The following is a 287,263-nucleotide window of genomic DNA, read 5'->3' on the forward strand; positions in this document are numbered from 1 at the left end:
ACAATTTATTTACCCTCCTGTGCTCTAGTTCAAATGGAGTCGAGTTTGTTCTTGCCTCATAAGTGCTTTGACAGGAATTTATTTTGCAGGTCAGGCGGCTTTCTCATTTATGACTGGGGCCTTCATCAAGACCGAAGCTCATCCTTCTTGCTTTGGTTTGGTCCTTGGGTATGGGTCAGAGGTGTGACAAGTGGCTTGAAGTAGAGGGCAGCGGATCACCCTTCTGCAGAAACAGTTGGACAAAAAGCACCATGTTGGCATGACAACAAGGTTGGGCTAGCCAGCTGGGCTAGACACCAGCCCCAGACTCCCACATGGGGACCAGCTCCTTCGTGAGGAGGAACTAATTAGAAACAAAGAAACAAACAAACAAAAGCAATTACAAGCTGATAGATATCTTAATTGTATAATTTTTCCAGGACAGGTTTAAAGCAAAGGTTTGTGCATATTTGTTATGTCTTCTCTCTCTCATGATTATTTTCTAGGGATTTACTGCCCATGCAAGAGAGGTCCTCCGAACCCCTACATGCCTTTAAATACTCAGACAATCTCCTGCCTACAGGCCTTAGAGGGTTGGAGTAAGATTTTTCTTTTTAAGAGCCTAAGTAAATGACAGTGATGTGTACCGAGTATGAAGTGGACGTGTTTGGTAAGCAAATGAGGGAAGACTCTTTAGAGTTGAAAATGATGGAGGTGTTCAGACACCCAGACACCGTCAGAGTTAAATTGAGCTCTCTCTAGTCCCCAGGCAGTGGGCTTTGGTGGCATCTCAGTATAGTTTCCCTCATTGACTTACCATGCAGGAGAGCAGGTCTGCAGCTTCATGTTGTGCCACACAAGCCCTCTCTACCACTAAGTCACCCCCCAGCCACATAAGACAGTTTTCTATTTCTCACCTCAGCAGGCCTGCTATTTTTGTTGTTGACGATAATTATCTCAGAAACAACTGCATCCCTTTTTCTTTTTTTTTTTCCACCCACTTCCCACATCCCTTTTTCATAATGGGGGTTCGTGGGAGGCATTCCATGGGCATTTGTTGTGGGAAGGCACGAACAAATAAGCTGAGCAGTCAGAGATGGGTGCCTGGCTCATTCATGTATGATACCACGAGGGAAAGTTTATGATGTTGGGGCAGCTAATCCATCCTCGAGTGCACATACATAATGCATTTTAAGACAACGTTGAAAATGGGCCCATAAGGGCTGGAGAGATGGCTCAGAGGTTGATAGCACTGACTCACAACCATCTGTAATGGGATTGATGCCCTCTTCTGGTGTGTCTGAAGACAGCAATAGTGACAGTATACTCACATATATATAAAAAATAAATAAATCTTTAAAAAAAAGTAATCTTGCTATTTGGCCAACATATTGTACAATATGAGGACAAGCCAATAGCCTCAAAGTTTCCTCTTACAACTTGGGTAACAAGAGCTTGGTAGATAAGGTGTTCACACCCAGTAACTGTTATTCCTTGTGTCCTCTTTTATGGCAGGTATTCATGTTACTTTATAATCAGCCCTCTAATACCTCAGTGAGGGGAAGTTCCTTATCCACATTTTCCAAAATGAAATTCCCCCAAATTGAGTAATTTTCCCCAAAGATGTATCTCCCCAGATGGACACCTAGTTGTGCCTACTCCCAACAAAGCTCAAGCTATCATCTTTTAGTGATTGTTATTGCAACACCAAATGTGCAAGCCAGGCCCATGCACTTTGGGCAGTTCTAAGAACTGGTTCCCTCTGCTTCCTGGGGGTAAGGATGGAGGCTGTTGTAGTGGTCAGGGTTTTATTTTGTTTTCTCAGCTTGATATAAACTAGACTCATCTGGGAAGAGTCTCATCTGAGGAATTTCCTCTATCAGATTAGCCTGCCTGGCAAGTAGGTGGGCATTTTCTTTATTGATGATTGATGTAGGAGCCCCCAGCTCTCTGTGGACAGCACCATCCTAGGCCACGTGATGTGGAATATATCAGAAATTAGCTGAGTGAGAGCACAGGCCAGTAAACAACGTTCCACCATGGCCTCTGCTTCAGTTCCTGCCCCTGGGTTCTCACCTTGAGTTTCTGCCCTGACTTACCATTATGATGAACTGTAACCTGTAAGATGGATAAACCCTCTCCTCCTGTACTGGCTGGTTTTGTGCGTCAACTTGACACAAGCTGTAGTTATCACAGAGAAAGGAGCCTCCCTTGAGGAAATGCCTCCATGAAATCCAGCTGTAAAGCATTCTTTCAATTAGTGATGGGGCAGGGGAAGTGCCCTTTATGGGTGGTGCCATCCCTGGGCTGATGGTCCTGGGTTCTATATGAAAGCAAGCTGAGCAATCCAGTAAGCAGCACCCCTCCATGGCCTCTGCATCAGCTCCTGCCTCCAAGATCCTGCCCTGTGTGAGTTCCTGTCCTGATTTCCTTTGGTGATGAACAGCAATGTGGAAGTGTAAGCTGAATAAACCCTTTCCTCCCCAACTTGCTTCTTGGTCATGAGGCTTTGTACAGGAATAGAAACCCTGACTAAGACACCTCCCCAACTTACTTTTGGTCATAGTTTCAACACAGAAATAGAAAGCCATCTAAGGCAGCCCTCCATCATGGTGCTCCTGACATAAGCACAAGGTCTTGCCAGGTGGAATGGAAGTTAGAAGGCTGAGGCAGATGGGCAACAGCAAGTTTAAGGCCCCGCTGGGCTACACAGTGAATGTGAGACTAACCTGCTCTACAGAGAGAGAGACTCTTGACTCAAAAGAGTAAACCAAACAAGCAAAGCTAAGGTCAGTAAGTGCTTTACCCACTGAGCATCTCACACGCTCACCTCTTTCTTGTGGGTGTGTGTACGCAAATGCATGCATGAATATGTATGTGTTTGTGTGTACACTCAGTAATTTTGATTACTGAAAAAAAATACAGTTTAAGGGAAAAACACACTGAAAGTTGAAGATTAATGGGCAGTTTCATTATACAAGCTATACAGATGAACTGAAAGTCATAAAATCTTGACTGCATCGATTTTGTTATGATTAACCTCATGGAGACCCATAGTGTTGGGGGTTTGAATATGGAATGCCCCTCCACAGGTTGTTTGGGAAGGTTGTAGAGGCTATGGGAGGTAGAGGCTAACTGGAAGAACTTGGCACACACAGTGAGACCTTGAAGCCTGTCCCTACTTCTGTTCCGCTCACTTCCTTCCCCACCAAATGGACACCTCTATTCTATCATGGGCCCCTTCCTCACCATCCCTGCCTAGCACCCCTCATCCCCTTTCCCACAATAAACACACTACTCTGCCCCTAGGATGATGTGAGTCTCTGCAAGAACAAATGTGGAATCAGGAATGTAGTTTGGTTGGTACACTGCTTGCTGTACATGCCGGAAGTCCTGGATGCTCCAAACCAAACGAACCCAGGTCCTCTGTAAGAAGAGCAAATGAGCCAGCTCACATCCCTCAATTCTGCATTCTTAAAAGCAACCTCACTATCAACGCCACCAGCACTTAGAGCTGCCCCGTGCGTCATAATCTTATGTATTAAAATCTTACGCTGAACGGAGCACTCTTTATGTTTGTTTGAGACAGGACCTCATGTAGCTGAGGCTGGCTTCAAACTCTCTACGTACTGGAAGATGACCTTAAACTCTTGATCCTCTTGCTTCTACCGCCTAAGTGCGGATTACAGGCCACTATACCTGGCCCAGTAATTGTGCTTCCCCAGGAAGCTGGAGGTGCGTGTACTGCAAAGCTTCATTCCTTTTGATTTTACCTTGTTTTTCCTGACACACAAGGCAGCTGAAATACCTATTTCAAAGTGTTTCACCATTCCAGATTGGCAAGAAACCTGCCGTGTGCAATTTCTCGTTTGAGTCGTGGAATTAAATATAGAACTTTGATCTGTGTTACTTGGTGTGATTTCTCGTTTTCACAGTATTCTAGCCATGTTACACTCGACAAGCGACTGCGATTGCATCCATCCTTGCCTGCCAAAATGTGACTCTTCATGAAGGTACTGAGCTCTCTCAATGTGTCCAGGAGGAAGGATTCTGTTTCACATGCCACAGATAAGGTAAAAAAAAAAAAAAAAAAAGAAAGAAAGAAAGAAAGAAAAAAAAAAAAATCCAGACTTGCATGATAAAGACAGATCGAGGATATGAGGGGTCACCTGTCACCCACTAATCGGGTTCCCTGGCTTGATAGGCGTTGTCCCCTTCCTCCCTCGCCACTTGTAAAGCTGCACACTCCGTCAAAGAATAGACGGAGAACTCCTCTTTGGTCCAAAACGTGTGAGCAGCTGCCCTCTTCTGACAGAAACTCAAAGGAGCTCTCAGGTCTATTTGAGGGAGGATGGAGACCAGAGCTTCAAGCCTCCAGGCATATCACGAGAACTCGTCTGCCTTTCTTTTTAAAAACAAAACCCCCAAGGCCTTTCTCTTTTAGTTCTGACATTCTCACTTTCCTGTGTGAATCATTAATTCTGTCCCGAAGTCAACACACCCTTGCTTCAGAGAATGTACCATGGAGATAAAGGCAACTGCACATGGCTGCAAACATCTGTACTTAGCAGGCAGATCCCATCCCTAACCCACAATCTATCTGACCCATTAAAAAAGGTACACCAAAACTCTGGAGAGCATTTTCTGGTCAGGACAGGTAACCCCAAAGTGTTTGTCTGTGCACAAGGATTTTGAATTTGCCAATAGAGCTCAGAATAGAAGAGACTGGGCACAGGCTCTCTCCCTGTCCTGTTCCGCTTTCTCATATGCACTGACGAAACAAAGCACAGAAGAAAAGAGCCTCTATTTCTGGTGTGTGAAATTAGCCCTCGGGGCAAAAACCCGGAATATTATGTAAGGCAAAAAATGATCCTGCCTCCTCCTGTAGTGTGAATTGGTTAACCTGTTCTGTGCTCCCAACAGGTCGCACCCACTCACCCACCTGAGAGCTCTCTGGATTCACAAATCACACACACACACACACACACACACACACACACACACACACACACACACCAGTTAATTTTGATATGCCTTGGCTAGATCAAAGAAGTCTGGGCACTGCTAATCCTTCCTGCAGCGAGCACATCCCCCCATACTTCCTCTCTCTTCAAGTAAAGGGCAGTAAGGCAAAACTCAACTTTCATTAACCTTGCAGGCATTCAAATGACCATTTCATAAGAAAGGAAGCCAAGGGCAGAATCCAACACCATTGCCCTGGAACAGCTATATCCACCTTTACAACAGTGGGCACGTCTTGGGACCAAAGGAGACATGGTGGGAGCTCCCTCCTGTGGAATCTATGCAGGATGCAACTGTTTGGCTTGTCACCTTGTCTCTTAGCCTCTGTTGTTCAGAAAGCAAACCAGTCTCTCTTCTCTACTCGCACTGCTCAGTCTTTTTTTTTTTTTTTTTTTTTTTTCTCGAGACAGGGTTTCTCTGTGTAGTCCTGGAACTCACTCTGTAGACCAGGCTGGCCTCGAACTCAGAAATCCGCCTGCCTCTGCCTCCCAAGTGCTGGGATTAAAAGCGTGCGCCACCACCGCCCGGCGCACTACTCAGTCTTAAATCAAACTGTCTAGCCAGGGAAGGGGCCTCAGCTGGAGCACATGTGCCTTTGGGACATTTGGCAATATCTAGAGACAGTTTTAGTTGCTGTAGTGTGACCAGACAACTGGCTTTCTACAGGTAGTGGTCTTGGGTAAACTAAGACCTTTAAGACACACAACAAAGCATTGTAAACTTGGATTAGAGCAGTGGCCGATGTGTAGTGACATCATGTGTTAGTGACATCCTGTGCTATTTTCAACGTTGTGCAGAGTGCTTACAAGGCAGGCATGCGCAATTGTCCAATGTGCTGAATTTTTTTTTTTTAGTCATATTTGTTATGAAAGATAGCAGTTGTTTTGTAAATTGGAAGGGAAAAAGAAAGCTCTAATATACTTTTCCTGTGTCCTCATTGTTAAAGGATGTGATAAAGTCCCTTACTTAAAACAGTGTTTTAAGATTTTGATGTATGTTTATGTGCTTCAGTGTTTGCATGTCTGTTTGCACACCACATGTGTGCAGCACCTGTGGAGAGGTCATCGAGGCCATCAGGTCCCCTGGAACTGCAGTTACAAATGGCCGTGAGCTGTCGCGTGGGTGTTGGGACAGAGGACAGTGGTTCTCACAGCTGAGTCATCTCTCCAACCCCAAAGCGCCCTATAGTTTCATGCCTACCTTTTTGTATGTAAGTCTCTGCTCCTCACAGTTTCCCCATTCATCCCAATTTTTTAACTGCTCATTATAATATAACCAAAAGACAAAGCAGATTTCGGCAGAACCGATTAAAGAACAAGATTTAAATATGCAAGAAAACCAAACGAACAATCTCAGGTAATTGAGCACTGACACTGTGCAGAAATCATAGCAAACATGCCTTTATTTAGACAAGGTTTTATGCTCCTCTGTTACCCTCAGGACCTGCTACTGTGCTCAGTTAAACTCATCCAAACGTTGCAGGCCTTGTGTGATCTTCATGTTTCTCTGCCTTTGTCCATCACGCTCTTTCAAGGACACCACTTATAGTTTTTTATATCTGCTGTATAGGACGGCTGTGCGCGGCAGCTTTGTTTGGACTTTCCTTTTCTATGGTGCGTTTTTACTTTATTGCTCTTTAGGAGCTGTCTCTACTTTTAGTTTGAGGGCTTTTCTTGCTCTCTAAAATGGAATAGAATACAGTAACTGTTATGGAGAGCAGTCGGGATAAATACATATGTCTCTATGCTTACCTCTAGGCCATACTTCCAAAATAAAGATTTGTTGGGGCTGTTTTTGTTGTTGTTGTGTTTGTTTGTTTGTTTTTAAAATAAAAAAATTTAAAATGTATATGAATGGTTTGCCCACATCTACATATGTGCACTATTGTAGAGACTCTCTCATATGCTGTCAATAACAACGCTTACGGCCAATGAGCTGAGGCAGGATTAGAAGGTGGGACATCCAAGGTGGGAGAGGGAGAGGGGAGAGGGGAGAGGGGAGAGGGGAGAGGGGAGAGGGGGGAGGGGAGAAGGGGAAGGGGGAGGGAGGAGGGGGAGGGAGAGAGAGAGAGAGAGAGAGAGAGAGAGAGAGAGAGAGAGAGAGAGAGAGAGAAAGAGAAACTGAGACTGATTGATTGGTTTGGGGAAAGAGTCAGGAACGGGGATTTGCCTTTGCCTGGGAACTATGGGGAAGATTATCATCGCATAAACCCGAGGAGAGGTAACTAGCTCTGGCAGAACTTAGACTAGTTTAAACGGATTATATACGTAGAGCAAATCAGGGAACAGGTCCAAGTTTATGGCCTAAGCATTTTAATAGTCTCAGGGTCGTTATTCTGGAAACAAAGTAGCCGGGCAGAAAAGCTCACAGATATACACGACTGCATGCAGTACCCATGAAAACCAGAGGAGGGCACTGGCTCCCCTGGAACTGGAGTTCTAGATGGCTGTGTGCTGCCATGTGGGTGCTGGGAACGGAACCACAGAGCCATCATTCCAGCAGGGTTGGTTTGTATTGAGAGCTTAGTTTCCACCTAAAATTCTAACACTGTGACATAAGAAGCATGGGACATTACATGATAAAAATTAACGAGCACACAGTAAAATGGAATGAGGCTAACAGAGGGGCTTCTTACCGCCATTCGTGATTGGACTCACTCTGTACATAGCAGATAAGGGAGCCGGCTAAATAGAGAAGACGAGATGGCCACACATCCAGCCTCCACAAGCAGTAGGAGTTGAGGTTGCAGTTGAGTCATTGAGCTTGACCAGGCCTTCTTACAATCCACTGAGTGCTCACTAGCAGAGGGGGTGTCTTATTACAACCAGTCACTTAAACCCCAGCGAGAATGGGTGTTACTGACATTTTACAGGTTAGCCCCCTTTACAGACATTAAGTACAATTACATGGTAATTACATGGTTAGTGTTTTGTATAAGTTTTTGATCATTACAAAACCCCATGAGAGAGTACACGGGAAGGGCTGGTAATTACCAGTTTGCATAGCCCTCGATTTAATAAGAACTGGCAGAACACAAGCCCATGAAGTCCAAATTTGGGTGCTGTATTTTATATAATGCATATTAACAATAAGTGCTAAGATTTGAACCTGACCTAAATCTGTCCACAACTCTAGGCAGTTTATATAAACATATAAAGTGTTGGAAGTAAATCAAATAATTTAGAGGTATTCTTTGTTTAAAAAAAACAACTATGATTCTGTTGATTTTAAAAAGTTTTCATATACTTAAAAAACCAAGCTGGGGTGGAGGAGGTTTCAGAGATGCAAAATGAAAATAATGACAGCAAACATTTCAAATTTAAAAATGCAGCTGTCCTGAGATGGCTTCTATTATTCTCCCATTTTCAATGGGATAGTTACATGTAGCAGATGAAACAACTTAAGTGGCAAGCGGACCAATCACCACGAATACTACTTACTCTGTAATTTGTATATAAACCTCCCATTTAACCAACCCCACAGTATCTTGCTGGAAGAGGTAGTGCCTTACACTTCATGAGTTGTTAGTTTTTTGATCTTGGCTCCCAACTCTTTATTCAATTACACACTTACTTAGCAGCACACGTTTGAACTGTGCATATTTCCATATTGTAGAGGTAAAGTACACTCGGGGTTCTCAGGTTACGTTTTTTAAGGTTATCTTTTTTAAGGTTACGTAAGAATTGAAAGCAGGAGCAAGCAGCATCTACCTCTGCTTTCTCTGTCTCTTCATGGAACCTATGCTTACTTTCCGGGGAAAGAAAATGAAAGGTTAGATTAAACAAGGAATAAACCATACACCCATTTATTAAACCATATTATTAGCCATTATATTAAACCATAACCTTATATTAATGGTTAGGAGTGACAGGGTTAAACAAAGTCGGCTTAAACTAGTATCCAAAATATGCAAAAAGCGACACCACCAGCAGCCTCCCAAATTGCATAGTAATCAAAAGTCGCTTTCATTTAAAAAAAAAAAGAAAGAAAGAAAGAAAGAAAGAAAGCAAGCCCCTCTGGTGTTTTATTTTTGCAACAATCTTGCCAGCAGATGAATGTCTACAAAATACAAACAGCGTCTGCGGCTTAAACTGAGGTTCCTAAATCTCAATCCATTAACTGTCGAAAAAAAAACAGACAAGAACAGGACACAAAACAATGCATACACCAGAGAAAGCGCGCGAATCAGCAGCACCAGCTGGGCCTCTTTTTCTTAGCGCTTAAGACAAAGCGGGATCGCGGCATGCACCATTGGGCTGAACTATATATCCCAGCATGCAAAGCACCGAGGCCTCACCACTGGACTGCGTTCCCCAGCATGCAAGGCGCTAGGGTCTCCTTGCCAGACTACACTTCCCGGCATGCTCTCTGCCGACAGCAAGTAGGTGACCGGAGAGGCCTTGGGGTCCCTGAGTAGTGGGTTCTGTCTCCGTCCTTTCAGTAGTTCCTCGGCGTCGGGGGCCAGAGACTGCCGCCCGGGGTTACCTCTTAAGCGACAGGAGTTCCCGACCCGTTATTCATCGCCGGGATCGCCTAAAATGCAAACTGCCCCCAGGCTGGGGAGGGCGGGATGGAGACCAGCAAACTCGGTCGGCTTCAACCAATGGTGCCCCAGCAGTTGCCCTGTCACCATGGCAACTCAGGCTTCCCGCGGGGGGACCAGCAGTCCATTGGGTAGAATCTTTCTCGAAGGCTCGAGAAGAAGGAAGCGGAAGTGGCACGTGGAGGCGCCGGTGAGTAAAATGCCGCAGATTCTGGAAAGTTCTCCTCAGTAGTCTACATAAGGCTGAGCGATTGGGACCTCCCCTTTTGGATTGGTAGCTGAGCGGCAGCAGCGGCAGCTGCGTGAGAGAGGCGGGCTGCGGGCGGCGGGCGGCGGAGAGCGGTGGCAAAGACTGAGCGCAGTCTTGCAGGGTAAGCCCGAGACATCATCCCGGCCGGTCGGGAGCAGGACGAGCACGCAGCGGACCCAAGGCGGAGGCAGACCGGGCCAGCCATGTCGGTGGTTGGGCTAGACGTGGGCTCGCAGAGCTGCTACATTGCGGTGGCGCGGGCCGGGGGCATCGAGACCATCGCCAACGAGTTCAGTGACCGCTGCACCCCGTAAGTATGAGCCTGTGTGGCCGGGGAGGGCTGGAGCTCGCCGATACCCATGGGAGATGGTGGCCCGGGGTTTCAGAGAACTGTGACACCCGGCGACCACCTGGTCCGGCTGGTCTTCCAGGCTCGCCCCCGACTCCCCACTCAAGCTTTTTCAAGCTGGTACCAGCTCCCACCTCAGCTAGAATCTCCGCGGAGCCTGGGCTACTGAGCCTTTTCCTCCGCATGGTGAATCTCCAAATGACCTAGAAGGTTCCAGAGCCTGTGCGCTGCTGCTTGCCTAGGGAGCGAGCGGACTGTTGTTAGCGACCAAAGAAACATGCTCTGGTGGAGGAATCCACCGTCTCTGCTTCTCATCTATTCTCGATTTGCTAATGTTGCCCTAGTGCCCTGAATCGCTATTTGGAAGCGTTCTTCTTAAAGCTCATTGTGGTAGATGTTCATGAGAGTTTCCAGACCCAGAGTTTGTTTATTTTAACACTGTTTAGAGGAAGCAGTACAAATTTCACATTGTTGTTGCTAACACGCTGCTGTGCAGAAAACTCAGTGGGAAAGATGGATTTTTGTCTCGGAATTAAATATGCTGCCGCAACGTGGGTGGGTAAACGGACGCATGGTGAAAAGCAACTTTTTGAGGGGTTAGTTTCTGAAGGTTATATAGAGGCGATTAGACCTGCGTGTGCATTCACGGACAACAGCTGCTTGCTCTTAAAGGCAGTCATTGTAGGGGCTTTTTTTTTTTTTTTTTTTTTCCCGTGTACAAAGTCCAAGATAATAAATGTTAAGCATCGAATCCGAAGGTAAAATCATTCCAACCTTGTTAGAACGTTTATGAGACTGAATAGGCGGAAGTAAGCCTTGCTAGTAACTTACTCTCTAAGCACGCATTGATCTCTCTCTCCAAAGCCATGGTGGTCTGTGATTCGGCAATTAGTAGGAAGGATGCCAGTCTTTCATGCCTCCCTCCTATATGCCAAGTGCTTCTTCGTTCTCTGCCTAAAAAGAAAGAAAAAAAAAAAAAAAAAAAAAAAAAAAGGAAAGTAGGGAGAGCTATTTGGGTCGGTGTGTTGTTGACCAGAATTTCCGACTGAAATGTTTATTTATTACCCTTGGTCAAACTATGCGGTTGAAATGGAGTTGGCTACTGATTCCTATTACAGTTGATTGATTGACGTGGAAAATGATACGATCCAGTCTTAATAAGTGTCTAGTCCCTCTGAGCTTGGGCTTGTGAAGTGAACCTTACAAGATCCAGCCATTGGTTGGGGATCCCTGGCTTTTAGGGTGCACTGAGTACCTGCTTAGAGCATCTAGGTCTGAGCTGTTTGTGTCATGGCAAACCCAGTATAGTGCCAGTTTACTCATCTCGGTTACCCATGTAGGAGTAACTGAACCCAAATTAGATTTGGATTAGTAACGCACGGTGGATTACTCTCTAATCCAAAGCCTTACTCACCGCCTCCTCCACACTCTCCATCTTGTCTCTGTTCTGGTTCTGTGTGTCCCCTTTCCTCTGCTGAGAAAGCTGTCTCTTCATCTTGTCAAACAGGTCCAGTGTGACTGTGAAGACTTGACCTGTCCTTTCCCTCAGCATTTGTACTCCAGTCAGCAGTAACTTTGTTTCTATATCATGTTTATTTAACCTTAACATAGAATCTTCCAGATGGGAACCTACCTCATCCATATCCTTTAAACTCTACAGGCATACCATAGACCTCTTAAGGTTACATAAAAACTTTAAAATTCTAAAGCAGATGATACATCAGGACAGAAATAAGTATGACAGTGACGTTTAGAATTGTTTAGGCTGATGATAGGTAAAGAGTTATGTTTACTTTTTGTTGGTTGTGCATAATGCCAAGGTCCCTATCCTTTGTGACCTGATGACACTGTATTAGCACCGCAGGTGTTGAGAGGATGCTGGAGCTACAGGCAAACTAGCAGGTTTTTTATGGGTGCCAGCAGGGCTAATGCTCGCACTGAGTTGTCAGAAGTATGATTTGTAAATAGAAATACCTGCCATTCTCAAAAAACCTTGTGAAAGTTGTAAACTGTAGGATTGTGTTTCGTTTATGTTGGATTTTCCCTCTTGTTAGCTTAGAAACAGTCACGTGTGGTTTTTTTTGTTTTTGTTTTTTTGACATGTGTGAGACATTTGTTTTATATTACTTTTAGGTCAGTCATATCATTTGGACCAAAAAACAGAACAATTGGAGTTGCAGCCAAAAACCAGGTATGTTCATCTGTCGTAAAGGAAAATCCCAGAAGCACGGCAGAATGACACGCTGAAGCTTAATCTAGTTTAAGTTTAAAAATATATAACTTGGGGCTGGAGGGGGCTGGAGAGCTGATGGCTCAGCTGGCTCTGCCATTAAGAGCATGTGCTACTCTTTTGGGGTTGGTTCCTATCATTTACTTGGTGGCTCACAGCTGCCTGTAACTCAGTTCTTAACACTCTCTCGCTGTCCTCCTCCATGGGATCCAAGAACCTTTGTTCCTTTCTCTGTTTCTGTTCCATAGGGTTTTAGTGGCAACCTTACTTTTGGGTATTTGGCCTTCGATCGATAGATAGATCATACATACATACATACATACGGGGGAGTGTCTCACTGGCTGGCCTGGAACTCTCTCCCAGAGGGCTGTGTGCCTCTCTGCCTCCCTCCTGAGTACTGGGATTAAAGGCACATGATGCCATGCTTTGCTTAAAAATTTTTAGATTACAGACATTTGATTTCTTTTTCTCCCTTTGTAGTTTCTCAAAGGCTAGTGAGGTTCAGGTGCTCAGTGGGTCGAGGTACCTGTTGTCAAGCCTGACAACAGAGTTCCATCCCTTGTACCCAAGTGGGAGTGGGAGAGAACCATTTCCTGCAAAGTATCTTTGTAGTTGTTTTTGTTAGTTCGTTTGTCTAGTTTATGTTGATTTTAGAAGCTTAGTACGTGAGCCTGCCTATTAATTACACTGTTGGACTTTAGGTACTAACAAGCTGTAGGAAAGAAGAGTAGTCTCTAGGTGCCTTCAAATTTAAATGGCTTCAAAAGTTAATCTTTCTAATCTTCATTTTTATTGAGGGGCCTACCTCTGAGTGAAATGTACTCTGAAGTGGGTCATCTTTAATCTAGAGCTGTGGCCCAAAGAGTCGATTTAGAGAGCATCATCTCAGAACAACTTGGCATATTTCCATCTAGTTGTCCTGAATTTCATGCCCCTTATTAATTACTATGTGTACCTGAAAACACGACCACATTCCAGGGAACAGGTTGCAGAAGTACATCCTTTAACGAGCATGCCCAGCAATGTTAGAGGGATGTGAGTTCAGTGATTATGAGATCTGTGTGCCACCCTCTCCAAGAAAATAAGTCATTTAGAAACTTACAGTTCTCCTCACTTCTTCTACCTCTGGCCTGGCTCAAGTTCTAGAAGAGACACATAAAGTCCGTATCCTGACAGCGGAAGTCTCACTGTAGCTGGGATGTTGAGCCCATGTTTACTTGGGGGAGAAGATGGGATACAGCAGTACAGTTGCTGGAGACTTTTAGAGCTCTGGAGACAGTTGGCCGTCTTTTCCTTTATCTTGCAGATTTTGAGATCTGCCCCAAAGTCTGATGACACCATTGCCTTTCCTTCTGGCAATTTCCATAGAAGAAAGTACAGTAGGAGCTATCCATTCATGGAAAATCGAGGACTGAGGGAAAGTTAGGTATACCTCTCCCGGAGATGGCTTGAGTTGAAAAAATGACTGTAATTGCTGTAGGTACTGGAGGTGATGGAATCAGAAAAAAGTTTAAATTTTGCATTTCTTTTGCAGCAAATCACTCATGCAAACAATACAGTGTCTAGCTTTAAGAGATTTCATGGCAGAGCATTCAATGACCCCTTCATTCAAAAGGAAAAGGAAAACCTGAGCTATGATTTAGTCCCAATGAAGAATGGAGGTGTTGGAATAAAGGTAATACAGCTGATCGCCGCCCTCGAGCTGTCTGTAGAGGGGAGTGCTCACATCTTAGGATTTTAGCCCAAATTAATCGGATACACTAGGATCTTTCCCTTTTGTTTGGCTCCTTTTGAAGTATAGTTACTGTAAGCTGTTTCCTGAGAAGTACCCCACTGATGATGCATTCCTATACATTAGTCTGTGTTTCTTGGTTGTTTTGGTACTAAAAATCTTAAGTAATGCTGTCTCAGACATGGTCAGACAGCCCTTTGGAACTATGTGCCAAGCAGTAGAGCAACAAGCAGACATCCAGCCAAGAGCAGTTGTCTGGTCGACACACATCTTGGTGACTCAGCCCTAGCTTTCCCTCTTTTCATCTCTAGGGAAGATTCTTCCTTTTTTCCTTGCTTTCTTTTTTAATTCCTTTTTTTCTTTCCAAACAATTTTTTTTTGGAACAGGGTATATAGTAACAGTTGGAGGTTCATATTAACATTTAGCTGAAGTGTACAATATTTAAACATTTTTCACCTCATTGTAGGTCATGTACATGGATGAAGAACATTTCTTTAGTGTGGAGCAGATAACAGCCATGTTGCTGACTAAGTTAAAGGAAACTGCAGAAAACAACCTCAAGAAGCCAGTCACAGATTGTGTCATCTCAGTAAGTAGAGCCCAGCCAGGCAGTGTGTTTGCTCTCAGCTTGCCTTTATTTTACTCACTACTGTATATACGCACACTCTTTTCTTGGCAAGGTGCTCTTAAACTGAATATTCTGGAACATTTCAAAGTAAGCTGCAGTGCTAATTTTAGGTAGAAGCTACAAAGGTCCTTGACTCTAGAGATTCACAGTGCAACAGGGTCTCCATGAAGTTTTCAGGTGGCTGGTGTCATCTGAGTTCTCTCTCCATGGCAGTTGGCTGCTCTACTACCAGGGGTTGAAATTCTTGAGCTTTTCACAGTAAAAGAATCTTCCCTCAGTTGAAACCCAGTGCTTTGGGAATTATTGTTGTTATTATTATTTTCTCAAAAAGGCAGCTCTGAAAGTCAAGGAAATTGCTAGAAACCAAGTCTAAGTCTCTGTCTTGGGGCGGACAGTCATTGTTGGGAAGTTACTGAGGTTGTTGGTGAAGCAGTTGAAGCACTGTCTAGAGAGTGAACATCGTCTTTGCAGGTCCCGTCCTTCTTCACAGATGCTGAGAGAAGGTCTGTTCTGGATGCTGCACAGATTGTGGGCTTAAACTGCCTACGGCTCATGAACGACATGACCGCTGGTAAGGAGCTGTTTGCTGCTGCTCGCCAGATGTGTGTGCCTTTACAGTTGAGAAAGACCAAGTTCATGGATAAGTAGTCTCTTAGCAGGTTGTGGTTAGAAGTAGGTATTGTATTGAGTCTGGTACTATTTGTGACTTGTTGGTGATTGTGAAGTGATAGAAAGTTATCCAAAAGTCAAGAAGAAGGTAGTCACTGGTTTACTTGGAAAATGAAAAAAAAAAAAATGTGATAAGAAATTCCCAGGAAAATGGCTGACAACTTCCTTTTGCTTTCCTCATAGTTGCTTTGAATTATGGAATTTATAAGCAGGATCTCCCAAATGCAGACGAGAAACCTCGAGTTGTGGTGTTTGTGGACATGGGGCATTCCTCTTTCCAAGTGTCTGCCTGTGCTTTTATCAAAGGAAAACTGAAGGTAAGTTGAAGTGGCCCAAACTAGAGATAAGTTGTATAAAACATTGCATAGAAAATGGTGTGTCCTTGTAGCACACCCTGGAGGGGCCTTTTTTGTTTAAGGTTCTCTTCAACATAGATAGTAAGAGTGGAAAAATCCCATAAGAGATTTAAAGAGGTTGGCATTTCTTTAGTTACATCCATCCTGACTTGGATTTAAATAGCAGTTGTGAGCATGTTAGTTAGCCTTTTGAATAGTAATATCCAAGATTCTAATTAAAACATGATGGAAAATAACCTGGTCCTCACTCTTGTTTTCCAACCTTAGGTTCTAGGCACAGCTTTTGATCCCTTCTTAGGAGGAAAGAACTTTGATGAGAAGCTCGTAGAGCATTTTTGTGCCGAGTTTAAAACCAAGTACAAATTAGATGCAAAATCCAAAATTCGAGCCCTCCTTCGTCTCCATCAGGAGTGTGAAAAGTTGAAAAAGCTCATGAGCTCCAACAGCACGGACCTACCGCTGAACATTGAGTGCTTTATGAATGACAAGGATGTCTCTGGAAAGATGAACAGGTATTTATTTGTATCTTGAGTTCTACTCGTGAAATAGGTGTAAGTTGAACATTGAACCTCACGTTCTTTGTGGCCAGTTGACTTACACATCAGGATTGTGTGCTTATGTCGCTTACGGCTGTAGACACTGTTGTTTATCACTTAGTACTTAGGGGCACTGCTGAGAAGAATGCATTTTTTAAAATGTGTGTTCGCATCCTTACCATGGTACACATGTGGAACTCACGGGCCAACCCTGAGGACTCCATTTTCTTCACTCAGGTTATTAGGCTTGGCAGCAAGTGCCTTTGTAGAGCATTACAAAGTAATACTGACGTGAGGTGGTTGTCCTAGTAATGGGTCATGATGTGTTTGCCCCTTCCCTTTACTAAGGTCACAGTTTGAAGAACTATGTTCTGAGCTCCTGCAAAAAATAGAGATCCCCCTTCACTCGTTGATGGAACAAACTCAACTCAAGGTTGAAGATGTGAGTGCCATTGAGATAGTTGGAGGTGCCACAAGAATCCCAGCTGTGAAAGAAAGAATTGCCAAATTCTTTGGAAAAGATGTCAGCACCACTCTCAATGCAGATGAAGCCGTGGCCAGAGGTTGTGCACTGCAGGTATGCGAGTTCCCACGGTCCGTTACTCACCCTGGTGGTTCATACACATGCGCCCTGTTCCTGCTTATGTTCCAAAGGAAGCTACTTTTCCATAGATCCTGAACCACGGGAAGGTGCAGGAAGTGGAAGGTGAAAAGGACCACCCGGCTGGTAGTGTCACATGAGGTCTAGTTAGAAGCAGGCCTGGTTCTGAGAGAGCAGAAACCATCTGTGTGGTGGTGGGAACAATTGCTTTCAAGCATAGGAGGGAATAGAGTACTAATCATTTGTCATAAAGAATTGATTTGAGGGTGTGTGTGTAGGTTAAAAGTATTAGTTAACAAATGGTTTTAGAAAACAGATACTCTGCCCACTCCCGAATGAATTGTTAACCTGCTTCTCAAATGACGCAGTGCAGGAGCTTGAAAGTTGGTGCAGCAGAAGCAGCACCTAATCTAGATGTTAGTGAACAGAAAACGATGTTTACATTTAAGATACCGCAGTCAAATAAGGTTGCATTTTTGTGACTGTTTCTGTCAGCCATGTTTGTGCTGTGATGACCTACTTGACAGTTGTTTACAAGGACCATGAGATCCTGTGAGCAGTTGTTGAGGACCACACTGCCCCACACTTTGGGGCTACTATGCTGCTGTCCACACTGCCCCATGCTTTGGGGCTAAGTGCTCTGGTCAAGAGAGAGAGTGGGGATGGAGGGGCAAGAGATTCGAAGAATGGAGACAAGACAGGGTGTTTGGTCAAGTCTGGTTACTCCTTTATTTCCCCTATTCACTCACTATTGACACTATTACAAGGAAATCCTGGGTATTTATAAGCACAAGCAGGAGAACACAGGTAAAGACATTTTACCACGTGCACCATGCAGCTGGGGTTACTAAACAGCAAAACAAGCTATAAGGGATAAACAATATATTTATCAGAGTGTGCTTCAGCTGTTATAGGCTTTTGAAAAACAAGTCTCTCATCAGGGTATATGGTTCCAGATGGCTGCAAAGTTGACAGCCGCTTTCTGCTTAAAGTCAGCTCCCAACAAGCAGTGGTCTTCAGAGGCTTGCTTCCGGCACTATAGCAGAAGAGAGTGGGCAGCCTAGCCTGGCTTTTGGGTTCATTAGTGTTTTTTAATTGTACAAAACAGTAGGCTTCTTTAAGACATGGTCACGTGTGGGGGGGGACAGGGTATACTTACAGCGTGTGACCCCATTTGCTGGGACCGACCCCTTCCCATGGTAGTCCTTTATAGGAAGGCCTTTGTTCTTTTTTCTTCATAGTAAAATATGCATCCTTCTCTCCGGCTCCCCAGAGTGTTGGAAATTCATGGTTTCTAAAAGGTGGCAGCTGAGTTTTGGCTTCTGTTTAAAGGATACCACTGACCCTCCTTGGGTCTGTGTGCTTTATTTGTTTAGTCAGTTTGGTGGGTCCTGTCCCGACTTTGAATTTGCCACTGCTTTTCACTTAGAAATTCTGTTGAAAACACGAATGTTTTGAGTTTTGCCCTTTTTTGTTCTTTGACTTGGGAAAGCAGTAAAGCAGAGTTTCCTGTGGGTGTGCATATCAACAGAGTCAGCTTGTAACTGCAAATGCCACCAGTGAGGAAGAGCTGGAAAAACCTGTGTTCTCAGTCTAGGAAGCTTGCAGTTACAAATTGCTGGCCCAAGAGTCTTGATTTGTCTTTGTGGCTAGTGATTAATTAGCATAATGTTAAGATGACACATTGTCTACGCTTAAGGAGATACATACTGCAAGCAGTTAAATTTGCCCATCCTAGTCTGTCATAGTAAAAGATGTATGGAAATAATTTTGGACTCATGATATTTTTAACCTTTAAAAACTTTGTCTTTTCAAGTGTGCAATTCTTTCTCCGGCATTTAAAGTTAGAGAGTTCTCTGTGACGGATGCAGTCCCTTTTCCAATCTCTCTGGTCTGGAACCATGACTCAGAAGAAACGGAAGGGTATGTAGTTACAGACCCTGTCCACATCCTCGACCCTTCCTTCCTTGTTCATTGTGAGTGGCGGGGTAGAGTTAGTAAGATGGTGGAGTTTGCCTTTATCAACCGTGAGCTTCCTTCCTCTTAGTGTTCACGAGGTGTTCAGTCGGAACCACGCAGCTCCTTTCTCCAAAGTGCTCACCTTCTTGAGAAGGGGACCCTTTGAGCTAGAAGCTTTCTATTCTGACCCTCAAGGAGTTCCATATCCAGAAGCAAAAATAGGTAAGCAGGTTCGTGGTGTGCATCTGCTTTTGGAGTTAAAGTTCAGCTCATCTTCCGGTGTAGAGGCTGACAGTTGCTTTCTGTAGCAGTATGGTGAGGAGTCTTGTCTTTGTTGGACACTGACCTGGAGACTTGCTCTCCTGTTGTGTGTAGTTGCAGAGTACTGGACACCCACCCAGCCCTCCAAGGTATACGTTGTTGGCAGGGTGTTACTGCGGATTGGAAGCTTGACTCCCAACAGCAAGGTGCCACTTCCTAGACCTTGTGTACTGTGACCTCTTTGAAGGGACTTCTCTTCAGGTGCCATTGTCCCATCTGCTTTAGTTTCAGGAACTTAGTATTTTTTTAGACTGGGAAAACTGCTAACACCACCAGGCCTCTAAGAGTTGCCCTCACTCACTCACCTCACTTACAGAGAAAGCATTTGAAGGACTCCAGTCTGGCCAGCCATGTTTCCTTTACCCAAAGACTAATGTGTTCTGGCCTATCACATACTGCTTTCAGACATTGTGCCCGGTGAAGTGGTAGAGGAGCTGGAGAAGTTGTTGACTGTGGTCTGAGTGTCTGGGTTGGACTCTGGTCTAGCTAGTACTGAGCAGAGGTGAGCAGCTTCACAGCCCATGCGCATGAGGCTTCCTGGACTCACAAGTGTCCTTTCTATAACGGACATTTAAATGGCAGTTACTTCTGAATTAGTGATTTGCTAGGGAACCAAGATCTATGCCATCCAGCATCTTTGACTGGTCTGGGAATTCAATCTAACTCTGCATATGCCTGTGCAGGCAGCACCTTAACTCTAAGGCTGTTACATCCATGTCATTCTTGAATATCGCTACTTAAGAATACTTAGGTGGGGGAGGTCCTATCTACGTAGTCCTGGGTGTCCCGGAGTTTGGTATGTATTCCTGAGTGCTGTTATTAATGCCTGGCAAAGTACCTATTTTCAGAATATTGTGTGTGAGTAGCTGTATGGAGGTCATAGGACAACTTTTGGAAGTTGGTTCTCTGCTTGCACCATGGTTCCCAGGATTGGAGTTGGGTAGAATTCCATCCGTGGAGGGAAAAGTTTCGAGAATTGAACACCTGATAGATAGCAAGCACTTTTTACCTGTTGTGTCAGCAGCCCTCAAGAGGCATATGATTTAGTGGTGGGTAACTATTGGTACTAGGCTCTATAGAAAGCACTCATTGTAAATAGTGACTCTAGAACTGTGGTTTTCAAGCGTTGTAATGCTGCAGCCCTTTAGTACACTTGTTTATGTTGTGGTGACCCCCTTCTCCCCCAACCGTAAAATTATTTCTTGCTACTTTGTAACTATAATGTTGCTACTTCATAACTGTAAATTTGCTACTGTTAGTAATTGTAAATGTCTGTGTTTTCCCCTGTGTAAGGGTTGTTTACCCCTCATCTCCCAAGGGGGCTGGACTCACAGGTTGAGAAGCATTTCTCTAGAAGACCAGATGATAGCAACATTCAGACTATTCTTAGTCATTACTCTGCAAGGCAGGAGTTGATGTGAGCTTCAGCTCGTGTTCCCTATTTAAATTATGAGATCAACACTTTTCATTATTCAGTCAGAAGATCAGTATTCCCTAAAAGACTGGGAGTGTAGCTTGTGTGTGGTTTCCTCCATAGATTTGCTCAGAGATTTTCTTGTCTGCCATGTGCTCATCTACCTGGAGCTATGGGAAGGAGGAGGCGCAGGAGGCTGATTTCAGGAGAGCCTGCCGCTGGTGTCTGCCCAGCTCCTGTCACTAAAGAGTGTGCTTTCTTACCAAGGGTTAATGGTGTGTTAGGATGTGCATTTGAGTTGTAAATAGACTCCTGAGTGCTGCTGCCAAGGGACCTGAAGGTGGTTGGGGTGGGGAAACAGTTTTGGAGTGACTTTTCCTTCACATTTGTTTTTTTTTTAGCCTTTGTATGTTCTTGGTTGTCTTTATAGAAAGAAAAAGTCCATCTCTAAACTGGCGGTTTCTTTTTGCTCTAGGCCGTTTTGTTGTTCAGAATGTTTCCGCACAGAGAGATGGAGAAAAGTCCAGAGTGAAAGTCAAAGTGCGTGTGAACACACATGGCATATTCACCATTTCCACAGCATCCATGGTGGAAAAGGTCCCGACTGAGGAGGAGGATGGGTCCTCTGTCGAGACAGACATGGAATGTCCAAACCAGAGACCAGCAGAAAACTCGGATATGGATGTAAGTTGCTAGAGCGCTTGTCACATTCAAAACTAGAATTGACTTCATGCTGAGCTATAGGAGAGTAATTGTCAAAATATTTTTTCAGTTACATAACACTGATCAGAATTTTATGTGATGATCATTAGTCCTTCCGATTTTAATGGCAGGATATGAGAATATTGTGTATTGTGAGAGGTACATGATCATTCCTGTTTGAAGAAACTGGTATATGACTAGAGTTCAAAAGGTTGCTTTTTTCTTTTTATTCTTAAGGATGTATCTTAGATCAGATGTTGATAACTATAAAAATTGAAATAGATTTTATTTTGTCTTTAATGTACAGCAAAATTGGCCCCTGGTGTTTATTCCAGGACTTGTTTTTATTAACACAGCTTTCTGGGTTGGGGAGGCGGGAAGAGAAATCTCAAAGGTAATGGTTGTGACTGCTTATTTCTTAGCTTAGGCTTGCAGTTGATTTCTGGAAGCAGGCGAGAATGGCTTACAGCAAGAGACAGGCAGTGCAGTGCTGGTGTAAGGTGTTGGTATCCACAGGTCTCAAACACTGAAGGATGAAGGACCTTTAGCATCTTAGGAACCTTAGGTCTGTTCTCATCTGGACACCATTCACAGAGTGGCGAGTGCCTAGAGCCTTCAGTATGAGAAAAGCCTTGCCTCTTAGTGTCTGCTTTAGGACTAGAAGTTGTGGGTGGAAATGTGAAGTCTTACGGGGTGGGCAGAGTAAGTAGTTCAGCCTGCCTTCTCCAGCATGGAGAAAGGTGATAGCAGGCGCACATTTGCTGGGAACTGGGGCCTACTAAGGAGCCTTCAGGGGTAATTTCCTTTCCCTTTTGTCTTTAAGCTGTATTTTTAGGCAGGGTTGTTAGTGGATATTGTTGATTCTTGGTGCTGAGGTCCTTTGAGGTAAAATCGCAGAGTCATGGAATGAAAAGCTGTGGGATGACCAATCAGTGTTCATTTTCTGTAACTCTGACACCACTAAGGTACATGCTGCTGCTGCTGCTGCTGGAGTTCAGACACTTACTGGTTTTGGAAAGAGCCTGGGCTACCTAGTAAATAGTAGTCCTGTGTCCTGTGCTCGTGAGCATCTGTTCAGGGCTAGGTGAAAGGTTCTTCAAGGGAGCTCTGGAGTGTCACCTATCGGAGCCCTCATGTCTTACATAACTTAACTGTAACATTATCATTTAAAAAGTTATTTACAGGTCTGAAATGTCTAAAGCTTCATGTACTTGTTTTTATCTGGTACCTTTTCTTTTCTGCCCACCTATTAAGATTTCAGAAGTTGAGAGTTCTCTCTTTGGTGCCCTATAATTTTAAATTCATAGAAGTACACCTGCTTTCTACATCCTTTGTGCCTGGGCTTTCATTTCAGAAAAATATCCAGCAAGACAGCAGTGAAGCTGGAACACAGCCCCAGGTACAAACTGATGGTCAACAAACCTCACAGTCTCCCCCTTCACCTGAACTTACCTCAGAAGAAAACAAAATCCCAGATGCTGACAAAGTGAGTGACTCTTCCAGTTCATTGCATTAGACGGTGTTGCGGTGTGTGATGATTGATGGTTTAACCCTGTGCTTTCGAGAGGGATCCTGGTGATTTTATGGGGCTTGTAGGACTTTTCTCTGTTCATTTTCTACATGTGTTACTCGGCTAAAAACCTGTAGTGCTCAAACTTAAGCAGGGAAACCAGTGCTCTCCTTTAGATCCCAAAGCTTCTCTTAATAACTTACTCTAAGATGAGGCAAAAGCAAAGGTTTGATGTGTTCAAAAGGACAGAAGAACCTGCTAATTCCAGAGGCAGGAAGATGCACCCCAGTGCTGCAAGATGAATTCAAGACTTGATCGATAGAATTAATTAATACTTGGGCTTTAGGAGCGTAGTAAACTTTTTCTCCTTTTGTCACATAACCTGTCAGTTTTGAATTAATTATAATGGTCTGGTAATATCATATTCCCAAGTGATCATTCCAATATTGGAAGCTAAATAAAATTATTGTGTCCCTTGAAAAGATGTCAGATTGTAATCAAACCTTTAAAGCTCTAGTGGTCAGCTTGACAGTGAGAAGCTGATTTCCAGCCTAGGCTGTGTTTCAGAGTTCAGGCTCTACAAGCTGTGTGTAAATGATTAACTGTCTTTTATAGTCGAATTCTGACGCTACCTTACCCTCACTTGGGCAAGATACAGAACAGCTGCTGGAGGTCAGAATGGATTTTCTGCCAGGTTTTTATTTTCCTCTGTCCTGATTAATCTTGCGGCCCTTAGCATGAACTGATATTTTTGAAAGCTGCTTTTATTTATTTTTTTATTAGAAAAGAGTTGAGGTGATGGTATTTATTTGGAATATAGGTCCTCCCATTTTGACATCATTCCCCTTGATTTAGGCTGAAGTGTCTATAGACTTCTGCAGATAATTGTAGTACCTTTCTAGAAAATGACACTGGGTTTTAGCCCTTAAACACTTTGGAGTATTGCTGGGCTCTCGAGGATCCTGCTTGTGGTGTAATATGATATGGATGGAGACGTCTGTATAATTTAAAGCTGTTGCCTTTTGCTGGGGCAGTCTCTCTCTCTAAGCTAGCCATCCTGCCCCCCCACCCCCCCAGGGTCTCACTGCTAACTTACAGCTCCATTCCCTCCCACTGCCTTCTCTGTCTGCCACCTTCTTGTGTGTCTGTCTGTCTCTCTCCACCCCCACCCCCCCAACCCCAGGAGTCCAGCTCCCTTACTTCCTGCCCCAGCTCATGGCTGTCAGCTCTTTATGTAATGAAAAACCCCATTCCAGTCTGAACCAATCCGCAGCAAGACAATACCCACTTCATCTCTTAAGTTGCCTTCAGGCATTGAGGGTGGAATGGCCTTCATCTTGTGGCCTGGTGAGGAAGGACAAGCATTTACAAACAGAAAACTGGTGGTAGGCCATAGAAATGACAATACCAACATCCTGCCAGCACTGACCTCTCTGCAGCAATGAACTATTGAAAATGCAGGGACACCCCTTCATACACTGAGGGAAGGTCACTCCAGCATGGAGGGTTTCTCATGTGTATTGGAATGCTATTTCGTGCCTATGTTGGTTTGGTCAGGGATTGGTTGAATTTTTTTTCTGGGAATATCAGTTGCATGCCTGTGTCTTGGTACGTAGTGGGTTTAAATTTCTCTGTTGTGGACATCAGGACATGATGCTTTGGCACTGTAGGATGACTGCAGGGTCCACTGCAGTCTGTAGCTTTAGCACAGTCACTGCATGTGGGTTTGTCTTTTTTTTTTTTTTTTTTTTTTTTTATTACCATAGTCCCTGTAGCTTATAGCTCTGGTTCCCAGGGGTAGGGATTGTAGGATGTCACAGATCTTCCCACATTGACGTGCTAGCCTAGGCAGTTCACTAGGGTAAGGCTAGGGTAAGCTGTACACCTTGTCGTCATGAATCCACTGTACAACTGAGTCTCCTCAGCTGTATCAGTTGGAGCAGAAGTGTGACAAGAATCTGAAGGGAAGTCAACGATGTTTGGAAAGTTAAAGGCCACAGGAGATAACTCTGTAGCCTTGTACTTATATAACTTGAAATCCAAAATATTTGCTGGTGTCTGTGTCTTTTTTTTTTTTTTTTTAATAATAGTCACATTCACAATGTCATGTTGTAGGTTAGGATGTTTTTTATACTCCTTGTGAAGTCTAAGCCAGTTTCTCTACTGTGTTTTGGGTGTTTGTGTTCTGGCTGGGCCTCTCTATCACATGCAGTCCTCGGCGGCGTTTCCTACATGAGGCAGGTACATGCTGGCGTCAGGTTCACATGTAAGAGCTTGTTGCATGGGGATCCTCTGTCATTTGCCACATCATCCCATTTGCTATCTATCATGAGACCCTTTCAACTCTTTATGTGGCCCAAGCTGGCCTCAAACACATAGCTATAGACATCTGAGTGCTGGGGTGACAGGCATGACGACTGTGTCTGACTGTCTTCAAAATTCCAAATGAGAAGTGATGAAACGATGGCTGAAAGGCAGGTGGTACCCCTGCACATAAGCAGCACATAAGAAGCCTGTAGAGATGCTCTTGAGAGCACTAGTGCTGACTGGAACAGGTACCGTGCTGGGAGAGAGGGATTAAGATACACACTTGGGACCTGAATAAATTCTGGCATCTCTAGTGCTGGTCTGAGGTTATGTGAAGTTGTTATTGTAAGATTTCAGACTAGAAAAGTAGATAAGTTAGTTCAGACTAAAGATTAATGTGACCAGAAAAGGTACTGGTGACTTGATGCAGAAAGATGACACACTGAGTCACTGCCATGGTCCAAGGTGGGCGGTGGGTGTAGGTGCTCTTAGGCAGTTTTAGCATGAGAGTGAGAGTCTGTGCATACAGAGAGAGCATCAGTAAATATGGTAGGGTTTTGTTTTCTAAGCATTGAGACATTTTCTTTCTCTTAACCCTCAAGGCAAATGAAAAGAAAGTTGATCAGCCTCCAGAAGCCAAAAAACCTAAAATAAAGGTGGTAAACGTTGAGCTGCCTGTAGAGGCCAACTTGGTGTGGCAGTTGGGGAGAGACCTTCTTAACATGTATATTGAGACAGAGGTAAGTGCTTTTCCTGCATCCTTCTGTTTGATTGCTTCTGCGTGCCTCAGGGCTAAGTGACTAACTCCTTACCGGGGATAAGTTTTAAATTATTTCCGAGACAGATAAAGGCAAAAGGATGGATCTTCTGCTTAATGTAATGCAGTTGGTTGGGATTGGTGCTGAGGTCTGTACTTTATAGGGAGTTGTGTTGTGCGTGGCTGAGAATTGCTGTGTTCCTTTGAAGTGATTGGTTGCACAGGTTCCATGGGAAGCAGGCCACACACAGAATTGCCCTCTGAGAACACGGGCATCCTTACAATCTCAACATGGAGAGACTGAGGACGGTCAAGGTCCTCTGTTACTGAGATGAGCACACTGAATTTAGAAATCTACTAGGAAGTCGTCATTATTTAAATGTAGGAGTGTAATGACATGTGGGATGGCCTAGCATTATTAGAAAACAATGTCTACATGTGTTTATAAATCTAAGGACCATGAGGTTCTGAAGAAAAAGTTTTGTGAGGTATAGAGCGAACTGATTTTTCTGTAATCTTCACTTGCTGAGGTGTGGTTTGGAGCTCTGAAGGCTGACTAACCTCCTTCCCGACAGGGCAAGATGATCATGCAGGACAAGCTGGAGAAGGAGAGGAACGACGCTAAGAACGCAGTGGAGGAGTGTGTGTATGAGTTCAGGGACAAGCTGTGTGGACCATATGAGAAATTCATATGTGAGCAGGTACACTCGGGCTCTGCCAACAGCTAGTCCAGGGTTTAGTAGTCACTCTGCTGTGCTCACTTAAGTCTGGTGAAATCAAAATGAGCAAGGTCCTACAGAGGCTCACGGCTGTGAGTGTTGATGTTACTCCAGTAGTGGTCGCCATCTAGAAGGAGACCAGAAACATCTGCTCTGGAGTCTGTGGCATGTGACATAGGGGGCCTACATACAGATAAATAGGAATCCTTGCACTTCTATGCACTGGTGTTGTCTGTTACTGTCCCTGTGTGACACCACTGCATTGCCACTCAGCAACACAGTCCCCTCCAACCCTTTCTTACTTGAAGCTCTGGATAAATCCAGAAGTGCAGCTGTAGGAAAAGGCCAACTAGCTAACAACCAGTCCGGTGTGGAGAGGGACTTAGGGTTAGGACCCCTCTAGCCCAACTGACCCCTGAGCTGTGCTGCACTGGGCTTTGGTTACCACCTGTGTCTGGCATAATTGAGATGATTGCTTTGGAGAGTGGGGACATAACTGCTCCTCCATGACTCAAGCATTGGTTGTATAGATGGCCTGAGCTGGTTTTCTTGGGTTCTGCATTGTGAGTCAGAAATGGTGTGCTAAAGTCGTGTAAGATAGAAGCCATGATACCAGTATCTGTTGTGTCAGGAATCCAGTGTCTTCCTTGTGAGTTACCCAAAGTCACTGCTGAAATGCTTGCTTGGGTTAAGAACCTCTGAAATAGACTGCTGCTAATATTTGTCCTTTATATAAAGGAACATGAGAAGTTTTTGAGGCTTCTCACAGAGACAGAAGACTGGCTCTATGAGGAAGGAGAAGACCAGGCTAAGCAGGCGTATATTGACAAGTTGGAAGAATTGATGGTAAGCTCTGTTCTCCCCTAAAAGGTACAACTTGCAGGTTAAGCCGTAGATGATTATTAAAGTGTAAGTTTGTCGATTGTTAACTCTTGTTTCATTTTAGAAAATGGGCACTCCTGTTAAAGTCAGATTTCAAGAAGCTGAGGAACGACCGAAAGTGTTGGAGGAGCTGGGGCAGCGCCTGCAGCACTATGCCAAGATTGCAGCGGACTTCAGAGGCAAGGTGGGCACCAGTCTCATCCCAGGGGGTGACCTAGACTTAGCCAACGTGTGGCCTAGGGTCTCTATGCTGAACAGTGAATACATTTTGCTCAGTGAGGAACTGTTGGTGTTTGGAACCAGGGTGGATTTGAACTTGGGGAAGGTGGGTCTGAGTGGATGTGGCTGTCAATATTCTCTAGAGTGTCTTGTGTGGTTTTTGGCCAGGATGAGAAGTACAACCACATTGATGAATCTGAAATGAAGAAGGTTGAGAAATCTGTTAATGAAGTGATGGAGTGGATGAATAATGTCATGAATGCTCAAGCTAAAAGGAGTCTTGATCAGGACCCTGTTGTGCGCACTCATGAAATCAGAGCGAAGGTCAAGGTGAGTATGGTGCCAGCTACTGACTGGACACAATCAGCTTGACACGCTGGTACCTCCCCTAGAAATCATGGCCTCCTCTGGACCAGCACTGGCTTCCTTAATTCAGCATTGCCATTTAGAGCTGTTCCATCTCCATCTGTCCTAATGGGCAATATGTCCTTGAACCTTGTATGTGCCAGCACTTGTTTGTCCTTTGAGGGAAACAGACATTGAGTGCACAATCTGTCCTGCTGTGGGGTAAAGACCAGCAACACTGTCAGATGCTAACCCTGTGGGAGAAAAAGAAAATAGGGTGACAGGGTCAGGATGCTGTGCTGTGGAGAGAGAGCAGGCAGAAGAGCATTTGACCGGGATGGCCTAAGAAGGAAACAAAGGGAGTACTTCCTGTCTGAAAATGTACACACGAACAAGGAAGTCCAAGGGGAAGCGGGCCTTCTCAGCCACTTTAAGTTCCAGGTTCCACATACAGATGTCATCTTGAGGTGGCTTAGCCTTGCGTCATTGTCCCTTCCTCACTGTGGAGTTCATAACTCGGGGTGCATTAATGTCTATGGCCACCTAAGAAGTCCTGGAGAAGCCGTAGGAGGCAGTGAGTGTGATTAGACTTGTCACCGATTGATTTATGCAGGTTTGATGAGAAGAGTGGAATTGGGTAAGAAAGCACTGGGTCGGGTGTGTGAGGAAGTCATCGAATTAACCAGGACGGTCTCAGTCACCTTAATGACTAGTTTTTGTTTTCTTAGGAATTGAACAATGTTTGTGAGCCTGTTGTAACTCAACCCAAACCAAAAATTGAGTCACCTAAACTGGAGAGAACTCCAAACGGCCCAAATACTGACAAGAAAGAAGATTTAGAAGGCAAAGCTAACCTCGGTGCTGAAGCTCCGCATCAGAACGGTGAATGCCACCCTAATGAGAGAGGCTCTGCCAACATGGACCTGGACTAGACAGACTCCCCCAGTCCTCCTGGCCGCCGCCTCCAGTTCATGAAATGTGTTTGCCATAGTGTGTGATTCTGTATAGCAGACTGAGTCTATTTATATTTTCTTTTTTTTTTCTTTAAGACTGTCTAGAAATTTTGTGTATTATGAGGAAAAACAAAAGGAAAAGCTTGAGTCTGTAGTCTCTGTCCCTAAGGAGAATGACTTTGGTGACAGGTTGCTGTGGAGTTGTGACCCACACTGGGCTCTGTACAGTATTGCTGCTCATACACCGAGGAGGTGGGTTTGTCTTCTGAGGAAAAGAACTACACTGCTTGTTCAAGCGCACTGGGATGAGAATCTTGAAGCAGTTATTCTTGCCAAGGGTGTTTTGTTTTGTTTTGCATTTTGCTCTTCATTTTCGCATGTGTGTGGCTGTGGTTGTTTATAAATGAGACTAAGTCTGATTTGCATAAGGGCTTTCAAAAATTAAGTCTGTCCGTAGAGTGATTTTGCTTTCATTATTACCAAGTCAAGAGTACAACAGAGCTAGTGAACTGTAGCAGCATGCGAAGCAGGGCTGTAACTATCACCACACAGTGCACTGTCCCGTGGAGGTGCAACACGGGAGACGTGTGGATCATGTGATCATTGTGAACACCTCGTGAGCTTTAAAATAAAGTCCACCCTGTGGTGTCATTTCTAAGCTGTTGCCCTTGTCATTGACTTGGAACGGCATTGGGAACAGGAGTCCATCGTAAAGAACAGTGCCTGCTGACCACACTGCAAAACCGAAGCACAAAGTCCCACCCTGGAAAAAACCCTGCTGGTACCTATGGCCATCCTGGCCCTTGTCCTCTGGTGACTGACAGACTGGATGGGTCTGCTAGTGTTCTGCAACTGTAGTGCCCTACAACCAATACCTGCAAGTATTGTCCGATAATAAAAATTGACAGCTTTGGTGAATTCTGTTCTGAAGGCAACTTAAAATACTTGTTCTTGGGTTTCTTTTATGTTTTATTACATAGAGTTCTTTTGTCTCAAGTAGTATGGCTCCCTAGGGCAGGGCATTATGGTTGTGAGCAAGTGGCAAGGGAAAATTCTTCACCTTCTGTCAGATGGAAAGAAAAAAAAACCCATTTGCTCCCAGTATCACCTTGGAAGACACACCTTCCTGCTAGACCCTGACAGGTTTCCCCAGCCATGGAGGAGTGCCACCAGCTGGTGACTTCACCTAACACAAGGCAGACCATATTAGTTGTAGTCTTTGGTTTGGGCATTGGGAAGTTTAACACCTAATGTGCACTGACACCATCCTGTAGATTTCCTACCATGTTGGCTGATTTTTGGTAGCTATAACAAAAAAAAATGCCTGACAGTAAGCACATTATAAAAAGATCCATTTTGGAAGCTTAAATACAATTAGCATAGCACTAGCTCTGGAAAATTCCCTGACTGCATCACAAAATAATGGATGCAAGGGTGGTGGTGGGGGAGGCGTGATATACATCTGTAATTTCAACATGTTGGGCAGCAGGATCTCTTTGGGGTCAGCCTGGTCTGTACAGAAAAACTCTGTCTTGACATAAGTGCGCGCACACACAATGGTGAATGCCCTCAAGGGAGAGACACTACAGTGTGGGGGAGCCAGACTGGGAGCTGCTAGTTAGTCCTGGCCTGCCTTTTTACAGCAGTCTTCTCTGGAGTGATAAGCATGGTCCCCTAAGGTATCTATTAACCCCTGAGGGCACCGCATCCGGTGACCCCATGCTTCTATGTTCTAGGATTTTAGAAGATTGTGTGTGGGCAAGTGCACTCATCGGCATGCACCTGTCCATGGAAGCTAGTAACGGGCATTAAATCCCCACAACTTGGGGCTTAAGACATCACATCAGTGCTGGCAACCACTGCACTGTGATCCTCTGCAAGAGCAGCAAGTGATCTTAGTCCCGGAGCCATCTCACCAGCCCATAGGTCTTTTCTAGTTCCAGGACTTGGCATGTCCAACATGTGAACTCTTAAGTCTTGTCCAAACAAAACCATTTCTAGTGTGCTTGGAGTTGCCTTCATGATCAGTAAAATACACAACAGAAAAGTACACAGGGGCTCAGTTGAGTGGGGAGGGAGGAAGATCTGGACAAAATTACCAAATGCTTGCTTGATAACTCATACACCTTCATTGAGATCCTGGTGGTTTTCCATAGTCCACACGACCTACCCGAGACTCTAAAATCAGCACCTGCCTCCACATGGTTGAGGATTACTATAGCAACTAGTGCAGTGGACATGAAGTTGCACAGGGAGCTCCCAGTGTGTTTTGATGACAGCTAGTGAGCTACCTGCTTGCCCATCCCTAGTGTCTCCAGTATCCCAGCATTGCTAACACTGCATACACAAGCATGGTCCCACTTTGGTGCTGTCTGAAAGCATGGCTTCCTAAACACAGCCATGAGACAGCATGCCTTTCTCCATGACTGTGCCCAGGGCTGTTTCTGGGATCAGGTGCATCTGTGAGCCAAGAGGTGCCAACAATGTCTAGAGAATCAGTTTGCAGCCTAGAAGCACCAGGCAGTTCTTTCTGGTCCCAAAGATGTGCTGACAGCTGAAGGTCTCCTGAGTTGTACGTTTATTTGCCTGACTTGGTTGAGAAGCACTTTCTCAGAGGGTAGTGGTGGAAAACATGGGCACACTCTAAGGAAGAGAGATTTCAAAGGCATAATAAGAACTACACAATGTACTTTGAAACCATAATTCTTGGGCTCAAGAGTGACAGTTACAGGCATCTAGAGATAGAAAAGAGTGAGGCCAGGCCAGGCTTGATAGAGTCAGGCTTGGGTGACTTGGGCAAGGCTGGGCCAAGGAGGATTCTCTGTAAGGGTGCAGAGTCTACACTTGAGGTCATGGCAGCGGTGATCCTTGTGGTTTTAGCAAAACGTGTGAGGCTTCCTACTTGACTACGACTTCTGGGGTTTTCTGTCACTTGTGGCTTGACACAATTCCTTTTGGATTCATGATATATATATATATATATATATCCCTCTCAGAAAACATCTTTTAACAAAACTCTAAATAGCAAATCAACACACATTCCTGTGATGCTCTATGTCCTTTGTTTATATAGGCAGAAAGCAATGCAGTGAACTTGTGGCTACTTCCTCACAGGCTCAACACACATCTTCCCAAGCACTTCTCATCACGGCTCCCACTGTGCCCAGGAAAACACTCTCTGACACAATCATTTCATCAGGTTCCATTCTCACAAAATACCCTTTACAACTATTTCTTGGGTCTGAGATACAGTCAAAGATCACAGAATGGCTGGGGCTACCCTAATCAGCCTGTTTTGTGATCCGAGTTTTGTTTTTTTGAGAATTTTTGAATGTTCCCCACCTACCAAACAAGCATTTAATCCTGAGACTAGTTTTAAAAGAGACCAGTCACTTTAGAGCCATCGAAGAACGAAATGTAGCCCTCTGAAAAAGGCAGATGTTATGTAGAAAGCATTTGGCTACCTGACCATTAAAGCTACTGGGGTAACCTAATTAAAGTCCTATTTGTCCTTATTAGATGGTCCATATTTAAGATCACGTGATTTCTGGGCTATAACAGTCACAAGAATAAAACTTGGTACCTCTTCTAGTGTAGCCACCTGCGGCCACAAGTCAACTGGGTTCACCTGAAAGGGGGGCTGGGAATTGAAGGGGGAAGGAGGGCGAGAAGAGATGAGGCCAAGACAAAGTTCTCTGATCAAGGCCCAAAGCTTTAATGTTCAGCTCTCAATTTAAAGGGGAAGACCCAACCCACAACCCCTCCTGGTTCCAGATGGGTGGGATAATCCATAGTCCGGTCCAGGTCACAGCCAGAGGTGTCTCAAGGCAAGCCCAGGGGCAGTTCTGCTTCTGTGTTCTGGGCAGCCAAGGTGGGTAACTCCACCTAGATCCTGTCACTTGACCTTGTTGTGGTAAACAAGGTCTCTCAGGCTTGCTCATGGTGGGGGGAAGGGTACATTCTAGTTGCAGTGTTTTGTGTGTAGACAGCAAAACATGTCTGCTCTGCACTCCTGAGCTGATACACTTTGAACAGCAGCGACTGTATCCTGCTCAATTGTATTTGCACAATTCCTAGCTGCCTAGGATATCTGTAGATAGGTTTGAACCCTGATCCTTAGGGAGGAGGTGATGCTTACTCTGTACTGGAAACCGCAGCCTCCACCCTTGGTCTGAAAGGTGGACTATAGGAAGAACAGAGGCCGTGTAATTCAAGGCGACAGGGCTGTGGGTGTGGATCTCAGAAGGCCATGCTGCAGCAGACCAAGCAGACAGTGGTCCAGGCAGCAGGCGAGGATGCTCAGATGTGTTCCACATTAACCTAAGTGGAACTTGGGTTACACCTGCTTCTGCTCACATCCAGCCTCATTCTGTCAAGCAGAGGAATGTTACATGACCTTCTTCATTTTGGTAGACAATATTGAATAGCTAATAGAGAAGCTCCATACAGAACTCTTCAGAAGGCTAGTGCTGAGGGTAGTAAGAGAAACCAAAGGATTGACCAGGAAACTAGAAGACAGACAGGGCCTATGAGGAAGCACAGGACCTACTCATGTCTCCTCATTCTCTACTTTCAGGATCCTCTTCAGCCAGCCCAGGGTTTCCCCGACCAATTGTAAGACAGTAGCATCTAGCCTCTTCAAAGAAACCAGGACATCAATGGAGGTGGGGTGGGCGTGGGGCTTTGGTAGGAGGGGCCATGGTGCTCCCAAAATCCAAAATCTATTCTTCGAATAGATTTTAAATGTGCACATTTATAGTCTCTCTCTCTCTCTCTCTCTCTCTCTCTCTCTCTCTCTCTCTCTCTCTCTCTCTCTCTGATACATAGTTCCACACAGGGATGGAGCAGAACTGATCAGGATTATGGGAAGGCAACATTTACCTGTCTGTCACTCCCTCTCAGGAGCTCCTTCCCCAGGGACCCTTCCCCCAACCACCTCCTTGCCTCATCCCCTCTTGTTTTCTGGGCCTGTAGTTGATGCACAGTTGCCAAAAGCTGCCAGCAAACACACATTTATTCTCTCATAGCTCTGGAGACCAGAAGTCTGGAACCAAGATGTGGGCAGAACTGTGCTCCGGAGGTATCCGAAGGGGCACCCTGCTGCCTCTTCCAGCCTTTGGGAGCCACCTGGCTTACTTCCTCCTCCCCCTCCTCCCTCCCCACTCCTCCTCCTTGTCCTCCTTTTCCTTCCACTCCTCCTTTTCCTTCCACTCCTCCTCCTCTCCCTCCTATCCCCATTTGTCTCTTAAGGACACCAGAAAAATGCCCAGTAATCTTTCTTAAGATCAGGAACATACTTCAGTCTGTAGAGGTCTTTCACTAGCAGCCCATGAAGGGTCTTTGGTAGGGGGTGGAGGACAACATAGTCACTACCTTTATCTGCCTACTGAACTGATCACAGAGGAACTGAACCACAGCTCCTAGGAGCCACACCTAGCCTCTCCTGAGTATTGGGGTTGAGACAAGGCCACACCCCTCTGGATCTCTATCTCCTACAGCAAGTGGATGAACATCTGGAAGCCCCAGTTTCCTTGTTGGTAAGATGGCTGAAAACAGCGTCTATTCCCAGGGTATTGTTAGGCATTGATGAGAAACTCCATCTGTCTGAAAGCGGGCCTCCCTGGCAAAAAGCACACACTCCAGCAAAGTGTCTTCTCTGTTCCCAGCAGCCTCCCTGCTTTTCCCTGTCCTCAGCCTACCCTAGACAGATGCCCTAAGTGGTAGGTGGCCCGTTGGAGGAGCTGTTTGGGGGCCACTCGCTGAGGCCACCTGCTCTGGGTTTCCTCCACCCAGTGAGACATTGATGTTCCAGAAAGAACACTGCAAATCCGATTTGTTCTCTGAAATTTCAGCTCTAATTGCTTCAGGCTGAGCCCACACGGGCCGAGATCATTTCTCATCTTGTTCTTTTCTGCTCCACAGGGCCAAGCCTTAATCTCAACCAGACCTTTCCATTACACAGGAAAGAACTGGCCAAGCAGGGAGGTTGAGGTCCTTAGCACTCAGGCAAGAAACTGCTCCAGGGTGAGAGTTTCTTCTTTTCCAGCCCCTCGGCTTCTCTTTCCTGGCTGGGGAAAACAACTGAAAACAAGTCAGAGCCAGTAACAGATAGATCTGGCTTCTTCCTGGGAGCAGACACACAGGCAAGCTCATGGCACTGGAGGGCCTGGTAAATACTGGGCCATTTGAGCTCCGGCATCTTCCAGCAAGGCTTTCTTCGCGCTGACAATAGTCTGGGGGGAGAGGACAAGCGTGAGGATTCTTCCGGTGTCTGAAGACTGACAGCTACAAGAGTCCCCCTCACTGAGCACGTCAGCCAGCCTTCCGAATACCTGTCTGTGTTATCCCTTTCCCTGGACTGTCTCTCAACAATTCTTTCCTTCTGGTCATTTCTAGGCACCTTGGAAAACCAACTGCCTACACCTGTTACAATTCATTTCTTGTTCCAATGGCCTCCGCAATGCAACACCACTTCAGTTACACTGAGCTACTCAGAGTCAGAATAGACCCTCGTCTCTCCTCCTCAAGGGCTTTGCTCTTTCATATTCTTACCTCTGCACTCTTTAATTTTTAAAAATATTTTTTATCTCATATGTATCGGTATCTTGCTTGCATGTGTGTCTGTGCACTGTGTGTGTGTGTGTGTGTGTGTGTGTGTGTGCAGTGCCAGGGGATACCAGAAGACACCCCCTCAACTTGATTACAGATAGTTTTGAGTTGCCATGTGGGTGCTGGGAACTAACTTGGGTCCTCCAACAGAGCCACAAGTACTTTGAACCAAAGTCACCTTTTTGCCACTCCCCCCCCTTTATTTTTAATTGCGATATTAAATACATTGTATAAGATATTGAACCAAATACATATTTCATACAGTGACACTGTTGTGCAACCACCATCAATCACTACTCATTTCCAGAACTTTCAGTTTTCTGGACAGGGTCTCATGCAGCCCAAGGCTGGCCTTTGGGCTTTTCAACTCCCTATATAGCTGAGGGTGACCTTGAACTCCTGATTTTCCTGCCTCTGCCTCCCAAGTACCAGGGCTACATCTATATTCCACCATGGTCAGCTTCTAAACTCTTCCACCTCACAAAACTGAAAACATACACATTAAGCAACATCCCTTTGTTCCCTTCTCCTCAGCCCCTAACGGCAGCCATTTTACTTGAGTCTGACTGCTCTGGGTACCTTGAACCTCGGAATCAGGCAATATTTGTCATTTTGCAACTGGTCTGTTTTACTTAGCACGACATCCTCAGGCTCATACATGTGGCAGCATTTCTGTCTCCTTCTAAAACCCATTTCAAGTGGCCACACCCTAATATCCACACTAATATTTTTCAGGCATCAGCATGAATTCCCTCTCTCCAAACACTCTCCCATCATCCCCTGCACCAATGTTTCCATGATGCTTTATACTCCTCCCATCATGCAAGATGCATCGCATGAAGCAATGGAAGCTGGCAACCGGCCTTTTCTTTTTCAGGATAGACTCCTTCTCTCTGTTTGTGGGTGCGTCGTCCCCCCCTTTTTAAAGATTTATTTATTATATATATGTGAGCACACTGTCAATGTCTTCAGATCCACCAGAAGAGGGCATCAGACCCCATTACAGATGGTTGTGAGCCACCATGTGGTTTCTGGGAATTGAACTCAGAACCTCTGGAATAACAGTCAGTGCTCTTAACCGCTGAGCCATCTCTTTAGCCCCCTGTCCTCTGTGTTTTATTACAATGCAGTGTAGGCACAAAACAGCCCCCAACAGATTGTGAAACAGGATGATTTTCAACAAAACCCGGAATGCTCAGGGGAATGAGGGGTGTTTAACCCTGCTTCCTACAACATGGTTTGTCTCTGGAGCTCTGCCCGCCATTTTGGTCCCTTGTTCTCTGTCCTGTCCTGTGTTCTCTGTCCTACTATTCTACTTCCCTCTTTTCTCTGTGCATATCCTTTCAGGCCGTCTGCTCATCTCCCTGGTACCATTTCTCTGGAAATGATTCCTGTGCCTCACCTCACCCCACTGAGCCAGAGAAGCAACATCTCCCAGACATCTTCCCACCATTCTGTTTAAACTTTAAAGCGACCCCAGGGAACAAGCTCCTCGGTAAGTTGCCCTGGCGCCAACCCTGGGGCTGCATTCTGCAGGCCAATGGAAATGTGCTTCGAAATCGGCAGCCTCTTGCCCAAGGCATCCCCGTGTTTAGAGCAGGTACAGTGTGTTTTCTTTTTATGTTCAGAGAAAAGCCCAAGGCTTGGTCTCAGAGGAGAGCTGTGCCTGGCCACCTACTACTAGTGATTTAACTTCAGGTAAGCAGCATGGCTTCCCTGAGCCTCAGTTTCCTTTTCTATAGAGATCCCCAGTGGGGTGTCTCCAGTAATATGATGAAAACTGAACAAAGTCTTATTGAATTTCCTGCCTAAATATCCGAGGTGGTCTCCTCATGGGGACCTCATTGACACAGTGGAGAGAGGAGTGGCTTGTCCTACTTCCCCTTCCCCACCTGTGATCTCTCTTGCATGTATAGTCAACCTACACAAGGGAAACATGATTTGACTGCCAGAGAATCAGTTACAAAAAGAATCACTGCACTAGATGCTCTCTAAAAGGACCTGGTGGTCTGAGCGACTCCATCAATACCCTCCCCACAAATGATGGACAGTCCTGTGAATGCTCCCTTGTGCTAGACAGCAACGGTCGCCTTCTACCAAATGGGGGGGGGGGGGAGGTGTGCTCTTAGCCAGAGCCAGCTGTGTTTGTTTGTACACCTGCCCATGCCTCTTGGATACTGATGGTGATTATAAATTTATCTGAACAAAGAGAAAAGTATATTAATGTGAGAATAATGAGAAAGACAAAGAAGCCTTTGCTAGGGCTGAAGGCACTCAGCTGGCGGATGATGGAGAACTGAGGATGAACAATGCCTTGGGGAAATTCTAGAAACTGGGACGGACATGGTGCTTCCATGCTTTGCGGGTGTCGGCTTCACTTCTGTAAAAGCAGAAATCAAAATTCACGTCTGGTGTGTTGAACGTCTAAAGACCCGTGAGCGGAGGTGCACTCTTCATGTTGCAGATCGGAATGGCATGTTGACAGAAAATGTGTGTCATTTCTAATGCTTCCTGCCTTAAAAGGCATCCGTTTTAAAATTCACCCAACAACCACCAGGCTTGATGGGGTAGGACCTACCCAAAAGGCCCACTGTCCCCTCTGTCTTCCCCCTGCATGCCTCACTCCTCACATTCTGCCCATTTTATCCTTGTGATAAGCAAGCACAGAGAATCAAAGCCAATTCTAAATTTAGAGCTAACTCCCCGTCCGCCATTCTGTGTTAACACCATTTGGACAGAAGAGAGCCAAACAACACCTATCGTTGTGGCTTCTTGCTGTACTTGCTCTTAATCACAGTTGGAACGTTTCCCCACCTCATGTCCTGCATCAGTATCTTTGAGGAGAGAGGCAACTGGAGGCAAAAGAGGGCCTGAGGAGGTATATAAAGTACAGGGCTCAGATGGGCGGCGGTGGTGCACACTTTTAATCCCAGCACTCGGGAGGCAGAGGCAGGAAGATCTCTGTGAGTTTGAGGCCAGCCTGGTCTACAGAGTGAGATCCAGGACAGCCAACTCTACCTGTCTTGAAAAACAAAAACAAACAAAACCAAACCCAGGGCTCAGTCTGCAGCTGCTGGCCATCTTGCTAACCCAGTTGGTCCAGGGTGTAGATGCTAATGGTGTCAGTGGAGGGGGGCGGGGGAGCCTCCTGTTTCCAGTCTCCAACGCTCACACTACACTCCAGTACGCCATCACATCCGACATCTTACTGTATCCCATACCTTCTTGGGAGATCTCCAAGTATATAGATAGGAAGTTGAAATGATTCATAGTCACAGTTACTAAATTCCAGGTCTGTAGGAGGAGCTAAGGTGGGAGGAGTAAGGAGAGGAAGAGGAAAGGGAAGAGGAAAAGGAAGAGGAGGAGCTAGGGAGAGCAGAGATATAGGAGCGATGGAGAGCCACGCAGGTATGGAGAGCAGTCGTGGGTAACAACTTTAATTTAGAGTTAACTAATTGGGAAACAACTCTCCTTGTATGGGCATATTGTTATTGAGAATTACCAAACATATAAAGCCTGTGATTAATCTTTAAGCATTAGGGTCTCATTTTCTTACTGGGCCCGCATGGATGGCTGGATGGTCTGGGCAATGCCCAGCCTTGCAGAGACAGCATGGGAGATTGGCAGAGCCATCTCCCATGCTGGCATCTCGTGGGTGGCAGGGATGGTATTTCTGGCTGGCCGTTTCTAGCTGCGCTGGCCACGGAACATGGTGGCTCAGCTTAGATGGCTTTACTGGTGGCTGTTTTAAATAATTACTTCAACACAAGTCTGTGTTGTTTTCCCATAAATTAGCTATTTGGCCCAGACAAACTTTGGATTTGTGGCTTCCAGACACCTAGCATGATACAGTATGGTGGGCAGAGTTTCTGGGTGACAGTCCTCAAATTCTACAAGCACCCAAAGCATTTTACATTTCTTAGCTTCTGGGACAGAGCTTGCTACTTGTCAACCAGAAACCCTTTCTCACCCTCCTCTCCTTGGACATGGCCTCAGTTGTGACCGGCTGTGGTCATGTGCTGACCCTTAAGATGTGAGCAGAAGTAAGCAGATACTCCTAGAATATTCCAAAAAGCATGCTGAGCCAGCTGGAAAGTACATGCCCTGCATCCCCAACTCCCCGTTCCCCTGTTTGTACTTTCAGGGATGTAGGTGGAAGGCAAGAGGTCCCTGTAGCTGTCTTTACCATTAGATAACCATGCAGATGGAAACTGTCTGTCTGTACAGGGAAGGAACTTGGGCTCTTGATGAACATGGTGAGGAAGGAGCCACCACTCATCCAGGCACTTAACCCAGATTCTGTGGTGAGAGGAACATCAGAGGATGTGGAAGGGGCTGTTTCTTTGGGTCTCTTGGTGACCAAGACCTAGAGAGGAACATCTCAGGGAACTGGAGAGGAGAGCCCTGCTTCTCTGGAACCTCCCATCTCCTAGTGCATAGGGACCTGGAGTGCATATGGGGCTTTGAGGTAGCCTGGGATTTGTAGCTCTGGAGGCCCTGGGTTCTTCATCCTCACCCCAGGCCCTCAGGAAGCCAGAAGGGCTATATGGGGTACCTGTGTGAGAGATGGTGAGGCTACAACTGCCTCGTGGGATGCCAAGGCAGGCAACCCCTGCTACAGAGCTGTTGGCAAAGACAAACGGATAAGCTTTGGTCATAGGCGATAGCCTGATAAAATAGGGTGTGTGTGTTAAATCACGTGTGTAAGATGCTCGGTGGTGACATTTGAGTAGTGACTTCAGTTATACTCACAGGCTGGGGGAGCTTTGAGACAAATAACACATGTAGGAAACAGAGGGCTAGCAGGCCCCAGGCAAGGACCACTGCATTCTTTGGGGGTGGGAGTGAAGGAGGGGGTAGTTTCTTTGACCCGCCTAATGGTCCAGACTCACCTGCCATGGCAAAACGAAGTCCATCGGCTTGTATCTGCTTTCGCTTCCACTTCAACAATGGGACCTTCTGGGGAGGGAGGGCTAGGGCTCTCTTCAGTCTGGAGGAAGAAGACAGAGGAGAGCAGAAGCCATGACCACTTTGGTAACAGGGACCAAGAGCCAACAGTGGGGGACATGCCTTCTTCCTGTTAGAACAAGACTCAGGCTGGTTGAACTGGCCAGAGAACAGAACTTCCCATGGAGCCTTTGTGCCATGACCCGGTACCAGCTGGTATGTGGCGCTTTCCTGTGAGCTCTTCTTAGCATCTAGTCAACTCACTTTGACTATGCTTGTATGAAATCTCTTAGCATCTTGGAAGAGGCACTATCAACATCCAGAGTCCAATGAACACATTAAGTTTTTCTTGAACAGAAAATAAGACAAGCACTTAGTTTTTAAGGCTGGAAAGAAACTTCTAGATTACCTAAGACACCCTCCATTTTGTAGCTCAGCAGGAAGGACTGCTGGAGATCACATGACTAGTGAATGAACCTGAGTGTGGGGTCCTCTCACAAACAGCAATGAAATACCTCATCCTGAAATTTTACAGTTTGGATTCCTGGTCCAATCACACCCTATAAGGGCTTGGAGTTTTGTTTTCTGTCCCTTTTATCTTAGAAGTAACTTTGTGGTGTTTTGGATGAGATGTCCCTCATAGTCTTGTTTCTATTGTGGTTTCTGTACCTGCAATGGAACACCATGACTAACACAAACTGGAGATAAAAGGGTTTATTTGGCTGAGACTTCCATATCTTATCAAAAGAAGTCAGGACGGGGACTCTTTTGCCTGCTTTTGGGACTCTCTTTACTCCTACTGGATTGTCCTGTCCAGCCTTAATATGAAGGTGTGGGAAAACTCTGCTAATTAAGGTCAAAGTCCACCATGTCTGGGTAACCTCTGAGCTCAGTGCAATATGGAAGTTTCCCTTCATTGGCAGGGTTTCCCCTTCTCTGACCTTGTCTGGGGAATTCAAAACCCCACACACATGTCTCTACTTGAGGAATGTCACATAGTCTCAGTTAGATTATAGGATCAACTTCCCTTTTCTTGATAAGAACCCACTCAGCTAGCACCTGAGCTTCCTGAACTGCTTCCCCATGCTAATGAGGCATTTCGATACTTAAGCCCCCAGCCAATGACCTTTGCCCATCCTGGATGGGCAAATCTCCAACCCACCCACCATTCCCCAGAACTTTACAAACCTTGAATCACCCAAAGTAGATCTGTCTCTTGGCAGTTGGTCCCAATGTAGTCATTCACCGTATGTACTCGAGTTTTGGACTTCAAAAACATCAAAGCGGCTCATACCCCCTCATTAGCCCCCCCCATCATTGTCTCTGCTCCACTTGCCCTCCATATCATATTGGTTGATGATCCATGAGGGCAGGGAGAACATGAGGGGATGTACCTGATCTTATTGCAACTTGATGTGCCATGTTTGATTGCTATCCCTGGGAAGCTTGTCTTTTTCCAAAGGGAAACAGAGAAGTGGATTTGGGGGAAAGGGAAGGTGAGGAGTAAGGGCCTGGGGGCAGAGGAGGGAGGGAAACTACAGCTGGGATGTAATATATGAGAGAAGAATGAAAAAAGTTTCATAGTCTTTACAAAATCAAACACCTTAAAATTCAGTCTTTTTTTTTTTTTTTTAAATCAAAAGTTTCTCTTTAAAAACCTAAAAATCATTTCTAAAGTTCAGTCTCTCAACTGTGGGCTTCTGTAAAATCAAAAATAAAGGAAATACTTTCTTATTTCAAGATGAAAAAGCCAGTCACAATCAAATAAAAGCAAAACCAATCTCCAACAGTGTAGATAACTCAATATCCAATGTCTGGAGCTCACTCATAATCCTCTGGCCTCCTTCGAAGGGCTTGGGTCACTGCTCTGGCTCAGCCCTCTGCAGCACACACATGAAATGGGGATTTCTGGTTTTGTTGGAGATTCAATGGTGTCATGTGATGTTTTTCAGGAAGCTGTCTTATGAGAGGATGTTTTATTGAGAACAGACATTTGGTGTTTTTCTGGAAGCTGTCTGGTGAAAGGGCATGTGATGTTTTGCTGCTTTGCTTGAGAGAACATGTGATATTTGGAAAGAGTATAACCCAACAGACGGTGGACAACACTCTGGCATTGGTTCGACTTGCCGGTCTTTGCTAACAATGCTGTGGCATTGGTTCACCTTGCTTTTTTCACTGATCTTTGCTTGGTGTGACTTTGTAGAGAGAAGCACACCAAAGAACTTCTGATGGTGTTCTGGCTGCTTCTTGTCACTTTGTCAGACTCCTGCCAACCAGTGGGGACGAGTGGTTTCTTCTGGATTGAGTTGCTGCTGCTTATTTGTGTTTGGTGTTTTGCTGGGGGAGTAGATTTCAGGCAATGAAGACTGGAATTGCCCCAATGTGGAGAGCTCTTGGGGCTGCTTCTAGAAATTTGGCAAGAATTTGACCTTGGGCCAGGACATGGAAGTAGGCTCAGGCAGGAATTTGACACTGGGCTAGGATAAGGAAGTAGGCTCCAGATCTTGGTCATCCTGATAAGCCCCTGAATACCACTTTGTTGCCTTGTTTGTTCCTTGACTATTTTTGTTTATCAATTTGTTCCTTGACTAACAACTGACCTTATTCTTTGCATGTACTTAGAATGGTATAAAAGTAGACTGGAGAAAAATAAACTCGCTTCAGCCTCAGCACTGGCTGGAGTCATGTTACAATGTTGTCTGTCTTTTTCTTTTCAATCCTCAATTCCTCCCTTGAGACCCTGTTGATTGACTGAACCAGGATGGTCACCCCAAGGAACAACTTCTAAACAGGTCCTTGTCTGATTAGCCATTTTACCCTAGTACCTTTGGTTAATTGGGCTATAAGGGTGGTTGAAAAGCTTAAGAACCTTTATTAAAGGTTTTGAAAAATATAAGCCTACACACACAGCTAGTCTTCTAGGCTCAGGCCAGCTCCACTTCACACCTGCTGGTATTTGTTGTGGTCATCCCATTGTACTGGCATCTCCAAAGCTGCTGGAGTCCCTTGCTGAAACTGGGGTGCACTTTCAACAATAGTCCCTCCTGGGTGCTCTTCACAGACTCCTGCCCTGCCACACATTGCCAAGCCTAGGCTGCTTTCCTTCATGCTTTCAAAATCAGCACCACCTAAGTGATTCTCACACTACCAAGTTTGGCTGCCCACATGAGGTGTACAAACTTTGCTGCTTATGAACACAGCTTCTGTGTGCTGACCCTGAGGAACCATGTTCCAGAAGATCTCACCTCAATAATGCCCGTCTCTTTTTAATGACAGCCGATTTTTTAGTCTTAGCTAACTGTAACCACAGATTCTCAACTCAGAATAGCAAATGGCCTTGACAGAGTCTTTAAACTTTCCTCTGAAACTCATGAGCCAGACCTTCATCTTCAGTGCTCTCAACATTCTTAGCTTCCAATACTCAATGGCTTTTCTAACCCAAAGTTCCAAAGTCCTACCACAATCTTCTCCAAAACATAATCAGGTTTGTAACAGCAACACAGTACTTTTGGTACCAACTTGTCTTAGTTAGGGTTTCTATTGCTTGATGAAACGCAATGACCAAAAGGCAAGTTGGAGAGGAAAGGGTTTGTTTGACTTTGTTTGTTTGTTTGTTTTTTGAGACAGGGTTTCTCTGTATAGCCCTGGCTGTCCTGGAACTCACTCTGTAGACCAGGCTGGTCTCGAACTCAGAAATCTGCCTACCTCTGCCTCCCAAGTGCTGGGATTAAAGGCATGTGCCAGGGTTTGTTTGACTTACAGTTCCACATCACTGTTCATCACCAAAGGAAGTCAGGACAGGAACTCAAACAGGGCAGGGTCCTGGAGGCAGGAATTGATGCAGAGGGGTGCTGCTTACTGACTTGCTTTTCATGGCTTGCTCAGTCTACCTTCTTGTAGGACTCAGGACCACCAGCCCAGGGATGGCACCACCAACAATAGGCTGGGTCCTCCCTCATGAATCACTAATTAAGAAAATGCCCTACAGGCTTGCCTTACAGCCGGTCTCATGGAGATTTTCCATTTTTTTCAGTTGAGGCTCCTTCCTTTCAGACAATGCTACCTTGTGTCAAGTTGACATAAAAGTAGTCAAGACAGTCCCCCGTTGGTGGTACTGTTTGGGAGTCTTAGGAGCTGTAGCCTTCGTGAAAGAAAGTGTCACTGGAGGTAGGCTTTGAGTGTTTAAAGACTGGTGACATTTCTAGCGCACTCTCTTGGCTTGGGGCTTGCAGAGTCTCAACCCATCTCCATCCCTCACTCTCTGAGTCAGTCTTTAGGCTGTGAGCTCTCAACTTCTGCTCCAGGTATCACATGATTTGCTACCATATCTCCCTGGCATGAGGGACCCTTATCTTATATGAGCTCAAAATCACTCAGGAAGACTTAGTTCACCCTCGGAGAGCAAGCTATAAATTATAGTAGCCTGATTTTGCTACTCCGAGCATCCTGCTGCTTCCTTCATCCTTCTTCCTGCCTTACTGTTCTCCTTTCTTTGTCTCCTCTTCCTCCCACTGTGCCCTCCAGAACTCTCCCCATGAACCTGAATTTTGATTTCTCCCTAGATCTGTCTCTGAGCTAAGAACTGGCTTGGGCTTTGTCATTTTTTTTTTTTTTTTCCTCTTTCTCCTTTCTCGCTTCCCACCTCCGCCTGAGCTTTTGTTTGCTAAATTGCGGGCCTATCAGAATTAATGAACACATTAGAGTTTTCCATATTGAATGCTAGCTGAACCGACTGTGTTTCTAAATCAGCCAGCAGTGTGTGCCACATGCTGAGTCTCCCCAGACTGCCGCTGTGGTATCTATCATTCGATAACCTTGAGAACAAGACTGCAGAGGAGCTTCAGGTGAGGCAGAAGCTGTTCCTGGCATGTGCTTGCCTAGATCCTTTGTTTCTATTTTGAACACCTCTGGGGCTCTAAGTTGGAGTCAGTAGCTGGGTTATACTGGGAGATCTGTATTCTGTGGGGCTGCCAAGACATGATGATTCTGTTGGCAGAGCAGGTGTCCTGCTTTGAGTTGTGACATAGCTGGCAAGCAATAGCTCACGAAATGACCTTCTTTTCAATTTATTAAAGGACAAGCATTTCTTGGAAATGCATGTATTTCATGGGAGCTCTAAATCAAGGTTGCATCTCCCAGGGCCCTCTCCAAATCTCTTGCTCTGGTGTTGATTCTCATGGAGTTGGGCATTAAGCTGATCGTAGCTTCCACTCAGTTATTAGAGGCTTTTAAAACGCATCTCAGAATATGAAGTATGGGCTGAGTGCACAGGGTCTGCCCTTCTCAGATTTGACACTAGGGTTAAGCATGCTGCTGTGTTCCAAGACCAGGGACAGCTGCCTTTCTATAGGAGAAAGGGGAAAAAGACACAGAGATCCTGTCCTTTATCTTGCAGATGAATCACATATCCTCCTGGTGCCATTGCCCGGGATGGAGGAGATGAACTCTCCTTGTCCAGTTGCCTTGGGTCGCCAGATCATGCTTTGACTTTCTTAGCTTATGTGTGCATTCTGCTGATCAGCAGCGAACCCACAAAGGAAGCACAAATGTTTGCTTCAGACACCGACCTCCAACAGGACCTTTTCCTCTGTCACGTGGTTCTGCTCCTGCTGTCCTTCCAAGCATCCAGCAAGAGCATGGGTAGGCATGCTCGAAGGGTCTGTCAGAATCTCAAAGGGGACTCTTGGGTGACCCCAGGAGTCAGGAGTGAAAATATCCCAGGGACGATTCTGCCCAAAGGTCCCTGGAGGGATAAAGATAAATTAATATACTTGCATAGATCACAGTGGGAACTGGTAACCTGTCTTCTAACCAGAGGGAAGCCTACAGCTAACATGGGGAGATCTCCTTAAGACTGGCAAGGCCACTTCAGTCCAGCTAAGCTATTCCCTGGTAGCTTTATAGCAAACAGACAGCTAACCCTTGAAAGAGAATCCTAGAAAGCCTCTTACCACGTAGGTGCAGGCTACTCAATAATGTACTAAGAACTTGAAAGATAAATTCAACCAGACACAGATCTATTTCAAGAAACACAAGCTACAGGGTCAAGATGCCATACTCAGACAGGCCATACAGTCTTTCTGTTGTAATAAATATTTAATAATCTTGGCACTGGGTTTCTACCTGCCTTAGATCAGTTATGTTCCTGGATGAAGGACACACACACAGCATTTATATCTCAATATGCTTTAAGCAGTACAATAGCTGGGCAGCTGCCTACCCTCCATGCTGTTAGAATAACCTAAGTTATTACTGTGTTTCATCTGGGCTGCTTATAACTCCAATTGGCCAGCCCACAGTGCCCCATTTTTATGGCTCAGCTGACCCATGGTGGTTCTCCTTTCTCCTCCCCTGCTTGTTCTTCTATCCCATGGTGGCTTCTTCTCCTTCCCTACTTGTCTAATTTCTTTCTTTCTTTCTTTTTTTTTTTTTTTAAGATTTATTTATTTTATGTATATGAGTACACTGTTGGCTGTCTTCAGACACACCAGAAGAGGGCATCAGACCCCATTACACATGGTTGTGAGCCACCATGTGGTTACTGGGAATCATAACTCAGGACTTCTGGAAGAGTCAGTGCTCTCTCCAGCCCCCTGTCTAATTCCTTATAATATTACTCTATCCCCCTTTTTTCTTTTCAATTCCCTTCCCTTTACCTAAGAAGGAAAGGTTAGAGAAGAGGAAAGATAGAATTCCCTGAATCTAAGTTCACTAGTTTCTTCCTTGTCCAAAGCTACAACATTTGCAAATCATCTCTTAAAATTACAACATATCTATAATTCATAAAATAACCAAAACCAGACACCCTAACTTAAGGAAATGGGGTGATGATTTTCTATGACTGCTTCCTGCTGAATTGGGGTGAAGAATTCCTTTTTTAATTTTTTTTTTTTTTTTTTTTAATTTTCAAATAGCGGTAGAAGCCCTGTGCAGGATTGTTTAATATTTATTACAACATACTGCGCCCAACGTGGGGCACCATCTTTTGGGATTAGGCTACTGTTGCTATGGTCCATACATGCCAGGCCTTTGTCCACCATATAGCTGAATGTCTATACCTGGATATGATCTTCATGATAAAACAGTCCCTTCCCAAAGTGACAACAACTTCAGCCCACTGATTTCAATGAGTTCAAATGTCTTTGATTTTTTTTTCTTCTAGTTTTGGAGGCAAGAAGCTGATGTTATAGTATAGACCAAATCACAGCTCCCCAAAATGTATATGTTGAAGCCTCAACCCCCTCCCCCAAAAGACTACATTTGGAGACGGGGACCCCGGTGAGGTAATTAGCTTTAAATAAGGTCATAAGACCTAATACTATTAGTGTTCCTGTTATAAGTGGCAACCTGGAGAGATATCTCTGTCATGTGGAGATCAAGAGGCCAATGCTCTGAAAGCCAAGAAATTTCCTCATCAGGCCGTGTGGGGACTACCACCCCTGGAGCCAAAGTCTGGAACTCAGAAGAAGTAACTTTACATTAAACTACCCTGTCTACGCCACTCTGTTTATGGCAGCCTAGACATACTAACACACTTCACCATAAATGTGTGGAGCCATGGCTCCTTGCCCCTAAACAGAGCAGAGGCAGGCCTTACCTATGTATGCCCCATCCTTGCTCCACAGACGCACGGTGCAGTCAAGGGAGGATGACAGTAAGATGCTGTCATCCTCTATCAGCTCCAGACTAGCAAGATAAAAGGGGGGGAGGGGGGAGAAGATTTGTCATAGCTGCTCTGCAAGGAAGGGACATTGGATCCAAATGAAAGAGAGAGCCTGATTCATTTCTAAACACCATTCTTTCCTTCACCTCCCTCTCACACTCTAAGTGCTCTTCCCAGAATCCCAGGGCCGCTCTCAAGGCATCAAGTGGAATGGATGGGAAACCACATCACAGGTGATCAGTCTGGGTGGAAGAGCAATCGGTAAGAAAAAAATGAACTAGTGAAAATCCTCTCTCTCTGTCTCTCTCTGTCTCTCTCTCTCTCTCTGTCTCTCTCTCTCTCTTTCTCTCTCTCTCTCAAGCCTCATATGAATCCAAACCAACTGAGCTCATAAATGTGCAGAAGAACGCCAGGTCAGTGTGTTTGTAATTGTTATTAATAACTCCATTAGTTCTTATTATGATCTGGCCAGCCCCTGTACCTCCCCCACCTCCATAATCAAGGCAGAGTTCTATCAATATATTTAATTAATTTTAGCACAATTACTGGATGATTACCCCTGAATTATTTTTCTATGCTAGACTGGGTATTTCTCAGCTGTACTCCCCAAGTCACTTGCTGTTTGAGTCTCACCGGACTGTTCCTGTCCTCAGGGGGCATTCCTGCTCCATCCCATCTAAAGAGACATCCAAAGATGGTCTCTCCATCTTCTTCTCCTCCCCTCTCATTATCCTGGCCCAGCCGCTCAGCTCCTATCTGTGACCACCCCTGCCCCGCCCCCTGCCCTGCCCCCACCCAGTAATCAAAGGTCTGCCTACCTCTATTCTCCTCAGTAATTGGTTGTAGGTCATTTCTATTTAACCAGTCAGAGAATAAGATGAGCAAAGTTTACAGAGTCATTAGGTATAGGTGAGACTCTGCTGCAGGATCTGGTTGCAACCAGATCCTAGGAGCCAGTATTTAGCATTTGAATACATAGCAGCACCAGCCCAGCCCCCAACTCCTCTCCCTTTGTCTCCACTAGGACCACATCCCTTGTGTTTCTTCAGGAGCAGGATGGAAAGCCCTCTCACACCGATTTTGAAAGGACTGATGTGACCAAGACTCAAACAGTTGTTTTTCTTCTTTTATAGATTACTGAACTTTTCAAAAGGATGGTACTCACGAGGTCACCATGCTGACGTGAGCTCTCCAGGATGTCATGGCTAAGTGAAAAGAGAGAAAGGAGTCCAGTACGGATGTGTGCCCAGTTGGAAGTGGTACTGATGTGGTGGTGGTGGTCTTTCTGCTTTAATGTTCCCTAAGTGAGCACCAAGCACCTACTATGTGCAAGGTCATCCCTTCCCCCATGCCAGCTCAGAAAGCGTATGAAATAGGACCAATGGAACATGCTTACACGATGGCTTTCCTCAGTGATTTTTATCTTGTGTGTCTATGTGTATGGTGTGCTGGCATGTTTGCCAGCGTGTGGGCACAGGTATGCAGATGTAAAGAGCAGAGGTTGACGTTGGGTGTCTCTTTCATTGCTCTTTATTTACTGAGACAGAGTTTCCTGCTGATCATGGCGTTCATTGATGAGTCAAATCTAGCTAGCCAACTTGCCCTGGGAGGTCTTCAGTCTCTGACTCCTGAGTGCTGGAATTACAGGTGAGCCATCATAGCCACCAATCTTCTCTTAGGAGATTGTGTGTGTGTGGTGTGTGTGTGTGTGTGTGTGTGTGTGTGTGGTGTGTGTGTGTGTGGTGTGTGTGTGTTGCTCATGGTCCTCATACAGTCTCTCTCTCTCTCTCTCTCTCTCTCTCTTTCTTCTCTCTCTCTCTCTGACAAATAATGAGTTGTTCTACAATCTTGCAAGTAGAACTCTGTGCACCTTTGACACTTCCTTCGCTAAATCTCTATAGGCAGAACTGCCATTTGTAGCGTTCAACACAGGTTGTCAATGTGCCCCTCATTTGTCAGCGAGCAATCACCCCCTGTTTGGTGCTGCCAGATGCCTCTTTCCTTCATCTTTGCTGACACCAAATGTTTTTCGGAAAACTATGTTTCTGTGATTCTACTTTCCATGAGCTTTAAGAGTAATCCTTTGCACTGGGACAATTTAATGGCCCCACAAGAACATCTCACAGGAACCAAAGCAATCTTATCTAGGGTTTAACACGAAGAAATTCACTGCGTACTGTTGGGAGCCTGCCGCTCGGTTCCCTGGAGGCCATACTCCTGGATGTCATAGACATATATAAAACCGTGTTGGTCAGCCAAGTAGGCGAGAGTGTCTCCTGATGTCACCGCGATGCTGCTCACATGGGCTTTTTCTCTGGACTGAGAAATATCAAAGGCAAAGATATCAAGAAGGTAACTCTGGTAGTGGCGCATGCCTTCAGTCCTGGCACTTGAGAAGCAGAAGCAGATAGAGCTCTGTGAGTTCAAAGCCAGCCTGGTCTACAGAGCAAGTTCCAGGACACCCAGGGCTATAAAAAGAAACCCTGTCTCAAAAAACAAACAAACAAAAAAAAAAAACAAAAAAAACAAAAACAAACAAACAAACAAACAAAAAAACCCAAACAAAACAAAGCAAAACAAATAAAAACAGTGACTCAACTTCAGCCACTTAGAAATGTCAGGAAGATATCAAAGCAAAGGATCAAGGATCAGAACCTAACAGACAATCCTGATGCGTAAACTAGTGTCAGAGAGCAAACCAGCAATAACAACAACAACAACAACAACGAAGGAAACCCATAGCCAGAAGGTTACCCCATTGTTCCCCTAACTTACCAGAGTGAAGTTTGCCATGAGGCCAGACCCACTACAGAGCTTCCAGAAACAGACAGAACCTGGGTAAGAGGGAGATGGTAAGGAGTGGGCGGAGCCCAGGCCCCCAAGGCCTCTGGGCCAATCCTGTGGTCTCACTCACATCAGGGGGAAACATCTCTTCCTTATTTGGCTCATTTTCTTCAGTTAGAACTGTAAGACCACATTGGGGAGCAGTTTTAACCTTGATGACTTGGTAGGTTCTCCTTCACTAATCAGAGTGACCTTGGCAGGGTACCCACTGTACAACATGTGCCATGTCTTCCAGTTGTGTGTGTGTGTGTGTGTGTGTGTGTGTGTGTGTGTACCTGGCTTAGTGGCCTCAATTCTTGCCTGTGGTTTACATATAGGTTCACCAGCAAGCTTTTGTGAAGTTAGGAACCCCAAGCAGATTTTGGGATAGCCACAGAATCCTCCTCTTCTTTGGGGGAGAGGGTGTATATATGCTCCCCCTCAGGTAAATCAGAAAGAATGAGAGTGGGTCCCAAGGGAGTCAGAGACAGCCGAGCCCCCAGCCGCAACAGCACCTGATGTCAAAAGACCTGTAGCTTGAGGCTGAGACAAGGAGGTGTCCCCTCTCCCTGTGAGAAACAACCAAACACCCTGGGACCAAATATATACAGCTTAGCCTTGCCCAGCATTGCCTTTGTGATTTTACTAAAGATCCTAGAATATTTGGGGGATGAATTTGGGCCCACTTGTTACAGTTGAAACTTGGAGGTCATGTTACTGGGTTAATGTCAACTCTCTTGTAAATGGCCCCTGCTGAATTCCTCACTTCCTTCTCCATAGGATTTTCCAGCTCCACACTGACCTCAGCATCCTGCTTGCTCTTTACTAAGGGACCCTTTGACCTTTCTCCTTTGGTTTCTCTGTGAGGCTACCTGAAACTTGGCTAAGCCAGTTTCCCTTGTCTGTTTGGCCCAGTTTAATTGGTGTCACTATGGGCCTCACAGTTTCTTTGAGATACCTGAGGTCAATCTCCCTTTAAGCTGGCCTGGGGCCCAGCAGGCTGTAGGAACAGCAGGGCAGAGAGACTTGATTTGGAGGAAGATGGGCTGGCATCCTAGCTACATGGCTGCCCTGCTGTAGGGTAGGTGGCGGTTGGAGCAGATTGGAAGGTTAGCCTGGGATCTGTAAGGCCAGCGATGACATAGCAGAGGTAGATTGTGCCACTTGGGGTGGGGTGGGGGCTTCCTCACTCAACCTGGACCAGGGATGACCTTATCTCAGAAGTAAGAGGCCTCACCTCCGGGCCCATTGCTGATGAGGGAAGCAGCAGCTGAATCCGGCTTCTTCAGCCGTGTCTTTAGAAAGGCGAGCTGGGAAACACTTCTATCTGGGCCTGGAATGAAAGGCAGGCCTGAGGCTTATTTTTATAGTCTCCCTGCCTGGACCCATCCCATCACAGCACCCAGTCTCTGTCTGTCTGTCTCCTTGTCTCTTTCTCGAGCCGCGCATGCTCATGTGTGCTTCTCTCTTTGTCTCCACCTCCCTGCTACGAGTGCACACTGCACCCGTTTCTTTTTTTCTCCTTGCTCACTCTCCCTCTCCTTCTCCAACACACATTCAGCTCTCTCACACACATGCCCCAGCAGCATTTGGAAACCAAACAGAAAAAGGTGGTCTCTTTGAAGAACCCAGCCAGGGTTAGAAGGATGATGACTCCAGCAGCCTACCGGCATTCTGAACCCCTGCCCCCAACCCTAGGACTTGAAGAGAGACAAGGTACAGGAATGTGGCATGAGCTACAGAGAGAGGCTGAGAGAACTGAGAAACCCAGGCAGCATAAATAACCAAGCCCGTGGGGTCACAGGCATTATAGCCCAGGATGCGTGGAGCAGATGCTTCCCCCAAAGTGTTCCTGGTTGAACAACTTTTATTTAACGTTTAATTCAGCACACACCTTCGCCCACATAGTGGTAGGCCTCCACCAGAAGGGGAGATTCACATTTAAGCAAATGGGAAGATTTGTTCAAGACCTAAAGATCAACAGTCCTTTTTGTTTATTTTTCATTTATATCTAAGCATGTCTGTGACCCTCCCTTCCCAACGTGAATTGTTAGCCGATATTGGTCCCTGAGGGCAAATGGAGCAGAGACGATGGGGGGGGGGGAGGCGGGGGTGGGTGGGATGGGGTGTCAGGGGTGGGGTGTTCAGAAGCCCTCTGAGTGTGTATGGTAATGACAACACACTGGGACCAGCTACGGGGAGACACATCAAATTTATTTAGGGTGATTCAAGAGTTATATAGTTTTGGGGGAAGGGGGTAGTAATATCCAGGGTGGGCACAGGTCATTGGCTGAAGGCTAAGGTACTGCAATACCTCATTAGCATGGGAAGGCATTCCAGGAATCTCAGGTGCTAGGTGACTGGGTTCTTCTCTGGAGAAAGTTGAACCTGTAATCTTAACCAAGGCTACGTGTCATTCTGAAGGTAGAGGTGTGTGTGTGTGTGTGTGTGTGTGTCATGGGTCAGGGTGCGGTAGAGTTGTTTGAGTTCCCCAGACAAGGTCAGAGAAAGAGAAGCCCTATTGGTAAAGGAAGTCTGCCATTTTGCACGGAGCCCAGAAGGCAATCCGGACAATGGTAGTAGACTTTGACTTTAATTAATTAGCAGGGCAATACAAGTCTTACAGACAAGGCCACATGTCAAGTGTAAGACAAGAGGCCGCAGAGACCAAAAACTGAGCTATGGAAAACTCCCAAGCAACCGATGAATTGCTGCTTGTGTGTTCAGGAGGGGACAGAGCCAGGGAAGGTGTCTCACACGGGCTCTTTTTGCATTGACTGGCCTAGGCAGACAAGACACTGTAGAGGTGATGGCCATCAAACCAGAACTCTATGGACACTGCCAGTTCCCAAATAAATTGGCCCAGTTCTACGTCCCAAAGTTCCCTCATCATCTGCCAGTGTTTGGGACTCTTTATCCCTAGTCCCCTGGTCGCTCGCACGCTCTCTCTCTCTCTCTTTTTTTTTTTTTTTTTTTTTTTGGTTTTTTGAGACAGGGTTTCTCTGTGTCGTCCTGGCTGTCCTGGAACTCACTCTGTAGACCAGGCTGGCCTCGAACTCAGAAATCCACCTGCCTCTGCCTCCCAAGTGCTGGGATTAAAGGCGTGCGCCGCCGCCACCACCACCCGGCTCCCCTGGTGTCTCTTAAAAGTGAAACTCAAGAGCCACAAAGAATATTGTGGAAAGGAAGCCTGGGAAAAGTGCAGTCCTTCCTTGATCATCCCCGAGCTAGGCCAGGGTTGGGGCTTCAGAGAGGAAATGGGTAGCAACATATAAATAAGGGGCTCTTAGGCAGTGAATGCTTACGACCCCCAATATTCAATATAAGGGTATTAGGAAGTGGGTCTTTGAGAGGTCCTAAAGATGACCTCTCTGTTTATCTGCTCATGTGTATTCCGGGGATGGCTACAGAGGCACAAAGGTGTGCCAGCCTCTTTCTTACCCATGTGGGGTCCAGAAGTGCATCCCCTCCCAACACCTCAGCTATGCTCACGTGGAGATGACCTTCTCCTTCACAGAGGAGACCACATGAGTTTCTTACATAACCTTGCTGTGAAGGCTGAAGGGATTAATGACCCCAAAGCCCCTCTCTCAAAGTTGCTCAGCCCATGGCAGCTGTTAACGATGAGTCCAGTTTAATTCTCAAATGCCAGGCTCCTGTTGGTGTAAGCAGGCAGACACTGCCTGTCTCTCAGGGTCAGTGTGAGCAGTAGATAAAATACGCATCTGGGAAAATGGCTGACGGCAGAGCTAACCAGTGGGTGCTGATTGCTTTCCTATATAAATTTGCCTGTCTCAGACAGGCCAACTTTCTTGAACTTTGGCCAGTTTGGGACCCCGTGGTTTCTCTCACAATCTAATTCTTTTTGATGTGGAAGAGGAATCAACAATTCCCCTTTAGTCGGGAGAATGGAGCTGAAAGATTAGTGAGTCAGCAGAATAAAGACTTCACCCTGTCCAGCTTTGCAAGCCCTTTTCCTGAAGAGAAGGGTGTTAGGGGTCCAGGAGTGCATCCCCTCCCAACATCGCATGCAAGATGGATTGCATGCAAGATGGATTGCATGCAAGATGGAATCCTCTTCACCAAGCCCATGTGAGAAAGGCCACTGGGCTTTGGTGTGACTGTCAAGAAACAGACAGGCTGCTCCTTCACGGAAGGGTATACACACCATGTGTGTATGTGCCAGCATGTTTGCCTTTGTGTGTGTGTGCACAGGAGAGGGCAAGTGCATGTATGTGTGCGCATGTGTATGTGTGTGTGAAAATTCTGCCCTGCGGAAGTGTTACCGTGGTGATGGCTGGATTTATATTTCTGTAACAAAATGGATTCTCAAAAAGAGACTGCTTACAGGCTACAGTCTTAGAACAGTAATCATTTCTGTGAACAGGATTTTGCATCAGAATTGCTTCCTGAAGTGTCAGCCTCACTCCTAAGCTGGCGACTTTAATTTCATTTTAATGGCAAAGAAACCAAGCTTCTGGAATGCAACGAATGCTATCTCTTTCCTCCCTAAAGATTAAAAGCAACAAACAAAAAGAAACAGTTCGATGTTCTCAGAGAGAGCTTCAGAGAATAATTTTTAAAAAAAACAAGTGGAGAAATGGGGATCAGAAGCTGTCCTGGTGATGAGTCAGGTCAGAATTCTATTCTGATGCCTGGGTGTCCAGAGGCTTCATCTGTCCCCTCTAGGTGGCTCTCAAGCTGACCATGTGACTTAACTATTATTTTTTAACTTGCTGGGTACCCACAGCTTGTCTCTGCATTAGGACCAGAAGTCCCTTAAGATCTTATACCTCTGATGTCACTTCTCAAAGCACTATGCACCTGGGAACGGCTCAGAAGTACTTCTGACTAAGTGATTGAGAGTTTATGTGTTTGTGTGTTTTGTTTTCAAATGCCTAAGGCAAGGGATCTAATCTTCACTTGTGGTTCACTAAGGATTTGTGGGTTGAGCCTCAGGAAATGAAAGACATGTTCTGTATCATCTCCTTTCCTGTGGCTCCAAAGCAGACAGCTGCTGCCTAGGAAGGGTGGGCTTGGCCCATTAGGTGGGTAGGGGAAGCCTATTTGGCAATAGGCTACAGCCAGTTTCCCAGTTCTGTATACCCAGCAGTAAAACCGGTAGACATCTCAACTTGGGTCTTGTTCGCCATGCATGATCATTAAAAGGTTCACTTAGCACTGGACTGGACACATGGCTGGGGCACCCAATTATTGTTTTGATAACGAAAGAAAGGAATGAAGCCATGCTCATTAGCAGGCAGAGAGGACTCTGAAGAAACGGAGCCAGCCTCTCCCCTCCATACCACCCCTCCCCCCCAAAAAATTGGAGAGTGGGGTGAAGTTTTGCAGTTGAATACTTAAGTAGTAAGGAAGGATTTAGGTTGGAGATCTGTGGGTCATGGGACACCAGAGGAGGTGGAGGATGGGGACAGCACGGAGAACTTCCAGTCAGATGAGACACTGAGGGGATGCTGCATGGGCTGAGCTGGGGGAGAAGGCTTAGTAGCTGGATAGAAGACGCATATGGCAGGTGAATGGTAACAGAAAAAGTGGGAGAGGAAAGGGGTGCCAGCATAGCTGGGAATCTCAGTGGAGACATCCTTCAGGTTGGGAGCCGATAAAGACCTCAAAGATACTGAGATAGACTTCTATGAACAGACATGGGGGATGGGCTTTTGAGCTCTTAAGATCTTGCTCAGCTTTGGGGGGAGGGAGATGGACAGAGATGAGGACTGGGACTGACATGACACATGGCAGGGACTGACGGACATGACACAAAGCCAGTCCCTCCCAAGCAGGTCATGGTCCAGACTCCTTTAATGAGGGTCTATGTACAGAGGCTATGGAACCTGCTCCTTACCCACCTTCTCTATGGTCCTGGCCATCCATGGGGCTGGGGGTGTTCAGCTTGCAGTACATGTGGCCTGAGATTACATTCCAAACTATTATCTCTCCATCGTAACTGGAGGTGGCCAGAAGAAAAGGCGGGCACTGAGCCACACAGAGAATGTCCTCCTTGTGCCCGTGGTTCTAAGAAAGAAAGACAGAGCTGAGAAACCAGATCCCAAATCTGTGGGTCGGGGGCCACCAGAGGAGGTGGAGGTTGGGGACAGGGTTGAAGCCTGAGAACTTCCAGTTGGATGAGTCATTGAGGGGACGGTGACTGTGCTGAGCTGGGGGAAATGGTTGGTGGTGGGTAGAAGATGAACGTAAGGATGCACATTTAGGGATGGTCCTAAATTAGGATAAATCCCAAATTTAGGGATAATTTGATCTCTAAAATCAGATGCAGAGGGGTTCTCTGGGACCTCTATCTCTTTGCATGTGGATAGCAGTGGGTACAGGAACTAAGCTACGGTCTAAGGAGGTTTGGTTTCCTGTAGACAGAATGTCTATGTATTGTATGGCTGCATCGCCTGTCAATTAAGAAGCCTATGGCCTATGGCTTAGGCAGGAAATGGAAGGTGGGACATCCGGAAGTCAAAAGAATTCTGGGAGAGAGCCAGGAGAGGGAAGATCCACCTGGGAACATCTGAGAAGATAAAGGTATGGTACCTGAACACAGGTAACCAGCCACATGGCAGAATGTAGATGAAAATAATTGGGTTATTTTTGTTATGATCCAATCAGAGTAGAGCCAAGGTATCTATAAACATATGTTGAGTCTGAGTCTTATTTCTAGAAGCATGGAAGAAAAGAACCAAACCTAACTTCCACAGTTTCATATCAGCCAGAAACCCACATACCAGAGTAGAATGAACCCACTCTCCCGCCACTGAGGCTACTTGCTTCTCTCAAAAGGAGGTGCTTTGCCCAGGTACCTCTGCTGGAGACAAGAACCTGAACCTGGATATGTGGAGACTCAAGCTGCAGAGTTCAGGGGCTGCTGGCCATGAGTAGTTTACATTTCTCGTGTGGGTACTTACTATGTATGCTCTCACTCAGCTATATTAAAATATCCTAACCTTGTCCTCATGTACTTGCCAGAGAGCATCCCTTGAGGACCCGGCTTGAATTGCCAAAGAGGCTCTGTCTGCTCTTAGATTATATTGTGAGACTATTAAGAAAGCAAAGACTGATGGATAGCTCCTTCCCATGATCCTCTACTGCCAGATGTCCTACCCCAACTGTAGAATAATGTTTTCTTTCCTATTCTTGGACTGCATGTTTGAGTTCCCCAAATTCACATGTCAAAACCTCAACCCAGTGATTCTCATTTTGTGGGTCATGACCCCTTTGGAGGGTGGATATCAAATGACTCTTTCACAGGGGCTGCACAGCAGATATTTAAATTATGATTCATAACAGTAACAAAATTACAGAGGAACTGTATTAAAGGTCACACAGCTTTAGAAATGTTGAGAACCACTGAGCTAAAGTAAGGTAATGGTATTTCGAGGGTTTATTGGTGTCACATAGATCAGGAGAATATAGTCCCTGTGTTGGGACTAGTGTCCATACAAGATTATCTTCCCCTTCCTAAAAAATCCCTAGTGATCTTTTGACACCCCCTCCCCCCATTCTGCACAACAAAGCTATCTGCTCTCCCAGCGTGGTCCAGTATCACCATTTGTTAGATTCCATGCTTCCTGTATCCTCTGATGCTCATCTCTTCACCTGTGTGTGAGCTTCTTAAGAATCACATTTGTCTCCTCTGCGCCTGCCTACTAAGTGCATGAGTATACCAGTGCACATGTGTGCATGCTGGAATACTAAATGTATATGCATTTCACTGACCTAAGTGTGATAGCCAAAGGCTATGACTCCCCTGGGAAACCTTGTATATAACTTTGTTATTTCCCTTGGTGCTTACAAAACTGCAAACTCTGTGAAGAAGTAATAAGCTTGCTTATTACTATTGGAACTCCCACAAACAGCACATACTTGGTCCACAAGCAGCACTTAGTAGGTGCTGAATGAATGAGAACATATTACCGGGTAATTATTATAAACTGGGCACTGGACAAGGTCTTTCAGACCACAGAGGAGGTCAGATGAGGACTGGCTACTGGTTAATTTTATGTCAACTTCTCACAAGCTAGAGTTATCAGAGGGGAGGAACCCTCAATTAATAAAATGCCTCTATAAGATCAGGCTGTAGGCAAGCCTGTAAGGCATTTTCTTTACTAGTGATTGATGGAGGAGGGCCCAGCCCACTGTGTATGGGGCTAGTCCTGGGCTGGTGGTCCTGGGTTCAATGAGAAAGCAGGCTGAGCAAGCCATGAGGAACAAGCCAGTAAGCAGCATCCTTCCACGGCCTCTCTATCAGCTCCTGCCTCCAGGTTCCAGCTTTGAGTTCCTGTCCTGACTTCCTTTGATGATGAACTATGAATTGGAAGCATGAACTGAATAAACCCTTTCCTCCCCAAGTTTCTTCGGTCGTGGTGTTTTAGGACAGCAATAGTAGCCCTAACTAAGACAATGAAGTTTGTATTCCAGCGACATGTGCCCTCTGGAATACTTGTAGGGCACAAAATAGCTGGTGATATGGCGGGCAGCTGGGAGGGGTGGCCTTATTTTCTGTATTTTTGTCTTGATGCCTTGGCATGTAAACAGTTTTGACGGCCGTCATCCATCCCTGGGAAACTGTAGGGAGCTGGGGACATTCTGATCCCTAACAAGCATTGGGCCTCTAACAAGCCACAGAGAGTCAGGAATGTTATGACATTCCGAATACAATTAGGCTCACCAACCACGCCCTCCCCACCTTGAGCTTCCTGCACAGTGGGGACTCTCCAGTTGGGTTCCAGGAGGGTGGCTTGAACTCCGCCCCTCTGGCCTCACACCTCAACTTGAACCTGGGCCATCACCTCTCCCAGAGAGAAGGCAGTTGCCTGGACCGTGTTCTACTCATCCATAGTAGAGGCTTCGGAGAAACCGAGCATCCGTGCCAGGCTCAAGAAGTGCAGGGGAGCCTTTTGAGTGAAGGAGGTCTCCACTGTGTGCTACTGTGGGCCAGAGAGTGGGCCGGGGCTCACCAGGTCATCCTGCCAGTGGGGCTGAGGCTTCCGGAAATGATGAAAATCACGAGGTATGTCCTGTACACAAAGCCAAACAAGACCCATTGTGCAAACCATAAAATGAGCTGCCAACACATTCGAGACGTCAGAGAGAAGGTGTTGGCACATTTCATAACCCTACCCCTCACCCCACCACTGATGCAGATTTTTGAAATGTCAAAGCAAATTCCCCAAGTGCCAGTGGGAATAAAAAGCAATCCTCTCCTGACGTCTGGGTGATTGCATTTCAGCAAATCATATGTCAACTGACAAGCTTTTCTTGGATCCACTGCATAGCTTTGCCTTCATAATAAGACCCAGAGCTGTTTCATGGGCTAAACCGACGCCATCAGCCCGCAAAGCTGTAATACCCAAGGACAGATTCAATGCTGAAATTTCCCAGGTAGTCATCCCTCAAATCACTCTCAGGATGCAAGGCTTAGGCTATGAAATATAGTGAAGTTTGAAAAGAAAAAGGAGAACGGACAGTGTTTAAAGACGTTCAGAAATCCAAGACCACCTAGCTGAGCAAGCAGGGTAATAAAATGTCACAGGTAGATTTAAAACTTAGTTTTGGGGCGGTACTTTAAACTTCTGTCTCCTAATCCCTTTCATAAAGAGGGATTTCATGTCTGCAGAGACGTTTATGGGTGGCCTTTTATTTCCTCTTTCTGATTGGAGACACTCTAGGATGCTTTAAAGACAGGCCAGGAGGAAGAAAGAAAGTAAAAGCCTTTCAGCCTCCTCTCCCCTATCCCCCCCACACCCACCCCTGCGGTTCCCCCTGGAACTTGTGTCTTTGCAAGTAGGCTGCGGAGGGGCCGAGTAGGAGCTGTGGGTGGGGAATCTGCAAGGTGTGATTCATGAATAGAACTCAAGACCTGCACCGGGGCAGGCACCACCTCCGCTCCCAGGAACCCACAGGCCCTGGCAGCTCTCCTAGCTGGTACATCTTCTCAAGAGGAACTTTGGGGAGACACTGGGAGGACAATCTTTCAAAAGAAAAGAAGAGAGGAAAGAATGAGGAGAAATAAAGGGAATCCTGTGTGTGTCACTTGCCTTATACCAGGCAGCAAAACCACGCTCCAATCTTATTTCTAAAGGAGAAGCAGGGTGTTGGAGGGAGGGCGCTGGAGGGATGGCTCAGAGGTTAAGAGCACTGGCTGTTCTTCCAGAGGTCCTGAGTTCTATTCTCAGCACTCTGGCAGCTGGGAACATCTGCACTCATTTACATATCCCACCCCCACACCTCTGCATAATTAAAAAACAGTACAAATACATCTGAACAATGAGAAGGATGGAGGAGAGGCCTTTGGAGAGGAGATTTTTTGAAATGGCTTCACTTGTTACATTGCACTTACAAAATATACATTTATTCTTCGGTCCCATCCAACAGCTATGATGCACCTAAACGTAAAAGCGATACATTTTTAGCACTTCAGCTTCCGTTTTTTATTAACTTTGTGGCTTAACTCCCGCCTTATCTCCAGGATAAATGAAAAGATGGGACCCTTTCCAATGCTTATGGAGAACAACAGGAAATGTCATCTGACAAATCAGGGTCAGTCTTTAAAGCATCTGGACCCAGAAACAGGCCACCCCATTATTTCTGAGATCTACAGATCCTTGCTCACAGAAGTAGCCTAAGGATTGCCTCACTCTCTTAAAGAGTACGCAGGGAGGAGTTACTGTGTTTTTGCTCTTTGATATATGGCGGTTGAAGTTATTTGCTCCACTCTGAATTATTTGACATTTAAAAAATTATTGTTGTTGTTGTTGTTACTGTTATTATTATGAATACGGACTGTTTTGCTTGCATTTATGTATGTGTACCTGGTGCCCATGGAGTCCTGAAGAGGGTGTCAGATCCCCGATCTAGAGTTACAGCACTATATGGTGCTGAGAATTGAATCTGCAAGAGCAGCCAGTGTTTTTAACTGCTAAGTCATCGCTCCAGCCCTGCTGGTTTGTTTGTTTGTTTGTTTATTTATTTATTTATTTTAGTTAATAAATCACTTAGTGGGGAAATGGTTTTCTAAACAGTTATCCCAATATGCAGAGATTTCCTTCAGCACTCTGGCAGAACCTAGTTGCCTTACCTCTAGGAAGTATCCAGGGTTCCTCCAAATACTTCAACACATTTTATTCTAGAAAATTCTCTTCACTGTCATTATGGCCATCAGATCCCAAACAGCTAAGATGCCGAAGTTTCAGTTTCCATCTGGTGGTGACTGGATTATAGGGTGCTAATGTCTACGGGTTAGTCCCCTGATGGATGGCTCCATAGCTGACTGTGCTGCTAAGAGATGGGGTCCAGGGACTCAGCAATTAAGGGGACCGACTGTTCTTACAGAGGACCCGGGTTTGGCTCCCTAGCGCCCTTACCAGCTAGATCCCAACTGTAACTCCAGTTCCAGGGCATCTTATACCCTCTGACTTCCATGGACTCCTGCACACACGTAAACTCATGTAGGCAGACATGCATACACATAATAAACAAATGAATCTTTAAAAGAGGAAAACAGAGGTGGGCCTTGGTTAGAGGAAGTGGGCCACCAGGAATGTGGCCAGTCCTTGGCTTTTGGGTCTCCCTCACTTTTCCCTCATGACCTGAGCATCTCTCCTCTGCCATTGCCCTTCTACCATGATGTCCCCCACCTTGCCACAGGCTGAGACCTCAGAAACCATGAGCCAAAATACGCCTCCCCGCCCTTGTTGATCTGAGGCATCCCCCTCCCCCCCATGAAGTGATGGGAAGCTAACACTAACACAACAACAGGCCGAATGAACTCACCTATTTTGGTTCACCTCCATGTAGGTACAGTCACAGATTTCACTTTGATTTTCATCTAGGAATACATTATTATCTGATGTTAAACAATTTCTTTACTAACTCTTGCTTAAATCAGCTTTCAGGGGTTACCCTAATGTATCAGAACAGACTTTGTCATCTACTTTCTAGTTGCCTGGGCCATTAAAGCACTATTTACTTGTGGCTACCTTTTTCCTGTCTGATTCTGCCCTTGATCTGCTACAGGAAGAGGCTCAGCTTCTCCTGATAGGACCCAGTAGCACGTGACACCGAGTGAGTGAATGGGCAGATGGTCAAAGCAGGTTCGGGGATGAGGCTCATGAATTTTGCTTCATGTCTCTTTCACCTTGACATTATTTATTCCCTTTTAAAAGTTAAAGAAAATGCTTCTTATCTGCTCTGTTGGCATTTTACAGGCCAGAATCAAAGATTTTTTTTTTTTTTAAACCAAGAATAGACATAGCAAATGAATGAATGAGTAGCTTTGGGGCAGGTGAGATTTATATATATATATATATATATATATATATATATATATATATATATATGAATGATATATATACACACATTTATATATGATTTATTTGTTTTTATTTTATGTGCATTGGTGTTTTGCCTGCATGTATGTCTGTTTGAGGGTATCAGACCTTGGAGTTACAGACAGTTGTGAACTGCCCATGTGGGTGCTGGGAATTGAACCCAGGTCCTGGAAGGGCAATCAGTGTTCTTAACTGCTGAGCCATCTCTCCAGCTCTAGGTGAGGATATTTATAATAAGAGACTTGCATTTAATTTGTGTGGTTGTATCTCCATGAAACGTTAAGTCCAGAAACATTAAATACCATGAAATAGAGAGAAAGAGGGTAGGAGATTTTATACACCTGGGAGGCACTATCTTAATTGATTCATTCTCCATTTATGATAAATGACAGTTGTGCATGCGCACTTTATGGAGACCACTTGCTGGAGTCCCCGCCTCACTTGCCTTGCTGAAGGGTGTGCAGACAGTGTCCATTGTTGTAGCTCCAGATTTTCAGACAGCCATCTCTTCCCCCAGTAACAAGCCTAGGAAACAGATTGTCCCACTAGGATGACATGACTCAGGTCACCTTGCTGAAAGGTTCATGATGTTAGAGAAAGGCTGTACCTTCTTCCACTAGAGTCAAAGGTCAGACAGGTGATGCCAGCATTGCCGTGAGTGCTAATAAATTCTGACACTTGTTGTCCTGTTTCAAGGTCCCACACTTTCACTACCTGTATCAAAGTTGAAAGAAAGACAGCTCGGGGATAATGACTATCACATCAAAGGAAATTTGCTTTTACAAGTCTGGTGACATGAATATTAAAGATAATTGCTTAGGGGAGACAGAGAGATGGCTCTGAGGACCAGGGATCCAGTCCCTAGCACCCACATGGCAGCTCATAACCATCTGGAACTCCAGTTCTAGGGGATCCAGGGCCCTCATCTGGCCTCTGCAGATAACACAATAACACAGCATACATGCATACATGCAGGCAGAACACTCAAACGCATTAAATATAAATAAAAAATCTTAAAAATAAAAGTTTACCTAGAAACTCTCTGTACACCCACACCAGCTGGCTTCCTTGAACATATTCATTGGTTAGCACAACCATAAGAAATTGCCTTGACCAGATCTCTTAAACAACAGAAATGTTTTGGTTCACAGTCTGGAGGTTCAAAGTTCAGAATCAAGGTGTCGGTGAGTGTGATACTGTTAGGCATCAACTTGACAAAATCTAGAATCACCAGGGAGAGGCGTCTCAGTGAGGGCTTCTCTAGATCAGGCTGACCTTTGGGCATGCTTGGCAGGAATTTTCTTCAGCTTGAGTGAACTGAGATAGGAAAACCCATCCTGAGTGTGGGAGGCACAGTTCCTTGCATTAGTCCTGTGATAAATGAAGAGCTAAGCTCACATTCCTGGGCCGTGGATGCAGTGTGACCTAGGGTCATCCTTCTGGGCCGTGGATGCAGTGTGATCTGAGCTCACACTTCTGGACAGTGGATGCAGTGTGATCTCAGTTGATGCTTCTGGACTGTGAGTGCATTATAACCAGTTGTCTGTAGCTTCAGCCTGGTTGACTTCCTGGTGGCAACAGTGGACTGTAACTTTGAACAGGAACTAAAGTAAACCCTTTGACCCAGAAATTGCATTGGCTGTTTTATTGGAGCTGGAGTAGTAGGGCCCATTTCCTGTACAGTCCACAGTTCCAGTCCTATGATTTCCCTCAGTTAATTTCCCTTCTTGCAATTACTCTCTTTAAGGCCCAACCCTTAAGCAGCCTTTGAATGAGATTCTTCCTCCAGGAAGTCCAATATTCTCTGTCTTGATGGCTGCGGTCAGTTCCCAACCACCCCAGGGAGGGTTTCCAAGCCTGCTCTCAGGGTCCTCTGAGCAGACAGTGGAGTAATATTTCAACCAGTTAATGAGAAGTATTTGCTTTACAACATACAAGATAATCACAAGGATGTAATACTCAGAATGAATGTTCCTTCCAAAAAGCTTATACTGGGAGCCACTGGGGAAATGGCAGGCTCTTCCACTTGACTCTAAGCAAACACTGTCCAAACAATACAGGGTGATTAACAGAGCAGAACTGAATGTCCACCACACTGTTGATCTCTAGGACCAGAACACACTGTTCGGCTTTAATGGGAAGATGGAGCAGCCAGGCCGCCTCACAGACATGTCATTGCTAAGGTATCAGGAGTGGATACTTACGGAGGCTTCACAGCAGCTGACCACATGTCTGAAGGCTGGGTTGTACCTGCAGCACACCACGGGGTCTTGGTGGGAATGCACCAGGTGGGGCTCTGGAACAGATCTTGCTCATGAAAAACAGAGACAATGGACTCTTGTAGTGACAGCTTGTCAGGATACCCAGGAGGGAGGTTATCTGCTGTTCCATTACACAGTGGCCAGCAGGAAAGGCTTTGGGGTCACATGATGGATCTAGAACCCTGGGAAATTTGCCTAACTGCCTAAAATCCTACTCTCTAATCTGCAATATGGGGGTAGTGATACCTGTTTTACAGGGTTACAACAAGGCGTGCTGGCTGGTCTTTATGTCAAGTTGACACAGGCTACAGTCATCAGAGAGGTGGGAGAGTCAATTGAGAAAATGCCTTTATAAGACCTGGTTGTAGACAAGCCTATTGGACATGATGGGGGAGGGCTCGGCCTATAGTGCATGGTGCCATCCCAGGGCTGGTAGTCCTGGGTGCTATTAAAAAAAAAAAAAAAAAAAAAAAAAAAAGCAGACTGAGCACGCCATGTGAAGCAAGCCAGTTACCAGCACCCTTGCATGGTCTCTGCATCAGCTCCTGCCTTCAGGTTCCTGCCCTGTTTGAGTTCCTGTCTTGATTCCTTCAATAATAAACAGTGATGTGGAAGCATAAGCCAAATACATCCTTCCCTTCCCAACTTGCTTTGGTTGTGGCATTTCATCACACGGGCACGGGGATTAAATAGGAAAAGATATGTGGGCATCTTCTCAGAATAGTACACGTGATTAACACATGATAGGGCACACTCAGAACACAAGTGACTGGCACGTGATGAGGTATATTGACTACTAATGAAGGAAACAGCATGCACCTCTGATTGATTGATTGATTGATTGATTGATTGATTGGATTGATTGAGACAGGGTCTTCTGTAGCTCTCAGGCTGTCCTCAAACTCAAGATCCTTCGGATTCTGTCTCCTGGGTAATAATTGGACCACAGGTGTGTGCCACCACAAGTGGCCATGCATCTCCTTGTAAGGGCAGGGCATGGGGAGTATGATTTGGCTCACAGAATGATCTAGAATAATGAGAATTTAAATCTCCCAAACAAACATAAATTAGTACACTATGAATCCTTCTGTTCAAAAGGCAACACTTCTTAAATTACTGTAGGGATGAGGCCAAACAGATCTCAGCAGGCCTGGTGCTGTGACTCCCAGGGGTACCCAGGTACAAAGGGCATGTGAGAGCAACCAGAGCCTGCTTCCATACTCTGCCTCTGGGAAGCCAGCACTCAGCAGCCACTTGAGCCTCATTTCCTCATCTGCAAAATACAGCCCCTTATGGAAGTGTGAGGAATAATGACAAGGAAATGCATAGAAATGTCCACATGCAGGGGATGTAATGAATTCCATGTGTGCTCTCCCTGCCACCTTCCTCTTAATTGTTTTTCTGCAGTGAATCCTCAAGCATGGTCACAGGAGAACAGCAGAACCTCCCACTGATCGGCAGCCTCAGATATGATGCTCAGAACTCTCCAAGAAAGAGCAGCTTGTCCCTGGGCTTGATGGTGGGCTCTGGCACAGGCAGGAGGAGGCAAGGAGTCCAAAAGGAGGAAACAAGGGAAAAGAGACAAAACTCTGGATTTGGCTGCTGGTCTGATCCTTTTTCCCAGATGCTGGGGGAGGAGCTTAGGCTTTGCAAATGAGGCTTAGGTAACTGGGTTGCACAGCTCCCAAGTGAGAGCAGGGATGGGGTGAGCTAGGACTGGGGACAGGATCTGGCACCTAATTGTTAGCACTAGAGATTGAGACTGTGTTTGCCATGAAGCAGAATTTCCAGTCACTGCGTTCCACAAGGAATCAATCAAGTGAGCTGTTTGTTCTACGCAACTCTATCATGCAGAACAAACAGGAGTTTGATTGGCAGAAGCTTCTGCTTCCAGTGGGCTGTTTTGGCATCCTGAGTGAAATACTCAAGATCTCCGAGGAGCCTGGCTGGACCAATCATTCAGTTGCGCCTCTATTTGAGTTTTCTGAGCCATTGTAGCTGGTCACATGGCTTCACTGAGACTAGAAAGGGAGCCAGTGGCCATGACCAGGGTCACATGTGGTGCTGTAAAATGTGCTCGCTTTTCCATGAAGTAAATTTTAAAACAATTTAAATTATGTGTATGTGTGTATCTGTGTGTGGGTTTATCCACATGCCTGTAGGAGCCAGAGGTGTCAGGCCTTCTAGAACTAGAGTCGCAGGCAGTTGTGAGCTGCTGATGTGAGCACTATAAATTGAATTGGAGGGCTGGAGAGATGGCTCAGTGGTTAAAAGCACTGGCTGCTCTTCCAGAGGTCCTGAGTTCAATTCCCAGCAACCACATGGTGACTCACAACCATTTGTAATGGGATCGGATGCCCTCTTCTGCTGTGTCTGAAACAGCGATAGTGAACTCATATACAATAAATGAATCTTAAAAAAAAAAAAAAAAAGAAAAAAGAAAGAAAGAAAAAGAAAAAAGAAATTGAACCGGAGTCCTTTGCAAGAGTAGTAAGTTCTCTTGACCAGTGAGCCGCCTCAGGCCCCTTGAAATGAACTCCTAATTTGCAGTTTGACCTCAGAGGACAGCAAATGGATTAAGAAATGCCTGCCCAGCCAGGCAGTGGTGGCGCTGCCTTTAATTCCAGCACTTGGGAGGCAGAGGCAGGTGGATTTCTGAGTTCGAGGCCAGCCTGGTCTACAGAGTGAGTGTTCATAAATCAAGAGAAGACAACATGGGGAGGACAAAGGTCCTAATATGGGGCTCAGGAAGACAGTCACCATTGTGAAAAAGTATCTGAAACACTCAGGCTGCAACAGTCATTCTAAGGATTTTCCTTTTTTTTTTTTTTTTTTTTTTTTTTTTTTAGGTTTTTTCGAGACAGGGTTTCTCTGTGTAGCCTTGGCTGTCCTGGAACTCACTCTGTAGACCAGGCTGGCCTCGAACTCAGAAATCCGCCTGCCTCTGCCTCCCAAGTGCTGGGATTAAAGGCGTGCACCACCACTGCCCGGCAACACTCTAAGGATTTTCTGCATCCTTGTCTTGGACCATGTATACTGGTTAACACTGGAAGAAGCTGTGCTGGGAGGAGGGATGTATGTTGTATAGCCAGGAGGAATAACGAGATAAAGAATGGACCACATGGGGCTGCCTGAGAGGTTAAGAGCAATGGCTGTTCTTCCAAAGGACCTGGGTTTGAGTCCAGGCTGGCTGTAATGTCGTCCATGCTTTTGGATTGCAGAGAGCCTTACAGTTCTCAAAGCATATGCCAAGCACCCCACCGCTCATGCTAGCAGGGCAGGGAAGAATTTCTTTTCCACAGAAGGGTGTGACTTATTCCATTGACTTTGGGCCTTTAGGGCAGGCTGTGGGAAAGGGCACCAGGAAGTATATTTCCTTTTGTTTGATGCTTGCCTGCTTGGTTATTTATTTATTTATTTGTTTGTTTGTTTGTTTAATGTGCATAACTGTTTTGGTTGCATGTATGTATGTGTACTGCATGTGTGCCTCGTGCCTACACAAGTCAGAAGAGTGCATAGGATCTCCTGGAACTGGATTTATGGATAGTTGTGAGCCACCAAGGACCATATGGGCACCAGAAACGGAACCCGAGTTCCTCGGAAAGGCTGTAAGTGCTCTTAATTGTTGAATTCTCTCTCCCTACCCTTATGGGATTTGTTTTTTTTTGGTTATTTTTGTTTGTTTGTTTGTTTTTGTTTTTCAGGACAGGGTTTCTCTGTGTAGTCCTGGCTGTCCTGGAACTCACTCTGCAGACCAGGCTGGCCTCGAACTCAGAAATCTGCCTGCCTCTGCCTTCCAAGTGCTGGGATTAAAAGCATGCACCACCACTGCCCAGCTTCTTTTTGTTTGTTTGTTTGATTGATTGATTTTTTTTTTCATATGCTAGATTCTGATTATGGTTCCTTCTGCCCCAGCTCCTCCCAGGTCCTCCTCACCACCCCATTCACCCAAATCCACATCCTCCCCTGCTCTTTCATTAGAAAACAAACAAGCATCTAAAAAATAAATAAACTTAAGTATGACAAAACCAAAAACAAACAAACTTTAATAAGACAAAAACAAACAAATGAACAAACGAATAAATGGAAAAATAAGGAGCCAAAGAAAAAGCACAAGAAGCACATATAGACACAGAGACACACATATAGATATCCCATTTGGGAATATGCACATATGCATATTCATATGCACACATATGCACATATAGGCGCAGATACACACATAGGCACATATAGGCGCAGATACACACATGGGCACATATAGACACAGAGACACACACATTGACACATGTAAACACAGAGACACACACATTGGCACATGTAGATGCAGAGACACAGACACACACACACTAGAACATATAGAGGAAAAGATACACTCGTTGGCACATATAAACACAGAGACACACACATTGGCACATATAGACACAGAGACACACATATTGGTATATATAGAAATCCCCTAAAAGTTCAAATGCTGCATGAGATGGGACCCATCTCCAACACTGCTTGGTAGCCAAGAAACTGAGACTAGATAGGCCAGGGACCCAGGGGAAACCAAATACTACCATTCTTCTAAAGGAAGATAGCAGCAAAATGACTCCTAATGGCATTCTGCCATACTTATGTATATCCTCTAATATATGAGCAAGATTAGCACCTTGCTTAGCCACCATCAGAGAAACTTCCTCCTGCAATAGATGAGAACAAACACGGGGGCCCACAGCTGGGCCTTGGAGCATTCCCAAATGGGATATCTCCATCAATCTCCACTCACAGCTCAAGGAATTCTGAGGAAGAGGAGACAGAGTTTGAGAGCCAGAGGGGATGAAGAACAACCAGGGACACAAGGCCTTCGACACACAGCAGGACCGGTGCCCGAGTAAACTCAGAGTGACCGTGGCAGCATGCACGGGGACTGCAATCCCAGCGCTGAGAGTAGAGGTGGATGCAAGCGATCATCCCCAACCCAGAAGCTATCTCCAACTGATAACCATTCCCAAAGGACGTCTCATTTGGCATATGAAGCACTCTTAGGCTAGGCCCCATGTCCAGCAGCGTATGGCCAACACAAAACAAACTCAGAGGCATCGTTGGAGGTTCTTTGTCTCATAATACTTTGTCTGGGCTTTTTTTTTTTTTTTTTTTTTTCCGTTCTTCCTTACCATACAGGTCTTTACTTATATTTTATAGTTTCCAATTTTAGGGCTTTTTGTCTCTACATCTTTTTGTGTTATGTGTTTTTCTTTTCATGCTTTGCTTTTTAATATAAGGTTGCCTCTCCTTTTTGAGTCTTTTAAGCAGACAGGTGCGTGCAGAAAGAAGCCAAAAGCCTGCCTTCTTCCAGAGGCTGGATGTCTTGTTTTTGTTCCTGGCTCCTATGCACCATGGCAATCCATTCCCAGCTTCTGCATCCCTAATTATGCATCTATAAAGGGTCGAACTAGGCAATCTATGTACACCTGATGTTATTGTAAAACTAGAAAGTCTCCGCTCAGGCAGGGCAGAGACAGCCAAGGTGCCTGGAGCCAGCTGATGTGCAGAGTCCTCTCTGAGTGCTTAAGACCAGACAGCTTCAGCCTGGGGAGAGCAGAGGTGGAAGAGGAGGCAAGTGGCCACTAGATTCTTTGGGAAAAAGGCAATGATGCTACCTATAGCTGGAGCTTGGGGTAAGATATGGGGGTGTCAGGAAAACTAAAATGCATGTGAAATTGGGGAGATTCTGCTCCCAAGGCATTATTGCCTCAGGTACTGAGAATCTACTCAGGGGTCTCCATCACTTTGGCATGTGATGCCCTCCATGGCTAGCTTGCTTTATGGATGGAGAAGGGGTGTGTCTGGGTTAGGGCTTCATTGCTGTGAAGGGACAACATGACCAAGGCAACTCTTATAAAGGACAACATTTAATTGGGGCTGGCTTACAGGTTCAGAGGTTGGGTCTGCTATCGTCATGGTGGGAAGCATGGCTGCGGGCAGGCAGGCATGATGCAGCAGGAGTACCAGGAGGTTTATGTCTTGATCTGAAGGCATCCAGGAGGTGGTCTTCCGTAGGCCACCAGAAGAAGACTAGCTCACTGGGCGTAGCTTGAGTTTAGGAGACCTCAAAGTCTACCCCACTTCCTCCAACAAGGCCACATCTACTCCAACAAGGCTACACCTACTCCAACAAGGCCACACCTCCTAATAGTGCCTTCCTGTGTGAGCCAACCACTCAAACATGTGATTTTATGGAGGGGCCAAACCTGTTTAAACCTTGACGGGGGGTCTGAGGCATGGGGAATGGCAGAGGCAACAAGGCTGTGGGAATGCCAGGCTCCCAGGTCTCCTTCTGGTTAGTTTCTGCCTTTGGATTTGGACTCTGATCCAGATCCACATATATATGATGATATATTGGATCCAGATATACATACATACATACATATATACATATATACATACATACATACATACATACACACATATATGATTAAGGCTGGTGGTGAGTGGGACAGGCATGAAAGGAAGTCACTTCTGGATAGTACAGGTTACTCTGGTGTCACTAGAGGAGGTGTTGGAAGAGTCTCCTCAAACATAAGCTGAAGGCTAGAGGCCCAGGGCCGCAGTTTCAGAGCCCGCGACCTGAGCATTGAGTAGAATATTGAACACACCACCGGAACTCTCTAGAACCCTCTAGAACATTGCACACACAAAGCCCGGGTGACAGACTGTCCCTTACCTCACTTTCAGGTGAAGGAAAGCCAGGGTACTCGTGGCCACACACAGGGCTCTAGGTCCGAGGAGATAGAGACAGGCTGTGAGTTCTCCCTTGATGGCACTGGCTTTGGAAGAGACTGTACAGCAGCAGGCATGGGTCTCCAGATCCCAGATCTGTGGGGAAATGGGGGAAAGTAATAGGTTTTAGTTCTTCTTCTTTATTTAGATAGGATCTCCCTGTGTAGCCCAGGCTGGCTGCAGACTCTAAATCTTATGTGAAAGGTGACCAAGGAGAGGGAACAATTGTGACCACGAGTCTCTAGGCTCTATCCTTCTCACAAAGAAACAACCAGTTATCCCATTCTCCATGGACCCAGCTTTCATAGCTTGGATCTGATTGTGGGACCTTAATAATCAAACCTGCTTCCAGTTTTTAATACAAGACCACCAACCCTATCACCAGGCAGACACTTGGAAGTCACGTGGAATGGATTCCTGTGTGGCTGTTGTTTGAGGACATGTCAGTGCAGAAAGTCTGTCTGCCTCCTTTGAAATCCAAGTGGTCCCACCTGGGTAGCCTAAAGTCTCTTCCCCTCAGTACTGTCTGTAATATAGAGACACATACCCACAAGCACTCAGACAAACGCATATGTATACATGCACACACACACATATGTACACAGAGACACATATGTGAACACGCATGCACAGAGCAAATGCACACATCTAAACTCCGCTTGGCCTGGACGTGGCAGTTCTATTCCTCCTGGAGGAGGCTTACGTTTCCCTCTGATGGTGTTTCATAGAGAATTTTAGAAAATTGATTAAAAGGCAATGCTTGGAGAAGTGGTTCGAATATAACAGTGATTCAACATGATTACAATAATATTGCTGTCAATCACCTGCTAGGCTTGTAAATCATGCCGTGGCTCTGGCATTCTGTTAGGAGACTGAGCTGGTGACGGCTGCAGTGTATGAGGAAAGCAGCTGGAGCCAGAGGTGAGGGGTTGGTGGTGGTGGGAGGGGGGTTGTTGGAGGTATAGGTGGTGCATGCCTGTAATTCCAGAACTTGGGAGGCAGAGTTCAAGGCCAGCCTGGTCTACAGAGTGAGTACCAAGACAGCCAGGGCTACGCAGAGAAACCCTGTCTCAAAACAACAACAACAACCCCAAAACCAAAGTAAGTAATAAAATAAAGGTGAGAATATCAGGCTGGGCCAAGCACAAAATGGGGACATCCATGACCATCAGAGAGACAGTGGCTGCCCTTCCAAGCAATACGCACCTGCCATTGTGCCAGCTACCTTGAGTCCTGCTTTCCTTCACTTTTTGTTGTAGGTGAATCGCTACCTTCCCTTCAAATGGTGAATAACCCCAGTTCCTCAGGATGAGACTCAATTTAGAAATGGGGTTGTTGAGATTAAGTAGTGAAGATGAATGCAGCCCTCAGGGAGCAGGCTAGACTCAAATCCAACACAGTGAGGAGAGTTAGAGAGAGAGGGACAGTGGGAAGATGGCTTATGATGATGGTAGGCGGAGATCAGGGCAGTGCATCTCCAACCAAAGAATACGAGGATTGCCAGAAGACTGCTGCAAGGCAGGCCTGGCGCCTGGGTCCACCCCACTTTCACAGCCCTCCAACGGCCCCTCCAACGGACACTCTGAGCTTCTAGCCTTGGGACGATAAGCCAGTACATTTCTGTTATTTAACCCATTCCGTCTCTGGCACTTTGTTATAGCAGCCCACGTGAATCAGCTTTCTGTCACTGTTATGGACACTTCCAAAACTAGAGAGAGGAAAGGTCTATTTTGACTCACAGTTACAGGGAATCCAATATAAAGTCTTGGTGGCCTTGCTGCCTTTGGGCAAGCAACACCTCATGGCAGAGGCATGAGAGGGGGAAGGGCACACAGAACTGCTCACCCTATGGCCAAGTAGCAAGGAGGGGGACAAGATCTCACTGTCCCTCTCCATACCATACTCCCAACAACCTGAAGAGCCACTAGACCCCACTTTGCAGAGGTTCCTCTACTTCCTGATAGTTCTGTGCGTGTGACAAAGCCTCTAATACTCAAGATCATTGAACCGAACGATAGCACAGCCTTGCGAACTATTGCTCTCTTAGGCCAGCTCTGGGAGGTAGGTGTTATCCATGGACTCCAAATGAAGCTCTGAATTTACAGGCTAAGACATAGACAAGTCAGGAAACGCTCACAAGAGTGAGCTTGCAACCCTGGGCAGGGCTCTCTGTCTTCTTGACCCAGATGCCAAGTGCCGCCTGTCTGAAGACTCTGCCCCTTGACCTACACTCTAATCTTGAATTTTCAGTCTGCTTAGTTAACACTTGTTCTCCGAGCTGCTAGCAAACTGGCTTGGAAATGTCCAGCTATCCCTGTATCTGTGTGGATCTGTGCCTGCTATAAAGTTGCCATAACCAACCAATATTGAATCCCCGTGGAAAGGGCAGACTCAAGGACGGACGGCTTGCTCAAGGACAGCCCTCTCCTTTCTCTGGTATCAATCCATTGGAGTACACTCATTCTATTGCATGGAAAGGTAACCCTCACAGCTATTATCAGCCCCCCTGCCATGGGTACTGATGTCTTCTCACTTCCTAATATGAGGTGCTGTGATTTGAGTTTCTATGGCAAACTTAATCCCCAAATTCATATGTTAATGGTATCTAAAGGTAGACAATTGGGATTTGATAAAGTCATGAGGATAGGCCTCCCATGATGGAGTTAGTGACTCCATAAGAAAGGAAAGACAGGGGTACAAGTACGGCTTAGTGGTGGATTGTTTGCCTAGTGTGGTGGTTTGAATAGGAATGGCCCCATAGACTCACTTGTTTGAATGCTTGGCCCATAGGAAGTGACACTATCAGGAGGCGTGGCCTTGTTAGAGGAAGTGTGTCACTGTGGGGATGGGCTTTGAAGTCTCCTGTGCTCAAGCTACTCCCAGTATGGTACGCAGTCTTCTGCTGCTGCCTGTAGATCATGATGTAGAACTTTCAGCTCTTTACCCAGCACCATGTCTGCCTGTGTGCTGCCATGTTTCCCACTATGATGATAATGGACTGAACCTCTGAAACTCTAAACCAGCCCCAAATTAATATATTTTTCTTTATGAGAGTTGTTATGGTCATATTGTCTCTTTACAGCACAAAAACCCTAACTAAGACACCTAGCATGTGCAAGACCATGGGCTCCACCCTGGGCAACCAAAACTGTATTGAAAAACAAAGAGGAAGAGAGAGCTAAGCTAGCGCATTTGCCCTGCCTGAGCATGTGATCACATGTCATGACACAGCAAGGAGACCCCGATTAGATGCCAGTGTCATGCTTTTGGACTTCCTAGCCTTAGGACCACGAACTAAGCAAACCTGATCTCTTTTGTAAATTGGTTTGTCTCAAGTATTTTGTTATAGCGTCAAGGAATGGACTAATACATAAGGTTTCTGGGAGGAAACACAGGAGATTTTAGAGTCTGGAAAAAGCCATTTCAGGTGGGATGGGTTGGTGCCTAAGACCCACAAAGGAAGGGTAGGCAGACATTTGTTACATAGAAGTTTAGACTGGGTTATCAAATTGACAAATTCCCCAACTAAAAATAGCTTCTGCAAACACAGAGGGCATGAAGTAGGAGCTCATCAGGTCAACATCTACCGAGGACCAGAAGTGAGAAGCTTGAGCAGAGAGGCCCATTTTTGAACCCAGCAGCTCACCAGTTTATTTCTGACTTTATTTCTGTGTTCATCAAGCCTGCTCTGGTGCTTAACCTATTGAATTGCACCCATGTCTCTTGGGCTGAAATCAGCCCCATCCAATTAAACCACTGTGCAGTGAGCCCGGTACACATGCACAACTCCCCGACAAGGTGGGTCTTTCTCCCCTCTTGGGAAGACGTAAACCACTAAAGAGCTAAGTTAGTTTAGAAGGACTGAGTCGCGGCAGTGGTGGCACATGCCTTTAATCCCAGCACTTGGGAGGCAGAGGCAGGCGGATTTCTGAGTTCGAGGCCAGCCTGGTCTACAGAGTGAGTTCCAGGACAGCCAGAGCTACACAGAGAAACCCTGTCTCGAAAAATCAAAAAAAAAAAAAAAAAAAAAAGAAGGACTGAGTCATTCACCCCAAGTCACCTGGCTTGTTGTGGCCTCCAGAGCTCTCTGTCATCTTCTTCCTAATCCACAAGTCCTCATCCGTTTACAGAGTCCTTGCTGGGGAGAGGGTATCCACCTGGGGCATGTGGCACTTGCCATTCACCCATCATGGCTGTGAATTTTGCTCAGACTGTGAGAAGAGGAGGCTGGGGTTGGAGCAGGCAGTGGCACTGGTACCCTCTTCCTTTTGGCATTGGATGAAGAGGATGGAGCCCCTAACTGGAGAGACATCAGTCTCTGAGTGGGAGCCCTCACTCACAGGACCATGGTGCTGGGTTAAAGCGGGCAAAAGCAAACCCATTTTCTTAACCTAGAGAAATCACGGAGTGTGCCCAAGAGAGGTACCCAGGTTACGCTAGCTAGTACGCTGTGCTGCCTGTGCTGCCTGTGCTGCCTGTGCTGCCTGTGCTGCCTGTGCTGTCTTCCTTAGACGAAATAACTTTCCCTGAATTCTAATTCTGGTTGGCAAATGATAGCCCCACGTGTGGCTTGCAGCATTGCATTTATAGAGAATCCTAAACGAAAAAGGCGATCCGAATCCATCACTCTACTCTCCGTTAGAGACTGCCAGGAGCCAGCAGCCGCCTGCAATGTTTGTGTGTCCCTGTGATTTGGAAGAGTAAAATATTTGGGCTGAAAAATAATTCAAAGAATGAAGACTCCCTGCTCAGGCAGGCTAGACACTGAGGGCCTTGGCTCCCGGTTCATTAGCTGTTGTTTGATAGGACTAGTACAGTCTGAGATAACGTACACACCATATTTCTGAGATGGGGTTTTCAATATATATTAAATACACATCGGGAAGCGATTCAATATGCCTGAATCATCACAGGCTAGATGCTAATCTTGTAATCACAAGTTGAGATGGGAAGAAAACGGAGAAGAGATGGGGAAAGAAAATAGGACGGAAGGCATGTCCCCACATACAGAATTATGATTATCGGAGAGCCGCGAGATTCAAAGGGGAAAAAAAACCTCATTAAAAACTTGGAGCCCTCTACGTGGTGGCTTTGGATGAAGCCTTTAGATGAATTTGATTTTCAAAATAAATCAAACTGTGGAGTTCATAAATCTCATCATTTTAATCAAGTTTGCCCGGAGGACTGAAGTGCTTGCGTTTGGGCCCCAGTTATATTGCTGGCTGTACGCTCCATACCTGGTTGTATAGATTCACTTCCAACCTCACTTGCGGGGCGGGTCCCAAGTTTACTGTGGCTGGAGCCATCTTGGACCCACACAGAGGAAGCTTCGGCACATCCCAGGCTCGGCACAGGGTCTTTGGCACCCTTTCCTCCTCTGCTCGCTCTTACTCTTGTCTGTCATCTTACCCAGTCCAGAGTTTAAGATTCTATCTAAATGCTAATAAAGCCCAATTTTATACCACCAGCCGCTGCCACCCCATGCTCCGCCCCCTCAAATCCTAGTTGACTCTGCCCAACGCATCAGCAGCTGTGCTTCTGGTCTTACACCGCTCATTTGCCGTATTCTCCATCTCCGATTTAGAAACCTTGGTGTCACCCTTGATTCGTTTCTTGCCTTAAAAATGGCTTTATTGAAATATAACACATGTATCGCAAAATCCACATTTTTTAACATGTTCGATTCAGAGGGCTTCAGCAGGCCCTGGAGTTATGCTACCACTATCAGGGCATCCCGTCTGCTCCTTCAGAAACCCCGTGCCCATTGTTAGCCATTCTGTATTCTGTCTACACTTCCGTCCCTGGTTAAAACACTTTCTGTCGCTTGGTGTCTTCTAAGTGTTTCATACAAATGGAACAAGCAAGCCAATGTGTGTCTTTCACCTAACATCATGGCCCTAAGGTCCACCCGTGTTAGTATGCACATGGATGCCTCATTCTTTTGCCCCCACACACTACATTTTTATTTTATTTTTACTATTTACAAGGTGCTGGACATTTGAGTTGCACCTACCCTCTAACTGTGGTAAACGACCCTGTTATACACATCGACAAGCACATTTTTTGAGAAATTCATGCTTTTAGTTTTCTTGAGCCCGGAAACCCCGGGTCATATATTAATTATTTACCACTTGAGAGCTGATAAAATTATTTTTGAAAAAAAAAATGGCATTTTTTTGTATCAATATATAGATGTTGTCATTTCTTTTCATTTTTATCAGCATCTGCTAATCTTCCCCGGCCCTGCCCCCATCCTCATGAAGGTGAAGTTGTATTTTATTGTGGTTTGGGTTTTAATTTCCCTGTGACTGTGGTGTTGAGCACTGTATACCATGATTGGCCATCTTTGAGGAAGTGTCTACTCAAATCTGCCTCGTGTTTCAATTGGTTGTCATGGTTTTTATTACTAAGCACTGAAAGTTATAGTCTCGATGCAAGTTCCTTATCAAACATATGGTTTGGAATATCCCCTGCTATAAGTTGTCTACTTCTTTTATTAATGAGCTGTGCTCCACGAAGCACAGATGTTTATAATTTTGACAAAGCCTCATTTATTTTCTTTTGTTTCCCAAACTTTTGATGTCATTTCTTAGAAACTAATGCCTACCCCAAGGTCATGAAGCACTCTCTCTCTCTCTCTCTCTCTCTCTCACTCTCTTTCTTCTTTCATTTTTTTTAGACAGGCTTTCTTACCTCCTACTATTTTATTCCGAGTTCCTACCCTATGGCCACTAACAGCCCAGTAACTTAGGCCGATGAATTGCCCAGTCTAGTCAGTTCCTCTGAAGCAAGTGTAATGATGAGAAGGGAGCCAGTCAGACTGCTTTTTGCATAAAGAACAGTGCACTACAGAGGTCCTAGGATAAGCAAGCATTGGACAGGAACAGGATGTTCAGTATATGGAGGAAGCAAAGCCAAACTGTGATGTCATTGCCTGTATCTAGGTCAGAAAGGCTTAGGTTCTGAGGCTCACGAGTAACATTTCAGGAAGGCTCATGTCCAGCACCTATTACAAATAAAAGCTAGCCACTGTTGGCAGTGGGCAGAATTCTTAGCTCCATTTCTCTGTGTCCCAGATACATGGGGAAATGGTTGGGACAAGGACTATCTGTACAGTGTGCAGGCAAGAACCCACACACTGGAAGGGCTACACACCACGCCAAGAACCAGCATGGAGAGTTCCAAAGCAGTCACCTGCTTGTGCACATGTATACAGATAGAGACTCAAACATACATCCACAAGCACACAGGCAAACACATACATATACAAACACTCACACATATACATACACACACACACATACATATACACGAATACACACAGGCACATATGCAGACACATACATACGTACATACATACATACATACATACACACTCTCCTAAAGAAAATGCACACATCTAAATCCCTCATGAGACAACTGCCTCCTACCCCCATCACCAAAGATGAAGATGGGCAAATTGCTTGGGAGGCTAAGACAGGAGGATTGTGGGTAGTTCCAGGTCATTCTGGGCTACAGTGGGAGATCACGTTGCAAATATAAATAAATATAAATAAATTAATGTAACTAATAGACAAAGCACACCTAAAGGATGTATGTATCAAAACATGAGAGGGGCAGACCTTGACTGTGTTGTCAGCAGACATGGAAAACACTTTGTTTTCTTCAGAAGCTACGTGTACGTACATCACAGGAGCCGTGTGGCCTCTCAGCACACCTGTTGGCTTTCTAGAAAGAGAAAAGAACAAAGGAACACAAAGCCATTCTGTCTGCTATTCCTATTTTAAAAATGCAAAACTCAGCTTGGCCTGGATGTGGCAGTTCTATTCAGCCTGGAAGAGGCTTATACTTCCCTCTGATAGTACACAAGTATAGATTTCGTGTAATAAAAGGACTGAGGCAAAATAATAAGCAGTTTCAGTGACAGAGCCCAGGGTGAAAGGAAGCCTGGGGCTCTGCTTCTCCAGCTGTTAACAATAGCTGTGTAAAAGAAATAGGTGAGGAACAGCCGAGGGGCGGGCATCCATTCCGTGACCCCTGGGTACTTTCTACAGGCTTGAGTGAACAGCATTAAAATCTGCTCTTTGCAATATAAGTCTATTTTAAAGTGCCCTTGCAGGGGCTGGGTATTCTGGAAGGTATTCATAGTTGGTGGGGGTGGGGGTAGGGGTGGGAGAGAGGCGAGCAGAGGGAGAGCCTGGTTGAAGCTGACTGAGGGAGCACATACCTGCTTTTAACCATAATAGAACCAGGCAGAAAACTGCCTTCCATTTGAGTCTTTTCTATTATTTATTTTCTTTATTACTCTAGAGGGTGAGTATCCCGTCAGAACTGTATATGGGGAAACTGAGTCTGTTGCAGTTGGTCAGGAGAACCTCCTGGTTAGAAAGTCATAGCAGTACAACCAGATTCAAGGCCAGACCTGCCGTGCCTCATGGTCCTGGCTATCACCTGTACCATGGGTAAACACAGGATCACCTGTCCCTGCAGACAGGAACCTGGGCATAGCCCATGTGATTTGTGCTCACCAGAACAGAAAGATCAGCTTCCTACTCCCTAGTCCCCACCTGTTCACAGCACTTCTGCCTGTGGGGTTCTGATTCTGCCATTGTTTCTCTGGGCTCCAGACTCTTCATTGGTAAGTGGACCTGACACAGGGGCCAGAGATGGGTTACAGGCGTGATGACACAGAAGGTCTCAGTATATAACCACAAAGGTAGATCAGAGGAGATGGCTTAGTGGATAAAGTCCTTGCTGTGATTGCATGAGGAATGGGGTTCATATCCCAGAACCCATGGAGATGTAGGATGAGAGAGGCAGCTTGCTTGTAATCCTAGCACTTAGAAGACAGAGACCAAGGATCCTGCAGCAAGCTGGCTAGCTAAACTCCTGGTAACAGCAAACTCTGGGTTCAACGGAGAGACTCTGCCTCAAGGAATAAGGCAGAGAGTGACTGAAGATGATGCTGGTCTACTTTCTGTTGCTGTGGTAAACATGGCAACCAAAAGCAACTTGGGGAGGGCGAGGGTTTACTTCAGCTTACAACTCCCGGGTGACAGTCTATCACGGGTGGAGGCTTTTTCTCACTTGAGGTTCCATTTTACCCAGATGACTCTAGTTTATGTCAAGCTGACAAAAGCCTAACTCACCACGATTCTCAGGGTCAGTTTCAGGAAGCCACACACACATGCACAAGCACTCGCATAGACATGCCAACACACACACATACACACGTGTACATGCCACACACATACGCACAGAATAAAGTGGATAAAAAATAAACTATTTCTGGGCACTTGCTCAGAAGGGCCTACTGTATAAAGCGCATGCTTGGCCCAAGAGGCCAGGAAGAGGGAGTTGAATTCCCTAGGCCTGGAATTATAGATGATTTTGAGCAACTCTGTGGGTGCTGGGAACAGAACTTGGGTCTTCTGAACGAGTAGCGAGTACCCCTAACCATTGACTTGTCTCTCCAGCAGCCCCTAAAGTGAACTTTTAGAGGCTACAAATGGAAATGTCCCAGGCTCTGTGTGTGAGAGATTAATTTGGGCATAGGCTTTTAAATGATTCTTGTAGGGAATTTCCAGTCACAGTTTCATTTACTTTATGACAGCAACAGTACTCTTGGGAGGAGAGAGAGACAACTTACCCAGGCAGGTAAGGATTCCAGACCCTGATGATTCGATCCAGCCCACCTGTCACCAGCAGGTTCTTCCTCCTGCAGAAGGAGAACACCTTGACTCCCTTGTGGACACAGAACACAGTGCGATTATATTCAGTTTGCCTTTTGGGCAGAGCAAGGGATGCTGAGCTGCTTCTTATCTTGACACTCTTCCCAACGCTTCTTATCTCATTTAGCTTTTCCTTGACATCTGTTGGTCCCACAGTGAACCCTAAAAATATTCACAGGAAAACAAGACACAGTCTCTTAATGCAATCCCTCAGTTCCCCCGACAGGCTGCCGTTTTTATTAAGATCCCAGACTCTTCCTCAGTAATGATGCCGGTATTTTCTTTCATCCCCTGGGGTTAAATTCCAGACAGACTGAAAATAAAAGTGACATGATCAGGAAAAAGGCCCTTTTCGCTTTTCTAAAAAGGGACCTGAGACACCTGGGAGGGCAGATGCAGCAGAAAGGCTACATGCCACCTAGGCTCTGTCACCCATTGGCCTGGTACCCCAACAGTGCTTTTGTTTGAGTCTTTAAGAAACTCAGTGATTCAAGCGCATGAATCTCCATCTTATAGTGAGAAAGCACAGACACTTGAACATCCAGAAAACATCAGAACTGTCCTGGAGAGATGGCCCGGTGGTTAAGAGCACTGGCTGTTCTTGCAGAGGACCTGAGTTTGATGGTGGTTCACAACTATTCTCTATGTCCATTTTCAGGGGATCTGTTGCCCTCTCTGGCCTTCACAGGATATGACATGCGCACACTCGTGCACACACACACACACACACACACACACAGAGAGAGAGAGAGAGAGAGAGAGAGAGAGAGAGAGAGAGAGAGAGACAGAAAGAATACTCATATACACAAAAGAATACTTACATACATAAAAATCATTTTAAAATTACAAATAAAATTGCAGAAGGAGACACTGAACCCAGGACTGTCTGAAATGACCCTGAAGTATACTGAACACCAGACAATTGTTTTCCTACATTTATTTGGAGAGATATGTTCAGCTGAAGGATTGACTGACTTATGAATCCTGTCAACAACCTGATCCAATGGTTGCATCAATGTCTTCCTGTGGGTTTCCAGCTGGGGTCTGACCTGGGAATGAAGGAAGAGGATCCTCAATACACTCAGCAGGGCTGCTGATCCCGGTGGCTTCTCCAGGACACTCACCTCCACTGTGTTCCAAGTGGCTTAGGAGAGCCTGGGAGAAGGAAGGCTGAAGAAAAATCATCTCTCCATGCTCCATTCATTGTTTGTGACTCCACTGGGTTAGGGTTAGAGTTGTTTGTGTGTTATGCCTGGTGCTACGAGTTACAAGGTCAATGAATGAAAAACAGAAACAAAAAGGAAGGGAAAGAAAGGAAAGGAAAAAAAGAAAAGAAAAGGAAGGGAAGGGAAAAAAGAAAAGGGGAGGGGAGGGGAGGGGAGGGAAAGGGAGGGAGGGAAGGGAGGGGAGGGAAGGGAGGGAGGGAAAGAGCTGCTTCTAGGTATGGTGGAGGAGAATGTTTATTATTATTATGTGGGAAAGCATAGCCAGAGGCAGACACATCTGGGAGAGTCCAGAGTGGTCATGACTGTGAATCATGTAGGAAGAGAGGAAGGAGAAGGGAGAGAAGGGAGTCATGTACTGCAGCCAGGAAGCCAAAACCACAAAGGGAACAAAAGGCAGAGAGAGGCAGGTAGCCAATGAGTCTGGAGTTTTTAGGAAAGAGCCTCTGAGGAAAGGGTAGCCAGGCCCATGGGCCGGAGAGTTCAGGGAAGGGGGTGGGGATACGGCAGCCATGGCCTGTAACAGGTAGAGGTGTTCATAGAGCCTGGAGGTTCATTGATATGTTAAATAGACACTTCAGCCACTTGTCCTATGTTTGAAACTTAACAGTCAACACCTTCTCAAGAATCAGGAAGAAGAATGTGCCATTCTGTAAAGCTCCATCTAATGCAGGCTCCATCCTCAAAGGCTGCTCCCCTCAGGAGACTGTGTCCAGGTACAACTCTGCCATAGGCTTTCTGATTCCTAGAGAGAACACGAAGTCTCTATTTGCGGTGCGAACCTGTAGTTTTCAACGTTGCCACTATTCTGTGGTCTGCCTCTTGGCACCTCTGGTGTGGGGAAACATCTCAGCGATGGAGTTCAGAGATGTGTCTATAGAAACGTAGAAAGGGCATCCATCCATCCATGCTAACCATCTGTTCCGTGAGTCCTGCTAGGGAATGCGGATATTGCTGAGCAACTTTATATGGATGGCCTCCATGTTATACACAGTGGCCATCTTTGGTGACTATCTGGACAGAGAACTGAAATGAGAACGCTGTTTGTCTCTCCCCAACAGTTCTCACTGCACTGGGTAGAGAAACTGACTAGCCACTCTAGCCCTGCCTTGCCTCCCTCACTGATAAGACAGCAGAACTAGCCAGAGCCATCAAAATGAACATTTTAGTGTCGGAGAGAGACATGATGCATCTGCCTCAAACAGCAACTCGACACGGCGCTCACCCTCCTTGTTTTTGAACAGAGTTCGGAAACTTCTGAGCAGGTGTGTTACTCTATTTGGATCCTATTTTATTTTCCAAGTAAAAAGAGAGTCAAGCCAGTTCATTTGCATGAACTCTAGGACTCCCTACCAATAGAGCCAGACAAGGATACCCGTTTAAGTGGTTGTCATGGAAACCAGAGAGCATAGCTCTTCTCCAAAGTCTGAGAGAAGGATGGTGAGAAGTTTAAGTGATTTCCATGGAAACCGAGAACAGATTCAGTGCTGGTTCAGATCCCCAGTGCATTAGCTAGCAGGCAAGTCTTCAGGATGGAGATGCTGGAAGCGCTGAGTGCCTGATTCTTAGCATCAGGTCCACCCAGGTCCCACTTCCAAGCCAGATTCACACACATTAGCCCGTGGGGCCAGCAGCCAGGTGACCATACTCCCACGGAGCTTAGCCCCTGCCTTCTCTGACTCAAGATGTATTTTGAGGCTCCCCTTACTTATCCTGCCCAGTGTTTCCCCCTTGCTCTCCACTACTTTCTTCACCAGAGTGAGTACCCCACAGATCTGGGGTCACAAAATGGGACCCTGGTCCTTTTTTAAGGAGACAAGATACTTTAAAGCATCTAGCCCTGATTTCCCTGCAGCCTCAATCAAGATGTTTCCCTTTGCATATTCATTAATGACAAAAATGAAGCTAGACATTCTTGCCTTAAATAACCAGCAGTACCGGAAGTGTTTCTAACAGCCTGACAGTGGATGGCGGTGCTCAGCAGGCAGCTGTTTTTGTCGGTTGTATGTCCCCCTTTCACAAGGTAAGTCTGCCTGGGAGTGAGTAGCTGACCATAAGACAAGCTTTAAAGCCCCCGAGTATGTGAAGGAGGGAGGGGCCTCCAGGCTCTGTCTCTTTACCTCAAATGGGGCAATGGGGCGTCTTAGGAATGGAAGGATTACCTCTGTGATGAGGTACTACTGAGGACTGAAGGCTAGTGCCAGGCATATACACAGACATGCACACACAAACACAAACTCATATAGACACACACAGGCACATACATACACACACAGACACACATAGACACACATACATAGACAGACACACACAAAGGCACACATACATACATACTCAGAAACACACATACATGCACATACATATGTCCACCTACCCACATACACACATACATACATACATACATACATACACAGACACACAAATATACACACATACATACATCTACATACATATAGGCACACACACATACATACATGCATACATACATACATAGACACACAAATACACACACATACATATACCTACACATACACAAGTATACATACACATGCATACATACATACATAGACACACAAATACACATACATACATATACCTACACATACACAGGTACACACACACACACATATATACATAGACACACAAATACACACACATATCTATACTTGCACACACAGGTGCACACACACATACATATATACATACAAACATACACAGACACACAAATACATACACAGACACATACATACATACATAAACACACATAGGCACTTTCACACAGACACAGAGAGAGAGAGACACACACACACATACAGGCACATACACATACATACACAGACACACACACAAACACATACACACACACACACACAGAGGCACATACACACATACAGACACATACACACACAGAGGCATACACACACACACGTACACAGAGATGGAAGCAATCAGCAGGCACTGGGAACTACATGGATAGACTTGAATTTGGGGAGATGGGATGCTCTAAGGACAATGATGTGTGAGAAAATTATTTGACATGAGTGTTGCCTCAGTCCTCTGGCTGCTCCTGAGTGTGACACTTCAGAGCACTGTGTGATACAGTTGTAATTATATATTCTAACTAGCCTGAATAAAAGACACATGATCCTGGTGTTTTATTACAAGCTGCAAACCTAGATTGGGCAGGTTTGGAGCTATTCTGACTTACATGCCAGCCACATGTCTCTTGTTTTTTTTTTTTTTGTTTTTTTTTTTTTTTTTGTTTTGTTTTTGTTTTTTTTTTTTTTTGTTTTTTTTTTTTTTTAGAGACAGGGTTTCTCTGTGTAGCTCTGGCTGTCCTGGAACTCACTCTGTAGACTAGGCTGGCCTCGAACTCAGAGATCCGCCTGCCTCTGCCTCCCAAGTGCTGGGATTAAAGGCGTGCGCCACCACCGCCTGGCTTACATGTCTCTTGTTGCATGCCGTTTCTCCTGACCATGGACCATCTCATCTTCCTATCTTTGTGCCCTTTTCTTCTTCCTGGTCTCTCCACTCAATTCTCAAATCCCACCTCTCTCTCTCTACTGCCCAGTCACTGGCTCTAACCTTTTATTAACCAATTAACTTTAAATTGGAGATCGAGGTTTATGTAACATCACTTGGTGTACTCAGGGCAACCAGACCTTGGTGGCCAGTATTTAGCACTTAAATACGTAGCAGTGCCAGACTGGCCCCCAGTAGCACTGTGTGAGACATAGATGTTGTTTGGGTTCTGGCTTCACAGACACACTCACTGACATCTTTTCTGGGTGACTGTTAGATGCCAGGCGCCATTCTAAACCCTTAGGAGCTAACAACGAGCACAACTGTCCAGAGTTCCTGGCATGGAGGGGGAGACGGACTATACATGACACAGACAGCATGTCAGAAGGGGTTAGATCTGTGGATTCAAACAAGGGAAGACCAAGGCAAGGAAGGCTGAGGGTAGGAGGATAGGCAGTTCCCAAACAGGACAACATGGCAGAATAAATATGAGTGAGAAGCCACAGGCAAGGAGAGTTAAGGAAGGTGGAGTGAGCTATGTGGGAATGTGTGGGAATTTTCCTAGAAGAAGGAAGTACAGTTCCCAGTCCTGGTATCAAGAAGGAATTTGAGGATGGAAACAGATCAGTAAGGGCTGGAGGTCAGTCACACACAGCCTTGCAAACTTCACCTTTTATTCTAAGTGACAGGGAGGCTCACCAGGTACACTACTTAGTTTTGGCCAACAAGCTAGAGTCATTCGGAAAGAGGAAAATTCAATTGTGAAAATACCCCAGTAAAACTGGCCCTGTAGGCGTTTTCTTATTGATTGATGTGTGTGTGTGGGTTCAGCCCACGATGGGTGGTGCCACCCCTGGGTAGGTGATACTGGTGGTATAAGAAATCAGGCTAAATAAGCCACTGGAGCAAGTCAGTAAGCAACTTCCTTCCAAGATCTCTGCTTCACTTCCTGCCTCCAGGTTCCTGCCCTGCTTGAGTTCCTGTCCTGACTTCTGCCAACAATGCCCAGTGGTCAGAACATGTAAGGCAAATCAATCCTTCCCTCCACTAGGTACATTTGGTGTTTTATCACAGAAATAGAGAGAAAAATAGCAAATGGGGGGACCTTGGGAGATGCAACACCTCGTTGTACCATCTCTCTCTCTGGTTAGTCTGAATAGAATGTGTGTTGCTAGGGTGTAAGATGGAAGCAGGGAGACGAGCTGTGAGGCTCTTGAAGTGGCTTAGAGAAGTGGAGACAGCAATCCCCAGTGGAAGCAAGAGATGGTTCTGCTAGGAGGTGACCTCATTCCCGGTGCATCAGAGACCCGGTTGATCAGAGTCAACAGGTCAGATATTGACGGCAAGAGAGAAGATTCAAGGCCGACTTTTTGTTTTGTTTTGTTTGACATCTAGAAAAGATGGACTTAGCTGTAACTGAGTTGGGGAAGATGGTGTTGGAGGTATGAAGGAGAAGCTCGGAGTCCGCTTTGGATATAATGATGATGTTACATCATCTATCTGGATCACTAGGGAAGTTAGAAATGCCAGAAGGGGATGAGGGGAGGTATGAGTAGACAGTGTGCTAATGGTACTGTGAGAATCATGGAGGGAAAGGTGCAGAGATGGGAAGAAGATGGCCAAAGGCTGAACTTTGGAGGCCCCAACATCTGGTCAAGGAGATGTGACGGAAGAAACATGGGAGGCAGAGATGGAAAGAGAAGCAGAGGAGGCTGGAATTCTGAAGGCACCAGAGAGATGAACAGGAAGGAGGGCAGAGTGGTCAGATACCTCAAACACAGAGAGGGAGAAGGAGATAGCCACCACTAGTTCATAGAATTAGAAACACGAAGGACATTGGTGAGCCTTCAGTGTGATGGTGGGGATCATGACTGGGTTGAAGGAATGCTGGGTGATCTTGTGCACTGTGCATAGGTTGTCTTTGTATTATTCAAACGTTGGTTTCTGGGTGGGCAGAGAGCTGAGTACTATCTGGACTTCGGTATTGGTATTTTTCTGGATCGACGCATGCCTCAGTGTTTTATAAGCAAACACCTTCCTCACCTTCTGATTGGTTTAATAAAGAGTCGATGGCCAATAGCTGAGGCAGAAAAGGAAAGGCGGGACTTCTGGGTAGAGATAGGCTCTGTAAGAGTCAGTATCTTACTCATCACATTCTAAACACCAGCAGAAAGCTCTTAGAATAACGTTAATCTGGGGCTAATTCTTCCCGGTTGGAAGTCTCCAGAGAGATTTAGCTGTAATTGCAGCAGTTTAGAGCCATGAAAGACTTTTTGTAGCTCCAGCTGACCTTGAACTTGTGATCCTTTTGCCTCAGTATCCACACCTAGCTGGACCAAACAAGGTGTATTTACACCACAGTTTTAGAGACTTGAAGTCTAGGATCAGGTAGCCCACCTATTCAACCTTTGGGTGCTGTCCTGGCTGGGTATTTGTTTGTTTGTTTGTTTTTCAACTTGACATAAGCTCCAATTATCTAGGAAGAAGGAACTTGAACTGAGACAAACACCTCTGTCAGTGGCCTGGAGGCAAGGCTGTGGGACATTTTCTTGATTACTACTTGAGGTGAGAGGAGGGCCCAATGCACTATGGGTGGTGCCATCCTTGGGCAGGTAGTTCTGGGATGTATAAGAGAGGTAGCTGACTATAAGCCTGACGAGCAAGCCAGTGAGCAGGGTTCTGGGTCACTGGCTGGCTGCCTCTAGGATCCTGCTTAAGTTCCTGCCCTGTCATGTGCCCTTTTGTGATGTATCGGACACCGTGAGATGAAATGAACCTTTTTGTCCCCAAGTTGCTTTTGGGCCTGGTGTTTATTGATAGCAATAGAAACCTGGCTAAGACAGGTATATTACAATATGAGGGATGCCATGATGGTAGAAGTGTGTATGTGTAATTCTGTGTGTCTATGTCTCTCTGTGGTGTGTGTGTGTGTGTGTGGAATAGGAGCATGAGAATATAGCAAAAATATAGCTACAGTAAAAGAGGGTAAATTCCCTCTCTCTCTCTCTCTCTCTCTCTCTCTCTCTCTCTCTCTCTCTCTCTCACACACACACACACACACACACCCTACTCTGAAACTAGCCAAGGCTTCAGGAGAACTACATTAATCCCTTCTAAATACGATGTCCCTAATGACTTACTGCCTTCCATCAGATCCCCACTTCATAAAAATCTGCAATCTCTTATTGCTACCACTTTGGAGACCAAGTCCCCAGCACATGAACTTTTGGGAGACACATTTAAATGAAACCTAGACCACATTGTTTATTTAAGTATAGCAAACCGGGGCCCAACATCACAGTTGTATTTGCAGCCGGGTCAAAGCCAGAACTCACTGATCCTTCCTCAGGAACAATTGCTTTTGATCTTCCCAGGCAAGCACCGCACTCCAGGCTGCTGCAGCCTCCAAAGGCCAAGCCTTGGCTTCTTAGAATCCGGACCTGCTAGCATTCTAGAAAAGAAGCTTTCCTAGTTCCAAGAAAAACTAATGAAAGCTCCCAAGAAATCCAACCACTGCACATTTCTCTCTAACATTTTGAGAACTTTAACATCAATAGATCAGAAATCTATAAAGAAAATCTGGGGCATGAGCTATGAATCAGGGAGCCAGAGGAGGCATCCGATGGTTTCTATCAAGAAATCAGCATGAGAGCTGATTCACAGGAGGCTGAGACCCTGCTACAAAAATGTATTGATTTCCCATGATGCTCCAAGGCAAGTCTAACTAGCTTTTAGAGGATACAAAGGGGTGTGTGTGAGACAGAGGGAATGTTTTTCCAAAGGCTCGGGCCAGCTAGGCTGACCTGTGGGTGGCTGATCTGAGTTGCAGCAGAGGGTCTTAAGTATTTTATGCATTACAAATGGGTTGCATGGTGAGCTCACACCAGGCCCTGAGAGTCAGAGGTTTGGCTTTAGAAGAAGTAGAGCCGGGGTTGGGAAAAGCATTCTTCTGAGAATTTCATCTGACCAACTGAGCCATAATCTTGGAGGGTAAGACTCAGGTTACCAGATTTTACAAAGTTCCACAGGTCATCCCATTTGAAACTGGGGACCATTGACAGGTGTCAAATCTTTAAAACATGAAAGGGATCATGACCGGCAACAATGTGAAAAACTAAACATGATTCTGGTGCCATTGAATAATTGCCTGGGGTTTTCCAACATGGTGTCAAGAGCTTTCCAAGGTAACTGTGAAGCATAATGAAGTAACTATGAAGAACCGAGGATGTCTTCAAGGGGGGAGCTAGTACAGCGTCAGTATGTTGCCATGGCAAAAGAATAAATGTCTCCCAGAGTTTAACATGCATGCAAGCCATCACTTGATTTAGCTGCAGACTCATTCCGTAGCTCTGGGGGTGCCTGCACACTAGTCTGCTTTCTTTTCCTGGGACAAACAACTTAAGGAGAGGAAGTTTAATTTTAGCTTAGGTTCAGGGCTTTCAGTAGGCTGCATGGCTTCTAGGCTGAGTGGAAGCAGGATGGTGGTAAACATGGTGGAGCAAAGAGGTTCACCTCACGGCGAGAAAGCAAAAAGAGAGAGGTGGGATGGTGCCAGGGACAAAAATATATCCTTTGAAAGAAAAAATGAGGTTATGACCGCTCCAAGGTGTAGTTGAGAAGGTTTATTGTAGATGTGAGGGCAACCACAGCCAGAGGTTTCTGGAAGGATCCAGACTGAACCTGGACTTGAAAGGAGATAGAAGGAGGGAGAACAAGAGGGAAGAGAAGAAAGGAGAGAGGAGGAAAACAAGAGAGGAACCAGGAGCCAAGAGACCCAAGAGAACCAAGAAAACATGCAGCCAAAATGGCTGGATTATATAACAAAGAGAAGCTGGGGGGAGGGGGGGAGGCTCAGCTTGTAGGAGGGAGAGGTATAAGGTAAGGGACAAGCTGGGAGGAGCTGCCATACTGAGACTCGCCCCAGGTTTCTTGGAGAGCTACCGCCCTTCAAGGGGGTACCCCTGTGACTCACTTCCATCTCCAGGTTCCTGCCTTGATTTACAGACTTGCCTCCCTCCATGATGGACTGTAACCTATAACCTGAAATAAATCCTTCCCCAAGTTGCTTTTTGTCAATTGCAGAGAAAGAAACTGGGATTGAGGGCTGTGGCTGGACGGTAAGAGGAGGTTCGGTCTCTAAGGTCTTGTTCCCCAGTTGGTTCTTGACTTGTCAATAATGAAGGCCGGGGTGGGGGGCTAATTGCTGGACAGAAGTTACAGGTGGGACTTCCAGGTCCCAAGAAGAAAGGGAGACGCAGGGAAAGAAGAAGGGCTTTTTCTGCCATGCTTTGGAGGAAAGAGAATGCTGCAATCATGTAAAGGCCTAAAGGTAGCTAGGGCCTGCGGCCTCCTCTACGGGCAGGGGCCAAGGAGGTTGTTGGGGGCTAGCTGATACAAGCCACTAAGTTTAGGGCAGGAGGAGAAACAGAGATAATCACTGAGAGAACATGCCTTTCCAGGCAGGAGATTCTGTACTCAGCAACTGTGCCTAGCTGGCAAGTTCTAAAATAACAAAGCTGTCTGTGTGTCCTGTATCTGAGCATTCTACGGTCTGGGAAGTGGGCTGCTAACAGGACCCCTCCTGAAGTAAAGGCAAGTAGAGAGAGAAGCTGGGTTGGAGCTGGCAGCAGTAGATCTCAAAGCGAAGCCAGAGCAAAGGGGGTTTGAAAAGGAAGCCAGGCTGGAGGATGGTTGTGATCCATCCTGGAGCTAAACCGGATGAAGCAAAAGGGAGCTGGGAGGGGCTGGCGGCTCAGTCACAGCTCCCGGGATAAGGCGGTAGCCTGTTTTTTAAAACTACACACAAACTGGACTGCGTCACCCACAAGTTCATGTGTTAAGAACGGGTGGAGAAGTATGGGTCATGATGGTTTCCCCCTCATAGACTGAGGCCTTTTCCTTGGGAACACCTTCTCTCGCCCATCTGCGTTTCTGTCATGGGTTGATCTAACTTGGAATCTACTTGGTCTAAGTTCATCTTTCAGACAACATGTGTGCCCAAGGGTTGGCTCTTCATAGATCTTTTAAAAAAAATCTTTCCTTTTAAAAATATTGATTTATTTTATTTTTGTTATGTCCAATGTGTCAACAGAGGACTCCTTCTGAGTAAACAAACACCGGGATTGTAATTGTGTAAACAGAAGCCCACGTCATCATTCCTTAGGAACCTCATAGGCAGGTTCAGATTAAGACCGCTCCTAATCCCCCCCCCCAAAAGTCAACTGTCTTAGGCAAGGGTGTTTAGCTCAGCCTGTATCAGCTCAAAGATGCCCTCCTCCCCTGTCACATTAAATCTGCTCGCCACCATTTTGCTTTCCTCTCTGCTCCCCTGCTCCACCTCCCTGAGGCAGACTTGGAAGTTTGATCCCCCAATAAACCTTTCTTCCTACCCATGAATGAGATGCGAGTTTAGTTTGGTAGTTTCATCGAGACCCCACTTACAATTTTAAATGTATGGGTGTTCCAAGGGCATGTAAGAGCACCAAGTACATACAGTACCTGCAGAGGCCAAGAGAGGGCGTCTGATCTCCTGAAACTAGCATTTCAGACAGATGTGAGCTGCCACATAAGTGTTGCAAACCTCTTAACTGCTGGGCCACCTCTCCAGCTCTGCTTTTTTGAACTCTTAAAAGTTCCCACCTCCTCACTTCATGCAAACACTCCATCACTCCGTATCATAGCTACAGTCCCACACATGTAAAATCATGCAGTGTGTTTGAAGTACTCAGACAGCAGAGCCTGGTATTGTCCTAAATAGATTTTGCTCATATTTTAACTTGATGCATATTGATTAACTTCTCCCTTTCCACCTCTCCTGCAGCCTCGCGGTGTGAGACTTGGGAAGCAAACTACCAGCTAAAGAGGAGGCGGTCCATTTTGAGCGGTGTGGCGAGCCGAGGCATCCTCAACATACGAATGTCTGTCACAGTGCAGAAGCCCAAAAGGTGGGAGACCACGCCCAAAAGCAGGCATAGACAACCGTACCTATCACCAGAGCCGTGGGCTCGTGATTGGAGCTGGAAATGACAGCTTTCACAGAGTCATAGTAATTCAGCTAGAAAGAAAAAAAAAATGAGAAAAATGTAATTACAGAGATCATTCACAAGGTCAAATAACGTTTTATTTTGTTATTTTATTCTTTTTTTTTTCTTTTTTTGGTGGGCACATATGTAGGTGGTTTGGTGGAAAACGTTGTTTCTTCCCTTTACAGGGGTGGGAGCTAATGCCAAAGTAAATACTCCCTGGGCATTCTCTGGTTGGCAGAGCCTGTAGCACCTTCTCCTGCCTAGTTTAGCTCATTCAGAGAAAAGCACACAGTCGGCAGAGAAAACTATTATTTTCTCTGGAAATCATCTCTGTATCAGGAGGGACCCTGAGCATCATCCCAGGAGAGTGAGACTCTTCCTCTCATTTCCTTTTCCCAGTTTTAAAGATTGTCCTGCACCTGGGACAGGTGTGTGGGGACAGGACATTTAAGGAATTGGGGCAGGAGACTGATGGAGCCAGTCTCAGAAGACAGGAACCATATTTAATGGGTTCTGAGTTCTAATCTCAGGTAACCATCCCCAGTGCAAGCCCTTAGCCCTAAGCTGTTAATTGGATCAAACTGTGATCCTGTTAGAAGAGCCACGGTGATCTACAAGATTGATAGATTCCCTTATCATTTGGTCTATATAGACAGGATGCCAACTAAGCTCAGAAGAATTTGCAAGAAAGGCAACATTTGCTTCGGATCCTCAGGGATCCCAGAAGCCAGAGATCCGAAGGGACCGACAGTAAGTTTTCAATGGAAAGAGAGTGTGGAGGCGTGAGAAGCAGAGTGTGGCAAGGCTCAGGAGCTGCTGGCAGGCACCTGTTCATCACAGTCTGCTCAGAAACAAGGTCAGCAACACTCCCTCCACCCCAGCCCCTCTTGGTAGAACATCAGGATGGCAGGGCCTAGAAAACTCTTACTGTATATTTCCTTCCAGGTCCAGGACTTCAGGAGAAAGGCATCAACTCCAGTGCTTGGCGTTTTGGTGTGGACCCTGCCTCCCCCCACCCAGCCCTCTGCAAGGCACTTCCTGTACAGCCCTGGATCTGCTTCTGAGAAGTGCTCTGCCAATCTTCTGGGCCTTGAGGGGCCTCAAAAGAACAGCCAGAGTGTGTTGTCACACAGAAGAACCTGGTGGCAGGGATCTGGGATTGTTACACTCTATGAGAAGTCTGGCTGTGTTTATACTAACTGAAGAAACCGGGTGAGAAAGGCACATGTGTCGTGATATATATATATATATATATATATATATATATATATATATATATATATATATATATATATATCTCACATCTTCCTGGGAAAATCTCTCTTTTATTCTCTCACTATTTCCCAGAATCCTCTCTCTTCCTGCCAGTGTCCCACCTCTTATTTTCTGCCTCAGTTCATTGGCCATCTGCTTTTTTATTGATGGGTGACTCTTATAAGAGATTCTCTCTACATATATGTGTGTGCACACAACACGACACACATGTGAAGATCAGAGGATGACTTGTGGAAGTCAGTTCTCTCTCTTTACTGTGTGGGTCCTGGTTATTGAACTCAGGTCCCCAGGCTTGACAGCAGAGCTTTATTTATTTATTTATTTATTTATTTATTTATTTATTTATTATGGCTGAGCCATTTTGTCAGACCTCAGTAACATTTCTTACCATCTGTAACGGTTAGCATAGGTTTGGCCTCCATTGACTCTGTATTTGAATGCTTGGCCCACAGGGAGTGAGACTGTTAGGAAGCGTGACCTTATTAGAATAGGCGTGGCCTTGTTGGAGGACATGTGTTACTGTGAAGATGGTTTTGAGGCTGCTAGTGTTCAAGCTCTGCCCACTGTAGGAGAGAACGTCTCTCCTGGCTGCCTTCAGGTCAAGATGCAGAACTCTCAGCTCCTTCTCCAGCATCATGTCTGCCTGGATGATGCCATGCTTTCTGCCATGATGATAATGGGCTGAACCTCTGAACCTGTAAGCCAGCCCCAATTGAATGTGTCCTTATAAGAGTTGCCTTGGTCATGGTGTCTCTTCACTGCAATAAAACTCTAAGACACCATTCCTTTCTTGAATAAGCTTCGTAGTTTAGAATCTTATCCGTCTGGCTTAAGCCTGGTGTGTTCAGTGAGCCATGGTGTAAGATTGTCCACCTTCTTGCTTTCCTACATAGCTGAGAAACAAGGGGTTAGGTTCTCGGGACCAGTGGGAAGCTCAGGGACTTAATCTTACAAATCCGACCCCATTATCATCCCAAGTCATTCAGGTCGAGGAAGTTGAATTTCTTTCAGCCCTAATGAGGAAGAGAAAGAGACCTACAATCTTCAAACCCTAGGACACTGGCCAAGGACTGATTCCCACCAGGAAGTGCATTTCACTAAACCAGCTAGTTATTCTTATAGCAGACTATGAATTTTACGTAATATTTGTTTTCAGCTAGGTTTGCAAAGTTGCCTCAGGGGCAGTCGTGGCTTGCTAAGCAGTCTAGACTATTCTTGCCTATGGCTCAGGTGGTGTACCTGGCCAGAGACAGGGCAGCCTGCAAGCGCTAGTCTGCTTCCTGGTTATTTTTACCTGAGAGACGAAGTCTCCGTGCACCTTCCAGCGGACATACTCCACATTCGGAGAGGCCGCGATGCTATGAAGGGTGATGCACGGCATGTCCTCAACTTTCGGCATCTTCTTCCATGTTCTGAGGAGGAGAGTATAAGATTCTTCAAAAGATACGAGCACCCTGCCCTCTTACATCCTGGCTGCAGCCAGGAGCCTTGCCTCTAGGGATCTTTCCCTCAGCGACACCTCCTGCCTTCCTCTCATTCTTATCTGTTCTCCAAGCTCCCAACGCTTTGTCAGTGAGGATCTCTCTGAATGTGCACACCCCTTGAGCTCTTTCTTTTCTAGAGTGCAGTAAAACAAACAAAAACAAACAAACAAACAAACAAACAAAAAACCACTAAGCATGTAACTGCCACAAATGATATACCCCTTGCGTTTTAAAAATGAGATGTTCGTACAACCCAAAGGCAATGTGCTTCTTTTAGAGCCTGTTGAGTTTCTGTAGGGAGCATGAAATAAAACAACAAAAACAAAACAAAACAGGACAACAACAACAAAACAAAGAACCCTAGTGGGTGAGCAGTGTTATTATCCTCTTCTACAGAGGAGGAAACAGAGGCACAAAAGATAAAGGACTTGCCGAAGTGTGTACGTAGGAGCATCAAAATTCCATCTTGGGCAACCTGGATTTCAAGGGTAACATGTTCTGAATGGATTCACAGTTGCACATGATGATGGTCTCATGTTCAACAAACTTCAGAACTGTGATTCAAATACAATCTTCTAGTAAGTGTACCCAAAATGGAGACCACCGAGACTACAGTTCCTACACATTTCCCAGTGATGCCCTGGCTACAGGTTCAAGGCTAAAAGCGTAAGCTTGGGGAACAGGCCTGATTCAAATGCACATCAAACTCTGGAGTGTGTTTGATTAAATGTCTTGAAAGTTATCAAAAGATAGCTTTTCAGCAGGCTAAAACATGGAGTACTTGAGAGGTACTTGTGTTGGTTTGAATAGGTTCGGCCCCCATAGAAGCATGTGTTTGAATGCTTGGCCATAGGGAATGACACTATTAGGAGGAGGTGTGGCCATGCTAGAGGAAGTGTGTCACTGTCGAGGTGGACCTTTGAGTTTTGTATATATGCTCAAGTCTGGCCAGTGTGACACAGTCTCCTTCTGCTGCCTGTTGTCCAAGATGCGGAACTCTCTGCTCTTCCAGCACCATGTCTTTCTGCATGCTGCCATGCTTCCCACCATGATGATAATGGATTGAACCTCTGAAGTTGTAAGCTGTCCCTGATGAAATGTTTTCCTTTGTAGGGGTTGTTGTGATCATGGTGTCTCTTCATAACAATGAAACCCTAACTAAGACAGTAGTCAAAACTTTTAACTGCCATGTATGTGAATTATTAAAATATCCAAGGGAATTATTAAAATATCCAATTATTAAAATATCCAAGGGAAAAATTCATGATATTCTTAATAAAATAGAAAGCTTACTGCAGATTGAATATTCCTATAAGCTTCCAGAATCTAAAATGTCCCCCAAATTCAAAAGGCTACAAGTGGCAAATCCCACACTTGACCCCACAAGACACTTGTAGCAGAACAATGGCAATCCATACAATCTCCTTAAGGTGTGTGGAGAATGTGATCAAAATATATTGGGTGATGTTCTCAAAAAATTAATAAAATATTTTAAAACAATCTGTTCTGAGTTTAACGGGACTAGGCAGCATATTGCAACTTCTCTCGGGGTTAAAAAAAAAAATGTCCCAAACCTCAAACTCTCCATGGACAACTGTTAGAGATTGGGCCTAATGCTTTGATTCAATTGGGAATCTGCATGTCCGGTCCTTGTCCCCAGTTGGTTTTTGATTGATCAAAAAAGATGCCAATGGCTATGGCTGGGTATGGGGCGGGACCCTTAGAGGTCTAGGGTAAGGACTAGGACACAGAGGGGAGAAGATGAAGAATCCCCAGGATGTGGTAGGAGATGGAAAAGGAGAGCTGCAGGAGAGAGAGCCAGTGAGCCATGTAAAAAATTCAGGTAAGTGGCCACTGACCACTTCCCAGATTGGGCCTGGGGAAGCAGGGGAAGGTTTTGTAGTGCCCAGCCTTTGTGCTAGCTAAGGCATTTAAAAAATAAGCTAGTGTGTGTGTGTGTGTGTGTGTGTGTGTCTTTCATTGCGGATCCAAAGATAGCTCCTGGGCTGGTGTGCATGCATGATCCACCGGGAGCACAAAGCAATGCAGCACAAACTCAGTGCTACAGACAACACTGGAAAAAGACAAAGGAATTAGAGGTGTCCATACAGAGAGAAAGCATTCAGAGAGAATCCTCCCTGATAAGATGCAGACACAAATCAATCACTTGCAGTTGCACGATACATGTGACAGAGGTTAAGAGGGACGTGGGGTGGGCAACGAAAGCTGAACTGAGAGTGCAGAAGGCTAACTGGAAAGTGTTTCAACAAAAGCAAGCACTTCTCAAGTTTGGTCAATAGGCAAGTAAGACTGTGTTTACCAAAAGCCTTTCTTTTAACTTGATTAAGATAAATAAATAAATAAATAAATAAATAAATAAATAAAGCCCTACCATGGGCAAATGATGAGTCCATATGCTCATAGTTTCTTGTACAGACTTTCAGCCAACTCTTGGTATCAGAGAAGTAAATGTTATACTGTTAGGTTTTGAACATTTAAAGATGCTTACCTAATTAGAAACTAAAACTAGAATCTCTTGAATTCAAGGTCAGATGTGAAATTGGGTGTTAACCACCCACCATCTATCTTTCCTGGTTTCTTCATTCACTCTTTATCCAGTCTTCATTTTCATTGGACTCCATCCATTTTTCATTTGTCTGCTCATCTACCCACCCATCCATCCACCCATCCATCCACCCACCCATCTATCCATCCACCTACCTATCTATCCACCCACTTACCCATCCACCCATCATCCATCTACCCACCCATCCACCCATCCACCCACCTACCTATCCATCCACCTACCCATTTATCCATCCATCCATCCATCCATCCATCCATCCATCCATCTATCCATCCACAGTCTACTGAGATTCATAAATAAAACTTATAATTTCTATGCTATGTGAGTTTTAGTGTAGTGACAGAGAGTGTGAAGAAAACATCCTGGTTCACAGGTATAACACCAGCCAATGAGGTATATCCCAACTACATTGGGAATGTAAGCTGTGCAGGACCAGAAGGCCTCTCTAAGAAAAGATGCCACATGAAGGGCCTGAAAGGGACTCTAAGCAGGCAAAGGACACACCAAGGCAGATACAAAGAACATGCAAAATATGGTGTTTGTCAGAGGGCCACCTGCTTCAGACCATGGTGGGTCACTGGGGTAGACATCATCAAGAAATGCAGAAGAAATTAAACAGGGTCTCCATCCTGGCATGTTTTGTAGGCTACATGAAATGGTCATGAAATATTTTATCTAGAAGAGAGGCACCATCACCCCTTACCATCTCCTCCTCTATTCCTTGACCTTACCATGACAGAGATCTGTCACTAGAGAAGTCATAACACATTATACATAATGACGGACCCACCACAAGGCCTCCATCCATCTTGGCCTCCCAGACCTCTCTTGAAGCTTTGACTCCACTCTTGTAGGTCACCTATCCTGCTACAGCCATTGTAGCCTGACTGCCCTTCCTCAGGCTCTTCAGATATGTCCCACCCAAGGGCCCATTTTTGGCACATCTCTCAGCAAAATCCTCCTCCCCTAGGCCCCCACATGGTGCCTTCCCTTACCTTCCTCCCCTCCTTTGAAGCTATGAACCTCTCAATAAAGCCTATCTCAGCTACCTCACCAAACACTGCACACTTGCCCTTGGGTATCCGTGCACATACATGTGGATACTGAACATTTTAACTCTTTTTATTTTTTTCAGACCATTGATCAGCTTCACAAACATTATATAACTTACTATATTTGTTTTATTTTGCTCCCACTAACCTGTAATTTCTACAAGGGCAGAGATTTCTTGTTTTGTTCCCTGAGGTATTTATTGTAAACACATACAGTAAAGACTGGCCATAGTAGAGACTCAGTTAATATTTGATGAATGAACATAAGATTGGATGTACTTCCCCTATGTGACGGCTATTCCCGGTTGGCTATTCCCGGTTGCCAACTTGATTATATCTGGAATGAACAATGATCCAGAAATGGAGGGCACACCTGTGATCCAGATCTTCAGGCTGGAAGACACATGCTTTTGAACCGGATCTTGAGGCATAGTGGCCATAAAAAGCTTAGGCCCAGGCAAGGTGGCATATGCTTTTAATCCCAGAAGATACAAGCAAGATCTGTGAGTTCAAGGCCAGCCTGAGACAGCAAATTCCGAGAACAGCTTAGATCTAGACACACCTTTAATCTGAGCCACACCTTTTGCTGGAGGCCTACATAAGGACATTGGAAGAAGGAACGCTCACACTTCGATTGCTGCCACTTACTTACCAGCACATCTGTTGGAACCTACTTCTTCAGGATTCCATCTTATACAGAAGACCAGCTGAAACACCCAGCCTCGTGGGACTGAACAATTACTAGATTCTTGGATTTTTCCATTTATAGCTGCCCATTGTTGGGTTAGTTGGACTGCAGCCTGTAAGTCATTCCAAAAATTTCCTTTAATATATGGAGACCGTCCATAAATTCTGTGACTCTATAGAACCCTGACTAAGACACCCTACAAAGCACTCAGATGAAATAAGGGGTCAGGTGTGAGGGTGAGAGAGGCCAGGTAGAAGTTTGTGTCTGTGACACTGAGGACAGGTTAAATGAGAGCAGTGGTCCCTGGGAGACAGCCATAGATTAGGGATGTTCTGGGAGTTAAAATAGCCATAACTTGGTGACCGGTATCAGGACATGAGAAATAAGCAAGCTAGGATGATTCCTCTTCATATAAAACATTAAAAACAAGCAAACAGACAAAAACCAAACCCCAAACCTGTCATGATTGAAATAAGAAATGTGCCCCACAGGCTCATGCTGTATACAAAGGACATGGCGCATATTGGTCCTAGCTGCTGCCACTGTTGTGGAGTCTGTAGAAACTTTGGGTGTGAGGCATGGCTGGAGGAAGCATGTTACCTCCGTGAGGATTCTTGGGGACATATTATTCCTGGCTCCTTTCTGTCATTCATTCTGAACGCTGTCTGCCAGGAAGTGAGGCTCTGTCTCACCACATGCTGCAACCAGGGTGTTCTGCCCAAGAAATGATATGCTATGGGCTGAACCCTCTGAAACAGGAGTGGTCAAAAGACGTTCTTCCCTGAGCCGTTTCTGTCAGGTGGGCTGGGCGCCGTGACGTCTAGCTCACAGAAAACTCCATCTAAGGCAAATGCCAAGTATTTTTATTCATGTTCTATTTTTCCACTGACATCCGGAGAGCATGCACTCTATCCCAGTACATCCCCCAGAAGCCTTCTGGTATCCCCTAAAACTAGGATGCCCTTGGCTAGTCCACTGCAGATAAGAACAGATGCACCGCAGACTAAACCTGGGGCGAAACGCTAGATTTGTAAGTAGCCCCATGAGTCTGGCTTCCCTCCAGCTCTGGAAGACTGTAAATGCTTCTCACGATAAGCGGTGCCCACTTGCTAGAATCCTCCCCGTTCTCATGGCTCCCAGATGGTTCCCAGCTGCCCAGGGCTATTTCTTGCGTTCCTACCCTTTGATCAGTTCGTTTGCTATTCTTTTTGATTGCTTACGTCTATCCCCTCCTCCCTCTCCCACCCACAATTCTAAGCACAGTGCGAGAGGACCTATTTTCTAAGAAAATTCTGAAGATTCTTTTTGGGGAATTGCCCCCTTCCTTTCCTGTAATGTTTGGATCATAAGGATAGCCAGCTGCAGAGCTACAGAGAACTCCCAGCCCTCATGACTCAGCAGATGGGCAGCTGTCAGAAGGCAGGTTGGGAACACCCTACGTCATAGAGGTCAAAATGGACTATTTCCTGAAACAGCTTTCTTGAATTTTCTCTGCTCCTTTTTCTTCAAAAATCCTGACAAAAGAAACGCTTAACTGCTTGCTTCTACATGGGTCAGCCGGAGCGGCGGGACACTGGGTCTTGTGATCTCATCTGAGTTCCTTTCTGTTCCCCACCGCTACATGCTGAAGTACTGTACTGTAATCCTGGTTGTTCACGATAAAAGGAGTGCATTGATTTTCTAGATCCTAGCTGGAAGATTGTCAGATGTCAACTGTCTGTGTTTGTATCTGAGCGTGTCAGACCAGGGAGTGTCCATCTGTGTCTGCCTGAGTTTGAGGAGAGTGTATCTAGGAAGCCTCCAGTGGTTTCAGCAAATTCTGCCTGAGGTGGGGCACTATCCTGGATACCAGCATCCTGCCTGTGCCTAAATGCACAAGGCTGTGTGTAGGAGACTATACTTACAGGAAATACCCTGTCTGTCTGTCTGTCTGTCTGTCTGTCTCTCTTACTATCTCTCTCTCTCTCTCTCTCTCTCTCTCTCTCTCTCTCTCTCTCTCTGTCTCTCTCTGTCTCTCTGTCTCTCTCTCTCTCTCTCTCCCTTTCTCTCTCATATGAAGAATCAGTATGAGTGACTGTGTGCGCACAGGTGTATGCTTGGGTTTTAGGCACCATAAGTTTTTTTCCCCCGGGGGAATTGCATTGTAATTATGGCGCATACTGTGTGAGGGTCAGGAACCCTTATGGGGTGTTTGAAAAGGCAGTGTCTGCTCCATAGGCCATGCTTGTAGAGTGAAACTAGAAGCTTCATTTGGACATGTGACGAAGGTGACCTGTGGGGAATGTGTTAGAGATGTCCCCCACTGCACTGGGGATGTGTTTTGAGCTTCGCTTTTTTTTTTTTTCCAGGGGTGGGGCTTAGGGGTATGCGTTAAAGTCTCTGGTGTGGATTCCATTGGAGTACCTTGAGGGCTTCTGTGTGATATATGGGATCTTTTGAGATGATTGTGGGACATCTGTACTGTCCGGGCTCACAGTGCTGGGTCCTTGGAGGCTCTGTAGAACTCTCTGTGATTCGGGAGGGGAGGAATCTGCCCATATCTCTCATTGGTTCTGTGCTGTTCTCTCTCTCTCTCTCTGGAGCTTCAGGCCACTGGTAAATATCAGCAAAAGTCTCTGGTGAAATTAACAGCCTTCACCTGATAGTCTGATGCAAAGATGACTCCCTCTCATAGGCTGTGAAGAGAGGTGGTGTTGACTGTGTGTATGTGTGTGTGTGTGTGTGTGTGTGTACACTTCTGTCATGTAATGGTTATACCCATCCCTAGGTCACTTACTAACACCCCTCTGATACCTCAGCCCACAAACACATACTCACCTCCAGTGTTGTTCTGGTGGACGCTGAGGAGGTAGTATATCAAGTGACCTCCCTACCTGCCAATCTGCAGGACACTGGAAGTGTGGGCACAGGGACAGACCTGCATTTCTGTCCACTGTTTCTAGAGGAAGTTTGGAAATCAGATGCTCCATAGAGAACATCAAACAAGGACACTTCCATTCAGAAGAATCCCAGGTCTCCTCACAGAGAGGCCATGTTAGGCCACAGTTATTTCCACTGCCTCTGTAGCCTATGCTCAGGAGGAATGATCACATCCCACCAGCATGCCCAGGGCGCAGGGAGACTGGCATCTTCTCCCAGTCTCACTGTGAGGAACCTGAGCTGAGAAAGTTTACCCCTCTTGCCCAAGGCTCCGCCACGGGATAGGCTCATCTAGCTGCCCATCAGTGTGGGCGATCCCTGATCTCCCATCTATTGAGCATGCCATTTCCTCTCGCAACATTTCAAGGACCAACCAGAGGCCCCAGCAAAAGCATGTGAGTGGGGATTGTTAAGGCCTGAGCTGGGCAGCTGCACAGTCAGCCGGCCTCTATGCAGGTTCTGCATCCTCTGGCTCAGGAAAGCAAGCATCAAACATGCTCAAAACAAACTGCATCTATACTGAACATAGAGTCTTCTTGCCAGCGTTCGGTAAAAAACCCAGGATAACAACCAACTATTTGCATACCATTTTCATCCCGTCAAGTATTACATGTTACCCGAAGACAGTTTAAAGCACAGAAGAGAGCATAGAAGAGGCCCTATCAAATAGTATATGCCTTAAACATGAGTCCCTGCATATGTTGGTATGGACTGTCCTGGAAACCAGAACACTGGGGGGAGGAGGGGGTTTACCCTTAGCTTGTGGCTATATGGTGATTTTTGGCAATCTTTCCTTTTTGTTTGAAAAAAGGCCTTTAGCAAACTTGGAAGACAAGCTCATTTCTGACTTGTGCTTTCTGAGCCACTTTAGGAGACCATCTCCAGTTTCCAAGAAGCAAGCCAGTGATTCTGAGAGTTTTTGGTACAATGCTTTATACTCCCAATGGGTCACGTGCTTCTAGCCACTCACCCAGGAACTCTGGATTTGTAAATGGAACACACACACACACACACACACACACACACACACTACACACTACACACCAGTTAAATTTTAAATGCCTTGGCTAAGGCTACCTCAAAGGCTGGGCACACCTAAACCTTCCTCTGCTACCCCAAGCCCAATGGGGAAGTGGCCAGAGGCCACCCATACTAATTCTTACATGGCTGTTTGGCTCTCTCTGCTGCAGCTCTTTTCTCTAGTCTCCCACAGCACCCTAATCTGGGCAACTCTAAGGGTTCCACCCTGTCTCCCTTTGCACAACCATTGGCCGCTGGCATCTTTATTGATCAATCAAAAACCAATCGGGGACAAGGACCTTTAGCATTTAGTCATGCAGATTCCCAACTGAATCAAAGCCTTAGAACTAATCTCCAACAACCCAGTCTTCAGGTATGGGTTTGTCTCCCAAGTCCTAACCTCAAAACATCTTGTATCACCTCATTAGTTTAGCGGGTCTTTCCTCCTGAATGTATCTGAATTACCTTCTTCAAATCTAAACCAGCTCTGGGTAGATGGTAATGTTTTCTGGGTAATCCTGCAGGACTCAGAGGCAGGGGAAGTCCCTGCCAGGGACCACACCTTTGGACTGGTGTGCCATATAGTGTGTATGTAGAGAATTCCCCAAAGGCTTAGTGTACTGACATCTTTGTCCAACTGGTGGGAGGTGATAGAACCTTGAAGCCATGAGGTTTAGAGGGAGGAAGTTACATCATTGGAAGGATGCTTTGGAAGGGATATTGAGATCCCAGCCCCTCCTCTTCCTCTCTCCTTTTTTGGAAGCTACCAGAAGATGGTACTGTGTCCCCATGGGCTATAAGCAATAGGCAAAGTGATCAAGGGCTGAAATTACCCAATGGAGCAAAAAGAACCCATTTCTCTTTTAAGTTGTCTATCTTGGGTATGTTGTCTTGGTGCTAGAGAGCTGACACACACCATCCCTGCCTTTGTAACTGTGAACTGAGACCCTGCTAAAAGACAGGCACATTTGGTGGTAAGAAAGGTGCTGGGTGTGACTTGTGCCATGGGCATTGCAGAGGAGGGCTCTGAGCTGTGATCTGGGACGCCTTCTGAAAGAGACAGGATTAGATCCCAGGACTGTTGGAGAGAAACATTCGGAATGATGGGGTGGGAGAAAGGTGAGTAAAGGTGGCTCTGTGACTGGCCTCTGAAACACAGGCTTTGTCTGTCTGAATGAGAAATGAGAATCTCCCAGCCTGCTGTGATGCCTCCCCCACCATTGTGGACCCTACCCCAACCCCAGAACCATAAGCCAAAATAAACTCTCTTTTTCCACAAGTTGCTTTCATTCATGGTGTCTTATCACAGCATCAGAAAAGGGACTAATACGCTAGGTCTTCTGCATGGTCTTTTTCTTTGTGTTTCCCCCACTTGGCTGTTTGGCTGTAGGAGAGGTTTGGTGTCTGCGTCACCACATGGAGGCTGTCCACCAAATACATCTATCACTTGGACAATTGCTTGAACTAAGACTTGAATAGCAAGAAAGTTTTCGTTGTGAAAACTCGCTGAACTGGGAGATGTTTGCTACACTCTTAGTGTCCTATCACTGTGAAGAGACAACATGAACAAGGCAACTCTTATAAAGGCCAGGACTGGCTCAGTTTCAGAGGTTTAGCCCGCTATCATCATGGTAGGAAGCATCGTGGTGTGCAGGCAGACATGGTGCTGGAAAGGTAGCTGAGACTTCTACATCTGGATTGGCAAACAGTAGCAAGAGAAAAACACCTAGCCTAACTTTAGCGTTTGAAACCTCAGAGCCCACTGCCAGTGACAAACTTTCTCCAATAAGGCCACACCCACTCCAACAAGGCCACACCCACTCCAACAAGGCCACACCCACTCCAACAAGGCCACACCCACTCCAACAAGCCACACCTCCTAATCCCTGTCAAGTAGCCCCACTGCCAAACGACCAGGCATTAAAATCTATGAGCCTATGGGGGCCATTCCTGTTCAAAATACTACACACAGCCTGCTCATCTTGAGTTATACTACACACAGCTAATTATCTGGTCCTCTGGATATTTCATGCTTACTTGAAATACCCATCTTGATATTTTTTTGTATTACTGATTTTATTATCATTTGCTTTGTTATATGGAGAACCGTTTCTTGAATAGATGAACGAATCCAGCTTTGGAGGCACGTTTGGTATTGTAGTCATGTCAGGAGAATGAGGGCAAAGCTGAGAAATGAATATGGAACAGAGCAAGAGTGTGAAGTGGGAAAGTGAGCCTAAGAAAATTAGAAAAGATAAAGCCAAGCCCCCGAGCCTCCAGCATGTGTGCGCGTGCACACGTGTGTGCGTGCACGTGTGTGCATGTGTGCAGGTTCATATCTCCGTGTGTGTATGTGTGTGTGTATGTGTGTAGTCAGAGGCTGACATTAGGTATATTTCTACCTTTTTCAGAGGCAGGGCTTTTCACTGAACATGAGGCTCAGTTAAGGTAGACTGGCCAGCTGGCCTTGTCCAGGGTTTTACCAGTCTCCATTCCAACTCCGCTGCTGGACTGCTGCATCCAGCTTTTATGTGGGTGCTGGGAATCTAAACTCAGGTCCCCACATTTGAACAATAAACACTATACCCAGTGAACATTTGGTTGAGTCTTTTACCCTATGATGACACGTCTACAAAATATTGTGAAAAAAACTTTTCCTTCAAAAACATACGGCTCCACTTCTTCCGCAATTGCATTTAAACTTCAATATTTACCTCAGTAGTTCACCTACAGATGCCCAAACCAGAATGTTCACATATCCCTGCAATCAATTTGAAAAAGAAAGAAAAGAATGAGCGAAAACTCAACATGTCCCACTTGTTCCACGAGTGCTACAAGCATGCACTCCCAGCAGAGACAGCAACCAGCACTTCTTCATGGGAAAGGAGTGTGTGACTTTGCAGACGCCACCCCTCCCCCCCGAGCATATGGGATGTCACACACAGACACTGGGTCGCTATAACCTTGAGTGGGACATGAGCTCAGCCAGACTGCACCTGTCCAAGTGTCAGGCCTCAGAGTCACAGGGCACTAGAGAACTTTGATCATTTCAGCACATGCAACACACTGAGCAGTGTCCCAGAATACATTTGATATGGTGAGAAACTCTGGCAAGGTGTGTACAATAACGGTGTAACTATATTTTAATTTCAAAAAGAAAAAAAACAACAACAACAAAATACCCTTCCTGCCATGGGGGTATCTAACAGAATCTGTGTATTGCCGGTGTGGGGAGGGGCGCTAGCATTTTCCAATATTCAGTATTTCCAATATTCATTCATCGATGCATTGTATATTTTGTTGCATCAAATTCCCACAATAATCTTGTAGGATTTATGAACATGGTGGTGCACACATGTAACCTGAGAACTCAGGAGACCGAGACAGAAGAACAGTGATGAGTTCAAGTTTAGACTGGACGTCAAAATGAGACATTGTTTAAAAAAAAAAAAAAAACACCAATAATGATGACGATGTCATTTGGCTGCCAATTTTATGATTTCTGCTTTGTTTTTTTTCTCCAAGATGGGGAAAGTGAGGTTGAATGATGTACACAAGGCAATGGAAGTAGTAATTTCCAGAGCAGGGCCACACTGGGGGGTCTTTGAGTTCAGACAGATGAACTTAAGAAGCCAGAATCTTGGCTGAATGAGAACAGGTTGGTTTCTTGGTGGTTTATATTATTTCTCTCTCTCTCTCTCTCTCTCTCTCTCTCTCTCTCTCTCTCTCTCTCTCTCCCTTCCCCCTTCCCTCCCTTTCTCTTTCTTTCTTTTCTTTTCAAAGACTTATTCATTTTATGTATATAAGTATCTGCATATACACCTGCATGTCAGAAGGGAGCATCAGATCCCAGGACAGATGGTTGTGAACCAACATGTGGTTCCTGGGAATCGAACTCAGGACCTCTGGGAGAGTAGACAGTACTCTTAACTGCTGAGCCATCTCTCCAGCCCTTGTGTCATTTTCTTGATAGACCACTGTGGTGGTTTGAATATGCTTGGCCCATTAGGAGGTGAGGCCTTGTTGGAGGAGATGTAACCTTGTCAGAGGAAGTGTGTCATTGTGGAGGTGGGGTTTGGGGTCTCAAATCTGGCCAGTATGAGCCAGACTTTTCTCTTGGCTGCCCAAGGGAGTCTCCTGGTGGCCTTCAGATCAAGATGTAGAACTCTCAGCTCCTTCTCCAGTACCACATCTGCCTACACGCTCCCAGGCTTCCTGCCATGATGATAATAGACTGGACCTCTGAAACTGAAAGCCAGCCCCAATTAAATATTTTCCTTTATAAGAGTTACCTCAGTCATGTTGTCCCTTCAGAGCAATGAAACCTTAACCGAGACTACTACCCACTCTGGGTGCATGGATTCCTAGTCTGCTTGGCTTTTTAAAACCCAAGCATGACATACCCCTGAAAGCCCATCTCTTATGTAAGATTATTCTGGTGTGTAATCTATTAATGGGATTTCGTCAGCATCTGTGGGTCTTTCACCTCCTCCTTATGCCATTACACTGTCACTATGTACTCATTCTCTAAATAGGAATCTCCACCCCTTCCCCTCCATGGACCTCTCCTCCAAATCAACAGCAAGGCCCTGCTGTGCACCTCTCTCTAGAGCCCTGCCACCTGGCTTCTCCCCCAACTCTTCTCAAGATGGCTCCACTCCTCCATTCCACATCCATTCAGATGCTTCTGAATGACATCTTCTCAATGACTGTCTCCCTCAGCTAGCGATCCACCCCCTCACACCTCAGCACTTCTTGGCCCCATGGTTGCAGAGGCACCTCGCTTCTCTTAGCTCCTCTCTTGTTGGGGTCTCAGGGGTTTGTAGCTTCACTGCAACACTGAGTCATTTCAGTTCAATGCTCTGGGTCCCCTTGCAGGATTTTTTTTTCTTAATTTAAAAAACCATAGAGCTGTCTTCCCTAAACCAGTGGTGTTCACATCTGTGTGGCTCCCATGAGCCCCTGGGACTTGCGCCTTCCCATGGATCCCTAAGCTTGCCCTTCACTTCACTCTGAACACGTATAAAGCCAAACAGATGGCCCCTATTGCAGCCAGTCGGGAAGCTCTGTGACTTCATCAGCTTCCAAAGGCTTGTCATTCTCTTGGTATCCTAGGGACCTATGCTTGGAACATGGCAGGCAAAGCAACCGACTTGGTTGTTCTAAAAAGCTACCTTCTCCTTCCCTTCTCTCTCCTGTCTGGTGTGGGTATGGGTGCCAGTCAGATGTGGCTGGTTTGGAAGGGAATTCCAGCTCCAATGCCTCCCATTCATCCTCTGGTTAACTCCACTGAACACCGCATCCATCTGACCTGGGGTGATGACTGGCCTTGGGCCCCATCTCCTAGCTTCCATCCTCTCCAGTGACCTATTTGTTCACCCATACCAATGCAAAACTCTCTGCTGCTTTCCTGCAAGAAAGCAAGATGGCAGCCTGTTACCAGCTAGACCATGTTGAGACCCTTTAAAGACCTTGGCCTGTAAGCCTCCACCAATGGGACCCTTCAACTTGTTCACCATTTCCACTCTTGTGCTCTGAACTTGAGCTTCCTTCCAGTCCGTCTCGCTGACCACTTCCTTCCCTACCCACCATGGCTGTGCCTGGTCTATGAGGTGCCATTCACTGGCCACCCTCTCCCTATCTGGAGTTGGTACTTGAGGTATGGAGTTGGTTCATAAAGCTCTCCTTCCTTGCTCCAGTCCAGTGACTACTTTCTCTGTGCCAGTACTGAGGATCGCCATCCCATACCTGATTTTATTAGTGTTAGCACGTTAGCATTCCTTCTAGGTTCCGCCCAACAGTTACCTAGCAACAGCCAGGTAGGAGCCTGGGTTGCTATAAAAAGAACAGTTTGGCCTCTCTTCACTCTCTCTGACCTTTTTCTTTCTCTCTCCCTCTGGCCTCTCCTTCCCTCCCCGCCTCTTTCTCTGTCCCCTCTCTTTCTCTACCTCTACACTTTTCTCAACAGACCCCTAAGTAGGATAACATCTTACTATACGTAGTCACTAATTCAGTTACTTCTAAAAATAATCCAAAGAGGTAAATGTTTCCTTCTGAGGGGATGAAGGCAACCTTGGCCCAAATCATATTAGCATTTGACACCAAGTCTGAGTCTTTACTAGTCACTAAAATATACATCCGTTATTTTAAAAAAAATCTTCCCAAAGGCTTTGATTGCAAAGCACACTTATTGTGGGATCCTCCCCCGCCCCCCTTAAAGGGCCTGGTGAGGTCCTGAACACATGATATGCCTTTGATCCACTCACTGATTTGAGCTTCTGGCTTCCAGACTTAATAATACCATGACCCCAGATGAGCAATTTATGGAAACAACAGTCATTTGCCCTGGTCAATGAAAGATGATAAACCGCACCAGGACAAAGTGACCGGCAACATCCTGGTAAGAAACCTTCTCAGCCTCTGTGGGCTCCTTTTTTCTCTTTCCTCTTTTGGAAGTAGAAAACCCAGATCAGACACTTGAGAACTCATCGCTATTCTGCAGTCAGGTTGCTTCCAACTCCCTGATTCAAACCACCCCAGGGGGGGATTGTGACATTACCTGCTAAGGATTCTAACTCATCTTTCCAGCCTGTCAAACAACAGCCTTCCCTCAGCAGAGAGCTGAGGTCCCTACCAGACTGGCAGGATGAGTGAGCATTTACCGTCCCCCACCCCCACCCCACGCCCCCAACCCCAGACTCCGCGCCAGGACCCCGGGTGCTTTTCTATGGGGTAATATTTACAGTGCTGGATGGCTGGGCCCTGTGGAGCTTAATGGGCTTCGTAATAAAGGCAGGCTTCATTAAGACAGAGAGCGCGGGACGTGGTGCCCTTGCTTTGGAGGAGAGGACAGCCCAGCACAAGACGAATGCTCCCCCTCTGCTTGGAAATCATGCAGGTCAAGTGCCTTGTCACGCATTAACGGTCTTTTAAGTTGCTAGGCAGATCGAGAGGGGCCGCGCGGATAAACCAAGGCGGAGGAATTATGCGATCCATCCTGGTAGCAAAAACGCCGCAACACAGAGCTGCCTTTAAACAAAGTAATTTCCTAAATGAGCGGCTGGCGCTTTTCCAGATGGCCAGTGTGACACGGGCTGGGATGAATTCTTTCTTCAATCACGCATTTGTCTGGACTGAGACATGAAAGGCCAGGTTAGAGGCACTGCGGTGGCTGCTGTAGCTTTGAAGCCCTCACATAAAACTCTCCTGGTGTGGAACCCGGCAGCTCCAGTGAGGCAGCGGGAGCGGGTGCCTTTGGCGTTGGTGCTTGGGATGCTACTAAGACAACTGCTTCTAAGCGGGATGACAGCCAGCTCAGAACAGGGCTTCTCTGTCTGCCTACCGCATCACTTCACACCAGGTCTCTGGGCAGATGAGCTTAGTACCAGATGAAACTGTAGTTGAAGGCTAAGAAGCAGACATGTTGTATTTTTAAATATGAATTATTAAAAATTACTTAAAATCATTTCCATAAGTTTTGTCTCTTTCCCCCCTCAGTTCTGAAGACCGAACCCAGAACCTTATACATGTTAGGTAAGCATTGGACCATTGAGGTATACACCAGACCTCTAGGTCAGCTTGACAATGCCCAAGATAGATGGGAAAAAATCCACCTTAATTTTAATTTAGATTTAATGGAAGATGTCAATAAGATCCTAGCTTTCAGATACGGTCTCTCTCAGCTGTGTCCTCTTCCCACTAAATTGTATCTAGGTTTGAGGACTTTATGCAAACAATGATGATCATTCCGTCCTGGGACTTCAAGGTCCATGAAACACAATGACTGACTGAAACCAGGTGATCTGGAGCCACCCGAGGGGCATGGGTAACATCACGCATGGGTGGCAATGGGGTTAAATAAATAAATAAATAAATAAGCAACTTTACCAACTAGTTTCACTGTGCCAGGCAAACTTGATTTGGATTGGAGGGAATTCTTCAGCGGCCCTTGGGATTTCTGTTGCGTTATTAAGCAGCCTAGCCCCACCCCACGGCGGAAGCCACTGGCCAGACAGTAGCTTTCCCCTTCACACTGTGCCTCCGCTCGGCTTCGGTTCATTTCTGACTCAAGAGGAAAAGTTTAAAACAATGAGTCACCAGTAGAAGCTTCCGTGGCACGCTAGGGGAAACTACAGTTTGCTGAGGAAGGGTCCCCCAAAGCACCTAGAGCACTGTGGTTTCGGATCTTCACAGGGTGGAAAATTTTGTTGCCTGAGTTCTGTTTCCTGTGCATGCGCGAATGGTTTCCTCTTCTAGAAGTTTCCTATCAGGGGGGCTAACTGGCCCACAGTCAGCCCGATGTAAAGATGTAAACAAATGCACTCAAGTAAGACGCTGGGGAGGAGGGTAGCATGCTTTTCTGACTGTCTCACCCAGATATCACTGTCTGTGACCAGATCGGCCTGACCCATCACTGTCTTCTCAGGTTCCTCAACAGGGTCACAAATCCCAGAACATTGTCTGAGGGATAATGTTCTCAAAGCATCCTTCCTTACGTACAGGTGAAAGCTGACCCACATGCGGCACTGCCTTAGGGTGTGGTTGGGTTGGTCCAGACTTTCTCCACAAAGGTCTGGATGGCATCAGTCCTGGCTACTAGAAAGAAGTTGGTACAGCCCACAGAGTCACAGGGAGGAGAGAACAAGATAGGCACTGAATTCCAGCATAGTTCCATTTTAAAAATATCCTAGCAATAGGAAAATGGTGTAGAAACTGTAAAAGTTATGTACTGATAGGTTGGGGAGGTGGCTCAGTGGTTAGAGGACACTGGCAGCTCTTCCAGAGGACCAGGTTCAGCTCCCAGAACGCACAGGACATTATTCAGCTCCAGCAGTAACTCCATTTCCAAGGGATCTGGCACTCTCTCCTGGCTTCTACAGGCCCTTCATGGATGTGTGCACAGACACGCATCAGGCAAAACACCACACAAATAAAATAAAAGGTTTTTAAAAGTTATGTATTCGTTTAGGGCTGGTGAGATAGCTCATTATCTAAAGACGCTTGCCACAAGCCTGACAAGCCTGAGGTGGAAGGAGAGAATGGACTCCTGCAAATTGTCCTCTGACTACCTTGTTCTTGGATGTACACACACACACACACACACACTTAAAAATGTAATTTAAAAAAAAAAATAACAAATTAAGTCTTTTTTTCTAATGAAGCAGATTTCTCTCTCTCTCTCTTTCTTTCTTTCTTTCTTTCTTTCTTTCTTTCTTTCTTTCTTTCTTTTTTTTTTTTTTTGGACAGGGTTTCTCTGTGTAGCCCTGGCTGTCCTGGAACTCACTCTGTAGACCAGGCTGGCCTCGAACTCAGAAATCTGCCTGCCTCTGCCTCCCAAGTGCTGGGATCAAAGGCGTGCGCCACCACCACCCGGCAGCAGATCTTTTAATAAACTTATTGTGGCACAGCCAAGTACTGTTGGCAGTCGTCTTTTAATGCATGCTTTGAGCCTTAGCTCTGCAGACACTACAGGACACTCACTCAGGAAGCAACCTTCACAAGTGTGGTGATAAAGAAGGTCCCTTGTGGCAAATGTGGCTCCCCTTATGCTAAGTATGACTGGGTCCCTAGTGTCATGGCTCCAGGACAATAAAGAACTATGCAAATCGTGAAGCCTCTGAAATCTACCAGAGCAGGGTCAGGAGACAGATTAGATGACAAAGCAGGCTCGGTTACTACCTCTGTCTTACAAATAATCTTGTCTCTCTTTTGTATAACCCTGAAGCTCAGCGAAATGCCAACCTGAGATACTTAACACTACATTCGTTTTAAACCTTATCCCAGACTAAAAACAAATTTTTTTTGAATGATCATCAAATGAGGTCTTAAATATGGTTTGAAAACGCCACGACTTTTTAACATTCAAACGGAGCTCTGCAAAGTCACCCGTGATTGACATTTTATTTCATCTCAGGGCTGCTAATTAAGAGGCACAGATACGAGCAGCAGAGAAGAAATCAGCAGGAGCTGCAAGCCATTCTTAAAATAAAACGCAACCTCGATTTGCTTAAATCCTTAATCAGAACACACTGGGTGCCTATCATGTCATTCACATAGATTCCACTAGGGGGCAGTGGATGATTGCGTCTCCAACAGGAAGGCGCTCGCGATGACTGCACTTCAAGTGTGGCAGGCTCTTCACACAATGATCAGAGCTGCAGTGGTGACAGGTAGGGAGCAACCAGTCATCGCTCCCATCGCGTCTGTCAGAAGGATAAGGTGAAATGGGTCATTTGCATTTTTAGCAATGAGCTTGCTTTCTAATGAGCAGCTCACGCTGCCTGGACCTGTTCTGGCTTCCCTCTCTGGCTTGCGCTGGAAGGCAGTAACCAGGCCAGCCCATACCCAGGAAAGCATCCAAGAAGAGGCAGAGGCAGGGAACTCCACTCACAGGGGCTGGCTGCCACAGGACACCGAGGACATAGAGAGGCTTCCCTCTGCCACACAGTCCTGCCAGCTTCCATTTGGGGAATTCCAGCCTGGAGGCTGTGCGGCCCAAATCCAAGGCACCATTCCTGTACTAGTCTTTATGAATAATGCTTCCTACAGCAGGGCAGCACATCGCTTGTCCCTGCTTCCACCACGTGGGGCTTGGGTTGCAGGTCTCTGTAGGATTAAATATGTCGTGTGCACGCATTCGTGTGTGTGTGTGTGTGTGTGTGTGTGTGTGTGTGTGTGTGTATGTGTGTGTCCTGTGTGCTCTCTCTCTCCTCCTAAGAAAAACCTCTGTGTGAAAACATTTCGAGTACCACAGAGAGAGAGTGCCTGAGAGAGACTGGGAAATTGGGGGATGAGGGGAGGGAATTCTACGCATGCTCCATTCCCTCCTGACCTGCCTAAATCAGCTCACCAGGAAGAGTCTAGAAAATCCAGTTATCCAGTCATGATTTGCGTTTGGGTCACTCAGTTTCCTCTGCTGGGGACTTCTGCATTTAAGCCTTATTTCTAATTGTGAAGCAAAACGCAGCTGAAGGATTTCTCTGTCTTGGCTGAGTGAAGACCCACCCGGGCAAAGCAATCTCCCTCCATCTTACCTCAGCATGACTCCAGGGATTTTAGATAGGGTCCTCTATTTCTAGCCTGTGTCTTCTAGCATCTGTGTAACAGAGACATTTTTATTTGTTTACTTGTGATCATTAAAGCCTGGAGCCAAGGGTGTCGACTAGTCACCCATCTCTGGAACACAGAACCTTGGGGAAACTGCGTGGCTGCACTGTACGTCAGTTTCTTCATTCTTATAAGTAGTCATGGTGACCTCTGCCTTGTGGGGTGTAGTGATGTCAATAGATAGTTCCAAACGCATCAGGCTCCTTAGTGAGCACAGTGGGTGTATTAGTGAACCCAACTTGTATGTTAGTAAGCACCACACACACTAGAGAACATCACACTCATGTTAAGGAGCAACATGTATACGTTAGGGAGGACTATGCACATGATAACAGCACCACTCACATGGTAGGAAGTGCCACAGATGTTATGGAGCACCACTCACATGTTGGGGAGCACCACTCACATGTTGGGGAGCACCACTCACATGTTAGGGAGCATCACTCACATGTTAGGGAACATCACTCACATATTGGGGAGCACCACTCACATGTTAGGGAGCATCACTCACATGTTGGGGAGCATCACTCACATGTTAGGGAGCACCACTCACATGTTAGGGAGCACCGCTCATGTATTCTCTGAGTGTTCCTGTTCTCATCCCACCTTGTTTCCCTATCTATTTTCCTTCTTGATCTGTCTCAGCCTCAAGACACAGATACTCCATAGGAGTAACCCCACTTCACCCCTGGAAAGCACAGTAGACATTATTCTGGTTCTTGACTCGGTGCAACCCCCACACCTACCTGGTCATCGCCATAAAGGATCAGACACTTGTCAGGCTCCATAGAGCTAAAGCAAAGACAGAAACACAAAACACCATCTTCAGACAGGGCACCGGGGGAACAGGAGCCGCCCAATGCCTCTGCCTCAAGCCTTATTTGTCACAGTCTTGGGAGCGCACTTGTTTGCCTGGATGTGAAGTGTCTTTTAGCTCTCTTTAATAATCTACTTCTGCTGTGCAGATTCATGACTTAAAAAAAAAAATTAAAAACCAGTGCAGCTGAGGAGCTGAGAGACCCATAGGGAGATGCCTGGCCAATAGGCTTTCTGAGTCAGTTATGTGCCATCTCACTGGCCTGGAAGGAGGCTTGGGAACTCCCCCAACATGGCCACCCACCCAACTGTCCCATTGGAAGAGGTGAAGGGAAGGGGAAATTCATTTGAGTGGCTGTCTACCTTCAGATGCCATCATGTGTTGGGGGCAACTAGAGTTTAGGGGAACAATCTCCTAATGGAGGAAGATTTGAGTAGGGCAGGGCTGTCTCAGGGCAGATGTGACAGGCAGAGAAGAAAGAGGGGGAACTTTGTAGGAGGACACAAAGCTGCATGACAAGCCCCAGAGCTGTGTACAGAACTCCCATAATGCTGTCTGAATAGGAAAAGGTAAAGTCACCAGCTACATCCATCCCAGAGTCATCCCATGGCCACGGCAAGGCTTGGTGGCCATGGCGTGGCTCCACTAAACGGTCATACATTAGTGAAAATCAGCTTTATTCAGTTCCACACAGAGAGAATGAAGGTGTCTCTTTCTTGGGTCAACCTCTGAGAACTGTCTGTCTCTGGAACACTTTAATTACAATCATTCTCGAAGATATTTTATAAACCTCGTGCTGAACGCTGTTTCTGTGCATTGCTGGAAATCTGGGCAGCTCAAGGAGAAAGATGGTGTTTGTTTCTTAAGATTGTCGAGGGTATTAAGGGCTATATTTTATTTATTGATTTTTATCTTTGTGTATATATTGTACTTTTTCTCTCTTCATGAACACATGTGCTGGAATCCTATTGTGTTCACTGTCTTCTGTCTTCACCACCGTAAGTACCTCTGATTCCTCTTTTGGACAGTGGTGTGATTACAGATGAAACCACGAATAACTACATTTTGCCTGTCCTAGATGTTCTGGTACCTTCGCCCTTTACTGCCTATAAAAATACAAAGTCCTGAAGCTCCATCCTTGTGGGTTCTGTTTCTCCTTTACCTTACCAGCCCGTGCTTGCAATCATTGTTTTTCTCACCCCACTATGATGAAGAAATTCTCCTGACTCACCATGGAACCACACGCCTTTAAATCCCAGTACTCAGTAGGACAAGCAGGTGAGCTCTGTGAGTTCCAGGTCAGCCTGGTCTACATATCAGGTTAGCCAGGGCTACACCATGAGACCCTATCTCAAAAAGAAATAATAATAATAATAATAATAATAATAATAATAATAATAATAATAATAATAAATAATAAACCAAAGGAATTTCTCTTGCATGTTCTTCTGGCATATAGCTTTAAAACCTTTAGGTCTTTGCCTTACTTGGACAATTTATTTATTTATTTATTTATTTATTTATTTATATTTTGTTAGCATGCAAGCATTAGCTTTTGTTATGACATTTTTTCCAAAAGAATTTTTTGCTTTGTTTTTTTTTTTTTTTTTCCTTTTCTCTTCTCCCTCATCCCCTTGCCTCCTCTGACCTCTGCATTTTCATGTCACCTGTGCCCGGAATTTACTGTCTGATATAACGCAGGGGCTTAATTTCTTCCCTAGATAATCTGTACTCATTTTGCTTCTTCGCTGTTGTGGTAAAACACTGACCCAAACCAATCTGGGCTTAGTTCAGCTTACAGATCATAGTCCAGGGACCTTGGAGGCAGGAACTTTACAAAGGCCATGGCGCAGGGGTTCTCAACCTGTGGGTCCCGACCCCCTTGGGTGTCACATATCAGATATACTGCATACCAGATAGTAACATAATGATTCAACAGTAGCAAGATTACAGTCATGAAGTAGCAACAAAAATAATTTTATGGTTTGGGGTGTCTTAGGGTTTCTATTCCTGTACAAAACATCATGACCAAGAAGCAAGCTGGGGAGGAAAGGGTTTATTCAGCTTACACTTCCATGTTGCCGTTCATCACCAAAGGAAGTCAGGACTGAAACTCAAGCAGGTCAGGATGCAGGAGCCATGGAGGGATGTTACTTACTGGCTTGCTTCCTCTGGCTTTCTCAGCTTGCTTTCTTATAGAACCCAAGACCACCAGCCCAGGGATGGCACCACCCACAATAGGCCCTCCCACCTTTGATCACTAATTGAGAAAATGCCTTACAGCTGGATCTCATGGAGGCATTTCCTCAAGGGAGGCTCCTCTCTCTGTGATAACTCCAGCTTGTGTCATGTTGATACACAAAACCAGCCAGTATGGGGGGCACTGGGGGGGGGGGAGTCATCATAACATGAGGAACTGTATCAAAGGGTCACAGCATGAGGAAGGTTGAGAACCACTGTCCTAGAGGCACTGTCCTAGAGGACACTGCTCTCTCTGGCTAGCACAGCCTGCTTTCTTAATACGTCCTAGACCCATCTGCCTTTGCACGGCATGGCCCACAGTGAGCTGGGCTCTTCTACATGAATTAGCAATGGAGAAAATGCCCCATAGATACGCCCACAGGGTGATCCGATGAAGGCGATTCCTCTGAGGAGGTTCCTTCTCCCCAGATTTGACTAGGTTTGTGTCAAGTTGCCACTGAAGCTAACTATGACAACACACAAACGTTGTTTGCCACACAGCCCCTCTAGTTTGGAATCTGGATTGTGTCATGCGCACTCTCTCAGGCCTGCAAGCTCTCTTTCGTATGGCTCTCACCGGCTTTAATTTAATGGTAGGGCTTGGCAGCTCTAATTAAGTCCTTCTTCTTTATCAACATTTTCTTAGCATCAGCACATAATTACTCTTCCAAACAAACTTTAGAATAAAGAGGATTAGCGCCAAAATAAACCATAACAATCTTATAAAGGTTCTGATTGGATGTTGAATGTAGCTTTGGTGTTTCAGGATCTTGACCATATTGAGGACCATGGAGACTTCCTGGCTATACAAGCTTTCTTTTATGTCTTTGGAGAGGTCCTTGTGAAGGTTCTTCCTGGGTACACGTGACGTGCCAACCCATGCCTTCAGACAGAGTGGAAATGGGAAAGAATGTGGAGTACTGGGTTTGGGTGGCTGAGACCTGCCATTCTAGCCAGCAGAGATCAGGAAGATCATTCAGCAAAGGCACGCTTAGTTGCATAGGATATTGACAATATTGGGTAAGAGTGGATGCTAGAGTCAGCAGCAAGGGCACAATTATCATTCAGTTCTCTGCAGGGGCTGGAGAGATGGCCCAGCAGCTAAAGACACAAGTTCAGTTCCTGGCACCACATGATGGTTCAGAGCTGTTCATGACTTCAGTCTCATGGGAACTGACATCTTCCTTTGGCCTTTGAGGGACCAGGCCTGCATGTAGTGCACATATACACATCCAGGTGAAACTACTCATATACATAAAATAAAATAAATGGATCTGGAAGAAGAAGAAAAAAAGGAGGGAGGAGGAAGAAGAAAAAGAGGAGGAGAAGAAAGAGAAGGAGGAGGAGGAAGAAGAGGAGGAAGAGGAGGAGAAGGAGGAGGAAGAGAAGGAGGAGGAGAAGGAGGAGGAGAAGGAGGAGGAGAAGGAAGAGGAGGAAGAGGAGAAGGAAGAAGAGGAGGAGGAGAAGAAGGAGGAGGAGGAGGAGGAGAGAAGAAGAAGGAGGAGGAGGAAGAAGAGGAGGAAGAGGAGGAGAAGGAGGAGGAAGAGGAGGAGGAAGAGGAGGAGGAGGAGGAGGAGGAGAAGAAGAAGAAGGAGGAGGAGGAGGAAGAAGAGGAGGAAGAGGAGGAGAAGGAGGAGGAAGAGGAGGAGGAGGAGGAGAAGAAGAAGAAGAAGAAGAAGAAGAAGAAGAAGAAGAAGAAGAAGAAGAAGAAAGAAAGAAAAAGAAGAAAAGGAGGAGGAGGAAGAGGAGGAGGAAGAGGAGGAGGAAGAGGAGGAGGAGGAGGAGGAGGAGGAGGAGGAGGAGGAGGAGGAGGAGGAGGAGGAGGAGGAGGAGGAGGAGGAGGAAACCGCTAAGATGCCTTTTGGACCAGAAAATTGTTTTTCTCTACAGCTTCTATTTCTACTATAGAGTTTAAAGAAAGAATTTAGCCCCTTGTAACCTGCCGTCCTGTTTAACTTAAGCTGTCAACTTGACACCATCTAGAGCTATCTGAGAAGGGAATCTCCATTGAGGGATTTCCGGAGCAGAACGGCCTGAGGGCATGTCTGTGAGCTGTCAGTTACTGGGCTACAAGGGCTCAGCCCACTGTAGGAGCAGGTGATCCTGTGCTGGATGAGAAAACCAACCAAGCAAGGCTCTACAAGCAAAGCGGCAAGCAGTGCTCCTCGAGTGGTTTCTGCTTCAAGTTCCCACCTGAGTTCTGACTTCCCTCAGTAATGGACTGTGATCCCTAAACTAAAATAAAGCCTTTCTCTCCTCTGGGTTATTTTGGCAATGGAATTTGTCACGCAAGCAGAATAAAGCTGAAAGCGCCTGCCTGTGTGTCTTGATGATTTTAGTATCAGTTTTAAACAATTCTTGTCTACTGGTCTCTCACTTCCTTAATCTCTTGTCTCCTCAGAGCCTGGCCTCCAACCATAATTCAGCCACTGCCCTTGCCCTGACCTTGTCATTGGTTGTCTCCAGGACACTCTCTTCTTACCCAGCTCTGATGGGTAAGATCCCACCGATACACAGATCCTGGCCCTTGCCCCTTGTGGCACAGCCCTCACTTCCTGCGTACTCCACTTCCTATGTGACTTGACCCCCAACAACTGAGCAGAGCCACTTCCTTCTACTCTCATGGTTCCCTGGCTCCTCGTAAGTCCTTGCTTAGCAAAGCAGCTTTCTAGTTTAGTCTGGCTTGACGTGCCTTCCTCCATATGCAAATGTGTCTGGAGACAAACCACGGAACTGAGTGGCTCGTCATCAAATTCAGGGCCACAAACCACTAATGGGTTCTGAGTGCTCCGGGCACGTTGGCCCTCATTTTCTTTCTCTTAGACTAATTCATCTCCTCTTTCTAGTGCAAATTTCCATGACCTCATCCTCAGGGCCCATTCACAGTCCTAGGTTGCATCTCATGTTGCTCTGATAAAACAGGGACCTGAAGAGAGCCGGGTGGTGAGAGAAGGTCTCTTATGTCTTACACTTTACAGTTCGTTATTAAGAGAAGCCAATGGCAAGAATTCCAGGTAGGAGCCTGGAGGCAGAACTTGAAAGCAGAGGTCATGGAGAATGGTGCTTACTGGCTTGTTCCCCCTAGTGTGCTTAGGCTGCTTTCTTCTACAACCCAGGCCCACCTGCCTAGGGATGGCACCGCCCACAGTGGGCTGGTCCCTCACACATAATCATCAATCAAGAAAATACTCCATAGATATGCCCACAGTTCAGTCTGATGTGGTCAGTCCCTCTACTGATGTTCCCTCTTCCCAGGTAACTCTAGTTTGTGGCAAACTGACAAAAACTAACCAGCATAGGAACGTTCTAGAGCATGGGGGAATTGCCCCAAAAGAGACCCCCTCTCAGTTCTTATAACACAAGCATACGTAGCTGTATGTCTGGACCTACCAGCTCAGCCTTACCTCAGGTCCCTCCAGCAAACCAGCCATGCCACCCAAGAAACAAGCCCTGATGCATGCATTAGGTCCCACCCCATCTCACCCAGGGTTATAGCTCAGCACCTCTCTTCTTTCTCTTCTACATTGTACAGTTTCCAGTTTTTACTGGATTCTTCCCTCTAGTATATAAGCACATGCCATTTCTCCCACTAGGGAAAAGAAAAGAGGCTTTTTTAACAATACGGTTTGTCTTATCTTCTCCCATGAACAGCTCCCATGGCGGCCGCCCCAAGGTCAGCAGTGATCTCCATGCTGACAAAGCTCACAGAGAGGTTCAGCCCTTGTCTTTCCAGCAGTTGCCAGTGATCCTGATCTCTCCGGGCTCAGCCCTCACTTGCTGCATATGAGCTACTGGTAAGAACAATTGTCAATCACAAGGCTTTAACTTCGGTTCTTTGAACTAACACACACACACACACACACTGACATACAGAGAGATACACACATGACACACATATACACAGACACACCAACACACCAACACACACACATAGAAACACACACTGACACACACAGATATACATACAGAGAGACACACTCACACACTGACACACACACACACACAGAGATACACACACGACACACATATACACAGACATACCAACATACCAACACACACATACAGAAACACACACTGACACACACAGATATACACACAGAGAGACACACTCACATACTGACACACACACTGAACCACACACAGAGATACACACACGACACACATATACACAGACATACCAACACACTAACACATACACACAGAAACACACACTGACACACACAGATATACACACAGAGAGACACACGCACACACTGACACACACACACACACACACACACACACACACACACACACACTGCATTTCTGATGCCCTAACTTGGCTCCTCTTAGTCCCTGGCATTAGTCTTTTCTAAAGATTTATGTTATGCATCCGTAAGATTTATGTTATGCATATGAGTCCATATGCCCCTGCAGTCCAGAAGAGGGTGTCAGGTCCCCTGCAACTGGAGTTATAGAAAGTCATGAGTCAGTACATGGTTGCTGGGAACTGAACCAGAGTCCTCTGCAAGAACAGCTTGGTCATCTCTCCAGCATCTACGTTTGCCCTTTCTAGCCTCCTAACTGGTCACGAATTATGTGGGTGGTTACGATCAGCAGTGGTTCCCAACCTTCCAATGCTGTGACCCTTTAATACAGGTCCTCATGCTGTGGAGACCCCCAACCATAACATTATTTTCACTGCTACTTTATAACTGTGACTTTGCTACTGTTGTGAATCGTAATGTAAATATCTGTGTTCTCCAATGGTCTTAGGTGACCCCTGTGAAAGGGTCAGTTGACCACCAAAGGGGTCCTGACTTACAGGTTGAGAAACACTGATTTAGAAGTTGGGCTCTACCCGTGGGGGGGGGTTCCCACCCATTTCCCTCACTGATGTATTACAAGTGCGAGGAATAAGGACTTTATCACCCCTCAAGCAAGTCCAAGCCACCATACACACTGCCTGTACACACCAGGTGTGCTAATACTGTCCAGCTTCCAGACTCACCTGGCCGCCCAGGGGCCATTGACACTCTCCCTCCGGGCCCCACCACAATGCTGCTCTGACATAGACTCCTGCCTGCCACTCTCTGGTCTTTCCTACGTCACATGGCTCCCGTCACCCCTCACTCTCTCTGAGTCAAAGTGGTGGTTTAGCCCTGTCTCTTCCCAGCAATTTGGTCAGCAGAGAAGAGACAGTGGCCTCTGCTTTTGAAAAAGCTCTTCTTGTTTGCTGTGTGTCAATCAACATGCAGGACAGAACTTCCGTTTACTGACTGGATGGTTGGGCCCCACCTCCTGACATCAGGTTTGCCTGCATACAATACACAGATTCCCAGAGATCTGCCATTCACTATGGCTGCTTGAGGAGAGGCCCATCTGGATCCAATCCTCTCAGCCCCAGGACTCCTACTACAGTCCTTTGTAGCTCATACCTCACACATACCTGTGGCTTTCCATTTGTCTTATCCCTACTTGCCACGCACCCACCCTAGGGTTGCTGTCCTACCCATTCTTGGTGTGTTAGAATTGTGAACAAAAGCAACCCTGGGGGAGGGGAAAGGAAGGCATTCATTACATCTTACAAGTTACAGTCTCTGGTGGCTATCGGGTGGAAATTCAAGGCAGGAATCTGGAGGCAGAAACGGAAGAAGAGGCCATGAAGGATCAGTTGCATTGCCATGAGCAAAACGGGAGCCATAACGTAATGTTTATTCCGCCCGCAGCCTCCAAGGGTTCAGCCCCCCGGCCGTGGGCTATTGCTTTGCTATGTTAATTGACATAGCAAAGCAGCTCCCAATATGGTGGCCAGGAAGTAGAGCAAATCGAGACAAAGCCCCAAAGACACATCTCCAGTTACTTCGCCTCCCACCTATGAGGTTCTCAAGAAATCAAATTATCCATTAGGTGAGAGTCCTTATGATCCCTAAAACTCCCACAGATACACAAGAGGTGAGTTTTACTAACTGACCAAGCATTTATTAATTCAATCAAGTTGCCGATCAAATTAACCATTGTTTGCTTGAGTCTTGCTTCCAATTGAATGAGTGTGGCGTTTAGCACAGGACCTGGCAGGTTCTGGGAACTTTTCCAAATCCATCCATTCTTCATTCTAGACCTTTGGGGCATGATGGATTAGGACTCTCCTATCATGACACTTGTGCTTTAATGGGGGGGGGGGGTGCATAAAATAAGAAGTTGAGCCTAATGTACATAAGATAGTCACGTGATGGAAAGTGTTGTGGAGGTAAATGAAGCAGGTGAGAGTTACAAAGAATCTGTGCCTGGGGGTGAGAGAAGGCTCTCTCTGGGCAGGGAACTCGGAGTGAGGAGCACAAGTAGCAGGGTCTTCCAAAATAATGATGAATGCAAAGGCTCTGGTGCTGGGGAGTATGGGGTGCTGGAAGAACAAAAGGAGAGGGTGTCCTGCAGCAAAGCAAGTGAGCAGGGGACAGGGAGAACAAGGACAAGGTGGCTCGGCAGGGAGGCATAACGGAAAGATCTTCCCAAGAGTAAGTGAGCCCTCTAAGCTGGAGGAAAACTGGGCAAAGAACTACAAGAAAGGGAGACAGAGAAGGCTGTGGGTGCCAGGTGCAGGCGCCAGGTGTGGGTACCAGCTGTGGGTGCCAGGTGCAGGTACCAGCTGTGGGTGCCAGGTGCGGGTACCAGCTGTGGGTGCCAGGTGCAGGTGGCAGCTGTGGGGTATTGTGGGGAGGAAGGCAGTGAGCATCCAACAAGGAGTGACCTGAATGTGAAATGACCTTCACAGGCTCCCATGCTGAGAGCTTGGTCTCCAGCTGCTGATTCCATTTGGGGAGGTAATAAGAAGCCATAAGAGGAGGGTCTGGCTGAAGTAAGTTGTAGAGAGAGTATCTTGTGTAGTGTATGGATGCGTCACCTGTCAATTAAAAACCTATGGGCTATAGAAAAGAGTAGAATAGAAGGTGGGACATCCGGGAGGCAGAAAGAACTCTGGGATAGAGCCAGGTGCAGGAGATTCCCCTGGGAAGATGGGACTAGATGGCTGCAGGGTACCTGAGCACAGGTAACCAGCCACGTGGCAGAATGTAGATCAGAATAAACGGATTATATTAAACTATGATCTAGTCAGAGAAGAGTTTAGCTGTATAGCTAAGGTATTTGTAAATGTATTTTGAGTCGGATTCTTATTTCTGGGCACATGGGGTTGGGAGGACGAACCAGACCCAACTTCTACAGTAAGTCACTGGGCATGCACTTTATTTAGGTTACAATTAGAGCACCTCAGGTCTGAAGTAATGGATGAAGCTGGCTAGGGGACTGAAGCCTCTGAACTGTGAACCGAGGCGACAGAAAGCTAATGTTACATGGAGGCAGGAAGAGGCTGTCGGGGGGCCACCATGTGTGCAGAGCCTTGTGCTGAATGATGCAGGGCCTGAAACCTTTGTCGAGGAGTTTGGCCCATATGCTGAGAACATGTACCCTCCTCCCCTAAGGTGTCACCATTTTGTGACAGTGGGACCTTCTGAGATGGGGCTTCTAAGAAGTCTTTAGCCACTGGGCGATGAGGGGTGGAGGTGGGGTGTATGACCCTGAAGGAGTCATGAGACCTGTAGTCTCTTCCCTTTGTTGCAATGTCACCATTGGTGCATAACAACAGCGCCAATACTAACAACTCTAAAACTGTGAGCCCAAGTAACCTTTTGCTTCCTTTAAGTTGATTATCCCAAGTACTACATCATAGTGACAGAAGGCTGCCTGGTTCTCCCTATGTGTCAGCTGATCAGGAGCACATGATGCCCTAGTTAGGGGCCCCAGAAGTAAGACAGCATTACTGAGGAAACCTTGAGGTAGCCGATGTTATCAGTGGTGGTAGGGACTCAAAATAGTAATGAAATTAAATTTTGGGAAGTAGGGTACATTCTACAGACTGAAATCCATACCTGCTACTGTACCCTTGGGACACGCAAACAAGGCGCAGCATGAAGTGGGTTTTTGCTTCTGGATACCAACATGGATTTTTTTTCCCCAGAAGATTCTTGAAAAAACTGGAAAGAATAGGCTGACATGGAGATTTCGGCTCACTCCACCACCACCAGTCTCTGATTCTACTTTAAAGAATAACATGACCCCGTGCTTTAAGAGAGCACAGACTCCTGAGACAGTTCGCTCTCACTCCCTCCCCAGAAAAGCATCCATCTCAGTAAAAGAGCCCAGAAATTATTCATAATTGTTCTAAAGCTTTGGCAAGAAGCCAAAGCCCAGGAGAATTCAGGCAGCCTGCCTGTTTCATTGGGCCCTTAGCAACGGCAACCCTCATAGACAGTAACCGTGCTGGATTCCCTTTTAAGATTGAAGGCGGCCAAATTTAGACCCAGAAGGTCCTTCTGCAAGGGTTTCTCAGCTGTGGCCGCTAGTCTACACGCTTTACCGTTGATATAAGAAGCAAAGGAAACCATCTCATTTGGGAGTTGAGACTGACAAAGGCGAATTTACTTAGCTAGTTTCAAATGCAGCAACAGGCAAGATTCAGCCTGTCAGACCCCCTGAGATTCAGCCTCTCAGACCCCTCTGAGAGCTCAGAGCAGGATAAGCTCCAAGCAAGGCCGCTGGGAAGAACGGGGCCTGGGAAGTTGCAAATGCCCAGCTGTGTCTGGACGAGTCCAGTTTCTGTTTCTTTGAACTTTTGGGAATCGCAGGAAAGGCAAGGGAGGCAATTTCTGACATATCGCAGTATTCGAAATCCCGATGATCTCACCGTCTCCACACTGAAACTGCTTTTGATTTTCAAAGAGCCTTTCTTCTTTTTCTCCCCACCTCTATGGGATGCAGAAGGATGAATTACAAAACAAACCTTCTGGTTCCCTCTTTAAGATGGAGAGGATCATTGACTCCTGTTATGAAAGGTGACGAGGTGACTGAGGTGGATGGGAAACTGTCTCCAAGGGGCCACTGGCCCTTTCAGAGCATATAAAAGAGAAAGAGGCCACTCTGATTCCAGTCCACACAGAAATGTCTCTGGTTACTGCCATCAGATCTTTTCTAGACTGCCAGAAACAACAATCCGACATGTGGAGTCTTTCCCAACTAGGGAAAGACAGGAGGTCATCTTTAGCTTAGTATGTGCTTATTATGAACAAAATTAATGGTACCATAGCCTAGAGAGGCAGCTAGGGCCAGGTCAGTTAGGTGCTGCGACTCATTTTGGAGACTTGTGGGAACTGTCAAATCTTGAGAGGACCAGCATGTGTCTTAAATTCCACTTAGATGGGGAATTTAAGACCAGAGCCCCATTAGACATTCTGCTCACATTTGCATTTCAGAGATGCTAAGGGGGGAGAGGTGCAGTCCCCAAGCCAGGCCTCGGTGAGCACAAAGGCTCACTGCATGCGGTTGGAGTCAAAGCCCTCTAGATCTGCTGAAGGCTGTAGAGCAAAGTGTAATCAGACTCACCAAAAGCCTAGGCTCTAGAAGCAGACCTCCCAACTAGCATGGGTAAGAAAGGATAGGGTCTCAGATGGGCACTCTAGAGAGGGCAGTGTTACAGAAATGAGGGGACAGGCAAGACAGAGTTGAGGGTGAGAAAGAGACGACTCCAGGAAATTTAAGGTCAAAAGTGAACCACAAACCAGCAGTGGTGGCACACGCCTTTAATACCAGCACTTGGGAGGCAGAGGCAGGCGGATTTCTGAGTTCGAGGCCAGCCTGATGTACAGAATGAGTCCCAGGACAGCCAGGGCTACACAGAAAAACCCTGTCTCAAAAAAAAAAAAAAAAAAAAAAAAAAAAAAAAGTGAACAACAAAAGGAAGTTAAGCCATCTGTCATGCACTTGAGCAAATAAGATGGTGTGTGTGTGTGTGTATGTGTGTACATGTGGAGAACAGATTAATGTGGGGTATCTTTTCCAGTTCCTCTTGTCTCAGTTTTCTGAGACTGGGTCTCCCACTGGACCTGCAGCTCACTGATCTGCAATGAGCTGTTTAGCCTCTGAGCTCCAGGGATCTGTCTCTGTAGTCCCAGTTCTGGGGTTACAGTTAAATGGCCACCACATGCAGGTTTTTTTTTTTTTTTTTTTGAGTGATAAGGACCTGGTCCTCTGGCTTGCAAAGCAAGCATGGTCCGAGCTGAGGCATCTCCTCAGTCCCTGGTATTGATACTTCATTGACATTCTCCTCCTACTCAGATCCTCACTACTTGAAGGACACAAAGATCCCGAGTCCAGAGTCTGTCCCACAGTGGTCCTACTGCCAGCTTTGCAGAGTGACTGTTGTCCCTGTGATACAAGACAGAGGGTGCTGATGTCATCAATAAAGATAAAAATAAAATACTCTGGGTCTCCGAGAAGAAATTAATTTCAGTTCAGAGGATTAGCAATGGCTTTGAGAAAAAAAGATGCATCCGAGTCGGATTTGGGGGCTGGTGGGATGCTAGTGATCAGAGGTGGATGGGCAGCATGTGGGCAGGGAGAGGGCACTGACCAGGATGCTGAGTTGATGCTGCTCACGGGTGCAGGGAGAGGCAAACGACCCAGAGACCCAGAGGGCTGGTACCTGAGCCGTAGGAGGAGTGGGTACGGTACAGAGTGTAAACAATGAGAACCGTTCACTGTCACTGCTGTAGTGGTTGAACTCCTCTTCCAGACTTCAGGGTAGGGAAGGTTAGGAGGTGAAAGGGTGAATATATATGGGACAGAAATTTGGTAGCATGGTCTGTGCTAGAGACATGGACTTCGGAGACATGAGCATTGTGGTATTTAAAACTGAGATTAGAGGAGATCACTAAGGAGGGGTCTTCAGAGGACCAGGACCAGGAACTGAGCATGCTCCAAGGGTGTGACGTCTGGGAGAAGGGGCGGAGCCTGCAAAGGGGGTTCTGGGAAAGGATACCCGGGGAAACCGAAAGAAAGTGGGGAGTGGAATGTCTGGAGAGAGACACGAGGAAAGTCTATCAAGGACCAGATTGAGACTGTCTCAGTCACATTTCTATTGCTGTGATAAACACCACTGACCAAGGCACTTACAGAAGGAAGGGTTTGCTTCCCCGCAGTTTCAGAGTGTTAGAGTCCACCATGACAGGGAAGCATGGCGGCAAGCGGCAGACAAGATGGCTGGAGCAGAAGCTGAGAGCTCACATATTGAGGCAGAGAGGCACACTGGAAATGGTACCAATCTTTTGAAACTTCAAGGCTCACCCACAGTTACATTCCTCCTCCAACAAGGCCACTTCCGGGTCCTTCCCAAACAATTCCACCCAACAGAGTTCAAGTATTCAAGGAGAGCTCGAGAACTGATGAAGGATGCTTAGTGTAAGCACTGTTGGTACCCAAGGAAGGGCCGCTTGATGTAGGCAAGGCAGGGGAGAGAGCCTGGTTGCAGTGGATCGGAGAGAATAACTATAGCTGATCTATCATCCATCTGTCTATCATCTATCTGTCTGTCTATCTATCATCTACCTACCATCTATCAATCATCTATTTACCAACCATTCATCTATCATTTGCCTATCTACATATTAGCTACATACTATCTATTATCTATCTACCATCTATTTATTATCTATCACCTACCTACTACCTATCTATAAATCATCTATTTTTCTATCAACCATCTGTATCATCTGCTATCTATCTATCTATCTATCTATCATCTATCCATCCATCTATATACCTATCTAATTTATTATCTATTTACTTATTTGAGACAAGGCTTCATCGTGTAGCCCAGCCTAGCTCAAAACTCAGTATACAGCCTGAATGGAGAAGTCTCAAAACCTCAGCCCTCAGCCTCTGCTTCCCCGGTGCTCCAATGACCAGCGTGCACCGGTTCTGAGAGCAGTTCTGCTGAAAGTTGGATGGCTTGGTTTGGATGCCTTGTTCTCTCTCTGAATTCATGGGCTGGAAACTTAATCCCCAAATTGATATGATAATGGTGTTTGGAGGTACAGCCTTTGGGAGCTAATTAGGATCAGAGGAAGTAATGAGGGTAGAGGCCTGAGATGGGAGGGGTGGGGGGGGGCCTGGCATTACAGACAAGGGAGAGAGATCTGAGCATGCTTGCACTTGCTCTGTCCTATGTGGTACTCTCTGCCTGTTGTAATGCAGGAAGAAGACTCTATTCTCCATAAATTACCCAGCCTCAGATGCAGTAACAGAACAAACAGACTAAGGTGGGGTATTGACTAGCAGAACAATTGCACTAGAGAGAGATTTTTTTTTGACTCTTACTTTCTTTTTTTCAACATATGGAAACAATAACATTTTTATTAGCAGATCGGCTGCATCTATAGAGGAATGTGAAGTTCATGGAAGGTGAAGGAAAGGAGGATTTTTTTTTTTTCAGGAGGCGTGGCCTTGAGTATCTGAGCCTACAGGGAGAAGTTAGCAGAGGGCCGAGGAAGGCTTGTCTGACGATGGAGAAGGCAGAGCACTGGTCTTGGTGCTGGCAGAGAAAAAGAAGGAGGAGGAAGAGGAGGAGGAGAAGACTATAGTTAGTGGAATTTCTCCCCTGAGAGGTTCTATGCGTTCAGTGAGATCACTGGCTGAGAGGATGGAGACTTCAGGAGGGAGGCAAAAGAAGTCACAAAGCAAGCGGGCACACTGGGGGACTTAAGGACCCAGTGAACATAAAACAAGCTTCTCAGGGGTGTTATATGCCATGCCCAGCCAGATGCAGGCTCAGGCCTTAGCTTCCTTCAGCATCCATTCCTGTTCCCGACTTAGTCCCTGACTACTGAGAGAGCTGGAGGGTCCAGCAAGCTGGCTGCACATTTGCCCCAGGGTAGAGGTTCACATCCTTAAGGGACAGCAAAGCTCAGGCAGAAGCTTGGTGGGGAGGGGGGGGGATTCCTGTGTATCCTAAAGGGTGCATCATGGGGCCTTCTAAGGCTTTGTTTGTTGTCCCAGGCTGCCCTGTTACTATAGAGGACACAGTGTTGGGGAGGGTAGGTGTGAGGCCAACCTCTTTTCTCTCTGATACCCCATAATAACATGAGATTGTGGAATTTATTTTATGTTTTGTTTGAGAAACCCTGGGTATAGGTTGATATACCCCCAGTTTTAAAATATCTATCTATCTATCTATCTATCTATCTATCTATCTATCTATTTATCATCTATCTATCTATCTATCTATCTATCAATCTATCATCTATCTATGTATTACCTCTTCTTTAACATAGAATGAGGTCGATATCTTTCTCTGGGTGAGTATATGGATTAGTCAGAGGTCAGGCTGGAATAATAAAAATAGTTGCTACATATATTTAGTCATTTTGTCAAAAGTAGCTGTTGAACGACTTCTACTATCTGCAGACTCCATGAGACAGGCATTTGTCACTCATATTAACAATATTCCCTTGAGGATCCAGCTCAGGGGTCTAGCACTTGCCTGGTGTGCTTGCGGACCCAGGCTCCATCCTAGAAAAAGAAAAATCCTCTCGCCTCCTTCTGTTTTTATGTTTGTAGATAGATGTTTCTGGGCTGAGGTGTACCTCAGAGTGTGTCTACAGTGGAGTGAACACATATAACAGAAGTGGGATTGCATTTGAAATCATGCATTATGGGTAATGATAGAGTGGGGCCTCAACATGGTAATTAGTTTACAATGTGCTCCCGTGAAAATACTCAGAGACCGTGATTAATGTTCCCTGCAGCAGCCAGCCCCTGTAAGTAGTGCTTCCCATTGTGCTTCCCAGAACTCCACTCTCCCAGGATATTACGATAAATACCGCGTTGGGTCTCCGGTTGTGCTAAGTGATTAGGTCTGGGTGTGAGAGGGAGGTGAGGTGAAACGGAGATAACGTCCAAGCGCTTGCTTTTCTGCTCTGCTAGACTCGCAGGAAGAAGGAGCCAGCCAGCCATAGAGGGCGTCTAAAGGTCCAAGGACATAATCCACGGCCCTCCTCACGCATGCTTAGTCTGTGAGGTTACAAACTGCTTTTCCAAAAGTGGTTTCAAAGTGAGGTTAGCACACTGTGTCATTTCAAGAAACCGTAAATGAATATGGAAAAAAAAAAATCAATACCAACCATTCACCAAGGAAACTCCTTGGAAGGCGGGGCACCTATGCTCGGAGTGTTTGAAGCGCCCCCTTCTGGCCTCATTGTAGACTCCAGGTGGGGAGGGATGGAGGGTGTGGCAAGGACCTGGCCCTCTGGACAGAAGCCACCATGTGCAAAGGTCCTCACTCCTAGTAAATGCCAATAGATGTGTAGGAGCCAGAGAGTAGCAGCAAAGCCCAAGATACCAGAGTCACCCGTGAGTCACCGAGGACCCGCTCACCAGTGGCTGGGTGCAGCACTAGCACAGCCAAAGGCCAGGGCACCTTGCGTCTGAAAGCGCTGCAAGGGAGTTTTCACAGAGATACGAGGTGAGCTTCAGAGAATGGCAGTTTCAGTGGGATCCACCTACTCAGAGAGTCTACACGACCTGTGGGAGTCAGGTCTTAATTAGGAATGTGTCCCCCATATTCAGTAATATGGGCGCACAGTGGGTGCTCAACAAACACTGTGGGAAGGGGTCTCGGAGCAAGGAGCAGCGCTGGGTGTAGCGTGGCATGCATTGGAGGAGTCCTGTTCACTAGGTTATCATGTCTGTGACTTGAAAACGCTTCACAATTGGAAGCTGGGAAATCATGCTGGGACTTAGTCCCCACGGTAGCAGCAGTGTCGGGTAGGGGCTAGTAGTGGAAGTTTGGGTCATGTAGGCCAAGAGTGACTGAGTTTCCGTAAGAGACACTTGTTACAGGTCAAGCCTAGCCCTCGGGTTTTATCTCTCCCACACCTAGGCGCTTCCCCTGCCCCATGCGTCAGAGCAGCAGGTGCCCTCTCAGAAGCAGAGCCAAAGCTGGTACCACACCGTAATGCTTTTCAGCTGCCAGAACCTCAAGTACAAATAACCTCTTGTCTTTCTCAATTGCCCATTCTCAAGCATTCTATTACCGAAACAGGAAGCTGACTAAGATACCGTTCAAAAGCTGTTGGTATGGCCGGGCAGGAAGTCGGTAGATAGGAAAGCCTATGATCTGAATCGAGTTTCAAGAAAAGTAATCTAGCCACATATAAAATATCATTGATAACTGCCTGATTTATTAACCAGTTTTGGTTCTTTTATTAGTTTTGTTTTGTTGATACAGAGGTGTGAGTGTGTGTGTGTGTGTGTGTGTGTGTGTGTGTGTGTGTGTGTGTAAAGCCTCGTGTGTCCTGGAACTCAATCTGTCGAACAGGCTGGTCTTGAACTCACAGAGATCCGCCTGCCTTCGCCTCCCACATGATTCATGGCTGGTGTCACCAATGCCCAACCTAGTTTTGGTTCTTTGGTGTTCATCTCTTTGCTTGATGAAGGATGGTCCCTTGGCTAAGCATAACTGTGCTGGGTGACATGGTGTGATTATGCTAGCACAGCCTAGTGTATGCTGCCCCAGGAGCAGCTCCTAGTGCCTGGGGGTGAGCCACCCACAGGCAGTCTTCCTTGAGTGGACCTTCTTACCAGCAGTCGAGTTTCAGGGGTACAGCTTCCAGGCCACAGATCTGACAGTAAGGCTCCAAGTTCGAGAGTTCATACAACTGCAGCTGCCGGCTCCTGTTCAAAGCAAGCCTGGTTGAAGGCAACTGGAAGCTCCTCACCCCAACTCTGTAGAAGTACTTTAAACCCCACTGTTTCCATAAAGAGGGGGCCCTCCAACCAATGAAAATCCTGCCCTATGGGGGCTGAATCTCAGGCTTCCTGAAGCTCTCTATGGTAGGGCCATCTCTTCAGCCAAGTGCTAAGCCTGGCCACATGACTGGCCCTTCTCCATCAGGGGCTGGTACAGTTTTCTGCTGCCTCAGCTCTGGAGTGCAGCTGCAGGGAACTCAGAGCTCAGCTTGCCACTAAGGTCCTTTCTTTGTAAAACGGTGTCCTAACACTCTCTGAGTTACAGATGAGCCACCGAGCTGCCGTGAGGTGACACGTGAGAGAGTGGTTGGTCCAATGCCTGGGGACTGCTTGGGATGTCAGGCTTTGGTGTGGGGAACATAGGACATCGGATTGGAACATGAGGAGTTGTTTATACTCCTTCACTACCTCCTGCCTTTGGCTTACCTTAGGGCTGCTGAGAAGAATACAGCTTTGTCAGGGCAACGAAAACAACCGATTGCTCACACCGAGCTCTACTCCAGGCCCTCAGCCTGGGCCTCTCAGTACTAAATGTCATTTCTTCTCTCTTCCTTCCTAACAATGCAGTTCAAATGTGGCTCCCTGGACCCCAGTGAAGTGTGCTGCTGGCCTGCTCAGAGTGTTTAATAAGCAGCGGCCATGTCAGTCACTGAACTGTGGTGAGATCACACACAACAAGGCCGTTAAGCATCTTTTTTCAAAAATCAGACTGGAGGAGGTCACCGTGTCAAGTGCAATAAGCCACAGAAAGAAAAGACACACAGCACGTTCTTGTTGGTGGAGCGGACACACATGGACCTCTCAGAACTGAGCAGAGTAGAGGCCATCAGACACTGAGAAGGGCAGTGGAGAAGGTTGGGGTGGTGGGAGAAAGAATTTAAATTAGGAACACCAAAACAGAAAAAGGAAGAATTCTTACTTTCTACAGCACAGCAGGGTAGCTACTGTTTAAAATAAACTGTAACACCTTTCATTTTCTCAATGACACATAGAAATGATTAACGTTTGATTGATGATTAATCAAAGTAAGTATTACCACAATTTGATCATTACATGGCATATCCATATATCAGATTAGCATACTGTATCCAGGGTATGCAAGTGTTATGATTGTTTGTTTGTTTTTAAGAACACAGGAGCTAGAAAGATAGCTGAGCTTGGTAGTCTTCCACAGGCCCTGAGCTCTGTTCCCAACACCCACACCACATGGCTCATAGCTGCCAATAACTCCAGTTCCAGTTCCAGTGGGTCTAACACCCTCTTCTGGGCTCCTTGGGTATTGCACTTACAATACACACAGAATACACACACACCAATAAGCAATAAAGCCTTTTTTTTAAAAAAATGATGATTAAAAATAAATATAATAAAACATTTAAAAATCAAATTGAGCTGAATTTATAAATGTATATTTGCTGCTTAGTAGTTACCATAATATTAAATTGATTATATTAACTATGTTGATATTTCAACAAATATATTTTTGATGATGAATTAATATAAAATATTAAACCTCATGAACAATTATATTTAATAAATTAGGGTTAGGTTGGGGTTGGTCATGGAGTTTGTCATTAAAGCCTAAAAGAGCCTCAGGGTGTGGAGAGCTTTTGGGGGCTGCTTCTAGAAATTTGGCAAGAATTTGTCACTGGGCTAGGACATGGAAGTGGGCTCAGATAAGAATATTTACATTTGGGCTAATGCAAAGCTCAAGGTAAACTCTGCCTAGCAACGTTCCTTTTATCTTAGTCATTCTGACAAGCCCTAAAACAGTGACCTCGGGGCTTTGTTTATTGCATTGTTTGATTACTTTGTCTTTGATCTAAGAACTGACCCTATTCTCTGCAAGTACCTAGAATGGTATAAAAGCTGGCTGGAGAAAAATAATCCTGCTTCAGCACCCTCACTGGCTGAAGCCATGTTATCATGTTGTCTAATTGTCTTTTTCTTTTCAATCCTCACTCCCTCCCTTGAGACCCTATTCGGCTGACTGAGCTGGCTTGGTCTCTAGGGACTTGTGGAAGAGAATTGTGGAGAGGGCTTTTCAGCAGTGAGGGGCTTGTATGGTAGGCAGAGTTGTCGGAACTCTTCCACCTGCCCCTTAACTGTAGCCACACCCTAAAGCCCAGAGCACAAGGGCCCTTCAACTTCCACCCTCCCTCTGCAAGCTGAAGCCATCTGAGAGCCTGAGCCTTCTGGACCTCACTCCTAAGCCGCAGGCAGCCACAGGGAGTGACAGTAGTAAGTGCGTCCATGTTTGCGCTCTGTATTTTACCCTGTGAATTAGTCCAGTGCAGTCAAGACTCAATTTAGACGGATAAGAAAACAAATATACCGTTTAATCCAAATAAAGTGTGCTTGAAAAGTACTCAGACTAATTTTCCTCCTGTGGACCTTTCTTGGTTCCAGAAATATTTTCGACAAGATGGCATCCTCTGAGATAATGAGCTCGCGGCATGAAGCCACACAAAGTGTACCTCTGTTTATACATATGGGCTTTAGAGCCCATATTTTAAGACTCCAACGTTAGCCTCAGACACGGATCACACTGCAAACATGTATGCTTGTTTGACCTCAGACACAGATATGCATTTCGGCACACCAGACTGCTTACTTTTGGTTTCATGCTTACCCGGTTCCAATGATTACTTTGTTATACTGTGACATGCTGACAATGTCTGTCACCCAGCGGGACTTCGGGCTGGTGGATTTGCCCTACACGATGGAAAGGTGAGAATTAAAAAAAAATGTATATGCCTTTAAAAACTGTATTTATTTCATTTAAATTTATTTCACTTTAATTGAAAAGCACTTTCATTTTGTGTGCATACGTGTTGGCCTGCATGTATATATGTATGGGCACTGTATATGTGTTTGGTGCTCTCAGATGCCAGAAGAGGTCATCAGGTCCCCTTGGAACTCAAGATACAAGTGGTTGTGAGCTCCAGGTGGGTGCTGGGAATTGAACTCAGGACCTCTGGAAGAGCAGTCAGTGCTCTTAACCACAGAGTCGTCTCTCCAACCCCCAAAGTTTTCTTTAATTTTCTTCTTCAAGGGGAGGAACTTGATACATTAGAAGAGCCCACTCAGTGCTTTCCCTTGGAAGGGGCTATTCAGCAGCCTGAGAGGTTTAGTTGTAACTTCTAATTCTAAGCTGCCTGGGAGCTAAGCTTGCACACTCTGTCCGAAGTACAGAGCCTAATTTACCACAGAAGCTCACATATTTGTTGAAAGAGAGGGGTAGTGGGAGGCAAAAATGGGCCAGGCATTCTTTCTCCTAATCACACTCCCCAAATGCTTGTTGTTTTCTGAGTTTCTGATTAGTGATTCAGACAGGAAAACCGCCTCACGGGCACAGCCACAAATGGGGTGGGGGTGGGGGTGGGGATCCCGTTCCATCTGTCATTCAGTAAGACACATGATAAATGACATGACTGAGGCATGTGTAATTCATCATTTCATCTGAATTTAGAAGCAAAAAGAAGCATTTATCTCCGACTCCTTGTAGGGCTTGTGTTTTATTTGCATCCCCCAGACTCCCAGAATCTGCAGCAGATATATTATATTCAAGGGCACAATTTATGTGATCACGCCACTTAAGGAGAAGTTTAAAATAGCAAATAAAATCAAACCGTAGCACTCAGCATCCTTATCAAATGAAAATCACATACAAAAATTGCCTTTTTTCTTTTCAACTTCAGCTGCAGGGACCAGAAATAAATAGCTCCGTCTTCTCGGATGGTGATTAAGGTGTCATCAGGCAGAGGGAGAATGCGCGGCACGGGTCTCCCATATGTCAGCCTCTGCTGAATGGCAGGCAGCAGGAGAGAGGCCTCTGCCTGCCGAGCTGCAGCCTTAGCTTGCTCCGAGTACTCCAGCTGCAGGTATGTGCAGAAACTGTCCTGGAAAGCAAAGGACAACTGGTCAAGACCTCTGTCATTTTGGCTTTTAGAAATTCTCTTTTCCATCAGGGAATGGATAAAACTCTTTTTTTTAAAAAAAAAAGATGTATTTATTTTATTTATTCATGAGTACACTGTGGCTGTCTTTAGACAAACCAGAAGAGGGCATCAAATCCCATTACAGATGGTTGTGAGCTACCGTGTGGTTGCTGGGAATTGGACTCAGGACCTTTGGAAACACAGTCAGTGCTCTTAACCACTGATCCATCTCTCCAGCCCTGGATAAAACTCTTTTCTTGGGCATTGATAGAACTGTTAGCACATGCTGCCAACTTGGGGAGTGGTAACTGTGGGATACATTCAGCTGGGCCTGGAGGTCTGTGGCCAGCTGTCTGCCTATCTTTCTCTGCCTTCCCTCTTCCTCTAAGGGTGGTCTGGGGGTGAGGTGGGCATCTCAACAATGGTGGCAGTTTTTTTCTAGCCATGTACCACGTTTGACCCACACAACATGGACCTTCACCTCAATTTTCACTAGGAATATAATTTATCTCATTTTATAAGTTGAAAGTCTCAAACATGGAAAAGCTCAATTAAGAACAAATGCTTGCTCTTCCTCTTCTGGTCCCAGGCACTTTGGGAGCCACAGGTTGCCATGTAAACATGCCTAAGTCTGCACAAGAGCCACACCACACAGCCAAGCCCCCAAATGACACAGAAATGGCATCAAGAAATCCCAGTCATTGCTGGATGGTAGTGGTGCACGCCTTTAACCCCAGCACTCGGGAGGTAGAGGCAGGTGGATTTCTGAGTTCAACACCAGCCTGGTCAACAGAGTGAGTTCCAGAACAGCCAGGGCTACACAGAGAAAGCCTGTCTGGGAACAAGAAAAGCCTGAAGAAGATTCAGGCCAGCAATGCAAAGACAATGAGTGACCTGCAGAGGCCATCAAGGCCCTTGTGAAGCCCAAGATGCCAAAGGGCCCCAGCTGCACTCAGCTGGCTCACTTTCATCACTCATCCCAAGCCTGGAAAGTGAATTCAAAGCTATATGGTAAGGGTCGTAGGCTCTACCAACCAAAGCCGAAGGTTCAAAGCAAGGCAGAGGCCACAGCACCAGCTCAGGCCCAGGCTTCAGCGCCAGCTCAGGCTCCTAATGTGCCCAGACCCCTGTGAAGGCCTCATAGAAAAAGGCTTGCCAATGTGAAGAGAGGTGGACTGGTGTGGCAGGTGTGGCAGGTACACCTCACACTATTTTCAGATGACCAGCATCCTATGCTGTTTTTACTAATAAACTTGGGGCAAAATCTGCTGAAGAAAACAAAACCAACTAGCCAACTAACCAACCAACTAACCAATCAAATTGAACAAATACCTAAGAAATGGCTGTCCCGGGACTTGTGCCTCTGTCTTCTGGACTTCATGTGCCTCCCTCAGAATTTTAGCAGGACGCCCATAAAAAGACACTTTGTGGCTTGGGAAAAGGAAGGTAGCCCTTGAACCGGAAACATGGAGGTGGCGAGCTTTGGATTCCAGGAATGCTTATGTTTTTCTCCATGTCTCCCAACCCCCGACTTTGCTAGCTTTCGTTTTGTGGACAGGAGCCTTGAGTGCTCCTTTTAAAACCAGGTGAGAATTTTACATCTGACTGGGCTGGTGAATTGGCCAGAGGTCTGAATAGAGATGGCTTACTGCCCAATCTGTCATTTTTAGACTTAAGTCACACCCAGACAATGGAGAGGGGATGACGGGCACAATGGCCAAGAATGCTAAAAGCAGATGCCCCACCTCTTTATAACCACACGCTGAAAGCTGAGGAATGTTGGTGGTGGTGGTGATATTCATGAAGGTCTCATGCTGTGACAGTCCTGGCTGCAAACCCTTTGCAGGTGCTCAAGGTGTTGGCCACTGGCAACTGTCGACCCAAGGGATTTCTCTAACTGCTGTTTTCTCTTTGGCAATTAGGTGAAGTGGTCACCATGACTCCCACTCTTGGTTTTCCAGCACCCTATGTGGAGCCTGCCTGAGCCACTGAGGTTCCCAGCCAAGCTCCTTCATAGAAGAATTTGAAAGTTGCAAGCAACCACTTTACTTTGGATCAGCTTGATGTAGCCAAAGGGATGAAGCCAGGCTCCCAATGGGGTGTCGTGTGCATCCCTTACCAACGTTAAGTTGGATTTAGATGATGTGACTTACCCACTGAATTCTCCCCACTGCTTCGTAGTCTATTTTCATGAAGAGTTGTTCTATTTGTCCAATACTCTGGGAAGAAAAAAAGAGAGACTAGTAGCCTTTGCTAGTATTGAGGAAAGAGGCAAGTGCAGACATGCCAGAAGACAAACACGTTTACAGTGAGGTCTTTGGAATGGATGTCTAAATAAAGCAAATCACCCTGAGGTATGACCTCATTAAAAAGCCTGGAATCAAAGATGGAGCAGAAAACAGAAAGCTCAGGGTGACAGCCATCACTGCTTGGCTTCAGCCTACCTGTCCAGACCCCATTGGAGCCTGGGAGATCTCCAGGATGTCTGGGGGTGGGGATGGTTCCTCCATGACTCTGGATGTTAAGTCACGGCGTGAGGATGTGGGTGTGCAGGACTCAATCTGCTCCCCCATGGCTGTGCCAGGAGTGACCCTGCTGAAGCAGCTGGGCTCAGCTTAGAGCTGAGGTACACATGTTACTGAATGAATAAGACCACATATTGGGGCATTCTGGGAAACTCCATAGTGACCACCAAGTGTATGCCAAACTCTGGGAGTTTCAGATCTGAAAGTTAAAGGGGTAAAAACCTCTATCGCATATGGACCTCACTGGCTGAGGGCTTTCTGTAATTGCAGTTAAACCTTAAACCAGCAGATACACCACACATAAGACTGCCTTCGTGACATGAATGACACTTGATAATGGACAGGTTGTTTGGGCTCTGTGCTTTGAAGTTGTCAAAATTTCATACTAGTCTCTCATGATAGAAGAACAGTCAAGTTGAAGCGCTAAGATCTGGGCTAGAGGGCTGGCTCAGTGGTTAAGGGTGCTTGCTGCTCTTTCTTTGAAGGACCTACGTTCAGTTCCAAGCACCCACATCAGGTGACTCACAGCCATCTATAACTCCAGCTCCAGGAGATCTAACACCACCTTCTGGTCTCCTTGTCACTGCACACACACACACACACACACACACACACACACACACACACACACACGGGGTGGGGGGAAGGAGAGAGAGAGACAGAGAGACAGAGAGACAGAGAGAGAGACAGAGAGAGAGAAAGAGAGAGAGGAATCCAAGACAGACACTGCACTGTCCGTAGCCGTTTTTGCTGAGTAAAATTCAGCACAGAACATCATGAGGAGCCATGAAGCTCTTTATCACGTGTTTAACAAAAAGTTATTGATTTCTGACTGTCTACTCACATGGCCTAAGGCTCTCTGTGTGTTGTATTTCATCAGAGTAGCAGAGCAGCCCTGTTCAGGAGCCATCTCCCCCTCCCCCCACCCCCCCGCTTTTACCGCTGAAAAGAGAGGTTTAGAGATGCTGACTGACTTCCCTGACTGGCTGGCTGGCTAAGAGATAGATTTGAGTGTAACAGCCCTACGGCCTCGGATCTTCTTTAACAAGGGACGATTGTGGAATCTTGATGGACAGCATCTAAGCAGCTTGTCCCTTATCATATACAAATTATATCGTGAGTAAGCTCTTATGGGCATGGTGTATGTGTGAGTACATGTTCAGGTGTGCGAGCGCATGTGTGCACATGCACGCGAAGGCCAGAGGTTGACATTGGGCATCTCCCTCTTTTGCTGTCCACCTTATTTTTTTAAGACAGTGTCTCACGGAACCTGAAGCTCACTGATTTCGTTAGACTGGTTGGCTGTTAAGTTCCCACAAGCCTCCTGGCTTTGCTCCCCCTCTCACCAAGGACTGGAGTTACAGATGTATGACACCACACCCAGCTCTTACTTGTGAGCTCAAATACTCAGATACTATGCTTTTACAGCAAGTACTTCACCAGCTGAGAATTCCCTTTAGGCCCCTAAAGTCTTGCTCATTAAGACTTTCTTCTGCGAGTAAGTGGCCCACACTTCAGAGAACAACACCCACCTATGCGCATGCAAGCAGTCCTAATTAAATTCAGCAGGCCACCAAAAAAAAACCCTAAGCAACAACAAAACCATGATAAATAAAAAGGGTGGGGCTGGGGAGAGCCATAGGTAACAAAAAGAGTTTAGTAGGAATGGAAGAGGAATAAGAGAAGGCAATGAGTAGATGTAAAAAATGACCAAAATACAATTGTGTATTATATGTGTGTCTTAGGGTTTTATTGCTGTGAAGAGACACCATGACCACAGCAATTTTTATAAGCGCAAATATTTTATTGGAGCTGGCTTACAGTTTTATTATTATCATGGTGGGAAGCATGACAACATCCAGACAGACATGGTACTGGAGAAGGAGCCGAGAGTTCTACATCTTGATCCAAAGGCAGCAGAAGGGGACTGTGGGCCACACTGGACATACTTGACCTCAAAGCCTGCCCCCACAGTGACACACTTCCTCTAATAAGGCCACACCTACTTCAACAAGGCCACACCCACTCCAACAAGGTCACACCTCCTGATAGTGCCACGCCCTGTGCCTAAGCATTCATACACATGAGAACCACACTTACTCCAATAACCACAATATGTACACAAGATTGTCAAAGAATATAAAAGAAAATTAAAAAAAAAAATAAAATAGGAAAAAATTGTTGTATTCTGAGCTAACCAAAATGGCAAAGAATGAGTAAACCAGTTGATTCCAGCTGTCAGGAAAGTGGAGGAAGATTGAAAAGAAGCTAAGTGGTTGTCTTTGGGATAAAAAGATATATGCAAGTAAGGAACAATCTAATGAGTCCTGTTTCCCTCCTAAGCAAAGTCTCTAAATATCTCATTGCTTTGGTTCACCACATTATTTAAAACCCTTTCCAAGTCAAAGGTCTGGTGAACCAGACAGGTCTTGGTGGAGAGGAGAGCGAGCTTACATGGATGCTCAGATCTCATTGGCTCAGCGTTTACAGCATTAACTGTGGTCTGCATGTACAACCCCACTTACTTTGCCATGTGACCTCAAACTCTGCTTCATTATGCATTTGAACGTTTCCATATCCAGCAGCTGGCTTCCTCTCTTTTCATGTTCCTAAAAATTAAAAAAACAAAACAAAAACAAAAACAAAACAAAACAAAAAAACCGAAAGAAAACAGTCAGCTGTGACCTCGCAGACATTGTGTTCTGTGGAGTTCTGAAGAGCCCCATACTCGGGAGACCCTTCCTCAAGCCTCCGGAATCGCGACCACCCAAAGATCACAAGAAACCATACCTGGATGCAATCAGCAGAGGTTTATTAGGGAAAGAGCTGGCAGCCAGCGGTCTGACCAGGTACTCGCGCTGGAGTCAAGGTCCGACCCCCTCGGCCAGTCCTTGGAGGGTTTTAAAGGGAAAAACCACAAACCAGGGGAGTGGGATGGGGTTGTTAAAGATACAAAACATGAAAACAGTGGAACAATTCAGAGGTATTCACTCTAAATGATTAGTGTCATGTGGAAATCGCCCTGCATTCTTCTCAAAAATGTGGTTTTTACCATGCCATTGTGCCCTATCCGGCCATTTCAGATTGCTATCTTTACTTTTTCCGGCTATAGGGCTAGGGCCCCACCTAGGTGGTAGCATCTTTATCTGTAATCAGGAATGCCTTCCTGCCTTGGGCGAGGCTTGAGGAATGTAATCCAGCAAGTGTCCTTTACCTGGAATGTGAAGGCCTGAAATCTTATTTTCAGTTCTGTAAGGCAAAAAATCTACACATATTTCATAAAATGGCCTTTATAATTTTTCACTCTACAGTTCAGGAGCGGAAGGCCACAGAGATGACCTTAGTTAGGCCCACCTAAATGATACAGGTTTCTCACAGGAAGTCTGTTTTGTGCACTTTTTTTGAATCAGTTAAAATAAAAAACAACTTGTTTTCTTTTTTTAAAATATGTTAAGAGGCAACGATCAAAACAATTATTCTTTGTGGCTATTTTATAGACATTTAAAAGGTTGGTACTTTGTACTGAAAAAAAAAAATCAATTATCATGTAAAGAAACAAATTGCCCAGATAGGTATTTTAAAGTTTACCTGGCCAGCTCCTACCTGAAAGAGTGTGTTTAAGAGGCGTAGCTGTTCCAGAGTCACGTGCTGTTCAATCTCACCAAGACAAAAGGAAATAAGTTAGAATCAACAAGGTGAAGACTTTTCCCAAGGAGAAGATGGCAGAGCCGTTCTCCCCAGTACAACACCCGAGAACCCTGAAGCGGCTGGTGTGGTCAGAGGAAGTTCAAATGCACAGCCTCCCTCCTCCCCTAGGATCACCAGATCCTGAGCACTGTCTTTAGAATCATGGGAAGGGGTTCTCACACTGCCTTCCCCCTCCTCCAGTCCAGCTTCTGACAGTTCCTTCTTTTATTTCCGCCAAGGCAGTACCTCCCCTCATCCCCTCTCACTCTCACTCTCTCTACCATTCCTTCCTTCTGGTTCACACCACCCAACAACTGATGCCAGAATTTGGGGCTGGGGGTTGAGCAGAACCAGCAGAGACGCCAAACAGTGAAATTGCAACAACTTGGTGGCTCAGCTCTGTCATCAGCTTTTCGAGAAGAGAGATCACCAGTGACCAGACACTCCGTTTCGTGGGTGTTATTTTGGCTAAACAATGTGACTGGAAAGAGACAGGTTCTCACTTAGTGTGCTCAGCTCAGTAAACAGATCACCAGAGTATATGTTCTAACTCCCAGTCTTTTATCTACTATATAAAAAAAATTTTTTTTAAATCAGCACAAATCCCCAAACATTATAAATCTCAGTATGGCTTATGACAGACGGTGACAGAGAAACTGGCTTTTCCCCTACCAGGATCATCTGAAATTGATGTAGACCTACCTCCAAAGTGGTGGTCCCTCTGCCCCCATTAAACTCAGGCTTGAAAACCCCCTTTTTGGGGAGACCCTCACTCAAGTCTCGGGAAGTCACAACCACCCCAAAACTCGCAAGACACTGAATCTGGATGCAAACAGCAGAGGCTTTATTCGGGAGAGTTAGCCTGCTAACGGTCAATTCGTTTGCTCACACAGGAGGTGAATTGACAAAGACTGGCTGGCTGAGGGGCTTTTTAAAAGGGGAAAACCACAAGCCAGGGAAGTGAGGGGTTGTTAAGGAAACATAACATAAAAATAGCGGAAAATTCCAGAGGAGCCCAACCTAAGTGAGTCAGAGTCATGTGGAAAACACTCTGTATACTCATTCTTCTCAAAAATGTGGTCTTGCCATGTCACTGTGGCCTTGCCCTGTCATTGTGGCCTTGCCCTGTCACTTACTCAACTATTTCTCAGTTGCTCCAGACACGGCCCTGCCCTGTCATCGTGGTCACTAGTTTCTCAGCCCCACCTAGATGACTTGCATTCCTCTCTTCCCTTTTGGATAGTCGGTTCCTGAAACAGGCCAGTCTACACTTTTAGCTTCCTTCTGAGAAAAATTTCCATGCCCTTTAAAGTGAGGCCTAAAGAAAAGCCTATATACATTTTATAAAATGATTTTTATAATTTTTCACTCTACAGGCTGACCCCAAACTATTGGGTAAGCCACCATCTTAATAAGATACAAATATCTTTCAAATTCTACCTTGAATTGAAAGATAGAAAAATCATAAGTTGATCCCCTGAACCCTACTTTTAAAAGCAAAGACATAAAAACCTGTAAGTCAAACACTGTGTTGCCTCAGTCCCAGGAAATTAGCTGACCATTTGAACAGATGGCCCTAACTAAACAAATCTTAAGATTCATGGTGTCAGGATGCTATGGGCCCGAGATTAGCTTGGCCGGGCTTTGAACTAACAGCCCTGAGACAGTTGGTGCCAGGATGCTAAAAGTTTGAGATAAGCCTGACCCCCTTGAACTGGAGCTCATGATATATAGTGTGAAACTACTTCGAAATAGCCAATTATAAAGTGACACACCATGCATCTTAGGAATTTGAGATCAAATGTATCGATGACCTAGTGACCTGTTCCCCCTCCTTCCCCCTTCCCTAACTCCACTCTCAGCCTTCCCCCTTCCCTAACTCCACCCCCACCTGGTTTGTAGATTCACCCTTAAAAGCTGTAAACTTCTTTTGTTCTTTGGCTGAATTCCGCTGCCCCTGCTTGGGCTTGAAGGAAAGACAGCCCTGGCTAGCCAGTAAACCTCTTGCAATTTGCATCAAGTTGTGTTTCTCGTGAGTGATTTGGGGTGCGTCTGCAGTTCTCCACGGATCGGTGAGGTCCTTTTCATTTGGGTTTTACAGAATGAGTCAATAGGTAGAGAGTTGGTCTTTTGCCTTCCTGGCTTTTCTTTCCGATTAAAAGATCAATTAACAATAGCAACAAAGTGTTGCCCTGCCTCCCAGGAGAGGGATCACCAATCTGGAAAGACACTAATTTCTATTTGTTCTATGGATGTACTAGAAATATTGCTGACATAGTAGAGTAAAAACCCTCGTTAATAAAAATAACCGAGGGCAGGACACACAAACCGGTGTGATTGTATAACCCACAAAGGATTCTACGATAATTTTTAATTATGCATGAGACCTGACCGTTCACAGCTACTCCCCAGAGCCAGACCCCGCAGACATGCCTAGCCCCAACCACCTCCAGTATCCATGCATGACACGCTGGCAGCCTTTTAGCATCTGACTGAGTGTGCCCTGTACCCTTCTGTTTCTGTGGCTCTTTGCCTCTTGAACTATGTTTGCTACGCAAACCTCCCTGCCTGCTTCTTGTGCCTCCCTTCAAAAGGAACAGAGTAAAAGCAACCAGAGGTGCGACAGACTCCAAGCCTGTGGCCACGTTAACCAGATTCTTGCTGCCCTTAAGGAAACCATCTTTAGCTCTGAGATGCTTCATCAGATTTTCATGGCACCAAGGAAAGTGAAAATCCAATGATCATCAGCCAGGTTCTTTTGAAAGAGAAAGGCAGCAATAAAGATACGCTTTTGGAAAAACACTGCAACAAAACAGGGCCATTATTGTGCTGTCCCTTGAAAATATAAATCAGGCTTTCCTGTAACTGCATGGTTTTAAGGCAAATTTGGAACACGAAGCAGAGAAAACACATGTCCCTTCTGGACGCTCCTGTGCTTGGCAGGGCTTGAAACTTCCCAACAGCCATCACCAGCAAATCACGTTCTATCACACACACACAAAAATGTTTGAATGACTTGTTTCCCTACAAATAAAAAACAAAGGGAACTGTCTGACTGTTTTATATCCAAACTATCGTGGCTATACAGTGGCAATCGTGAATCAGTCAGTCTGCAGTCGTGGACTGGGCTCTTAGGGACACCAGCCACTGCCAAGCAATGCATTTGCTCCGTTTCAAATGCAATTTCACAGAAAACTCCCGCATCCTTCCCTTCTAAGCACTATTAGAGGGAGTTCTAGGAGCTCTGATTCTGCTTGTCCCTCCGTTTTGCAGTCTCCCCAAGGCAAGCAGGTTTACGATTAGAATGCTTTTCCCAGAAGGGTTCATTTGCCTGCTGGTTGCTCATTTACATCTCAAATGAGCTCGTCCATTGTTAACAGCAGAGCAGTACTCTGCTCCTTGCAGGAAGAGTCTCCTCTGTCAGGGTGGTTTACAGCTAATTTCTCTTCCACGACAGGGGAATTGACTAATTAATCGAATAAAGTATCCCTTTGAAAATCTATTTCTTCCTACTGGGCCTTCCTGCTCCTCCCTGCCTCTGTCACAGGATAACTTACCCTTTGAAAATCAAGTATTCCAGGAAGTAAGGAAGGGAAGGGTAATGGGTGAGAAGATGGGTGGGAGGATGGGTGGGAGGATGAGTGGATGAATAGATGGAGATGGATGGATGTGTGGATGGATGGAAGAAGAAAGGCAGGCATGCAGACCAGCCTATGTCATGAGTGGCTGTCTCTAAAGTTTCACAAAATGGATATGAGCTAGCAGAAAGAGAGAGAGAGAGAGAGAGAGAGAGAGAGAGAGAGAGAGAGAGAAAAGGACACACAGAGAGAGATATGAGGAGGCAGGTCCCCTAGAGGGGATGAGCTCCATGGAATTATGATTATTCCCATTAAAAGAAAATTTAATGGGTCCTATGAAAAACTAATAAAAAAGGGGCCTTGTAGATTCTTTCTCCCTAACCTGAGTAGCTGAAGCCGCTGCCTTCAGGGTTTGCCAACCAGAGGCCCAGTTAATCAGTTAACAAAGAATGCAGAGTTACAGGACAAAGGGCTGCTGAATCATCCCAGGAATGAGCCGGCCATGGAGATAAGAGAGATAAACATCCATCTGTAGGAACTGCACCCCGCCCCCATGGACCAGTTCGGCCTGCTGATGTTCAAAAATTGTAAAACAACCAATAGTGTGCACCTGTGCGAAAGTTTCTCCTTTTCCCCACCCTGAGCTTATATAAACCCTAAATCCCTGAGCCACGAGGTCGATGCTCCTGTCTCCTACATTGAGACACATGTCGGCCTGGAGTGCTCCACCATTAAACTACCTTGTGTTCTTGCATCAAGTTGGTCTCTCGTGTGTCCTTTGGGTGCATGCCATCCTGAGACTCGAGTGGGGTCCTCTTCCCCCCGAAGGGGTTCATGAGCCTTTCACTATAAACTGAAGAGTTTCCCAAAGGCCAAGGTGTTAGAGTCTTAGTCCCAAGCCTGTGGCACTCTTGGGGGTTGGTGGGGCATCTAAGAGATGGGCTTAGTGGAAGGAAGTTCAGACATTAGGAGCTCTGACTTGAAAGGAATATTGAGAATCTGGCTCCCTCTGATCTCTCTTTTTGCCTTCCAGATGCCATGAGCTGGTTGGGACTCCTCTGCCACACACACCCTCTACAGTGATGCCACCAGCCCACAGCAATATGCTGAGCCCACTGACAGTGAGCTCAAACTCCTGGCCATGTGAGCCAAAATAAGCCTCTCTCCCTTTTAAGTTGTATATCTTGAGTACTTGGTCACAGCAATTGTGAAAACAACTTTTTTTTAATTTTTAAATTGTCATATGAGTGAGGGATTGTGCCAAGGTCTTTTAAAATCACAAGGATGTGAGAGGCCTTTTAAAAAAGCTACCTTGGGGACTGGAGAGCTGGCGTAGTGGTTAAGAGCACTTGTTGCTCTTGCAGAGGACCTCAGCATCCACATTGTAGTTCACAAACATTTGTAACACCAGTTCTAGGGAATTCAGCAGATGCATACACAGTAGGCAAACATGTGTGCTTACAAAGCATTCACATACATAAAACAAATAAAATCATCTAAAAAATTTTTTAAAAAAAGGACTGTCTTGCTTTGAGAAGGTTGAGATTGGAGGGTAAGGTGTTCAAGGCCAGCCTGGGCTACACAGAAACAAACAAATTCAACCAAAACTAAAAACATTTTAAAAATCTATTAGATGTCAGAAAATCAGTAAAGTGACTTCAGTTTAAAGACAATTCTCATAAGCTCTGGCATCCCCTCCTCAGCTGTCTATTGGTGAGTTTCTTGTGTGTTATATGCTAGGTGCTTTACATGATCATGGTGGTAGTTTTAGAATACCTGGCCTCCAGTTTATGTCATCTCTGCAAAACACACCAGAAGTTCTACCAGGAGAAGATACACATGCACAGGAGGCCAGACTGCCACAGTCACCTCTACCACATGTGTCTTAGAGCAGCCTGCAGTTTTGCTTTCCCAAATACTTGAATCAGCCAATCAGAGAACAGAGCTCTCTGACTCAGGCCAATGAGAAAGCAGAGCTTCTTGTGCCCTTGAGATTTTGTGGTTGTTACACAGCACTAACAAGGCAGTAGACAGCTGATACACGTCTATTAAGGCACGTTGATCTTTGATCCCATTACAGATTTAGAATACCACTCCCTCCACCGGTATGTATGTGTGTGCAAATCCAAACACACACAATGTGTCACACATGCAACAGTTTCGAAATGCACTTATCTTAAGTGTGTGTGAGGCACTATTTGATCTTGATCCCAATTCTATGTTATTTTTCCTTTCTCTAAGTTGGGCTCCTTGTCTACTAAACTGATATCATGACCCAGTGGTGGGTCAGACCCTGCAGTTTGGAAGTCACAGAAAACTGTGTCAGAAGACTTCATTCTGTTAGCAGGTGGGACTCAATATCATGAACCTCTTGGCTCTAAAGAATAGATATAAATAGGTACTTTAAAAATCTTTGAAAGAGGGCTGGAGAGATGGCTCAGTGGTCAAGAGTGTTGGTTGTTCTTCCAAAGGTCCTGAGTTCAATTCCCAGCAACCACATGGTGGCTCACAACCATCTATAGTGAAATCTTGGGTCCTCTTCTGGCATGCAGGTGTACATGCAGATACTCATACATTTTAAAAAAAAAAACTCTTTAAAAAATGTTTGGAAAAAAAAAAACCAGCTACAAGCTTCCTGGTTTTGCCTCTATACCCCTTCCCCCACCTCCAGGAGCTGACCTTTCTCTTTCAAGACTTTAGAGATACAACCATGACTGTCCCCTTCAGGGAGCTTTTTCTGAGTCACTATCCCTACTTGCAACGAATGGATGAGTCTTCGACAGCACTGGCCATGGTGACTGGCTGGCTGCCCATACCCTGACAGACCTACCCTCAGAACCAAGAATGTCCAGAGTCTGCAAGACTGCCTAGGTGAGGCTCAGAAGGAGGAGGGCAGGTGCCTCGTGTATCAGGAATGGAGTCTGCAGCTTGTGGATGCTCGGAAAACATACAATGAGTGGACTGAAATGATTTCATGCTTTTGGTTGTATTTTATCTCTGAGAAAGGAAATTTGACCTGGTTCTTTATATATTTAAAACTCTAGCCCCATGTGTCACCAATCAAACTGACAGACTGCATATGAGGGCACCATCGTCTGGATACAATCCTTACATCAGTGGTCTGTGTGCCGAGATTTTAGCTGTGGACCCTTTAAGAGGCAGTGCCTGGTGGAAAGGGATGGAGGGGTGCTCATGTGATTTGCTTAGTTTTGGAGAGAGAATGAAGCATCTCTTCTGCATGCTGCCTGCTGCTTTTTTCTCAGCAATGGTATAATGCAACCAGCTTGATCCTCTCCAGATGCAGGGTGCCTGAGTTTTTCCAGCCACCACAATCGTGAGCCAAACAAGGCTCTTTATAAATTGCACAGTGACAGGTGCTTTCTTAGAGCAACAGAAGCAGACTGCAGACTCGGATGGTGGAATACCATGCTATGTGTGCTTCAGCCATGTGTCAAGAATGGTACCCACAGCTGGAGAGATGGCTCAGTGGTTAAGAGCACTGACTGCTCTACCCGAGGTCCTGAGTTCAATTCCCAGCAACCACATGGTGGCTCATAACCATCTGTAATGGGATCCGATGCCCTCTTCTGATGTGTCTGAAGACAGCTACAGTGCACTCATATACATAAAATAAGTCTTAAAAAATGGTCCCCACCCTTACAGGCCTTTCCACTGATGGTGACAGATAGTCTAGGTGCCACCATGCTTCTGGTTACTTATATACTCACACTTGTTGAACAATGACAGTGTCTTCAAAGGACTGAAAGTGAAACTTTTAGAAGTTTCTTGGTTGGGAGTAAAACATGGGGAGGGTGAGGTGCAATATGAAGAAGTTGGCCTAGGGTGGTGGAAGCAAGTTTGGGCTTCTCAGAGATGAAAGGAATCTGGAGTCCCTACTCATTAACCTGGGCCAGTTCACACATGGGCAGGTCCTTAGTCATAAACCTGGGCCAGTTCACACATGGGCAGGTCCCAGTCATAAACCTGGGCCAGTTCACACATGGGCAGGTCCTTAGTCATAAACCTGGGCCAGTTCACACATGGGCAGGTCCTTAGTCATAAACCTGGGCCAGTTCACACATGGGCAGGTCCTTAGTCATAAACCTGGGCCAGTTCACACATGGGCAGGTCCCAGTCATAAACCTTGGCCAATTCACACATGGGCAGGTCCTTAGTCATAAACCTGGGCCAGTTCACACATGGGCAGGTCCCAGTCATAAACCTGGGTCAGTTCACACATGGGCAGGTCTTCCTGTGCTTTTTGGTGCCATTCATCATTGAAGCTGTGTCAACGTCTTCTTTTCCTACATCCAAAGCCAATACTCTGCCCTGTGAACCACTCTGACTCTTGTCTGTTCTACCATAAAGTTAAAATAGCTCCTGCGTGCTTCTTGTCCCACTTAAATCCAGGCCATTATTAGGTCACCTGTCTTGTTCTGCAGTGGCGATGGCCCATAGCACCCTGCACCTTCACCCAACAAACAAACAAACAAAACAAAACAAAACAAAACAAAACAAAACCCCAGTGTGTTCCAGGCTGTATCATCTGCATCCATCAGTTATGGAGAAATGGTTCTGTGTTTGTGGGAATGCATCTCCCTCTTTAGAACCTTCCTCTAATTCTTCTGGTGTCAACCTAGGTGGAGAGTCACTAGATCTTATGATGTTTCTCATCTTAGCTTCTTAAAGGACCCTCCACGAAGTCACCATCCTGCAAGGCGAGTTGGTTCTAGCTATCTGCCCTGTGGCCTGGCACAGTGTTCTAGTGCACGTTTGACTGTGCGCTTAAAATTTACCAGTTAGGGTGAGCCTCTAGCTGGAGATAGCTTAGTTGCTAGAATGGAGCTGGGTCTTGAAACGCTGTGGGCGAGCATCCGAAGGAGACAGAAGAGAGATGTAGAGGCCAGCAGGGCCCGGGGTACCTAGGGGTGTTCCAACAGCAGCGGGGTGGGTACCAAGCTCATGCAGAGGGACTTGAGTATGACCCAAGGTTTTCACTGTGTCGCTGGTGGTGAGTGAACTCCCGGTATGCCTAGGGAGCCCAGCCTCAGATCTCTGCTTAGATTTGCCTGGGCGTGAGGTCGCAGTAGTCTGGTCTCTGCTTTCTTACCTTTTCAGCCTTCAGGCTCTGGGCCAAGTCTTTGTGGCGCAGAGGCGTCCTCCTGCGTGTGGGCTCTTGGGTGCTGAATGAGTGGCTGCGCATTCTTTCCTGAGTGAGACATTCCCGCAGCAGCCAGATGGGGGGCTCCACACTCTGAAGGCCGGGATCCCCTGAAGTCCGAGGCCTCGCAGGGGATGTCTGAGCTCGAAGCAGCACAGGCTCCCCCAGGATAGCTGCTGGCTTCCAGATGCTGCATGGACACCACATAGACATAGTTCCTTTAAGGGGACTCTGAAGAATTCTGGGGTCCACCTAACTTGGCTTATGCAAAACTCTGGGCAGCCTGGACAGTCATGGCCTTAGATAGGACTCTCAAATTCAGAAAATGCTTTTGGGGGGTGTGGGGACAGGGCCTGTACTGTACTTGACCAGAATAAGAGACATAGGCCGAGCCTTTCTCACTGTGGGAAGGGCGGGAGGGAGGGTCAGCCCAAACCAGGTCCTCATAAACCATTTCTGTTCTGACGGAAAATAATAAGGACGTGAAGATGGGCCAAGGCAAAATTCTGTGCAAGTGAAGGATTGTGATTAAATAAATCAACACATCAAATCAAAGTGAATCTGACATATATTTCATATTTTTAATTATAGCGCATGGTAATTAGCTATAAATGACGGCATCTTTAAACAATAATCCTAATTGCAGTTCATTTTGTCACAGTGTCATAGGATCCCCAGTGGTACCCTGGATGGCAGGTTCTCCCAAAAGAGGGTTTACATCTTAAGGAAATAGAGGCAGCGATGGTTTGTAGACTTCTTTTGTGAAGCACAGAGCCCTGTAGGAATTTGTACTTAGAATGATGTGTGCTAGGCCCCTGCTTAAACTACAGTGCAAACATCTTGCTTGTTACTAGAAGAAAAGTTTTCTCTTTGGCTGCCCAACAAGGCAAAGGGAGTTTGTAATCCCATCCTCGTCTTAAGAGTCACAAGACAGATCGGGTAGCCTACGGAGAGGTTTTGCTTAGGGAATATCAGCCATATCATGGTCTCCAATGGCCCTGCTTTCTAGTCAGCAACAAGCCTGTCCCGCTGAGCTCGGTCTGAGGCTACACTGGGCACCCGAGCCATCTCTACCTGTTCTCACCGCCTTCTGACCTCCCACGGCTCCCCTATGTACCCTCTGCGCATGCCCAGTCCGCAGAGCCCGCAGACCCACAAAGTATATCAAAGAAAGCTGGTGCAAGCAGGAGCTTAAAGAGCGCTAAGCAATTCAGACGAGAGCTAATACAAATCATCACAGGGGTGCATTTGTGCGGCGGCCAGATCAGAGCCAACACGGGTGCCCTGGGCTCCCTAGAATTCTGTCTGCCGAATGTGCTTGCAAGGCTGGAAGACAGCAGCCTGCTTCAGATCATGAGCTGGCATGCCCTGGTTGCCCATGGCAACCCAGCTGCACTGGAGTGCTAGCATTTGTAAATGTGTGTGGGCTTAAAATTGTATTATTGATTCTGTCTGAAAGACGATAGTCTGATTTGTATATAGCTCAGAATAAATTAATCATTATCCTTTACAGCCAACCGAGTATGAATATCCTTTTTTTCCCCCTGTACCTTGTCTTTTGAGTTGAGAGACAGCAAAATGCATCAGCAGATGTGAAATGAAATGTTTCCCATAACAACCACACTAGAGGAATCCACACCCAGAGTACCCGCCTGAAGAGCCATCCCGAATTACTGAATAAATAGAAATGGATCAGGGTGGGATGGAACCAGCATCGGGGGCAACCTATTCTAAACGAACTGCAGGATATGGTTTGAACTACAGTGAAATGCAGCTGTGGAAAGGGGGAACTATAGGTCTGCCCAGGCCTCCCCCTTGCTGGGGTTTCTCTTCTGTTGTCATTAGCATGCTGCACATCCCTGGGCAGATTGAGGTATCATTGCCCCAATTCTCTCACCTTCCCTCTGTCCATGGCCCTTGCCAGTAACTCTGTGCGTCCTTCCATGAAAGGCATCACGCGTTGCCCTTGACCATGGCCTTGGCTTAGTAGCTCACTTTGACTAATTTGACAGAGTGGCAGAGAGCCAATAATGAGAGGAGACTTTAAAGGACTCGGAGAGTCGTCCTGTGGTGCCTCTGTCATGCCTGTGGGGAGAGCCTGCCTAGCCATTGTAACTTCAGCGGGAATGCAAATGAACACATGCCGGACAGCTACCATCCCCACCAAATCCAGCCACCAGACCTCTACTTGGACAGTTTCCCAGTCTAGAGCAGTTAGTTACTCCTGCCAAGCCGAGGATACAGGCCCAGTGCTGAATGCAACCAAGGTTTTGTGGATGCGTGCTGACAGGCAGTAGCTGACGAACATTGTCTCCCCCCCCCCCATCTGTCTAATATTAGGGCCCTCAGTGGTATGGTTTGAATATGGTTTGCCCACAAAGGTCCCACCTACAGCAGGGTGATGATGGGAAGTGTTATGGAACCTTTGGTCATCAGAGGCATGAGGTGGTTCACAGGTAACCCCCTTGCAGAGAGCATGGTGGGAAGGAAGGATCCAGTCCTGGCTCTCTGCTCCTGGTTTGAGGTACAATGATTGACTTGGCCATGTGCAAGCTCCTGGCATGACCTTCTAGACCACAACGTGATGAGGCCAAGGAGTGATCTTTCCTGAGCTAGCGCCATCGTTGAACATTAGGCTGCTGACAGCAGAATGGATTGCTTTAAAGCCTCAGAAGGTACTGTAAATACCAACTTCCATCAGAGTGGACATGTCTACAGAATACCACCATCTTAAACTTGTGCTTTTTCTATCCTTCATCTTCTACTCCTCAGTCAAAGTGTGTCTGATACAAACGCGTTTAATCAATTTCTCACAAATGATATGGAATTTCTACCATAGACTGTGGCCCTCAGGATGGTGTATTAAATATCACATTGAACAAAGGAAAGAAGGTAGGGTAGATACGTAAGGAAAAAATCAGGACTTAGCATTTAGGAAACTTAGTCTACATTTCTGTTGCTGTGATAAAACACCAGGACCAGGGCAGCTTAAGGAAGGCAGAGCTTCTTTGGGATTTATGGTTTTGGAGGAATAAGAACCCACTCTGGTTGAGAGACATGACAGCAAGCAACAGGCATGGTGGCTACAGTAGTCACTGAAGGCTCACATCTTGAGTCCCAAGCATGAAGCAGAGAGAGACAACTGGGAATGGTGGGAGGTTTGAAACCTCAAAGCCCGCCCCCAGCAACATGCCTTCTCCCACATAGCCACACCTCCTAAGCCTTCCCAAACAGTGACACCAAGTGGAGACACCAAGTATTCAAATGCCAGAATCTACGCATGTCAGCCTCACTCAAACCACTGCATTTATTATTTATTAAAACACTAAGACGTCACTAGTTTGGGAAAATAAAATAATAATAAAAGCTACGCTTGCAATGTGCTGGATCAGAGGTATTGCCTAGGTGTGAAGGGAAAAATGCCAAGTGGATAGCGGAACATCTTAGGAGAGGGTCGAGCTGAAGAGATCAATGTGGAAGAGGGACCCTAGAACAGTAGATACCACCCAACACCAGAAGACAGGATGAGCTTTTCCAAGCAGACTGCAGAGAGGAGAAGCACAAGATGGCCTGGCTTGAATCTTAGGCATCCCTGTAGTTAAACAGTATGCAGAGGAAGATGGGTAAAGTACCACAGAGCAGCTAGAAGAGGAAAAACCAGGAGAGCACAGCGGGAAGACAGGAGTGGCTTGCTCTGCCTTCCCATCAGTGTCAGTCCTACCTTCTCTGGCTTATACACTCAGTTTCTGCTTCAATGTTGGGTTATTGCCCTCCAGGAGAGCAACAGTGTCTTGCAGGCTCAGAATCAGAGTCAAGGATTGGCTATAACCATACTTATTGGTTTGGGTCTCATTTTAAACACGATCATGTGACTGAGCTTTGGCTAATCATGTTTGAGTGGACACCCACAGAGTGCCTTATGGGCAAGATTGCTGTGTCCAAGACAAAAAGGAGAAAACATCTCTTCACTGAATTCAGATGGAGATGCCTCTGCTTCGGTCTTGCTCCATACGCCCAATGTTGCTGTTGGGGGATGGGCACTTTCCTAAATGTTTAGGCATGGTGGCTCAAAAGCTGGTTCTTGTGGCTATACAAGATTACGTGATGTGCAGCCACAATTCAATGGTTCATTTCATCTCATTTTGGGAAATAACAATTGCTTGTTTCTCTAGGTACCTCGTGGCTAGTCTTACCGCTAACCTAATATGGTTGCAACAAACATTTTTCTTCTACTCTGAGAGAGTATTACCTCAGGAGACATGGATCAAGTTTCTATTTTGAAGTTTCATTGTTTTTGAAAACAGGATCTAGTATATATTAAACTGGGTCGCAGACTCAAGGCCCTCTCACCTCTGCCTCTAGGGTGTTAAAATTACAGGCACTCACTCCCAGGTGCTTAAACGCTTTCTAGAAGCATTTCAGCATCAACACTTGGGAATTGAGGAGGCTGGGCTGAGGAGACTGGGGAATATTCTAGAAATTAATTTTCCTGTGACTTTGGAAAAAACTCATGATGGGGCAATGTGAGAAGAGGAAGAGGAGAAGGAAGAGAAGGAGGAGAAAGAAATGAAAAAGAAAGAGGAGGAGAAGCAGAATCCTTATGGTCAGGAGAAGGTTAGACACTGACATAGAAAGCACCCAGAAGTAAAACTATCCACAGAGACACTGCAGTGCCTTGCATAAGGAGCTCCTGATGTCACGGCCACTGCAGCTGTAGGGTTCAGGACAGCCTCACACGTCTTTAATTGTATTCTCTTTATCCAATAAATGCTTCTGAAAGAGCTTTAATTTTGCGTTAATCAAAAGCTCTCTTATTTTCAGGATTGACTCAAATTCAAGTGTGTGTGTACATGTGCGTGTGTGTGCGCGCGCACGCAATTAAGTTATCAAGGCAGAGGGTCTGATAGTGAAGAAAAATTCCCTAGCAACAGCCAGTTAAACATAGAGCTGGAAGCCTTACTGTGTGTGTTGTTCTTGCCAGGCCGAGCAGGGAGCTGGTCACAGTGACAATGGGACAAACATCCCTCCATCTTCCTTGACAACACAAACAATTACCTTACCTACACAGCTTGTGTTGACAGTAACCAGATCCAGGCCTATACCCCAAGCTAAAAGAATTCTAGAAAACTTTGTGAACATTTTTTTCCCCAACAAAAACAAAAGCAATGTTTTCTTACCTGCTATCCTGTGATGTTTCTAATCTTCCCAAAGCAGAACACGATCTTCGTCTCCAGCTCATGGTAGCAGGTGTCGAGAACTTTCAGGGACCCCTTTACTGATTGGAATCGTGTCCACTCAGCTGTTTGGAACAGTTTTAAATGGCCAGAGGGATGCCGCATGAAAAAAAACTGTGTTTTCTTACAGGGAGCAGTCCATGTTGGTGAGGTCTTCCCAGGACGGAGGCTCCGGTGCCTACAATCAGTGGCACGACCTGTAACTGGCGCACCTACCGGCTATAGGTTGCTCTTTTCTCCACCCCTCCCTGGGTAATCCCTTTACAGGTGTTAGTAACAGATAACCACGTGACCTTGTGGGAAGAGAGAATGTGAGGGAGTGACCAGCTCTGGTCATACACATGCTTTGTCACCTAGTTCAGAATATACTCAATATGACCATAGCATACAAGGTACCATCTGCCATTCAAGACTGAACTCTGGTCACCAGTCCTACCCCTTTCCCACCTTCCCTAGCTCCGACCGCAAACTTCCTTCTTGAGGGGGCTTCTGACAGAACCTTTGGAACCATCCAACACCTCAGGCCTGACAAACCCTTCTCCTCTCATGTGGACTACAGAGTAGCCTCCAATGCCCTCTCCCCGCACCCCATGTCTTTCTACTTCCCTACCAGATAAGACTGAGTCAGATGTTGAGCCTCTAAAACCCCACTATACCTCTTATTTCATTGGAAGAAAAATCTAAAGAATTTACTGTAGTTTCAAAAGCGCCCCCTTCTGACCGACCCCTGCTACTGCGCTTCTCTCTTCAGTCACGCAGGACGCTCCACTCAATTCCCCTGCCCGAGCCTCCTTCCTAGATAGCAATAAGATTCCCAGTCACGCCCACCAGTGACAAACTCAGTGCCATTTTAGCCCACTAGCCTATTTGATTCTAATTTCTCCCCCAGGGCTACTCACTGCGTTGTATAGTTAATAGCACATTATGAGCGTATCTTCGACAACGTATGTTTTTCTGTATCTCACGTTGATGCACAGCTCTAAGTTACCCGTCAAGTTCCCCCCATTTGTAACAGAAGCTCCACGAATGTGAATTTGCCTCTTATGCAATTCCAGAGCCTTGAATTATGTGTATGTGGCGTTAAAGGAATGAGCAAGCGAACAAGCGAGCTAGCAAGTGAGTGAGTGATGGCGTCCAGTTTGCCAAGTTTCCAAAGACTTCATCTACTAAACCCGTATAATAATCCCAAACTGTTTTGATTCTCACTATAGAGAAAGAAAGAAGCCCAGAGTGGGCATTGCTAATTTCAGATTGCGTAGTCAGTACGGTAGGATCATTTCTGTTTGAGGATGACTGAGCTCTGTACTAAATGTGGGCCCCTTTGAACTGTTCCACAGTTGTGTCACCTGTGGCTTCCCATAACATCCTATAGAAAAGTAGGGGTACACTAATCTTTTTATCTATTTTTTAAATAGTTTGAGGATTTCATACACGAGTACTGTACTTACATCATTTCCACACCTTTCTCTATCCACTCTTGAAATTCATGATGTCTTATTGTTACACATACATACACACACATATCATACACACACATACACACATACATACACACATACACACATACACATACACACATACACATACACACATACACACACACATACACACATACACACACATATATACACACACATTCATACACACACATACATATACACACATACATACTCACACACATATACACACACATACATACATACACACACACACATACATACACACACACACATACACACACACATATACACACACACACACACACACACGTCCAAATGATGTTGGTCATATGTACACTGTTGGGGGCCAACTTTTAGCAGAAAGCGGCTATCAGCTTTGCAGCCATCTTGAGCCATATACCCTGACATGAGACTTGGATTACAATAGCCTACAACAGCTGAGCACACTCTGATAATCTTGGTTTAGATACCTTGGGTGTGTGAGATTAAAGGTGTGTGAGATTAAAGGTGTGTAACTTAAGAGTGTGACTTAGAAGTGTAGAGATCAGATTTAGAGACAAGACCTAAGGGCATGATTAAAGGTGTGACCAAAAGGCATGGCTTAGAAGTGAGACATATAAAAGGCAGAGGCAGAGATATATACTCTTTAGGGAGACTCTTTAGAGAGTACAGCTAGACTTGGGACTTGGACTAGGAAGAGAGACTGAAGAATAAACGGGATTGAATCACACTCTGTCTGGTCTCCATTCTTCGAGTCCATCCTCACTCTCTCTCTTGATGAACCCCGACCCTAGGACCGGAGCGGCAGCTTGGGCCGGGATACAGTGGCCGCCAAACTTGGGGCAGCCCGGGCCTCAACATTTTGCTCGGACTGTGACAGTACATGTGTTTAAAGTTGACCATTTGGTATTGGATAACCTATCAGGGAAACATATTGTCCCTCAGCCATTGATTGTAGCTCTTCACGGAGTGGCAGGACACTTTGTAATTCTCCCTGCTTAGTCCACTTCGGCACGCCAGCCAGTGTTGTTATGCAGGTCCTGTTTGAGCAATCACACTGCGGTGATTTCACTGGCATGGCTTTTCTGTCACAGCTAGAAGACACTACAGCTGCAGCTGTCCTGACCCTCTGGCTCTTAGAAACCTCTGCCCCATTGTCTGCGCTTCTCTCTTCATGTTGTAATTTTGGATCCTGTAAATGAGTTCTTATCCTGTATAGAAGTCTGATATTAAGGTCACGTTTTGCCATGGTAACCTTCTGTGTAGGTTTGGTCTGGCTTGTCCCCAAAGCTGCATTTCCCCTGTGCCTCATAGGAATATTCTGTCCAAAGCCCATTCTATTCCAGCTGAAAAAGAGGACCATGGGCATTTACTGACGTGTGTGTGTGTGTGTGTGTTTCTATAATGGTGCTTCCATTAGCAGTAGCAATACACTAGTTTTATATCTTCCCTATGTGTTTAAAGAGCTCATTAGGATGAGTTTATAAAAGTGTAATCTTGAACAGATTGCCAAGCAGAAAGAAAGTAGGTTAGAAAGTGGCGATATCCCATTTATAAATAACGTTTGGCAAATTAAGCTAACTAGCAGTGTGGCGACTCTGCTTCCCCCTATCCCCATAGTAACCAGCACAGCTCTGAAGTTGTCAACTAGCGTTTTGTATTAATGAGATTTCCTAGCCTACCTTTTCATGGAGCAAGATAGCTGGACTGTTTCTGCATGAACGTCGACAAAGATGGGCACACAGCTTTCCCCTCTAAATTTACTTTTATGTTGCTGTGGTTAACACAAGCAAGGCAACTTACAAAAGGAAGAGTTTGTTTGGGATTATGGTTCCAGAGGCCTAGGGTCCATAATGGCAGAGTAGAGGCAGCTGGCAGGCATAGCAACAAAGTGCTGTCAGCCAGCCAGCCAGCCAGCCAGCCAGCCACACACACACACACACACACACACACACACACACACAGAGAGAGAGAGAGAGAGAGAGAGAGAGAGAGAGAGAGACAGACAGACAGACAGACAGACACAGCATAAACACAGACAGACAGGCAGGCAGGCAGACAGACAGATAGACAGCCACAGACAGACAGACAGACAGAACTGAAAGTGACTGGAGGATTTTAACTCTCAAAGTGCTGCCTCCATGACATACTTGCTCCAGAAAAGCCATATTTCCCACAGCTCCCACAAACAGTGCCACCAACTGGAGACCCAAATCCTCCAGTAATATCGTAAGCTATGGGGAACATTCTTATTTAAGCCACCACACTAACAGCCCTTGCTTGATGAACAGAAAGCTTTCTAATACTTCCTTATCTTATATATCGATTGATTAATAATAATGACACACTTTTAATGTAAACTTTCCACGTATATGAGGAGCTCATTAGGGAGATTAATAAGAGTAGCCAGACTGACTCTCAACAATCCAGTATACAGGACAGTTGTACAGACTGACACAAAGAAAGATGACTGTGGGGAGGCTCAGCCACACAGGAGAGGTAACAGTGGGGGAGAGACTGGAGTGATAGCCCAGATCATTAGAAGCCGGAAGAAGCGGGGATTCTCCCCGGCAGGCTTAAGAGGACAACCCCAGCCAACACCTTAATTTTTGCTTCTAGCACTCAGAACTACACGATTACATTCTTTGTTTGTTTGGTTCCTTTTAAGCCATTTGGCCCGTGGTGCTTGTTCATAGTCGTAGGAGACAGACTCAAGCTGTTACGAGGTTCCTTTCCCCATATTGTTGGTTCAACTCTGTCCTTATGTCAAATCTTTGACTGTCTTTCCATGAAAGTGCTTCTTAAATTCTTAATGATTTGAAAGAACTATTTAAATACTTGGTAATAGAGGGTGCGAATAGCTCATGGTCTCCCAAATGTTTACGTGGCTGAAGTTCTCTCTCTCTCTCTCTCTCTCTCTCTCTCTCTCTCTCTCTCTCTCTCTCTCTGTGTGTGTGTGTGTGTGTGTGTGTGTGTGTGTGTGTGTGTGTAGAGAATAAATACTGGGCTGGAGAGATGGCTCAGCGGTTAAGAACACTGACTGCTCTTCCAGAGGTCTTGAGTTCAATTCCCAGCAACCACATGGTGGCTCACAACCATCTGTAATGGGACCTGATATCCTCTCCTGGTGTGTCTGAAGAAAGCAATGGTGTACCCATATACATTAAATAAATAAATAAATAGAATAAATACTGTTTTAGATTTATTTGGGCCATAGTGAATAATTTTACGTTTTGGTTTGGTTTTCAGTCTATGGAATAGTTTTTATTAGCAATTTTTACTAATAATTACTTTTATTTTTTAGAGTCTAGTCGTTACCCCCATTTTGGTTTGCTTTCCACAGTTCCTCATCCCATCCCCCCACCCCCACCCCGCCACATCTCTAAGAGGATGTCCTCACTCCACTCCCAACCCCAGGATTTTAAATTTTAGAATGACAAATTTAGCAGTCTAAGTTTCTGCATTTTACGGCACATTTAGTTAGAAAAACCTTCCTTAGGCACAGACTTAAGACAAAACAACAACAACAACAAAAAGAAAATCTTTTAGAAATTGGATGATTTATTTTTCTTTCCTTTAAAAATTCTGATATTTGGACAAAAAAGATGCTGTAACCACGGAGCATGCACAATGCAGAGAAGCAGAACTTAGAGACGGTAATGATAGCAGGTGTGGAGGCCCGGATGCAGATGCTACCGGACACAGGATCGCTACATTGCTGAAGAGAACAGGGGACGGTGGCGCTGCCCATGGGCTACAAACGTAATGGTCACGCCCAGGCTGCTGGCTAAATCGCTGGCACCGGGGTCAGGGTGCTATACAGTAGCCTAACTGCAGGATCACCCTGGCTCTGAGCAACGGAAAGGTATCCGAGATGAGAAGTGGTTCATTTTCTGGGTTAAATCTCCTGTGATCTGCGCCACTGCAGGAAACCATGTTGGTTGATGCTGCCATTGACTGCTCCGGGCAAGGAGGCATCTTTTTGCAGTGGTATCTATGACTGCAGACTCTCGAGAATGAGACACACTGAAGGCTTCTGTGCCAACTTGCCTCCCTCCCCCACTCCTCAAGAAACAGTCTAGACATGGACGTATTGAAGAGAATCCTTAAAAGTTGTAATCAAGTGTAGCTCTTCACAGTTGATGGCTTCTGGTGGGTGTTTGGGTGAGGTGGGGAAGGACTCAGTTTTCTTTAAGGGGCTGGCCACTGAGAGGTTTGACCACCATCCAATGAGGATATGGTTAATACAGATGTGAGTTTTTTTCTTTTCTTATTTTTTTTTTTGGTGGGAAGGGGGCAGATGGATTGGAGAGTAGACCTGGGAAGAATGGGAAGTGAGTATGATCTGGGTTTATTGTATGAAGTTCCAAAATAATTAATAAAAACTATGTTGTGAGGAATTGACACTTATTATAGCAATGTAAATAATAAATATGTCTATTGTGCATTATGATTCATCTATGTGGAGTTTGGTTTTATTGACAAGTAATGTATAAGTATATCTTTCCCCTGCCAAGGTTAGCTTTGGGGTTGTTCATTCAATAAGCCAGTTTCTATGGAGCTTTTTATTGGCACCTTTATTATATATCAAGTTCTCATATATATCATTTATATTATATTAATATATGTTTTATATTACATTAATATATTTTTTATATCTTTTTCTGGAGACTACTTTTGTTCTATTAACCTGCTCATCTCCCCTTGCACCTGTAAGACAGTTTTCAATGACTTTTGATGATGCGGTCCCAAGAGTACATAAAAGGGATTGGTGACTTTGGTGGTGGGGAGAGCTTTAATGGTGCAGGCTTTGCAGACAGTAACTACCTCATGTAGTCCTACCTAAGCTTGTCTCAGCTCAGCCTATAGCAGCAGGAGCAGAAAGTAGCAGCTTTTGCATACAGGAGGAAGGACTCTCCAACTAGGACCGTCCTACTAAAAGATTCATCAGCCTCCAGAGCATGCAGCTGTAAACCTGTGGGGGATATTTCAGAAGCAAGTAGAAACACCTCTTGAAACATAGGAGGGGTGGGCATGGGAGGTGGGGGAGACAGACTGGGCACAGAACTGTAGGTGGAGGAGAGGAAGAAGCTCAGACCAGGTACATGGTGCTTGCTTAAGAACTATGCTTAACAGAGTCCCAGAGAGCTCTCCAACCACAAGAAGTATCAGGAATCATGGCTGTGGAAGAGACCACCCTGAGACACCTAAGAAAGAGCAGAGACCTCCAAAGAAGAAAAGGAAATTTTCTAAGGAGAAACCTGAGGCTGCTGCTAGCTGTACAAAGAACAGCACAAAGAAAAAGAAAAAGTCCCAGAAAGCGCAAGAGGATTAGGGTGGACCTGCTTGGTGGGAGGGGCATACCTTATGGTGGCAGCTCCTGCCCATAAACCCCAATAAAAACACACACACAAAAAACCCCAAACCAACAACAACAACAACAACAACAACAAAAGAGCAAAGACTGAAGCAAGAGCAGCAATTGAAAAAGCCCTTCTAAGAGTTCATCTCCAAGATATATAAAGAACTCAAGAAATCAAATGTGCTGGTTTAACCAGGAATGGCCCGCACAGACTCATGCTTTTGAATGCTTGGCCCATATGGTGGAGTGGCACTATTAGGAGGTGTGGCCTTGTTGGAGGAAGTGTATCATTATGGAGGCGGGCTTTGAGGTCTCCTATGCTCAAGCGATGCCCAGAGGGACACACAGACGCCTTCTGCAGCATGTGGATCAAGATGTAGAACTCTCAGCTCCTTATCCAGCACCATGACTGCCTGCATGCCGCCATGCATCTCATCATAATGATAATGGACTAAACCTCTGAAACTGCAAGCCAGCTCCAATTACAGGTTTCCCTTTATAAGAGTTGCCTTGGTCATGGTATCTCTTCACAGCAATAGAAACCTTAACTAAGACATCAAAACAACAACAACAACAACAACAGAAATCCCCAAATAACCCAATTTTTAAAATGGGGTACAAATATAAACAGAATTCCCAAACGAGGAAACTCAAATGGCTGAGAAGCACTTAAATGCTCAACATCTTTAACCAAGAGGGAAATGCAAATCAAAACTACTTTGAGATCCCATCTTATACCTGTCAGAATCACTAGGATCAACCAAACAAGTGACAGCAATGCAATTGCTGATGAGGATGTGGCGTAAGAGCAGCTGGTGGGCGGGTACACTGGTATAACCACTATGGAAATCAATATGGCAGCTCCTCATGGGAGCTGGGAATAGATCTACCTCAAGACCTAGCTATATCACTCTTGGGCATATATTTACAGGATGCTTCACCGCACCACAAGAACACTTGCTTAACCAGGTTCACCGCTGCTCTCTTCATGATAACAGAAATGGAAAACAACCTAGATGTCCCTCAAGGGTAGAATGGATAAAGAAAATGTGGTACATTTACACAATGGAGTAGTACTCAGCTGTTTAAAAAAACGACAGCATGAAATTTGCAGGCAAATGAACGGAACTAGAAAAGAAAATCATCCTGAGTGAGGTGTCCCAGACCCAGAAAGACAAACATGGTATGTATTCACTTCTATGTGGCTATTAGCTGTTAAGGCAATGGTAATCAACCACAGATGGTATGTGTAGAATAAGGGACTAGAAGGGACAACAGAGAGGTCTCATTAGGAAATGAAAATAGAATTGGTATTTATGGATGGATGCGGTGGGATCTGGAATGAGAAGATCAAACAAGTAGGAATGGGGAGAGGGCGGGGTAGTGGGAGAGAATATGAGAGTGCATGCGTATATGGAGGTGATCTAAATGCCAAATAATGGAAGAGAGAGAGAGAGAGAGAGAGAGAGAGAGAGAGAGAGAGAGGTTATAAACTCAGATACTAGGATGAAGGGTAACAACAAAATCGTCATTTGTTCTGGTTATGAATAGCTGTCATTCTTTGGTTACAACTTGGTGTGGCTTTTGTGTGTGTGCTTTTGCTGTTGTTGTTTCCCCTTTTGGGTGCTATTGTATTTTGCTTTCTAGAGTTTGTTGTTGTATTGGTTTTGTTGGGGGGAGGGAGGTTATATCTTGAGAAAGAGCTTAAAGTTGGGTGGGTAGAGAGAAGAGAATCTGAATACTCTCTGGGGGAGGGAGAGAATAAGACCAAAATATATCTAAATGTAAAAATGGTTTCCAATTTAAAAAACTGAAAAAGGTTAAGGAGGGGGCATTTGAGAAGAGTTAGAGGAAGGAAAAGGAAATATAAAGTGATGTAATCTCAAAAAATCACAAATAATTAAAATATTAATTCATTTTGCATGGTTTATTCGTTTATTCTTCTGAGATAGAGTGGTATTTTACTTCCAGCACGAAGGGAAAATGATTGACCATCTTTTTTTGCGGAGAGAATGCACCATAATTCGTTTCGCTCTATGAGAAATATAATTCAATTGTTCAAGGAGTAACACTTGGTACTTGGTTGCCTTTGTTTTTTGCTTTATAGCTGCAGCCCTGGGAAATGTATTCTGCATAACAAAGATCTAAAACTCTCCTATGGTCCTCACTTCTTACAGAGTTTGCTGTTTTTTTTTTTGTTGTTGTTGTGTTTTTTTTTTTTTTTTTTTAGAAGAAAAAGAAAAAGCCTCTGAAAGGCAGTCACTACCTAAACAGTATCTACTGATAGGTGAGTGCACCAAAGGAGTGCTCCCATCTCAAAGTGTGTGCTCCCCTTCCTTTGTTGGAATCTTTACCACAGGTGCTGGTGTTAGGAGCTGGGGCCTTTGAGAGGTAATTACAAATGGCTTTAATATCTTTATAAAAGAGACCTAAGGGCACAGGGAACCCTTCAGCCAGACAAGATGTCAGGCATGTGTCAGCAGCCAAGCCCTCGCCCAATACCAACTGGCTGGTGCCTCATCTTGGTATGACCGTATATATCCAAGGGTGTATAGGGAGGTTGGTTATAGCAGTCTCAATAGCCCAAGACAAATCACAACAACCATCCACTCAGCTCCACTTCTGATGCCAACCCCTCCTAACACAGCCATTCATAGGTGGGAAAACCATCCAAGGCTCTGCCATCCTACACTACAAAAGTTAGCTGCATGTAAAAATTCAGCACCATTTTCCCTTCTGGCAATGGAGACGTTGAACACTGGTGAGGGCTTCTGGTGTTTGCCGGAGGCCCCAGGAACCAGTCTCCGGCTGCCCTTTGTGGAGTTGGAAAAGCAGAGGATGCAGACGCCCAGTGGCTGGATGTCACAGCACTGGAAGATGGTCTGCAAACATTCAGTCTAACTGGGCATCAAAATGTTACCTACCACCCTTGCCTGGAGAGAGAGAGGGAAACTAAATTCATTTTACTCAAAGAATTCCATCAGCAGGCATTTGGCAGACCGGCCTGGCTTCCCTCATCACCTTTCGGTCAGGGATGAGAAATGGCGGTCACTGGAGAAGCATTCCATTATCAGAAGTGATCATCAGAGTTCAAGAAAGACAAGTGTGGCTGGGGTTGGGAATTGCTTGGCACCGCTCTGACTACTTCAACTCCACAGACACCAGGAAAAGCTGGCCTTTCTCCCTGATCCCTCCAGACGTCTGGACACCATAGTCTGGGAGCCCTGCCTTTAACTGTGCTTTGCCTCAGCCTAATGCGTGATGGAAAGCCTCCCTGGCTTTCTCCCTTATTCAGGACTTGGAATTTTTCTTGTTTGCTGAGCCAAAAGGAAGGCAAGGATCCTTCCAGGAATAGGGAAACAACTTCCTGGATTCTTAAGATAAAGTGTCCCAGGGATGATTGACACATCTAACCCCTCCCAGGGTTGGGGGGCGGGGCGGGAGGCCAGTAAATACCATCAGCCCTTGGGTTAGGAAGAAAGTGTCTGTGAAAGAAGACAGGCAGTGGTGGCGTGCAAGCCAGCAGGGAAGGCTGCCGTGGCGAAACACCGGTTTTGGTGAAGCAAAACCCTGGTCCTGTGTCTGGTGTTTTCCCTGAAATGGATAACGAGGACACCGAATTCAGCTTTCCACTGAGGTTTCTTAAGGCCAGAAGGCCATTGGAACAACACTAAATCCCCTTCCCAAGATATAAGGAATGCCTGGGGCGCAAGCGTGAGCAGCTTCCACTGGTTCCGTTCTAGGAAGGCTCCTCTGACACCTGCTCCTTTACTCAGGACTCAGCAATCGGGTTCCAGGCACCTGTTCTGAACGTTTAGATGAAGGATTGGGGCTGCATATATTTCATTATGTGGAGGGTAAGAAAACCGTGTGGTTTGAGGGCGCTGTTTTTCTGTAGCACTTGGCCTGTGTGAACGAAGCTAGCTGTGAACGTCACTGGAAACAGCATGGAGACCCAAAGGAACCCAAAGCATGGAACCCAAAGGAAGCAGACAGACATGGCGCAGATATTCAAATTTGACTTTTAATGCTTTAGGACTTTTTTTCCCCTTTATTTTACCCGCCTGTTTTGCTTGCATGTGTATCTGCACACCACATGCGTGTAGTGCCTAAGAAGACCAGAAGAGGGAGGTGGATCACTTGGAACTGGAGTCACAGATGCCTCTTCAGGAGCAGACAATGCTATCAAAAAAGCTGCAGCATCTCTTAAGCCCCAGATGTTAAATTTTGAATTAACTGAGGAAAATGCTAAAGTCTCCAGTGGAAACTCAGACAGCGCGTAAGACCAAATGTATGTGAGTAAAGCTGGAATCCACAGAAAGACAGACACAGAAACGTTGGTCATGAAAATACAGCAACAGAAACGAACAACCCATTTGGAGGCTGAACAGAAGACTTGATTCAGACAAGAAAAGAACTAGACTATGGTAGACAGTCAACGGATGGCACTTTCAATAGATGCTTCAATAAAAGTCAATGTAACTGAAGTATAAAAGGCAAAAACAGTCAGGGAAGAAAAAGAAACACCGTAGAAATGTGTAACAGTATCAAATGATGCATAACTGGAACTGTAGAAGACATATTTAAAGACACAATGACTGAGAACTTTCCAAAGCTAATAACAGATGTCAATCATCGTTTTGGGACACTCAGAGAACAATAAACAGGATACATACCAAAGCTGGCCAAAGACGAAAAAAAACCACCCATTTTATAACATATTCAGAATATTGAAAACAAAAGATGGAAACTTACAAGGACAACAAGAGACAACAGAGATATTTTTGGAACTGACACCAGGCATTGGTGGCTGAAAGAACCAAAGCCTGTTGAAAGAGAATTCTGTGGCTGGAAGAACTACTTTTCGAGAACGAAGGAGAAATGGCATTTTTAGGCAAACACAAAGTGACAGAGAAACATTGGAGGCCTTTGGTGCTCCAATGGTAACCCCGACAACTAACCTTAAACACAGTCCATCTCCTGCCCAGGTTAATATCGCACAGGAAGGGGCTTCCAGGGAGAAAAGCTATGAAAATGGTAGAAACAAATTCCCCAGAGAGGGGAACATGGCACCAAACAAACTCAGATGTCCAGAAAAGAAAAGGGCTGGACAGATCAGATGATTGTGTTGTAAATAGTGTTGTAAATAGCTAATTTTGCTTAAAGATGTCTAAAATTCACAGAAACATGCATTAACATGTAAAACAATAAACATCACATTAGCAAAAGGGCAAGAAGGGAGGAACTGGGAACATGCATGTAGAAGACCTGCAAATACTTTTGGGACCATGCTATTTGGTACAAAGTCTGATTAATTCTAGATGCATACTGGAAAAACTGGGGCAACCAATCAATGGATAAGCAGTGCAAACAAGAAATCGGTAGTGAAGGTAAAGCAAAAAAAAAAAAAAAAGTAACATGGATTAACCAAAAGAAACAGAGAGAGGGAAAAAGGAAACATTAAAATTAAGTGAAAGAAAATTTTGAAATAGGCCCAAACTAATAAAAGTAGCAGGGCCCTGTGATTCCTTTTCCCTAACCTAAATAGTTAAAAATGCCTGTCAGCAGGTTTGGGCCCAGTTAGTCAGCCACAGAAGATGTGGAGTTATAGGACAAAGGCCTGTTGAATCATCCAAGGACCTGGCTGGACATAAAGATAAAAAAGGTATGCAAGGACACCTTTAAATAGAGAATAGGGATGTGCCCCGGAGTATGTCTAAATGAATAATGGGCCATCTGGTGTTCCTCCAAACCCTTTACACCCCCCGCCCCAGGTCTTCTCAAGGTCCAAGAAACTGCAATTTAAGTTTAACTAGATACTATGCTAACTTAGATAAGCTTCCGCCTGCAGGAACTGCCCTCTGCCCCATCGACCGGTACAGCCTGCTGATGTAAAACAGCCAATCGTGTGTACCCATGTGAAGGTTTCCCCTTTCTCCCCACTCCGTACCTATAAAGGCTCCAAAAACTGGAGCCTTAGGGTTGTCCCCTCTGTCTCTTGCACAAGACACGTGTCGGGTGGCCCAGAGTGCTCTGTCATTCAACTACCTCATGTGTTTGCAGCAAGCTGGTCTCTCATGAGTCCTTGGGTGTGTGCGGTCCTGAGACTCGAGTGGGATCCCTTGGGGTCCCCTTCTGGGTGGGGGATCTTAGGCTTTTCATAAGATATAAGCTGGGTGTGGTCACATGCCTTTAATCCCAGTCTTCCAGTGTTGAGGGATGGTTTTGTACACGGTGTAGTCAGAGCTGATTACTATGCCCAGAAATGTGGTAGCAGTCCAGACACTGTCACTGTAAAGCATTCCTGTCTCAGTGTTGTGTAAAAATTGTTTTCCCTCAGCTCTGGTTGGTTAATATAGTGCTGATTAGCCAATAGCTGGGCAGGAGAAAATGAGGTGGGACTTCTAATCCCAGTGAGAGAATTTCTGGTGAGAAGCAGAAAATGAGAGACTCACCATGAGATATTCATCTTCAACAGATCACCAGAGTCACCATGAGGACACAGATGAAGGAAGCCAGAGTAAGACCAAGAAGTCCATGGGACACATGGCTGGGAAGTAGGCTGGGCCAGCACATGATTGGTTAGAACAGCTCAGAACCTGCCCAGCTTAGTGCCTAGAGCTTTAAATAAACATACCAGCTCTCCATGTCACTGGGGGCAATAGAAATGCCCCAAATTGCTCTCACACTCCAGAAGCAGAGGCAGGTGGATCTCTGTGAGTTTGAGACCACCCTGCTCTATGTAGCGAGTTCTACAATATGCTTGAACAAGTAAGGATTGGAGCACTGCCCTCAACCGGGGGGTTTTCTCACCAACCAAGTGTGAATCAGAGCATGGAGCTCATGAAATAAGGAGAGTAGGAAGCAGATATTGGACTGTATTAATAGGCGATTGAAAATCTATAGCATGCTTATGACTCTAATTTTAAACAGAGGGGGGAAATTGCTAATAAAACATCTGAATCAGCTAAGTGTCTAAACTAGAGTGAGCTTGTGCTGTGTTTGCAGGGAATGGAATTAGAAGCAAAACATGAAATGAGAAAATAAGATTTTTTTTTTCTCAGTAGATAGAGGAAGGACTGAGTGAACAAAGGCACCGAGAATAGAGGATCGTGTCATTTATATACACATTCGGGTGGAGAAACTTAAATTTAGTAATAACAGTGTGTGACAAAGAGTGAAAATGAAAACTGCATGCTTAAAAAGTAGGGAAAATGGAAGAGGAGGGGTGGCAAATGACAATCATGGTACAGAAATCCAAAACCAGGTGGCTCACTGTCACTGTGGGGTTGAGTAAACTCCAGCATCAAAACACAGTCTGCCCTCTTCTACAAGGTAAAACGAGCCAAAAGCCTTGAAATCGAGAGACAAAAGCAGACTGAGAGCTGTAGAGGTGGCTCAGTGGTTAGAGCACTGAGTGCTCTTGCCTAGGACCTGGGTTCAATTCCCACCACCCACATGGTGGCTTACAACCATCTATAACTCCAGTTTCTGAAGGTCTGTTGCCCTCTTCTGACCTCCCAGGCTATTAAGCATGCACATGGTCACATATATGTTTAGACAGAACATCCACACACAAGAACCTTTTAAAAGGGGAGGAAACAGACTTGAAATTGAGGCAGGGAGGAGTGTGTGGCAGGGGATGCACTGAGTAGAAGCAAAGAAAAAAAAAGACACAGATCGATGCGATGTTAATCGTGATTCAAATGTAATTTAGGCTAAAAGTAATTCCTGAGTTTTAAAAAGGACGGTGTAATGAGGAGGTTAGTCAGCAGAGAGTCTTTACATAATCCAGTGGTCAGAAATAAAGCAGAGTGGGCTGGAGTGATGGCTCTGCAGTTAGAAGCACTGGCTGCTCTTTCAAGGGGCCCCGGTTCTGTTCCCAGCACCCACATAGTAGCTAACAAGCATCTATAACTCTAGTTCCAGGGGATCAGACACCCTCTTCTGCCCTTCCAGGACACTGCTTTGTATATGTGCACTATATACCTGCAGGCAAAACAACTATACAAATAAAATAAAGTAATTTTTTAGAAATGAAAATAAATTCCAAAAATGCATGGGCAGATTAAACAAGACCGTGTTTATTGTTTGATGTTTAAAAATATTTTTTTTCAAAAGTTGATAGTTCAAGATAGTTAAAGTAACAATAAGAAGGATTTTAGAAGTACATAAATGAATCTTTCTCATATATTCTTGTAAAGTAGAAATTAATCATATACAGGATTAGTTACAAGCAGGGAAGCTTTGATGAATTCCCCAAAGTGAAGATTGTTTTTTCCAGCCTTCAAAACAAAAATCAACAATGGAAATGCCTTTAAAACTCTTTTCATTTATTGGGAAGTTGAAATTTCTCTAAAGAGGAACTCAAGATTGAAACCAAAAGCTATAAAAATAAATAAAAGAAGAAAAAAGATGTGACATCAAAACCTTTGAGACACAGCTAAAGGTATGTCGGGGGAAAATTGGAACTTTAAATCCTTCCATTTTAGCAAAACAGAACATACATGTCCATACTAGCACAATGTATTTGGAAATTTTTCACCTATTTTTTCTTGATTATCAGAAAACTGGAGCTGCATCTGTCCACCGGTCTCAGGGTCTCTTCCTATGACTTTGTTTTCCTCTCTCTTTTGGCTTCGTCTCAATGCCACAGTGAGAATGGATAAAGCGCTCGAGAATTTGTCGGTCTGCAAATGAAGAAGAGTAGAGGTTTCCTATTTCGTTATGAAACAGCACAATCCTAGGAGGAAGCAAGTATCTGGCTGTCCAAACTCTCTCTGCAGAACAAGCTGGCCTTGAATTCATAGAGATCCGCCTGCCTCTGCCCTCCAAGCTCAGGGATTAAAGGCATGCACCGCCACCTCCCAGAATGCAGCTCGCTCCTCTGTCTCTCATCTCTGGATGCAGATCACAGTAGTTACCTTGCACTGTAGGAAGGACTACGTATACTATGTGTGTGATGTCACATATTAAGTTAATGTGTAACGTTAATTAAATAGTGACAGCCGTTATGGAGTGCACAGTAATCTACAGTGATGAGGAAACCTGGGACCTGCCCTGAGCACTTTGTAGACGTCAGGCCTGTTTTCTTCCCACCCAGCATCGGTAGGTTTTGCTGTCTTGAGCCGTAACTGTACTTTTGGGAAGCTCTTCATTTCGGTTTCTAGTTCCTCATCTGTGAAGCCGAGTCCTATGTGGTTCTGAACAGTGTAATTGTCCAATTTTGATAACACTCATACAGAGTGGGAATGTAAAACTCTGAACTCCCAGAACTGTCATCCGGTGTTCATCCTCTGGCTCAGTGTCACAGTGCCAGCAGAGGCCAGTAGAACAAGGCCGTGTGTGTGTGTGTGTGTGTGTGTGTGTGTATGTGTATGTGTATGTGTGTTAAGAAAAACTATTTCTATCAAATATAACTAGTCCACCAAGGATCAATATACCATAAGTTTCTCACACTTTAACTTTTATGCATAAAATTAAAATTATTTAATGTACATAAATATGTATATGTTTATAAAATTTATATAATTTTGCATATAATTTACATAAATACATATATGTATACCTGCATGCCAGAGAAGGGCATCAGATCACATTATAGATAGTTTTAAACCACCATGTGGTTGCTGGGAATTGAACTCAGGACCTCTGGAAGAACAACCAATGCTCTTAACTGCTGAGCCACCTTTCCAGCCCAGAATTCAAAAATTTTAATTGCTCTACCCGGTAAAACTTTGTTTATGGAGAAGCCCTCCTGCTGTATTCCCAGAATTTGATGGCTGGGAGCAGCTCACTCCTCCCTTCCTTTCCTTCTTGCCCCTTTCCAATCAGGAGTGGGCTATGAGGATGAACCATGGCCATAGAGGAACTGCCAGGTTCCCCTTGTGTTAGGGATAAGAGACAGGCTATCTTAGCCTTGCTAATTCAGTTTGGGTCATGGCCTACACGTTTTACAAAACAAATCTGCTTACCAGGCTACTTTCGCTTTGTTCTTGTGTTTTTGTGTGATACCACGATAAGTCTTTTTCAACAGTGTGTAAGCGGGTATTCTGTGTTCTCTATCATTACATTTGTTTGAGCGATTCCTACGCTGTCCCATACCTTCCTTGGTTCCAGCCTTTCCCTTTAAAACTCAGATGGGCCTCCCACAGGACAAAAGAAAATGACCTTACGTGCAATGTTTGTCAGCTGACTTTCATACACAGGCGAGTCACACCCATTTGGAGACAAAGTTTATCCCCACCACCCAGAAGGTCCCTCTTGACACTTCTCAGCCAACACTGTTGTGCCAAGGCAGCCTCTGGTCTGGTTTCTTTCACCAAATTTGCCTTCTGTGAACCTTCAAATGGATGGAGCCACATGGAGGCTCATCTTTAATGTCTGGATTTTTTTGTTCAGCATCTTTTGAGTTTGTGCACTTTGTTTTACACATCAGGAATGCGCTCCCTTTTATCGGCAAGCTGTTAAAATATCACACTTCATCCATTTTCCCGAAGATAGAAATGGGGACCATTTCCAGTTCTGAGACATTAAGAATGAAATTGTTTAAATATTTTAATCCAAGTCCTTTTGTGGTTATATACCTTCTTTCCCAATATCCAGAAATGAAATTTCTATTCTTTTTTTTCTTTCTTTTTTTTTCTCTCTCTTTTGGTTTTTCGAGACAGGGTTTCTCTGTGTAGCCCTGGCTGTCCTGGAACTCACTCTGTAGACCAGGCTGGCCTCCAACTCAGAAATCTGCCTGCCTCTGCCTCCCAAGTGCTGGGATTAAAGGCGTGCGCCACCACTACCTGGCAGAAACGGAATTTCTAAGTCATGACGTAGACATATGTTTAACTTTGTAAGGGGCCATCAGAGCTTCTCCCAGAGTGATTCCACTATTTGATATTCCCCTGCACGTGGGAATTCTGAACGCTCTGTGTCGTCACCAACTGTGGTCCCCCGCCTGTTCCTCCTTCGGCTTGTAGTAGTTTTTAAGTTCATACTGAAGTATTAAAGCAGTAAGTGTCCTTCTCATAATGAAGACATGCAGAGGGTGAATCAAGATGAGTACCTATTAGCCAAAAGAGATGACCCTGTGTCCACTGATCCAAAGGCCACCAGCTGTTCTTTGGCTACTGTCGCTTATGTTTGTGGTGCTTGATCCTGATTGATCAACTCATGGAAAGGCGAGTAAGGGTGGCACTTCAATGTGAGTGGCACTTTCTTTTTTTTTTTAAATTTTTTTATTGTTTTTTTTTGTTGTTGTTTTAATTTTTTTATTGAAGAAAAAGTTAAAATATGTGAAGGTACTTATACAGTAGTAGAGATGTTTGCAGCTAGAGATTGTAAAAGTACAGTTGTGTACTATGGGAAATACGTAGGACAGGCTGGTTGTATGGAGTTAGCATGTTTGTAGTGCTAGGTCTTCATGCATTCATTGCTCCCACTTGCAGATTTTGCTGTCAGAGCTGGGTTGGCGTGGTGGAGTAAGAAAGGGAGAACCAAGTGCACACTGGTCTTTTCATACCTAAGAGTCAGTCTTTCTCTTTCAGCAGTAAAAGCCATGATGGAGATAAGTTCATTCCTGCTCCACTGTCTTCTCCGCCAAGGTCTAGTGACTGACACTGGATGGCATTGGGACACCTTGCCGTTCTTTACTGGGCATTGCTGGGCTTTGCTGCCGATGCTGGGTGAAATTGGTACGCCTTACCATTCTTTGTTGGTCATCGTTTGTCGTGACTTCATAGAGACCAAAAAAAAAAAAAAAAAAAAAAAAAAACCTGGTGGTGTCCTGGCAGCCTCTTGCCATGAGTGGCACTTTCAAAGGATGACTTGGTTAAAGAAATGCAAAGAGAAAACAGCCTGCAGGTAAATGCCTCAATCTGAGCCAGTAAAGGGGTGTCATGGATGCTAAGATTCTCCAGAGAATGTCTGGGCTTAATGTGGTTCCTGCTTGGGAGTGATGCACTTCCTGGCTTGGGCAGCCATTTTGTTCTCTCTAGCTCCAAATGGCCATCATTGGACCCTACTATATACAGCAATCTAATCAATATTCTGTTTCTGTTGTTCTGATTTGTGTCCTCCAGACTTTATGCTGTTCCCTCTACTGGAGCAGCCCTGTCACTTCTTGATATGTCAATTCTTGAGGACCACATTGACCAGAGGACCCATCTTTCATCTGCTTTGGATCCAGGACTAACATCACCTCACACAGGCACTTCTTAGAATCAAAAACTTCTTCAATGATGGCATGTGTCATTACGCTTACATCACTGTCTTCTACACTGGACAGTGATTTCCTTGATAGGATGGATTTGCTTTTATTTCTATTTGTATTAAGTTAACATGATAGACATACAATCAATGACGATTGCAGAGTGGGTAAATACATGCATTCTTCTACAAATAAATTTATTTCATGTTTATAGGAGTTCTGCCTGAACCATGTGCATACAGTACCCAGAGAGGTCAGAGTAGGATGTCAGATCCCCTGGAACTGGAGTTACAGATGCTTTGGGGCTGCCGGATGGATGCTGGGAATTTAACCCAGCTCCTCTGGAAGAGCAGCCAATATTCTCAGCCACTGGGTATCTTTCTAGCCCTGATCTACGCATTCTGAATTCTGAATTACAAGCTTAGAAGAAATACAGGCTTGTGAATTTTATGTTGAAAAAAAAAAAGAACAGGGAGTCAGAGCTTGAAATGAAATGCAGAAAACCAGGCTCAAGATAATTCTATTGCTCAAGTGGGAGGAGAGTGGGTAGATGACGGTTTGCTAGCAGATAGCATATGCAGGGGCTATCAGCTCTTGAATAGAACTCGGGGACAAAAAGAATTCTGAACGTAGACTGTCCATGAAGGACGCAGTCCCTAAGCTTCTTGAGTTAGAAACAAACTCACTATGGGTTTAAGCATTCCTCTTCCAAAAGGCTGAGAACTCAACACGTTTCAGTTGCACTCTCTTGGATTTGGGAATACGGGCACATACATGGTGAGGTCTCTTGGAGATTGGATCCAAGTCTAAATACACAACTCGCTTCCAGTTTGAATCCACCAGGTACCCACAAGCCTGGGATGGTTGCGTTCCACATTTCTCTCATGCCTGTGCTTTCACTGTGATACTTGGTGTGAAGTAAGGTGTGGAATTTTTCACTTGTGGTCCCGTGGGTGCTCGAAGGGTTTCAGATTTCACAGTGGAGATGTTTGTACCAAATCGTGCCCACAGAGAGTTAGTTCACGGACGGACGCAGAGTTCTGCTCTCAGTGCCTCCCTCTGCTTTGGTTCCCAGCTCAGCTTCTTTCCTCAGCCTGTCTGCTCTTCACCCTGACTGGGGTGTTACTTAGGTGGGAAGACTAATGTCTCTCCTCTCCCCTCTCCTCCCCTCCCCTCCCTGTCTCTCTTCTCTCATTCCTCTCCTCCTCCTCCCCTTCTCTCCCTCCCTCCCCCCCTTCCTTTCTTTTTCCATCAAAATATCACAGCTCTGGTCTGTTCCACAAAAGCTTGCTACTTACGCAAGACAATCCAATTCGAAGCCAGTAATAACGGAGTCTGAGATATCTTGGGTCTCTTTGGTCTGAAAGCCAGCTGAACCCCTACTGTGAAAATGCTTCTGGCATCGTCCACAGCTGACAGGCATTCCTATCATGCCTGACACTAGACATGACAAGAGGTTGGCTGCATAAAAGCTTTAAGGGAACCTCCTACTTGCCAATTTCCCCCTCCCTAACAGCTGTACTCATGGATGAGGGCATTGAAGCAGGTGGGGTGGGTGCAGACTGGTTTCTTCAGTAGCCCAGCAAAGCTCTGGGTCATGTGCCTTCTGGTACCTGCCCTCCAGTGCATCCCTGGAGAACCAAGAAGAAACTGTTGGTTTGCTGGGGCATCTGGAAGAGATAATACTGACTGGCTAGATAAATCTCACTGCCTAGAAAGTTCATCTTCCTTGGGGAGAACAGATGTCACGTTAACAGCAGTTAACAGAGAAGTCCCTGGCTTTTGGTTTTGGGGACCAAGGCCAAGATTGCTCACATACAGAGAGTAGGAAGCCAGATTGTGTCCAGCGTGATGGCTGCCTCTGGTATGACCAGTCCTTGGTCCCTGGGCAGATGCTAAATTACTCCTTCTGTGGGGCCAAGGGACTTGGTTCCCAAAGGAACAATGAACCCTTGCAAACGCAGAGGGTGGTTTTATACATTTTGCACCAAAACTGGTGAAAAGAACAAGCAGACAGCCTGGCTTTGCTGGTGAGCCTCTGGCTTCTGCTGTGTCTTCAGGGGCTTTCCAGCAGCAGGCTTCTGGCAGCCTCTAAGTTCTTCCTGAAGAGACAGCCTGGCCCTGAGGCATCTGTTGAAAGGAATGAGAATCCCTGGAGAAAACACACTTCTGCTTCTATAGGAGGTGAAGCAGCTGCTTGGCCTCCACACCCAACATCCAGGCACTTGTTTCTTCTTCTTAGGATGTGTGTGTATATGTGTGCTCACGAGTGTGTGTGTGTGTGTGTGTGTGTGCGTGCATTGTTTGTGCATGTGTGTGCATGTGTGTTTGTAAGTGTGTGTTCATGTGTGCATGTGTGTTTGTTAGCATGAGTGTGTGTTCATGTGTTCATGTGTTCATGTAGGTGTTTTCCATCCTTAAAGGAGTATAAAGGGCCAAAGCAATGGCTCAGTGAGTAAAACCACATACTTCGTTTGCAAACATAAGGACGTGAGTTTGAATCCCCATTGCCCATATAAAAAAGTGGTTTCAAGTGCCTATAATCCAAGCACTGGGAAGCAGAGATAATGGCTCCCAATGAGCTTGCCAGTCAGCCAGCCCAGCCAAACATTGAGTTCTGACTCAAGAGCCGTGAAGATCAAGATGGAAAGTGAAAATTTAAACACCCAGTGATGATGGCCTCCTTTAGCTTCCACGTGCGAGCACACAGTAGGACTTCAGTCTTGTTTGGAGCAGGAGATCTCAGTGGTGGGGTAGGGGTAGAATTACTTTCAGAGTCAGCTCTGTGTCAGGGGAGGTTGGGACAGATGAGGAATGGTGACTGGAGCCTGATGGGACACAGAGGAGGGGGAGATGGAACCAGGGTGCAGTTGAAGAGCGGCGGAGCAACTGGCCTGTGGCACAAGACTGAGCATAGAAAAGGACACCACTACGGCTCACACACCACCTTGTGCATGAGGTTGTGTACAGGAGCCATCTCAGGGAACATGAAAATATTAGACCCTTCTTCCTATGTTTCTCTTACTTTCTTCTTGAAGCTGGAGTGTTCTGTAGTGGTCACACCACGTCTGTGCACAGAAATTTACCTTATGTGGGTGCTGACACACTGGATTGTGAACATACATGCACACGCATGAGCACGGGCATGCACGCGCGTGCGTGCGTGTGTACACACACACACACACACACACACACACACAGAGGCTGCTGACAGGCAGCTCTGGGAAAGACTGCTTTCTTTCCTCAGGCTCATTTGTTGCCTTGTTGACTTTCTCAGGCAAAGGAACACCCCAAATCTGCTCCTGATCAGTGCATTACACTCCACCTTGTGAGTGAGTGGGTGTGAACTATAGAGATTCTTGTGTGTGGACAGCCTGATGCAAAAAAAAAAAAAAAAAAAAAAAAAAAAAAAAAAAAAAAAAAAAAAATACAACCAGACAGAAAATAAAGAGGAAACAAAACTCCTCAACAGTACAAAAGCCAACTTTTGTTTGAGAAACAGGAAGTCCTCTCAGCATACACTGCTCAACCGCCGACCAGGCGGCACCTAACACTTAGCGCTATGTGAACAAACAGCAGTAGCGTCTCTGGCGTGCCTTTTAGGAAAGCAAGTTTTCAACACACCGGGATTTACATGGCACTATGGGATTTTTTTCAAAGTAATCTTTTGGGGTGTTGTTTGTTTTCTTGTTTCTCTATTTGATTCCAGCGGTTACAAACAGCTTATTAGCAGTAGGAACAGCATATTAAGAAAGTTATTCACTGTCCTGATGAATGTATGAGTCAGGTGACTTGAGCCCTCTTACCTTTGTAGGAAACACTTTTCAGGTACTCGCGGATTTGGGAGGGCGTGAATGAGTCTAAGATCGTCAAGAAGTCCAGGCAAGCTTTCCCGTAGTCGCTCTCATACGTGGTCTGCTTCTTTGTGCGTTCCTGGTTCCGAATATAGCTACGCAGCACAGAGGGCACTGCAGTGATACAGGATGGGCAGCACAGGCTGTCAGTAACCTGAGAACGGCTGTCCCTGTTCAAGCACACTCCTCACACCCAAGCCCAGCCGGAAGCCTACTCAGCATCCTTACCGGAAGCTACCTAGTCATCCTACCAATGACTAGGGGCAGTGCCAAACTGCTTGGGGTTGCAAGTGGAAGGGATGGGAGACATGGCCCAAAGGCTCGAGTGTGGTCATCATTTTCAGAAAACCAGTTCTTCATGTCTATGCCCTTACACACTGTGTGTAAGGTTTACCACTTGCTCAATAATAAATGGACTTTGTATAAGTTTCGTTTTCATTCAGGACATCCCAGTGCATCATCGAAGGGGCACATGAGGAGACCCCTTTCGGGTGAGTGACCTAGGAAGCCTTAAGGCGAGCACTTTAGCAAGCATGTTCATTCAGACTAGATGCAGTCACAGAAGCAGGCAACCCCAACCACTCATATTTGGTATGAATGATGACTCGGTTAATGTGGATTCTGGGATTTGTGGAGCTATAATTTAAAAAAAAAAGAAGATATGATGTTTTAAAAGGATGATTTTAAAAAAATAAGTGGTTCAACTTTTGTAAAAACACTAACACCTCAAATACTGTCCCCAGCTCCAGGTGTCCCCTTTTAAGGAATCAAATGTAAGTAAGGCACAGGCTGGAGACGAGACCTCAGTGCTCCCCACGCCCCTGTATGGAGGGCACCCAAGTCTGGAAACCACTTTAACTGAGAAAGAACACTTAGGAGGCGTGACCAGTGGTTTCCATAGGATAGAAGATTTCTATTCATTAACTTCCTTTAAGAAACAGAATGAGTGTCTATACACTTAGGAAGGACTGTACGAGGTTTCAAGCAGTTGGATTATCGGACAATGAAGTCACCACCTTGGAGTGTGGAGCACTGCCCTACGTGATAATCGAGGACAGAGTCAGTCCTCCGAAAAGATGGGCCACCCGTCTTTGTTACCACTTAAAATTCATACATGATCCAAGACTCTAGACTGGAAGTCAGTGTCTTCCAGTGTCTACCAGGCCTCAGGTATTGAACTTAGGTCATCAGGCTTAGCTGCAAGCACCTTTACCCACTAAGCCATCTTACCAGCCTATTGAGTTATTTTCTTAACAAGTGGCTTAGAGGTTGCCTGGTGTCAGAAATTTTAAAAACATTCCTATCAAAAGTGATAGGAATCAGGATCATGAAAGAACACTCACTCAGAGGGCTAAACCGGAAGCCGTGTGGTTGACAAGTTTAATGTGATTCCCATGTAATCTTTGTCATTTCAGGGCATCTCCTGACTCCATCATCGCTCCACCTGGGTACCCACAGTGCCATCTCTTTAAGGCATAAGCTGGCAGCCTTCTGGGATTCACTGTTCCCTTATCCTGAGTTTGAGAACTACAGTAGCTTGGGCCTTCTGCATGGCTAGTGTCAAAACTGTCTGCCAGGGACTTCTATACCAATTAGTCGTGGAGCAAGGAGCTGGTGATGTCACACCATAGCATCAAGGTGGGAACTTGAAGATGGAGAAGCAGTACTCAGAGACCTTCACAGGAGCCAGGCAGAGTGAGCCAGAGTACATGATGGACAGAAGTACAGAGGTACAGGGGCTGGAGAGATGGCTAGGGGTTAAGAGCACTGGCTGCCCTTGCAGAGGACACATGCTCAATTTTCAGTACCCACATGGTACCTCATAATCACCTGTAACTCCAGTCCCAGGGAATCCAAGGTCCTCTCTGGTCTCCTCAGGCACACAGATATACACTCAAGTAAAACACCCATACACATTAAAAAAAAAAAAAAAAGTCCTAGCTTCTATCTCCCTCATCCCTTGCCCCTGCACTTTAGTCCTTGGTTAGTGGATGTTAGAGACAGACTCAAGCCCCCCCACCCCGTCAGTTAAGAGTAAAACTCTTTCTTTTCAAAAGTCGGTGCCATAGTGTTAGCTTCTGAGTGTCAGGCCGAGAGCCCTGGTGGTCCCTATGCAGTTGGAGTATCCAAAGACTCACTTACCTAGACCCTGGGAGGCAACAGGCAGGGTTGAGTAGCATCCATATTTGAAACTAAAATCTTTCAATTCGGGAATCTTAGCTGGAATTTGGTAATTACATCGAAATTCAGTGTCCAGAGGCCGGGGAAGGAACGATTTCCAGTCCCGGAAGCTTGGCAAACTTTTCATGGTCTTCTTAGCTGGCATGAGAAGGGAAGGCAATGGTTACCATGGTGAGCCGCGTTTTTGAATCGTGCTTTTGCCAGTAGCTTATAATGCACACCATTAACACTGACCCTTCTCCTGTTTGGACTGTTGGTATACTCTATAAGGGCTTCAACCAAGAAACTACTTTTCACTCCCAGACATGGGAGTAGATGCTCAACTGACCATAAGTAGTTTCAGAATGGCTAGATATTCGTGTCTCTGAGGTGAGTCCTTAGGACCATGCTGCTGGGGACAGAAACCACTGGTGACCCTGCTGGGGTCATCCTTGGCCTTTGGGAGGCAAACCAGAGGGAGAGATTTTGGGTATGGCCAAAATTGCCATATGAAACAAGATTCCCAGTTAAATCGGGATGGCACATAAACAGTGGTTACTTTTTCCTTAGTGTGACTATGCATAACTATTCATTATCTGATATAGATCGCAATCTGCTTAACTGGGCAGCCTGTTGTTTTTATTTGCTGAACTTTACACCCCTAAATGGAGTGGCAGTTATCATCCCACTAACTGGGAATGAGCTAGTCAAAGTTTGCCCCTTACTGACAGAGGGCTGAGGGGCGTCACTGTCATTACAGGACAATATCATTATTATTTCTTCAAAGTATTTCCACTAAAACCCTCCATAACATGGGCTCAGTTTTCCTCAGCCATGTGTATGTATGTATCGTCTGCGTTCACACTATTGCGCTCCTTTGGGCTTTTCTAAGATGGGAGTTTGTGGATGAAAAGCACCTAGCCAGAAACTCTCATCTTCTTTAAAGTGTAGTGGTGAGCTTCCCAGATTTACTTTCCATTGTTAACTCTGACACTATTACCAGTCAGTCATGCCAAGCCCAACCCCAGTAAGATGCTGGCTCCCACTAAGATGAACACAAATTCCTGGAGCTTTCCATACTTTATGTTCCATGGTATAGCGGTGACCACACCCGTTTTACATGCTGAAGGTCCTAGGTTCGAGGCCCAGGGGAACCATGATGAAAAAAATAATCATTCTTGGCCATGTGTGAAGGAAGCCTGGTCTACACAGTGAGCTATAGGTTAGCTAACCAGGAGTTTTGTTTGTTTGTTTGTTTGTTTTGTTTTCTTTTTTGTTTGTTTTTTGTTTAGCTAACCAGGAGTTACATAGTGAGACCTTGTCTCAGAAATGAAACTAACCAAGGCTCTGCAGAAGAGCATGATCTAAAAGTAAATATGGAGGACCACTTGAAATCATCAGCACCACCAACCCACGAACTACAACGAGGGGGAAACTGGTTTTGTTCTCTTCATTCACGGTTGCAGTTTGTCAAAGCAGAATTCTACAAGCCCGAATGTGCAAACAGCCATTCCAGTGAACACTCAAAACCAAGACACCGTCTCTAGGCTTCAGAAGCTCAAAGTATTAAAGGAACGCACAATAGAACAGCAGTAGGTAGTAGATCCTTAATTGTTGTTATATGTATTATATGTTGTTATAATGGAAACACACCCTCAAACAAGAGCACATGTATACATGCACACACACACACACACACATGAACCACTGAGTTGAGTGTCCGAGAGCCTTCCAGGACAGAAATGAAACCAATGCCTAGCCTTAGATGGTAGATCAGAAGAGAAGCCCTGCGGAGGAAGGCTGTGGGCTGTATAGACAGGAGATGGAGCAGGGGCCTGCTACATCTGTGGGATGAGCAGCTGAGTAGTCTCTCCACGAGTGTGGGGGCCATGGGGAGAACAGAGAGGAGGCAAGGATCACATGACACAAATCACACCAACAGAGGCACTTAGCTTTCCTCCTGAGGGCAACAGGCGTCCCCAAGGGGTTTTCAGATAGAGCTGGTGACAACTTGCTCATCAGTAAAACCACTTTGACCCAGCAAAGAAGACAGCTATATAACAGGCCATCCAAGGAAAGATACTGGTATTCTGAACCAAGAGAAGTCTATAAGAAGGCAAGGGATGGACAGAGTGTGAGATTTAGGGAGAAGTAGTTGTCTGCACGCAGGGCAATGATGACTGGCTTACACTGAGTGGACTAGAAACTCACGCCTTTCATAAAGAACACCGAGACCCAATGCTTTCCTATGGCCCTGATGTCTCCAAGGTCCTCAGCAGATGTCCCTGTATCTGGAACCCATGAGCCTCCATCACCGTGAGCAAAACTATTGTTTATAAATTACCCCTCCCTACCCTGCGCTAGTCAGCTGTCATAATGGTGAGCCAATTCCTGACAACCATTTGCAGAAGGGGTTTATTTTGTGTTACGGTTTCAGAGGTTTTGGCTATTGTCAGTTCTCTCCATTTTTGCTGGGCCTGGTAAGGCGGAGCATAATGGCAGAGAGGGCATGGTAGAACCAAGACACACGCACACGCGCACGCGCACGCGCACGCACACGCGCACGCACTCACGCATGCACGCATGTGCGTGCGTACTACTCTCTTTCAAAGGCCCAGGCTGATTGATCCTACCTCCTTCAGCCAGACTTTTACCTCCCAAGCCTCAATTACTTCTCAAAATAACGCCACCCACTGGGGACCAAGTTTTCAACATGTGCGGATTTTTACATCCAACAATGCCCACATAGCAGTAATCTGCTGCAATAGAAAACACAGACCTTCCCTTGTTTTTTTAAAAAAGAATTAATATATAAGTTGTTTCATTGTAACAAACTCAGATTAAAAACATCACTCATTGAAATAGCGATTCGAAAGCTTGCCCAGTCGTAAGACTGTTATTCTCTGCAAAGCTGAATCAAAGGAGGCTGTGTACCCAGACCTCAAGAAGGTAGGGGTGGGACGCTGGACTGGGAAAAGAGGGAGGCTACCAAAAGTCTGCACACCAGCCAGGAGGATCTTGACTCTTCTCACCAGCCCGACTCTTGGAATCCCAGTTGTCCTATGCTTAGCTCTCTGGTTCTACAGCTACTTGCTTCAAAGCACGAGTCCAGATCACTGTTTAAATCAGCTGCCAGCTAGAAAGGCCCATCTCTGGACGACTCTGCCTGGTTAATTCCTCACCCCTCCCCCACTGGGACTGGAAAGGGAGGTGTGATTTTCTTCCCCCTCCCCCCATTCCCTCCTCCCGTTCCCCCTGTTGCCTCCCTTCCTTTTCCTCTCCTCCCATTCCCAGTTGCCCTCCCTGCCCCGTCCCTTCTCTCCCCCCACCCCGTTGCTCTTCGTTTGCTTTTTTCTTGTTTTGCATTTTTGAGACAGTCGGTTGCAGGATTGATAAATCTTAACTGGGGGGTTCTACCCTGCCTTAAGCATTCAGTTCCCAGATAAATAACACAAAACTTCTGTATTTATAGTAATCCGTAATCAGAACTAGAGCTGGGCAGATATCTACCTTCTATGCCATTATAACCATGTCCCTGCCAATAACCCTGAGATACGACTTGCCACATTCTGTCTGGGTCACTCCTACTGCAACTGGCCAGCCCTTGTAGCCCGTTCTCACAATCCCTTACCCCATGGTGTCTTCTCTTCTCTTCATCTTCTCTCTCTCTTCACAAGGTTGTGCCACAGACCCCAAGCCCAAGAAGTGAAGCTCCACCTACCTGCCTTCTTCCTAGCTATAGTCTGCCGGCAGCCTTATTCAACCAATAGTTTTAAATTAAGGAGCAAAGTTACATAGCATCACTTAGTGTGTGTGAGGATTTCCTCATCCTTGGGGCAACTAGACCTTGGGGGCCAGTATTTATTTATTTATTTATTTATTTATTTATTTTAAAGTTTTAATAGATGTATTTATTTATTTTATGTGGATGAGTGCTCTATCTCCATGTACACCTGCATGCCAGAATAGGATATCAGATCCCATCACAGATGGTTGTAAGCCACCATGTGGGTGCTGGGGATTGAACTCAGGACCTCTGGAAGAGCAGTCAGTGCTCTTAACCACTGAGCCATCTGTCCAGCCCATGGGGGCCAGTATTTAACATTATCATACATAGCAAAATACCAAACCTCAACAGTCTTGTATACTTGAAGAGTTGTCCATGTCTGAGTCCTCTTGCATTAATGACCGGAGATGTGGCATTTACCACCATTCCTAGCTAATGGAAGTCTTTTCTAGCTTCTACCTTCCATTGGAATAGATGTTCAGAGCAGCATACATTTATTTATTGGCTGGTTTGCTTTGTAATGCTAAGGGTTCAATCCCAGGACCTTACACTTTCTAGGCAAACGCTACCACTGAGCAGTGTTCCAGCCAGCTACACTCCCTACAGCAGTTTTTGTTGGTAAAATTTCTTGTCCCACACTAGCTTGGAAGTCCCTGTAAGAGAAAGACTTTCTCTGAGCCTCTTGCCACAGCCATGGTCAGACCCAGGCACACTCCCAGGCAAAGGGGGAATGCCTACCTTGAGTCAGGTCCACGAAATCTCTCTTGGTATGGGAGATGAACTGATTGGCTACTGCATTCTGTACTCTCTCAATGGAAGGAGGTTCTATCCAAGGGAGTTGGTGGTTCTTTTTCCCTTTAGGGTGTGTCCATTGAAAGAATTCCTGTCAACGTAAGCACAGATTGAGTAGGAACCCACTCAGGTCCAGTTCATGGAGTCAAGAAGGCATCCGAGTTCCTGAATTCCTCCAGACCCTTTATAGCGGGTGACCACTTGGTGGCTGCCTATCAGGGAGCTTGGCAAGAGGGCCCGGCAGTTATACCAGGACCGGAGACACCAGGAATGGCAAGCACTCATTCAGAGTGTGTCTCGCCCCAGTTAAAGTTCTCGGCAAACTCCAAGACACACAGAGCGGGATGCCTCGATGCGAGTCTGAATCCAGTCACGTTGACAATGAAGGCTGAACTCTCACCCATGACCTTTGTCTACTGCTCTGACCTTTGACATCGATAAGGAAAGCAGACTGTCAAAGTCACGTGTTGAGAGCAGGACTCTCATATAAACAAAACTCAACATGTTTGAGAGGCTTTCTCAGACTCTGAGAAAAGAGCCCCCCCGCCTCCTTTATAAAGCCATAGCCCCATGGCAAAGGCTGGAGGGACAGAGGGCTTCCATTTCACCTCCAAAGAGAGCCTTTGACTATGCAACTGACATTCCCACCTTCCCCACCTTCCCCACCTTCCCCTCCCGTGACTGTGTGTTACAATTAACCTTCATTGCCAGTTTGACTGGATTTTATATCATTGAAGAGATCGATGTGGCTTCCTGTGTGTCCATGGGGCATTTCCAGAGAGGATTACCTGAGAGGGTAAGACCCAACCTGTATGTGGCTAGTACCATTCCATGGTCAAGACACCCCACTGTTCCCATGAAGTACTGCTCAACTGCAGCCTGGTAAACATGGACTGAACCCTCTAAAAGGCCAACCCAAATAAGTCACCCTTCTTTCCTTAGCTTGTTCCTGCCTGGAGCTCCATGACAATGATACAAAAGTAACCCGGTTTGCCAGCTCCCTCAGAAAATGGGACCATAACCCTGTTTGCCAGCTCCCTCAGAAAATGGGACCACCAGTCAGACAGATCCATGGCCTACCACACCAGGCCCTGAGCTCCACACCTGCACTCACAGCTGATGTGGTGGGGGACGGTTACTGTGGGAGAACCCTAAGGTGTTCCCAGTAGGCCAATGCTGGCACACTCCAGCAGTCCTCAGTCCTGGCTAGTGGCTTCAGTGTCTCACTTTCTGCTGGGTGGTTGCCTCCGACCAAGCACAGCCTGCTTTGCTTCTCCTGCCTTATAAAGAAAGCATCGCCGGGCGATGGTGGCGCACGCCTTTAATCCCAGCACTTGGGAGGTAGAGGCAGGTGGATTTCTGAGTTCGAGGCTAGCCTGGTCTACAGAGTGAGTTCCAGGACAGCCAGGACTACACAGAGAAACCCTGTCTGGGTAAAAAAAAAAAAAAAAAAAAGAAAAAGAAAAAAAGAAGAAGAAAGCGTCTCCGTGAAGTGCTTCTCTGAAGTACATCAAAATTCTGCATAGTGGTTGTGTCCCTGTGCTTTGTGGTACCCCTTGGTTCCATTGCGATTTATCTGGTTCAGAGAACAATTACGGACATCATGTATGCGTGAAGATGCCACTGAGTGTACAGGTTCTCTCTCCCGATATTGTTGATTGCATCCTCATCCTGCTGTTTAGCAAGTATCTGCCCCCAGGACATAGGCTGGAGGTAGAGCCATTAGAATAGATATCAGAGATGTTTGGGCAAGACAGAATGAGCCACATGACATACACTGTATCTCTGTGTGTAAATGGTAGCAGCTGTTGAGACTCGGGGATTAATAGAGTCCACAGTCTGGTGCTAATACTCACTGGCTGAGAGCACAAAGGACAGTTACACACACACACACACACAGAGAGAGAGAGAGAGAGAGAGAGAGAGAGAGAGAGAGAGAGAGAGAGAGAGAGATAGATACACACACCTGATGCGCTAATTCCTGTTGGCTGAGAATATTCTCAAGTGCTGGGATAGCACCCAGCAAGAGTCCTTAATTAGGAGCTGGAGAGATGGCTCAGCACTGGCTACTCTTCCAGAGGACCTAGCTTAGTCATCAGCAACCATGCTACCATTTCGTTATCTGCAGGATGCCCCCTGGTGGCTCCAACCCAGATTGCAGGTGTATAAAAGAAACCATTTGCATTAGAACAGACAGTGCCAAGAAAACCCAGCAGGGGAAGGTAATTGGAGACAGCTCTTTGGGCTGAACTCCCTTTGGGTAGGAGAGGGGATTCTGAAGAGAAGCAAGAATGATAAAAGACAGGGAGGTTTGAGTGCCCAAAACACGATCTTAGCCTCAAGCACCTGTGCACGCCTGTTCATACCAGCACTATGCACAATAACCAAAACGCAGGACCAGCCTAAAAGTAGACTGCCGAATAAATGGATGAGAAAACTGCGGCGTACCATGTAGTGGTATTATTTAACTATGAAAAATCCCGATGCTGCTATAACATGGGCAACCCAGAAAGTCATACTAACTGGAAGAAACCAGACACAAAAATCATACTACGTGATCTCTCGTGTAAACTATCCACAATGGGTAATTCATAGAGATTAAAAGTGGATGGGGGGGGGAAGGGCTGGAGAGAGGGCTCAGTGGTTAGAGCACTGGCTGCTCTTGGCAGTCGACCCCGGTTCAGTTTCCAACACCTACGTAAAAGCTCACAGCCATCTGTGACCAGGCATGCACGTGGCACACATAACGAAGGCAAAACACTCATACACATAAAATAAATAATTTTTAAAAGCAGATTGGTGGGTGTGAGGGTAAGAGAAAAGGGAATGAAGCAACTCTAATGGGCGGGGTTCTCCTGGGATGAAGAAAATACCGGACACCGTAGAAGCACAATAACACGCATGAACTAAACATAGCTGACTTGTTTGCACTGTAGGAGCTAATTTTATATTACACGAATATCATTTCAGTTTTTTAAGATCACTAAACTCTAAGGACTAGAAAGAGGGAGAAGTGTGAGATTGTAAAAAAGATGCAGTCCGAGGAGGAACATGCCTCTCAGCACTGCAGACAGATGAACAGACTCTGCAAGGTTCTTACAGGCTCAAGACAGTGTTAAACCCAGCAGACGAGGAGTAGCTAGTATCTTACTTGACCAAGATGAGCATTGTGGGCCCTTACTCCTCTTGAGGTCCCGGTCTTTACCATATTTTCTTTAGAACGCAATTTCCAAGTATACTCATCGTGGTACTGTGTCTCATTCAGCATAGGATCACTAAGCGAGAAAGTATATCCTAATCTTCTGGTGCTCCTTGGGCTATAAAAACAAAAGTTAGAAATCAGAATAAGGGGCAGTCTTGGTGTCCTTTCTAGATACTGTGACAAGATACTTTGACAAAAACCTCAAGAAAGGAGAAAGGGTCTCTTTTGCCCCACACAATCCCTCTTGCAAAGTCAAGGTGGCTAGAGCCTGAAGCAGGCAGCCACATAGCAACCAACACCCAGAAACCAGAGAGTAATGACTGCTTAGTTCCCGTCCTCCATAACACAAGTTCAGGAACTCAGCCAGGGGAATGATGCCACCCACAGTGGATGAGTCTTTCCACCTCCGTCAATGCAATCAATATATAATCCCCCTTACAGGCATACCCTAGACCAGTCACCCAGGTGAGTCTAGGTATTATCAAGTTGAGAACTTCAAAGAGATTGAGTACATATACTCCCACACTGATACTCATGCCAAATTGTTTTGTTTGTTATACAATTTTTAAAGAAGGTTTGCTAGTTTAAGATTTGATGCCAGATATTATTTAATTTTCAGATTCCCTTCATAAAATCAATTCTATAAGTTAGGACAGCAACAACAAGACATACAATAAAATGGAGGATAACAATCTAAAATGTATCTGAGTGATTTTTAAGAGTTGTATATTTGTATTACAAAGATTTCAATGCATCAGAATAGCTGGTGAATAAAAGCACTTCTCTAAAGAGATATTCCTGAAGGTTAAAGGGAAAAACACATGAATTAGGATATTGGCTATCTTTTAAACATTTTAAAAATAAGATTTTTACTCATTTATGTGTATGGGTGTTTTGCCTGAATGTATGTATGTGCACCGTGTGCATGCCTGATGCCTGACGAGGCATCAGATCCCAAGGATTGGAATTATAGATGGTTGTGAGCCTCCATGTGAGTGGTGGGAACAGAACCCAAGTCCTCTGGAACAGCAACCCGTGAGTGTTCTTAACCACTGAGCCATCTCACTAGCCCTGGACTTCAGTGTGCAAGTCTCCACTGAAGCTCAGGATGCCTACACCAGCTCACAGCTCAAAGCAGTTAAGAGCACAGGCAGTTCTTCCAGAGAACCTGTGGTTCAATTCTCAGCACCACGAATCTTTGTGGAAGAGCAGGGGCAAGAACTGAGACCACTGGAGGGGTGAAGGCCACTGCAAGGAGACCTACAGTGTAAACCTACCTGGCCCATTGGATCTCAAAGAGACTGAACCACCAAACAAGGAGCATGCATGTGCTAGACCTACACATATGTAGCAGGTTTTCAGTTCAGTCTTCATGCGGATCTCCTAACAATTGGAGTGAAGGCTCTCTCTGACTCTGTTGCCTACCTTTGGATCAATTCCCCTAGCTGGGTTACCTTGTCTGGCCTCAGTGGAAGAGGATGTGCCTAGTCCTGCTGAGCCTTGATGTGCCAAGGTGGGTTTGTACTCATGTCGGGGGGAGAGGGGAGGTAGATTTCATCATGATAGGAAATTAGTATAGCTTTGCATCTTTGGCAACAAAAAAATGACTTTTCCAAATACTCAAAGATGGTATAAACTGTACAGAAACTGTCTGTAACTCCAGTTCCAGGGGATCCAATACCTTCACACAGACATACATTCAGACAAAATGCACATGAAATAATAAGTCACCAAATCTTATCATCAGATATTACCACTAGATGACACCATCCTCACCACCCCCCCACCAGGCGTTACTCTCACATGATATTATCATGAGACATTACCACCAGATACTATGTGCTCCTGGATGTTTATACCACCAGACATTAAATAATATTTATTTTTGCTGGAATACAAAATATGAATCAACTGAAATCTTTAGTTTATTAAATTATAGGAAATGCACAAAAGAGAGAGGAATGGACTCATTGGGGGAATCCTGATTGGGGAGTTTTCAGGGATGCCTGCTTGTCACTTGCTCTCCACACTTGTCCTAGGCTTACCTTCTATGCTAGGTTTTTCACAGAGCTTTGGGCCTGGGTATCACGGGCTGACCCGGATGCTTCAGATTCCCATGCCTGGGGCAGCCTGGCTCAGTGATGTCTGTCCCCCTGTCTCCTAACAGTTATAAAATGTTCATCTGTCTTTAGGGAGAGGCTCCTCAGGGAGCATGCAGGGCACTTTAAATGTCTTGCCTCACATAGTTAAGATAAGCATTTTTGGTTTTCAATATATAAATCTCCCTGGGAAATGTCATTAGCTGGAGAGGAAAGGGAGTCTGAACTCGGGAAGCGCACAAGCTGCTGCTGACGATGCTTTAAATATAACTAGACTTTTCTGGGCCATCATCCGCTTCAAGATCACTGGATAAAACTGGCTCATAAGAATCATGCTGCTACTTGATGCTTTTCAGAGTTAGCATTCGTTGTTCAGCAGGGCATCTTAATCTCATGTTTAATCTGACCACAGTTTGTAATGTTCACTGCAATGTAGTCAATCCTTTTGTGCTATAAATCAACAAAGTTGTTTCTGAAAAAGACAGACAGAGAGACAGAGAGACAGAGAGACAGAGACAGAAGACAGAGTCTTACTATGTGACACAGCCTAACCTCAAACCAGCCATCTTCTTCAGCCTCCTAAGTGCTGGGATCCCAGGCATGAGCCACTTTGCCTGGCTGGCTCTGACTTTTAAGTGTAGTTGTTATTTATTCTCAAAAGTTTAGCACAGTATTCTGTATAACATCATATTTAACCTATTTGTTTTGAGACAGGATAGCCTTGAACAGTCTGGAACTTACAATGTAGACCAGACTGGCCTTGAACTCACAGAGAGGTGGGGAGAAAGAGAGAGAGAGAGGGAGAGAAATAGATCCACCTGCCTTTGGGATTAAAGGCATGTCACATCAAAAAAATTATTTTTCAGTATTTAAAATATTCCTTAAATATAACATTTATGTGACTAATAAGTGCAGATAGATCTCATCTTGATAGGAAATTAGTATAGCTTTGCATCCTTGGCAAAAAACTGACTTTACCAAATATTCAAAGATGGTATAAACTGTACGAACTAAAATTTGAGTTCCAAGAGTTAGAAAAAAATACTTAAATCTGTGATAGCTAAAAGCCTTTCTTTTTAAAGTTCTGTCAGGGTTGGAGAGATTTCTGAGCAGTCAGAACACTGGCTGTTCTTTCAGAGGACCCATGTCCTATTCCCAGCACCCACATGATGGCCCACAACCATCTGTGACTCCAGTCGCAGGGCCTCCAAAGCCCTCTTCAGACCTTCTCAAGCATCAGGCAAGCATGTGGTTCACAGTCATAGATGCAGACAAAACATTCACACACATAAAATAAAAACAAATTTTAAAATTTATCTAAAAACATTTGTCAAAATTCTAGGTTTAGTTTCCAAGTTCATCTTGAGTTAGGTAACATTTTAAATAGTTACACCCAAGAAGAAGATCAATCGGCATAATCCAGCAGCTGTCTGATTAGAAGAACAGTCGGCATAATTCAGCAGCTGTTCGATCAGGTGAACTGTGTACGTCTCAGCCTGTGACACCAGGACTAAGTGGATAATGGAGCATGCCATTTGTTTTCAATAAAAGGGGATGGGTTCCCCACCAAGCCACCAGCAGATCAGTCATTAACAATCTCCTTGTGATTTCTGGCATCTAAGTGACGCCCTGGCACTGGATTGGTCTCTTTCTCCCTCTGACAATCTGCTCGTTCATAGATGGCTGACTTTTCTCCTCACTAGCATCTGTCCACTGGAGAAAGAAACAAAAGCAGAAGGAGGTCGATGCCCAGGGACCTGTCACCCTAAAAATGACATCACAGGGTGCTGGGTGCATGAATGCCTTATCTCATTAACATGAGTTCCTCTAAAATTACTTTAAATTTACTAATTATTAACTTCATTATACACATACACACACACACATTGCTTTGAGCAGTTAGGTGCTTAAAATAACTGATGACTGAATTTTTAGGTCATAGATAACGGTTGAAACTTATTTTCTATGAATATATCCAGTTACAAAGAAGCATAATAGGGTGATCAATAACTTGCTTTCACAATCTAAATGCCCTTCAACTGGAGAACAGATAATGAAAACGTGGCACATATACCACGTTTGTCATATGGGACGTATTCCACAGTGTATATGTGCTACATATACAGCTTTAAGTATGTCTACTCTTTAGCTGTAAAGGACAATGAGATCTGCATTGTAGATGCATGGACTAGAAAAGATCACACTGGGTGAAGTAACTCTGACCTCAAAAGATGAACACTGCCTGCTCCCTCCCTGTGGTTCCGAGCTCCACATCTTTGTATATAAATCTCACTTCTCATCAAAGAAATATTTTCAACATACAAAGACCATTACAGAAAATTCTAACCAATCAAAATACGAAGAGCAAGGAACTCCGTGGTGCCCAGCGCTGTGGTGCCCAGCCCTGTGGTGCCCAGCCCAGCCAATGCATCGACTCCTACTCCCAAGGCTCAGGATAAGTGTGGGAGAGGGGATGGAAAGATTGCAAGAGCCAGAGGGACAGGAAGTTTGCTGTGGCTTGCATCTCCTAGAAATGTCAAAGAAGCTATACCCAGATGTCTCAGCAACATGGCTGCCTAAATAAGACCTGACCATGGATGACACTGATGGACACGCTAACATGGAAAAAGGGAGCTCTCCTAGGGCCTCAACCCCAGGCAAAGGACTGCAAACAGCTAAGTGGGAGAAATATCTTCCCCAGGGAAGAGCACACCAGTGGGTTTCCAGTGCCAAGTAGTCAGCCCTAAAATCATGCACATAACAAGCAACATTATTTATATTTATATATTTAGGAATATATGTGTGCATATATACATATATATGTCTATACACACACATACATATAAATATGAAATAAGTAAATTAGAGAAAGATGGGGGGCCTTAAATGGAAAGGGCTGAAGGGAAGAAAGGAAGAGGTAAAATAGTATAACTATGTTTTAATTTAAGAGAGTGAGAAATAAACATGTCACAATATGGGGAACATTTCTGAATGGAGTAAAGCATTTAAGAAGGAAAAAAAGACAACCTTTAAGAGTGAAGAACAGAGGATGGACTTGAAGCTAGGCTGGGCTGGGCTGTTTAGATAGTTCCACGGCAGCCTGAGTTGCACTGTAAAACTTTCAAACTATGTGAACTGAACACATAGCTCAGCAGTTACGACCACTTGCTGTTCCTGTTAAGGATCTGTGCTTGGTTCTCAGCACCCACGTGGTGGCTCACGGGCTGTCTGTAACACCAGTTCCAGGGAATCTACCGCCCTCTTCTGGCCTCTGTGGGTACTGCATGCATGTGATGCATGCATACATACATACATACATACATACATACATACATGTAGCATACATGCAGATAAAAATTCATATATATATATAAGTTTTTCAATCAAAAATAAATAAGTGAATAAATAAGCATTAGAGCTAGGTTGTAGCTCAGGGGTAAGTTGCTTACCTAAGTCTCTGAGTTTCAGCAGCAGCAGCAAAGGAATAAAACAAATTATCAAAAAGTGTTCATTTTTCAAAAGTCATATGTCATATATAGTCGTGGCCAAGCAAATGAACTAGGAAAGGATCTCAGTTGCTATTAACGTGCTAAGGCACTTGAAGTCCCCACTGAGAATGATTAAAATTTTATTTTGAAACATTAGGATTTAGATTGAGCTAGAAATATCCTTTGCAGCTATGAAAACTTTTTAAAAAAAATATGTGAATTTGAAAGTCACTGATTATCTCTGGCTTTCGCTTTCACCCCAAATGCTCTTTGGACATCTGTCAGTCTCTGTGAACTTGGTATACTACTCAGTAGGGGACAGTGATAGCCCACCCCCACCCACCCTCACCCCCCCCAGTTCAGAGGGACATCCAGCAACTCAGACGTTAAGAATCTTGCAGCCTTGCACTGCTGTAGGTCTAACGAAATTTTAATTCGTCTATGAATGAACATTAATAACTTCTTCGACCTAACTGCTCTGTTAGTGGCTTGAGAACGAGAGACACGCTCCCTTCAGTGCTGGACAAGGATCCTTGTACCCTTTGCACCAGCAGTAAAACCGAGCCCCAGGTGGCCTGATGCCTTTCTAGGCGGCAGAGATAACAAGGGCTAGCAAAGAGTCTCGTATGCAGAATCGGCTTGCAGAAGCACATGCCGCGTAGCTGCTCGCTGCTGATCTCACACCCATCAGTTACACAATGGACGATAGGGCTGCCATCCTCCCTGCTCAGTCACTGTGGTGGTTGGGATAAGCAGTGTCCTTCATTAGCTCGGGTATTTCAACACTCAGTGGCACTGTTTGGGAGAAATTATGAATCCTTTAGGAGGTGCATACTAGCTGGGGAAAGCTCATTTCTATGAGTATGTGGGCTTTGAGAGTTAGAGCCTAGCCCACTTCCTGTTTGCCCTCTCAGCTTTGTGGCTGAAGATTCCTGCTCCCGCTGCCTGCTGTCGTCACACGTCCGCTAAGGTTCTGGAACCATAAGCCTAAATCAACTCTTACTCCTATCAGAGCAACAGAAAGATAACTGAGACACTCTCCTCCACTGATCTCAGAAGGAGCCAAAAAGCATAGGGGAGAAGCTGACGCTGCAGTAACTGGAAGAGTGGAAGGAAACACGGAGGGAACTGTGTGAGCTTCCAGGACAGCATGGATGCTAGTGGTGATACACACACACACACACACACACACACACACACACGCACGCTTGCTCACACGCACCCATGCACGCTCACATGCATGCACGCACATCCATTCACTCAACAGTAGCTGCACTGCCTGCCTGCTCTGGTCCATGGGAGGTAACCAAGTCATTCATCTTACCAACACAGGGCTATATCGACCCACAGCGTTCAGTGGCACTGGGAAAAACCTGGTGATTTTTCTGATTTCCTTATAGCAAGTCTGGCCTTGAAGTTTGCAAAGTGCATTCTTAAGATACCTGGGGGAATGCATAGAGCACGGGAAACCCTGGCCCTACTAGTGTGTCCAGTTGCTATTTCTACTTGATCTGGATCAATAAAAGGCGAAGTCGGATTGCAATGGGTATGTCCATTGACGCAAGCAGACACCTACCGTATTAAAGCGGGCACCATCCCTCTTTTAGGTGTGAATGCTGTCTTCATCGTGGTAGCGTAGGAATCCCAGTTAGTGTCACCTGCTAAAAGGACACCAGGGCTATTTGAAATGTGGCAAAGCAGAATATCCTAACCAGATGTTGCTTCTACAATTAAAGTAATATCGTAAAAGAGAAAATATCTGTATAATGATTTCATCTTAGGGTCCAATGGTCAATTTAGGTCTTAGTAGGAAAGGGAAGATGCACATTATTATCAGCTTCATGCTGGCAATAAAACAGGCCCGTTACCTTTCTGAGCATCCCTACAAGGTATTTTCTATTTATGTGTATGTGAATGCATATGTGCAAATGTATATCACATGAGCTAGTGACTGAAGAGGACAAAAGAGGACATCAGATTGTGAGCTGCCTGATGCGGGTGTTGGGAACCAAACTCAGGTCCCTGCAAGAACTGGCAATGCTCTCAACTGAGCCATCTCTCCAACCCTGAACACATGCTATTTTACAACTCTAAGGGTGATGTCAGGAAGTGTGGAGAGAGCAGCTGATTGGAATTCTACTTTAGGTGTCCCCTATTTTTAGTGACCAACTTGCATCATTAGGAAAATGTAGGGACCTCAGAGTTGGCTCAAGACACCTCAAGCTAAAGTTCTCAGCACAGAGGAGGTTTACTTGCCCCAGAGGGACAAAGGGCAGGAAGAAGGAACAAAGACGGGAGATAGATGAGGAAAGGGGGAAGGGGACAGGGGAGAGGAGGAACAGGTATTTGTCCCAGAGGGGATAGAGGACTGGCTCAGGATAGAGAGGAGACGGACGCGGCACATAGGATGGTGGCAGTTTATAATGGTAAAGGGGGAAATCCTGTGTTAGGAAGAGGTGTTTAATTTTAATTGGACATATTAATCAGGTGAAGCAAAGGGGCCTTTTGGTTGCTGGACTTCGATACTTTGATAGCTGGACCTTGGTGGTCAGCCTTAGGAGGAGGAAGTGGCCAAATAAGGGAATAGACCTTGGGGACTAGCTTCAGGACTGTAATCTAACGGTTTTTAGCAAGGCAGAGGTAATAGGGGAGAAGGACCAGGCCTGACAGAGCCATGCTTGCTGTGCTTTGAGCTGGCCAGAGTCCCTTCAGAAAATCTGTGCACACTGGTGTCCTGGACACCTCCTCGCCTCTTCATCTCGTGTCCAGCATAACCCTCCTCCACACCTCCTCCCTGTCGCCCATGCTACCAGTCCTGCCTATTTTGATCTGTATGAGGCAGAGGCAGAGATACAGCTCCTTACTGCTGCCTGCAGTAAGCAGTAGGACTTACTTTCAAGCCAGATCCTAGGCTTCATTGCAGAAAGAATTTCAGTGAGCACGCATATGAAGAAGGACTGAAATGTATTAAGGACTTAAGCATTGGGGTTAAGAGAAAGTACGTCCGGGCTGGAGAGATGGCTCAGTAGTTAAGAGCACTGTCTGCTCTTCCAGAGGTCCTGAGTTCAACTCCCAGCAACCACATGGTGGCTCACAACCATCTGTAATGGGGTCTGATGTGGGGTCTGCTGCCCTCTTCTGGCACACAGGTGTACATGCAGATAGAGAACTCAGATACATAAAATAAATCTTAAAAAAAAAAAAGAGAGAGAGAGAGAGAGAAAGTACGTCCCCAGGGAGCATCCAGCTTCCCTGTCTTTATGATGAGCTTACATGAATGACCCCATGGCTTTCTGAGTCACAGCATTTCAGGGGTATAACTTATCACAAAGTTATATATGGCATGTATCCATGGGTATGTAATCATACATGTAATACATACATGTAAACACAGACATAATGATTTGAATCAGAATGCTCCTTCATAAGCTCATAGATTTGAATACTTAGTCACCAGTTGGGTGATTTGGGAAGGATGAGAGGGTGTGACTTTGTTGGAAGAGCTGTGTCCACTGTGGATGGATTGAGGTTTTAAAAGCATCTGCCAGGCCCAGTGTCACTCTCTCCTCTCTCCCGTGTTACTCTGCCTCATGCTTGTGGATCAGCTACTGCTCTAGCACCATGCATGCCTGCCTGCCGCCATGTTCCTTGACACAACGATCATGAACTCTAACCCTCTGGAATGGCAAGCCCCCAAGTTAAATGCTTTCTTTTATAAGTCACCTTGGTCATGGCATTTTGTCACAGCAATAGAAAAGACAGTAACTAAGACAGTAAGGTTTGGCGATTGTCATTTTGACTAACAACAGTTCATATAGAAATTCCCTTATTCATACATATATGCGTAAATCCTGGGCTTAAGACCAAGAAGGAACACAGTGAAGAACAGCTGGCTAATCCAGGAGAAAACCAGCATGAAAACTACCTGAAAGGTAGAGAAAGTCTTCATACAATGGAGGAAATAGTGCCAGATGATTCCAGAAGAATCAGCTTGTGGGTGGCCATGGCCACGACGGCAGCAGAGTTTATCTACCCAGCTCCTTACAGCAACCGACCAACTCCCTAGACCAGCTCCTTACATCAACTGAGTGCCACAAACTTTGCCAGGCATACAGCAGTCACCTTATCTGCAATTTTAATGCTGAGTATTTCAGTCAACCACAATTCAAAACTATCAAAGGGAAAATTCTAGAAACTAACCTGTACGTTTAAATCGCTTGCCATTTCGAGTTCAGTGATAAAAATCTCAGGCCCTCCAGCCTCCTCCAGTTCACAATGACCATATCCAAGCTACATACACTGACTGCCACCGTAGTAACCCAGTCAGTTTCTTGCAGCTCTCAGTGGCTTGTGGGTAGGGCCAATATCAAATATGATTTTAGGGTATATTGCCTCCAGATGTGTTCAATGTGAAAGTTCAGTCGTTTTCTCATTTTGTGTTTCTGGGTAATTATTTATTATTACTTTTTATGCTTTATAAGAACATGGATTGGAATGTCTCTTATTTGTGTGTATGTGCATGTAGGTGTATGTGTGTATAGGAGTATGTGTGTATAGAGGGTTGTGTGTGTGTGTGCACCTTCATGTAAAAACAAGACCACTTTCATCAGACCCAAATATGATGGAGAGGCCTGGTGAGCCTGCCCCAGGTGGCACCTTCCCTTCAATCTGCCGAGGAGAGCCAAGGACAGCTGGGGACTGGCAGCTGGCAGCGTGGTCTGCTGAAAGCCTGGCTCTAGGATCCTGTCAGGACAGGATCGACAGCAGGCCTGGCTGCCTCCAGGGCCCGAGGCCAAAAAGGTCTCCTGTTTCCTGTGCCACCTAAGCAGAGACCAGTAGCTTCTGTCTGCTCTCCAATCCTGCCGCATTTCGTCGCCCATCTGAACTCCGGCTCATCCCTGATTCACGATGAATACTCAGCCTACTGTAATCCGTTTTTGTCAGTTATGTGTGTATGCTTTGACTTCTGTTGACCAAGTTCCTGAAAATGTGTGTTATCAGAGTTAATCCTCTTTAGTTCTCGAGAATCTGTAATCCATAAGGACAGCATCCAAACTGTTTCCGGTGAGATCTTTGTGTGTCTCTGGTGTCTCAGTGGTCTGTAGTATCCCCAAGGCTTTGTCCGTGGCCCCATACCTAATCCCTCCTGTGATTTTTGTCGTCCTTCTAGATGGTTCTTTCTTCTCTAGCTCTCGTTCCTCTGATCCCCTGCTAACATCGTGGTCAGCACCGGGACACAGAGCCCTGTCCTGGTTTGGGTACACACACTGGCCAGTGGGGATGCTGTGAGTCCTGAGGAAGACTGTGAGTCCTGAGCCGTGGGCTGAGGTCCTGTGGGATTCTGGCTCCCTGCTCAGATGGGAGGGAGTGAGGGCATTTCGTAGAGGGATAAATGGAGGCATCTGAACAGTGGTTTAGTTTGACAGGGTCTGGCAGGGAAACATGTGCAATCAAGAGTCTGAGGCACAGCAAACGGCCCACTGTGAGTGAAGAAAACATTCTAGCTGCCAAGGTCCCCTTTCACTGCAAACCTCATAGAGCCTTACCCTGGTAACCATGGTGACTTATCTCCAGTGTTCATGGTTGTGTAAATAATCAGGGTGTAGTGACATAAGCCTTGAATCCCAGCACTCAGAAGGGAGAGGCAGCCTCTATGAATTTGAGAGTTCTGGGGTAGCCAAGGCTACACAGTAAGAGAGACCCTGTCAAAAATAAACAAATAAATGAAGTTTCTGGCCTGCAGACTCCAGAGGCACAAGTCCCTGCCTGCACTTACAACCTAGAGCTAGTGAGCACATAGTGTTTTAAGCCAGGACTCTGTGGTTTTGTGTATCAACTGTGACAAGAGGACAATAGCCCAGAATTGTTCATTTCTGCTCAGGAGTGGCTCAACAACAGGCATCAACTCTTTGGGGGCCAAAGATTAGATATGACATACCGAGTACTCCTCTTGGGAGGATGACTTTAGCAGCAATGGAAGGGGGCTTGTGGCTGTGACAGACCCAAGATTGAAGGGGCAGATGACCCAGGAGGTGAAGGCTGAACTGGAGAGGTCTGTAATCAACTCAAGACATCCTTCTCTAACAGCCTGGCCTCTCTTCATTGCACTCTCGGCTTCTGGAAGGTTCCAAGGAGGACAGGTATTTTGTCCACACTGAGGTGGAGGTGCTGCTGGGCCATGCGTGAAACCACGTGGCCAAGAGCTGGCTAGTTCAGTCTGAACATTTGGAGTTGGATACTGAGAGACTCTGGCAGTTTTTGCCTGGCAGTTTATGTAACACCGGAAGTCCTGTGGTATGTGATCAATTCGATAAGAGGAGGAATCCTAACTCTTATCTGTTCCAGACAAGGAGGGAGGCTACCAGCCTAGGAAAAACCCTGACGGAGTGCTTAGAAAAAGAGAAATGGAAATTAAGGAGTCCCCTTGGGAATCCTGGGAGCGTTTCCCTTCTCCATCTCCTGACCTTGCTGTCTTGTAGAATCTGAAACCATTTAACATTTTAAAACTAAATACGCTCCTCCCCCTGCCCCCTGCCCACTTTCCCTTCTTCGTTTACAGAGAACTAGATTGGAATGTAAACACCCTCTTCATTGTTCTCTTAGGAGCATCATTCTAAAGAATCCTCACAGCCCGGTAGCCAGCTCGGGTAGACGGCTGCAGCCGGCCATTATTGCTCCGAAGGGATGAATAAGCTGACTGTGCACTCAGTAATAACGCTACTCGTGTCGCAGCTAACAGCCAGGGGAGGTTGTCTCTCCACCAACGCAAAACGCTGAGCTGGTAAACCCGCTGCCTCCGCAAGCAGAACCACAGAGCAAGGCTCTCCATCTGTCACCTGGCAGAGCGCCTTGGAAACAGGCTCAGCTCCCAACCCAGTCGCAGACAGAACAGCCCCGGCCGGCGATCCTGCCCCTCCCCCGCCCGCTCCACTGTATTTGCGGTTTGCGGCTTCAAGAACCAGCACGGCTCCTTCTCTCCCAAGAGTCCCCAGTTTTGTTCACTTGTCTTCGGCGCTGTTGTCCGTGGAAGGACACTAGCTGTGGCTTTATCATGTCCCCTCGGGGGTTTCCTGAAGTATTTAAAGGGACACCCCAGAGTTTTAGAGGAGGGATTATAAAAGGCTGGACAGGAGCGAGGTCATTCTCCTTGACTCACTTGTACCTCTCTGCCTTCTCAAAGAGCGAGGGCAAAAAGTCCCTCATTTCAAACAACTCCACCGCACACACAGCACACCACGCCCCGCCGACCCGCAGCGTGGGCAGTCTTACTTGACTGGAGCTTGGGGTTATAATGAGGGGGGCACGGAACCTCGTCCCTATACCGGGCCATCTTGTCCCAAAAGGCCATCTTTCCTCCGCGACAAGGCAGAAACACTCCACTCTGTGCCCCACCCTCTGAGCCTGCCTTTGTGATGCGTCGCTATGGAGACACTGCAAGCCTTCTCTCAGTCTCCGCCCCTGGACCCAGAGGGTGGGTGTATCTTGTTGATTCCTGACTTTCGTGGAGTTCCCTAACCCAGTAGTTCTCAACCTGTGGACTGCGACCCCTTGGGGGGGTGGGGGGAGGAGGGAGTGTCGAACGACCCTTTCACAGGGCTCATCTAAGACCATCGGCAAACACAGATATTACCATTTTACATTACCATTCATAACCGTAGCAAAATTACAGTTATGAAGTAGCCACGAAATAATTTGTAGTTGGGGGTCACCACAGCATGAGGAACTGTATTAAAGGGTCACAGCATTAGGAAGGGTGAGAACCGCTGCTCTAATCCTACGCCATTACTTTGTGTATTGGCAAATAAGAGCAAATTGAAAAAAGCTGAGAAAGTTAGAAACAAGGGCTGGAGAGATGGTTCAGCGGCTAAGAGCACTGACTGCTCTTCCAGAGACCCTGAGTTCAATTCCCTGCAACCACGTGGTGGCTCACAACCATCTGTAATGGGATCTCATGACCTTTTCTGGTGTGTCTGAAGACAACTACAATGTATTCATACGTAATAAACAAATCTCTTTTAAAAAAGAAAAAAAGGCTGAAAAAAAAAGTTTATTTCAGCCTGGAATATTGGTGCTCACCTGTGATCCCTCAACTCAGGAGACTAAAGCAGGAATCCACCCCTGGAAAGAGATGCCTTGTCTCAAAATATTAAATACCCCAAATATTAAAAAATTCAGAAGCAGACTGTCAGACGTTAAACCGTAAATTTGTGTCCATTCATAATTTTCCATGTAAGCAAATGTGGGCAAGGTTGTCATGTACATCTCTCTGTAGGACACAGTGACTACATTCAAGGACGAGAAAGATCTGATATAGGGAAATGTAAGAGGTTCAGCTACAGGTTCGTGTGCCATCCACCTGGAGCATCCTATGGAGCAGGGTATCTTCCCACTACATTTGTATAAAGCTCAGGGATTGGGCTGTATGAGAGGTAGGCGGAGTGAGGTGTCGGGAGGAGAGGAAAGGGAGAAAGAAGAGGAGGAGCTAGAAGGAGAGGGAGAGTTGTAGGAGCCATGGAGAATCACGCATGTATTGAGAGCAGTCCTGGGTAACTTATATCTAGGTTAGTTAATTGGGTAACACCTCTAATTGTGTGGACATCTTGTTAATTGAGCATTTACCAAATATATAAAGGCTTTGGATAATCTTTAAAAATTAGAGTCTCATTTCTACCGGGTACCGGGTACCGGGTACCGTGTGGATGGCAGGATGGTCTGGGCTCAGCCAAGTATTGTGGAGACAGCATGGTAGATTGGCAGAGCCATCTCCCACGCTGGCATCTCATGAGTGACAGGGCCGGTGCTTCTGGCCGGTCAGAGCCGAGCAGCTGCGAGAGCACACCACCGCCCTTGGCCTCAGGCCTTGTCTAGTCGGGAACATGGCGGCCCCTTAACAACAAGCCAGATTGGGTGCCACTGTTGTAAATTTTAACTGTAACAATCCTAGACCAGCATCTAGTTACTTCAGGCAAACACTGGGTACAGGCTAATTATGGAGAATCCAGCGGGGTCGAGGCATGGTGGCACGGACCTACAATCCCAGCACATGAGAGGTGAATGCAGCAGAGTGATCCTCTACCACATAGCTTGTCCAGGGGCAGCCTGGGTTACAGCAGACTCTATTTAAAAAAAATATTAAAAAGCCCAAACTATATTTCTGATACCAACCATAGGATGTAGTGGGGGCCACTTTGTTATTGTACACCGGCCCACCCATCCTACCCACCTATACATGTTAGAGTGTGGCTTTTTAATTTTTTTCCCACTTGTGATCACAGTGTACCTGAAAATTTTTTATACCAGCTAGGTTTATAAGAAAGATATACAGGTCAAATATTTATTGATAATGAATCATGAGAGACTTTATTTTAAAAACAATTCACTGCTGTGCACACAATTTTACTATGAAAAGCAAATTTGCATATTAATGAGATTACATAAAGAGTTAAATCTCAGCTGAATATGAGATGCTACAGGACACAGACCATCTTCAGGGCTTTTCAGAACCCATCAATATTTTGGTTTCTATAATCTCCAATACTCAAAGACCATTTTGCATAAATGCCTAGTACAAAGGAGAAGAAATGTGCTTAGGACCACTTCAAAACACACTTGGAAGTCCTGCCCTGATCCCAAGCCAAAACTCATTTAACGAGTTTTTATGAAATTCAGGACAGCAAATCAAATAGCAATTTTTAAAAAATGGAGCATTCCCAAGTGAGGCTCAGAGGGAAATGGGAAAGACTTCCTCAGGGACCCAAGTCTTCTTTAGTGCGGATGTGAACAGTATGTGAAGAAATGTCCACCATATCTTTCTTCCAGGATATCATGATCTATGCTTGTTTCTGTCGTTCAACTGGATACCATTACCCTGCATCCCTTTTATCTCAATGTAATAACCTGGTCTCCTTGTTCAGCTACAGAGAATAACCTCATTCCTCTGTTCAACTCTATATCATAAACACTGAGATTGTTTGATTTGATTTTGAATTAACAGTTAGCATTGAACATACATTCACTTACACAACCCCTCACAGCACAAGAAGCTATGTATTAATCACTGAGTGCAAAAAGGTATTTTATGTTCATAATCTTGGCAACTGCCTGGTTATTGGCCACACAGCAGGTTCTTAGTTACTACTGAACGGCTCCAGATTAAAATGTAGCTACCTCTTGCTCTTGGGAAGAGAAAACAGGAAATACACAGTGAACATTTCTGGAACCTTGTTTAGGAAGTGATTGACAGCTTGCCTTAGTGCTCCAGCACTCAGGAGGCAGAGGCAGAGGCAGAGGCAGATAGATCTCTAAGAATTTGGGACAAACCTGGTCTACATAATGAGTGCCAACCCAGCCAGGGCTGGATGTTACTAGATCCTGTCTAAAACAAGGGGAGCATAATGATGATGATGATAATAATAATAATAATAATAATAATAATAATATAATGTATAACTCTCCTTTATCCTAAAAGGAATTATTCTAACACAAGACCTTAGATGGGCAGTAAAGCCTCACAAAGAGGAGTTTATCAAAGGATATTAATTAAGAATCAAAGATCCTAAACATCTGTAAGCAACATTTTTATGATTTATTTTATTTTATTTATTTTAAATGTGTATATATGTGTGTGTGAGTGCCACATGTGGACAGGTACTGGAGGCTAGAACAGGGCATTAGATCCCTTGGAACTAGAGTGACAGGTAGCAGTGAGTCACCAGCTATGGGTCTGGATGTGGGTACTGGGAATTAGACTCGGGTCGTCTGCAAGAATCAGCATCCTCTCTAAAATGAAGAGCAAATCCAGAATTTTCTCGTGGTGGAGCCTCATGCACACAATGTAGGGAATGTAACACATTTTAATGCAATGAACAGCAAAAAAACGTTGGGAGGCACAGACTTCTGTCAATGTAATTCAAAAAGGAATGAGTCTAAATTAGGGTTTAGTAGTGGCATCTAAATTAAGAAAGTAACACCCAATAACAGATTAGCTGTCTGGAAATGGCAGGGCTGATTAGCATAGCATAATTTAAGATAAATATATTTTTAAAGCAGAGCAGTGAGCATATAGAATTTTTAAAGTGAGTTCTTATTAATATCTTAGATTTGTCTTGTCTTAGACAAGCTGAAATGTGGGGTGTGCACTGACTGCAGATCCAGGAGACATCTTTGCCACTTTCCTTCTGGGGGCCCTCAGGGTAAAGCAGATCCATTTGTGAGCTCCCGTTGCCTTGTCTGTAAACACTGGGCTTACAGAGATGATAATCTTAACAACAGCTTATCAGTGGTAACCCACACAAGCCAAGGAATCTGCTTTTCCTCATTTCTACACTATGTCTCCATTGATAGTATAGTTTCTCATCTCTACTCACCATATATATTTTGGTCTGGGTCTACTTTACTGTGAGTGGCATCGCTGTCTTCTTGGCATCAAATTTTGTCGGCCTGAGGCAAGCCTATCAATGATTAAGCCGATGTCTGCTTGGTTGCGGACTCTTTTCTTCTTTCTCCTCTCAACAAACACTGCTTGTGTATTGACTATAATCTGTGTGATGACATTGGAAGCAGCACCCTAGATATGGCAGGGGCTTGGAAATAGCACGCTGAAAGAAAACAATGCCTACGCCTTAAAGATGTGTGGATGCAGCCAGGTAGAGGGGAGGGGGTAGCGTCTGGAAGAATAATGGAGTCCAGAGACGCTGAAGAGTTTATTGATGCTACACTGTGAAGATCAACTGGGGACAGTTCCAAGCCATAGCTGCCACAACTCGGCTGAGAGATGGCCCTTGAGCCCAGCAGAGGGGCTACAGGTCACCTGAGCTACAGGTCAGTAGGAGCTCACTGAGTGCCTTGCACAGTGGAGGAAAGGCACCAAGCTGGAACTTCAAACTGTGACCTCTTTTCCAAAAGGAGAAGTTAGAACTGTTACTCAGAAAATAAAACATTTGGGTCACTAACATACCTTGGTAGTTTTGCGGAAAATTCTAAACAATGAGAATCAATCTCTCTCTCTCTCTCTCTCTCTCTCTCTCTCTCTCTCTCTCTCTCCCTGCACACCCAACGTGAAGTGCTTAAAACAATGGGGTGGTAAGAGGGAGCAGACAGCAATCACAGCTGTCAAGCTGTAAACTCCAGGGGATGGGGGTGGGAGGGGGGGGTGTTAGTGTGAGCATCAGGTTATGCCTGGCTCTAAATTACTTCACACCTGGCTCTAAATTACTTAAAACCACATCAGTAAAACCAGGCCAAAGAGCTCATCAAACAGAGCAGGCCAGCAAAGGATGAACACTTTCGCCTGAACCACATCTAAAGGATGCCTAACACTGGGTGTCAAAGGACCCTGCTAACCAATCATCTGACCCAGTGCTTGCATCAGGGGCCTCACGAGCAGCAAACTTCTGGTGGTCCTCATGGCTCCAGCCCATCACCATTTCCCATTGCCTCACTGGACCACTGAAATCATGGCCATCAGTTCATCTCTCTGTCCATCCAGTGACCCTGAGGCACAGCTGGACCCCATGACCCTGTGGCTCCACTCTGCTCACTGCCACACACTTCTAACTGGGTTCATTAGTATCTAAGCATTTGTAGTGCCTTTCTCTACATTGGTGTGAGCTCTGTCTTTATTTTCAGTAAGACCTTTTTAAAGTTTGTGGCATCTTTTGTACCATTGTATAACCTACACAGCCGGGAGGTGGTGGCGCACGCCTTTAATCCCAGCACTTGGGAGGCAGAGGCAGGTGGATTTCTGAGCTCGAGGCCAGCCTGGTCTACAGAGTTAGTTCCAGGACAGCCAGGGCTACACAGAGAAACCCTGTCTCAAAAAACAAAACAAAACAAAACAAAACAAAACAAAACAAACAAAAAAACCTACACACACACACACACACACACACACACACACACACTATAACAGTATTTCTCAACCTGTGGGTCGTGACTACTTTGAGTGGTCTAATGACCCTTTCACAGGACTTGCATATCAAATATCCTGCATATCAAATATTATGATTCTTAACAGTAGAAGAAATACAGTTATGAAATAGCAAAAAATAATGTTATGGCTGGGGCACAGCACAACATGAGGAATTATATTAAAAGGTTGCAGCATTGGGAAGGTTGAGAACCATTGCTCTATAAACCTACATATGTTGTGTGAAGTGTTGGGTGTAATCTGAGTTGATGTTACTAATTACAATCAGAATGAAAGAGCGTGTGGTTGCCAAGAGCTGGCTATCACAGGGAAGGAAAACGAACTTCTTGATATATAGCAGAAAGAATAAACCTCACATATCCTGTGAATAAACTTTACAGTTAGCATGACTGAAGATGCGAATATGGTCTTTTATGTTTCTAGCAGAGCAGGCTAAGGATAGTCAGATCAAGAGTAGGGAGCAAGGGTGGAGGTTGGAGCTTCAGGAGGGCGGAGCTTCAGGAGAGCAGAGGGATCCAGGAAGGGGAGGGGATCGCTGGAGAGCAGCCTCTCAGGCTGAGATGCACACTGTCCTAGTTTGTTTTCTAGGGCTGTGATAAACAGCATCACCAAAAGCTACTCAGAGAGGAGAGTTTGCTTCATCTTACACTTCCACGTCCCAGCCTGAGAAAGTCAGGGCAGGAACTCAAACGGAATTAACTACAGAAGAATACTGCTTGTTCCCCATGGCTTCTCAGCCTGCTTTATTAAATAAACTAACCCAGGATCATCGGCTGGGGGATGGGGTGGCACTGCCCACAGTGGGTTGGATCATCCTACATCAGTCATCAATCAACCAAACACCTCACAGACCAACCTGATGAGAAACTTCCTCAGTTGTGGTTCCCTCTTACCTAATGACCGTAGATTGCCTCAAGTTCACACACACACACTCACACACACACACACAGAGTAACAAGCATACACACCCACACTACAAGTCTGAGCATCAGTGCTCTAGTAACATAGAACAGATTGTGAGTTCACTTCCTGAATGGGAGGGAGAACAGGTAAGAGTTGATGGGATCTTTAAAGAATAAAGTAGTGAAAAATGAAGAGGGGACCTCTGTTGGCTGCTCCAGCAGCCAGGAAGAGGCCAGAGCAAGTTAAAGCCAGTCCACAGTGGTGTACTGCCTCTCTGTGAACAAAGGTATTATCACAGCTCTTTTGCCTATTTTTCTGATGAAATACCTGACTAAAGTCATTGAAAGAAGTAAGAGTTTACTTTGGCTCACTGCCCACCATGGTGGGGGAACTCCTGAAAGTAGTAGCTGCTGGGTATGTTTGCATCTGAAGTCAGAAGTTAATGAATGGCTATACTCAGCTAACCTTCTCCCTCCGTGCAGCCCAGGGCCCCCAGACTCTGGGGCAGATCTTCCTATCTTAATGAACTGAATCTAGATAGACTTTCTCAAGCAAGCCAATATGTGTCTCCTAGGTGATCCCAGACCCTCTCGGGCTGATGGTGGCTATTAACCGTCCTAGAAACTGAAATTTTCTCTGCCTTGTTTCTTTGATTTAAGCAAGACACTGTTACTATGTAGCCTGTGTTGTTTGCATCAAGCAATGTGTGAAAAATACATTGTATTCTTTTTTTAGCTAATTGGCGAATACCTAAGACATTATCTCAATTTGTGGATTCATTCTGTGTTAGGATTCTAGAAATAAATGAGCAAGAAAGTCTCTCTCTCTCTCTCTCTCTCTCTCTCTCTCTCTCTCTCTCTCTCTCTCTCTCTCGATTTCCCCTCTCTCCTTCCCTCCCTCTTTCCCTCCCTTTCTCTTTTCCATCTCTTTCTCTCTCTTTCTTCTTGGGTATTTACTTGTTTTGAGACAAGGCCTCACATATCCCAGGCTAGCCTTGAACATGTCATATAGCCCAGGCTAGCCTTGAACATGCCATATAGCCCAGGCTAGCCTTGAACATGCCATATAACTATGAGCTCTTGATCCTTCTCCCTCCAACCCCTGGATGCTGGGATTACCCAACACTCATCTCTGCAGGTTTGCTTTAAGGAATTGCCCAGGGTTTTTGGACCTTGTTAGGTGCACCATCTAGGATGAAGAAGTAAGCAGAGACTCGGTAAAGATCAGTGCTGCAGCCCAAAGGCTGTCAGCACCTGCAGAATTCCTCTTGCTGGAGAGAAGTCTCTCGTAGTTAAACCTGAAGGTGACTAAGTGAGACCCACCCACATTAAAGAGGATTTCCTGCCTTACTCAAAATTCAGCAATTTCATGTTGACTTCACCTTTCCCAGAAACATCCAGAATGATGTTTGACCAAGTCTAGGCTCTTTGGTTCAGCCAAGAAGACACATGGAATTGGCCATCACAGGCCTTGGACCTTCCTAAGGCCTTCTGGATGTCAGTGTCACAAAGGCTGTGGCAGCTAAGGAGCCCTAGAAAAATCACTGTCCCCGGATAGAAATTTCCAGAAAACAACCATGGAACTAGAAGGAGTAGAAGGGTTATCAGGAAACAGGGGAGGCATGTGCATATGATCGAAACACATTATGGACATTTATGAAATTGTCATGAAACCCATCAATGTGTATAATTAACATATGCTAATTAAATGCAAGAGCGGGTGACTCTGACGATAATGTTTCAACAAAAGCTTGGGTGACAGCAGGTCATAGAGCCATCCTACAGACTTTTTACTATTCTTACGTGCTGGTTGTCCACATCAGTCGTGTGCATGCCCAGTTTGGAGCCTCTTTCAGCCAGGAAGCATTTTCACCAATTTATAGATTTGCCAATCTTACTTCTTTGAAATATTTGTTAACAAAATACACTGTCACTGTGTGTTTGGTATAGGTGGCTGCTTGAATGAATAATTTGAGTAAGTGCGTCAAATAAAAAAAATTTTTTTTAACAAGGGACTCACAATGTTTGTTAGTAGGACTTTTTTTTTTAAAGTTTTTTTTTTATTTGTTTTATGTATATGAGTACACTATAGTTCTTTTCAGACACACCAGAAGAGGGCATCAGTTCCCATTACAGATGGTTGTAAGCCACCATGTGGTTGCTGGAAATTGAACTCAGGACCTCTGGAAGAGCAGACAGTGCTCTTAACCACTGAGCCATCTTTCCAGCCCCTGTTTTAAGGCCTAGTTGATGTGGCAGTTTTATTGTGAGCTTTGCTTTTCAGATTAATTATTTTATGTGTGTGGGTACACTGTTGCTGTCTTCAGACACCCCATAAGAGGGCATCGGATAGCATTTCAGATGGTTGTGAGCCACCATGTGGTTGCTGGGAATTGAACTCAGGACTTCTGAAAGAGCTTTTAACCACTGAGCCATCTCTCCAGCCCAGCTAAGAAATCTCAATGGTGAAATTAACTTCCCAGTTCTTCAGTCCATTTCCTGGGCTGATTCCTGGTTATTTTCTTAATTCAGTTTCAAAAGAAAATTGTCAATGTTATGACTAGTTTTTATTTCCTTTGGGAAGAGTTTAATTCTTGCTGTGTACCTAAGGTTTATTTCTGCTGGTGGAGAACTGATTAGAATTCTTCATTATTTTCATTTTTACTAAATTTAATAACATGTTTATCCTCCTGTGATGAAGTGGCACTTTCTTTTCTCCTTATCAACTTTCATTTCTTTCTCCAAATACTTTATGGCTTCACTTTCTAAGTCCCTTCTTGAGGTAGCAGCTGTAAAAGACACACCCCTCCTGTCATTTGTGTGCCACAGAGCAACCACACCACCCACAAACCTCAAGGGGCCACCCTGTACCTTTCTTGGCCGCAGATTAAATCAATTACAAGCTGAATGCTAAGAAAAGTTTTAATTGTGCATATATACTAGGTAACATTTCAGATACAAGTGACAGGCCATCAACATTGCTATCAAAATATGTAGCATGGGAATACACTTTTAGAAGGACAGAAAAGATGCTACAAGGGGCCCATAAATCTGCCTTCTTATGAGTATAGGTGGAATTCACATGTGCAATGATGGAGGTTTGTTTTTATTAGACAGTTTTCTGTATTAATAGAGCAAGTTGGCCTTGAACTCCCTATGTAGCCAAGGATGGTCTTGAACCCCTCATTCTACTGCCTCCACCTCCTGAGTGCTAGGATTACAGGTGGCCATGTCTGGCCACTCATGCAAACTTTTAGATTTAGATTGGATTTTTTTTCCCTTTCAGTGAATCCCACTGGAGCTGTGAGGCAGAAAGCATCCTGATTATCCAATGTACTGTGGTAATGGCTTAGTCTACCTGGGCTTTTCTTTTCATATTAAGATTGCTAAAGCATATTTCAAACACCAACTTGTATGCTGTACCTGCAGGGAAGTGGACCCTCTCCTGTCACTGGTTGATTGGTGTATCACCTGGCTTTACATTTCAGGGCGGGCTCATGCCGGCTGCCTGCAGATCTTTTAGCAGCCAGTATCTTGAATGTTCATCACACTGGCAGGATGGACATCAGACTTGTTTCCCAGGGAAATATTGGTACTGGCTTTACCTAACACATTTGCAAGAGAAGAGCTTAACACACACACACACACACACACACACACACACACACACACACACACACCTCCCCCCTCCAGGCTTGCTGGGGCTGCTGGCTGCAGAGGGCCATTCTGTGATCCAGGAAACATCATGGGTTAGCATCCCAGTCAGGTGCCTCCCGCAGAGGTTGCCAGGAAGGTCTCCAGAGTGCCTGGGTGCTAAGCAAAGTTCATGGGTGATTGAATTCCCCAGATTCTTCAGAGAAGTGTTCAATGTCAATGACACCTTATGCCATAGAGACAATGTCCTTCCATCCCATAATCATACCCCTGATGGAAGCCACTGGGCCTGCCAGGGCACCGTACCTAAGGGAAATGGGAAAAGGGGTTCTCTACAGAACCTTGGAGGGTCAGAGGCTGGCAAAGGGATGGAAATGTCCACCCCTGCTTCCTCTTACCCCTTCAACCCACTGTGTGCCACAGACCTCCAAGGGCAACATCTAGAACGTTCAGACGAATCAGATAAGTTGGCTGGATGTCTCTTCAGATTCCTGAACACTTGGAAATGAGAATTCTGCCAAAAGCGGTTCTGTAACTGATGATCTGGGTGACAGGTTGCAGTTAAAAACATCATCTATTGAACCTAAAAACACAGTAAATAAGGCACTCATTATTACCATCACTACGGAAAGAAAAAGTGTCTCTGAAACTCATTGAAAATAGCCATTTCAGCAATTAGTAGAGAATCCTGGCTTCCACAGGGACACTCAAAAACTAAATAGAAGTGCATTGATTTTTTGCTTCTCTGTGCTATTATTACTCTTAGCTGGGTAAGAGGGTATACACCTTTAATCCAAGCACTCAGAAGCAAAGGTTGGTGGATCTCTGTGAGTTCATGGCCAGCCTGGTCTACATAGGAAGATTCAGGCTAGCCAGGGAGGGCTACAAAATGAGACTCCTTCACAAACAAACGACAAGAAAAATGTTGATGGATATCCAGGGTTTTGACTGCTTTCCACTGGGCTGAAGATTTGAGCTACAGCAGCAGGTATCTGGAAATAGGTGCTTAAGACAGAGGCCAGGGCCAGGAGTCAGGGGTTCAGAGCCAGATTCTGATGGTTGGTTTATTCAACTTGCAGGGCTGAGGAAGGAAACAAGGGCTCCCCACATGCCGGGTGAACACTCTTCTACTGAGTTACATTCCCAGCTAGAGATCAGCTTCTGAAGTGGACAGAATCAGGTTGGCAGTCAGTCCAAGGGCTGCGTGCCAGGCTTGGCAACCTGCCATTGCAACAGGTGTGCCTAGCTGTGCTTTCTGTAATGGCAGCCAACTCCCAGGGGGTCCGTCCTCTCCAAGGCTCTAGAGCTGAGAAGGCCTCAGATCTGGCTCTGGGGAAACTTTCTAGGGAATGTGAACTTTTTAAGGTTTGTTACCCTGTGTGCCCTGGTGGAGACCTAAGCAGACAGGGAGGGAGGGTGAGTCACAATGAAACAGGAAGGCTATCCAGGATGCTAGGGCCAGTGGGTGAGACTGAGGATCTGAGGATCCAGCAACAGTGGCACAGCCAAAGCAAGGTGAACCCACCCACAAAGCTTTTGTTTGTAACAGGCAGAGAGAAGAGGCTAAGACAGGAGAGGGAAGGGGTTGGGAGGTGAGTGAAACAGAGCCTGAAATGGAGGGGAGAAACAGAGACTCAGCAAGAGAAACACAGCAAGAGAAAGAGGGAAAGAGAGAGGCCGTGACAGAGACAGAGGGAGGGAGAAAGGGAGGGTGGGAGGGAAGAAGGAGAGGAGGGAGGGAAGGAGGGAGGGGAGGACACAGACAATTTCCAGGAAAAAAAAGCCCCTGACTTTGTCTGCACACAAAGGAAGAACTGCCACTAAATACAATTAATCCAGACTGTTGACATCTGCTCTGCAGAACACTGGGGGGGGGGGGGGGGGGGGGGGGCTGGCTGTTGCTGCAAACAGCCAACAGCCAACAGAGCCCTGGTCCAGGAAGTGCTCTGGGGCCCCCTGGACTAGCTAACCCTCAGAGAACAACTCACTCAGGAGGAAGCCATCTGCCTGAGCAGCATGCATTTCAAAGCAGAGATCCCACCATGTGCCATGTGCGTTTGTTAAATGAAACCTTCCTAGGAGTTATTCTTGCAGTATCTAAGAACCCTTCCGAATATACCGCTAAGACAGAGACCATGGCCACTGAGACTTGCAAGCTAGCTGCCTGCTCTGTTGTCCTGAGTTCATGCGAAGGTAATGGGGGAGGCAGCTCTCTTCCAGGATAGTTTAAACCTCGTGTGCTGAAGTGAGCATATATAGTCATTTAAATTCGTAATTTTTCACTTAAATTTATAATTTCAGGTTACCCTCTGCTTTGGCTGCATCATATAACTGCGCTGTCAGAGACTTTAGGAGGCTTACAAGAAAAACTTACTATATCTTTCTTTTTCTTTTTCCTTTTCGCCTCATTTTTTTTAATCTGAAACGGGATCTCCCTATGTTGCCTAGGCTGGCCTCAAATTCCTGGATTCATCTTGTCCTCCAGCCACATCCTTGCTGCAGCCTCATGCCCAGCTGGAATACAGGTGCATGCCCCCATGTCCAGCTAGAATACAGGTGCATGCCCTCATGCCCAGCTAGAATAGAGGTGCATGCCCTCATGCCCAGCTGGAATACAGTTGCATACCACCATGCCCAGCTGGAATACAGGTGCATGCCCCCATGCCCAGCTGGAATACGGGTGCATGCCCCCATGCCCAGCTGGAATACAGGTGCATGCCATCATGCCCAGCTGGAATACAGGTGCATGCCACCATGTCCAGCTTCTCCTTCAGGAGACCACCTCTTATTCCTTCCTCCCCAAGTTGGAGCTATCAGTTTTTTAGTTTTTGTTCTCTGGAACTTGCTTTGTATACCAGGCTGGTTTTGAACTCATAGAAACCACCTGGCCTCTGCCTTCCAAGTACTGAGATCAAAGGCATAGGCCGGGGTACCACTGTTCACTCTGGTAAAGAGGCAGACCTCTGGCATTTCAGTTAGTGGCCACTTGGTTTTTACTCCACCCTTCAAGCTAACCACTTTTCCCGAACCCTGAGAGTTTGCGACGACGTACCTCTAGATGTGACACTAAACTTCCGATCGGAGAAACTACTCCTTCGGATTAGAGGTTCGCTCATTTTTTCCAGAAATAACTTAATGGTTTCTTTCTTTTCTGGGTTCGTACTTGTCAAGTTCAGAACCTTTCCGTGCACTTTCACAGTGGAATTGCTGAGCCCAAACCAGTAGAAGAAATCAAACAGGGCATCCGCCTTGAACTCGTAAGCGAAGCTCAAATTCTCTCCATTCAGCACGATAGTTCCTGGAGGAAAAAAAGTCTTCACTACTTCCTGGAAATCAAACTGAAAGAGAAAAGAGTTTATTGCCGTGGGATGCGAAACCGTCGTGAGCATTAAAGAATCTACCGCAACCCGGATGTCCACAGCCAAACACCCTGAGAGGGCGTGGCAGGTGCCCAGGAGGAAGGGGCATGGTCCCCTTGTGGGGCGGGAGCCCTCCTGAGGAAAACCCAGCTCACCTGAAGTCTATAGCTTTCTCCAATCACTGAGGAAATGACCATGTCCATCCCTTGCTCTATCTGTCTTCTTATCTTGGGGTGCCTTGTGTTCACAAGAAACGCATAGGTCCTTTCTAGAAGTCAGGAAGCAGACGTTAGAAAAAGCGTTGTTTGGGTGACATGTTGTTTGTGTTGCTTCCAGTTAGCAGAGGCGTGGCTGGAACCGATTTGGAAGATAAAGATGCAGCTACTCTTTCCTGCCAGCTTCCTCAGATTCATACCAGTTGAGGTTTTGTCTTTTATCGTCTTATCGTAATGCTAAGTGTGGGCTCCCAAGACCTGGAGCCTGCATGTAACCCGTGTGACCCTGCCCCCAAGTTAATTATGATTGGTGAATAAAGATGCTGACAACCAATAGCTGGGCAGAAGAGACATAGGTGGGGTTTAGGGTTTGAATGATGATGAAGAAGGTGTAGGAGAGAGGAAGAAGGAGAAGCCACCATGGGTTAAGGGTCAAGAGATCATGGCTCCGAGGGCTGCCCAACTAGAGCTAAGAGCAGCCCAGATGGAACATAATAAATAATAAGTAGTAAGTAATAACTTGGAGTTGGGTAGGCAGCTGCCCAGCTCTTGTGCTGTTTGATGCTATCATGGTTTAAATATACTTGACCAGGGAGTGGCACTATTTGGAGGTGTGGCCTTGTTGGCGTAGGTGTGTCACCATGAGTATGGGCTCATACTCAGCTTCCTAGAAGTCAGTATTCTGAAGTCTAGCAGCCTTCAGATGAAGATGTAGAACTCTCAGCTCCTCCTGCACCATACCTGCCTGGATGTTGCCATGTTTCTGCCTTGATGATAATGGACTGAACCTCTGAACCTGTAAGCCAGCCCCAATTAAATGTTGTCCTTTTAATGGGGATACTTTAAAATGCTTCTAAGAGTTGCTTTGGTCATAGTGTCTCTTCACAGCAGTAAAACCCTAACTAAGACAGAGGCTTATTGTAAATATATAGGTTGTGAGTGTGTCTTTTATCCAAGAACTAAATAATCAAGGCAGGGGAGAAACCCCAGTCTGGGATTTAAATATTTAATACAATAACACCACCAGAGCCTAGTGAGGTTTCTAGACATGTTCCCTGAAATGTTGCAAATGTAAAAGGCACTCTGGCCACTATGAGAGCATCTTAGGGACTCAGCCACCTTGTATATCAGAAGTCCCTTACGTGAGTACTTCCTCTCCACAGCCTGCTCAAGTATGGGAAAGGAAGTGAAGCACCATGTGTCTAGCTTCTCATTCTGCCTCGCTAAATATAAAGAGTGGCCTGGTTCTCACCTCACGTGGCAAAGCAGAAAACCAGCGGAACCCAGGGAAGAAACCCCCTGTGCTTTCTACCCCACGAGCCTCTGGGAGAACTGACGCTTACTGTCAAGGCAGAGCTAGACTCTTTTGGCATTTTCTTTCTTTCTTTTTTTTTAAACATTCATTTATTGATGGTGTTTGTACACTCGAAGGCATGCATCCAGAAATCAGAGGTCATCTTGCCTCTACGTTGTGATTGCTGGGATGAAATTTAGGCTCCCTAAGCTTCTAAGCCAGATTCTCAACCTGTGGGGCATGACCCCTTTAGGGACCACATATCAGATGTCCTGTCTATCAGATATTTATATTACTGTTGATAACAGTAGCAAAATTATAGTTATGAAATAGCAATGAAATAGTTTATGGTTGGGGCTTCCCATAACACAAGGAACTGTCTTAAAAGGGTCACAGCATTAGAAAGTTGAGAAGCATTTTAAAGTATCCCCATTGCTCCAGGCTGGAGTTTCCAGCACCAAGGCACTGAAAGAGGTGTCCACCCGCTGATCTTACCCAACACAGGATATAAACAAAGGGAAGATTGTTTCCTCATTTAAAAATACCAGAATCTTATTAGCCACTAATCTTTTTCCATTCCCCAGAATCAAGCCGGCATTACTCAATTGCGTCATCAAGGGAGGGGGGACATGCATGTCAGAGTCTGTCTAAAGGCATGGACCAGCTGGGTGTGATTCTGAGACTATTCTATTGCTTTTAGGATGTCTCAAGGGGCAAACCCTGAGGGCCACAGGCAAGTGTTTACTTAAGGAATGAAGTTTTTGGCAGGCTTGTTTATTTTTCTTTTATGTGTGGGGATGCTTTGCCTGCTTGTATGCCTGTGGACCACTTGCATGCCCAGTGCCCTCAGAGGCCACAGAGGCCACCATATGCCTAGGACTGGAGTTATAGATGGTTGTAACACCATGTGGGTGCTGGGACTAGAACCCAGGTCCTCTGGAAGTGCAGCCAGTGCTTTTTACTGCTGAGCTGTTCTCCAGCCCTGAATGCATTTTAAACTCAGCTTACTCACTTTTAGGTTTTCTGCCCACATTTTCCCTTCTTCTAAAATTTTAAAAGGAGTTTGAGATATTAACCATCTTATACGCTATTTGAGATGAGAGATAAGATAAAGCAAGAAGGCCAGGTTGGTACCTGGAATTGAATTTCATGCAAATCAACCAAGGCCTTTCAAAGGCTCATTAAGCAGCTAGGTCCAGCCTCTCTCACAGCTGGGCAGGTTGTACCCTGCACATTTATAGACCTGTCAATCTGTGCGTTCACTATGATAGACTTCTAGACGAAGCAGCGCTTGTCTCCAGGATATGGTAACTGCTAATTTGCATAAAATGCAGTCTAGAATAGCCGCAGAGCTGACGTGTTGCCTTAGTTACAGTTCTCATCGTATGAGCTCAGCCATCTTTTGTTTTTATATTATAGAACTTTTTCATGTCCTAGCTTTTCTCAAAGTTGACCAGCTATTGGGCTCCCATGCCTCCTCCGGTGCCCCCTCCTGTAGACATTGTCATGCAACTATGATCTGTGAGCCTCTCGCAGACCCTTCTGATACCACACTTTGATTAAAATGCTAAACTCAGAGGTATCATTCTTTCTTTCAATTCCCCCTAAGAGAATGAGTCGGGGTTAGAGGGTGAGGAGGGACCTCTACATCTGTCAATTACAATCCTGGAGACCTGGTTGGCTTCCTGGCCATTGCTGAGTCAGATCACATGTGGCACTAGGATGCTCTCACAGTGTGGCTGGTCAGTGTGCTCTCTCCTCTCTCCTGCAAACACAGTGCTCTGACTTGGAGTCATGAAGGATAAGCACAGACCCCTCCAATAATCAACTGAGAGAGGAGGCTTGGGTGAGTCTGTCTGAAGTGAGCCAGTCACTACTTATTACCCTGGACTCACTTGAAAAATACTACCTAGAATCAGGCTCTACAGTCTCACTTAACACAGAGTGTTTTTGCAGGTAACTTTCCTGTACCAGTAATTAGTTAACCTCTCTGTGCTTCTGACAGGTCGCACACACACCCCTACCCGAGAGCTATCTGGATTCAAAAATTTTAAAGACACACACACACAGATACACACACACACCTGTTAATTTTAATATGCCTCGACTAGCAGACTAGCATAACGGCTGGACTAGACTTCCTGCTGCTAGCAAACACTGCCCCCCCCATCCGCCCCACCCCCCAGTTCTCCTGAGTTAACATCTTTTAAAATCTCTGCCACCCCAGGCACAATAGGGCGGTGGCCCGTGTGGCCACTTACCCTGATTCTCACGTCTTTCTTCTTTTCCATCATGGCGATCTCTGTCTTCTTCCTCTCTCCCCATCTCTGCCTTCTTCCTCTCTCCCCGTTCCTCACTTTTGTAAATCTCCAAGTCCTTCCACACTCTACCTGCCCAGCCATTGGCTATTGGCATCTTTATTTCCTAATCAAAACCAATTGGGGGCAGTGACCTGCAGCGTCTTACAAGCAAACCTGGGAATTCCCATGGAATTTGGGAATCCATTAAATCAAGTCCCCAACACTTTCCCACATTATCAGTCTGAGCAGAGGAGAGAAGAAAAACAGAGAAATGTTTACACTGGAATTTGAGTTACACAGTTGTTACCAGTTAATGTGAAAAACCTAAAAAGATGTGTTTAAACATGCAACTCTAACACTCAAAAACACAAAACCTGAAGCACTTATAGAACTACCTTAGAAAAAAACATCTTAGTTTCCTCTTCTTTAAAATGATGACAGAATATGTACCCCATCGGTAGGATGCATAGGTAGGATCATTATGCATCCTACCGAAATAGTACTTTATACCTCTATCCTAGGAAAGTTATTAACTATGGGGACAGAAAGGAGTCAGGGGCTAGAAGCATGAACCCTTCTTGCAGAGGACCTGGATTGGGTTCCCAGCACCCACATCAGGTGACTGACAACTACCTGTTACTCCAGCTCTGAGAAATCTAATGCCTTCTTCTAGCCCCTGAAGATACTATACTCATGTACAGAAATCACACTGGACACACACACACACACACACACACACAATTTAAAATAAAATTTAAGGGCTGGAGAGCTGGTTCAGAGGTTAAGAGCACTGGTTGCTTTTCCAGAGGACCTGGGTTCTCTGTTTTATTCCCTGTATCCACATGGCAGCTCACACCCATCTGTAACTGCAGTTCCAGAGGATCCAATGCCCTCTGATCTCCTAAGGCACTATATATAACATATGCATATATAAAAAACAAATTAATAAAAATATCAGCTGGGCATGGTGGCGCACGCCTTTAATCCCAACACTCAGGAGGCAGTGGCAGGCAGATCTCTGTGAGTTCGAGGCCAGTCTAGTCTAGGACAGTAAGTCCAGGACAGCTAGGGCTCTGTTACACAGAGAAACCCTGTCTCAAAACAAAACAAACAAAAAACAAAACAAAAAACAAATAAACAAAAAACAAAATAAAGGGCTGGAGAGATGGCTCAGCAGTCAAGAGCACTGACTGCTCTTCTAGAGGACCTGAGTTCAATTCCCAGCAACCACATGGTGGCTCTCAACCATCTGTAATGGGACTCGATATCTTCTCCTGGTGTGTCTGAAGACAGCAACAGTGTACTCATATACATTAAATAATAAATAAATAAATAGTTTTAAAAAAGCAAACAAAAAAGAATTATCAACTGTACCTCCTTTTGTGTTTAAAACATGTGCATTTGGCCGCTAGGACCTGTGACGTTGTTGGAGCAGTTGGTGGCGGGAGAGCATGCCTCAGACACAGTGGGTGATACATGACAGTCCTGCCACCCAACCCAAAAGGCTCAGAATGTCAGATCATTTCCTGTCCAGAAAGGAAGTCAAACCTCTGACGGCTCTGCGTCAGGTCACTTCCTGCCTGAACAGGAAGTCAGAAGCTCAGAAGTTTGCATCATTAGGTTTGCTTTGCCAGTGTGTGCTGTGCTCCAAATGGCTGCACACGGCAGGTTGCTCATCGCTGCCCTTGGCATAAGCTCACAATCTTCCTTTCTTCAGGCCTCTCCGACCTTAGCCCACCACCCAGCAATGCCGATTATATGTTTATATATCTACCTTTTGAGATGTCCTTCTTGGTCTGCACGTTAATAAAGAATAGCATGGGCTTGCTCAGTATCGTTTCCCTGTAGTCTTTATAATCACAGTAGTTGGTCAGTTCCACGTATCTATGAAAAAGCAGAAAGAGCTGGAGATGTGGCATCCACTTTCGTGTGAGGAAGGAGATGTACTGACTGGACACACACCGCACCGGTCTCAGCTGTGGCCTTTGAGGGATGTTTCCTAAAATGTATTCTAATAGACGATACCACATTTTAAACATATAAGGAAATTGCCTTCTGGTCATTGGCTGACAGTTCTATGGCCTCTGGGATGGCTTGGTATCAATGTGTGGCGTTTACTAGAGGAGCCCAGTGTTGTATATCATGATGTGGGCAAAGAGTTCATCTGAAAGTATCAGAATCCAGAGTCCCCGTGAATCAGTAGTGAACCACACTCCCCATCTCCCCTCATCCACTCTGCCGCTCTCTGTTCTGTCTCTCTCTGTCTCTCTGTTTCTCTGTCTCTCTGCTCTGGCTGTCTCTCTCTGTGTGTTTATATCATATCCACAATAAATACCTCCCCCTTAATCTTAAAATTAAAAGAGAAAAAAAAAACAAAATTGAAAAGGTAGAACTCACTGAACCTTCTCCTGTGGACTCATCTTGTCTAATAAGTCTGGAATTTTCTATCTCCTCCCCATTTCCCCATTCTAATCCAGAAATACACATCTCTCCTGCATGGATCACACCATTAATCATTATTCCTACAAACCACTACTAATTCAAATTTCCTCAATTCTCAGTTTGTGTAACTGAAAGAAAGTCAAACTTCTAACGGATTTCTGCCTATCTCCTCATTAAATTCAGCTCCCTTGGTTTCACTCTGCTATTCTACCCTAGAAAACTTTCTCCGAACCCTGACTCTCAATCTGGACAGTTTAGCTTTCTCTCCACTGCCCTACGACTTTCCCAAACAGCCTTCATGTGCTTCCACATGGTTAACAAAAGGATCCAAATGCAAACTGGGGTCCTTCAAGTGTGCAGTGGTTTGAATGAGCACAGCCCCTAGAGAATCATGTGCTCCAATGCCTGGTCCCTACTTGGTGGAATTGATAGAGAAGAATTAAGAATTGTGTGGTCTTGTTGGAAGACGTATGTCTCTGGGGGGCAGGTTTCAAAAGCCAATGTCAAGGGCCAGTTCCTTTCTCTCTCTCTCTCTCTCTCTCTCTCTCTCTCTCTCTCTCTCTCTGCCTGCTTCCTTTACCTCAGGATACAAAGCTGTCAGCTACTGCTCCAGCACCATGCCTGTCTGCTTCCGGTTGTCATGATGATGACAGCTAACCCTCTGAAACTGTAAGTAAGCCCCAATTAAATGCATTCTTTTGCAAGAGTTGCCTTGGTCACGGTGTCTCTTCACAGCAGTAGAACAGTGACCAAGACAAAGGAGATGGTTCATTTCCTAGCTGTCCCAGGCTCAGGGTTGGTGTGGGTGTAGGCAGGCTGAATGCTACCCAGCATGTGAATGAGACTTTGACCATGGCCTTTCTTAAATTTGGGCTGATTCCAAGTGGGCCCAGGTGAAGCATCTGCTGGGAGCAAATGGGCCAGCTGAGCTGCAGCAGTCGCCTTTTGCCACACTGGACAGATTTGTCCATCTGTGCTCAGACAGCTCCAGGTGTTTCTTATCTGGTAGTCCTTCCGTGGTTGACAGGAACACCACAGCCTTGGAAATCAGCTGGCTGCCACAAGGGAGTGGCCACTTACTTGTCTGGAGTCCCTTCCCTGTTTACATCCCACAGACAGGATGCAGGTGTGGGTCAAATGCACAGAAGAGGGTGTCCACCCCAAGGCAAAGAAGGACAGCTTCTGCTTGTCTATCTTCTGGCTTGATTTCCTAAAAGTCTTATTGGATTGTCAGACCAGATTTGGAGAGTCATTGAAACCAGAGGCCCAGTGATTCTCACTGTCTCTCTGTCTCTCTGTCTCTCTCTGCCTTTCTGTCTCTAGTCTCTCTGTCTATTCTTCTCTGAGTGAGCGCGTGTGTCCGGGTGGGTGGGTGTGTGTGTGTGGGTGTGTGTGTGTGTGTGTGACCCACCCACTCATTTAACACATCTTTCCCAGGGCAATTCCTTCTCCCCCTGTCCACAGCCTGCAGGCTGCTCTCTGAAGGAAGCGCCTGGTGTTTGTGTGCAAGGGAACCCCCAAAGTAGCCATTTCACACAGTCTTCTGATGACATGAAATCATGGCATTTCCTTCTCACTTGTAATTTGATGCTAATTTCTCTTTCCTGGGAGGGGCTGCAGACAAGGAGTGAATCTGTATACAGGTGACTTTGTGAACCTTCTGCCCACCTTAATTTGTAAAATAAAGGCTACAGTCAGTGATTGGGCAGTAGAAGAGGTTGTCAGAGCTAGGAGTTGGGAGGAGGAAAGAACGAGAGGGGAGAGAAGATGGCCACGGATGTCCGCATGTCTCTAGCAGTCTAAGGTAGTTATAAATATCAAGCTTAGGTAATTAGGTTAACAATTCTAATTGTGTGGGCATCTTGTGTATTGAGTATTTGCTAATATATAAATCCATTGGATAATTTTAAGCATTAAGAGTCTAATTTCTACTGGTTACTGGAATTGTTATATCTACCGCATGGGGGTGGCAGATATTCCCTGGGCTTTGGGGGGTGGATGCCACGGAGCTGATTGGTGGAGGCAGCAGCCGTGCCAACATCTTGTGGGTCCAGGCGGGTGCTCACGTTGTTGTTCCCACACTAAATGCGGCATGGGTCCAGCCAGTGCCACATTTAGTGTGGGAACAACGTAGAGCCAGAACATGGCAGCAGCCAGGAGCTAGCTGGGTCTGTGCCGCCATTTCAAATATCTCCTGCAACAAAAGAGATATTCCATATATCTAACCTGGTCACAGATAAGAACCACAGGGACCCCTCCCTTCTTATCTGTCCAGAGGGTGCTGAAATCATTGGATGACACCACATCTGTGCACATCTCTACACTAGACAGTGATGTTAACATGCTAGAAAGCTAAATGATGGCAAAAGGGCAGTATTTGCAGTCAGGATACTCAGGACAAGGGGATGTGGCACGTGCTGGAGCGGAACACAAGACCACAACCTCCGGATCTCAATGGTGTGCTGTCCAAAATGTACGATTTATTGATATGTGGAGCTTCTAGTTTAGCATCTTTGACCGACTTTAACCACAGTTAACTTAAATGAAGGGAAGCCAGGCCGAGTGAAGGACATGATTCAAATTCATTAATTCCTCCATTCCCAGTTCCCAGTTATGCTCCCTTTGTCAACAAAATAAGTAAGCATGGGTGCTTATTTAAAAATTACTATTATAAAAATTTGAATACAAAATCCTTACAATTCACAAAGATCAGGAGTCTTGTCATTCAGCTCCATGGGTGACTCAGTAGCTAACACTGAGCTGATGCTTTTACTTCAGGGTGTCTTACTAGATGACATCAGGGACCAGTTATTCTGAATTAGTAATGAAATATCACCTGGCTGCACTAAATACTTAACTGTTTTTGCTAAAGTTATCGTAGGGGATGGTAAAATGTAAACAACTTTAAGGTTACTTTTATGTAGCAAGTCCTTTTAACTCTCAATTGTTCATTTTACCCTGCCCCCCAAATTACTTTTAGGCTGTGATGTTCTAAGCTTGGCCCCAGAACAAGGATCAGAGGGCAAGACAATGTCACAGAAAGCAATGTTTCAAAATAAGATTTAGTGCATGTCCAAGTTCAGTGATGTGTGAACTCCATTTCAGAACCAAAGCTCACTGTGACCCTGACACATGGCTAACCTTGAACTGGGCCATAGCTCTCTAGGACCACTGTGAGATAGATTTTGATAATACAGAGATGAGGAGGAACGTAGCTTTGCCACCCAGAGCTACACGGTACATTTGAGAGACAGATAAAACACAAATATTTCAACGTGCAACAGAAGAGATAGAAGTCCTTCTTGCTTAGGGTGTGGCCCCTGGACCAATCGCATCAGCATTTGCGTCCAAATACAGAATTCAAGCCCCTGGACAGTTTTATCCAACCAGAATCTGTGTTTTATCAAGAACCCCAGAAGCTTGCATGTTAAGTTGTCAACAGTTTGAGAAACACCCGTGAGTTAAAGTAACTTATATTCTCCTGTAGTAATTATCAGACTTACTGCTGAATAAGCTCACCCCTTCTAGTTCTTTCTGAATTCTGGCTGGGTGGTTCAACTCAGCTGTTCTGGCTCAAACTCCTCTCCAAGCTGACTGGTTCAATTGTAGAGTGAAAAATTATAAACATTATTTTATGAAATATGTGTAGATTTTTTGCCTTACAGAACTCGGAACTGAAAATAAGATTTCAGGCCTTCACATTCCAGGTGAAGGACACTTGCTGGATTACATTCCCCAAGCCTCGCCCAAGGCAGGAAGGCATGCCTGACTACAGATAAAGATGCTGCCACCTAGGTGGGGCTATAGCCGGAAGATAGTTCATCTGAAATAGTTGGTAAATGGCAGGATAGGACACAATAGCATGGTAAAAACCACATTTTTGAGAAGAATGAGTGTGCAGAGTGATCTCACATGACTCTAGATCATTTGGGCTAGATTCTCTGAAATGTTCCACTGTTCTTGGTTACCCCTCCCTTGGTCTTCCCAGTGCTATGTTCAAAATTTGTAAAACAACCAATCATGTGTAAGTGCTCGAAAATGCAACCATTCATGTGTAAGCGGCGCAAAAATGCCTTCCTCCCCCCCCACCCCATGCTATAAAAGACCCTTTAACCCACCACTCGGGGCCAAAACCTTGCTCTTGGAGCTAAAGAGCTTGTAGTTTTGACCGCCGGCTAACTTCCCTAATAAACCTCTGCTGATTGCATCCAGGTATGGTTTCTTGTGATCTTTGGGTGGTCTCGATTTCCGGAGGCTTGAGGAAGGGTCTCCAGAGTATGGGGGTCTTCACAATCTGGCTTCTCTCTCAGGCTCTGATTTAGTCTGTCTTCACCTGTGTCTAGCTTGTTCTCTCTTTAACCTGTCTCTGTAAAACTCTCCTGGTAAAACTGCCTCCTCTACCCTCCCTCTCTCTGCCCCTAAAGTAGCTTCTCTTCCCTCCTGCTTCTTGTGAGAGTTGGATGTACCCTATTCTGTAAATCTTTCTCTGATTCATCACTTTGTCTGCCACTCAATTAGAAGTCACTTTCCAACATGGATGTTTCCTTCTAACAACTAAGTTTTCCTTCACTGTTTGGGATTAAAGGCATGTACCACCAAGCCTGGGCCTAAGCTTTTCTTTACCTGAAACTTGTTCATACCAGGCTGGCCTTGAACTCAGAGATCTGCTTGCCTCTGTCTTCTGGGATGAAAAGTATGTCTGCAATCTAGCCGGTTCACACAGACCTAGAAAGTCTTTGGATGTGACCTCTTGGTAGAGCACTCATGTTCTGAATTAAAATCTAAACCTGTGGAAAAGGGTACTCCACCATTCAGGGTGCATAAATAAAGGAGAACAAGGACCAGGAACTAGTAGTCACCTACTGAGGCGAGGTAGGTATGGGTAAGAGACTGTTCTGTCACACCAAACACACACAGGGAGGTTGGCAAAGAGTAAGAGGGCTGCAGTAGCTGGCAGGAGTGAGGCAGGATGGGTGACTAGATGTCAGAAGGCAGACAGCCGTTCAACAGTGACCAGGTATGCTGACACTAGTAAGCAGACAGAGTGTGACTAAAAATCAGAGCGAGGCTCTGAGAGAACAAAGCCAGGAAACGAGCACCTTGGCTGTGTTCTCTCAGGTTATTTAACTTTGCTCACACTCATTTTCATCACTAGAAAAAGAAACTAGCAGCTTGCCACAGTAGGGTAACTGGATCAAATGCGGTGCAAAGGAGGCTTACGGGGCTACTTAGTAACAATACAAAACGAACACCTGACAAGGATCAATACCTGCCAGTATTTGTTTCTTTGGGACTTCATCAGTTTAAATTCTGATACAGCAATGCTTTAAGACTGGGGTGGCCGGGCGGTGGTGGCGCACGCCTTTAATCCCAGCACTTGTGAGGCAGAGGCAGGTGGATTTCTGAGTTCGAGGTCAGCCTGGTCTACAGAGTGAGCTCCAGGACAGCCAGGGGTACACAGAGAAACCCTGTCTTGAAACACCAAAAAAAAGACTGGGGTGTTTTTTTTTAAATACAGCTATTATTTTTAATTTAATGGGTGCATGTGTTTCTGTGGGTGAGTTTGTGCATGTGCGTGCAGTGCCCACAGAGACCAGAGGGGGCGCCAGATGCTCCAAAGCTGGAATTGTGGGCAGTTGTGAGCCACCTGTCTTCGATGCTGGGAATAAAACTACAGTTCTCGCTAAACCATCCCCATTTTGTCTTTATTCTATATGGCGATTATTATTCTCATGCCATTATTATTCTCTGCCATAGAAACTGAGTTATACAGAAAGTAAGGAAATGTCCCAGAGTTCCTCCACTGATACAGTGCAGAACATGCTTCCTCTAGACTGGGTCCCACCCAGATCACAGTTCATTGTGTCCCAGAGAAGGGTTCTGCACACGTCGGTTTCTATGTCTGAGACAGAACAAAGAGGAGGGGTCTCAAGACAGAGCCCAAGCTAGCAGAGCAGAGACCTGCAAGCTGCCATTGGGAGCGGCAACCCTGAGGGCGCTGGCAGAGAGCTGGAACTCCTCACTGTAGTGTGGCAGTGCAGGCCTTTACCCATAATTCCCAAGCATCCTACCCCACAGGGCCCCTGGGGAGGGTATGGCTGTTGCTTATTTCCTAGCTAGTCAGCTCTTGGTAGGGGCAGGTTCTAACATTTCTTCCTTTAAAATAGCTGCACATTTAAAAGGCTGTTTTATATTCCATGTGAACGATGGATAGAACCCTGTTATTTATTTGGGGCTCCTGGACCTGTGAGAAGCTGCCTTTGGCCATTGGAAGGAAGAGCCACTTCCTGTTTGAGGCAGGTTCCTGAAAACACAGGCCTAGTCAGACAACTAGGAACCACAGCTCAGCTGATTCCCACCTCTCCATAGGTTCATTCCTAATCCTCATTTTCCCATCATAAAAAATAAACAACAATGCTTGTAACATTTCTCAAGATGACACGGGCAAAATACTTTGCACCCTTCTGGGGATTCAAGTTAATATGAGTAGCCACCCTTCCTGTTTTATTTATTTAGATTTCCCAGGAGCCTCTTTCGCACCAGGAAGCAGTGCACCGGCAGAATTCAAGGTCGTGTTTGCCAGACATTGCCACTGCGTGTCAGTAATAAACTGTATCCTGGGGGAAGACAGGTAGTATGTGGGTACATGTGTGTGTGTGTGCGCCTGTGTGTGTGCATGAGTGTGCCTCTGCATGTGTGCATGTGCGTACATATGAGACGGTCAGTGTGAGTTGGCCTTTCAGGTCACTTAGTGACCACTGATGTGTTTTATAAAACCGTGGCGGTGGTGTGATGGAAGGGAGCATACTGGCCGCTGGCCTTGCTAAAGTGTTCCCTGGGGGGTGGGGGGAGAAGGAGAGGGAGAAAGAGAAAGAGAAGGAGAAAGAGAAAGAGAGGGAGAAAGAGAGGGAGTGGGATAAAGAGAGGGAGAGGGATAAAAAGAGGGAGTGGGATAAAGAGAGGGAGAGGGAGAAAGAGAGGGAGGGGGAGGGGGAGGGGGAGGAGGGGGAGGGGAAGGGGGGAGGGGAAGGGGGGAGGGGGAGAAGATGGAGAGTTCTTTTTATACATTTATACCTGGGTGTTGCTAGGTAACTGTTGGGTAGAGCCTAGAGGAAATGCTAACAACCACTATATATGGGTAGTGTCCTAAGCAGGCTTTAGATGTGACATGGATAGAAATCTTGAACGTAAAAGAAAAATGATGATGGTGATGATGGTGATGGTGGCGGTGGCGGTGGCGGTGGTGATAATGATTTGTTCATTAACTCCACACATTAAGACAAGTATTTTAAGAGCAGATTTTTAGAAGACCTTTATGGTCATCACTGAACACTTGGGAAGGGCTTGGCCCCTGTAGTTTATTTAGTTAGTGCTGTGTTTAGGAGTTTAAGTATCAGAAAAAGAACCTGAGAATGGAGGACAGAGGCCCTCACTGAGGGACTCATTTAAATGTCGAGAGCATTGGCGCTCAACATTTGGGGTTTCTTGGGAAAGGATCTCAGGAAAGGACTAGAACACACTTGAGATCCTGCGTCTCGATTACACTGTGGACTTATTCCACACACCCAGAATGCTCATCATGGGAGGCAGAACCTAATAATTAATACAATAAGGGTTCCACACATCTCTGGTGCAGGGACACTGAGGATACACCCACATCTCTGGGAAGGTCAGTGCACAGTCCTCAAAGGCCCGGTGCTCCAAAGCGCTTAAGAACCTGCACCAGTGTTTTGCAATCGCTAACCTTCTTGACAGCTGCTTTTGGATAGATGCCACCCCACAGCTTAGGCAGGAATGTGGTGGCTGCGGAAAAAAGATAAAAGCTCACCAGGATCCATCACCTCCAGGCTCTGACTTGTGACAGATGTGGAGTTTGTACTATGGACAAGCAGACGCTGCAGCAGCCTGACTTGTTCCTCTACACCAGCTGCCTAGGTTTGAGGAAATCCAACTGGAGCGCTATGCCAGGGACTTCAAAATTAGAGCCTCCTATGACACAGTAGCAATAATATCAAACTGGAGGGATGGATGGATGGATGGATGATAGATGGATAGATGGACAGACAGATGGGCGGACAGACAGATAAGACTTAGCTGTGGTACATATTTTGACAGAAGCAGTGTACGCTATAGAGAGAGACAAACAGGAAATAGTTCAGAAGCCTTGAATCCACTTGGTTAGGATATGCACATTTCCCCATCTATTATCGCACTTGGCCACTTGAGAACCTCACCTGCAAACTATGCACACACAGCAGAACAATGCACCTAGCAACCTGTTATGACCTAGGATACCCATGTGCAGGGAGCTGCTTGTACCTCCCCCACACCCAAAATTGGAACAGAAAAATGCCCCCCCCTTTAATGACCATAAAACTTAAATTCTATTCAATTATATACCAGTCAGGCTAATCAGGAGGGTAGGGGAGACAATTTAGCCTGATCTAGTCTTGAGTACATTTACAACAAGGCAAACTGTGCCCTCTAAACATTAGAGAATGCACTCATGTCCACCTTGTACCCACGCACTGTCAATACAGTTGGGATGATTAAAGTCAGACGCTACATGGGAAGGGGCGTGCAGTGAGCAAGAGCTTACATAACCCAAGCTGATCAAACAAAACAGACCCACCCAAACCACAGGCCTTCTCCTCCAGCTCCTCCTTCCTTTCAACCATATAAAGAAGCCCCAGGCAATATGGGGTTGGAATAGCTTCACTCAAGGGGCCCGCTGTCATTCTTAACAGTAGGTTCCTGTCTAATTTGTGCTATTGCTTTGCCTGAAGTAAAATTGTCCTGGGGCTGGAGAGACAGTTGTAACTCCAGCTCCAGGAGATCTGATGCCTCTGGCCACCTCTGCCATCTGTACTCACATGTACACACACCCACATTCAGATACACGCACCTACACACAACTAGAAATATAGTAAAAAAAATAAATCTTCAAAATACAATAAAGCTTCACCACTACTTTGCAACCATTTCTTTTAATACACACATATATATGTATTAAATATATATAATATACATATCATATTACATATAATTATAACATATTAAATTTATTATATAATTATATTATATAATTAATATAATTTAATTTAATAATTAATATTACATTATATTACATATAATATATATATTGAAAATATTCCAAGATTCTGGAAACATCCAGTCAGATTTGTGCCGCTGGTAACGCTATCTCCAGAGTCAAATGCCACTGGAGCCATCCATCTTGCAGAACAGAGCAGAAGGATCTCGACATGGCTGAGTTCAGATACTTCCCACCCAGCTGCTGCCCCGCCCCGCCCCCGCCCTCCCGTAGAAAGCGCTCTCCAGTCAGACTTGGCTCCCTCTCAGCCACTCTTCCGGCTGCCCACACAATGATAAAAGCTGCCTCCTACCATGGCATGCTCCCTGCAAGAAGACACGTTGCTAATTCAAGTCTTTCTCAGCGAAGCTTTTGCATCTCTGGGGTATGAAAGCCCTCACGTGATCATGTATGTGAGGAGAAGTCGGTGTGTATGGGATTTCATTGCTCCCTGGTCTGTGTCACCCAGTCTTGTGATTACACTCTAACTTGCCCAGGAACTGCTGCTGATTTTCATTTACTTATATAAAGATGTTCGAAGAAAAAAATTTAATGACAAGCCTCAATCTATTCTAAAATTTTCAGTATCATATGCTAAAATTGGGGGCTCTGATTCTATGACACACCTTACCTCTGGCTTCAGATCACTGGGGGACATTGTCATCATTGTGTGTGTGTGTGTGTGTGTGTGTGTGTGTGTGTGTGTGTGTGTGTGTGTGTGAGAGAGAGAGAGAGAGAGAGAGAGAGAGAGAGAGAGAGAGAGAGAACCAATACAAATGTGCCCATCTTATTCATTTCAAATGGGTCCTCTCACTGAACCTGGAGCTTGTCAGTTTAGGGACCAGTTGGAGGCCAGCAAGCCCCCATGATTGTCCTGTCTCCATGCCCTTAGTACACAGGCATTTTTCACAGGAGCTAGGAATCCAAACCCAAGTCCTCCCATTTCCAGCACTGAACCATCTCCCCAGCCCAAACCTGGTTTCTAACTTAGCTCTGTCCACTGCTCCCCTCTTACAAATTGGCATTTTTATTTCCCTATCATAGAGAAACTTTCAGAAGGGAATGTTTTCTCAGACATCCAAAACTCATACCGTCTTGAGTGTCCTACCTGCATGCAGTTGGAAGAAGGTACCGGCAGTGTCTAACCCTTTGACTCCACCCTAGCCCAGTGGTAAATACATTATATTTTCACATCTGTCAGGCTTCGGATAGCTCAGACTCCAGACCCACTTAGTTCTGGGTCACTGAGCATCCTACATGTACATGGATGAGGGCCATGTACCGTCTTCCTCCATGGTGACCCGGCCAAGTGGAATCCAGCATGGATGGCTCTCCCTTGTGCCACTGAGATCAGAGTTTGCCTCCACACCCTTGCCAGCTTGAAGCCTACCAACGAATGTCTTTGGCCATGACAATTCCTGAGGACCATTGGCTAAAGGCCGGTGTCTCACAGTGTTCTGCAGCAAACCAAGAAGCTATCTTTGCCCTTATTTCTGCCCAAGCTGTCTATTCACTGAAGAGCCAATGGCTCTGGTCTGGGCTTCTGGGGGGGGGGGGGGGGAGGGGCTGGCTTTTTTTTTTTTTCCTTCTTCACTATGGTTGTTTGGTTTAAGAAACACTGAGAGAACAATTACTCTGGGAAAACGAACTATCTGCATGCTTCAGCCGAATAAAGTCATTCATGCTCAGAACTAAAGCTAAGTGTGAGGATCCGCATCCAAGACATCCCCGGGGGGGGGGGGGGTGCCCTGCACACTGAGCTCATCCGACCTAGTTAAAGGGCAGAATGGAAAAAAAAATCACCATCAGCTAGGCTTGTTGGGTGGGGCTGAGTGTGCTTCCCACCCTGTCCTCCCTACACTCTCAACAAAACGCCCTACTTAGCGGCTTCGGGGTGGGGAGGATGCAGGCTGGTGAGTGGCAGGTAGGATGGCCACAGTCTCCATCTCTAGCCCCCAGTCTTCCGGAGAGGGGGCAGCAGCCAGGTAGGGGATTTGCTACAGGCTAGAGTGCACTGAGAGGCCACCTACCTCTTGATGTAGCTGCTGAGGCGGTAGAGCTGCCCGTCTAGGCGCACTAGGCCGTCCCCAAAGACGTTGAAGCCCCCTCGCGCTGCCCCGGGTTCCCCGGGTCCGGGAACCACGAGCTGCTCACCACGCAGCTGGAAGGCGCTAGGTTGTAGGCGGAGCAACTGCGACAGGGGTAGCAGGGCCAGCTCGCAGTCGCACGTCCACAGGCTGCGCAGCTCCCCTGATGAAATGGAGGTCAGGCTGGGTCTGGCCACAGGTTCGCACGTTGCAGTGGCCATACTCAGGCTGTAGCTCTGTCCCCTTCCTACCCTGGGGGTCGCCAAGTGGGAGGATTAAATCTGTGGTCTGTCCCGAGCCGCCCTGGGCTGCGTGCAGTAGTAGCTCCTGAGTCCTCTTGTCACCCTAAAGGTTATCCACCCTCAAGGAGCGCTGCAGGCAGGACACCGAGAAAGCGGTCCCTGCGTTGTGCAGCCCCTTTTATCAGGCACCAGGCACGCCCCTCTGGCCCCTAGGCAGGACCCCAGATGCTCCTCCACTCCGGCAGAGCAATCAGTGTTTCATAACTTGGCATGCTCCCACCTCGCCTGCTCACAGCCAAGACTAACTTAGTCATCCCACTCGGGTCAGACACTCAGCCCTCGCGCGGGACCCTCCCTGCCTGGTCCACACTGCCTGGTGCAAGCATTCTCCCCACAACAGATGCCCAGGCCTGGCTCAGTGCCCTTAAATCCCTCAGGTACCACACAGCGTTCCTGACCACTTCTCCACCTGGGGCCCAGAGGCTGTCAGAGCTCAGGCTGGGAGCTGCATCCGTATCTACACCCCCCATCCCAAGCCCCCTCTGTTTTCAGCTTCCTCCACCTCCACCTTAGATGACCCAGCTTTTCCTTCTCTCATCATTTCCTGGCGCGGGTTCCCACGTAGCATCCTTCCATGAAGGCCTGACACTTTCCCACAAGGCTTTTCTGCATCCCCTGTGCAATCCAAACCTTGACCCTCTTGCTTTCGCTACCTGGTGCAGCTGCCTTTGACAGCTATATGCTTGGATTCTAGCCGGAAGTCCCCTAGCAAACCTTCCCAGTGGGCTCAACTCCCTAGTCCCAGAATCTGTTCATTTGCTCATTTATAAATATTTGAGTGCTCTAGCTATGTGCTCACACGTCTCCCGAGGGATGAAAGGACTATTCCTTTAGATTTAATTAAATGACTACTTCCAGACTATCTAATAGGAGATGAAGAATAAGCTAAATTCTGAGAATGTGGGTGGATAACCGCAACCCCTGTTATCATCAGCTTGTAATCTAACAGAGGAGCAGGCACGATTTCCAGCAATTAAATTGCCTGACTCTGTGCTCTCGGTAAACTTGCCACGAGACTCCAGTCAGTGCCGAGGACTAAAATTTAGAATCTATCTTCAATTTGTCTCTGAGAGTCTCCATAGTGCTTGGGTTTAATTAGATCAAACAGAAACATTTTTGCTACATTTCACTTTTGTCATTTACTTTTAAAGGTTTTAAGTTGTGTGTGTGTGTGTGTGTATGTGTGTGTATGTGAATGTTTGCCTGCGTGTGTGTGTGTATATATATATATATATATATATATATATATATATACACATCTCATAACCACTGAACCGTCTCTCCAGCACCCCCACCCACCTTCACTCCAGTGTTGTAGAATTTTTGTTCTGCTTGCCTCTTGTTTGACAGTAAAAGCATGTTGTGTTTCAAATGGCACTGACTTTGTAAACCATTTCAAACCTCTATGCTATTTTCCATCAATGGAATGCACTCTTCTTTGTCTAGACTTTTCTTTGCTGCAACACTAAAATCACTTTGTCTTCCCTTACTATGAACAGTAACACTTTGTTACACTTTCCTGGAGTTACTGGGATAAGTGACAGGAGACAATGCAAGGCTCTGGACACCTCTTTGTCCTTGTTGGCTTTTTGTTGCTATAACAAAACACTGACCAAAACCAGCTTTAAGGAGGGAAGGGTTTGTTTGGCTTACAAATTACAGTCCAGTCCATCATCGAGGGAAGATGAGGCCTGGAGACAGGAACTGAGGCAGGGGCCATAAAGGAACACTCTTTATTGGCTTGCTCCAAGACTCACATTTATCTACCTTTCAAAATATCCCAGGCCCTCCTGCCTAGGGAATTGTACCACCCACAGTGGGCTTGGCCCTTCTACATCAATTAACAACCAAGAAAATGCCATCACAGATGTACCCACAAGCCAATCTAATAGAGGCAATCCCTCAGCTGAGGTTCCTCTTCCCATGTGTGTCTGGGTTCATGTCAAGTTGAAAAAATTAATTATCAACAGGATATAATTGTATTCCAAAGAAGATCTCTCTCTCTCTCTCTCTCTCTCTCTCTCTCTCTCTCTCTCTCTCTCTCTCTCATCAGCAGTGAATTCTCACAGTTTGAGTCTTTAGTACTGGTGAGGTATATCCCACAACTATACGCATTTGAATTGTTTAGGTTATAATTAGGTTCACAATAGAACATCAGGTTACACTGAACCCCCCCTTTTTTCTTTTAGAAGAGTGGACATGGGGGAGGGGGCCTTTGCTTATACTTATAGCTAAGAGAGGACAGCCTAAAGATCTTGCCATCCTTATGTGCCCATACTTGGGTACATAGTGATGTCATCAAGGCACAGGGGCAGCCTTTTAGCTTCAGAGCTTTAAATGGTCCTGTTCGGTGCCTATGATGATTAGCTTTGATCGTCAACTTCACACAACCTAGAATCACCTGAAGAGAGTCTCAGTGATGGATTATCTACATCAGGTTGGATTTCGAGTATGTTTGTGGGGGATCATTTGATAGTTTTAATCAATGTGGGAAGACCCATCCCAAATATGGGCAGTGGTTCTGATAGCCATAAAGATGAAGGAACATGAAAGAAAGAAGGCTTTGCCTATTTTACTCTCTTGGCTTTCATTCATGCTGGTGAATCCATCTACCCTAAGCTGCTGCTGCTACTGCTGCTGTTTCCTTCCATAAAAAAAAAAAATGCTCTTTCAGCTTCCGACATGGACTGAAGACCAGTGCTCCACAGGGATCCTCTAGGACTCTGGCACCGGATTGGAACTGCTGAAGGATTGGAACTGCTTCATGGCCTAAGCACTACCCAGTGATCAGCCATTTTTTTCTGCTACTCCAGTCATATTGTATAAGCCAATATTATACCTCCTCTTTGTAGCAGGGATTCAGTCTATTTGTTCTGTTCCTCAACACAACCTCGAGTGTTACAGAGGCCTCAACTCAAATCCACCAAGCTCTCAGAGATCAGTTCACACCACCACTATCCGAGCGCTCACGGACCCGTTCACACCACCACCATCCAAATGCTCACAGACCTGTTCACACCACCAGTATTCAAGCGCTCAGAGACCAGTTTCACACCATCACTCTTCACACCTAGATTTTTTCCGTCAGACCGTGAGTGTCTGGGGCTGCTAAGATGCTTAGTAAGGTGCCTGCTGCACAAGATCGGGGATCTGAGTTTAGATCTCCAACGCCTATATAGTTTCTGGGCTGGGCAGAGGGGCACACATCTCTAACCCTAACACTGAGGCTGGGGGAAGTAGATCTGTAGAGCTCAGCAACTAGACAACCTAATCCAATGGATGAGTTCTGAGTTCGATTAGTAATCCTCTCTCATAAAAATAATGTAGCGAGTGATCAAGGAAGACAGCCAGCACTGACCTTTGGTCTCCACATACACACACGTGTGTGCATACATGTGCTCACAACCCTCGTGTACATGTGCACATGCCCACAGGAACAGACACTCAGAGACACACAGATATACACACACACACACATACACACACACACACATACAAACGTATGTGTATCTGTATGTGTGTGTATCTGTGTGTGCATATATGTGCTCACAACCCTCGTGTACTGTAGCTGCCTGCAGCCACGGACAAACTGGGTTCACCTGAAAGGGGAGGCTGGAAATGAAAAATGGGGGACTGAGAGGCAAGAAAAACACGAAGCCAAGAGTTTTCTGATCAAGGTTCGAAGTTTAATATTCAGCTCTTCTAATTTAAAGGGAAATCCCACCAAATCCATTCTTGTTTCAGCCAGAGATGGGTGAGGAAACCCATCCTATGTTATAGCCAGAGATGTCTCAAGGCAAGCTCAGCGGGCAGTCTATTCTTCTAAGTTCCTGTAGCAGGTTGTACGCAGCCAAGGTGGGTAACTCCACCTAGGTGCTATTATTTGGTCTATTGTGGTAAACAAGGTCTTTCAGGCCTGCTCAAGGCTGGGGGTAGGGCACAGTGTACATGCACACATACCCACAGGAGCACAGACACACACACACAGACACACATACAGAGAGAGAAAGAGAGAGAGAGAGAGAGAGAGAGAGAGAGAGAGAGAGAGAGAGAGACAGAGAGAGAGACAGAGAGAGAGACAGAGAGAGAGAGACAAAGAGACAGAAAGAGAAACACACAGAGAAACAGAGACAGAATGCAAATATCGTAGTCTTCCTTTTTCTTATATAAAATGGCCTTTAATATAGTTTTACCTCCCTTGTTAGCTACTTTTCTCTTCCCCCTGGAAGAGTCATTTAAATTCCTTCTCTGCCATCTCACCCCACTGAAACTGACCTAAATAAAGTGTCAGTGACCTCTGGATTGTCAACCCTGGAAGACATTTTCCCTGCTCTGATCTCTCCCAGATCACCCTTGTCTTCACCATTCCTGTCTCCCTTAGCTCCTGAGGAAGCTGTGGGGTAGTCAGTCTGCTTTGTTAGAATCCAACAGACGGCTTGGGAATTTGTTAGCTGCGTCAACTAGAATAAGTTTTCTCACCTCTAAAATCTGGTGTGATTTGAGACCAGGGAGTGGCAGGGCAGGAATACAGCCTGCATCCGGGGATTTCTGTGAGTTCACACCGACAGCCTCTGGAAGCCGCCGCAAGACAGTGCCACTCCCTATCTATTGCTGGTAGTTTTCTCTCAGCTGAGGCCATTTCTTTTTCCTGAGTCTCTGGGTTCTGTCCTTGGCAGCCTCTTCTTTCATGGATAAAGCTGTTCAAAGCGTTGCCTCTGGTGGCAGCCCTAAAGCTGATGATCCCTAGCTGTCTTCTCGCCAGGCTGTCAGAGAGTCTACCCAACTCTACCCAACCTCTCCATGTGACTTTACAATGGCGACTCCAAAAGATCTTCTTCCTCATGATGAATCCTTCATCCTATGAGGCACATGCATCCCTCTCCCTAGGATGCTGAAAGCATCCAAGACTGCATTGCTTCACTACCCCCAACCCCTGCACTGGCTCTCCTCCACTGCCACCCCACTCCAGTCCTCCCAAGTCCTCCCCAGTCCTCGTCAATCCTCATCAGTCCTCCCCAGTCCTCCAGGACATTGGCTGCCTCTGTCTGCCGAATTGGAATCTACAAATCTCATGCTGGCCTCCAGGCTCCCTCAACATCACAAGTCCCTGTTCCACATTGCAAAGTGCATGGCCCTTCTCACATCACCCCTGTTCTAAACTCCCCCAGCTTATGGGCTTCTTCCCCGGCCATCCCCCCTCCACTATTCTCTCCCTAGCCCTGGCCATGTTCTGTCTACTTTTTCCTCTCTGCTCTGAACTCTTCCAGATGCCTCTGTTCTCTCTCTCATAACATCATATCATGAAGCTGCCATGTTGGCTGACTCTCTACTATGTCCCTTGAATACAGTTGTGAGCTGCTTAACGGAAGTGCGGGGAACTGAACTGGGATCCTTTGCAAGAACAGTAGGTGTTCTTAACTGTTGAGCTATCTCCCCAGCTCTTAATTATTACTTTTAACTATGTGTGTAGTAGGAAGGAAATGAGTGTGGATTTATGCATGGGAAGGCAGTGCTGACAGAGACCAGAAGAGGGCGCTAACTCCCCTACAACTGGAGTTACAGGTGGTTGTGAACCACCAGACATAGGTGCTGGGAACCGAATTCTGGTCCCCTGCAAGAGAAGCATATGCTCTTTTAATCCGTCTCCTGTCCCGTCTGCTGCTTCATGACGGATAGACCAGCCAAACTGCTGATTCTCCCATACATGCCACTGGCTTAAGAGTATAAAACATGACTTGTAATTCCCTGGGAGGTAGGTAGGGCTGACGTTCCCTCCATGGTGCACAAAGGCTGTTCCTGATGTGTGGTGCTCACCTCAGTTTACAGACCTCTGCTCGCCTTTTAATACTACAGACATCCTAAACTGCATCCTTTTCCTAAGGACAAATGACTTGGGTGCACAGCTTCATTGCGTTCCTTTCTGGAAATCCTCTCTCTCTCTCTCTCTCTCTCTCTCTCTCTCTCTCTCTCTCTCTCTCTCTCGTCTCTATGTCTCACTAGAAGAACAGCTCTACCCTATGCCTTTTTATTATAGGCACACTGTGGCTACATAAAGATATCCAATTTATTTTCACTGAATGAATGAATAAATAAATGATAAGCAGCGCTGTGTCATGGTTATGCATAACATTCTAAAAACAGTGCCTGGCATAAATAAAGTACTATTGAGTGTTTGTTAAATAAATGAACAAAACACACGGAGCATGCCTCGGATCATTTTTCCCCCTGTGGTTATAACTGTCAAAGTCGTGCGAAAGCCAGAGCAGGAACATACGGAGCAATGAAAGCCCAGATTTGCAAAGATGTTTTATGCAAAGAAGTTCACATTCATATTTACCGCACTGACTCCCGACAACTTTAGTCATGACGGAGCCAGAATGGAAAATTCCCTCTGTCCTCCTCTCCGAGCTTACCTCATGGGCTCTGGCTGTGCTGTTCTCTGAGCTCATTGCTTCTGTTTGCCCAAGTAAATGATCTTGCAGGTCCACGTGCATTCCTATCCAGGTCAGTAGGCTGATCCTGGTGAGCTCTGCTCCTGGCACTTTGATTGCATCTCCTTAATCACTAGCAGGACATTCAGTGCTCTGGGGCATCGAAGCCAGTGAAGGTCAGGAAGCTGGCACATCTGAGAGATTCTGAAAGCGGTCCAGAGGGGGTGCAGATGCCTATTGGGAAGCCACCACAGGCCAATAAGAACCAAATGGGGTGCTGGGACATGTTCAAGTCTACAGAACACTTGGGCATGGCATGGGACTGGTTGCTTCGGGCTGTCAAAGGTGGTCTCCTTGCCTGGCCCTGGGTTGCATAAAGCAGGGGAGCCATGTCTCCTTTACTGCTTTTACGTATTAGAAGCCTAGTCCTGGACCACTAAAGAAAGGAGGATTGATTCTGGCTTACAGTTCAAGGAGATCAGCCTGTCAGAGCCGGGAAGGCTAGATACCATCAGGTGGCAGGAGGGGAGGCCAGCTGGTCATGTGGCATCAGCAGACAGGAAGCAAAGAATGAACATAAAGTGGGCCCGGGCTGTGAAGCCCCATAGCTGGTCCCCATTAGCCCACTTTCTCCAATGATCTCCACCTCCTAAAAGTTCCACAAGCTTCCCTAAGAGTGCCACCAACTGAGGACCGAGCTTTCAAACACACAAACCCACTGGGGACACATTTCCCAAGCAGCAACAATCTGAAGCAACCAATCCTAAACTATTCATCATGCCTCCTTTTACCTTCCCCAAGAAACCCCAGTAAAGCCCTGGCCCCAATCTCCCCCTTCCCCCATTCCTGCTTCCTGCCTGTTGTCCTTCTAACTCAAGAGGTACAGCATGGTCCTATGTGGCCTGCTGTACCTCTTGAGCTAGGACTTGTGATTATCACGGTTGTCTGCCTTCTCCAGCAAGGCCACACCTCCTAAACCTCTCCAGACAGTGCCATAAACTTTGAACCAAGTGCTCAAACTCCCAAGATGAGGGGGACCATTCCCCATCCAAACTACCATAGCCTGTATGTTGTACTTTGTACATGTGCTGGTTTGGATGTGTCTTCTGGCTTTTTTGATGATATCTTCATTAAGCAGCCAATTGTTTGAAGGCTCATTCTACAGTGCTACTCTGAAAGGAGGAAACAAACCACCTTTGGTTGTAAATTCTCCTCCCCCTCATCCACCAGGGATCTCTGCATGCAAGGCTGTGTGTGTTCATCTCCATCTGTATATTGCATGCTATTTTCAAGAAGACTGCCCCCTGTTTCGTGGCTTTCCAAAGGCCTTCCTTTCTTTCCATCTTTGGAACAGAACTGTCTTTCCTTATTCTGAGGCTCTCCTTTGTTGGGTCAAACAGATGCAATTTCTAGTTCACCGTCTTCCTTGGAAGGCTCTGGGAATATTTTTCATTATGACCCTGGAAATATCAGCTGCAAGGTCCTTCTCCAGTCACCAAGTTGTAATAAACTTCCTCTTTCTTCCAACCCATTTACAATTTCATGATTACACTGCAAAATGAAATATATTTCAATTATTGTGCCCCTTAAATCTAGTCTGCCTTTATTCTCTAGACTTGGTGACTCTTTAAACTGAGTATGATCCAAGTTGGCAATGGATATAGAAAATAAAACCTGTCAGTCTCTTTGTCCTTCCATGATCTTCTCTAAAACAAGAAAACTTAAAATATTCTCTGTGAGTTGGAGAGACAGCTTGGCAGTTAGAGCACTGACTGCTCTTGCAGAGAATCTCAATTCAATTACCAGCACCCACAGCGTGGCTCACAACCATCTGTAACTCCAGATCCAGGGGACGCCCCCTACTGGCTTCTGCATGAAATGCACACACATGCTACACATACATGCATGCAGGCAAATACACGTAAAGTAAGTCTTAAAAATAAATGTCCTCTGTTAAAAATATTGTGTGTAGACAAGTCTTGAAAGTGTCTAGCATGGCGATGTACACAATTATGGCCAAATTCAGCTTCAGGGTGGGAAGAATAAGAAGCAATATGTAAGAACTGAGTGTTTCTCCTAACAGCTTAAGAGAGGTGAGACTGGCCAGCGGGAAGCCTCCCTCATTCTGTGGCACTCATGAGCTCACTGAGGCTCCTAAATCAAACACGGGGAAGAGCGGGCTCATACGGAATAAACATCAGCTTTCAGGGACACTTTACACTCTCAGCCAATCACAAAACTGGTTGTTTTTAATACAAAACAAAGCAAAGCCAGACATGGCTGAGCCTGCCTTTAATTCCAGCACTCAAGAGGCAGAGGCAGTCGGATCTCCATGAGTTCAAGGCCGATCTGGTCTACAAAAGTGAGTTCCAGGACAGCCAGGACTATACAGAACAACCCTATCTTGAAGAAGAAGGAGGAGGAGGGAGAGGAGGAGGAGGAACATTTTTATAACTTAAAAAAAACTACTAATAATCAGGTATTTCAGCAGAAATTCTTACATTTCTTAGGTCATTCTGATTCTTCAAAAATCTATTGCCAATTTTGTTATTTTTACACAATGGCTTTGCTTCTATTGCATAATATCTGTGAACTTTTATCCTGTTAGTTTCTTTCATCAAAATAGTGCAGATAGAGCTGGAAAACCTCAGCATTTAGGAGCATTTATTCTTCTTACAGAGGACCTGGGGCTGATTCCCAGCACCCACATGGCAGCTCACAACCATTTATAATCCAGTTCCAGGGGATGCAGTGCCCTCTGCTGGCCTCTGCATGAATATAGTGCATATAGATAGTTACAGACAAATGAAAGAGGTTGGGTAAAGAAAGGTGCTGTGTGCTAAGCTCTACCTGCACCATCTGCTTAGACACACGAGCCTTTGCCAGAGAGGGCATCAGTGAGAGCTATGAACTCCCCCCGTTTTGCCTCTGCTTTGCTCCTGAACATGAGTGGTTGATCCATTGATGTGTAACAAGACTCATGTTCCAGGATGACAGAAATCACCCAAAGGCAAGCATATCCATCCCTAGTTTATGAGAAAAGAGTTAAAAAACTTGTTTTTAAGATGTCTCAATGGGAGCCAAGAACTTGTTGAATAATACACAGTCATGCTCTCTTCCACAGTTTGTCCAAGGGCCTGAGGGACATTCACAGAAGCATGAGCCAGTTGGAAACAGTGTCCAGCGATGTGAGCTCAGCCTCACCCTGTTTTCTCAGATGAAAGCGGGTAAGTCTCAGTGAGATAGATCAAAGGGGCAGACTCCATCCTTCCAATGCACTTGTGGTCAGTCAGGAGGACATTTTGCTTCTCTGGAATGCACCATGTGTCCCCTGTTCCTCCCCCCCCCGTGTGTCCACGTGTGTGTGTGCTGGTGATGAGACTCCAAGAGACACACATTTTGATATATTTTAGCTTCAGCAGGAAATAAATGTGACAGCACCTTTTTTTTTTTTAAATGAGCCCAAGTTTGTCTAACTTACGTAAAACAAAGAAAATAAATAATACTTTCCACTTCCTACAAGCTTGGCCTTATTCGGGTCAAAAGAATCGGCCTTCCAACGAGGAAACCTCAGAGAGATGAAGTAACTTGCCTGAATCGTCAGAGATCAGATTCAAATCCTGCTTGGTCTCACACTAAAGTTCTTGCTTTTTCCCTTCTTGGGGATATCTCTCCTGAACTTAATCACCAAAAATACCCAGCATCTATCCCTCTCTGCTTCTTACTCAGGTCAGACAGAAAGGGAAGAAACCATCAGAGGGGTTGGTTTTGGTTCAACTCTTAAAATCATTTCCTTCCATTCTCCATGAATTTAAGTCTTCCAAGTCCCTGTTGGGTATAAACTCAGTTTCTTGGCCATGTCTTTGCCCAGTTCTGCATTCCATGTCTAGAGAAAATGTTCATGCTCCTTGCTGGCTGCTGCTTGGTGTGAGCTTGCTTCTCACCGGAGGTCTCCCTTCCACACCCTCCTGATTCGACAGTCAGACATACCAACTCTGCATATTGCCTTCATCTAAGAAGTATAGACTTTTGATCTATGACAACAAATACCAAGAGAGTAAAATCAGCTCTTAGTGATCCTCCAGAGATATAAAAGGTTGGCCATCTTAATATACTGCTGGAGACTTTGACCTCAATTTAAGAAGAATAAAATTCAATATGTACTAAGCACTCACAACATAAAACTAGCATAGGTTTTCTACCCCAAAGGTAAAGAAGACAGAGACTGCCAGCACATGAAACAGAAAAGGGATGTTCAAACACAAGGATCTTCCCTGGTAAGTCACTACAGAATTTGAAATATAAACACCCTTTTAACTTTAAAAAGACTAGGACACTGAAGATATTGACAATTCTCTCTCTCTTTTACAGTCCTCATCCTGGAAATAAAAAGGATTGCGTTTTCAGCACTTGGATTCATGTCTTGCCCACAGTAGACAGTTGGTAAATATTTGCTGGGAAAAAACCACGAATGGATAATTGTCGTAATTCATTTCCTGTTGTGGTGACACACTACCACAGGCTGAGTGAGTGTTAAAGACAAGGGGTTTATTTTAGCTCTTGGTTCTAGTACAAGAGTGAGGGGCCTTCTCCAGTGATGATCTTCTTGTTAGCAACATCTCAGAGCATCATGGGGTATCAAGTGTCTTTTATAGCTGCATCCTCGAGATGCTGCGTCAACCCACTGTGCTTTCCATCATGGCGGCAAGTACTGGAAAGAGCCCATTTAAAGGAGAAAGGATTAATCTGAGTTCATGGTTGTAGAGGTTTTCATGGATGGTCACTTAGCTTGTGTTTTTCTGGGTCTTGCACAATGGGTCAGAACAACCTGGCAGGGAGCATGTGCAAAGCAAATGGCTCACCCATGGCAGACAGGTGGTAGAGGGCAGGATTGGTGAGATGGTTTGTATATGCTTGGCCCAGGGAGTGGCACCATTAGGAGGTGTGGCTTGTTGGAGGTGTGTCACTGTGGGTGTGGTGTTAAGAACCTCATTTTAGTTGCTTGGAAGCCAATATTCTGCTAGTAACCTTCAGATGAAGATGTAGAACTCTCAGCTCCTCCTGCACCATACCTGCCTGGATGCTGCCATGTTCCTACCTTGATGATAATGTACTGAAACTCTGAACCTGTAAGCCAGCCCCAATTAAATATTGTCCTTACAAGAGTTGCCTTGGTCATGGTGTCTGTTCGCAGCAGTAAAACCCTAATTAAGACAAGGAGTGACAAGAGATGGCCTTCAAAGGCAGCTCCATGACATGCTTCCTCTAACTAACCCTACTTCCTAGATGAACTTATCAGCTAGTCCCCCCATGAACCAATCCCCTCCCACTAGTGTCACAGCTGAGGACCAAGACTCCCACACATGAGCCGTCAGGGCAGATGGCATTTTGTGTTCAAACCCTAGCACCTGTGAACTGAGTCATCTGCCATCTCTTCAAGGTCCCACCTCCTTCCATCTTTAATGCCTCATAAGGGGGCTTAAAAGTCTAAAAGCATGAGTTTGAGAGGAGGCAAACTATATTCAAACCACAGCAATGATTTAAAATCCCTTCATTTTGCTACTGTTGCTCTACTCTTTGATTTATTCGTTCAATAAACATGTATTCTACTCAGTTGACGGCCCTTTAAAATATGTGAGAAACACAACCTTAAGACATATCTTTTCCCTGTCTTTGTGGGATTTCATATAGCTTGTTCTGATTAACCATATTTTCACCCTAGGGCAATACCTTCAGTGTTTTCTTCCAGTTATAATGAGAGGAGCAATGGTTTTGTATGACTATCCTCATGTAGCTGTTATAAACATGCGGCAAAATAACAAGATCTGTAAGCTGTTGAATGCCAATGAATCGCCAATAAAGTATGCATATTACGTTTAATGCATGTTTATTTTTAATGCTGGACACATCTAACAGAAGAATATAGGTCAAGTGAGAAACCTTTGGAATAGGAAATAGTTACATGATTGACCTAGAACCTAGATGAGTTGATGCCCTCATTAGCTTAGACTGGAAAGGCCAAAGGTTACTTGAGAAGAAAATCTCAATTGAGGAATTGCCTAGATCAACTTGGCTCATGGGCATGACTCTGGGGACATTTTCTGCATCATTAATTGATGTAGAAAAGTCCAGCCCACTGTGGGCGGAGTCATCCCTAGGCAGGTGTGCCTGGGCTGCACAGGAAAGGTAGCTACTTGCATGTACCTTGCTGTGAGCCGGGGGAACAGTGTTCCTCTGTGGCTTCTGCTTCAAGCTCCTGCTTTCAGTGACGGACTGTGACCTAGAAGGCCAATCCAAAAATATCCTTTCTTCCCTTAGGTGCCTTAGGTCAATGTTTTAGCACAACAACAGAAAGGAAACTAGAATAGTTGGCCACTGACAGACAATCCTTGAGCACAACTGGCCTGAGGGTAGAAAGGCTGCCATCTTAGTTGTAGGGTCTGGCAGCACAGGGAGGAACCTACTCCTCTTTCCCTTGTTACAGCATCTCCTCATGATTCTGACAGAACCTAGAGTGGGCAGCTGTGGCTTCTAGAAGCTTGCGTCCTCGGAGCTTCAGCTTTTTCTTGGTCAACAGAGCCAGGAGTTGGCTGCTGATTCTTCCTCTACACCCCATTCTGGGCTCCTGAATTAATGTACTTGTCTATCCCTAATCCCTACCTGGGCTGGACTATACCTCCTTTTGAGGGCCCACAATATTCTGGTGCCACTGAACTCTTCCATAGGACTTTTAGTTTGGGGCTTTCTTTTTACATTCACTGAAGCTATCTGTATGTCAAAAAGATGGTGAAGTTTTTGCTCGAAGAAACTCAAGAATGCTGCAAGAGAAGCTGGAGATACCTGGCTTGCATAGGGAGGCTAGGTGGGACTGGCTTTCACCAGTCATATTCTGCACTACCTCAGCAAGTGCCACCAATTTCTTAGAGGGCAACATTCCCGATGGACCTCCGAAAGACCTTACCAACACTTGTTGCAAAGTTAGATGACATTTTCACAGGTGTTGGAGGTCAGATCTGAGGAAGCTCACGGTTGAAGGTGCCCTGTTGGTGTGCAGCCTATTTGGGCCTTCTTCAACAGTCTGGGCACGTGTCTTAGTTAGGGTTTTATTGCTATGAAGAGACACTATGACCACAACAACTCTTACAAAGGAAAACATTCCATTATGGCTGGCTTACAGGTTCAGAAGATTAGTCCATTAACATCATGGGGGGAAGCTTGGTGGCAGACCTGCAGACATGATGTTGGAGAAGCAGAGAGTTCTACATCTGGATTGGCAGGCAGCAGGAAGAGCAAGTGAGAAACTGGGCTTGGCTTCTGAAACCACAAAGCCCACCCCAGTGACACACTTCCTCCAACAAGGCCACACCTCCAATAGAGTCACTTCGTATGAGTCTCTGGGGGCCATTTTCATTCAGACCACCACAGCACAACATGGCTTCATCAAGCATGGATGCTTCTAGCACTGTCTACAGAGCCTGTGAAAACATTGGTCTTCCAGGTAGAATGGTGGGCATTCAGCTGGCCTGCTTTCTCTCTCTCCAGGACTTTTTTTGTGGCTGCCAGAATTCCCTCCTCTTTGAACTCTTTGCACAGCTCCTGTGGGGTCTCTTAGGTCTTCCTGTTTGTGTTTTTCCAGTGAGATGAATCTTTCTTGGCTTTTTTTCTTTTCTCATTAGAACCTGTCATCTTCACTCCAGCTAGATGAAAGACTCCAGAGAGGCTGCAGCGGTCAAAACATCAACGGCAGAAATGTGTCTGTAAGATGCCTGGCTTCTTGCCACCACAGTAGTGAGTGAATTTAGCAGAGGTATTGGGCATTCTGTTCTTTTGATGCTGTGGCTTCTCCATGGCAACAGTGGTGTCAGGAACCAAAGGGTCCTGAGAAGAGACAATGAATAACCTTGATCCAGAAGCGTCTGCAATCTTATGATACTTCTGAATTCCACAGTCCTGAAAGCAGAAATGGGAGCTTAGTACCAGGGAGCCCCAAAGATCCCATAGCATAACCTGGTCATGTCTGAAACCTCAGGGTCCTACCTCATACCTGAGCAAACATGGATCTGTGCATGAAAAACTCACACAAAAATGTTCATTTTAAAAATAATGGCCTGAAAGAAAGAAAAAAAAAAAAAACAACCAAACAAACAAACCTGGAATGTCTTTGTCAAGTGGGAGCAATCCAAAAGATGTGTAGAACACACAGTTTTGAATTCTGAAGGGCTGAGTGCTTAAGTTTATAAATTACAAAGAAAATGTTAGACAGAGCAAATGACACACAGGATAAAAATCACCTGCAAGCTATAGCCTGAAAAGCTAACTTTAATAATTGATAAAGAAATTTAACTGTGAGAAAAATCAGCAGCACCTGGGAGAGACTGAGCAGATGCTCAGTGGAAAGGCCACCGGGCCAGCTGTACACATCTGTGCTCTCTGATGCTGGCACTGCCGGAGAAGTGAGCTCACCAGCCCCAGCCCTCTCACCCCTGATGACTTTAGGACTACACTGGCATTCTGGCCTTGGGGGGAGGGAATGGGCTCTCCACATTTCCCAGAAGATGATATTTTCTAGACCTGGGGATTCAGGGAAACAGTTGCTTAGGACTCGTGACACTGCTGGCTGGTTGGTCCCACCATCTGGATACTAAGCAACACCCCCTCATCTAGCCATTACCATCCCTGCAAGTCCCTCCCCCATGGGAAGACACTCCTGGAGCACTGAGCCTGACCTTCACTCCCAACTGTACATAAAAGATGAAAGTCAGCACAGCCAGCAGTGACTCCGACCTGTTTGTAGACAGCATCGGCTAGCTGTTGGGTTTCAGCTTGCTTAGTTATCAAACTACCGGTCCTTTTAAAGGAGCTCAAAGAACAAGAACTCGGACCCTGGCCTGTGGCCTTCTGGTTATTTAGCTCACATTTCTCTGTAAACCAACTCTTAGAATAAAATTACGAATTTCAAGGCAGCTACCCAAAGTGCTTCAGGCTTCTAAATGAAAATAAACGTGACCTATCCCCGTTGAAGGGAACAAGCTTTTGAGATGGTGGTACTGTTTTGTGCTGCTGACACTGAGTTGGTACTGACCCTAGTGAGGGACACCACAGCCCACAAAGCCTTGATGCTCCCTGCAGCTCCTCACGGCCATTGTGAAGGACAGGAATGCTCACCTCTGTGGACTTCAACCACAGACCACTGCTGAAACTCTTCTGCATTGTCAACCCCTAAGGTTTCGTACAAACCCTTCTGTTTTTCAGTGTGACAGCAGAAACACAAAATCGGGAGTTTCCAGACATAACAGAAAATACGTGTGAGGGTACTCTAAAAGTTAGGACGGAACTCAGAACTGAAAAACCCCAAAGACAGAAAGGACGAGAAAGAAGAAGCCAGACAGCTTCATTCATGTAGAGAGACCTGCCACCCAAAAGAGAGATAGCCCCAATGTCTGACCTGTCCAGCGGGTGGGGTGGTGGTACACAAGGACTTAGGCACAGGAGACAGGTGCTTTTGGAAGAAGGAAGCTGTAGGTGCTCTCCATGGGTGGAGCACAGAAAGAGGCAGCCGCGCTGACCTGCTTTCTTGACACTCGGACAAGTGTGGTGTTCATGTGCATCTTTAACACAGAAAACTCAACAGGTGGGTCAAAAATCCAAGTGATGCAAAAAATAACTAAATAAAAGATGAGTGTCAGAATCTCCCATAACAGAGCAGAATGGGCAAAGATACAGAATGTGGGGACAAAAGGTGAATAGGAAGGAGAGGAAGAGACAGCCCAGCGGTTTACAGGACACACCTATCAGTAGCTCGCAGTAACCTGTACCTCCAGATCCAAGGAACACAACTTCCTTCTTATGACATCATGGGCACCTGCACACCACACACACACACACACACACACACACACACACACACACCACAAATTAAAAAAAATAAGATAATTGTTTGAAAGTACACAGTACAGATAAGTCAGAAGGCCAGAACCCACCTTTGGAAAGTTCCAGTATGAATGGGGCAGCTCCTTTCTGACATGCTGTGGGGAAGGAACTGTTCTAGAATTTTCTACCTGATCCAATTATTATTCAAATATGAGGGGGAACTTCAATTAATTTTGAAATGAGAGAGCATCCAACTCACCCACTAAAAGATATGGTCCAGTAAGAAGGGACGATCAAGAGCCAAAGCAATAATTCATAAGCAAAGAAATTGGCAGAGGACCCAGCTGAGCCTAACAAAGAAAGGTATATAGTCATATGTGACCCTCCCTGCCCTCAGGAATCGTCAGCTAATATTGATCCAGGAGGGCAAAGGGAGTAGAGATGCCAATGGGAGTGGTGGTGGTGGTGGTGGTGGTGGTGGTGGTGGTGGTGTGGGGGGTGAGTACATGCAGAGAATGACCACTCTGGGACCAGCTGCAGGGAGGCAGGCAGATCAGCTTTACTTTGGGTGAGTCAAGGCTTAGATACTTCAGGGGAAACTGGGAGTGGGAACATCCAGGATGGGCAAAGGTCAGTGGCTGGGGGCTTAGGGCACCGAGATGCCTCATGAGCATGGGGAAGCAGTTCAGGAAGCTCAGGTGTTATCTGAATGGGTTCTTGTTGGGAGAGAGAAGTTGAACCTGCAATCTAACTGAGGTTAGGTGAAATTCTACAGGTAAAGGGGTGTGTGGGGGAGGGAGGCTCCACAGACAAGGTCAGGGAGAAGAGGAAGCCTTGCCAATGAAGGGAGACTTCCATATAGTGCTGAGCTCCAAGAGGCTATCCAAACAATGGTAGGCTTTGACCTTAATTAGCAGGGCAAGCTCAGAGCCACTTAACGACAGGGTATGGGAAAAAGCCACAGCAGTCCAGTGGCTGGGTCGCAGGGAAGTCCTCCACGGTCACAAGACGGCAGACCACAATAGACACAAGGGAGTCCATGGGTTTCCAAGAGTTTATTGTTCATGGTGAATGTAGATGGTCTGGGTGCACTCCCCCTGCCCTCATGAAACTCAGGGCAGACCCGAGTTAAATAGGGAGGGAGAAAGGGGGGAGGGTTTGGTGAAGAATGCTTAATTGGCTATGCCCTCTGGCCTTCAGGTATTTCATTAGTATGTAAACCTCTTGAGGCTGAGGCCTGTAGCCATACCTTCTACCTGTGTCCTACATGACCGAAAGGTGCAGGTTAAATGGAGATTAGGCTGTGTGTCAGGACCCTGGGTTCTGGGGGCGAAGCCAAACACCTGCCATTTCTCCTTTGAAGTCTCAGGGTTCTAGGCCCATGCCCAACCAAGAACCAAGATACCCCTCCACAGCCCGACAACAGGGATGCATTCTGAGGACTGTATTGTCAGCTAACTCAGGGTTGGTCATTGATGTAGTTTGCTGTTGGATGCTTGTGAGAAAACATTGGTCAAAAGTAACTTGAGGGACAAGGCTTATTTCAGCTCACTGGTTACAGTCCATCATCAAGGGAAACCAAGGCAGGAACCCAGAAGCAGGAACTGGAGCAGAGACCAAGAAGGAACAGTGCTTCCTGGCTTGCTCTCTGTGACTTGCACATGCCTCCTTCTTATATAACCCACGACCACCTGCCTAGGGGCATCACCTCCCACAGTGGGTTGAGCCCTCATTAATCAGGAAAATGGCTCCTCAGACATACCCACAGGTCTATCTAATGCAGGCGATTCCTCAACCGAGGTTCCGTCTTCCCAGGTGCCTTTAGTTTGCGTCAAGTTGACAAAACCTAACAAGCACATTCACACATCACAGTATGCATTTAACAAACCCTGATGGCGCCTAAGCTGCCTGGTGTATGTAGCATTGGTGTTAGGGCTACAACGAACAGAGAACACAATTTTAAGTCAAATATGAGAGGAAGGAATGCAGCTAGAGAGGAGATACACAGATGCGCGAGGCGGCTGCCAGCATCACAGGGTATGTCTCAGTGTAGGAAGCCGTGGTCAGTGGTGATACATCCGCCATTCCAAGATGGCGCGGACATCGTGTCCTCCCCACTAGTAAACAACTAACTGAGCAGGTGCAAGAGGCAAAAGCGCGCCAAAAGTCACTGCCCATCCCGGGGCATATTATGGGTAATGAGTGAACAGCCAATCAGAAGTGAATAAGTCACTCTAGGGTATATTTAAGCATAGCCTCTTCCTGTCTTTCCGCCTTTCCGCTTCTGCTGTTACAAGTAAAGCCTCGTTTGTAGTAATTACCCGATCACTGCCTCACGTGTCCTTTTTCCGCAGGCGAAGGGGACTCGGGAGGCGTGCGGAACATCTCAGAGCAGTGCATTTTCAAATAGCAATGAAAATACAGCATGATAAATACATAACACACGGTAAATGCAGTAGCTCAGTCATTTACTATCATTGTCAGGCATTGTATGCTATACATAACTGTACGTCTCTGTACAGTGGACCACAGGGTAGGCTTGTTCACACCAGCATCAGTGCAAGCACACCAGAACTGCGCTGCATTTCCATGTTACCACGATCACAACATCCCCGAGCACTGGGAACTTTTCATTATACTTTGTTAGAGTTGCACTGTCTGAGTAGCCTGTCACTGGCCGAGATGTTGTTATAGGGCATGCGACTAGGTGGAAGGGGGGAGCTTGAAACCAGTTTTGGTGGCTTTGAAAACAAAGTCTTAAAAGTGCTGGTAAGAAGGCAACAGGGGCCAGCTTCTGTCCTGTCATCTCTGGGATGGTTGTCCGTTTTCCATCATGGTTTTGGAGGCTTGTGTGGAAAAACCTGGCAGACATGGTGCTTTGGGACTCTGATGAGAGGACCAGGTAGAAAAAGCGGGCAATGTGGGGGAGGGGAAATGTAAGGAGAGGGAAAGTCAACTGCTTGCCTGATGACTGAAAAGCCAAAGGGTTAACGAAAGAGGTTGGCATCCCTTTGTTCTCCCTTGGCAGATGCCTCATGGCCTAAAAACATGCCATCAGGCACCTCCTCTCACCAGTGCCTGCCTGTAGACCAAGCCTTTCCCACATGTACTTTTAAGGAATGTTATTATCTTTGAGGATGGCATGACTCAAGGTGTTACCTCTATAGGCCCTGAATGTCATGGTGTTTTCTCCAGCATCCAATGGCCCAGGAAAGATGTTCCACCTGATGGATGGTCCTTTCAAAAGAGACAGACATATGTTCTCCTCAATCCTCCTGACACCACGCGCCCACGAACAAAGGGCCCTCACATACCGCAGTGCTGAGGAGCAGGATACTCTTCCATGGGCAAGTTGGCCCCTATGTCTGAGGAACATCACCCTGAGGGTGTCCTCCCTGGAGAGGGTCTGGGGTCCTTTAGCTCTCCTCCAGGCCTATCTGTCCCCCTGAAAGTCACCACACACTCAAGTTTGTTTAAATTGTTATAGGAATACATGTAATAAAAACGTTAACCGCTTTCAAGTGTGTCTTTCAGTGCTAGGAGATACACTTCATGTTGTGGAAAATGGTCCCCAGAAAACGCTCTTCTTTCCAAGCTGAATTTCTGAATTGTTAGGGGGCTGGAGAGATGACTTAGAGGGCAAGAGCTCTTACCTCACAAACTGAGGATCTGAATTCAAATGGTCACCATCCTCATGAGAAACCACGTACTTCGGAAAATGCTTATAACCCCAGGACTGTGGGAGAAAAGGCAGGGAATTCCAGGGCTTGCTGGCATCAGCCTAACTTGGGTTCAGTAACACCCTTATCTCAAAGAAATGAAGTGAGAATGATACCGAAGGACATGTGACCCTTTCCCATGGCCTGTGCTCACACACAGGTGTGTATATCCTGACAAACACACAGACACTTGTGCACACACGCATGCCTGCAGACACACACAGTCGTGAGCACACACTAGAGTATACGTGCATGCATACACATGCACACACACACACCCAATTCAATTTTTCTGCAGCCCCTAATAACCTCTGTTTCTCTGTGATGAGTCTAAGCCCCTCACATAAGAGTCACACATTATTTATTCTTATGTTCATATAGTAATATTCCAAAAAAGTGGATTGTAATTGTTTGTTTATGCTTGGCCCAGGGAGTGGCACTATTTGGAGGTGTGGCCTTGTTGGAGTAGGTGTGTCACTGTGGGCATGGGCTTTAAGACCCTCACCCTATCTGCCTGGAAGACAGTATTCTGCTAGCAGCCTTCAGATGAAGATGTAGAACTCTCAGCTTCTCCTGCACCATGCCTGCCTGGATGCTGCCATGTTCCTGCCTTGATAATAATGGACTGAAACTCTGAACCTGTAAGCCAGCCCCAATTAAGTGTTGTCCTTCTAAGAGTTGCCTTGGCCATGGTGTCTGTTCACAGCAGTAGAACCCTAAGTAAGACATGGATTATCCATCAATATCCAGGATTCAGTGGTCTTGGTGGTGCTGAGTTAAACTGAATAGGATTTTCAAATCCTCAGTACAGTCCTGTATGTGCAACCAAACTCAGTTCACAAACTTAAAACCTAACTCAGGAATGTATAACCAACCACTGACTGTCAGGCAGTCAAAGCAGCTGAGTGGCCAGCCAGTCTCCGTGCCTTGCTCCAAAATCTCTCTATGATGCTTCCCTCTTTTCTGTCCAAAATTGTGATTCAATCACATACCAGCTTGAGTCAGTCTGACCTCTTCTGGTTCTGAGAACTGATTCTCCAATGGCTCCTTGCCCAGTTAACCACCTCTAAAGGTTTTCTTGAACCCAGGCTTGCCATATCCTGCTTCCTCTGAAGTGGGCTCTGTGGGAGGGCAGTGTCTCTGGTAGCTACTCTAAAGCCATGTCTTGACACACGTGGAGTTAAATGCAGCACCTCACTAGGAAAGGAAGACTTGCGTTAAAGTCTTCTCTAAAACTGGACATGGACTGTGAGCTAATTCCACATATGTTTTTAAATGCAAACATATTGGATACAATAAGGCTCCTGCCCTAGCCTTGAAAAAGACTCTTCCAGAGTCTTAATAAACAGCAATTAAGCCAGAGAAAAAATAAGAAGCTTTGAGGGGAGACAGTAGCGTGAGTTAGAGGCAAACCAGATCAAGAAAGGCTAAGAATAGCCCCACTTCAGGGGCCAAGTCTTTGAGGGGTTCAAGGTGGTTCTTATCTCCACTATGGATGTACATATTGAACTCAAGTTTTGGGTTAACGCTGCCTGGAAGTGTCTTAGTCAAAGTTTCTATTGCTGCAATGGAACATCATGACCAAAAGCAATTTGTGAAGAAATGGTTAATTTGGCTTACACCTCCACATCACTGTCATCATTAAAGAAAGTCAGGGCAGGAACTCAACCAGAGCAGGAACCTCGAGGCAGGAGCTGATACATGGAGGAGTGCTGCTTACTGGCTTGCTCTTCATGGCTTGTTTGGCCTACCTACTTATAGAACACAGGACCACCAGCCCAGGGATGGCTCCACCCACAATGGACTGGGCCCTCCCCCATCAATCACTAATTAAGAAAATGCCCTACAGGCCTCCCTACAGCCTGATCTTATGGAGAGATTTTCTCGATTGAGGCGCCTTCCTCTTTGATGACTCTAGCTTGTGTCAAGTTGGCATAAAAGTCCCCACACAGGGCTGCATTTTAAAGTTTAGCCAAAGGTTTCTGCACACATACTGAACTACAGCTTAAGGTAATATGGAAGCCACCTTGTGTTAAGTTACAGAGACTTTGCCTGTCACCAACAGCCAGCCAGTCGAACAGTTCAAATAAGGCAGACACAAGCTATGACTGTCGGATTGTCTCTACATCATGTCCGAGTCCTTTATCTTACTTCGTTTTTTCTAGCTATAAATATAATCTGCCCTCTTGGTCAGCAGCCTGAAGCATTTTTGGTGGCCAGCCTGGAGCCACAAGAGACACCAGTCAAGATCATCGAGGGTAGATTTGTTGTATTCTCATTCATATTATTCTTCCAACACCTCCCCCAACCCCACTTGGCTTTCCTTATTTTCATTTTATGTATATGAGTGTTTGCCTGCATGTATGTATGTGCACTGTGTACTTGCAGTGCCCATGGAAAGCCAGAAGAGGGCGCTAGGTCTTCCGCAGCTGGAGTCACAGGTGGTTTTGAACACCCATGTAAGGGCTGGGAACCAAACCTGGGTTGTCTGCCAGAGCTGCCAGTGCTCTTAGCCCCTGAGCCATCTGTCCAGCACTCTGCATTTTCTCTTTTGACATCCCCAGGTGGATGACATCTGTTGCAGAATAGAAAACACAGCCAGGATTAGAAAAGAGACTGCACTCACAGACCAGTTTCCCTTCACTGGGCAATTTAAGGCTCTTAACATTCTCTTGCCAAGCCTCAGATGTCTGTGTAGAAAAAAAATCAAATCCATAATTGTTACAAAAATCTTACTTTTTTGTTATCTGATACAATTGACACGGCCCTTTCATGTAGACATTATCCAATTTAACACAATAATACAGAGTAAAGCGTTTGGGAAGAATAAAATGTTTAACACATGTGGGAAATTCTCTCCCGTCTTGGAAGAGTGCTCTGGGTGGTTCGGCTATTGTTTAGTTAAGAGAGCTCCGCAGTTTTGAGACTCGGCTCCTTATCTTGTGCAGACTGAAAGTCGATCAGTCATTCATGTCAGAATGTGGGGTAAGGCGAGTGCGACTTCAAAGGGTCCACTTACCCGGTGGAAAGAGTTGAACAGAAACAGAAAGCCGGATATAATCTCCTCCCTGCACAACCACTCCATATGGCCCCAAGCAAGAATTTCAGACCCATCTGTGGGGAGAAAGAGACAGGAATAAGAAAGTTAACTTTTTGTTCTGTGGTGTTTGACAGTCATTTCCTACACAGCCTCTAAAGATAAACGGGCTGAGAGGAAGACGCTTTCATCCCTGTGAGGCAGGATTGTTCAGTTATGAGTCAATGTCTTTTTATCCAAAAAGAAGGTTCCAGCAACACAAGATGGTTATAAATGGACATTAAGCCTGGGCAGTTCCTGTGTTGCCTCCCTCCCCCCCGCCCCACCCAGAACACACTTTCAAGTACAAACAGTCCGGACAACTGGAAGATGAAATTAAATGACTGCCCCGCCCATAGCCAGCCAGGCAGCAAGAATCCCCCCCAGACAGGAAAGCTGTAAAGACAACAGGGAACACAATCGAAATATAAACCATTGCCACCCCCCCCACTTTCCCCACTGCCTGGTGGGTACACCCACCTCTCTCCCTGCATCTCCCCACCATGGTTTAGTCTAACTTCCAGGAAGGAGCCTCATTTCTTTTAGCTTGCACTGCAGAGATGAACAAGCCACAAATCCATACACAAGTGTGAGCTGCGAGTTGTTCATTCCATCAGAGACACCCAAACACAATCTTGTGAGTAAAATAATGTCAAATATAAAATTTCTAAAAACCAGAGAGGATCCATAGGTGTAGTCTACAATGTACTTTAAAAGAAAGCCTTGTCTAGTGTGTATTTCCAGTCCACTCCATATCTGCTCATCCCACAATGGCACCCTAAACTTGTTTAAGCACCCAGTTCTCAATATCCCTCTCCCTGTACCCCGTCCTATCCAGTTTCTATTAAAGAGCTGTGGTTGGACAAAGCTACAAATTTCTTCATGTTTGGAAGAAAAATTGAGGCACACTGAGCTTGGCCATGGCAGAACAGGCTTCTGGGTGGAGGGTGGGTTGGTCACAAGACATGGGAGAAAAAGATTAAAGGAACTTTGAGTTTCTTCAGTTCTGGCTTGGGAATCTAGCCTTCAACTCCTGTCTTCTCTAATCCATTAACCCAGGAGCAGTGACCAACCTCATCAAAGCTTGAGTTCTCACTGAGCATTCTGGGTAAGATGGTAGCAGCACAGAGGAAAGCCTTCAAAGACTTAGGGGATATTGGGGTCTGGAGAGATGGCTCAGTGGTTAAGAGGGCCTGGGTTCAGATCCTAGCACCCACGTGGTAGCTCATAACCATCTGTAATTCCAATCCCAGGGGACCTGGAGCCTCTTCTTGTGTCCTCAGATACTAGGCAGATACTGGTACACAGATAGATGCAGGCAAAACGCCCATACACATAAAATAAAAAATTAAAACTTTTTTTTTTTAATTTAAGGAATCCCAGGGAAAGGTCTCTCTGCTTCTTTGTCCCCATCATAGCCCCTGAGGCTACCAATGGAATCTGCTTTCGCCTGAGCAAAAACACATCAATAATGGACAGCTTCTGCCAACGGCGAGGTTGTGCCAAGCCTAACCCAGAGTCATGCCCTTCTCAGCATCATAGAGCCTGGATGGAATGGAGGACAGCATTTCCCATCTATTTCATTCTTGAGGGTAGAACTGAAAATTCAGGGCAAAATTGAAACTTTCTTTTTTTTCAACTGAAGCTGCCACAGGGACATATGTGTATGTTTGAGAATATGCCTCCAGCGAGCATTTGCTCTGCCCAGTGACCTTGGGTGTGATGTTTTAGCATCACTCATGCTTGCTGGGAAGGAGTTCAGGATTCCAGAAAGTATTACAGAACCGGTTGTGCGGTTCTAAATCACTGGGGAAAGGGTGGAGAGGCAGCTGGCGTCCCACTTAAAGGTCACAAAACATAATTTCTACTTTAGATTCCAGAGTCCAAGTGGAAATAAAGGAGAAGGGTGAGATCCAAGGTTGTTCTTACAAAGTAAACCGGGGACAGGGAGCCATGGGGTTCTCTGAGACACAACTTGCTGCAGGGGAATGCAAATCTCCCTGGCTGCTACACAAGCAACCTCTGAACACAGATACAGTACCAAGGATGCCGAGAATGATCCCTTATTATAGATGGGAAACTACAGAGCAGTGTGTCGAAATCAGTGCCTCATGGATGCTGAGAACAGAGCAGACAGAGGAGTTAAATGTTCATCCACACAGCTACCCCGCTGTGTGTGAGCCCCAGTTCCTGGAGGATATGGTCTTGCAAACCACTCCAGGGGAACAGGGTATAATGACCAATAACCATAAAACCCCATTGGTTCTGTACCTCTTCCAGAAGAACCTTCAGCCCCCATTTCTCCCAAGGAGGTCTCAGAGAGTTCGTACTGTGTCCCTGGTGACTCATACAAACATCCTGGTTCTTTCTGTCCTTCTAGCCACCCTCTGCCTCCTGGTCAGTTACCGGGACCAGCCATTCCTCAGCATGGGAGCTGATGGCTCTCTTGACTGTTGACATTGGTTTTCCTGCCCTGGTTGTTCCCAGATGGAAAAAGTGCTTCTCCTGACCAGGTTTGAGGGGAAATGACGGAGACTTGCATAGTTGGTGTAGGGTGGAACTCTCCTGGAAAAGCTAGCTGTGGGGTTTCCAGGACAATCAACACACTTCTTTCAATAATCAACTTAAGTACCAGGATAGAGGCTGTGAATGAGGTAGACAGATGGCAAGCACCTGAATGCTTAGTGACTTTGTGCAGATTGTCTCCTTTCCTCTTCTTAGCCTCTGAGGCAGGTATGACCACGGTCCCATTCTGAGGACACAAACTGGTAGAGACAGAACCATCGCTTTTGACTCGAGAGGGAGAGACACTCTGACCAGCTCTTATTTGGGGGTGAGGGTGGGGGGGGGAACCTTTCATTTGTTCCATTCAAGGGTCCAAGGCACCAAAGCCGCAACGCTCCGATGATTGCTGCTTGACACATCTGACGAGCACCTAGGCATTACCTGTGTACAGAGTCTGTTTTGGTTATAAGGCATTTAAAACTGTGAAGAATGCCTTAGGAAATAAGAAAATGAGCTGAACAAGAAAGGCATCTAAAATGTTTATTATTTAATGAAAGCTCAGTCCTGAGAGCAACGTAGGAAGAAGGTACTGTAGTATTACCAAAACACAGGCACGGGGATGGCGAGTAGCTGTCTTAGTTAGGGTTACTGTTGCTGCAAAAGTCACCACCATGATCAAACAGCAAGTTAGGGAGGAAAGGATTTATTTGGCTTATACGTCCACATTGTAATCCTACCACTGAAGGAAGCCAGAACAGGAACTCAAACAGGGCAGGATTCTGGAGGCAGGAGCTGATCCAGAGCCCATGGAAGGATGCTGTTTACCAGTTTGCTTCACATGGCTTGCTTGGCCTCCTTCTTATAGAACCCAGGACGACCAGCCCAGGGGTGACCCCACCCACATGGCCTGGGCCCTCTCTTACCAATCATTAAGAAAATGTTCTACAGCCAGATCTTACAGAGACATCTTCTCCACTGAGGCTCCCTCCTCTCAGATGACTCTAACTTGTGTCTATTTGACACACGACTAGCTAGCACAGTAACTCATGCAGAGTGCACAGGTGCTGAAAATGGAAAAGACTGTGTCATAGCTAGCTTCAATTGTCAACATGACACACTTGGGAAGAGGGGGCCTCAGATGAGGAATTGGCTTCTTGGAGAGACCTGTAGGCATGTCTGTTAGGCATTTTCTCAATAATTGCTAATTGATTCAGGAGGGCCCAGAAGACATAAGATTAAAAATAAGACACCTGAGAAATAGCTAACTGGATATATGTGTGTTTAAAGACTGTGGAGTCCAGCCTTCAACTTGATTCTTTCTTTTCATTAGCGACCATGATTTCACACATAAGAATGTATTGGAATAGACAGAGGTGAGCGCCTTAGGAAGGACCCAGTTACATCTCTGGAGGAGCTTAGGTGACAGAAGAGGGACTGTTAAGTCACTGAGTAGAGATATGAAGGAGAAGTAGGAAAACTCTAGTTAGAAAAAGAGATGGCCATGGAAAAGTTTCCTCAAGCCCAGGAACAGCTTCAAATTGAAGTGCATTGGGCCAGCGTGGTGAATGGGTGAGTCTAAGCATAATTTGTCAGAATGTATGCCTGAAATTTATCAGAACTATTAGCAGGGAGGGTTCTCCAGCATTCCCAGCATACTCGAAGCCTGGAAAGCTCTTGGTAGTGCCAGGGTCAGAAGAATTGTGTGTTCCTGGGCCAGGAAATGCTGCTTTATCCCTGCTCACTCTCCACTCTCACTCTCCATCCCCTTCCTATTTGGCAAATGGAAACATAGGACCAAACAGAACAGTGTATTGACAGTCCTTGAGAGATTGTGGTTTGGGATACGATGACTCAGCTTGTCACCAAGCCTGATGACCTGAGTTTGATCCCCAGAACCCACATGGTGGAAAGAGAGGCTTGACTCTGCAAGTTGTCCTCTGACTTCCACACATACATCATTATATGGATGCCTCCCTCCAATGAACAAGTGTAGTTTAAAGAGAGAGATCGCGAGCATGGGTTTCAAGTTCACAGCACAGTCCCAAGGGACAGAGGCAAAGTCTCTGTCTGCAGCTGTGTATGACCACAACCACAGCTGAATTTGGAGACTAGACCCAGTTCATTCCGCCTCACCCCAGTTGGCCTGGATTTATGCAATCCAAACAAACCATCACCAACAGAAATCTAGCTAGATTCTCTCACAAGGTCACGGAGAAAGAACGTGTCTTTTAATCAACAGTCCTCATCTGCCTACAGTCAGGGGACAGCAAGGGAAAGAGGCTTACCACGGTGACACAGATCTACTGGTAGGCTATTTTGTTGTTAGAAAACTGCTTTTGAGTTTCAAACAAGAAGTTTTAAACCCAAGAAGTTAAAAACAGAGTTGATAATGGATTTCAAAATCAAACACAAAGTACTCTGAAACAATGAGAGTGTCTAGCTCTGTGGTTGACCAGTTGTCTAGTCATCTACAGGTTCTCTAGTTCTCTCTATGAACTAGGCTGTTTGGACATAACATAAGAAATATTCAGGGGTCACACAGTCCTTGCAGAAGAGGAGACTTAACACAGAGGAGACAGCTCTGACCATGCTTTCAGCTTGGTCATAGACTCTATCTCTGTCAGGGGAAGGCTTTTTCACTTAGCAAAGTCTGACTTAGTCAATTGGTGCCATTGTTACTGGCTCTTACTGTTGCTTGAAGTTGAAAGGCCTGATGTTAATGCATCATAAAGCTTCAAGACCATGATGCACGCTTCCATTTAAGGTTGACCACACATGTGGCATGCTTTGAGCATTGCAGACTGGACATTTGTTGTTGTTTTTCTCTCTGTCTCTTGTCTGCTTGTTCTGTGGCTTGCTTATTGGAAACAGGGATAAATGATTATTTTTAAAAAAATGTTAATAAGGCCCTGATCCCAGAAGCATAATTTTGAAAAGAATTTGGAATAAAAACAGTGGGAATCAAGCAACTTGAAACAATTGTAACTCTGACTAAGGAAGAAAAAAACTCAGATTGTTCCCATTTTAGGATTCCAGTCTCCAAACATTTCATAAATCAAATACAACCAGCTGCTCAAACTGCAAGGTACATACCATGTGGGTTAGACACACAGGGAGAGGCTGTTTTCCAAGTTCCTGCCTGCAGTGTCAAGCTTGTTCTCGCTGCTGCGTTTAACCCTATCAAAACTGTTCCAGTTGAAAGGCCAGTGACAATGTCCGGACACACAGTTCTCAAACTGTGGGTCAGGACCCCTTTGGGGGTTGAATGACATTTTCATAGGGATTGCATATCAGATATTTAAATTATGGTTCATAATGGTAGCAAAATTACAGTTGTGAAGTTGCAATGAAAATAATCTTATGGTTGGGGTCACCACAACATGAGGGACTATATCAAAGGGTCACAGCATTAGGAAGGTTGAGACTCACTGTCCTAGCACATTTTAACATTAAAACTTAAATTTTTGCTTTTCTTTTACTTTCTTTTAGGAATGTTACATTTAGCTATGGCTTTTGAATATTAACTTACTTTTTATGTATATGAGTGTTTTGCCTGCATGTATGTATATGCACTACGTGTATGTGCTTGAAGCCTGTGGAGAAGAGAAGAGAAAACCTGATACCCTGGAACTAGAGTTACAGACAGTTAGAAGCTGCCATGTTGGTGCTAGGACTTGAACTGGAGCCCTCTACAAAAACTAGCAACTACTCTTGATGCTGAGCCGTCTCTCCTGCCCCTGATTATGTTTATATAGAAATATAAAGTATGTTGCAACAACCACTTGGAAATGACTGTCTTAGTCACTGCTCCATTGCTATGAAGAGACATCATGACCAAGGAAACTCTTATAAAAGGAAAACATTAATTGGGGGCTTGTTTACAGTTCCTGAGGGTTAGTATATGATCATCATAAGAAGCAGCAGACAGGCAGGCATGGTGCTGGAGCAGTAGTTGAGAGCTTTGCATTCTGGTCCACAGGCACTGGGGAGAAAGGGAGAGAGGGAGGGAGGAAGGGAGGGAGGGAGGGAGGGAGGGAGGGAGGGAGGAAGGGAAGGAGGAAGTGAAAGGGAGAGGGAGAGGGAGAGGGAGAGGGAGAGGGAGAGGGAGAGGGAGAGGGAGAGGGAGAGGGAGAGGGAGAGGGAGAGGGAGAGGGAGAGGGAGAGGGAGAGGGAGAGGGAGAGGAAGAGGGAGACAATCTAGGCCTGGTGTGGAATTTTTACCTCAAATCCCTCTCCTCAGTGACACACCTTCCCTAATAAGGCCACACCTTCCTAAACAGTTCATCAACTGGGGACTAAGCATTCAAATATATGAGCCTATGGGGGCCATTCTCATTCAAACCACCATGGTCACTAGCATCAATAAGATCACATAAACACACCCATTCATTTATAGATACATACGTAGCTTATAAATGTACATCTTCTTATCCTAAATATAATGGAATTTACTCATGAGAAGTTATCTCAATCAAATCAATTTAGTTTCAAACCCTCAGGGTCACAGGAAGATAAAGACCGAAAAAAAAAAAAAAAAAAACCCACATGCTTTTTTCATACCTAAGTAGTTCTGCCACTTGAAACATGGTGGCTTGAAACAACAGTACAAAATACTTCATCAGAAACATGATGGAAGCTAAGAAACTATTTACTTTAATTAGTCTAGCTGCTGCTTTTATAATCAAGGCATGCAAAGACATGGAGCCCTGAAATAAAGCAGATAGAGTCCTTGGGTCCAAGTTTAAATTCGATCCAGCAGAACAAATGAACTGTGGCTGTGCACCAGGCTCTGTCACCTGCTTGCCTGTGAATGAACAACCCCAGGAAAACATCTCACAGACTGAACCTGAATTCTTTGTGAATTAACCTCACTTGGAAAGGGGCCCTTTTTAGATTTATACAAGTTATACAGCTTTAGATGAAGTGTTCTGGTGCATTAGTTACTTCTTTTGTTGCTGTGACAAAATATTTGAGGAGAAACAATTGAGGCAGTGAAGGGGTTACTTTGGCTCACGGTGTGGGGTGTTGTCTATCCAAGCAGTGAGAACAGATACTATGTCTAAAGACAGGTAGCAGAGTGAAACGCTTCAGTTCAACACACTTTTTTTCCATTTCTTCTTTCAGTTTAGTCCCAGACCACAGCCCACTGAATGATGCCAGCCACATTTTAAGATGTGTTTTCTCTCCTCAGTTCAGCCTCTCTGGAAACATCCTCCAGGTATGCCCTGAGGTCTGTCTCCTAGGTGACTCCAAATTGGGTGAAGTAGACAAGGAAGATTAAACTGGATTAGCTGGGTAGACACTAAATTCAATGGTACACACTGGGATGGGGCTGGGGGGGAGGGGCGGATACAGGAAGAAAAGGTTAGGCAGAGGTGGAGTCTGAGATCAGAGTTATATAAGCCATTGACAAGGAACCTCTGGAACTATCAGAAGTTGGACAAAAAGGATCCTCTCGAGAACCAGCAGGAGAACACGGCTCTGTTGACACACTGATTTCAAACATCCGCCCTCCAGAACTGTGGGAGAATGATTTTTTGTTATTTCAAGTCACCACACTGGGGTTAATTAGTTACAGCTGCCTTCAGAGATGACTACAGTCATCTCCTGACAAACAATACCTGACGTCTTAGGGATGTTATGCAGGGCAGAGGAAACTAGACAACTTAGTCTGTGACAAAGAAAACAACAGGCAGAAATGTGTACTTGGAAGGGCGACCTTGTGTGAAAAGACTCAGCATGAGACCCAGGCTAACACAGAACCCACGATCCTCCTGCTTTAGGCTCCTGAGTCCTGGGGTTGCAAGTGTGTGTTACCATATTCAGCTTGTATGGGTGATTTTTGAAGAACACAGGACTACCACAAGAGTCTTTTCAAGAGACACTCTCTGAAAGTCGGCCGCAGCTTCAGGAATCCCAGACTATCTGGGTTTAGGAATGAGGACGTCATATGAAGCTCCTGGGGAGCGAAGTGGTGTGAGGAGACAATCTTGCATTTCCTGCTTGTGCATAATCAGTATTAACAAAAATAGGAAACATTGGAAATAAACATGCATGTTCTGCGGGCATTTGCTTGGCCTGAACCACACTCACAAAGAGACGTGTGTGTGTGTGTGTGTGTGTGTGTGTGTGTGTGTGTGTGTGTGTGTGTGTGGCAGCTTGTGAGTTGGACGGGACTGAAATACACAGCTGGGGCTAGGAAGATCTTGACAAAAAATTCCTCTTGAGGCAAGATTCTTCCTGATAGGCTATAACCCAACCGTTTCTCTGTGAAATGGCTCCAATGTGCAGTTTTCTGAGAAAGGGTTGGAGATTTGCCACCTTTCAGAGATTTTATGGCTCCCAGAAACACATGTTCCAAGCTCTGAGCCCAGGCTCGAGTGAGCTCCACCCACAGAGCAAGCTTGAATAAGCTCCACCCACTAGAAAAGCCTCCGTTGTCTGGCAAAGTTCTGGATATAGGCTATGCTTGCCCTGGGTTCCTGGAGCCCATCCTTCCAGGGAAAGCTGAGTCTGGTGGAAGGAGACAACATCATGAAGAAAAATGGAAAGTTTGGTTTAGGGAGGAAGGCCCAGTCAGCCCGTCTTGATTCCTGAAGCTGCGGCCGACTTTCAGAGAGTGTCTCTTGAAAAGACTCTTGTGGTAGTCCTGTGTTCTTCAAAAATCACCCATACAAGCTGACTATGGTAACACAGCTTGCAACCCCAGGACTCAGGAGCCTAAAGCAGGAGGATCGTGGGTTCAGTGTTACACGAATAATACAGCAAGGAAAGGCTTCTTGCACACGTGCACACACTCGCCCATCCACCCACCGCCCATTCTACAACAGCCACCTATGGAAAACAGGCAAGCCCTGTACAATAGAATATTGAGATACGCCCCTGGGAACCCTGAAAAATATGGAGGTAGAGCTCTTCAGCCCTTAGACTGTGGCCATCTATGGAAGCCTCCTGATTGTATAAATGGACCATGTGAAGAGACTGGCCTGTGGAATCTAGGTTGGCACAAGAACCCTCTCTCATGTTTGCCCAGTGACATCAACCAGCAACAACTTTCCCAGTGTATTGCCTGAAGACTGGTCTATGAATGTAGCCACTGGGGGTGTTGTAAGAATATAGTGGTTCTTCTGGTGGGTCTGCCAAACAAGAACAGGACAATTACAAACTCCTGGTCTGCATCCTCTGCTATGGATGCAAGGATGCAATGGCTGGTTGAACAGGCTTTTCATTCTCAGGGGGCAGGGGTTAGGGGTGGGGACCGCAGGCCTTGGCAAACAGGCTGTAGCAGTTCACCAGAGGCTATACACAGAGGAAAACGGGAAAAGTAGACTCCTTCTCTTCTTCAGACAGACAGAGAGACAGAGAGAGAGAGACACAGAGACACAGACACAGACACAGAAAGACACACAGAGATGGAGAGAGAAAGAAATGGAGACAGACAGAGAGAGATAGAGAGACAGAGACAAAGAGACAGAGACAGAAAGACACACAGAGAGAAAGAGAGATAGCGAGATACAGAGAGATGGAGAGAGAGAAAGAAAGAGAGAGATACAGAGAGATGGAGAGAGAAAAAGAGAGAGAGATACAGAGAGATGGAGAGAGAGAAAGAGAGAGAGACAAAGACACAGAGAGACACACAGAGTAAGAGAGATAGAGAGACACAGAGAGATGAGAGAGAGAGAGAGAGAGAGAGAGAGAGAGAGAGAGAGAGAGATCGGTCCTATTTCTCATGCTGTGTTAGACCCCACTGAGGCTGGTAATGACACGTATATATTTATATACAGTGGACTTTTTTTTTTTTTTTTTTTTTTTTTTTTTTTTTTTTTAAAAAAATAGCCTAGGGAGTTCCTATTTTATCATATTTTTAAGCTCAATTTTCATCCATAGTCACTACTGAAAAAATAGGCAAAGAAAAAAAATCAGAAAAAGGGAACTTGTGGGAAAGTGCCTCTCTCCCTCAGGCCTGCTCAGCTGTCACCATGGAGACGCCCGATGGGTCCAGGAATGACTCCCTGGATTCGCTGACAGAGCCTTTGAAATGGAAGCAGCCAGAAGCACAAAGACAAACTTAATGTGCAGTCCTTGAAGAAAGAGCCTTTGACTCCTGCCTGCCATGAGCGCAGAGCATCAGACAGCAGGCGTGCCCCTCTCTGCTCCTAGGCGTCATTATTTGAGGCGTTTTGCCGCAGAAAGCAGAGGTCCAACCCTGCCTTTGCCTCCCTTCACTGTTGAGGAAACACCCCTGAAAGGTCTAGGGCTGCATCTGGGAAAAGGGAGTCAGGGTCTCTGAGATTATCCGGAGAGTGTGAGAAGCATACTGGACCCCTGCAAGATGTGCAGAGCATGCCCTGGCTGAAGGACAGCTGAAGACACTTCCCTAGCTGTTCCTCTTGCTGCACAAAGCTGCAGATTCCTTCAGACCCAGAAGGCAGGCTACCTGTGCAAATGGCTTTAGATTCCATCTCCCTGTGACAATGACTCAAATTCAGAGCGCCAGAGGAAGAAGAGCCACGTAAAAGAGTGGGCAGATGCAGGGATGCGCAGAGTTCTATCCACAGCATCCCTCGGTGAGCATCCTGTGTGATTAGTAGTACCAAAAGCCCCACGCTTGGGGCTGAAATGGGTGCTGGCCCTGGGAACCCACACAGCACACCCACTGCCCCACTTGCAGATTGCCTCTCTCCTAACAGTCCTGACCAGACAGTGAGATGGGATCTTTCATAGGGAGTTCCCACAGGTGCCAAGGCCCCCCAGCATAGTTGGTACCCTTGAGGACATATCACCGCCCAAGGTGCCAATCAACACAGCTGACCCAGAATGCATGGCGCCTTCTCTGTGAAGAAGGGTACCATCTCCTCCAGGCCTGCTCCTGATCCATCACTACCACAGGCACAGCTGGCCAGAATCCCTTAGTCCAAAACGCATGGGACCTACCCCCTTTCTTCCCTGCAACAGCAAAGGCGGAATGAAGCTGTGTCTTCTTTTCTTCTCTGGCCTGGCTACTGCAGACCTGCCTAACTTGGAAGACAAACAAATAAAGGACGTGGAGAGCCCCAATTGCCACCTCTAAGTTATTTATTCTGATTTCCAGACAAGTGAGTTAATTGGATGGGCTCTGGCGACAGACATTCCAGACTAAAACCTGTAGCTTTCTACCAAAACAACATATTGCTCAATGCTCTGTTTCTACACTGGGACTTAGAGCCACTTTGCATCCAGAGCCGCTGGACCCAGGAAATCGAGGTGAGTGAGTCACATAGGCCCAGTCCCACTACAACATTGTTTCCCTGTGTGGTTTTGCTGTTATTTGCAGGCATTGCTGGGTTGGAGTTCAAAGACATCCAAAGGGGAAAAAGAATCAGATGCTCCTTTCAGGCAAACCCAAGCAAGAGGAAAGAAATTACACTGTCTGACATTGCTTCCTGGTCCCAGCTGCTTTTGACACTGGTAGGTTCCCTCCACACAGCCCTGTGTTCTCATTCCCATGGGCCACATCCACTCAGGGCATACCTGGACAACCACCCCAGACAGTATGATGCCTAACTCACTGTTTCTCCAATGAGGCATGGCTGGTTTCATGGTCCCAGAGGGAAAAGTAAACACCAGGCGGGCCTTAGACTCTGTCATCCACAAAGTTACTCAGGAGCATTCTGCATTCTTCCCTACCAGCCATGACACTGACCCAGCCTTCCTGCACTCTTCACGAGCTGGCCTGGAGCCGGGCACTGACCTACAAGTTTTCCATTTAATCCTTGCCTCAACCCCAAAAGCCCAACTCTAATCTCAAACTTGGAAACAGAGACCCCAGTTTAGAACAGTTAAGAGAGCTGTACAGGCTCACAAGACGAAACTGGTTACAGTTCCTCACTCAACAGGCAGGACTGTTCTGACCTCCCTGTTGTCCAGGCATGACCTGCCTTCCCCAGGGCAGGACCCCAGGGAGCAGAGACAGCTCACATTGAAACAAGTTCAAAGCTTGCAGGGACCTGACCTGGACCATCAACACCAATTCATCCCTTCAACACAACTACCTCTGAGGAATGGGGCCCCAAGACAGTTGCTGGGGCTTCCTCCTGGCAAATGCCAGCTGAATCCGGCATTTCCATGTGACTTCCGGGCATCCCGGGGGCAATAAGACATTTCATGTCCACTGATTCATTCCTATCGATTAAACTTTCTTAAGTGGTTTAACTTGTAGCATGAAAGATTTTAAGTTAGGATTTTACAACAAACCAAGAAAACAACTAGATCTGAGAACTGGGAGGCTTTATAACTCGTAGTCAAGGCTTTGCTTACTGAGGGAGTCTATGCAGTTTCTCTGCCCACCCACTTTGACACATCTGAAAGTCCTGGTATAGTCAGAATGAGTTGGGAAGAATCTAAGTGAAGGACCCCTCGGGTATTGGTTGTCAGCTTGATGATTCCCAGCTTATAAGGTGGCAGAGGGTGTGTGTCAGTTCAAATTCCAGGTCACAAACGGGCTGTGACCTTTGGGTTTACAGACTTATTTGTTTTGGCACACTTAAAGTCTTTCGTGAAAAATCTGACTTTTGTTGGAGAAAATTGGTTGACACAACAACCCAAGGGTTGTTTGGCCTAGGAGGCCACAGTGGCTCAGGTTGGTGTCAGGTATTCTTAGTCAGTGCCTTCATCAGCTTAGCTGCCCGTGTCACCTTCTTAGTGTCTTTAGGAATATAAGTTTGTAAAATCAGGGGACACTGCCAGGCGGCAGTCTCTCAAACACGCCCCTTTCCATTAAGAGAAGCTCAGAGCCCTGACAGGCGCTATAATATGACATCATAGCACAGCGACAAACTTTGGCATCGAAGAGTCTGATTCCCACCCCTATTTTAAGTCTTCATAGGAAAAAAAAAAAAGGCAAATCAAGACTATTTCTTTTTTTCCTTCTGGGGAAGCCAGAAGTATTCATCAGATGTTGAGATACAAACTTACTTCTTCCCATTGACAACATCCCCCCACCCCCTGCATTGGGGAACCTGTTGACTTCTGCCTAATGAGCCATCCAGAGCAGGAGGAGAGTGTGGTAGATAGAGCCCTATCCACTGTTTACTCTGGTGCTAATCACAAGTGCTTTACAGGAAAATACCCTCATCGGCTTCCACCCTCCTGCCACTCAGCCATGTGAGCGCTGTCTTCAGAGTCAATTGCCTGTCATTTCACTGATTTATGTTGAACAACGGCAAGGACCCCTCGAGGTATTTGTAGCTGGCTTGATGATTCCCAGGGTATAAAGTGGCACTGGGCACTTTATGTGTTTATTCAAATTCCATCATGACAGAATTTAAATCCCCTCCACTCATGGGAGCACTTCCATAAGCAGAACCATCAAACCCTAAAAGAAGGAGGGGGTGCAACCTGGGTTTATTCAAACGGCAGCCAGGCTGAGCCCACATCTTCTTTCAGCCCAGGAATGTAAAACTGAGGTGTTTAAAACAGCCATCACAGATGACTTTTCCTAAGGAGTACCCATGAACGACAAAGGACAAGCTCCATCCGATAAGGTCTAAGGACCTGGGGATTTTCCTGATAATTTGCTTAGATTCCTGCTTGTCAATGAACAGTATCTGATTTCTTTGGAACCTTCTAACAGGATTAAAAATGTAACTCTTACAGGAAAGAATGGCCCACTCAATTGCTAACCCATTATAATGGCTCTGACTTCACTTCAGTGTTTCATATAGTCCAGATTTACTTCTGTGCCAGTACCCTCCAGAACCCTCACTGCCTGTCCTGAAGTACTAGAAGCTTCCAGATCTCTAGGAGCTGGCTCTCCCTCTTGGCTGATAATGGAAGCTTTGAAAGGTCCCTAGAGTCACTACATGGCTGTCTTCTTCAATTCTCCTTGGAGTCTTCAGCTACAGAACACTGAAGACAGGCAAGATGGAAGTGGTTGGTTGTTCATTTGTTTGTTTTTAAGTCTCCCCTTACAGGAACCGGAAGTCACACAAAAGATCCAAGAAAGCCAAGGGTATACTGCTTGTTCCTGCATTTCTCAGATAACAAATTCATACAATGTTTCAACTAAAGGAAGACTTTGAAGTCTGACTCAGTCCACAAAGCAAGGAAACTGAGGCACAGTGACTTCACGAGCTCGGCAGAGCCCCGGGATCCTTAAGAATCCAGACTCCAGCCAGACTGAACCATCCAAATGGAGGCTGGCTCCAAGCTCTCCTTACCCATGTCTCTAGCTCCCGAGGGTGGAGGGGTGGGGTGGGGAGTGGAGGGCGGAGGAAGGGACTGCTCACTTGGACCAGTTCATTACTTTTAATTCCTCTCTTCACGCTCCAGATTCCCCGCCCCTTTTCCCTGTCGCCTGCCCTAGTCAGACATTTCCAGACTGTCACTGTCTTTGTGCTCCTGATTTTTTAACTCCTCATCTTTGAGCTGCTGCAGCTAGAGTCCTGGTGCCCTTGCTGTGTACTGTCGTACCTCATCGCGCCACTAGGTGGCACTGTTTCAGAGCAGTCTTGAGCCCTGCAACGTGGCTCTGGGCTGGGCCCGGGTTCTTTCCAGCACAAACAACAGTGAGCAAGCAGGCAGAGCACATATTCGTTGTCGTGCTTGGGAAGGATGAACATTCGATATTATGGTAACGAGGAACAGAGGTCTGTAACCTGTCTGCGTGCTTTCAGAGCCTGCTTTATCCACAAGGATGATGTCTGCCATCACCTTCCCAAAGGACTCTCAAATGGGGAAAGCTGTTTGGGAGGTGCCCTTGAAAAGAATGACTGTCACCTTCTGCCCTCTTCGGTTTTTGATTTTTCGACCCACCATTGGGCCCTGATTTCAACCACAAATAAAACATCAAGCAAAGAAGAAGAAAGGCAATCCCTGGGGCATTATGTGTGCACTGGACAGGATAGTAATGGTGTAATCCTTCTAACGGCTTTGGTCACTGCAGGATGCTAACTATTAGAAGGGTCTGTTTTAAGGGAGGAGGAGGGAGTGGGGGAACGGTATGGCTATCTGCTGATTACTGTGCAACCAGGAACAGAAAGTACATTTAAAGGGACACAGTCCATAGAGCTGGACAAAAGAAAGTTGTTTGTGGGTTAAGGTATATTTAGGGCTTGCATGCAATGCAATGTCTGGGGTGGGAGACAATTCCAAGAACTACCTGGCTCCACCTCCTTGTTAGGAAGTCCCTCAGGGAACTCTCAGGAATGTGCCCTGAAATCCTTTACCTCTTACATCACGGTCAACTCCCGTGGAAGGCTAGCCAGATGTTTTCCTTTCAAACATGTTAGAGCCTGATCAAAACTGTGAGGGACATGTTTGATTGCCTGGCTTCTGCTGCAGTCTCCCCATCTCAGCTTCTACTTAAGAGACAGTCCTGAAATCCCACTTGTGGGCCAATCCCTCCAACTTTCCCCCCATTCCTTCCTTTGTACTTTGCAACCCCTTACAGGCCTGACACTAAAATGAAGAAACTCAAATCTTTCCCCATGTATCATTTCCCATTAGGAAATGAATGAACTTCTCTCCACCTAAGAAAGCTGGTGGCTAGCCTTCCCAATGCTCGGAATGGAGATAAGATGGGGCTTCCCCTCCAGCCAGGCTCTGGCTCAACAGGTAGCAACTGTTGCTCTATGTGTGGATTTTATACCCCAGCTTGATGAGGAGAAGAAAGATGTCAGTTGCTTAGATACCAATGCATCCTATCATCAAGCAAAATATCAAACATCTGTCCCCTGAACTGAGGTTACATAAAGCCCTGGGGAGAGAGCGTTTCTGAACACAAAGCAGGGAACACTGGATGCTCTGTGGTGGTGTTGACTCCCATACACAGGTGATGCTGACGTGCGGAGCAAGGAACGTGGGGCTATAGAAGCCACCGTCACAGGATGTCTGAATGTGAGACCTTGAAGAAAGAGTAGTTTTAGGCATGGGGAAGGCAAGAGTTTGTCTGAAGGATGGCCTCATGACCAGGCACGGGGGACAAGAATATAAGTAAGGCTGTTTACAAAGAGAGCCAGCATGCTTGTCGGTGAAGGACATGGGGAACTCATAGAGCAAAGAGTGAGACAACCAGTAAAGATCTGATTTAAAGAAGCAGTAATAACCCACTGGAGTGAGACAGGTCGTATTTAGTGTATTTACCTCGGGTAAGGCAAAAAGAGCCCCAGCCCTGCCACAAAGAGGAACAACCACATAGCCAGACTCCACAGAGATGGGTGAGTCATGCAGAATCTACCGATTTTAGAAATGAGGTCAGCAGACCAGGAGGCAGCTGCTGTTGACAGGACAGGTCATTCGGTTCCAAGAATAAGGACCATGCTATACCGCAGGGGACCATGAGGGTAGCACCTGGTCAGGAGAGAGGAAGAAGATGGGTACAAGGCTTTACTGGGCACCGTGAGAGGGAATGGTCAGGGAAGAGTAAGCAGGTTCAGCTTAGGTGAAAATGATGCTTCTTAACTCTAGGCTCTAGGGATTGCCCTTGGCTTGGTACCTGGACTAGAGCAATGAAGGAAGGTAGACAGTTTCGGTGAGAAAGAAAAGTCAGTAAAGGGGGAGGGGGGGCGCTTTGGTTGATTTGCATCTGAAAGTCATGCTGGGGTGGGAGTAGAGAAGGTAATTAATCACTTTCCCTCCGACTTCCCCCTCTACAGTCAGTAAGGCCCCCAGATGTCAAAACATCAGGATATAGAAACTAAAAGGCATAGTCAGTGCCGGGTGAGATCATTCAGGACAGTGTGTCTAGCACCATTATCTCACTGCCCCTAAGGCTGTCACTACAGTGCTCTGGATTGGGTGACTCCTCCTCAGCCCCTCGCTGACTCTACTCAGCTGCTCCCTTCAGGAATGAGACTCTCAGGAGAGGCTCAAATTGATTTGGTGGCCTCCGTCCAGCACTGGCTGTTCTGCATGGGCAGCTGTTTATGACAGGCTGGCTGCCCATGCATCAAGAGGCTACTTACGGTCTAATCCATTTACTAGTGGGGCTCATGGCTTGGCAAGCTACACCAAGGACCCCTTCTTGGTAGGGTGGAGGGCTGCATTAGGAGGGATGTCCTGAGCATTCTGAGAAGAAGAAAATGTAAGGAAACAGCTCTTGGCCGCTCTCATAGAAAGATTATAGAAAACAGGAAAGTCCACGTCACAGTCGAAAATGTGTCCGAGAGCTCTCAACTGGGTGACAGGTGCGATCATCATTTTTTTTATATAGAAGATTAGCTTGGTAATCCTTTGTGAAAAAGGGTGAAGAGGAAGGTGTCTGGAAGATTCATGGGGTGGTCTAACGATAGGTCTTCATGGATCCCAGAAACTGGAGGAGGATCCCGGCTTTGGAGACAGAGAAGAAAGGGCAGTTCCCAGAGACCAGCTAAGGAAAACACCACCAGGGCTGGGGAGCTGACTGGCCAAAGAAGGAGAGAAAGGGCAACTCACAATGCTGAGACTTGAAGAAGGACATCTTCCCACTAACAAAAACCCAGCAAAGCGCAGAAAGGACAGATGCAGGAGGGTTCCATTTAGACCCATGAGGTGAGTTTGATGGCAGACACATGATTAATTACTTTTACACCTAGTTAACTAAAATATTTGAGGAAACAGCTTAACTGATTTGGGCTCCTGTTTTCAGAGGTGCCCACCTCTGTCATGGTGGGGAACCTGCATTGTCCCAGAACAGGCCAGCAACGTTATGGTGGACAGAGGGGAGTCACCGGAAGACACTAGGGCAAGATACAGCCCCTAAGACCCCAGTTTAAGATAAGCCTCTAGTCTAAGCCCCTAGTCACCTACTTCCTCCAATTGGGCAGCAAGTTCCAGCATCTATTAAAAAATTGAACCCATCAATGGATCTGAGAATTCATTAGAGCCTTTGCCATCTGATTGTCTCTAGAAACCCCTTACAGGCTCACCCGAGGTGTCCTTTACCGTCTCCTAGGCGCTCTCAGTCCAACCAACAAACTAGATTAACCACAGCACACAGCAATGGCCTCCAGCTGCCGCAGCTGGGCAGAAAGCTGTGAGACTCTGCCAGCAATGCCCTCCTAAGCCGTCAAAGAAGTGTCTCTGGCTTTTCACCCACATGTTCAGCAACTCTACAGACACAAGTACCACATCCCTGGGTATCCTTGGAGCCCTCAAAAGTCAAGATCCTGCGTGTGTAGTGAAGAGATGCTGGTAACACTTATTCAGGGAACTTCGCCCACCTCTGACTCTCTGAGCACCTGTTAAAGGCTTGCCTCCAGGACTGATGATCAGGGCAGAAAGACGAGAACACAGGCTCAGAGAGCATGCGTGCAATCAGCTCTTATGTGCATGCGTGCAACCAGCTCTTATGTGCATTCGTAAGGAAGCATGTTGAAATGTTTGCTAAGCTGGATGCAAACAAGTGAGATTTTTAGGTTATCTTTCATTCTTAATGTGTTTTAATTTTATTTTATTTTGTGTGTCTATGTGCTTTGCTTGTGTGTGTGTGTGTGTGTGTGTGTGTGTGTGTGTGTATGTGTGTGTGTACGTACATGTATGCAGTGTCTGCAGAGGTCAGAAGAGAGCATCAGATCTCCCTGGAATTGGAGTTGCAAATGGTTGTGAGCTGCCATGTGGGTGCTGGGAACCTAACCCAGGTCCTCTGCAAGAGCAGCCAGTGCTCTAACCACTGAACCACTGCTCTAGTCCCGTAAGTTATGTTCTACTGAACAGAATTTTTGTTGCTCTAATAAATAAAAATAACAATAATCATAGTTGTAATTTAGCAATATTCTACGAGTTAACAGCTAATGCCACACAGTTGTATACCTAATTGCTAGTTAATAAGAAGCCAAACTCAATAGAGAACTGGGTCAGCTCTGCGTGGACTTCTTAGATAAGGCCCTACTGTGTGACCCTGAAAAGTCAGCCACTGTCCTTTATAGCTAGCTTTGGGTAACTTCTAGAAGTTAAAGCTCAACTCAAGCATCATTTTTCTCAAGAAACTGCCCTAGTTACTTTCTGTTGATAGAACAAAACACACAAGATGGGATTGTTTATAAGGAAAAGGAGGTTATTTAATGTACAGTTCCAAAGGTAGGAAGATCAAAATGGGATAGCCCCATCTGATGAGACTCCTGTCACATCACAACAAAGAGGACAGTACCAAGTGAGGAGACCTGGGGCAAGAGTGACGCATGTGTACCTCTAGGGGAGATGAAAGCACACAGGAAGCTGCTTTACGAAGGTCCCTTCCACAGGAGCGAATCCAGTTACGACTGGGCCTACCTCTTAATGCTGTACACTGACAACCGAATTTCGTGAGTTTTAACATGGACAAAACACACCAAACTCTCATACCAGCCTTTCTTGGCTTCCCAGACAATGTCAGATTGCCTGCTCATTTGCTTCCATGACGACGTACTTTCCCTTCAAAGCAGTTACAGTAAAAATCATCCTGACGCCCGTTAAAGTATCAAGAAAGACTTTGTTCAAGACTATTGCCTTAGATGTTATGACGCAACCCAAGCCCACCTGTCTAGGGATGGCATCACCCACAGTTGGCTGGACCCTTCCTCCTGAGAGAGGCAATTCTTCAGTTGACATCCCCACTTCCCAAGTGTGTCAGGTTGACAACCAAGATTATCCATTTCAAGTGAGGATTTCTGATCGATAATCATGGTAAAAGAGCCTTACGATTGAAATTACTAAAAAACACGAAAGGTCTTGCTAACCAATTGTATTGTCTACGTTCCATAACCATAATAAACTACCCCATCCTCATTAAGGTCCCAAAGCCTCTCAGCAGTGCCACCCTAGAGCCAAGTCCAACACATGGGCTCTAGGGAGGGCTCAGAATCCAAACATCAGCACCACTCACCGGCCCAGTGTAATCAGAGATTGGAGGCAGGGGATAAAGAGTTTGATCAATTGCCCTATGAATCCTGGGAGTTTCTTCCTAAACTGACTTAACAGGAATCTCGTTAACGCTTAGTGATGCAGACCCTGCAAGGACAGGACAATGGTCAAGGTTGAGACCTCAGTCCAAAGTCTGCTGGAGAAGAGGACTCACCTGAGACAGACCAAAGCTTGTCAACAGAGAGACGTCTGTGTCCCCTGCTCCAGTACGGTGATGTCTGTCTGCTCTCCTAGACTGACAGCTCTTAGAAGACAAGGCCCTGTGGGCTCTAGCACTAGAAATAAAAGCATACATTTTTATGATATGTTGTTATGTAATAATACGTTTCGTGCACATATATTTAGTGAATGGAAGAGAGAAGAGCCAGTGTTCTGAGTCAGGGGAGAGCCCCAGAGACAGGGGGCAGACCACACATGGTACGCGTTCACTTTGGCTGTGGTTATGCTATTCTTTGTCTCTGTTCACTCCATTGCGCTTTTTCTCAGCTGGCTGCCTGGCTGGGAATTTATCTCCAGAGCATGGGAAAGTAACATTGGATGTGAGCTTCCAGCAGTACAGCCAGCCGCTGGCTCAGCACTCTGCCTACAGAATCCCAGAAAGGGATGTGTGAGATGCCCTCTCCCCCCCCCCCCCACTCCCGGAGACTGCTTTTGGATACATGTTGCCCACCCTCTGGACACAATGGCTACCTAAGGGGAAGTTTGTTGGAGGGGGCCGTGGGAAGACTCTTGCTGAGCTCCGAGAACTGATAGGCTTACCTTGGGGAACATCTCAGAGAATGGTCTTTCTGAGAATGGACAGGGGATGTTATCCTGCATTTCCACATCTCAATTTCTTCCTTTCCATTTCCACAAGCCCAGTTCCTGTGGGGTCAGTTCTACCTGCACCAGACACCAGATCTTGATTACTTCCTTTGTGTACTGTCTGTTACTTATAGATTCCGCTTCCTAAAGAGAGGAGAGTCTGAGCAAGTCCCATAGCTCAGTGTATCTCTTTGTAGACTCTATCTTCCAGGTCTTCTTTACAGAGATGCTGACTTAGAGAAACCAGTGGCTGTCTTCTCAGTCCCTCCCCGGGACACCAGGCTTACAGACTGTGTTAGGAGGCTCTTGCAGTGAACCCTGTGTTCAGTGTCACCCAGCTTCTCTGGTGTGATCCATCTGGCTAGCTCTCTCTTACTCTATCCTTGTGCTTTGATGAAAGCCACAAATGGCGCTGTCATGCCCTGTGGCTCAGCATGGAGGACACCCTTCAGACATGAGCATCTGAGGCCCCCAAGCCACCAACTTCTGAAGACACTCATCCTGTCAACAGCCCATGCAAGAGCTCAGAAACAGACCCCCTCCGGTGACCCTTCAGACCCCAGTGGGACAGAATCAGGCAGGTCCAGACTTGCCCTCAGTAAACCGGCTAAACAGTTGGGTCAGGTTTGGCCTAGGGAAGGACCCAGGGCCAGGCCCTCAGCCTTGGATTCCTGTGGGAGATACAAAAAGCTCGTTGTTTTAAGCCACTGCCTTTGGGGACAATTTGTGACATCACAAAAGGCAACCGATGCTACAATCTGTTCTGCCCAGAAGCCGAAAGGATGTTTCATATTTCATCCTGCTAACTTAATTCTTGATTTCCTGTCCCAAGACCACAGTAAGCAGATCAGGAAGAAGCACAGGCACATGCAGAACCACTGTGTGACAGTTGACACCAAGAGCTCAGAACACACACCTGGCTGAGAAGCCGCAGATGAGGAAGCCCCCCTAACACCCCCCCACCACACACACACACAACTTTCAGAGGAAATTTAGCCCATAGATGCGTTTTAGGGGTTGGAACTTAGGGGCAACTAGGTCAGACTCTGGCGGTTATGTTTATCCTGTGCAACTAACTGTGTGGACTCGTTGTAAGAACTGTGCCTCCTTCACAGACATTATCCAAGGGACACAGACATCCCAGGCAAAGAAAGGCAGGACATCACTTCTGGGACAAAAGCCACAGGAACAGCAGCAGGCTCACATCACCTCAATGTTTTAAAAAGTCACTAGGCCTGGGGGTTATCCAGATGTGTGTCTCCTATGGGACTCCAGACCTAAGGATGAGGACAGTGAGGATTATCTATCACAGGTGCCCAAAGAAAGGAAGGTGGCAGCCATAGGAAGAGAGAAGGAAATAGAAGAGAAGCTTCCAGAGCTGTGCACAAACACAGTAAGGTCTTTGCCAAGCTGTAAACATAGTTTTGAGGTAACTTTGACTTGAGACTTAGGGAGGTCCCTGGTGAACAGTTACCTTAATTAGTAAAGGCTTATCAGGAGGGTTCAGAACTTACATGGATCACCAACTCCCCCCCCCCCCCCCCCCCCCAAGCCTGGGTTCTTTTTAATCCTTTAGGATTCTAAGTGTTAGAACACTCAGCTCTGAGAGAGAGCTCCCTCACTGTCTCCAGGTGACAGCCTATAACATTCATGTGTTCCACACCCGTCTCTCTCTTGTGACCCAGATCTCTTTATCTAAAGGCCAGTTTCTGCATATCCTGTGGATGTTTACTGAGTCTAAAAGAATGTTCCTTTTCTCTTTGGAAGAGAAAGGTTTGCTCTTCCAACTCATGAAATGACAGGCCCTTGAAATCCATCTTCAGATAACGGATTTTGACGGTGTGCTTGAGAGGCATAGAGTGAGCGTGTTTCCTGAATAGAGACCACCCTGGAGTATCATGATCCTTTCTGCCTATGCCTTGTGGTACCAGCTCTTCCCTGATGAAGCAAGGTGATGCTTAGTTCACTGACTGGCAGCTGAGACCTGTTCTGCAGACCCTCAGCAGTTAGATCTGATAGCCCCTTGTCTGCAGAGCTAGAAAAAAATCAGGATAGAGACAGGCTCAAATTATATAACCTAGGGGAAGTGTCTCTGCACCAGGTGTGACTGCCTTCTACACAGGCACGTGAGACAGACTGCACACCGGGCACCAAGTGTTCTGCTTACAGCTCACAGTGAGTGACATAACTCATGGCCCGTCTGTCAACAGGAAATTCGATGAACTGGCAAGAAGCTGGAATGAAGTGTCTAATGGCAGCTGGTTATAGTCCTGAGAGAAAATGTCAGATGAGAATAATCTTAAATAGTATCATCCTGACAGACCCAAGTCCCCAAAGTATCTCTATAAGTGTAAGACCATAACTATGGAAATCCCAGAAACTGTGATGCCCATTTGAAAAAGAAAGAAAGAAAGAAAGAAAAGACTTCTTAAGGAGGAGGAGCTATACATGAAGAGATTAGTTCACGGTCAGGTACACTCTGGATAGCTACTTGCTGTTAGGTGAAATGAATACTAGAAATACAGTAAGTATTGTGGGGTGTCTGCTTCCGTAATCCCAGTCCTCCTGAGATACATCTCCTTACAGCCAGCTCGTGAGGTACATACACCTCCTCACGGCCAGTGTCTGAGGTATACCTCTCACAACCTGTGTCTGAGGTACACCTCCTCACAGCCTGTGTCTTAGGTACACCTCCTCACGGCCTGTGTCTGAGGTACACCTCCTCACGGCCAGTGTCTGAGGTACACCTCCTCACGGCCAGTGTCTGAGGTACACCTCCTCACGGCCTGTGTCTGAGGTACACCTCCTCACGGCCAGTGTCTGAGGTACACCTCCTCACGGCCTGTGTCTGAGGTACACCTCCTCACGGCCTGTGTCTGAGGTACACCTCCTCACGGCCTGTGTCTGAGGTACACCTCCTCACGGCCTGTGTCTGAGGTACACCTCCTCACGGCCAGTGTCTGAGGTACACCTCCTCACGGCCTGTGTCTGAGGTACACCTCCTCACGGCCTGTGTCTGAGGTACACCTCCTCACGGCCTGTGTCTGAGGTACACCTCCTCACGGCCTGTGTCTGAGGTACACCTCCTCACGGCCTGTGTCTGAGGTACACCTCCTCACGGCCAGTGTCTGAGGTACACCTCCTCACGGCCTGTGTCTGAGGTACACCTCCTCACACTCTGCTCCTATGATGCAGCTTCTCACATGCCAAATTATCTTCCTAAGGTTGTTGTTTTTCTTTTCTGACTCTTTTCTTGTTAAATTTATGTAGGCAGCCTAGTTTCTTCAAAATCACTATGCTGCTCACTCCGTCTTGGTGCCCCTTCTAGTACTGGAGGGATACACTGTGTGAAGACTTCTACAGAGTTCTTATTGTATGTGTTTTTGTAAATTTGACTCATTAACGAGCATTACATAATATTGGCTTTGCTTTGTGCTTATGCATGGAAGGGTTAAGACTTTCTCAATAAATGAAGACACATCCTTCTTGTGCATCCATACTTGTGAAAGACAGAATATTCAGAGCTATTGGTGCCCCCGCTGGCTGCGTAGGCAATGGTTGCCCTTCATAGTTTTTGATCCATTACAGCAAAAGACGTGAGTGTCTTTTACAGTATTGCTGATGTCCAGTTGCAATGTTGGGTACACAGAATTGGCAGCTCCAGAAATATGCACTTATGCATTTCGGGTTTTTTTTTTTTTTTTTTTTGACAGATCTCTTTATGAACACAATTTATCTGTTCACAACTGAGTATCTATCATGTAACTGTAACCACAGACCTAAGTGCTTAAGCTTGGAAGCCTGTGTTATGATTGCCTATTTTATTGTGTGAAGATGCCAATAACTGTTCTGCCACTTTCCCTGTGTCCTTGAATGAATTTCCTCCTAAAAGATAAATGCCTTTTAAATATGCTTGGTTTTTTCCAGATATTTTATTTTTGGAATCCTGCAGAGCGCATGTGTGCGTGTGTGCGTGCATGCGTGCGTGCATGCATGCATGCATGTGTGTCCGTGCGTGCATGTGTGTACAGATACCACAATATGTGTGCAGAGATCAGGGGGCATCCTCCATCTTGCTCGAGAGGGGATTTCTTACTGTTCCAGAACAGTCTATGCAACCTATGTAAGCCGCAGATCTGTATTGCTTCTGCAGCCTCTGCTTCTCCTCTTACTCCAGGAGCATGCACAGGAATTACAGCTACGCGGCCTTGCATGTGTGCTGAAGATCCAGACTCAGGTCCTCATGATTGCATGGAAAATGCTTTCCTCCTGAACCAGCTTCGCCAGTCTATCTGCTTGCTTGTCTGCTTGTCTGTCTGTTTGTTTGCTTTTAAGAGGCTTTGACCTTTCAAGAACGAAATTAACACTAATGTTTTGATGACCACTTTTAATTAGAGATCCTTACCATTGTGTGTTTTCTCTTTTTAATTAATTAATTAATTAATTAATTTTATCTGATGTGTAGGAGTGTCGCTTCTATGTATGTCTGCGTACCACAGACCACCGTGATAGAAGGGGTGCTGGGAATTGAAGCCAGACCCGCCACAACAACAAGTGCTTTTAACCACGGAGCCATCTCTCCAGTCCCTTGGTGGCTATTTCTTGAGCATGTGTACTGCCAACCACTCTTTTAGAAGCTGAAGACAGACCAGTGAGCAAAATGATGAGATTATGTGATCTCTGAAAGTTTTTTTCCTAGCTAAGAAAGGCTGACCAAAAAAAAAGATAATAATAATAATAAACCAGAGATATACGCTGTATGATGCTGTAATATGTGTCCTCCCCAGAGTCCTCCTCAGCATCCTCTGGTACTCACTGGCAGCTCTGAAGTTGAGCATCAGCCCTCACAGGGTTTGCCTTCTTAAAATCATGTGGCTCTCAGAAAGTTTGACTAAGCACAGGTGCTGAGGCTAAGGTTGGACCCAGGTGTGACAGCGCCATGCTAGGAAGGCAGGAGCTGAGCCAGGCTGGGCTGCCCACTACAGAGAAGAGCAGCTGACTGCAGGCCCTGCTGATCAAGGATGGTTACACTGTTCGGCAGGGGAGACTCCAGGCAGGAAGCCTGCAGGGCAGAACTCTCTGCTTGATCTATGCACCCACGTTGCTTTGCTGCTGCCTCCTCCAACACCTGCCCACAGGAATGGCGGTGGGAGAGCTCCAGATACAAGGCTAGACACCAGCTGTCCAGCCAGCTTCAAAATGAAATCCTGGGAAAGACAGCCACCAATGCAAATGCCAATCCCTACCCAGGAAAAGCAGCCACACTTTGTCAAGCAACATAAAATTCTCCCTTTCTGGTGACTGGCTCTGCCATAGGAGGGTTTTTTTGTTTGGTTGGTTTTTTTTTTTTTTTTTTTTTAATGGTTTTTTTTTTTTTTAATGTTTTTTTTTTAACAAATCATCATTAATTTGCTGGAAACATAAGTCATGCTAGAAAGTTCTGAGATTCATCTATCCACATTTTGATTTTTTTTTAGATGAATGTCATCAAACATGAAGGGCCAGCAGTCTAAGATGCTAAATAGAACCGGGACTCCTCTAATAACAGGAAGCCCCAGTCTCACTCAGGAGCAATGTCCTCCTGTTTTATGGACATTTCGACGGATGGGTTCACACTACTTATATCTGAATGCAACACCTGCGTTCTTACATCATGCCCTGTGGTGGGGATGAGCTTGTACCCAAGAGCCATCGGGGTCCACAGATAGCAGCCGAAGACTCAAGACAGAATTCGTGGCATTCTGCATATTTGCGTCAGTTGTTCTGCTCCAAGTCCCAGGGCACAAAATCATCACCCAGGTGAGTCCCACACACCCTCTGAGATCCACAGACTCCTAAAACCCAGTGTCAGGAGCCAAGAACTCCTTAACACTGTGGACACCTTGTCTTCTGAGATGTCTTTGTGACCAGCTCAGATACCGCCAGGCACCAGGATGCCCCAAGTCTATTCTGATTGGTGAATAAAGATGCCGGTAGCCAATAGCTGGACAGAAGAGCGATAGGTGGGGTTGCTTGGGACCAGGAGGAGGAGGAAGGAGGAGGAAGAAAGCCGCCATAGAAGAACGTGCAGGAAGGAGAGAGAGAGAGACAGCCGCCATGGGGTAGGAGTAAAGGAAGCGTGGCCATGTGGGCTGGCCAATTGGAATTAAGAGCAACCCAGATGAATACTAAGATGAATACTTACCAAGTAATAACTCAGGGTTATCGATAGGGAAATGGAATCTAATAGCACAGAGGGTAGGCAATTATCCAGCTATTGTGCCGTATAAACCTTATTTCAAATATAAAGGCTGTGTATGTGTTTCATCAAGGAACATAAAAGGTCTAAAGCGGGTAGAAACCCCACGCCGTGATTTTTTTTTAATATGTTTGACTACACACAGTGAGCATGGGTGGGGTGCTCGCGGGCACGTCGTGGCACCTCCGTCTTCCAGATGATGGCCTCTGCAGCACGTCCATTGCGTGAGAACACTGCTTTATACTGCCCATGTTACTTTAAAGACAACTAAAAATCTGACCTGGTGACTGTATCTCCCAGGCAACCCATCTCTCAGGAAACAATGCGTCTCAGAAGAGCAAACTCAGAACGAATACAAAACCAAGGCTTCTTTCCCGGTTCTTGTGTGCTCCATTTATAACCAGTGAGGCAGACATAGGTGTCTGCTCTGTGATACTTTATACACCCTTGACGTTTTGGAATTTGATAGCCATGCGGGGACAGACCCTTCAGGTATAGCCCTGTGTGTGTGTGTGTGTGTGTGTGTGTGTGTGTGTGTGTGTGTGTGTGTGTGAGAGAGAGAGAGAGAGAGAGAGAGAGAGAGAGAGAGAGAGAGAGAGAGAACATGACTCAGCTGTGTGGTAAATGCAGAGCAACCCATCTTGGATCCAAAGTCCTCTTTGGGTCTCTCGTCCAATAACCATAATTCACCTGCCTTAGTTACCTCAGATTAGACAAATGGTGACTTGTGCATGCCAGGACTGCTGAAAGCATTCACACTAGCCCAGGCTGGGCCACCTGCCTTGCCTGTTCTTTCCCATAGAGGCCGTAATAACCGGCCTCTATGCTGTTCTTCTGCCTCCAGACAGACGTGGGTGACAGCACACCCCCTTTTTGGAACTGAGTAATGACCTGCCTTCTCAGAGGCAGACACCTCTTGATCGGCTGAGTTTTCTATGCCTCCTATTT

At 45.8% G+C, this 287,263-nt stretch overlaps 6 protein-coding genes and 1 long non-coding RNA gene across 18 annotated transcripts; 1 reads left to right on the forward strand and 6 right to left on the reverse strand.

The window, feature by feature from the left end:
* Window positions 1-6,385: 6,385 nt before the first annotated feature.
* On the reverse strand, window positions 6,386-9,637 carry LOC143438195 (uncharacterized). The gene is made up of 2 exons (XR_013107189.1): window positions 7,637-9,637; window positions 6,386-6,681 (listed from the first exon to the last, which is right to left on the reverse strand). It is a non-coding gene; the product is annotated as an uncharacterized LOC143438195 (long non-coding RNA).
* Window positions 9,638-9,705: 68 nt separating this feature from the next.
* Hsph1 (heat shock protein family H (Hsp110) member 1) lies at window positions 9,706-29,642 on the forward strand. 2 transcript variants are annotated; one of them, XM_076923850.1, is made up of 18 exons: window positions 9,706-10,104; window positions 12,277-12,334; window positions 13,908-14,048; window positions 14,573-14,695; window positions 15,206-15,305; window positions 15,587-15,720; window positions 16,027-16,271; window positions 16,644-16,872; window positions 18,713-18,819; window positions 18,944-19,077; window positions 21,066-21,274; window positions 22,647-22,778; window positions 25,712-25,849; window positions 26,442-26,567; window positions 27,324-27,431; window positions 27,532-27,651; window positions 27,855-28,016; window positions 28,760-29,642. In XM_076923850.1, exons 1-18 carry the CDS (start codon window positions 9,998-10,000, stop codon window positions 28,961-28,963), a joined length of 2,577 nt encoding a protein of 858 aa, XP_076779965.1. In that variant the 5' UTR covers window positions 9,706-9,997; the 3' UTR covers window positions 28,964-29,642. The 2 variants fall into 2 exon arrangements, with proteins under 2 accessions (XP_076779965.1, XP_076779966.1); XM_076923851.1 differs by lacking the exon at window positions 22,647-22,778 and having other exon boundaries at window positions 9,721-10,104.
* Window positions 29,643-32,684: 3,042 nt separating this feature from the next.
* On the reverse strand, window positions 32,685-93,914 carry LOC143438196 (cilia- and flagella-associated protein 337-like). Its single transcript, XM_076923852.1, has 19 exons — window positions 93,869-93,914; window positions 82,058-82,126; window positions 80,031-80,136; window positions 72,353-72,504; window positions 65,584-65,686; window positions 63,987-64,093; window positions 63,825-63,904; window positions 62,823-62,877; window positions 61,390-61,435; window positions 60,008-60,067; window positions 56,894-57,059; window positions 52,264-52,359; window positions 50,979-51,037; window positions 50,381-50,522; window positions 49,369-49,408; window positions 48,138-48,226; window positions 46,108-46,283; window positions 40,486-40,583; window positions 32,685-35,217 (listed from the first exon to the last, which is right to left on the reverse strand). Exons 3-19 carry the CDS (start codon window positions 80,094-80,096, stop codon window positions 34,980-34,982), a joined length of 1,773 nt encoding a protein of 590 aa, XP_076779967.1. The 5' UTR covers window positions 80,097-80,136; window positions 82,058-82,126; window positions 93,869-93,914; the 3' UTR covers window positions 32,685-34,979.
* On the reverse strand, window positions 89,980-159,073 carry LOC143438197 (cilia- and flagella-associated protein 337-like). Of its 4 annotated transcripts, none has more exons than XM_076923854.1 (12): window positions 158,783-159,073; window positions 153,555-153,795; window positions 144,783-144,836; window positions 143,705-143,788; window positions 140,808-140,873; window positions 138,385-138,615; window positions 137,346-137,428; window positions 134,546-134,638; window positions 116,787-116,832; window positions 107,649-107,695; window positions 96,479-96,596; window positions 89,980-93,938 (listed from the first exon to the last, which is right to left on the reverse strand). In XM_076923854.1, the coding sequence occupies exons 1-12, from the start codon at window positions 158,842-158,844 to the stop codon at window positions 93,807-93,809; spliced, it is 1,257 nt and encodes a 418-aa protein (XP_076779969.1). In that variant the 5' UTR covers window positions 158,845-159,073; the 3' UTR covers window positions 89,980-93,806. The 4 variants fall into 4 exon arrangements, with proteins under 4 accessions (XP_076779969.1, XP_076779968.1, XP_076779971.1 ...); XM_076923853.1 differs by lacking the exon at window positions 89,980-93,938 and adding an exon at window positions 95,498-96,077; XM_076923856.1 differs by lacking the exons at window positions 89,980-93,938; window positions 96,479-96,596; window positions 107,649-107,695 and adding an exon at window positions 114,348-115,136.
* A 14,652-nt stretch (window positions 159,074-173,725) lies between these two features.
* Tex26 (testis expressed 26) lies at window positions 173,726-204,648 on the reverse strand. 6 transcript variants are annotated; one of them, XM_076923860.1, is made up of 8 exons: window positions 204,512-204,648; window positions 202,789-202,944; window positions 198,819-198,903; window positions 191,605-191,770; window positions 188,400-188,544; window positions 183,857-184,033; window positions 181,667-181,828; window positions 173,726-174,351 (listed from the first exon to the last, which is right to left on the reverse strand). In XM_076923860.1, exons 3-8 carry the CDS (start codon window positions 198,866-198,868, stop codon window positions 174,257-174,259), a joined length of 795 nt encoding a protein of 264 aa, XP_076779975.1. In that variant the 5' UTR covers window positions 198,869-198,903; window positions 202,789-202,944; window positions 204,512-204,648; the 3' UTR covers window positions 173,726-174,256. The 6 variants fall into 6 exon arrangements, with proteins under 6 accessions (XP_076779975.1, XP_076779973.1, XP_076779972.1 ...); XM_076923858.1 differs by lacking the exon at window positions 202,789-202,944 and having other exon boundaries at window positions 198,819-198,900; XM_076923857.1 differs by lacking the exon at window positions 202,789-202,944.
* Window positions 204,649-213,976: 9,328 nt separating this feature from the next.
* On the reverse strand, window positions 213,977-235,875 carry Medag (mesenteric estrogen dependent adipogenesis). The gene is made up of 5 exons (XM_076923863.1): window positions 235,458-235,875; window positions 223,669-223,778; window positions 218,241-218,353; window positions 217,779-218,064; window positions 213,977-215,309 (listed from the first exon to the last, which is right to left on the reverse strand). Exons 1-5 carry the CDS (start codon window positions 235,733-235,735, stop codon window positions 215,185-215,187), a joined length of 912 nt encoding a protein of 303 aa, XP_076779978.1. The 5' UTR covers window positions 235,736-235,875; the 3' UTR covers window positions 213,977-215,184.
* A 16,696-nt stretch (window positions 235,876-252,571) lies between these two features.
* LOC143438200 (uncharacterized) lies at window positions 252,572-280,790 on the reverse strand. 3 transcript variants are annotated; one of them, XM_076923865.1, is made up of 6 exons: window positions 280,033-280,777; window positions 279,428-279,548; window positions 258,856-258,950; window positions 258,316-258,411; window positions 255,771-255,853; window positions 252,572-255,562 (listed from the first exon to the last, which is right to left on the reverse strand). In XM_076923865.1, exons 1-5 carry the CDS (start codon window positions 280,098-280,100, stop codon window positions 255,793-255,795), a joined length of 441 nt encoding a protein of 146 aa, XP_076779980.1. In that variant the 5' UTR covers window positions 280,101-280,777; the 3' UTR covers window positions 252,572-255,562; window positions 255,771-255,792. The 3 variants fall into 3 exon arrangements, 2 of the variants coding, with proteins under 2 accessions (XP_076779980.1, XP_076779979.1); XR_013107190.1 differs by having other exon boundaries at window positions 252,572-255,003; window positions 255,277-258,411; window positions 280,033-280,790; XM_076923864.1 differs by having other exon boundaries at window positions 252,572-255,853.
* Window positions 280,791-287,263: the final 6,473 nt, after the last annotated feature.

Source organism: Arvicanthis niloticus, chromosome 24 (genome assembly GCF_011762505.2).
Source record: "Arvicanthis niloticus isolate mArvNil1 chromosome 24, mArvNil1.pat.X, whole genome shotgun sequence".
In the NCBI taxonomy this organism is placed as follows: domain Eukaryota; kingdom Metazoa; phylum Chordata; class Mammalia; order Rodentia; family Muridae; genus Arvicanthis; species Arvicanthis niloticus.

Excerpts from the sequence above, each read along its gene's own strand:
- LOC143438197 (XM_076923853.1), bottom strand. The coding sequence starts at position 158,844 with ATGAGCTGGAGACGAAGATCGTGTTCTGCTTTGGGAAGATTAGAAACA. Across the intron at positions 137,429-138,384 it reads AAAGAAAAAAGGCAATTTTT|GGCAAATCCACCAGCCCGAA; the intron begins GTATGTGATTTT and ends TCCATCGTGTAG. Across the intron at positions 107,696-116,786 it reads TCCTTTATGGCGATGACCAG|GGATATGTGAACATTCTGGT; the intron begins GTAGGTGTGGGG and ends AATTGATTGCAG.
- LOC143438200 (XM_076923865.1), bottom strand. The coding sequence starts at position 280,100 with ATGTGGAAATGCAGGATAACATCCCCTGTCCATTCTCAGAAAGACCAT. Across the intron at positions 279,549-280,032 it reads TCTCTGAGATGTTCCCCAAG|TGCTAGAGCCCACAGGGCCT; the intron begins GTAAGCCTATCA and ends TTTTATTTCTAG. Across the intron at positions 258,951-279,427 it reads CAAGCTTTGGTCTGTCTCAG|ATGGGTCTGAAATTCTTGCT; the intron begins GTGAGTCCTCTT and ends TTCTCCCCACAG.
- Tex26 (XM_076923857.1), bottom strand. The coding sequence starts at position 204,590 with ATGGCCTTTTGGGACAAGATGGCCCGGTATAGGGACGAGGTTCCGTGC. Across the intron at positions 181,829-183,856 it reads TGTTGCCTCCCAGGGTCTAG|TGCCCTCTGTGCTGCGTAGC; the intron begins GTAAGTGAGTCT and ends GTATCACTGCAG. Across the intron at positions 174,352-181,666 it reads GAAAAGTGTTTCCTACAAAG|ACCGACAAATTCTCGAGCGC; the intron begins GTAAGAGGGCTC and ends CTTCATTTGCAG.
- Medag (XM_076923863.1), bottom strand. The coding sequence starts at position 235,735 with ATGGCCACTGCAACGTGCGAACCTGTGGCCAGACCCAGCCTGACCTCC. Across the intron at positions 223,779-235,457 it reads CTCAGCAGCTACATCAAGAG|ATACGTGGAACTGACCAACT; the intron begins GTAGGTGGCCTC and ends GCTTTTTCATAG. Across the intron at positions 218,065-218,240 it reads GAGAAAGCTATAGACTTCAG|TTTGATTTCCAGGAAGTAGT; the intron begins GTGAGCTGGGTT and ends TTTCTCTTTCAG.
- Hsph1 (XM_076923850.1), top strand. The coding sequence starts at position 9,998 with ATGTCGGTGGTTGGGCTAGACGTGGGCTCGCAGAGCTGCTACATTGCG. Across the intron at positions 15,721-16,026 it reads TTATCAAAGGAAAACTGAAG|GTTCTAGGCACAGCTTTTGA; the intron begins GTAAGTTGAAGT and ends TTCCAACCTTAG. Across the intron at positions 18,820-18,943 it reads GACTCAGAAGAAACGGAAGG|TGTTCACGAGGTGTTCAGTC; the intron begins GTATGTAGTTAC and ends CCTTCCTCTTAG.
- LOC143438196 (XM_076923852.1), bottom strand. The coding sequence starts at position 80,096 with ATGTACGTACACGTAGCTTCTGAAGAAAACAAAGTGTTTTCCATGTCT. Across the intron at positions 64,094-65,583 it reads TCAGCTGCTGTGAAGCCTCC|GTAGTGAAAGTGTGGGACCT; the intron begins GTAAGTATCCAC and ends ACTTTGATACAG. Across the intron at positions 46,284-48,137 it reads CAAGGATGGGGCATACATAG|GGACCTTTGGGCAGAATCGT; the intron begins GTAAGGCCTGCC and ends TTATCCCTCCAG.